Below are 208,384 nucleotides of genomic sequence, written 5' to 3' on the forward strand. Positions count from 1 at the left end.
GGCTGCGCTGCCCGGCGCCGCCTTTTTAAAGCTGGAAAACACCCCCCCCCCCACCCCCCCCCCCACCACCCCCCCCCCACCACCCTTCCCCTCCCGGCCCCTCTCCCCGCCCCGGCCCCGTGATGTCAGCCGGGCCCCGGCCCCGCCGCCGGCGGGCCGCCAGCGGGAGGCGGGCACCGGCGGGCACCGACGGGCCCCGGCCGCCCGGCCCTCCACGGGGCACGGCGCCCGCCCAGCCCCGGCCCCGCCGCCACCGCCCGCGGGGTCTCCCCAGCCTGCGGGAGCCGGGTGCCCTCCTGCGGGAAACGGGCGGCGCGCCGGGGTCGCAAAGTGAAGATGGGGAAAGAAGGTAGACTGAGAAGCGAAAGAAGCAGGCAGGGAGAGGGGAAAAGAAAAAAAAAAAAAAAAAAAAAAAAAAAAAAAAAAAAAAAAAGGCGAGGCAGCCTCGCATGCTGAAATCATTATGTAAAAAAATCGCAGGCTTCCCCCGCTGTGGAAATTTGGAAAAGAGCATCAACTGGCAGGCGAGAGAAAGGAAAATCCCATTCTGCTAAATTACTAACAGACCCGCGGACTCGGTTTCAGTCGCTCCAGATTTATTATTATTATTTATTATTATTCTGTAAATATCTCGGCAACACAGTTGTGTCTCATCACTTCGTAGCAGGGAGAAGAAGAGATTTCCATCCCACTGCGACTCCTCCTCCCACCTCCCATCTCCGGGATTCCCCGTCCCGGCCCCCGACGCGGCCGTGATACCCCGGCCGAGGCGGGAGCCTCCCGGACGGGAGCTGCTGAGAGGGGCCGCGCCGCCCCCGCTCCCAGCCCTGCTGCCCCTCATCCCCCGCTCCCTCTCCGGCCTCCCTCTGCCCCCACAGCTGGCAGGACAGAATCAAACTTTTGGAATGGGACATGCGGGCCACTTGGGGTGGTTTTGAGCATATATCTGGTGTGTGAAGAAAAAAAAAATCATAAATCTAGTCCTTGACACCCATGTGTAGTTGGAAAGTACAAAAGAAAAGTATAAAAGAAATATTATACAGTATAAAAGAAATCTTGTCTGCTTCTGGGTAACGGGAGCCCGCGGCTGGTTCTTCGGGGCGGGCTCCTCCACTGAAGAGCGGCGGAAGACGGCGCTCAGCAAGGAGCGCGCCCGGCGGGGAGCGCAGCACCCTCCACCGACCTCGCCGTTCCGTCGGGTGGGGAAACCCCAAAACCTGAACCAAGAGGGCGATGCTTTTCTTTCAAGGAAAACCGAACGGGAGAACAGAGGGGGGAAGCCCTCAGCCCCCGGCGGCCTTTCCCAGCCTCCCCTCAGGCACGCGGCGCGCGCCACCCGGACGTGGCGCACGCGGGACGCCGGGGCGCCGCCAGGGGGCGCCGCGGGGCGGGCGCGGGGCGGCGCTGAGGGCGCCTCCCCCGTGCCCCCGACGGGGCGGCGCTCGGGGGCCCGCGGTGCCCGGGTCCGCGCCCACCGGCGTGGCTGCCGGGGCTGCCCGGCGCGAGGGGAGGAGGGCGGAAGATCCCGGCTGCTTCCCGGGAGGCTGGGGCTGGGGCGGGGGCGGGCGAGAGCCGCGCTGCTCTCGGCGGGACTCTCCTTTCCTGCCGTCCCCCGCCCCCCCGCCCCGCTCCCCCGCCCCCCCGCCCCGCTCCCCCGCCCCGCTCCCCGCCGAAATGACGGAATCCCCCGTCTGTTTCCTCATGTTTAATGCCGTTGCCCGGACCACCGTGGCGCCGCTCCAAGGCCCCGCCAGCCGGCAGCGGCGGCGTAGCGCGGGCCCCGCTGCCGCCCCCCGACTCGTGCCCCGGCCCCGCCGCCGCTCCCGGCCCCGCCGCCCCCGCAGCCCCGCGGGGCCGCCCCGGGGCCGCCCCGCCTCCGCTTCCCTCGGCCCTGCGCCTCCTTCCCGCCTCCCCGAGTTTGTTTACAGCCGCTACTAGGAGAGACTGTTGTACGGAGCTTATTTTGGGACTCGGTGATGACTAACGAAGTTAAAAGGAGCTTAGTACAGAAAACAACCTTATTTTTAGACGGCTGTTGTTTCAGTGGATCATTGTAGCAAACGCACCCCGGCGCTTCTAAAAGCCGCATCCCCGATGCCAGGTCTCTCGTTCTGTGCTGCCGCAAGACTCTGGTCATGAGGCTCGCACACCGGCTGGCCCTCTTTGCTTTGCTTCCCTACATCTCCTCCCTAAATCCTGCCTGTAAGGGCTTCGCCCACCGTTGGCCTTCATTATTTTGATCTTTGGGACGTCTTCTTTCAACAGAAGTAAACACAAGCTTAAAAAATGAGGGGAAAAAAAGTTATGAAAGCATTCGGAGTACTTTTTAGTGACCTCTGGTGCTGGGTTAGCAGGGACCAGTATCAGCCTCCCCCGTGGCTTTTGAGACAGGGCTGATAATTATGTAGAACTTCTTCGCCTCCCAGGAAAGATGCAAGAAGCAGGTCTTCTCATCTAGCTTCATTCTAAGCAGCTCCCTGGGCCCCCGCATGACATGCTGACCATCACAGCCCACGTGGGAGAGGTCAGCGGTGGACAACAGGGAGATGTGTCTGCTACTGCTGCCTCCCTCCCCATCACCCTTCTTTTCCCTTTGTGGGTATCACTGCATGCCAGTTCAGGCACTAAGACCAGACATAAGGCTTCCGCTGTCCAAATCTAGCCCCTCACTGACCAGTCCTAAACCCTAATAGGTAAATCCCAGCAGAGCTGGTGGGACCTCAGCAGGCTCTGCTCCACACAGGGCTGTTCAGGCATGCATCCCAGCTAGAAATCCTCCCTTGGCACCAGTGCTGTGCCAGGACGTGTCACTGCCATGCAGCCAGCTTTCTCTGGCTTTCCACAGGAATACTTCCGCTGGGCCCTCTCTTTTTACCATCCACATCTGCCACGGAGTTGTATGGGCTCCCTGGGCAGTCCCTCTCCATCCGCATGTCCCACTCCAAGGACGGGGTGAGCTGCTGCTTCCCTTCCCCTCCACAGAGGCAGCTGTGCTTAAAAACAACACACTTGCTGGACTTAACCAGTAATTGGGTTAATCAGCTGCCCTGCTCTACCTTTCCTCCGTGGCTGAGACAGCACGCAGTGGCTTGTGTGGCCTGGGTCAGGCTGAGAGACTCGTCTGTGTGACTGCATGTCAAGGCGGTGCTTGTGGGAGACAGTGCACTTGGTGTACTGCAGCTGTCCCAAGGGAAAGCAGCTGGACTGGGATAAGAGTTTGCTAAGAAGGGGGACCGAGCAGGCCACAGAGCCTCAGCCTTGGGACCCAGCCTTTTTGGGTTCCCACCCATTTTCCACTGCCCTGACAGTAATCAGTGCCCTGGAGAAATCAGAAGAAGAAAAAAAATCGGTGCATTACAGAAGGAGGGAGGGTGGGAGTAGAAAAGGAGCCTCCCCTCTCTCTCCTCTCCCAGATGTGCAGAGCAGTGCCCAGAATTGCAGGACTTCCCACCGCTGGTGATTGCTGGGCTGAGCCCCTCAATGCTGGGTCCCAGAGCCGTGCTGGCATTCCCTGTGCAGCTTGGCCATCTGACACTTGCTTCCTCCCAGCCACAAACACCACTCCTTTTCTCCAGGAAGGAGCCAAACAATGCAGGCTTCAGTGGGCACCTTTTGACTACAATTTACCCCTCCTGCTCATCTTTGCAAGCAAAGCACTAAATCTGTCCCCTGTTCTCAGCTCTTGAATGTAGTGTTATCCTTAAAAAAAATACTCCAGAATGTTTATACATGATGTTTTAATCACCAGAGTCTGATTCGTGTTCACTGGATTAGTTTCATATAATGTGAAGTTGTGTGAGTCTGTGCCTTTCCTCCTCCATATTTCTTTCCTCTCCTTTTTGTAGGGCCTCAGTAGTCTGGGAGGGATGGTTTGCATGAACCTTTGAACACAGTAGTCACAGTACTTATCCGGGAACCTCTAATTCAACCAAAACTCCTTCGTTCTCACCCCACCAGAGGGTTTAGGTCAGTAGCACTGCACAACAGGCTGTGCCTGACTGGCACCCTGAGCTGCTTGCAAGACTTGGGGCAATTTTTTTCTTCAGGCCTTGTCCTGTAAAATGAAAACTTTCAGCTTTGTCTACACAGAAGTGTTTTGAAAGCAGGTTGGGGGAGGGGGGAACCCCTCTTTCGAGTGTTTGCCAATATCAAACATTTTCTTACAATAAATGCGCAGAATCCCATAATCCAAACTATGAAAATATGTATCAGAAAAAGCCACCCGTGCTCTGCATGGAATTTTTGTCCTGTTTTGGGCTTCTTGCCCTTGTATCCTTACAGCCTTTTATATCTAACATTCATAATAGTGGCCATCTCCTTAGGGTCTGCATGCCCATCTTTTGGGTCTTGGCAGCTTCAAAAGCATCAGCATCTGTTCAGTATTTCATTCATTGTAACAAAATATTTATAAGTCTCAAGCCTCCCTAACCAAGGACCTAATTAAAGTCTTTCTAGTCTCCTGCTTTGAAAATTATAACAAGATTTGCTGGAAACAGAGACAGCACATGGCCAGTGTTTATGGCTGGTACAGCACCATTTTGAAAACCCATCCATAAACCTTTCAAACAAGGCAGGGAGCACACCTGAGCAGTGGCCGGCTACTGCCCAGAGTTGGAAGCTGGTGCAAAGGCAGAGGCTGGGCTCAGCCTCCCATCCCCCTGACACAGGCTCTTTCACAGGCTGCCAGAAATCATTTCACCACTTTTAAGGTGCATTGCATTTAGCAGGACAAATGCCAGAGGAGGAATTTTGTGTGCTTGAATAATGTTGTAATTTACCTTATAACCGGCCTCATTACGATGTTGAGTGCTCTGTTGATTTACCTGGCTTTTGATTTAGTGGACTCTTTTTAAATGACAGTTTAGGAATGCAGCCAGTGACTGCAGGCAAAGGACCTTAAACTTTTTGGAGCTACAGTCATCTGTTCAGACACCGACTTTTTAAAATCAAGATAGACATCAGACAGCCGCACCAGACCCATATACAGAAAGCTGTGACTGAATTAAACTGAGACATTAGTTCAGAGAAATCATTTCATAATGATACGTGCTGCATCAGTGCCCCTTTGTTTCCTTTTGAGTTTGCCCCTTGCAGAAACCCAGATTGTGGGCAAGTACAGGGCAGAACCCTTGCTGCTGGCTGGGGTCAATGTGCAGCATCCTCCCTGCAACTGTCCCAGCTGAGGTGGGTGCCAGCAGTTGGCTGAATTCCATCTCTGTTGTGTGACCCTGGGGTGGCCATTCAGGAACTCTCTTCACATGGCAAAACAACCATCAACAATGAAAATACCAATGCTCTGCATTTCTTCCTGGACCCTGCTGATGGAATGTGCAATGCGGGGTGGTTAAAAAATAAGAGCATATCTAATTCTCTAGTTGTGCTTGTGCAGTATTGCCAGACTTGCAAAGAAAAAATAACAAGGTTTTGTACCAGGCATCATATTTTAGCTCTGGAAATATTTTAAGTTTAAGAATTCCCTAGTTGCTGGTACAGGGGGTGTAACACATTTTTTGCCTCATTCAGAAGTACTTATTGAGGGAAAGGCTCATTGGGTACACAGGGACTAAAGCTGGCAGCAGAGCAGATCCCTCTCCCCTCTCCATCAGATTTACGATATCTGTGGTAGACTGGGACCTGTGGTAGGGATCAGTTCCTGCACACTGTGGGGATGGTGGCTTTCACCTCATCCATCCTCTAAGGCACAGGATCACACCTTCATTTTCAGGCAGTGCAAAGCATTTTTTTCCCCAGATGTCCATGTTTCTTCTGAAGGAGCAGAATTGCTGCTGGAGGCTTAATGGAAGCCATGACCCAGCAAGATGGACACAAAGCCTGGGGTGTTTGCATGTGCAGAAGTGTTGCTTCACTCATCAGTCCCGGAGCCAGTGGTTGAGTTTGGATGGTCAGGAGTCAGGAAAGGCTGCACATGCCCTTCCAGTGCAGAAGGGACTCCTTCCCTCTTGCCTAGCCCATAAGCTCTACAGCTCCTGGAAATTGTGCTTTTAGTGACAGGCTCTGTAATTTCTTCTCAAACTCTACCCTCTGCCAGTGCTTGGTCCCTGAGTGCATTTCCCTCCACAGCCAGAGGAGACCTAGACTGAGCTGATTTACTCCAATGGCAGCATGTCCTGAGCTGTGGTCATGACCAAATGCCCTGTGAGTCCAAACATGTACTTAGCCACCTTCACTTCCATGCATATGGAAGCATCGTGTTTTAGATCCAAGGCTCCATGTCCCTGTGCACAGAGCAGAGCCAGCAGTGAGGGGCCCTTTGTAGCCTTTCTCTCTATAACTGGGGACCAGCCTCTTTCATACTTCAAGTTCACTGCTGGGAGCACCCTCACTGCCACACGGAATGAATGACCTGATGTGAAGTCCTGGATTCCCTGGCAGCAGCATGAGCCCTCTTTTCCAATATCTCAGCTGCACTATTATTTACTTGTCAGACTGCTGCTATTCCTACTGCTTCTCAGCACCAGCAGTCTTTGCCTTCATTAGTTTCCTCCTGCTCTAGTTCATTAAACCTGCATTTAAATGTGCTATTGGTTCTCCCTAAATGAATAACCTTCCATTGTGTAATATTGAATTCCTTTGTATTAGTCTATTCCCCCTAGTGTCTCCAAATCCTCCTGTAGTCTAGTGCGTTCCTGAAATTTATCAGCAGCCTCCCCTCCTATCATGATGTCATCTGCATCTGGACACCGGCACATCGCGCCAGCCTCGGGCTCATTTGTGCAAAACTCTTAAACAGAGCAAGTCCCGGCTCTGAGCCCCAGGAGATCTGCCCTGTAGGCTCTCTTCTGGTGCACAGAGCTATTTATTGCACTTCTCTCTTCCCTAACCCAAGTTTATCCTCCTAATATTGATACTCCAATACTTGTATATATTTTACTGACCTCATTTTCTGAGGCAGAGTCAGTAACCTTGTTAAACTCCAGCAAACACAAAATCATTGCTTTAAACTTTTCTGGGCTCACCTTCACAAACTTTATGAATAGGATTTGGACTACTCTAGCAGCAATTTTGACTATGGCCCTTTGTGCCAGATGCTTGCATACACCAGTCCCTGCTCCCCCTTTCCCTTCTACTTGCAGCATGATAGGGTAACTTAGGGGATGAGAGGTATTTAGGGAGAAATTAAATATTTTCCAGGTTATGAAATGTGGTGCCAAGGTTTTATTCCCTCACTTGTGGCTGTGCCCTATTGAGAAGCATCCTTTACATTTGCTGTAAAGTAATAATGAATTACAGTCCAATGGTGTAAAGAAATATACTCTCCTCTGCTCTTATTTTCACCCCACTTTGAGCAGCCCAGCCTTTCCAAAGACAGGGGTCTTGGCTTGGACAGGGATGAAACTTGGAGCTTTTCAACCTAAAATATGAAATTATAAGAACTGTAAGCTATTGAGGGGTTATAACGGGGTTGGTGACACAGATGTCCCCAGCTGCAATGTACTACTTCAGCAGCAATGGCAAGGTTTACATACAGCATTTAGTGGTGCCAAGGTCATGACTGAGTGACCAGGGAATCAGGGGCACCTTGGTGGTAGGGTGACTTTGATCCCAAAACCCAGCATGAGTTTGTGCTATCCTGCCTGCTCTGGCTGTCCAGGGATGCCACAGACCTCAGCTAATTCTGATTTCTCACAGAAATGCCCCATGGATGGGGAATTTCTGAGAAGCGCTTCAGTCAGGTTGGCAGAGACAGAAGCTTCTCTTTGCCAGAGGGACCTTGAAAGCCTAGCAAGAAATTGGGCTTTTAACATACACCGTTTCACAGCTTGCATTTTGTCTCCCTCATTCTTTTCACACCTCAGTCCATGCACAATTAGAGTTTTCTTTACTGGGGTGGTTTGACTGAGGGGGCCAGCAAGCCAAAAGGAATTGCCAGACTCCTGTAGCTTGGTCAAGGATAGGTTTGGTTGTTTGTGTACGGAAATGATGTACAAGCTCAAAGCCTTTGTTGCATTAGAAGCATTCCTGTTTTGTGACATCCCTGCATGCTGAAATAGCTATCTTGAAGAGCAAATGATGAAAATTAAAATCTTCTTGAGTCAAGCCTCCTCATTAGCAGTCTGCCTGGCTAGACTCTACCTTATTATTTTTTGCTGTGTGTAGCTGTAAAGAGAAAACCAAGGAGAAAAATAGGCAATTAAAATGCATTCAATTGATTTCTAAATGAGTATGCAGAACCAAAAAGTCCCAGGAAGAGCCCCATCTCTTCTTTTGCATCTGTTGCTGTATGTGAGAGTGCAAATTCACTAGCAGCTAGAAGAAGACACATTTGCAAACATTAGCAAGGTTAAACTTCTGAGATCCCTCAGTTGAATCTCTGAAAATTGAATGTGTTAAGTCATTGCAGTTGCTTGGCATGCACTGTAGAGCAGGACCTTCTAAAAGCCATGGAAAAGTTTTTCAGGATCAACACAGCCCCAGCAGTCCAAATATGAGACTCTCCCCTCTGCAAAGCCAGAGAATCCTTTTCCTCGTTGCTGAGGAAAATGCCAAAAAGCACCTCATGATTCTTCTGCTCTAAATGGTGCTCTGGTGCAACAGTGAAACCACGGGTGTTACGAAATGCCGCAAGCTCCCAACACCAGGCTCTGTATCTGCCTCAGGTCTCATCAACAGACTCTTCCACATCGATTTAATGCAGACACATCAAATGCAGGCCTGGAACAGTTACAGAAAACCATGAAGATGGTACAAATTAATCTCTTTGCCTTTTCTTCCAAGACTCTCATTACGATCTTCCTTCTCAGAGTCCAATTAAATTTCAGATTGCTTTTTTAGCACACTGAGTAAACTGTGAAATTAAAGAAACCTCTTAACTGGGGTGTATGAGAAGGAGACAGCCCACAGTTGTGCACATGGTGCAAGAGGGAACTGCATGGGCAGAGCTGTGCAGACAGGAAAGCCTTTGTTAAGCTATGAGGCAGAGCAATGGCAGAGCAACCTCCCAGAGCTGGGTCTATCCACCAGGCTGATTCTGGGGAAGGCAGGTGTGAAAAGACAGACTAAAGACTGGAGCCGAAATTGTTTCAAGGGATTGTTTCACGGACTTGTTTCACAGAAATTGCCTTTGGGACTTCAGCTGAGGAATCTGTCACCAGAGGTGAGTCTTTGAGGTGGAAGCCACTCGTGTTTACTGCTCAAGGGCTGCTCCCTGCTTGCTGCCCAGCACTGATGCCCGGAGCAGTCCGTAAGAGCTGTGCCACAATGCAAGTCTCGTGGTGTTTCTCAAGTTACATGAGTCAAAGCTGTCAAGTCTGTAAGTCTGGGATTTGGCTCCAAGTTTCTCTGGCAGCACTCCAAGAAGTGGCTGCAGACCAATTTCACAGAAGCGGCCAGCAACCCCTAGCAGGACAAAGAAAGTCTATTCTCATCCACCATTGCCTCTCCTCCTTCCCACAGACAGCTTTCACTGGTCGCTGGGCTGCAGAGCCCCCTCAATGCACAGACCTGGGAGCTCCTGTCACTGAGACCTCAGAAACTGTGCGTGCATGCGCACATTCACACGCAGGAGCATCCCCTCTGTTCAGAGTTCATGGCTAGCTAGACTTGACGACCTCAGGGAAAAACTTAGTCTGGCAGAGGTGTTTGAAGGATATCCACTGCCTGGGTACAAAGTCCAGTGCAAGACTTCTTATGTCCTGGGATTGGCTTGGATGAGCAGCATTTAAGGTTGGTATCAGTGGCAGATCAGAGGAGGGCAAAGGCAGGGAGAGTTATCTGTTTGGGATAACTGTGGAAGGGCCAAAGCATGGGCTCACATTTTAGTGATGAGAGTCTTTCAGGAATGTTGTTGTGAAGGTCTCAAGTGAAGCAGGAGAAGGCAGGGCAAGGGCTACCAGAGTTCAGTTCAGAGACCACACCACAGCGCTGAGTCTGGCAGAGCAGCCCTGTGGAGTTTGTTGATTCAGAAGTGGTGAGGAGGAGAATGTCTTGCTGGGATGAAACACCCTGTCCTGCTAGGAGCGTGTCCTGCTAGGAGCATGGGATCATGTTGCTTCTGATGCTTGGCACTAGTGGTCAGCAAATCTGACAAAAAGTGGTTAAGGAGGGCCCTGACACAAAGTCTGTCCTGACCCAGCTGCCTCCACCATCCAGACACCACCCTTTGTGGGGTGTTAAGGGCTTTTTCTCCTCCCTTCACCCAATTAAAAGTTCAATAAAAACCACAAGCTTGCCTCAGAGGGCGAGGGCTCTGAATACCCAAGACTTTGTTTGAAGCTAGCCTGGGTGGATTGCTGGCAGAAATACCTTCACCTTTCAACACCCCCATTGGTAAATAAATTAGCCTGTCACTGAGACAACATCCTCAGCGGCAGCATTTGTGGTGATGGTGTTTAATAGCGACTGAAGTGGAAAGAAACCCTTTACATAATGGATTTTTGGCTCATCTGAAAAATTTAAGGATTTAAAAATTTAGAATTTTTACCGATCAGGAAACTCCCCCCCCCACCCCCACCCCTCCGCCCCCCCCCCCCCCCCGTACTGTGGAAACAGTTTTAGAAAACGAGCACCGTGTGCCTAGAAAGAAAAATCTTTTTTCCTTGGTTGTGACGACCATGAATGTGGAATTTTACTTTATTTGTTGGCTTGCATCGCCCTCTTCTGGCTTATATAAAAACACCAGAAAGTTTCACAAGAAACTTGCCTTGGAAATAAACTAAAGCAAAATCCCCCATGTTTATTGATGTTGACGATTATCTACTAAAAAAAATAAAAATAAATCAATCATTCAAACTGGAACCGAGCCCACCTTTGGAAAGCAGGGATGCTGAACGGCAAGGGAAACGATGCAGGTACTGCTTCCCACTGGGTGAAAGGGGCTGGTGGCTGTGAAACTGGCTTGGCATAGAGAGCTTGCACAGTCATTCTGCCCCAGCGCCGGCTCCCTGGAATGAGTGTACAGCTCTTTCGGTCATTGCGCTGGGCTAAGAAGCCTCAGTTCGATCGCTTGAGTTCCACATTAATCACTTCCGACAGTGCTGGCCGTGCTTTCCATGGATGGGACGAGCAGGAGTTGGAGCAGTTTGCGGGCTGGAACACCACTACAACAAGGAGCTGATCTCCGGGAGCTCTGGGCAAGGCAAGGGGCAGAGCAGCAGGGCACCGGCTCAAACCTGCCAGACACGGCACCGAGGCAAAGCTGTGAGCAGGACAGGAGCCCCTGCAGGTGTGTTTCCTCTACTCAGAGGTGCACATGCTTGTGTGAGATTGCAGTAATCTGGAGGATGAGAAGAAAATTGAGTGATGGGTATGGAATTACACCAAAGTTAACCAGGTAACTTCTAGAGTGACCATGTCTGAATATAGCAAAAATTCACACTTTATTTTCATGTAAAAAAATTTGAATCCAAGTGAAGCGGTCCCTAAGGTGATGTGTCTCAAACAAGAAGGATGATCAATCTCAGGTTAAAAGTGAAGAAGTCCTTCCTTCATGCCATGTGTAAATGACACTGTTGAGCCCCCCCACCATGTCAGAGATTTTAAATCAATAGATTTACTACCTTGATGAAAATTCTGCCTCCTTCCAAGAAAAAGGTAATATTTCTTTCTTCCCAAGTCATGTCAGGGACTTCCTAGGACCTTTCTCCTTACAGACTAATCCCAGCCCTATCACCTCACTCTCACTATTACTCGTATTTTCTCACTTCAGTACATTCTATGGCAGCAATACTTCTTCCCTTGTCATCAGTCTCCTAATGAGTAAAGGGTGTCTTTTTCTCTCTCTGAATAACCTGTATCATTATCTACAGCATCCTTCTCAGCTCTGTAATGTGATACCAAGACCATTATCTATTTGCTGCTCATATACTATGCTTTATTCCTTTCCTGCTGATCATTTTGGTTGCCCAGCTTAAGATTAATCAAGAGACTGAAGGCTTGTACAGTGAATATTTAGTTTTTAGGGGGTTTTTTGGGTGTTTTTTTTTTGGAAACCAGGCTCCTACTTAAAAAACAAACATCTTAAAAATAGTATCATTTAAAATCACCAGTCACTTCTGGTGGAATAGACTGAGAATAGAAATTGTTGCATGGGCAAAACAATGGAAATTATTAGCTTTCCCCTTGACTCTCCTCACATCTCAAATTCTTAGTTACTGCCTCAGGTTTTGATATTCTCATTGAAATTTGTGTAACATAAAACTGATTTACTGCTGTATTTCAGACTTGCAAGCAGCTCCCATTTTTTCTCTCTTAAGAAAAGATAAAGTTCCCACATTTTTTATGCCTGGGAAAAGTATCAAACCAAGACAGGAGGGACACAAAGAAGAAGAGCTGGGAGATGTCTGCAACTCAAACAGGACTGGCAGGTAAAAGAAAGACTATAGAGAAGCCTTTTTTTTTAATGTTTTCCTTGAGTTGCTGGAGGGCTCTATCTGGTGTCTTCCTCCCAAAATTCCCCCCTTACTGCCAGTATATACTGGCATATACTGAATTCAGCTTGCCAGAAAGCAGCTCGGCCACATGCAGCTGCCTGGTCATTCTCTTCACATGATCACCAAATGAGTCTCTCTCATGGAATTTGTGTCCCATCTTTAAAAATAAATAGAACACAAATAAATGAAGTCTTGACTGTAGTCACCAGCCCTGACCCACATGCAGATGTGTCTGTGCTTGAGTCAACAGCTACAAGATCAGCAGGCAGCAATTTCAGAGAGGCCCAGACACCCAGGTTACTCAGAGGAGAACACCACAAGCAGGAATGGAAGGTGCTGATAAATAGCTAGGGCAAAGACATGCCCAATCAAATTATCAAAACACAAAAACCAAGATGGTTTGCAGGAAGACCGAGGGAGATCTCCTGATGTCCCCAGGGTGATGCCAAGTGACTTCCTATCAAGAGTGCCAGGCCCAAGCAGCAGGCTGTGCTGAGGGGCTGGCTGTGCCTGCCCACCCAGCATTGGGTGGCACAGGGCCAGACAGACAGTCCCCCGGACTTGGCTCAGGGCTCCTGCAAGATAGCTGCAAGCAGCATTCAGATTTGTCTCCAGAGGGCTGGGAGGTGGAAGCTGCAAGGGGCTGTATGGATCCTGCAGCAGGGCACAGTCTGGAGGTTCCATTGCACTGTACAGCAGAGCAAGGGGAGAGAGGTGAGGGTTTGTTTTTCTTGGGCCTCAGGCAAAATGAAATTTCCACCATTTTCTTCCTCAGCCTTCTGCCTCCAAAGGCATTTCCAGTGTCTGACCAGAACATGTAAAGTTGTGCACTTTTGGACATCTCTGCTGCCATGCCCTGAGGTAGCTGCCTCCAGGGCAGGCTTTGCTGTAAGAAGCCTTTCCCTGCTTCTCCAGCAGTGAACTCCATCACTCACAGTGATGATATGTCTGAGCTGGCGAGTGAGTTACCTGCACATCAAGAAGAAAGACTCCTTTGCTGCCACATACCAGATCAGTGACTGTGGCTGGCTCTGCGTTACAGCTGAGCTATAACCTTGCTCTCCCTCCTCACCTGCCATCTCCAAGTAATTGCTTTTGGACAGATGGCAAGCTGGCAGCATGGTTATATGACTGCAGATTGGCTTTTCCCACTCCCCCCAAATCTGCTTCAGGTTATACAAAGAGAGCTTATTTTTCTCCTCCCTGCTTCCCTTCCAGCACTACAAACCACTTTATACAGAAGTCAATTGTTTCAGCAACTGCAGAACTGCTCAGGCTGGGGACTTCTTCCACCCGTGCCCCAACATTCCAGTGGGCACAGCTGAACCAAAGCACACAGGGACCTTGCTGTGGTTGCCCTTATCAGGGTAACATGACAATGTAAGTGTAGTGTGACAGCCCATTCTGGTCATTCCTGGTCAGGAGAAATCAAACCTCTTCTAATGCAAGCAGGGCCAGACTGATACCCAAGCTAGGCAGAAATGCAAGGGATTTTGACTGGAATAGTTTCTTTCAGGCAGCTGTTGCCAAGATGGGTTGTTAAAAACATGATTTCTCTCAGTAGTTCCAGACATTCAGGTCTGAGTCTCACAGTCATCTTAAAAGGCTTAATTTCTTAATTTTTTTTTTTCAAATAAGATTTGCTATGTGGGTTTCTTGTTTTGTTTTTTTTTTTTTTTTTTTTTTTTTTCTCTGAAGTCTGCACAAGTTAAGGGCATCTAAAACCTAAGTTGCTGTCAGCAGCAGACTTCTTCCATCCACCTCTTATTTCATAGAATCATACAATAATTATAAATTAAAACATTTTCTTACATTTTCAATATTGGCATCCTTCACTATAACATCCAATTTTCAAGCAAATGTATGGATATCCTCATATGTTGCTTTCAACTTTCAACCTTCCATGTATTATAATACCAAAAATGATGTAAAAGGACCTACCAGAATTAAAACTAGCCATGCACAGGTAGGAAGGTAATGTGAAGGCCTCCAGCTAGGTTATTTTTAAAAAATCAGGTTAATAATTTAGTAACTTGAAATATTTTACCATTTTCTCATGTGAAGAAGATTATGCAAGAAATTGAAAGGCAACTATAAGCAAGGCAAAACTACTACAGCCACAGGGTAAAAGTTTCAAAGCCATTAGCTTTTGTTTCCCTTCACCTCCTTCCCAGAATGTGATAAAATTGTATGTGCTCAGGTTTGTTGCATTTATTTATTTTCAATCACAGATTGTCTACAATTGCTTTAGTTGCATTTGGATAAGTGTAAGTATGTACTCGACCACATCGGTGTCACCTGTCTTGCTCATGGCACTCACACAGAAAATTACCTTCTAGAGCTGGGATCAACCCCATTCAGCTGGGATCAAGATAACCAACAGACGTATTCAAGTGACTGTCATGGAAGAGTCAGTACCCTAATGAAGGGAGAAGGTGCTCTGGGAAGCCGAAGCTGTGGGAGGAAGTGCCTATGTAGCTGTGCTCCTGCAGATGAATTTGGAATTCAATAGCAAGAGGAGGCAGCAACCAGCAATTACACACAGGGGAAACAACAGCTCATCTTCCTCTACCGAGCACATGCAGCACTGAGCTTTTCCCCAGGGGAGCATCTTGACTGAGAATTCCCAGATCTCTCCTTCAAATAGGCAATAGATAATTGCAATAAATACAAAACATATATACATACACTTACCCCTTACAGGTCTGCTCATCCATTAACATCCCCCAGCCTTCCAGTCAGGAATTCATTTTCAACAGACTTTTGAAGTAGTTATCTATAATTTGCTTCCACACAACGTGTGTTTACTTTGCAAAATCAAATGCATGGTTAGAACTTAGAGCAAAACACAGAGGGCCCATGGAAAAAACTAGATGTGTATATTATAGAGAAACAATGGAAAGCAGCTCTACAAATAAGAATTACAATGGTCTATTTTGTGTATTGCTTGCTTAAAGCTACGTGATTATAACCAAAGCTCTTTTTATTCTTAGCATTTTTGTCAAAAGCAGAGGAAATAAAGATAGTTTACTGCCAGAAGAATAAAACCAGGCACATAAATACCTATCATGCATCACAGCTATAGTACACAGTATCTCCTTAGAGCAGATGATGATCTTTTCATAGCTCAGTAATGCATAAAGGCTAAATTCCAAAGCCAAAATTACTCAAGCCTGCTTTTTTTGAGCAATTTAGAAGTTTAATATTGCTGATTACCATCTCACTTTGAAAGCATGCTAGAGGAGAGGAGGAGTCTATGATCAGGAGAAACCTCAGCTGCAGAAACCTCTGCTAAAACCCGGTCAGGGATGGAAGAATAAAGGAGAATTTGTCAACTCCACTGCAGAGTGCACTCTCATTATTCTGTTGATGGCATCCAGTTTTCACCACCTCTGCTGTAAAATATTTTGATCAAAACTATGGTTTTGGTCAATGAAGTAGTGAATAGGTCTTTCAGTGCAACTGCCTGTTTGAGGGGGATTTTGTTGGCAATTGGCTGAGCAAATTTCCACTTGCAATTACAGCCGTGAACCCTGCTGAGGGCATCTGTTGGGTAGTTAATACTTGTTGGGAAGTATCTCGCTTTAAGTGTGTTTTGTTTACAAAAGAAATTCCTCCGCTTTTTAACACAGTGTTAAAGACATTGTGCCTCCTGTTTATTTACATACAATGTTCGATCCGTGTTATCTTTGTTCACTGTACTGATTTTCCTCCCAACAGGGGGCTAACATATTGAAGGGCTTTTTTGATTGCCTTCAACTTTCAATTGAGTTATAATAATAACAGCCAAGATACAGAGAGGTTATTCAATTAAGTATTATAAGAGACTGCTGACCCAATTTTTTTTTCTTTTCTGTCCAGCAAAAATAAGGAGAAACTCCATGGAAGGTAAAATTGAAATGGATGTCAGTGTAAGCAGGACCTACAAGAACAGTTTCTGCATCAATGGCAAGAGCAGGACAGCTTAATCTCCTTCTGTGGCTGTCATTTTTTAAGGAGAGCTGTCCATCCAGAGCCCACATAATCTGCAATTAATTCCTTTGCCCTGCAGGAGTTTTGGAGCCACATTAATAGCTCTGAGCATGTGAAAGGATGCAAGTGTGAAACAGATGCAAGCCTCTTTCATATTATTTTTCAGTGTAAAACTCAGGAATATGAAGCTCTGTAGAAGCAGGCAGAGGGGTATCTCTGTTAAGAGCCCACCTCCAAAGCCCCGAGGAAGTCCATACTGTTGTTTGCACAGTGAGCCAGGCCTCCCTCACCAGCAGGGATGAGGTAAATATGCAACCCCAGGTGGATCAGGCTCCAACAGCCCCAGCCTCCAGTGATGAAGGAACCCTCCAGTGTACCCTGCAAGAGCAATATGTGGGGAAATCACCTCCTCTTCACCTACAGAAGCTTTGTCTGTCTGAGCCTCATGACGAACAGCGTAACTGTTTGACTGCATAACAGGCTATCAAAATTCTTGCTTAAATACCTCCAGAAATGCTGTCCAGTCCAAAAAGTTCCCAACTGCAAAACTCCCTCTTTCAGACACACTTTAAATGGAGACTGAAGAAAAGCTTCAGCTCACACTCTTGCAGATGGAGGGTAGGACACTTGTAATAAAGGCTTGCTCGAGTGGAAGCTGCTCATCAAGATAAAAAACACTTCTACCATATATATAAAAGCAATGGCACATTTTTGATGACCACTTTGAAGGTTTAGGAAGAAAACAGGAGATATTACACAGTTGAATTCTGATTGCATGAGTCAGCAAGCTCAGTTTGAACATAAAAACATTGGTGTAAACACTCGCACTCATGGACGAGTGCTACGGATTTAATGTTAAGGATACAAGGATTTAATTTATCTTCCATTTGCAAACTAATATCTTAGGTAGTAAAATGTTTTCCAGCAGTTACATGAACATAGGATTTTTGAATAGCATCAGAAAAACCCAATATAATTACCAATACTCTCCTTTTTTGCAAGATCTCTCCTTTCCCTCTCTTCTTCCATCAAACTGCATTGGAAGTCTAGGTGTTCAGCTCATGTGTTTATTAAACATGGCCCATGTATTGTTATGTAAGTTACTTTGGTGAAGATGTATTTCCTGGTCACACCTTGCTCCTTCCTCCATTCTGTCCCCGTTCTGAAATTCTTTTCCAAATATGTTTTCAGAGAGACGTGATTACCATTTCAGAAATACATATCTGACATAGGAGCTCTCAAAAGTAAACATTTATTTAATACCAAGAAAATCTAATGTCCTTCTGGGTGTAACTTGCAGAGCCAAGGCCTAAATCTGTTTATGTAAGCTGAACCTCAAAAGCAAGGTAAGTGACTTCAGTCAGGCTTCCACAAGCCTTAAAACAAAGTGTGAGCTGAAACTGGACCTTTGCTGTTTATTGGAAATACTAAGGAAGCAGGCACTTTAGAGAAGTGACTCCATTTTGAAAGGCTTATAGCTGTGTGCAGAACCATACATTTGCTATCACACTACCCTTAAGGGTTTTAATGCTGGCAGTTAATATACCTACACTTAGGTTCTAACTGAGTAGTTCTTTACCCATGGGTACAATTGTGTCTCATACAGATGTACTGCAGTAACACTATCGCTTTCATGCTGTTAGTTTTATTTCTGGAGTTTTTCCCCCCATTTTCTGCCTGATTTCACAGATGTGATGTATAGATGAAAGACAACCAACTCTTGTGCTTATCTCCCAAATCTTATCCATATGGTTGTGAGCCCACAATGTATAAGACAAAAAGGTCTGAAGAAAATGCCATCATCATTTCAGAACTGCACACAGTGACTTTCTTATTTGTTTGAAAGTAATCACCACTTATTGGGGAAAAGAAAAAACTAAAGCAAATCAGTGACAAAAATACCACAGAACTAAGCTTAAAACGTAAATCAGGAGCATCTTGGCAGAACCACATGGAATGCAGGAAGGCTCCTGCTAATATGCAAGAACAGTGACATCTTGTGGGGATTTACAGAATCGAGTTCACAGAGGGACAGGGCAAACTAGTCTGTGATGATGGGTAATTAAAGGAAACTACCTCAGTAGTTTATTTAATACATATACCACTAATATTTGGTAGAAATTAGGCTTTATTGCTTTTATAATGAGGAATGAAAATTAAAAAAGCAGATAAACAGCTACTTAGAAAAACTTTGAAAACAGAAATTAATGGAATGGGGTGGAATCCAAATAGCTCTGTAGCCATTTCCTCTGCTCTCCCAGGAAGTAGTTATAATTATCACTTAAATATTACTCATCCAAAGTAATAATGGCATAAGGGAAAAGAGACTAAACAAGGAATTATGTTGTAAAGGCATACAGTCAAACATAAAAATGACATACGTATTAAGTGGGTTTTAAAAACACACATGTAAATATTTAATAAAGAAAGCATGAATAGTTATGTTGTTCCTTTCCTCTGATTAACAGACTATGCCAAATTTATTATATGTACTTCGTGAGAAAGCAAAGTTGTACCACAATAGAAAATTAATTTATCCTACTTGCCAGTACAGTGTGCAAGATTTGGACCCTTCAGATTGCATCAGAGTATTTGAGTTTCTGGAACAAATCTTCAGTGTGATAAAGTGTCATAACTCAGCCAAGACACTCAACTCTGACAGCTTACAAGCAAAAATATTTTGATTTTTTTTTTTTTGCAAGTTTGCACCCAAACTAAGTTGTAAAAACATAACATTTACAACTTGGAAGATGAAAGATTTTCCTACCATGATGTTCATGTGTTCCTCTTATTTTCTTTTACCTGAGTAACCTAAGTAAACAGATTACAAGGCAATTTAGACATATTAGCTAATACAAGGTTTACTGGACTTCTCATATATAGAAATGTACTTTGACACTATTTGCAGTTTTACAAATACAAAATGAATAAGAACTTTAAAACATATTTACTGAGCAGCCATGTTTTGATATCTGTACAGATCAATAAGTGCTGTGGAATTATGTACAGAATTTATAATTTAATTTTTAAACAGCTTTTGTGCAACCTGGCTGTAATGTGCATTTAAAAAACTGCTGTCAACATCACACATCTGTAATTTACTGGTGCCAGAAATGGAGAGTACAGAATAGGACAACAGCTCCTAAAATAATACTGTGCTATGCAGACATCAGTACATAATTCAAATAGTGCATATTAATCAATGTCTGATGAGGAATAATAGCTGCTAATACAGACACAGGCATTCACAGGTATTAGGTTTGTTAGAGTAAGTATGGATGAATAAACTTTTCCATATATAAACATTAAAAGAAAGGGCTTGAATTAGGAAGTCATACAATAATTAAAGATGGAAATTTATGTAATAAATAACAAAAGTTTCAATTTAACTTGCAGAAGATAAACATAGTTGGAAAAAATCCTTTATAGTAGCAAAAGATCCTTCACAGTAGCCATGAAACCATTCAGAATCATTGTCAAATCAAAGGTAATTTGGTTTTATTTTATAATCATAACAACTGAAAGAAAAAAAGAAAATCAACACAAAGAAAATTTAGTTTATCTCTGATAGCTGTTAGGGTACTTCTGTGTTATTGTATCTCTCAGATGTTTCCTCCTCTTTTTGTGCTCTATTCACATTATCCCTTTTGAATTTTGATTTTTTTTAAAGTTTCTTTAGTCCAACATGAATCCATAGACGCTAAAGCACAGTGAATATGCAATCTGCAGACTGGTGTGAGTGAAAAACCATAGGGAATATAATCACTTTTACGAGGTAAGCTTGGAGTAACTTGGAGGAGAGAACTTGCGCTTCAAGTACTTGAGAATGTAAAGTGGAAGACAGCTTACAACAGTGATTGCTGACACTTTCCACAGGAAGGTCACAGTTGTGATAAAGGCAACATCTGCAGAAACAAAAAGGGAAAATAAGTAATGGGAGCCACTAACATGGAAACTGGAACTTCCACAGTGCAAAGTCAATAAATGTCTATTAATTGTTTGCTTATGCTATTGTCCAATTTTTAAAAAAAGGGCAATAAAGCAACAGAAAGTTAATCTCAGGCTTTTGCTTTTGCAAATTATTTTTTTGGAGAGGAACTTCAGAGTTCCTTTATGGTCCTCACACTGTTTTTCAGCTGAAGTAACTTTTAGGGGAAGCAGAATCTCAGTTTAAAAGCACAACTCTCTCATAATAAAAAGTTAATTCAGCTTATTTTTCTATTAGTAAGAATGATTTTTACCTGCTATAATTTCCCAACCAATTTGGATCTTTTATTCTGTATTATTTTTCTTACATCTATGCTGAATGATTCTTAAAATCATAGAGATTAAATCAGAGCCCAAATATTTCAAGGCAAAATGTAGTGATATTGCTACCTACCACAAGGAAAATATAATCATTTTTGACAAAAAATTAACAATAATGCTGACACACTATGCTTGCTAATTAATTTTTTGGACCCTATTTGTGATAATTAGATCATACTTAAAAATCACGAAAAGATCCTAGAACTCAGGGAACCCCAATAATTTTTTCTTTAATTTTTACCTATTATTTACAAATGCATATATTAAAAAATTCTCTACTCTTGACTGAATCTTTAAAGAAAAAAAAAATAAGCCAACCCAAAACTTCAAGAAAAGTTAAACTTCACCTACCTAAGAAAGCTCCAAAAGACACTCTGCCTATACCTGTTTCACAAAGAGGGAAAGTGAAAGGATAGATTTACAGAAAATACAAAAGTTATGCAAAAAAACCCCAAAACAACAACAAACTCCAACAGGTTAGCAACACAAAGAGGAGATGAAAAATATGTTAGTAGCATTAACTGGATTAGTATTGCCTTTCACATGTCAGTCAGATTACTTTAAGCAGCAATTAAATCAAAACACTTTGAAAACATAGAGATTTTATATTTGGTCATGTTTTAAGGTTGTAAATAGATTGGCACTTTTATTACATTTCACTTCAAGGTATAATTTACTGTACAAACAACTTGATCATGTGAATGAAAATTCACTTCATAAAATGTAATAAAGAAATCCTTTCCTGCTCCAACTTTGCTTATTAAAATACTTAGTATATTAAATTTCAATGTATAAACTTGTTATGCAGTTTTAGCCAAAGCCTGCTTGGGCATACTGAAAGCCCATGTAACCTATCATAGACACCCTAAAAAGGCCACTGTGTGTAATTAACTCAGAAACATAAAAACTGGTTTGCTTTCATGAGTCAGAGCTCTAGAGCAGTATCTGTTTTGCCTTTGGTATTTTTGCCTTTCCAATTTGAGTGCCATGTCATCATATAATTTCTCTGGAAGGAGATGATCCTTATAAGCACCATCACTGAACTAAGTTTATTTGCAAGTGAAGTCAAGCGCTATTGCTCTGGACCATTTTTCCTGATCCATGGAAGTTGTTCTATATCTTGAACTGCAAACCATCACATTATGCTGCATCACATACACAAAAACGCTCCCTCCCCCCAGTTATAATGGGACAGATTAAATAAGAACAAAGCATTAAGCAGAAGTGAAACTAAAAGAAAGGCATTTTGTCAGATAAGTGTTGAATAACACACATAAAATACATCTTTACAAAATCTCATGAAACTGCAGCCTTTTCAGTACTCTCAAAAACAAAAATAGTGAAGTTAAGTCCCTGGGTTGCAAGAAGCCATGCAACTGTTTATGGACTCGCTTGGGCTTGCCCAGCAAATCCACAAGCACAGAGAGGAAAATGCTCCCCTTTACGGAAAAGTCTGCAAGAAACACAGTTCCTGTGGTTTCTACACCTTTGTGAACATCATCTAAAAATTTTCACAGAACAACACCAGAAAGGATGGAAGGACTGGCTGTCACCAATACTACAGACTTTCAAAGGTGAAGCTGCAAGTTCTGCTTTATGAAGTTCCTGCAAGTCTGGACTCAAGTGCAAGTACCTATATCTGATCTTGTTTGTTCCTTTAATTTGTAATTTGACTGCAAACATTCAAAAATCAACCCAATAATCTCTATTATTGTGTCTGTGCATCAGTGTCAGAGGAAAAAAAGGGTGCTCTGGCAAACCTGAAATAATGTGCAAAATAAGTACCAAGCCCAGCAGAGTTGTTTCTTCACTCCTCAGAAATCTTGGAAGTACTAGAACACCTGGGACAGGCAGTGAAGCATTTACTGATTAAATAAACAATTATATAAATAATTATGTAAATAATTATATAATGCACACACACTACCCTAGCACTGACCACCTGGGGACTGACAGAGTGAAGGCAGAATTGTAAGACTTCTAGAAACTGCCATGTAATGCTCAATTCTGCTATGTGAAATGACAGGTGAAGAAGGGCAGCTCAATACTCATCAGATCCTAAAAGTCAGAGAAGAAGCTGGATTCTCAGCTCCTCATGAGGTATAATTAAAGCTGTTATATATATTTCTGTAAGCTACATTTGTAAAATCACACCTAGATACTTTATTTTTACTAAAGGATAAGTTGATCCAAGAAGAAATAGGTATTATTTTGATGCTGAGATTCTTGATTGGTAAGATTTGCAGTTGGAATGTGTTATTTCATCTTGTGAACTGTAAACAATCAGTACCTTAAGGCACAGTATGGCATGCCAAAACCTAAAGCAAAACAAGCTTAATACAAGCTTACTATAATTATGAAGCAATGGCTCCTATATAAGGTCTTTCCTTCTAGGCTGCTGCATCACTTCCTAACAATACTTCAGCAATTTTAGCCTTGTAAGTTAGATCTAATGAGGCCCACTTGGCCTGGTGTGTAAAATAATGCACCAATTCAGCAAAAGATCCTGATTTTTAACAAACTATATCTATTTTCAATAGTGCAAATCTCAAAGCTAATTTAAACTATACAATTTCGACTGTCAATATCAGACCAAGGATGGAAAAGGCAGGAGTGTTTTGACTAAAGTTTATAATCTAGATAAACCATACTAACAAGATAAAGATTGTTGAATTCTAGGAGAAAAGGGTAAGAGAATATTTTAACCCAACACTAATTAGGCCTAATTTGGACTCAATTATATTTCTTATAAAGAAAGCTGCATTTTAAAACATCACCTAATCTTCATTGAAAAAGAGGGAAGAGAAAAACATTATTAAAGATACAAAACAGTTCTTTGCTAAAGAACTTTTACTCACCAAAGTATTCATTTAGGAATGCAAGAGAGGCCACATAGCAGCCAAGACTGAGGAATTCAGCCACCACCATTAACCAGTGCCACGTTCGTATGGTCAGTGCAACCATCAAGAGCTCAGTCAAGATCAGGGCAGTGAAGGAAATGGCAACGACGTGAACAAACTCGGATTCAAAAAGCAGCAGGGCTCCGTACATCAGAATTCCACCTATGGGGTGAAGAGGCACACAGGGTTGGCAAGACACCCTGAAGTGAAATTTCACTGTACCAGCTTTTACAACTGCACACCGAACATTTGATTGCTCATTATGAAAGTTTGTCCAGTAATTTTTAAAACATTGGTCTTTCTAAAAGAAGGATATTTACTGTACTTTGTACATGTGAAATAAGCCAACCAAAGTAAAGCCATACAGAAATAAAACTATTAGAAAATTAAACACCTTTTAGTGCAATATATCTGATTAACTGTTAATTAACCTCATTTTGTCAAGTGCTGCAAATAAATGAGATATTGCTGAAAGTGTAATTACTTTCAACTGATTACGTAATTCAGATTTCTTCAACAGTACTTCTGTCATTCAATGAAAGAAAACTACTGTGTAAATACATGCAATGTGATAAGCACTCATTAAACTTTTTCTGGATTAGCATTTAATTAAAAACATGTCCTTTTTTAGGTAACATGCACCAATAAAAATACCAATCATGCTGTGTTTTGAATAGGCCTGGCACACTACAGGAATATTGATTTACGAGATAAACAGAAAGCAATATATATAACTACTGATGAAATGCTAAGCTTTGGGAATTCAACCTGCAGCTGAAAAACAATATTGCTAATAGCAGACAAAAATTTCTCAGTTCAGCAAAATTAGGACTCTCTCCTACCTTGGTAAATACTGATTAAAACCCAGATGAGGAAGGTCTTAAAGGACAAAGATCTCCCCTAAGGGAAACATGTGAGAGGACAGTTAAACACAACTTTAAAAAAATAAATCTACTCAGCTCATATATTTTTAATAGTTCATTGCCAGAGAAACATTTTACAAGTAAAATACACAATATTTGAAGTGATAAAGGCTACAAAGCTTCTACTTGTTTTTATGATTCTGCATTTCAAGTTTATATAGAAATCGCACAAAGTCTAAACTTAGGAGTAAGAAGTTAAGGCCTTAAACAGAAGAGATATTTTAGCTTGCAATGCTCTGGCTGGTTTTCAGAATGATAAATACAGAAAAATTAATTTATTTTTTATTTGTAAAATGTAGTCTTCAAAATAAGTACAGCATTGTACCTACTGACCAAAACCTTAAGCAAATCTGCAGTTATTTACTAGTAACTTCTAAACGTTGGATAAACTGCCCATTTGCTTTCACAGAATAAATTTATGACTACTGCAAATTTTCAGCAAGTAACTATTACCAAATAAATTTTAAATATTTTGATTGTGAATGGTAGAGACTGAAACATATGCAAAAATCAAAGAATAAATGCTGTACATGTAATATGACTCTTGCATTCTGTGAGGGTACTGATGAAATATGTTAGAACTGAAGAGTTGAAAAGACATTTTAAGGGATAAAGTGGCAAACAAAGCAGCCATTTTGCCACCAAAAAAAGGATCAATCTAGAAGAGGTAAGAATCAGCAGTTCTTCATTACTGCAACAAGTTCCAAGTTCTGTGAACAGCATTCCACAGGCAAGCTTATGACTCTGTTTAGCAGGTGAAGGCCATGCTTTTTGGAGTTTGATAAAGGACTGAAATATCAAAAACTTCAAAGATTCTCAAGCAGAGAAAGAACCAAGATCTCCAAAAGAGGAAAAAAGATGATCCCAGATTAACATAGGTAATAGCTAATTTAGTGCAATTAAAAAGACAAAGACTCAGAAAATTTTGAACTGGAGTCTTTAACTGGAGTCTGCTTCTGAACTTTTAGAAACATCTTTGAAGAATTTACTATTCCTAAAAAAGACTGTCTGCTTCTGTCTTGGATCATAACTTTCCTAGCTGACAGCTAAGGATGGAGAAGAAGTGCTTTTCAAAAAGCTTATTAAAACAGAATCTTGATATTTATTTCACTCTTGTGGGTAACAAAATTACAAACTTTGATTGTTTGCAAGTATGTGCAAACACAAAGAAAGCAGTATCCATGGATGACTGAGTTCAGATATATCAGTTATAAATATCTGTTATTTAAAAGAAGAGCGTTTTTGGAGACATCGGCAGTAATTTCTGCACGTTGAGAAAAAATAAATCTATAAATTCAGCTACCAATTAGAACAGAAAAGTTAGATGTGAAAATGTAAACAAATAACTCCACATGAGAGATTTTGGGGCCAGAGTGAAGGTTGCTTTATCAACATACCTTCAGGTTTGAATTATTTCAGTACAGCCACTGGTGACTAGAGAAATGTATTAATAAAAATGATTGAAATGTTTAGTACTGTGGATTATTTTAATAGTACAGAAGTTGGCAATAGTTGTGCAATCTGTCTTGCTTGGAATACCTTATGAAAATGATTGCAACAATTCCCAGTTTCGCACACTGGAGATTTTAGCATTTGTTTGTAGCTGAGCACTGAGGACATTCATACCTTTGTGAGATCCTTATAAAGTTCTGGATATAGCAATGCCATTTCTGGCTTCACATCTTGATCCAATACTAGAGAGAAGACTGGAAACATAGTATATATGGTTGCATACCTAAGAGAAAGGAAGAACATACATTAACACTTTCGTATGACATAATTTTAACTTGAGTTCAATGAGTTCAATTATTATTTTTATGAAATGAAATGAAACTGATTCTTTTTCCCAGTACTTAGGCAGCTTACCAACACAGCTTTCACATGCAACCTGCTCTTGCGGTTCTGAGAGCTGTCAGTTGTGAGAAGTTACAGTCTTATACAGTCAAAACCAACAAACACATTTCTTTATTCTATCACCCAAGCCTATCACCTGTTACCATACTCCCTGTGCACTTGCACTTTGGACAACCAGTCCAAAGACCTGACATTTAAATTCATCTATAGATGGATGCATGAAAATGGAATTAAAAAAAAGGCACTATATTCTGGACAACATGGAGAAGGTAGGTGGATGAATAAGAGTCTTAACAGCTCTCTGAATGGCTTTGGGTTTTATTGTACACATGCCAGATACACACTTTATGTGTATGTATATACACATATACTTCCTTGGAACTTAGCACACTTCTGCAAACCTTTTAAAGAGGTCTGCTGCTTGCCTCTGCAAAGTCTGGTGTAATCAGACCATGGTTTGACTAAGGTTTAGGTTACTCTTGGTTTCAGTTGTTATTACTTACAAGGAGAATAAAAAGAAGCTCTTAGGTCACAGGGACAGAGAACAGGACAAACACAAACATATGCACAGCTCTCAGCTATATAACTTGGGGAACCATATGAATAAACCTGCTGCTGCAACCCGACCAAGGTGCTCTCAGGGCTGCACATATTCACATTAATGGAAATCTATGTGGCAAACTTGGATAGTGCACTCTCAGAGGAAATATCACAGTAGCTTCAGCTCCATTTTAAACACAAACCCCTGTGATTCTCACTGAGATTTGGACATTAATCTAGCCCAGCTGAAGCTGGTCTGGTCTGGGAGATTTTCTTTATTGTTTTCACCCTGTATGTGCACAGGTTCTACAGTATCTTCTTCTAAGGCTATGCAGATCCCTCTCTCCAGAGAACTGATAATGAGACTTCTCCCATCATATAGTGCATAACCAACCTAAAAGTGACTTTTCTTGGTGCACTCATCCCAGGTTTTGGTAGTGTACCCATGATAAATGCATGGAAAACATGGATGACACCAAGCCCACAGGGTTATTTAACCAGTTAGTTTGCTTTATTTATTACCAGAAATTGTTACTGCTGCTTTGACTTACCCTACCATTAGGAATCCTTGGTACAAGGGAACAGATGCAAAGTAGAAGACTGATGAAAATACAGCCTAGAAAAAGCAGGTAATTAATTATTTAATGTAATTCTACATACAAAACGATACAATATAGCAAAAAATAACAATACAAAAAATAACAATCACAAAACATTTGTGACATTTCAAAGACAGACATAGGCATTTTAACTATTCAGAAAACAAAGTATTAAATACCTGCATAGTTGAAATAATAAGGCCTCGGTGCATGACAAACTGACCAAGTGCTGCTGATCTTTTGTAACTGTTTCGGCCATGTACCATCAGCAGCCTACCTATGTGTTTAAACTGTGTGATAGAAAAGTCAGCTGCTAGAGAAGCTTGTTTTCCCTCCTAGAAAAAAAGAAAAATATTTCAAATATGAATCCCAGTGTAAAAGCTGTATATCAAGTTTCAAAATCCTAAGCAATAATTAATTTCAAAAGACAAGTTTGTTCCTTCTTTGAGAATCAACCCTACAACGAGACATGACAATTTTTTTGCGCATATTCTAAGATGCAGTGTGCTGTAACAAGTAAGTTGAATTGCTTCTCTCGCTTCTTCCAGGTAAATGCTGCACAGAAACAACTTTAATTTTTCCTGGTTTTAAAAAGATTAAGCAGAAGACACACAAGCAAAAATACTAAAGATTAAGCATTCTTATAATCTTGCAGAATACTTTAATTGGAAATGATCAATTCACTGTTGTTTAAGAATAAAGCATCTAATCACATTCTACCAGGCCTCTATGTGACACACATTTCACAATGAAACCGTTAACATTACCTTGCCTTCAATTCCAATTCCACAGTCTGCTGCTTGGATCATGCTGACATCATTTCCTCCATCACCTGGAAAATGTCACTGCAATATTCAGTTCTTCAGAGGTTTTATTCTCCTGGCCTTACAGTAATTGAGAAAACCTCTTACATGTCTTTAAATTCTTACAATTAATCTATGACTTATCATTAATTACTTCAGTAATCAAGACTCTCCTGCAGAATAGAGAAGATAACCACACCTTTCTCACAGAATAGCATTTTTGCCATAACTATGCAATACCTGGCTGCTGGTAAAGGTTGGTAAAGAGGTCTCTCTGGTTTTGTTTCAGCTATTTCTCTGTTGTGCCACCTGCTGCTTACATTTTTACAGATTTTCCTAGGAGGATTGTGCCCAGTTACCTATTGCACACGTGCGTTTCCCGGTGTGGTGCTGTAACAGTTTCACAATGTGGGCTTTCTGCGTGGGAGAGCATCGGCAGCACACCACAGCAGGACACTGACAAGCCAGCTCTACAAATTCATGCTCATAATACTTCAGACAAACCTGAGGGGAAAAAAAATGCTTGGATTTATTTACAATTAAATATTACTACATGTAGCCCAACACAAAAACACAGTATAAAGATTTTTTATTGTGTTTTCCATGTACAACATCTAACTGGAAGGGAAAAAAAGGAAAGATTCTCCTGACTGTGGCTTTATTATTTTTTAAATCAAAGGGATTGAGCGGCAAAGTGCTTTGAGCTTAAGAGAATAGACAATAGTAAAGCTTGCTGTATACAAATTCCATTTCTATTACTGTACAGAAGACTAGAAACCCAGTAACATTTACAACATATATCATCTAATTCACACTCAGCGATAAGCAAAAGTATCTCTAAGGACTACTTAAAAGTATGGGGAAATACTTGAAAAAAGAGCATGAAGGTGCTGATACATTACTTTCTGACCATAAGCATATAAATAATTTGACCAAAACCAAGTTTTTACCTCAAGTGAGTCCCCAGATATCACCAAGGCACAGTCATGCTTCCTCCTAAAAGCATTTAGTTCTAAGTGAGCCTCTCCTCGAGTGACAACCTTCAATAAAAACCACTCAGTTAAAAGATTTTGTTATATTCTTAAAAAAACCCTGCCTAAACAAATCAAGTTTTGAGAACTCATACCCAGAAGCCTTGGTTCAAGGGTTTTATCCCATTGCAAGTCTAATACCCATGGAATTTTACTATAAGCCTCAAGCCTTATGAATTGACAGAGTAATCCTCAAACAAGTAAAATCTATGTAGTCGGCTTAAGTGGTTCCTCACTAAAGTTTGCTAGGGCTAAAATAGTGCCGAATTAATTACATTAAAATATCTTAGTTTTGAGCTGGCCTGAGTCTTTTCATCCTGGCAGGTCTAGAGAAAGATAGAAAACTTTCCCAAGCAAACCTTAATTGTTTTGTTTATTAACCAGCAAAATATGCTCTTAGAATAACATAAAGGGTCCCTATTAATTGTCCCTTCAGTTTCAGGAAGGAAAACCAAGCACAGATTTCAAAGGGACATAAAGATGCTCATTAGTACTAATCCTTTTGGATCTTGCATGACTCTGAAGACAAGATCAAGTGGCATAACATGAAAGAATTACATCATAGATTTAAAAAATTTACATAATTGTTTCAGAAAAGCCCAGCTGTGAAGTGCAAAAAACAGTCAAATGTTACTAAATGCATTTTAGAAGGTTTTGAACTATAAACAGAATACGAAAAATTGAAATTATAATCAGATTTTGAGGAGACTGGCAGATTTGGGTGTGGTGGTGGGGGGTTTTTTTGTGTGTTTTTTGGTGGGTTTTTTGTTTATTTTTAATTTTTTTCCCCATAAATACCAATGTATTTTAGAGGTATCATGCTAGACAAACTTCCAAGCACAGAATAAAACACAAGGTCTGATTACACTTTTAATTTTGTCTCTGTCAACAGATCACATAGATTAAATAACTTTTAAGATATATGAATCTTAATTACATTGAATGTGAAGTTTTGTCCTTGACCCACAACTACCCAGCCTGATGCAGTTCAAAGAATCTTCTCTCTCCAGATGGGTTCTACTACCCATAAAATTTGAGTTACATTAAAAAGCCCCTGCAAAGAGAAAAACTCATACACATGCCCCAATTCAGAATTTTTTTCCTTCTTTTCCACAATTAAGCATGAAAAGAGAAATCTCCTTGTCTGGCAGCTGTTAGGAAGCCCAGCCTGTGTTGGCCTAGCACATTCTTTCTGCATTGCAGAGATGAAGAGATGTCAGCACTTGTGCACACTGATGAGCAGTGATTTTCCTCTCTGTTCTACATTTCAACCTAACAGAGTGCTTTTTTTTTTTTTTAATTTGTAAATATCTCCAGAATGACAAACTATGGAAGCTGAGACTTCTAAGAATAAACAGTTTTTTTAAAAACAAAACACAGCTTTTTGGAAAGAGAGCAGCTAAAGGTTTTATCGCTCTAATTTATAACTACAGTAGAAGTGTTATAGTGCTTGATATTTTCTTACATTAATTCAGTAGTTATTTCTTTGCAACAAGTATAGCCACAGAAGTAATTCTGTATAAATGTGTTTTCTAACTAATTTAAAACTGTATTCTAAGTTAACACAGCTTTATGCTGATCTCTTATTACCAGTCAAGGTAATGAAAATAAAAATCTGACTCAACTAAATACATTTTGTTCAGGAAGACTTAATTTGTGGTGTTACAATGTGGAAAGGTCAACAAAAATTGATCTGAAGTTTTATCAGAAGCATTAATAATTTAATTGCAAATAGTAGTCTGCAGGGCCTAATTTGCCATTCTGATGCTTCAGAAGAAAATACATTTACATGTAAATTATATTAATATAATTATTTCTGTAGGTGCGAGTGGATCATTTAGAACAAACAGATGCATTATGTCTGATCACACAGCATCAATCAATGTCTGGAAAATCTATTTTTGTTTGGCTTCAGTCAAGTGAATAGCACGCATATAAAATATATAGAAGAAGATTCAGTTTACTTTTCTAACAATTACTTAAACAGTCTGCTGGTAAAATGCACATGTATATAATGACATGAAAAAAATTTCTCATACCAATTTGATCTCTGTTTACAGAGGGGATGTTCACAGTTTCATTCAGGATTAATTCTGCTTGAGTCTAAAGAGTTCTATCAATGAAAATGCTAAAACAAGCAAGAATGACATTCAGACAGCCTAAACGCATGGATAGTTTCTTAGTGGCTCAGCACCTCACCTCCATCACTATTTAGAGGTATCTTGCTATGTCTCTTATGAAGGGTGTAAAACGTCTGTTGAACCTGGCTCACCCTCACATGGCTACAAACATTTCTACAGCACATCACCAACTCTAGAAAACAACACCCTTAAATGCTTTGTCGTTTTACTGCCTTGAATAACGACCTAAGTACTACCCTCTGGACCATTACAGTGACAGTACAATAACCCAACAACTTCCAACAGCCAGCCAGCTACTAATACAGCAACACTGCTGTTAGCCATCCTTTGATGAACCAACAAAAAAAGTTTGAACTATACTTACAGGTCTGAAAATATGAATATCTTGATTTCTAGACACTAAGTGAGAACTTTTTGCAATGCAAGTTGCTGTCTCCAGTTTATCTCCTGTTAACATCCATATCTGCAAAAAAATGTAAGAGTTTATTTCTTTGGACATTAGCGAATTGTCTGTTCTCCAAATCTAAGTGACATCTCTCTCCAACTTTTCTCTGGCACCTTTTTGGATTAAGTTATCCAAGAAAATATACTGACTTGTGCCTTTTAAAGTAAAATTAACTAACAGTTTTTACTGCAATAGTATGCAAAGCAGAAAAGAACTGTCTTTACTTTTTGCAGCTCCATTCTCACAAGGGCCAATGTCTCAATGTATATGAAGACAAAGTAAAGCTCTGGGGAAGCATAAAATCCTTTCCCTAAGGCCTTGACACGACCTTGATCAGAAAAGTGAGCATACAGATTACATTTGTCAGCAAAATGATGCAACACAACAATCTGTGACCCTGGTGATAATCTCAGGAAGCAGCAGCCAAGCCATGAGACAGCAAATCTTGGAGCATGAGCTACACTCCCAACACTCTGAAAAGATCCTGCCCACTGACCACGCAGAACTGAGGAGGCAGTAAAGATTAAGGGATAAAGTTGTTACGTTCCCATTGTGTGACAGCTCTCTCAGCCCCTTAACACCAAGAAGGTTTGTTAGTATGATGACTAGTTAGGAAGATGACTCAGTCACCAGTGTAGGGAAATTATTGTCATCGCATCCCAAAATTCTCCTGGTTTGCTTTGACCTCCTGAGCTGCCCTTCCAGCGGATAATGGAGGGGCTGAAGTCCAGCACAAGCAGCATATGCAAAATATCCCACTGTGTCCGACCAGTTTAACCAATGCAAAGTCATTAAAACTATTTGGAGTAGAGTTTGACACTGCTTAAAGCAAAATGTCTATAATCTTGCCCCCTCCCCTCAGATACTGTTCATATATTTACTTGAAACCCTCCCTCAAATAAATTGTATATGCATTATGTGCATATATATGTGCAATTGATAGGTGTCTAGCAAACCAACTCTTCTGCATGGTTTTTCATGCCATCCCTTTAACATGAACTGAACAAACTCCAAGGGCAGTTCTGAATTCTAGTTCAAATAATTCACGTTTTGATCTTTGCTGAAACTTCTTACAAGCATCAAACCTGAAAACATTGTTGTCACACAAATCTTGTGCCAAACTCAGTCAGTGTCAGCAAGGACAGTGTACTGTAGACAGCCTGGGGATAAATGACTGAGACACACATTCATCTATCCATTGGTAGTTTTCCTACAGAAGTAAGTTTGAGATTGATGAAACCTTGTAGGCAAGGGAACTTTCCACACAGTGTCTTGTTTGTTTCTGCTAGTTCATGCCCAGAATGTGCTGGGGACTTGACACATTTCTTACTTTGAAAGAAACTAAATACAGACAAATATAAGTTATGTCTTGATTTAAAAAGTTAATAAATGATAACCTGTTATGTCAGCAATATGTGTTAAGTACCTTTATTCCAGCATTCCTTAGCATCTCTAGAGTTGGTCTAACATCTGCTTGCAGCTGATCTTCTACTCCAGTGAGACACAGTAATTCCATTTCTCGCTCCAAACTCTCTACAACAGCAGCAACCTTCAGGTTTCTGTCATGTATGCTTAGCTTTGCTTGGTTATACCGACTCTGTTTGCACAAACACAAAACCACTTAGAGTTTGCTACAACTCATAAAGTATACATTCAGTCTACCACTCAGTGATAGCATGGATCCATTAGGCTAAATGTTTGTCTTTATATATCTTTAATGAAGAACAAGGCTAAAGGAACAATTTTACTTTACACCCACTGTTATATAGGGCTCTTCTGACAATGCATCTAAAGAGAATGCCTCCTGAAGAACTATTAAGAACTAGGCATCACAGCTTCAAAGGAGGACAAGCCTTTTCTTTGAGAACAAGTAGGTTTTTTAGGTCATGTTGAACCTACAAAAGTAACATTACGTTAGCTTCTGGGAAAACACTGTCCAATCCAATAATAAAGCAAATAGGACCCTGCAAATATGACTGCAGAACCATCATTAATGAATGACAAAGCCTTTAACAGATTGTGGACAATATCTCAATTATCTGTTTTTTAAATATGAATCATCTTTTTCTGCAATCTTAAACAATAAAATAGAGGAATGTTCTCCTTGAAGTAATTAAACATGATCATAAGCACATGATGATCATAAGCACAAGATCACTCTGTCCTTTCATACCTCAAAATCTTGATACTGTTCTTCAGTAAGTGATTTTTTGGCAACGACCAGTGTGCGCAGTCCTTCTCGTGCCATATTACCACACTAAATGAACCAAAGCACAGAACAGTCATGCAAATATTCAAATCTGTGTTCATGATTTCTACTGTATGCTAACATGGTGTGTCTGTAGCTTTGGTGTTTCTTTAGACTCTTAAAATATTCTGGAGAAGCCACAAACAGGATGAAAAGCAATTATACTCCAGGTTTCCCAAATGAAGTGGTTTGATATCAGTAAGTCAATTAGATCTCCTCTCCTAGCTTAAAGAAAATATCTTTTAGGTTGAAGCTTTAAAATAAACTAAAACTACTTTTGAGGCACATAACAGAATTCAATTTCTTTTTTCAGTGAACATATCCCTTATCAGAAAAGCATCTACACATTAAAAATAGCCATGGAATAGCATGTCTTAATGAAAAACAGGGCTCTCCAGTGCAAACACTTATTGATTTGACCTCATAAAGCTAAATAAATTAAACAAGTATTTTACAATTAATTGTGCATCATTATCACCAAAAGTAATTTTTATGACATTTTGCTAGGTCTTGAGGGAGTTTAATTTATTCATGTCCCTGAATAAATCAAACTGCCCTGCAGCAGATATTGATTCATATTGCCAATACCATTATGAACATACATGGTGTAATCATTGTATTAGCATATTGGCTGTATGTAGGGTCAAAAATAAGATGATTGCTGGTACCTACTAGAACACATACTGAAAAATATTAATCAGGTTTGAAATTTAGTCACTAACTATTTTATTTGAAGTTTAATAAATGTGGTAAAAAGAAAATATTTTGGACACAATGCTTGTCAAAGTCTGTAATTCATAATCATACCTCACTGCAGATTTTGATCAAACAAGGGATAAAAAGATTTATAGCAGAATACTTCTCAGCAGTAATTAGGTTTTATGTGGAAGGTCAGTCAATGAAAAACAACTTTCCTCGTTTTAAGTAGGAACATGTCCTGCTACTACTACCAGCTTCACTTTTCTTGTATGTTACTCAGGAATTGGAAATAGTTGTAATCCCTTAAAACCCATTCAGGATATCCATAACTGAAGTTCAAAATCCATTACTGCATTGCCTCAGATTGTTCTTTCAACATATCCCAATACCATCTGATATATTTGAGATTTTAAATCTTTATAAAATATTAATTTTTGTAAATGTTGATTTTCTTTCTTACCTCTTCTTCTAACCAATCATTGTACTGTACAATAGTGGACATGGCAACGTCTGCACCCTTCATGTAAAATGTAATTTCTCCTGAAGATTCATCCTAAAATTTTACAAAAGAAATGGGAAGGAGTGGGGGGTGGGGGGAGAGGAATATCTGTTTATAAAGTCAAAACAATTACCTACCAATAACTTAATTGCCTTCTGAAGCACTCAATAGGTTCCCATTTATAAAAGACAAAGTACCTTGTCAAGAAGTGGGTAGGTTGTATTACTTGATGTTACTATTTCCAGTGTTATCTCTAATTCCACTGAGATACATGTCTGCTATTTCCATGTAAGAGGATCAGTTCTAACTGAAGTCCACAAGCATAAGAGATTCTCAGCACCCCTAAACTAAATTTTAAAATATCAATGTTACATCCCCTCTAACTTGTATTTTGTTTCTTGGGTGGCAAATACCAACCCAAAACAGAAAGCTCTGTATGTCTGAAATACCTGGTAATGAAAAATTTACAAATAACTTAGTGTATATACTTGTTACACATTTTAATGATGCAACACTCATTGCATAGTCAGTGAATCCACACACAGGTGAATGCAATCAATGAATTCCTGTGGTATTGTCTGTTGCAGAAGGAGTGAATCAGTCTGATCTGCCAGCATTTTTAAAAAATCAAACCAAGCACCCAGAAAATGCCCCAAATTACCCTAACTATGATGCCCATGCGCTTGCTCTCAGAAGTGAAGGGGAAGATCTGCAGGATATAATATGTGAGGATGTGCCCACCAGGGGTCTTCAGCTGCATTGAGGTCAGATCCCTGTTAACCAGAGTGAGACCCACACTCTCTGTCCACTGCACCAGAGCTACCTAAAGAACAAAGGAAAAAAAAAAAAAAAAGAAAGAAAAAAGAGACATATTTAAATTATTTAAATGTGAAAGGTCTGTGACACTGTTACATAAGTTAAAACCAAAGAACTGTTGCTAGGGTGAAAGTATAAACTCTTCCAATAATCTAGGGAAAAAAACCACGGGAACAGCAGCAGACTGAGTATAAAATATTAACACATCAAATTATGTATGTCCCTTGAAGAGCTTATAAAAATTTCTTATGAAGAATATAAAACCTTCTTCAACTTATTGCTGAAAATGAGGTACTCTCAATATATTGTTTAGAAATAACTATTCTAATAAATACCCACATATATTCAAGAATAAATCAAGGACATCAAGTAGAAATTTTGCAAAATGAGAAGACGATTTCTATATCAACAAGACCATTATGTAAGTAAAACTCTTTGGGAGAATTTCAATATAAAATATTTTGTTAAATCTACAGTTACATGCGAGATGAGACAATTTAATTGGTAATAAATAGGAAAGCAAAGGACCTTATTTTTAGTTTACTCACTTGCATAATATCAATACTTTGTTTCAACAGTAATATGACTTCTGACATCAAATTAGATGGAAACCAACCTTACAATACTGCATCCCACAAACTCACATGGGAAAGTCCCTTTTCCAAAATTTTGCTGCTTTGAAGTGCATGACATGTAGCTTCAACATTTTTCTATATTATACTTTAAATATCTCCCACCACCACCATCTGATTCATTCCTTCAAAAAAATTAATATTTTAGGAAAACTGTTTTACTGATTTTACTGTTTTGTATACAAGACACATTCCATATATCATTTTTTTTCTGACTAAAGAAAACTTCTCCTCAATCTGCTTTTAGTTTTCCAAAGGTTAATCTTTACTGGAAACCAGATTTTTAAATCACTGGAAAGTTAACTATAAGGAAATTCACATGATTTTTATGGATCCTGGATTTTTACGGATTAATAGGCTCTGCTATTAATCTCAGGCAAGATGAAAACAATAAACATCAAACACTCTGATAAAAAACAAGCAAGTAGAAAATTCCCTAGGTAAGTTCAATGGACATGATGGTCACTAAGAATTTCACACAAAGCAAATAAAACACCTCAGCTTCTAAGAAAATTTAAAATTGGAATAAAATCCTGTGTGAACCTGTAAAAACCCTAGTAATGCCATCTGTGTAGGCATCATCAGATGAAAATACAGTGAGATGCAGCAATGGAAGAGAATAGAGCACACTTTGAAAAGGATCATTTTAAATTCTTGAAAACTGCAGGAAGCCTTTTTACAAACTTTTCTACTTTACCAGAAGTAGCTTATAAGCTGTAAACGATCCAGTACTTCCAAGGTTAATTTTCAATTTTCACAGTGAAGGGTTACTATTACATTCTGACCTGTAAATTGCATCTTTCTACTAAAACCCTATCATCTTATTTGTGTCCCTTTGCAGCTAGGACTAAAGTGTTCTATATTTGGTGACTCAGATCTGTTTATTATATTTATGCTTGGCTTCACATACCATTTAAATTAGCATTTTGCAGCACAGTCATTTTGTATTCTTATACCTGGCCTATACACAACTGCATATTTATTTTTTCTTTTAAATTGATCAGGGCAAATACCATACAAGAAACAGTCAATAAGGCTCAAGAGTCAAACAGATGCCTACAAGGACACTGAAAAACTTGAGAGAAAGACGAGTTTGACTCCCATCACTCAGAATGAATCGGTGCAGCAACCAAAACAATACAGCCAGATCTTACCATTGAAATACCTGAAGCTTTTGGAATGTAGAAATTTTTTTCTCAACAAGTATTTCACAAATTAACATCTACATTGTAAATCCTAACAAATACACATATACTAAAAGGCTGGCTATAGAGAGTTCAGAAAAAAGATTCTTAGGCTAGTCTCTCTTCTTGAGGTTTCCCCTCTACAAACACATTCTCTTCTCTTCAATACATTTCGGAACCTTTACATTAAAAAGGTCTTGCAATCTAGTGTACCTAAATCAAGAACTCCTAGAATACCAGGAAAATGCAGCAGCTGTGGCTTCTACAGAGCTCGACATATTGGATGAAGGCAGATAAAGCAATTAAAGGTTGGACAAGCATAAAAGGCTTTGATAGTGATGCTACCACTTTGTTCTAAAATAATCCATTGCAATGTTAATATTAATTTGCAGATAATCGTTAATTTGCTGACACACAAACAGATGAAATGTGTCAAGTTTCTTGAGTCCAGATTAGGGACTTATTTGAATGTTTTATGGATCTTCTCTGGCTTATCACAAAGCTTCCCTAATAGGGAAACTGGCTGCCTGAGAGACATAAGCATGTTGGTGGGTAAATGGTCTTCCCATTACTGAGACACAGGTATGCAGTGAACTCACTAACTGTGTGATGTTCCTAGGGCAGGTAATGCATATGGAGGCAAAGAGAGATATGTGGTTGCTAACTTGCTGATTTTCCTCCTCCTAAGTAGCAACCCCAAGGGTAAAGATGACCATTCACCTCTCACATGACGATGTCAAAGATGCAACTTCCAAATTAGGAAAGAAAGGAGCAAATAATTGCATTGTGAAACAGAAATGCAACAGATCTGATGCAAACTAGTGAGAAATACCACCTAGTGCTCTTACCCTAAATCTTTCAGATGCTTCTATTTACCACATGCCCACTCTTGAACTCTGGCTGCTTCTGTCAGCAGTCTCCCCACTAAAGGCCACCCAACATTCTGAGCTTCTAGAGTTCACAGATCCAAACAGCAAACTCTTCAATTACCAGGGCACAGATTTCCACTCAAATTTAGAGATTTCATAAGGAAACTCTCCCAAATTAAGCAGTAACTGTGCAAACCACATCACCTAGAGCAGTAGCAGCTCAAGAGTTAGAAGCAGCTTCTCTCAGTAGGAGTGTGTCTCACTCAGTCACCTGAGGAATGAGTGCATTTCCAGAAGGGCACAAAGAGGTGAAACTTCAAAAGCACCAATCATGTCCATGTTCTGGGGACATTATCATCCCATTTTTTTTAGAAATGTTCATTTATGGAACCAAATCAAACCACACATAGCTTTTGCACTGGGTTAGGGTTGACCTGTACAATAATACTCTTGACTGCAGGTTTCCATCACAGGACATGCTCTGTTCACCATACTTGGATCCTGTGGGGCTGTACACCTCATTGCTAAGGCCACAACCTCCAGCAGCCTGGCTATCACACCCACCTCCTGCTTTTCTTTCCTTATGGCCCAGGCTATCATTTCTGCTCCCTAGCAGAAATATTGAACTGCTCAACATTTACAGTACTTGTTGCTCAAAACATTTTATGAACAAATAATTGTCACTTTCAAGGTACAATATTCTTTTTTGAGCTAACATTAGTTTAAGAAAAAGTCCCACTGCCTCGTGGCTGCAGTTGGCAGTTCTCTACCTCACAGGGACCAGTTGAGGAGTTCCACCATAGTTGTACTCATATCTTTCCTGGAGCCCTGCTGTGAACCTGGCCACTTTAACCAAAAAAGAATCTGCATTAATAAAGTCTTCAATGTTTTTAGCATATATGAGGGAGCAATTTATAGGGCAAAAAAGAAGGACTAGACATGGGAATTTTGTTAGCCAGTTTTGCTGCTTAGAAGAATTCTCATGTAACCCATTTGTATTCCTTTCAGAGTATTTAAGAGCATCACTTCAGACAATAGGAACTGCTTTCAAAATCAAACTGTCGTATAAGTTGTACAGACATGGTAAGTGGGGTATTTTTTAAGTTAAGGCTATTGCTTTGGAAACAGAAAAGAAGCAGTGAGCTATCCTTTCCCCACTGCCTGAGTGTTTCCAACCATTTCCTTTGGGACTGTTCAACATCTCATATCTGTTTCCAATCAGTGGTTTGCTTTGTTTATATTTATAAACAACCATTTTATGCAAACTAACGTTTGCAGTCCATCACTTTTCATAAAAAAACCTTCATAATTAAAATAAAATTATTAACTTAAAAATACAGCTTGATCATGTGAAAAAACTACCAATCAATATTCAAGACAAGCTATGGAGTAGTTATTCTTTGTGGGTCTCGAAGGTCACGCAAGTGATGGTTTTATGCTACTGAGTGATTTGCTTTTCACAATACATTGACAAAACAACACAATTAGTCTTGCTTCAATAAGCACACACAATAAAATGAATTAAACAATACAACATGTCTCATACATTACAGCTTCACTTTTGTAAACACAAAAGCTGCTTCACTAAGGGCATATAATTTCCCTGTCTGTTTTTAAATGATTGGCTTTGTATCCCTGTAATTAATTTTAGCTACTCTGTTGTCTCTGGACAGAAACGCTGGAATTAAATAACTGACCACACTTCAAGGTAGTATTTAAATATTCAAGATCCTGGAATTAGAAATGCTTGAGACTATAACAGTGCAGGACAAAGCATAACCAATAAATGGCTGGTTTATGAGAGTAAGCAGTCATTAAAAATCATGACTGATCAACCTTTTCTGACTAAGGGGAGCAAAGGTCTTCAAAGGCTCCTGTTCATAGCATGCCCTGAATTGCTTGGGTCTCTGACCTTTGAACTCCATCACTTTGCCTACTTAGCTTATATCCTTTCATGATTGTTCATTACATTAAGGTAGCTGGCTTTCTACAGATGAGCTGAACCCACACCTATGATGGCAAAGTCGAAGCTGAGTTTTGGTATGGCTTTTATTCCTTTTAGTTTTTTTTTCCATCCAGTGGGTTCTCAGTGAATGTTTATTGTTTGCTATGCTACAGCTGTAGAGGACAAGTGACAGACAAATGAAACTTTCCACTCTTTCAGAGAAAATGAAATATTGATCACTTATCATAAGAAACAAAGAGCCTGGCATAAGTAGGATTTGCATTATGAATACAAAATCAGTTACTTATCTCAGGTTACTCTAACAATGAATAAATACATCTGTTATGATGAATATACCTACTTCTAAATGTGCATACTTTGTTATGGTCATATTATATCTGTATATGGATGCACACATATATGCACAGATGTGAGGAATTTCAAAAGAGTTCCTCAAGTCCACTAATTAAGTGTGCAGTGTAGTCAGCATATTGCTGAGCTGTTTCTTATACCTTCCTACATGGAAGAGTAGTTTATACTTACATACTGTTCTCTGCTCTTTACATCCTATGGTGTGATCATGCAATATTATATAATGCAACACACAACTATGCAAATAACATCTTGTTCCAAAAGACTGCAATCAAGCCAGATCCATAAACAAAATCTAAGAGAACAGAGTTGCAATGTGGAGAAAGTACAATGCATAAAACCAGTTAAGTCTATTAAATGATAATGTTGCTTATTAACCAAGTATGTTGTGATAGGTCAGTGCTGAGGTTAAACAGAAAACATCAATTGAACCATTTCCCTAAATAAAGCTCCAGGGTGCAATATTCAAAGCACTTTATTCAATAAAAAATGCTTTTAAAATGGTACTTTGGTGATTGGGAAACATTGGCATCATCCGTCAACCTAACTGCAGGAAAGTTCAATAAGCTAAATAATGAACCATTTACATTATTTTCCTTAGGCTCCAGTGATTTGCAAACATTGCATCAATAGAAGTCTTAAAAAAATTATGATAAAGACCTGCTAGTCTTTCAACTCTCAGGCTTTTTTCTGTCATGCTGCAATTTTTATGCTGTTTACATGCTTTTTGTAGCTTCATCTTTTTACAAGACTCCATTTAACATCAATTTCTCATTACATAAAAGCATATTTGTTCAATATGATAATTTTACTAGTGTTTCAAGCATTATCTTTGAGAAACAAAAATGAAATTTAAGCCTGTTTTAGAATGGAAACATTTCATCTCACTGCCATATAGTTTTAATGTATGAGCTTAAATGATAAAAAAATCATTATTAAAACAGTATCTGTGCATTATCTCCTTTGCAGCATGAACAGTTTCTTTGTTGTTGATTTCTTCTTCTACCTCCTTTTCCACCCTGAGTCCCAGATCTATTATATTAGCACTTTATCAACTTTCCTTTCCTTCCTTTCATCTTTCCAAGGTCAAATTCCCTACTGTCTTCCCAGGGCAGCGCTTGTATAATTCTTGAGTCTTACAGCTGCTTTCTTTAGTAAATATGGGAGGAGAATTGCTCTTCATGGTAGCATTTTCAGCTTTCAAACAACTGAACAAATACACAAAAGCCCACAGGGAGAGAGGAGCAAGCGGGAGAAAAAACTCACATAGTCTCTCTCAAATGCACATCTCTTCACCTGATTTAGTAATACCTTTGGCTATTAAAGCAGAATATTTACTTAATTTATAGCTGTCATCATATCTTCCTAGTCAGATCCTTGCTCATGCAGTCATTCATTATACTCAGTAGTACCTCACAGGCTCATTAAACTGAAACATTAAGTAAATATGAATGCATGTGCAGATGAAAATTTGTTCACTTGTGTATAATACAAGTCAAACATTATACAAATATATATCATAAACAAACACCCTTCTGGCATAAACAAATGCCCTTCCAGGATTCTCAATTCATAATGTGGATCAGCTCATACTGTATAACACCACATACTGTATTATGGATTACTGATTTTAGCCAAAGATCAGCATCTCAAGTTCTACTTCTTTATTTAAGAATAAAGAGTTTTATTTTTAAAACTGTTCTGACTGCCTTTTTTTAGTCATGGAGAACCAGCCACTTTATATTCTACAATCCTTTGACACCATTAACTGTGTTTATGGCATCTGAAAGGTATGTAATGTCTGCTATCTTGTTACTACATAGAGATTTTATTTTATTTCTTGCATTTCTAAAAACCCTCGTTACAGACTTGTTTCTTTTAGCAATGATAGCCTGCAGTATGAACTGCTTAAGTTTTGGTAACATTACATATAGTGACATATTAGACATGAAAAACAAATGTATACTTGAATAATACACTATGTAGCAGGATGAAGTTTGTGAAAGAAACATTAACTTGTATGAGATCAACTTGCACAGCTAGAGAAATATTCAGGCTTTCAGGTACGTAATTCCTACTTCATATCTTACAAAAACCTTATTTTATTTATGACTAAGCTACTGGGGTTACAACAAAAACAGTACCTTCAGAAAATGCTAGAAATTCTTTAAAACAAAGATTCTTCCCAACCTGTTCACTTTCAAACCAACTTCAAAATAGTTTATTTCTCCATTTTACTATATCAACTATACACATTATTATAAAGTAAACTCTTTCCAGTATCTTGCAACATGAGCTTTGCCTCTCTCTTCTAGTATCTTTTTAGATTGAATTTTAGGCAATCAATTTAAGGACCAAAATAGGATTATTCAGAACAATAACACAAATCCAATGAAAGCACTGGGATTTTTTTAAAATTTGGATTTCAATAAAACTCAAAGGCATGTTTTTATTGAAATGGTAAATTTCTGCTACACTTGATGCAATTTTGAAAGAACCCTAAAGATTATGAAGCTGCCTACAGTTTGAAGCTCAAAAACTTTTCTACAGAAGTATTCAAGGTTTGATGGGTTTTTTTTGTTTCTTTCTTTCTGGGGGTTTTGTTAGTTTGTTGTTTTTTCCTGTTAGGAATCTGTACGTTCCGGTATCTGGTAGCATCTCTAATTAATGTACCAGGTTGTCCATCACTCAGAACAGCTTCATATTCCATTTAGTAGCATACTTTGATTCACACATGGATTAATGTTTTGAGAATAATAATAAAAAATCATAAATCTCTAATTGCAATCCTCAATACAATACTGACCCCGAAATTCTGACTTCATAGGTCTTTAAGTCAAAAACTGAAAACACTTTTATACAGCAAGGCGTCAGAACCAGTAGATCTTTCCTAAGCTAGAAAATATAAAAATAGATTACTACTAATGTTTTGATTTTTTAAGATTTTTTAAACTTTTTGATGTTTACATTCTTGTAATGAACTTTTTCACACACTTTTTGTAAATAACGTATTGTTTTGTATTCTTTTATAGAAGAAGAGAAATTTGATAGACTATTAGTTTGTTTAGTGTCATTGGAGAGGCAGCACTTTTGCCTCCTAATCTACTGTCACTTTTAGAAATCTGAAAATGTTAAAGTTAGAAATTAAAAGGTCTCCTTTTTACTTTGAAAACAGCAGTGTGTGTGTGTCATGTTATTTTGTGTCTTATAGTAACATACTATAGGGGTTTAAAGAAACCCCAGCTCAAAACACGTTTTTTTTCACAGCATTTCTCTTTTTTACTTAGTTTCCCCCATTCTTTAGGAGTTATAAATAAATATTTTCAGCCTTGCACACCAACCTCATCCGGGCTGGAAGCCTGGTAAGTTCGATTTTCATCGCTGAAGTCCTGATCCACTTCTGCATACTCAGTCTCTGCAGACACGCCGGCCCGGGACTCGTACACGGGGGTGACGTTGTGGCAGAGCGCGATGGCCTTCACCGCCTCGTGGATCCGGCTGCTCACGCTCTTGCGCACTTTGGGCGCCGATGATTGAGGCTTCCTGGATGGTGTGGAGCTTGTACTGTTCCCACTGTTTTGAGAGTGGACCTTTAAGAGCCAACACAATGAACAGTGAACCAAAGTTCAAAACTGGAAACAAAACATGAATACTTATCCATCTGTATCTGACTGTTCCTTTTACAAAGGTGATAAGGCTAGTAAGCATCCATTTATTTTTATATAACCTATGGTTAATGCATTCAGCTTGTGATAAATAAAAAGCCTCATCTCCTTTTTTAAAGAAATGATACATAACTATGGGCTCATCACCTTGCATTTGTAGTCAAATTTCAATAACAGAGCCTGGAGACTATTGAAAAACATGAAATAAAAACAAGTACGTTGGAAAAGGGCTGAATAGGCTGATCAGATTCTGCAGAAACCCCTGCTACCTCACTTCAGATTTTACATTTTTCAATTATCTGTCACAATAGTCCTTTCATGTCTATTGCATCCAGTGAATTATTTTTTCTCTTCCTTTTAAGAAAAAGTATTTAAACCAGCCACCAAATGGATGAGTTCAGAAACACTGAGACAAAATTTCAAAATTTGATATTTTGTTGTTCTTCTTCACCTCTGTCATTAAACTGAAATGAACCCCTTTAAAAAAAAAAAAAAACACCTAAATCTCAGTATTTTAAAAGATGACCACATTTGTGGTAATCAGGAGAGACCAGAAGAAGAGGAGATCAGAAGAACAAAAGCAGGAACATTGTCAAGTATAAATATTAGGAATGATTAAAATACCAATATTGCTGATTTTATTTATAACTTACACAATTTCTGTATTATTTGTGAACTAGTGCAGTTTTACTCTTTTGCTGCAGCTGAAATGTTTTTTGTCCTTACAAGAATGCAATAATCTAGTAAAATAATCATACAAAATAACAGTTTGACACATATTTGAAGACTGTATTACTGTTGCATAACCAAGAAACTACCACTGTTTTAAGTTACCTTTCACAAATGCTCGAGCACATGACAGAGCTAATCTTCCTCTCAAAAGTACTATGTGTTCATGATTAGTTAAAATTAGTTGGGTTTTTAGGTGGAGGGGTTATTGGTTTTTGCTGGTTGGGTTTTGTTTTTTTTTGTTTAAAAGTCAACACATTAAATATATCAGCAGTACCACCACAGTGCTCTTCCGTTCACTCCAATGGAACTCAGAAAACCTTTTCAGAATCCACGCTTTTTTCCTCCTGACTGCAATCTGCTGAACCGTGAACATTCTGCCCATCAAATTACAGTGTTGTCTAATAAAGGGTTTAACTTTCTGCTCATCTGGCACTGCTTTTCAGCTACTGCTTTAAACCTCTGCATTTGCATTCTGCTAACACTGATGCCATTACAGTCACAAATAAATTAAGCTGATTTACTCCTTCTGAATTATGTTAAGTTTATTGATGCTTGTATAATTTAATTTCACACAAATTCCATTAAAGATTATGCCCTCTATCACAAAATGCTTCCAGTGGGGAAATATAATCAGGTTATAATAGATTTGTGTGTTACATTAAGATGACAATAGTCTGGTAGGTCCACTGTAATAATAAAACAGAACACAAACAAGGGATAAAATCAATGTCACACAAGAACCACTGCCTAGCTAACCGGCAGCTTCTATTATCATAGATTAAATTAAAAAACCTCACCATACTTTTTCAGATTGAAACAATTGTTTAGTAGTTACTTGGTTTGTTACTGAGACTCCATCACTATTCTGTTTTAATGAGTTGCTACTAACATAAGCACAATTAAAGCATTATTTATAAAGCATTATTTAAACACAGAGTAGTGTTATACAAAGCTGAAAAAAAGGACGTTCCAAGAAAGTTCTTTTCATCATCTACTAATAGCAAACCTACATTTTGAAAATCTTTTTCCCAGAATTGAGAAGAAAAGTTTCCTTCACATTTCTTATTTTAAGTATGTTACAGTTACTAAAAACTCGTAACCATGGTTGCCACTCATTATTAACAACAATGCTTCAATGTCATTACACCCCCCATATGAAATGTAAATGATTTATGAAATACCTGTGAATAAGAGTTTATAATATGACTCTGTATTTCATCCATTGTGTCTGTTCCATAGGAAACAGTACCTAGGTGGAGGCGCTTAAATATCATCTCATTCTGTGTAAGTGTTCCTGTAATAAAGGAGAAGTATATCACAAAGCAGTGAAAAATACTATGAGATGGCCACAGACACCTCCTCTCCCTTCCCCCCCCAAAAAATCTTTCCTTTGGAAAGCAGGAATGAATCACAAGTTAGCATCAATTTACTTAATTAAAGGAACGTTTGTGGAGAAAGATCAGGGTTAGTCATTCTGGAAGAAATCACTGGTTCCACCTGCAAGCTGATTTTGCCAATAACTAAACATACAAACTTGAAGAGACAAAACCTTTCTTTCAAAAATATATATACAAAAAATTGAATTTGCAGTATGCAGATAGAGCTAACTCTCAAAAGCAAGAGTTTGCACCATGTATCAGAAAATCTAAATGAAAAAAACCCTACAGGAAACCCCAAAAATTAATACAAATTTTACAAATTTTCTACACTTCATGTACCAAGGCAGACATTCTGACAACTGGACACATTCAGTGTCAGTGTTATCTAGATTAAGTCATTAAGACCTAATATCACTTCCAAATTTGACAGATTGAGCCTCCAAGCAGAATAAGGCAGAATGAACAAAACCAGTGTTTTCTGTGCTCACTTCACATTTGCAAGAAACTACAGAGTGTCAGGCAGACTGACACTGCACCCACCTCTGCCAACCAGTCACATCCTCTGGTTTAGAAAACCTCTAATTGAGGGGTGGGGGTGTCAGCCTTGCCTGATGGGGTATGTGAGGCAGAAAGGGGTCACTACTGCCTAGCTTTCCATGGTCAGCTCACAAAAGATTATTTTGATTATGGCTCTTCCTAAAATTTTTCCCTATGGCTACTCAGGCAGAGCAAGTATAATAATAGTATAAAGCTATTCCTATATTTAACCAGACAGGTTTGTGTCATTAAAATGCATAAGTCTGATCATAAAAAAATAAACCAGAGTAGACATTCTTGAAGCTTCTACGATATTTTTAAAATGGAGTAAAAGAAAATTCTCTGGAAATAAATACTGCAGAATAAAATACTTCATAATTATTTTATTTAGCTTAACTATTTTTATTTCACATCTTTATCCTAGTATGCCAAACTACATGCTATATGCCAAGCTACATGCTAAGCAACAGGAGAAGAAAAGACTAAAAGGATGAGGTATGCTATAGTTGTCTGCAAAACAACAGTCTGGCCAGTCAGCATACAGTTTATGCTCTTATCAGGGCTAGAACTATCAGAGATCTTCAAAGATTCATTAGGGCTGTAAAAGTCTCATGTCTTTCCCAGTTGCATGTGAAATGTCTACCACTCCCACTTCCTGGTGATACCTCTACAGTGACACTTCATCTCCATTGTTGTACCACCACACTGCACTATCAAACTCTTTCTGTTTTACCAGTGCAAGATTTTTGTTCCGAATTCTCCCTTTACCATTAAAAACTACATTTCCCATTTGCTTTTCCTTACATGTTGCTGAGGATTTTTCTTTCTATAATGATATTATTTGAATTTGAAAAAATAATTAAAATAAGGTTTATGTGAAATGCATAAATTCTCTACAAAATATGCATAACATTATTAAAAATTTACATGAGGAGCTGAACATTCCCAAGGCTGGAAAACAGCCCAGGAAGACAAAGTTCCAGATCTCTATAATTAGCAAATTGGAAATTTTTGGTTACTTTCATATACGGGAAAATGAAATTTTGTTTTACAGTAATCACATAAATCCACTTGTTCTACTTTTATAAGCTGTGCTTTTATTGAGACTTTTTATTAAAATTCATTACATTTTTGTACTTAAATTCATGACTAGAAAAATTAAATCTCCAGTTTGCACATGAGAAACATGAAAATTTCCACCAATAAATACAAGAAACTAAAATCTCCATTTCTAAAAGAAAGCAAAATCAAAACCCATACACTGTGCAAAAATATTCAGTGCAAGAAATTCTCAAGCCAATCTTTATCACCTTCCTAACCTTCCAGGCGTGCTAATACCTTCTCACTGTCCTTGACTTTGCCAAGTCTTTGAATTAAAAATCTCTGAATTAAAAAATCTCTCTCTAGGAGTTGTGAAACTAAATGCTAGTAAAAGGGTGAGACAACAGGCAACTGTCAAACCTGCTTCCCACTACTTTTGTAATTGCTGCTTGGGAAAACTGAGCAGGAAATAAAATTAGCCCTATGATTATTATATGGATAGATTATTTCTTCTGACACCACTAAATCAGTCCAACGCCATATCATGCTTGGTGAGGGAAAGGTAGATGGCTGGAAAATTTCTGTGTTCCACCCCCTCTTTCTCAGCAAGCAGAGAAGAAAAGCTTCTGCATAGAAAAGTATGAATTTTCCTATCTTGCAATCAACAGGAGCCAGGGAAGAAGGTTTAGGAAAAACAGGTGAGGAAAAACAATCAATAAAGAGACGGAAATAAACATGCTGGAAATCCTGATTCAATACTTGCACCTTACACATCTCTAATACAATCCTTTTTATCAGCTATGTTAGTAGGAAATATCTATGACAACTAACCAAAAACAAAAATAAAGAGGCAACAATTCCAGTTTGCTTATGCTTCTCAAGACTAGAGTAAGACTTTCAAGAACAGCCATAATAAACCTGATGTGTTGCTAGACAAAAACGGGTAGCTGAAGTTATGAAAATATTCTCAAAAAATTCTGAAAAAAACCCCCACCTTAACAAAATACACCTTTTTCAGCCTTTCACATGGAAATATTTCATCACGTGTGCAAATTAAGATTCACTTCTAAATTCTTCTAATTAATGAAATGCCAAAATGGGACAGAAACATTCCCAACAACTTGTTCCATACATTACATGGTGCCAACCAGTCATGTTATAACTTCAGCAGCAGTTCTGTCTTAAATTTTAGTCGAAGACTAATTAGTTTTAGTTGATGACTAATACTCTATGACGGAACAACATGTCTTGTATTTTATGCCCCTAGATGCAAACTCTTCAAATATCTAGACGCAGATTTTCTAATATCGCCCACTTTTTGAACAACAAAAACAATACAAAACTGAACTTTTTCAGTCTGCTCAAGGTGGTAAGTACTATAGAACAGTGGAGGAACTTTCTATTTTTAATAATATTTTTAAATAGTTATCAATTCCACACTTTCAGGACTTTGCTAATACAAAGAGTTGTTAGATTTAAAAAACAGCTTACTTTAGAAAAGCTTCCAAAAAGCACATTAGTCAACGTACCATCTAGTACTACTGTTATACATTCCTGAACTTAGCTCTGGAACGCAGGTACCACACAAGGAAAATAGCCTGACAAAAAAGTTAGTGTAGAATTGCTGGAGAAAAATTTAGTGTGTTCTTTATTGAAGCCAAGAGCTTTTTTTTCCCCTTCTTTCCTACAATTGTATCATTAAACACAGAGTAAAGCAGGCAAAGAGGAAATTAATTTCTAAGGAAAAAGTCCTGAAGGCATCATTCCTTGGGTGGCAACAGATGTGATTCACAGAGCAGCAGAGATTTTTTTGTTGCTGTTTTTTGAGAAGCAGATGCAGATCATTCTGATCCTGTAATACCAGCCGGCAATTTGGACCAATACCAGCAATCTAAAAAGTCCAAAACAAGAAAAAGCAAGAAAATTTGTACAGCAGAAAAATTAGTAACTTTGTGAGAAATTAAGAGATGAGTAACTTTTCATATAATTTGAGCATGTTGTTTAAGCTATTTGCTTAAACAGATAAAAAGTCAGTGTAAATGTGCACATTTCTATGGAAACTTTAAGGGAGATCAGGCCTAATCAGTCTAATAATTAGACTGTTGACAACAATCTGGAGATACATGCTTTGTTCTATGAACCCTGGAAAAAATAAAATCTGGCATATAAGACGAAGATGAAAAAAACTCATGGTAAGCATACATAGCATATGTCTGCTCATTCAGCTGCCCCACTTGTGAGTATGCCATAAACACAACCTACACAAAACCTCAAACCAAGGAAATCCCAGTACAACCTTTTGAGAATGAGGACAAAGACCAAGAGAGCTGAGCTAAACCTCATCTTTCCTGGGCAGAGGGTCACAGTGGAGGTAACAGGTAACTTGGGGGCACTGAGTTAGGGAGTCCCACTCCTAAACCATGCTGTGAAGAGCAGTACCTATTTCCTCTGTGCCTTCTGCCTCCCACAAGCACAATACCTGTGCATTCAGCAGTGTAAGAGCAACATCATGCTCGCTGGGTGTTTTCAGTGAATGGGAGTCCAACAGAAGACAAAAATAAAGGATTCCTTAGTCTAGAATCTTCCAGTAGGATGTCTCAATCAAAACATTTCATTTCTAGTCTGCTCTACTCACCCTGCAAACCTAGTGGTACTAAAAATCTCCAGAGGTAGAGCATAAATATAGATACATCTAAGTGAAGGAAGGAAGATGTTACTCCATCAATTTTTTAAATTACTCCTTCTCTCTAGCTGCTTACACTGAAGAGTAACACTCTAATAGTACATTACATTAGGCACATTTAACAAAAGTCCATATACACCGACCTCTAATACACAGATTTTCCAAAAAATTCAAGAATCCCATTGCTCTATGCATCTGTTCAACGATTATATCTGTTAAGTATCTCATTTGGTCCAAATACCACTAAAATGTTAATTACAGAACTCAAATACAAGTACATTCATTAGTAAATAACTACACTTGGATGACTACATGTTTGTTTTAGCTGAACACATTGGTAGTTATGAATAGCAGGTGGATTTCTAAACCACATCCAAAGAAACAAAAACTCTCATTAAATATGGGCAAACATCTTTTTTTTTCACCATTAGAAATTTTCTGTACCCTGGAGACCATGAGAAACCATGCTCATGCAAACTGCTACCCACCATCATAATGGATGATGCCTTTCTGTCAAAGTTATATGTGATTGAAGTCCAAACAACGTGGCATTATGGGTAATGGATGCTATAATTAAAATGTGAGTCCTAAAAAACCTGTTGCTTTACTGGGTGCTTTTAGTAATGGCTTTGTTCTACATGAAGATAAAAACTCCCTAACAAAGGAATTAATGTATTGCTTTAATAGGCTGCACCCTGAGTTAAGTTTTAAAATTTATGAGTTCTCTGCAGCATTGTTCTTTAAACAATGGCATTGTCAAATGCAACCAGTGAGAAGATTAAAGTTGTCCCAGCAGATTAAGTACAAATTATCTGTCCTCCTGTTTCAGCATCATTTGTTCATTTATCACATAACGTCTAGTATTTCTGGTCAGTGTCAATATGCTCTGCATCTTTGCAGTTAACAGATGTCTTCTCTTGTCGAATGAATTACTTTATGTTTCACGCACTGGTGGCCACAGATGTGTCACTATAGCAACATCATTAATTTCAGATCTTACCGGAAACATGCACTCCAATCAAACCTAATTATACCACATTGCTTTCTTGTCCCACAATAAGGAAACTATAATGCAATTATTGGGATACTTCATTTTCTATTATACTGTGGCAAATGAGAGAGCCACTGTGATGGACGCTTCTTGTCAAAAAGCTTATTGATGAAGCACAAACCCAATTTACAATCATACAAAGGACTACCTTGCAATTATGTTAGTAATGCAATGCTCCTTAGACTCAACAACTAATTCTCAATCATTTCCAGTGAAGCTTGGGCCACAATATAAGACTTTTGCAGACAGTTCTCTGGATTTCCTTTCCTTTTCAGTATTGAGAAAAACTTTGCCTGTTTACATTTAACTAAATCAGCCTTTTAGTGTTGCTTTTTGGTAGCACCCACTTGGGCAGATGGCTGCAAAACTGACTCCCTTCTTTATCCTCTGACAGCCAGGCCTTAAGTGGGCAGAAGAACAGAATCAACTAGTTAATATGACTAGAAATGAAAATTCAAATGAGAAAGTGCCAAGACCAGCTCTTATAAACTGTATAATCATGCAATGTCAATCATAGATTAAGAGCACAGACTTTGTTCATTATCTCACAGTATTTTTCACATTTATCATAAAATGCATAATGAGAACAAATGTATTCAGGAAAGGAAACTAGAAGCAGCTACCAATATACTTGGGTAAAAAGTACATTGTCGATGTGTTTGCCCAGAATGAAGAACAGTTTAGAATTTGCAGGACACTTAAGCTGATTAAAACAGAGAAGTGTTTCCCATCTCTGCCAGGCACAGTCAGTGGTGAGAAGCTGGTGACATCTCCAGGACTCCTGGCTTATTTTCACTTCCATGAGCTTTCAGCTGACACTCAGGTAAAAACACATAGGGTGAGACTGCTGACTGCTCCTTTTCAAAACACTTCGAAACTACTGCCCTAGAGTATGGCCTTCACTTTCATTTTTACGTCATTATTGTACAGATTCAGACCTTCCACCAGAGCTCAGCAGACCTCAGTCCTCTGAAAAGCTTTGAGGTTGAACACCAACAATCTGGAATCTCTACCAGCAAAGTTTAAAAGTCTACATTGGTTTTGCTTAGAAAGTAGTGTTTTGTAACTAACTTTAGAATTTACTTTGTAATTTAACTTTACTGCATTGTTTTGAAAATAAATTATTTTTGAACATACTTTTTCCAAACATGCTGTAAATTACATACTTCAAGTCTTCAATGGGACAGCACTCAAAGTTACATAAATTATCATGATGAAGGTTGCAATTAAAATCAATAAACAGTTTCAAATACTATACAAATCATTAGGTAACTGAAATAAGACTTGTATAACAATCATTCACTTGGTCTGAAGAATTGCCACACTATAATTAGCAATGTACTTTCCTTCTACAAAATAGAAGAACATTCAGATGTATACAGGATAACATATGTGCCTATAGAAGAAAAAAGGATAACGTGTTTTGAGAAAGTGACGATTTATTATATTAACACTTCATTTCAAATATGCAGTAACGGAAGCGTTAGCATGGGAGGGAATAGAGAACTATTTAAAACAGATGGAGATATAAACTGTATATTATGCTTTTGGAGCAGTATAACAGAGGCCAACCCCTGCCTTCTCCAGCAGCTTTTCATGATTTTGAACTATATTTTACTTAAAACCAGTAAAAGCATTCCTCAAGTTTTTCGAGAAACAACTTTCTCTGTTCAGAAGTAAAGCTTTCTTAAAAATACCCATGTATACCTATCAGAAATTATTTATTCAATCTCAGAAAGAAACAAGAAAGTGTAATACAAGTTATTACTCCTTCACACTCAGTACTTACCTTCTGATCTTGGTAAGGGTTGGGGGTTCCAGTACACCAGATGAAGTACAGTAACAGGTTGCAGTTATGAAGCTGAAATCATTCAGCAGCTCTAGAACTGGTCTTGGCAACATAAAGAGCAAGTAACTTCACTGGGCCAACAGATACCATTTTGGAGGCTGATCTCGTGACTTGTTTTGGAAATTGCTTGCTCTCAAAAGCCATTCGTACTTATTATCATACAATATTGCAGTAGCAATGAAGTGCAAAATAAACCAGCATCCTGAGTGCTATTCCAAAGTCTTTTCAGAGGAAGACATATGGTACTCTTACTCATGCTGTTCAGTATCCTCTTGCTATAGAAGAGCTGTTCCACTGGAATAAATCAGAGTACTACCAAATATTGACTTTAACACCTAATTACTGACCTACCCAAGCCTATAGTACTTGTAAAAGTACTCAAGCAAATATATAAAATTTTACTGAGAAACAAAAATCAGTAGTCTAAATCTACTCTTATGTTAGCATATTCATAGAAATACATTTAGAAATTTTATAAAAGTTATCAGATTTCAGAATGGTAACCTGATATACCTGTTTTATCCGTTAGTAAATAAACTAATCGTCCCAACTCTTCTGGTATGGTGCTAGTTCGAACAACTGTTCCAGGAATATTGTCATCTTTCATAATCATCCACCCATAGGCTGCCTTACCCATGTCCAAGTTGACACGTAAACTGCAAAAGAAATTTATACCATAATCAGTGTGAATATTAGGCAAAATGAAAATGATAACCATAAAAATAACAACAGAAGCTCTTTTTTGGATATCTGAAAAAAGAAAGATCTTAAACCTATGTGCACGAAAATTTTGGAAGAATGCTTTTTTAATGTGTTTGTAGAGTACATATCACACACAGGCTTCATCTGAGACTTTTAGAAGATATGGCTATACCAACAAATGCAGTATCATGCATTCTGCATGAGACAGATTCCAACACTTTGTGAAGACTCTTTACATAATTACATTACTACTCTTATACATAACATGAGGGATAACATATAGCAAAAACAGATTCAGCAAGAACAGATTCAAGTTTTTATCTACTAAAAAAACCAGAAACACCATCTAGGTTCTCTTTATGATGTGAAATTACAAATATTTTTGTACCTTTTCAAGTCACTTGTGGGATTTTTTTGTTTTATAAAAAACAACCAACAACAGTATTTCTTTAGGATAGTAGAACTATATTTGTCAATTGCTCTTTCCCAAAAAATCAATGATATTTTTGTCCTTTCCAAATTGTAGCTAGAGAGGGTCCATTGTAAAAGGAGAAAAATGCAAAGCAGCAAAATGCACCCTTGTGATACCACGTTGGCATGAAGTAATCTTTGGGCTGCTCACTAACAGAAAATACGCAATTTGCAGCAAGTTTTACTGATTAGACATAGAAGTCCAAAATCAAAAGTATGTTTTTCCAGTTCATTCTGTGCATTAATTTTTTAATATTTCCATGTCTTCATCATAGAAGAACTAAGATGGACCTTGTATTCCTATGTTACAATAAAAAAGTCTTCACTCATTTAATCACATTAATCTTCCCCATAATAAAATGTTCCAACACAAAACTCTATCCACCTTGTTCTAAACCATTAAAATGCTACTTTCCTCTGGCTATTCACCATGTTTCTGTTGCCATGTCAGAGGAGCGGTCACTAAGAAAAAGGCATATGTTGGTTTCTCTTGACTCTGCTCTAACAGAAATACTGAAAAGACAGGTAGGACAGCAGCTACATGAACTACTGAGGTCACTTGGTCTGTTCAGCCTGGAGAAGGGGAGACTAAGGGGAGACTAAGGGGAGACTGAGGGGAGACCTCATCATAGTTTATAACTTGCTTCTAAGGGGAAGAGGAGGGGCAATTTCTGATCTCTTCTCTGTGATGACCAGTGAAAGGATCTGAGGGAATGGCCTGATTTGTGTAAGGGGATGTTTAAATATTAGAAATATATTGAATGTTAGAAAAAGTCTCTTCACCCAAAGGATGGTTGGGCACTGGCACAGGCTCCCCAAGGAAGCTGTCACAGCACCAATCCTGACAGAATTCAAGGTGTGTTTGGACAATGCTCTCAGGCACACGGTGTGACTCTTGAGGATGGTCCTGTGCAGGGCCAGGAGTTGGACTCGATGATCAATATGAGTTCCTTCCAATTCAGCATATTCTGTGATTCTGCAAACTATTAGTTGCTAAGTTGCTATCACAAGAGTCCCAAGTTAAGCAACAGGTTTACAGTAATGTAATTCTTAGAACTGTTCAAAGGTACCTATCAAGGTCAAAATACTGCTAATGCACTTCAGACATTTTTGTAACAGTCCTGACACCATGCTGTTTAACTGCATAAAAAAAGAGCAGCTACCAGGAATTTTCATCCGTCCTCTTGGAATCACAGCAACAAGATTGCGGATTACCTGAGGTAACAGTGGAGGGAACAGTGAGTCACAATCTGCACTATCCCATAAAGAAGAGATGCATTTAATTAGAATTGTGAGAGCATCTGAAATTTTGACACATGCTGAAAAAAGGTTTATTCTACATACCCTACCTCCTGAATTTGTACAGCAGAAGACAAAACATGTTGCCACAGAAAAGAAACATACATTTTAAACACAAGATTTACTATTTAGGATGGTATTTTATGCTTTAACTACATCTTATTTTCCCACCATAATCATAATCATCTGAAAATTATCCTTCTCTGTGGTGATATGCCCAAATTAGTCCTGCAACATTTTCCCTAATTTCATCTGTCTTCAGACATGCAAATACATATAACAAAAGGACAGACAACAGAAGGAGGACTCTACAGATTCATTTTACTGAAAATGTGAGAAAAATACTGGAAGTAACTTGCCTCACACTGGTTAACTACAGTTCTACCCTGTAAGAGGGTAAGAATGAGTAAGAACTCATTCCAGAGCCAGTACTGTGCAAACTGCATTCTTATTATGCTTGTCTGTTAACTTTCAGAGTGAATATAAAGACCAAAGTAACACACCTCACATTGAAACCAAAGGAAGAGCAAAAGCTTTACTCCTCTTGGGGATGCAAACCTGCTAGTTAGCCAGTCAAGTACAAAGGATGCCGTTCAACTTGACAAGAGATACCCGAGCACACTTAGTTAATTTAAAAACAGATGGACATTTGCTCTAGCCACAAGCAAGTGGATTAACCGAATGATGAAAGCTGCTCACCACCCCACTTCAAAGAGGCATTTAGGCTATCTACCAAGACAGAAATTCTGAGATGAACACTCTATTTAAGTACTTCAGTTTCAGGTACATGGCACACACAGAGACATGTCCACATGGCTGCTCTACCAATGGAGATCTGCAGCTGCTCAGATAGGAAAAATAGTGCTTTGGTAAGATAAAATCAGAAAAGGCTCCCAAAGCTGAAGTGCAGCAGGCATCTTTACTTGCACTTTTTATAAGCATGTTTATCACCTGGTTTTGATGTTCTAAACACTCCATGCATTGAACTATAATATACTTGAATATAATTAAAAGGTAAGGAAAAAAGAAAAGAAAACTAGACTCCAACTTTTCTTGTTGAGCAGTCAGGAGAAATCCATATTTCAAAGTACCATGGCATTTTAGGAATTACTCTCGTTTTCCAGCATGCACTGCTAAGTAGAACAGACTGTACCCCCTTTATGTTGATGGACCTAATAGCTGGCACTCCTGGTCTATAGAGAAATAATGTCTCCCCAATGACTAGGACAGTCCAAGACAGCTTTCTGGCACACAGAAAGATATTGGGTATATGCTTGAATTGTTAAGATGAATAAAGAATTAAATGGGAATAAAAATGAGTGCCATAGATTAATTTTTTAGTATTAATTCTAAAATTTGCACACTGTAGCCTTTTCTGACTTCTTTCACTTAAAGCTTTTTGTCTTAGAGGAAATTTTTATATTTGAAATCATTGTAGCTGTTGCTTAGCACATTATGGAAACTGATGCAATACTAAAAATGCTGATGGCCTATTAATAGTGAGTTTGCTTTTGAAAATAGAAACCTCTCCAACAGAGCTTCACAGGAATGGATAAAAATACTTCACTGAAAAGTCCAAGAATTTTTACATAATAAAACAAGGAGACACGAAGCTTACTCAACATAAAGCTACTTTCAGTGCCTGATAATATTAGCTGTAATTTCTCATAATTTCTTTGCGGACTTTAGGAAACCTCATTATATAAGCAAAACATTTTAAATTCACCATTTTTCAAATCCTTCTCAATTTAATCCAAATTAACAAACTTCAAACACATCAGTTATTCATGAAAACACACAAAACAGCATCCAACGTAGCATTAGCAACTGTTGCATTAGTAACACTAATTTTTAGCAAACCAATTAACATGCAATATTTAAGCAGAGTATGTTAATACAGGAATTTGAAGGCTGTTGCAGAGAATGAGCATATTTAGCAAGCACAGTAATACGTTTCTGGTCTCTCCACCTCAGCACTAGTTATCCTAAAGCAGGCAATCCTAAGGCAATTTTTATCCAGCTTGGGGATTTATTCCATTAAGAGCCAGGGTTTCTCTTCAATTCAGCCTCAGGACAACATTTCAGAATCCACATTGCTTTTAACTACATGTTAAAAATGAATAGCTCTGCTCTTATTCCCTCAAAAACAACACCAATATTTTAGATTAAACATTCCTATTGACAGGATTTCTAAATTTCTTTTTTTTTTAACAAATTGTAATGATGCAAGGTCCCCTTCTAAAGGTGTCTGATTTGGGGTTTTTTTTGTCAAAAGGACAAATTTGCCAATAAGCAAAGGCCTTCACTGAGAAAGTTTGACAAATACATTTAGAAACTCCAGTAACATGCTACCATTCATGACTCAGTGAAAAGCAATCAAGACCTAATGAAGGCAGCAAGGACAATTTTGTGAACAAAGCGATATTGCGACAATAAAATTCAAGTATGATTTTGACTAAAAGTCAAAAAAAGATGGTAGGTTTTTTTCTTAACTTCCTGCACTTCCTGTATATGTAAGAATTTTGTAACCAAAACACCAGTGCACTACCAGAACTCCAGATAAATACAACTACCCAAAGCGGTATCTACTTTTTAAAATAAGTGAAGTATTTGAGATGTAGTCTTATTTTCAGGACTTCCTTCTCTGTGAAAATGATACTGATATTTGGGTCCCATTGTTATCCAAAACTGCACCAAATCCCCTATGGCTACATCCCCTAAACTTCTTAACATATCCCTGCTTTCTTGAAAGAGCCATAAGCTATAAGTGATATATGCATTATTCAAAATGTAGGAAAAAATGGAATAGTTTTTAAAATATTGGTCAAAAAACAACCAAAAATATTTTCAATTCAATATGCCTGGAAAGTTAAATCTTCACAGAAACTGATTTTTTGGAGCCTAGTAACTGGTATTAACTGTCATTAAACAGAAAAAAATAGAACAAAACAGAAGTTACTTAATTTAAGCACAATATCATATAAAGATCTAAGCAAATAAAAATCAACCTATAGATCATCCTGTAATTTCCCCATCTCTCATATTTTATTTGACAAGGAAAATGGAATATAATATTTCTTTGTGTTTTGTCCACTACATATTTTTTTTTACTTAGCTTTTTTTGCTATCTGTTTGGCACTCCCAAGAAGAGCCTCAGAACTCAGTTCCTGTTTGCTTCATAACTGGTCTCACTACTTCTCTTTCACTAATTTTTCTAAATTTTGCCTATTATGTGAGCATATAAAAGAAAATTAAGGAAGGTACACATAGCACTTTGCATGAAACCCTGAGAGTGAATGCAACTTTAAAAGAGAACTCAACCCCACATACACGATTAAATATTTGAGGCAAAAAAAGTGTATCAACTCTGTATTGCTATAGTGACTGTGGTACATGCAGTTTTTCAAGGGCCAAATGCAACCCAGATACAGATAATTACATGTTGTAACATAGATAGAACTTAGGAAATCTAGGGAATAATGAATGAAAAAATTTATCTGTGAATTTCTTACAGGCTTAAAACACAGAAGAATGCAAAAAAAAAAAAAAAAAAAAACAACTCACAGGTCAAACAAGCACCTTTGTCTAAGAGATGTAGCATGTGCAGATCAGAGTGACAGTGATCACTTCTTATGAAAAAAGTTCCTTTGTAACGATCACATTTACCAGCTCAGAGGCCATCCTTCATTAGGCCTCTTATACCAACGTGACAATATTGATATCCTTATTGATATTGGAGGTCCAATACAAATAATACTTAAAACATGGGGGGTTTTTTTGGTATATTCTACACAAATTCTTGTATTACTTGCTGTAAAACCAGAAAAATAACCTAGAAGCAAATAGGCAATGTTGCAAGATTTGAAAGGAGAAAGATTTACTACAATAGATCACTTTAAAAATGACTTCTTTTTAGACTGATTGTGCTCAGTACTGTGGCCAGTCCTGTTTCATAAATATATGTAATAACGATCTGGACAAGGGTATCTAGAGTAAGATCCCTAGATCTAGAGTAGGATCCCTAGATCCTCCTGAGTAAGTTTGTGGAGGACACCAGGCTGGGTGGGAGTGCTGATCTGCTGGAGGGAAGGAAGGAAGGATGGACCTACAGAGGGGTTTGGACAGGCTGTGTCAATGGGCAGAGGCCATTGTATGAGGGTCAGCAAGGCCAACTGCCAGGTCCTGCCCTTGGGTCACAACAAGCCCAGGCAGCTCCACAGGCTGGGGACAGACTGCCTGGAAAGCTGCCCTGCAGAAAAGGACCTGGGGGTGCTGGTTGGCAGCTGTTGAACCTGAGCCAGCAGTGCCCAGGTGGCCCAGGTTGCCTGTATCAGCAATCGTGTGGCCAGCAGGACCAGGGCAGTGATTGTCCCACTGTACTCAGCACTGGCCAGGCCACACCTTGAATCTTGTGCTCAGTGTTGAGCCCCTCACTACAAGAATGCACCACATTGAGGGGCTGGAGAGTGTCCAGAGAAGGGCAACAAAGCTGGGGAAGGGTCTGGAGCACAAGTCCTATGAGGAGCAGCTGAGGGAGCTGGGTGTGTTTAGCCTGGAGCAAAGGAGGCTCAGGGATGACCTTATCACTCTCTACAACTGGCTGGAAGAGGGTGTAGCCAGGAGGGGGTCAGTCTCAAAAGGAAACAGTGTCAAGTCACACCAGGGGAACTCTAGATTGGGTATCAGGAAAAATTTCCTCACCGGAACTGTTGCCAAGCATTAGAACTAGCTGCCTAGGGAAGTGGTAGAGTCTAGACCCCTGGAGGTATTTTAAAAGATCCACAGATCGGACTAGCACTTAAGGAAATGTTTTAGTGGTGGACTTGGCAGTGCTGGGTTAATAGTTGGATTTGATGATCTTTTAAGTCCTCTAATTTAAATAACTTTGATTCTGTGTTTTTCTGTGTAGCATGAATATCAGACATTTTAAGAGAAACAAAAATCTAGCTCAGGCAGTAGTACAGCACCACACTGGACAGTGTAAGACAGTCCTAGCACAAGAGAGACACACCTTAACTGCCGCTGCAAAATTAATTGGTAAAATGTCAGGAAACGTCACATAATGTTTTCAGTCTCTATAGAGATTGCATTATAATATCATTATATGGTAAAGTACAATACACTAAATGTGTATTAAACCACTTGCTTAAGCCACTTCATAAGCAGCACTTTAGCTCTTCCACACTGAAACCTTTGCATCATATATCTAAAATATATTCTGTCTCTCTGTGTGACACTTCATGTACTGATACTCTCACATCTATAGATTATACAGATAACCTCCAATACAGCAGAAACTACAGCATGATTGAAAGCAGCATAGTTGCTTGCGGCTATTAGACAGCCTGCAGAGGTGTGAGTTCCCTGGATCTCAAGAAAACAGAGAAATTCATATCTGTATGATCTGGGATTTGAGAGGCTATTAATGAATTTCAGATATTAGAGATATTAGACCTCCTAGCAGTGTTGTCCTCACTGCCCTTGAGAACAGACTGACATAATTTGAAGGATTTGATTTAAGTGCTTCTCTTAAAGATCCTGAAGAAAACCCAGCTGGGAACCACCTAGTGCCCCAAAACTTTACTACTTAAGTGCAAGGCAGTTCCTTCCAGTCATTTGGGACAGCTTCTTTTGGCAGAACAGCTCAGTGACAAGGAGCTTCGGGGTGTACAAAGGAGAGGACAAGAGACATTTCAGCTTTTGTTCACATAAAAACTAAAGGATCCTTCTAAAATGATGGCTGATTAAGCCCCTGTCAATCCAGCTGTAAACTGCTACTAAATATAGAGCTTGGGTGATACACATTTTTAACAGATCCCAAGTCAATATCTTATAATTTTATGGTAAATCCTCTACAGTTCTTAATAGCTAAGCAGAAGCACATACAGCTACAAGACTCACATGGCTGTACGTGAAGCAGCAATTTCACCAAACACTGGCTAATTATCTTGAAAAACTTTCCTGGCTACATTATTTAGTTACTTATTTATATTTTTAAACAAAACCCAAACATACAGAAGACCTCAACACATAGTGCAACTCACTTTGTCTTTCAAGGTGGTGAAGAAGACTGGACAATGAATTAACAATGTCTGCTGGGGATGGAAGGGATCCAGTTTGTGGGGCAGTGTCATCACTAATTCTTTTCTTTGGCCTGGGCTTTTTGAACCATTTGCTATGATAGCTCAAGTGAGCTGATAAAGACATGTTAGTACTCAAGGCCAGGGAAAAGAACAGAGTCATTTTGTGACAAGGCTCTCTAACAACCTTAACATCTTTCCTACACCCATATACACAAACATCAGAATTTTCATCTCAGTAGCAGCTGGTATCTTGCACCCCATACTGATTAAAACCTCTTCTATTCTCTTGCACTTATTCAAAAATCTTCCCCCACCCAGGCTGCTGGCTTTTCATTAGCATGACTGTTATTGCCCTCTGACCCATGTAATTCAGAAAACAGACAATCCAAAAAATACAAGTTGTTCAACAAAAGCACCTTATTAAAAAAAGTAAAGGTGACATCACAGACTTAAGAACTTCCACACTGGTATCACAAACAGCAGCAGCATGGACATACTTGAGGACACATACACTGGCTTGCTATGTGACAACTACACCAGGTGATACAGTCCAGTTGGCTAGAATCAGCTACAAAAATGCCTAAAAATGCTAGAGAACATGGAAGAATTCAGATAATGGATGAAGATAATCATAGTGAGATTTACTTTGTTTTGAACAGTCTGTCAAGGACTTGCTTTATATCCTCTTTCCCTGATAAATCTTAAGAAATTAAAATACTTTGACTTTTTAGGGCAGCAGATTTCTGGAGGTGTGGGGCTGTTCAAAGCCATTTTGTGCATAATGATTCTAACTTACAAACAGTTTAGAGATGGACAGAGCTTTTGATATCTGTTTATTACTACTTTTTCTCCATTTTTCTTGATTCCTTGTACACCACAGAATGTGTGCAATGTTGGAGGCTGATTTTTTGAAGGTGAGGGGTGGGTAAGTGTTGCTTATAGGGGTGGTTTTTATTTTGCAGTGCTGTTGGGTTTTTTTTTTACAGTTGTTTTATGTTCATACTTCTGTAGTCTTATATACCCCACAGTAATACCCTGCACAAAGTGAAGCAACATTGATCTAGACAAGTATTTAGCATGCAGCTGAAATACAAGGAACCAGCTTCTTTCTGAAACATCTGAAAAGTTCCTCTTCCTATTAATTATAGGGGAGGCTGCAGAGAGATCAGTTAAACTCTACTAACTGTATCATCATCTTCCTGATGATCTTCACCAAACATGTCTAGACATGAAAATCTGTTTTTATTGCATACCTGGAAGTTCCCTTGCTCTGCAAACCAAAAGCCAAACAGAACTACAAAAAAGTTCCACAATTAGAAACTTCCTGAATTCTCTAAAACTATCAAGCAACACATTTCATGTGTGCCTGACTCCAGATATGCTTTGCCTCTACCAGTGAATCCTAATCTCTGACATTTCATTTAAATCTTTAAGTTAATTATTTCCCCCACATAGCTATTTTAAAAATAATGGGAGGGTACAACATCTGGTGCTTGGATGTCATTGGCTTTGTAATTTTCATCTTTGAGAGTTTACACTCAAAACACAGCCTAGAAATTAAGTCATTCTCATGCTTAACATACAGAAGAGAGGAAGGGAAGTGTAGTCAAGTCTGAACACCAGCATGATTGAGTTGTTCTTCTTGCTGACAGTGTGGGAAGCAACCCTGTATTAATGAAGATTCAGGTTGAATAAGATTTGGTAGAGAAACAGATAAATCTCTAGGGAGGAAAGCATTCTGTGATAAATTCCTGTCTGATGAACTAAACCAACCTTATTCTCTAATACTTTTAGTTTTTATATTATCTCTCCCAAAAAATTGTAAATTGGATTAGATGCATACTGGAAGTTATTTTTGGAAAAAAGCTATTCCACAAGTCCACTATAGAACTCTTACATTGAAAATGAGCTGCTCAGTGAAAATATTTTTTTAATGGCATATGTTGAACTTTCAATATAGAATAAAATTTACTTACAACACCTATATGGCCTTAATCCTCTTGCATCCAGTAACAAAGACATTAAAATGGTTAAAAGTTGTCCTTTAGTTAGAAGTGATGCCCTTTTTTCTCCTCCCCTGGAAGTTTTAAAGTACATGTGTGGTAAAACATAGAATTAACCATTTGAATGGAGGCCTTTTTGCCTCTTCGCATGGATAAATTGCTTAATACTCAGTAACTGTGTGTGTATGGGAGGGGTGAGGGCAATATGATTGAACAGCATCATTCAAGCAGTAAAGGAGTTATGACAGTGACAGTGTTGAGAAAGATATTCCAAAATTGTGGTTCCAGCAGATTTGCCAGAACCTTCTCCTTCAACTTCCCACAGAATCAGTTTCTCTTGCAACACAAAAGTACTCTAAAAATAAAGTCCTAAGTTATAAAATGTTAAAACAGAGGCTTCCTGAGCATCCCATTGGTCAAATATGATACAATTTCCTTCACACAGACATGTACTTTAAAAATGTGATCATAGTAACGTGTAAGTAATGTAAACTTAGATTAAAAGGCCTAATGAAATCCTCCTGTTATTTTTCTTTTCTTTACTATGTGAACTTAAATATTGTGAGCATGCCTGAGGGGACAGGTCTTAAATCTACTACAGTTTAGATGCTGATAACTCTGGCTGATCACTGGGCTTACTGAATGATGTATCTCAAACTGAACAGTTCTAAAGAGGATATAAAACTAATAATTACCTTAATCTAAACACTGGGTATTTTAACAGGAAACAGTATGTCCATTTTGCAAAGGCAATACCCATGCAAAGAAAATAATTCAGTTCAGGGGCACTGTTCTCACTTCTGTGTCCACAGAAGACTTGATTACACACATGGATATTATTTCGTGTTCCAGTTTATCTGCAATTTGAATATACAGTACTCATGCTTAATGAATTAATTAATTCAGGGCAAGTCTCTACTTGGTTACACGTTAAAACTCCTCTCGTTGTAAAAGAGCACTTACATTATTCAGCCATCCAATTTAAATTAATTATTATTGGGGTAAAATGTCTATATTTTAACCAGAGAAATGGAACATTTTTAGTATTTAAGGCATTAAAAATAAAATTCCATAACGTGTCTAGCAGTTCATTCATCTGCCTGCTTCCTGAAACCACCTTCTCATATACCTTGTATCCTTATTAATACATTTATGCTAGCAAAGGATTAGATATCCTGATTACTCCAGCAAGATGAACATTATACAGAAAAAATACAACAGTATTGTTTTCTGTACAGTGATCCTTCAAGAATCAGCAGATTTGTTGGCACCTTCTCCTTCAGCTTCCTGATAAGATCAATTTCCTTTGCAATGAGAAGCAAGTATAAATTTCAAGAAAGCCACATACACTAAATTTAAGCAACTGTATTTTGCTTTCATTCTTCTACCTACCTGATTGGGATGATATAGGAAAACAGGAGGAGGAACCGGAAAAGGTTGCGATACCACGGGCCTACAAATCCTTGCAAAGTGACCATAACAACTGAAAGTGCAACTAAAGCCAAAAACAGGGCTTTGGTCAGTTGATTCAGCTCCAGGTCCAGCAAGCCAACCTGGAGGAAGAAAAAGAAATCAAGTTAGTCAGGAGTTTTTCTTAACTTATGCTTCTGCAATGCAAACAATTAGCATTATTTGCTTTGTTATTCCTACCTATTAAAAATCCATGCACTTGCAACCATTAACTGAACTTTGATAATTGCATTGATTGTTATTCCTATGTTTGCACACAAAAGATGTTCCCTGGTTTTTTGGCAATACCAATTCCTAGAACCAATATGAACTGTCCCAGCCAAGTCTTTTGAACACCTTCAAATCTGACACATCCCTTCTCCATTCCTTGTTCTAGGACAGGAACACAGAAGGGCAAGGAGAAAAGATAATTACAGATGAACAAATGAGCAGGGAAAATTTTCTTCTGTCATGCTTCAGCAAAAATACGGGCACAGGGTATTACCCATTGACTGCAAGAAGATCAAATACCTGTTAGATTCAAGAACCAAGAGGCACATGGGTCAGAGCCTGTGACTTCTTATTCATGTGACAAGTGCACTGCAACTTGTCTCTATGCTCTCATCCCACTCTGTAAATCTGAACCAATGCCACAGAAACGATTTTTAATTGTATAAAGCTTTCACTTATCCAATATAATAATAAAAACAACAATCAAGTGGAATATCCATTTTCAAACCAATATAGTGAAACAGGGCTTCAACTGCACATGAATAGAAAGGTATTTGATTGAGAAACATTTTAAGTACAACATTAGGAGAAGCTATCCTTCACCCACAGTTTCTCATGAAAAAAATATATTTAAGCTATGTAACTAAGACTCTCACCATTTCAATAATGTATGATGTAAGCTAAGGTATTTTTACTCCACTTTTTGGGATGGCCTAGTAGTCAGTAAAATATGTGGGAAAATCGTGTCAGGAAGAGTTTCCTAGGCCCCATCACAGATGCCCCTTTTATCTCCAAGTCTTGCCAGTAAGAGCAGTAAAACATAACACTTCCTTAGATAACAAACAGGCTGAAAAAGAAGCACTTTAAATATAGTTCTTAAAAATTCCAGCAATCTTGCTTACACATGGGCTGTCCCTTCCCTAGAGAAGCAGGCAGCTGAAGACCACAGCGGCTGATTTATCAGCTGCATTTAAAAAGCAGCACGAGGACAAATATCTTGCAATTTCCGCTGCTTCAACTACTACATAGTTTATGCTTGAATTATTGAGAAAAATAGGTTTTTGGATTAAAATGAAGAAAAATGAAGCCAGGGAAGTAGAGCATGTTTCAAAGCCCAGATCTTTTTGCGTTGACAAAGGCAGCCTAAGTTTCAGGCCTCACTGAGGATCAGATGAAGTCATTATTCATTCAGTCAGGGAAAAAAGACTCAATTACCTCAACCTAAAGATGCTATCAATGAATGCAAAGTGCATATTTTACTCTATTCATCCAAATCCCATTAAAAAGTGAAAGGAATGATTTAATCTGGCCTTCTAGAGTTGGTCTTTTTTTGTAATAAAATAAAGAATCACTGTCTTGCAATATGCATAACTACTACCTCACACTTTTTTTTCCCCTGCATCATGGTAGTGAAAGCCTATCTCTCCCCTCTCCTCCCCCATAAAAAACCCCACTCCAGAAGAGAAATGAATAAAGAGCTTCTTTGGAAAGAATGCCACTTTTAGGACAGAAACATTAAATTTAGTCCACTGCGCACTGATATGTAGCTAACTCAAAGCATCAATACCTTTCTAATTGATGAAGACAGATGTGAATTTAAGTTTGGGACCCAAAAAAAAACATGTTTGGAGAGGTATTATGACAATAAAAAAGTCGATGCTGAAAAACTTCTCACACTATAAATCTTTTGCTCAAGAACACTTGATTTGCCACTAATAATGCCAATTTTTTTAAATATAGATCATACTATTGGCCATAGTAAATGTCAATGTTTTTCTTACTATAGTAAGTGAAGGCAATTGCAAAATTCTACTTAAGAAGGTACACAAAGAAAGTAAGTTTTAATAGAAATGCATTCTCCATTTCTCAAAAACTAGGAACTCCAATGTACTAAAAGATACTTAGTTAGTTTAATTGTGTGCCTTTCCACTTAAACAATTTCTGCAGTCAACTAATGAAACACTGTTGAACTATCCAGATAAATTTCATGTAGAAAATCACTAATATTCTCTAAAATTCATCTGAATATTGGAAAAGTGGATAGATTTCATTTTAACTAGACTGTGATTTTACCAAAGTACTTGTAAAATATGCCATCTTACAAATGCTACTTCTTTTCTTTGGAAAATAGTAACTAGAATAACTATGAAAATATTAGAAATAGATGAATTAAGAATTGCAGTAATTTTCCATGTTTATTGCTATTTCCCATATTAGTAAAACAAATTTTCTTCTACTTGTCATAATATTTGTTCTATTTGAAACAACTTAACAAAATTAAACACACCACTGGAAATTTTAATCACCAAGGGAAAATTTGTACATAATGTCTAAGAAAACCACAATAGTTTTGGAAAAGAGCTGTTCTAGGATAATGAAAATGAACACAATAATTGCCTGTATAATTTAAAATGCTACTAATGGCAACAGCCACAAATCCATTTAGCTCCTCTTTAATTTATGCACAGAGTCTTAAACAGCTAATGGTTTTCAATAAAGTAATGGCTTATACCATCAATTGTCTACTTGCGTAGTAAAAAAGCTGACAAGTTTTTAAAATACTTCATATTTGAATGAGGCAATGATTCAAAGTCTACACTTTACATTCTGGGCCACAAGGTATAATTCATTATCTTATGAGAAAAATCTTAATTTAATTAAAAAGCTGAAAACAACAAGAACTTTTCTGGTTACTGAAATACAATATGAACAACAATATTGCTGTTCCTGCCCTAGATGCTTAACTTTTAGGAAAGGTTATCTTCTGAAGCTATTATTGTAGCAATAGAACAATTCTTTTAGCACTATAAAATGTGTATTACTTTGAAAATGAGAACTTTTAAAATGCTAGAATACTGATATGCAAAATTTGATAATTAAATGTTATAAAATGGCAAAGATTCCTCAAAATAGTCTAGTGCAGCCATTTTTTATTCAATTACAGTTTAAAGTGCATTAGAAATAATTGTTCACAAATAGCCTTTAAATGTCCTACTTTAATACTACTGAAGTATTAAGGCACAGTCTTAGGACAGACTTCCCCCTGCAACCAAATTCCTCCACAAAGGTAATTATATTTCAGTAATCAGCCTGGTTCTGCACTGCCAAACACTACATTGACTACAATGAAATTTCATAGTATGCATGTTTGAGAGGGACTTGGGTTTTAATTTGCACTGTAAACACAAAAATTTTCTTTCCTATTCTTAATACATGCTCTGAAATTAATTTATTAAGCCTTGAATACTAGTATATTATATATGTTTCAATTAGTTGTAGCATACACTTAGAGGTAAAAGGTATATTACAGTAAATACTTCAAAGGACTAAAATTCAAATAATACATCTTTCAGATTCAGGGTAACAAAAACAAGGTTTGCCTAACAAAAATTATTAGTAGCATTCCATCATTTATAAAAAGTTATATATATTTTACTGTACAGTCAGCCGCATTTATCCAAACTTCCAAGACCTTCTTCAATAATCTGTTAAACCCTCCCCATAGTCCCTGGAAATAACAGATTACTAATCTGTGTTTAAAGGCTAAATAAAGTGACACATCCTTATGTAACTACCTTAATCTTTGACATTAAAACCACAAAGAGCAACTTTGGAATCTGTAAATGTTTCTTCTTTCTCAAGTCTCCTATGATTGAAAGACTTGGCTGCTCAGCAATCCCAGTAACCACATTAAGATAATGTAACTATGAATCAAAACAAGTAAATTCAGGGTTAGGAAGCATCTTGCCTTAATTCCCTCTACTCATGCAATAGTCTGGACAAATATGATTCTCTACAAACATGACCTGATTAATGTCAAGCCTACCAAATCTTGCATACAGTATGTACTCTGTTTAATCAATATCTTCCTCATTCTTTTAATCAGTAGATTCAAAGGCGGGAAAGGCAAAAAAACATAAAAAAACATAAAGTGACCATTTAGTAAAAAAAGTCACCTATCCCTGCTTTTTCTGATATCAATTTTCAAACAGTCTCATCATTGGTTTAGCTGCAAGAGCAACAAGGAAACCTTGAGAAAATTTTCTGAAGCACTAAAAACCTTTTACAAGTTTGATTAATTTTAGAATTGAGCAATAATGCAGGGGGAGGACTGGTCTACTTAAGTTCATAAAAATGAAATAAACTTTAATTATTTAGTCTACTCCATTTGACTTGTGCAGAAGTAATTACGAGAAAATAGTTCATTTGATTCCAGTAAAATTTTCTGTCTTACCTTTGGCAAAAAAATATTCATCCTTCATGGAACTGAACCTTTGTGCAAAGTGAAATATTTGGTATCATGTTAATACTGCAGTTTTATGGAACTGAATTATGTAATTTCTACACTGATTGCAACAAATAATTTTAGATATTTAGTGTTAATCATATCCCCAAAGAAACAAATTACTTTTCTGTACTCTTACATAAATCAGTCCGTCTCCAATGCACAGATGTTGAAAACAGCAGAAATTTTAGAAGCCAAGAAGAAATACAGTTCATTGCCCAGTGAAACAGAAGCTCAAGTACACTTTTGTAGTGTTTTGATGCATATTTAAAACCAGAGGTTTAACTGCTCTTAAAAGCAGAATAGTATTATGTTTTGCAATTACCCTTCTGACTTGCCTGGCTTTACTTTAACACTCTATTCATAAATTAATATTTATGTGCTTTGAAATAAACTAATCACTTTGGATGCATAATTTCCTTTTGTAAATAGAAATATCTATAATTCTAAAATAAATTTTAAAAAAGAGGATGCACACCATTCTTTCTCTCACTGCCTCATTGACTCATTTATTTGTCCATTTTATATTATTGCCTTTTCCAGACTCAACATTAACTGAGTCTGGATACTCAAACTGAAGCTTGAGAGTCTTCTCCAGGATTTTAGAGGGGCTTAGCTCTCTCTAGTTGTCTACTGCAATAAAAACTGTAAGTGAGCTATTTCCACAACTGCACTTTGGTAGGGCTCAGTTGTTTGAAGCAAGGCCCTCGTTTTGTCAAATGCTAGTCACAGATTCCATAACCTTCCTAAGAGTGTCTTCTTTTTCAATTGTATCCTGGTTTACCTGAATGCCAACGATTTAATTTTTTTTGTAGTAAAAATACTGTTTCAAATTATCCCAATGAGAGAAACTGAACATGACTCATTCCTAATATCCTTCTGTCCATAAATCTGGCCTTCATTAACACTTTTGTGGCTTGGTAAACTACATTATTGTCTCTAAATATTCTTCAATCCGCTGTTTTTTCTTAGAACAAGTCTTTACGCGGAGCAGGGAAGCCAAGCCGCGGATGTTTGGCTTCGGCTCCCGTTTGCCCGACGGCGGAAGGGGAGGCTGGGGCGGGCAGCGCTGCCATGCGCGCTTTGGTCAGCAGAGGGCGCCCGCGCCCGCCTGTGCAGCGCGGAGCCTCGGCCGCGCCCGGCGAGAGCCGCTCGGAGCGAGGGGCTCGGCTTGGACACTTCGGAGCGAGGGGCTCGGCTTGGACACTTCGGAGAGAAGGGCTCGGCTTGGACATTTCGGAGCGAAGGGCTCGGCTTGGACACTTCGGAGCGAAGGGCTCGGCTTGGACACTTCGGAGCGAAGGGCTCGGCTTGGACACTTCGGAGCGAGGGGCTCGGCTTGGACACTTCGGAGCGAGGGGCTCGGATTTGAGACTTCGGAACGAAGGGCTCGGCTTTGAGACTTCGGAGGGAGGGGCTCGGCTTCGACACCTCGAAGTGTGCGCTCACATCGTTCTGCTTCCTCCCCAGCGAAACGCTTCACCTCATACACCTTTATACAGCCACAGTCTGGAACCTTAAGGCAGCAGCAGTCAGATGCTGTGCGACCATATGTTCTCCGGCTTTGCTATGTATTTGTCACAAACACAAATGATTGATTAAAATGTGTACAGAGCACGTTAAGAAATCGAAAAGGTTAACAGCCCCCTGAATTCCGGTATTCATACAGGGACTGTGCTGTATTACATACTCTCCTCCTATTAAAAGCTACCAGTTGAAAACATTTTCTCAAGACCACCCATCAATTTAGAATAATTGCTTCAGTAATCTAAGATAACTAGTCATACTGGAAACTTCAACCAAAAACATTCACACAGGGAAACTCTAATTCATCAGGATTTTTTTCAATTAAAAAAAAAAATTAGGTACACAGCACAGAAAAAAATTTAGTTTCTAAGCACTCGCAATCCTCCTTATATCTGATCAATATTGCTAAGACATGGAATTCTCAGGGGTGGGGGAAGAGCAGGATTTAAAGGTGCTTGATTTTACACTGCAACATTATCTTCAGATTTATATTTCATATGTACCTTTCACATGTGCTTGTTATACCTTCTTTAAGCTCAGCCATCACCAGCTTCAACTCAAGACTTTTCTACGGATGCTGTCATGTAATCAGGTCTTTCAAGGGTCAGAATACAGAATAAGCAGCTTTACACATTACACACTATTATTAAAATATGCTCAATGGAGATGGCATTTTTTCAAATCTGAATAGGTTAAAAAACATTATTTACTCTCCCACAGATTAAGATAATTAGCTGTACCAAAATAACCGTAAAATTAGTGCAGAGAAAACTGGTTCCAAAACTTTTATTGTCTAAAATTTGCATATAAATAAATAAATGCAAAAATTTGAGATATATGTAAAAAAAATAAATAGCTCAGTAACAGGTACTACTTCCTTCAAGAAAAAATAATTACAAAAAGGACCTAACAAATTGACAACAGCTAGTTCTTTCATTTGCATAAATGTTGGAAATAGTAATATACCTACACTTCAGACCTGAAGTGTACTGTCAGACCTGTGGCTGACTGGTCTAAATAACTTTTTCCAATAGAAAACTGCACAAATGTAGTATTTTCATAGCAGGGATTGCATTTGTGGGTTTTACAAATAACACAGTATGTGTAATAATATTTCATAAACGGTATGAGAACCTTACAGCTTTTTCAAAGACATCTTTGAAATTGAATACTGGAAAATGGATGCTTACAGAAATCCAACATTTCTTTACTCCACATTCAAAAGAGGTGTTAGTAACTCATCTCTTCACAGACTATCTAGATTAAGCTATTAGCAGAGATTATTACATTTTGTAATGAGTTTAATCTCACACAGGGCTGGGGTAAAAGAGGTCAGAGCTAAGGTTATCAAAACACATGTCAATTTTTACATTAAGAATATAATTCAATAAATGAAGCCAAGAACCCAGAAAGTCCAAGCTTATTTTAAAATGTCACCATTTCATTTTATCTCAAACTGAAAGTAAACTTAAAAACAGTTGAAAGGATATGATTTCATTCCATCTTACTAGAGGTTAAATTCAGAGGTTCATTTTTAAAATTTCTTTCTAGGTAAATGTATGTCTGTAATTACATACATAAAAGTTAATGAAAGTTGGAAAAAAACTTCAATGAGAAACACTGATATATATTAAGTTGGTGCTTATGCCCCAAAGTAGATGGAAAGCAGAGCTGCAACCTTTCTTCATGGAAAAGCAAATGAAGTAATACATTACAGTAATACAGTAGATACAATACACAGATTATTAAAGTGACTGAGGAAACTTTCAGAAATAGATTAGCCAATAAATGCAAAAGATTAAATAAAAATTCTTGAATGAAGAATCAAAATTGGCAGTATGCAGTGATTCAGTAATTGGTGGAGCATTTCTACAACCTCCCTACTCCTCTGATGTGCATACTCCATGTCCATCATTAAACCTGTCTCAGCACAGGTCCACATACAAAGAAAACCATCCAGGTATTCTTGCACAGGAAATCAGGTTAAAAAAATGAACAGCCACACAACACAAAGCATCTCATAGTTTGTTTTGAAGCATTTAAATCTGAATCCTATTCATAAGGAATAAAATGTAATTTACATATAATAATATTCAAGAATAAATGGAAAAATGTGTGAGAAAGGAAGTGAGAAAGAGCATTTTGACTGCGTTGAACTTTTGTCTCTGCCCCCAGCTATTCCTGACTATAAAATCCTGTTAGCCTGCAAACTGAGAAGAAATGTTTCAAAAAGCCTGAGATATATATTGAAAGAAAAAACTTGGTGTTATTTTTACTTCAAAATTAAATAGAAGCTTAAGAAATGCTCCATACAGTGGGAAATCAGCAATAGTCCCCTAAAAGATTAAATGTCAGAATATATAGAAAAATGTCCAAGAAAAGGGAGTGACCCTTCTTCAAGTCTAAGTAGAAATACCAAAATAAATCCAGAGCAAATGTCCACATCCATTTAAGGCACATAAAAAACAGATTTTCTTAGTGAAGAATTCTAGATAAGATTTGATGTGCAACTTCTTACTAATATTATGTAAAAACATCAATTTTCAGACTCAAATAAGTAGAAGAAATTATGACCTGAGCTCTAAAATTTCTAGCTCAATTTAAATGCACGGATGTGTTTACAAATATATCTGTCCTTCTGAAACAAATAGCAAAGTTTTTAGATGAGGAATATCAACAAAAAGTTTTTTAGGATGGTTCTTAATTTTTTTTCTTTATCCAGTTACATGTTATTCATAATCTATATAATGTCTGTGTTACGAGTGCCTCCTGTCCTAACACAAATACAAAATGTTTCAAGATTATTAACAGAACATGTTTCTTTGAAATTGTTCTTGAGATCATACAAACAAGGTTCTGGAATAATATTTTCCAAAATGTTGTCCATAAAGATCAGAAGTATTTAATTGCCTTTCTGGTCAGATATAGAAAAGAGCTGTAAATATGTACAAATGTATATACATAACACATATTATGATTTTAGTACTTAATTCCAAATCTGTTTTTACCCACAGAGAGATTAATATTTCAAAAATTCTGCTTTCCTAAGGTTTAAGAGCTGAATTCCATTATCAGAATTCAGCAATCAAGTGGTGTGTGTGTGTGTAAATGTGCAGGATGGTGGTTTTATTAAACAAAGCCTCATCTGGACAACAAAAATTAACTTTATAATATCACTACATTTTCTAGAATTTTTACATCATTAAATTTATCAGCTGAAATAGCTTTATTTCTATTAAGCAAGCAACAACAACAAAAAAATCTTACCATAAAAGTCAACTCCTTCTTTTTGTGTTTATATTCTTCAAGACATTTTATGAACCACTTCATACTTAATGGTTTGCAAGCAATCCCAACAGTTGGGAATTGTGTGAAAAGTTGCACAGATTGACAGATGAAGTGAAAAGGTCTGTATTAATTTTCCAAATAAAGAAATGCACTGAGTGGTATTTCACTATGATTATACTCCAAAGTACCAATTAGAACGCATATCAGAAACTAGAGCAAGTTGACACTCTACAATAAAGCAAATAATTTCCAGTTGGAGGGGCAGAAAATGTTAATATGCAATGTTCAAGACTACAAGAATCTTTGTAAAAGGAAGTAGCTAATAAGGTTTAATGATGCATGTCAGGAAGCCACAGTATGTAGGGAAACACAGCTGGCTTCATTTTGTAAACTATTTGATATACACATCTTTCTAGTTCACGATTATCAGCTGTGCAAGTGCCACAGGGGACAGTTTAGCCTTCAGATCAGGATATTCTTCTTGTTCTCTAAATTACAAGTAAAATACATTAATATAATATGGTGCTGTAGGCTAGTGCCCTGACTAAAGCTTATCAGCTTACAAAAAAGATTAAAGAACTCTTCTGTAAGATTCAGTTTGAACAATCTCAGCAGAATAAATAGGCTGAAGAATACCGAAATAATAAATATATTTATAATACAAATCTACATGCATTTTTGAATGTCAGATTAAACCCTGAAAGTTACTAAAATAAACATGAAATGTCATTTATATTAATTCATACCATTTCATGAGGCATATACTTCTTTTATCATTAAATTAATATTAATAAAGAAATCATGGGTATTATGGATAGATTGCAGCTATACAAAGCAGTATGCCTCCTGCTTTACTGCACTCCAAGTTGCTCAGTGACTGCAATATGCAGGTGACAGCAATTAGCAGCAGATGACAGAAGCACTTTGAATTTGTACCAGATGGTAGCTAAGGGTCATTGGAAGCTAGCAGACTTTCCACAAGGAAACTGTTGTGCAGTACAACTATAAAACACTTCAGTACTTAGAAATAAATTATTCAGGTTCTCAAAGAAAATTGGAAGGTCAAAATAGAATATAAAATATTATGCAAGGCATTAAAAGCTCACCTAGTGTTTACAGGACTAAATACATTTAAAAATAAAACAGTGCACACAGAGCATATCTTAGCCTCACAATGGGGAGAGTCATTACAAAACTAGTAGGAACATCAGCTTATGTATCTGCTAAACAATTCAAACCTGTGTCCCATAGGAGGGGAAACATAAACACACTTCTTCTTCAGTGCATGAATAAGATACTTACTGAATACATGCTTCAATGCAAGAGGAAAAAAAGGCCAGGGGAAGATTCATATGTGGAATACAACACTTAAATGGATGCCCCTCCACACTTCTGCTGTGCCCTCAAATGTACTGTTTCACAGCTCAAACACAATTAGGTGTGTCTCATTGGCAAAAATTAATTCCTACAACCTCCAAATTTATAAATACACACAAATTTTCTTTGATTTTTTTAGCTGCAAATCAAGAGTGAGATCCCCTTAGACGAAGCACAGTGCTGCACCAGGTACTGCATGAACTACCTCAACAAGCCATGGAAAGATAAATTGATTTGAGCATAAAGGATCAAATAATGATACTTAATTCAAGTAATGCTGCTTAATGATACAAGTAATAGCTGAAACAAAACCCCAAAAGTGAGAATAAGATGTGGACATAGAGCCAGAGAACCATTGAGAATTTCAAAAATATGTATAGATAAAGTCAATGAAATGGCTACTCAGCTGCTTATGGGGGAATTTCTTCTTGTGCATAAAACTGTTAAAAAATCAACAATGCATTCAAAAGTTGTAGCCAACAACTTGATAGCAGAGCAGATGAAAGATACATGAGTTGTGATAAAAGTAGCTTTAAAAGGAAGGTGACAGGGCTGGATAGACTAAGGAGGAAGGAACTCATGGAAAGATGTGGATAAGAGCTGAAGAGGTGAACCAGGATCATCATCTTTTATCATCACAATATGAATGCACACTAACCAAGACAGCATTTTTCAAGGTAAAAAAATTGTGACAGATTATTTGATAATTTCATCTGATCAAAGACTTAAACTTTCTTCTTCACAAATGTACTACCCTGTCAGAGAAAAAAAATGAGCATGTGTAAGATGTGTAAAGAGAAAAAAGAAGGAAAGAGAGGGAGGGAGACGAAAGAGAGAGAGAAAGGGAGAGAAGAAAGAAAGAGAGAGAAAGAGAGAGGAAGGAAGTGGCAGAAGGAAGGAAGTGGCGGAAGGAAGTGGCGGAAGGAAGGAAGGAAGTGGCGGAAGGAAGTGGCGGAAGGAAGGAAGTGGCGGAAGGAAGGAAGTGGCGGAAGGAAGTGGCGGAAGGAAGTGGCGGAAGGAAGGAAGGAAGTGGCGGAAGGAAGGAAGGAAGTGGCGGAAGGAAGTGGCGGAAGGAAGGAAGGAAGGAAGTGGCGGAAGGAAGGAAGTGGCGGAAGGAAGTGGCGGAAGGAAGTGGCGGAAGGAAGTGATGGAAGGAAGTGGCGGAAGGAAGGAAGGAAGGAAGGAAGGAAGGAAGGAAGGAAGGAAGGAAGGAAGAGGCGGAAGGAAGTGGCGGAAGGAAGTGGCGGAAGGAAGTGGCGGAAGGAAGGGAAGGAAGGAAGGAAGGAAGGAAGGAAGGAAGGAAGGAAGGAAGGAAGGAAGGAAGGAAGGAAGGAAGGAAGGAAGGAAGGAAGTGTCGGAAGGAAGTGTCGGAAGGAAGTGTCGGAAGGAAGGAAGTGTCGGAAGGAAGTGTCGGAAGGAAGTGTCGGAAGGAAGGAAGGATGGAAGGAAGGAAGTGTCGGAAGGAAGGAAGGAAGGAAGGAAGGAAGGAAGGAAGGAAGGAAGGAAGGAAGGAAGGAAGGAAGTGTCGGAAGGAAGGAAGGAAGTGTCGGAAGGAAGTGTCAGAAGGAAGTGTCGGAAGGAAGTGTCGGAAGTGTCGGAAGGAAGTGTCGGAAGGAAGTGTCGGAAGGAAGTGTCGGAAGGAAGTGTCGGAAGGAAGTGTCGGAAGGAAGTGTCGGAAGGAAGGAAGGAAGGAAGGAAGGAAGGAAGGAAGGAAGGAAGGAAGGAAGGAAGGAAGGGAAGAAGGTGGACCTAGTGAAAGTATTAGACCAGAGTAATAGGGTGGAGAAGCAGAACAAGGCAAGGGGGAAGGTAGTCAGAAGAAAGATATATTGAATACAAAGCACTGGTGCTGGCTGAATCTTCCAGAGACCATACATATAGTAGGGAATCACAACTAACTGAATCAAAAAGTTTTTCAACACTTCTTTCAAAAAACCCAAAATAAACAACTGTCCAAGGACTGTCAAACTTAGACTAGAAAAAGAGCCCTATGTGATAAGCAAAACAAAAAAACAAACAAACAAACAAAAAAACCCTATCCCTCAAACCCAGTAGGCATCAGTAAGAATCTTATTTTCTTTCTTGAGCTGAGTCACAAGTCATCTATCTTTGCTTTTACAAAAGAAAACATTTGAGTGGATTCCTTGGAGACTACGAGATTAAGAAAAGATTCCACAATGTCTCCAAATCATAAGAGAAATGAAACTGAATGCTGTTTTGTATAAACAGTATTTTGGGATGCATTCCAAAAGATATGATGGGAAGAAAATGAGCTTTAAGAATATGAAGAGCAATCTACTCTTTACAAACTAATCCACAATCTAAACCACATTATTTTCATCCGGTACAATTTGGAACGCTGATTTTAATGCTCAGTGTATCCACAGGCTTGCTCTCTGAACTGAGGTAAAAAAGAAGGGCAAAGACTGTATTTGTTAAGATTATGACAAGCTTGTTACTTCAAGCATCAAACACAACTCAGTAAATTATCTTAGTTATGATCCCTATGTTCAGCCTACACCACAACAAATACTATGTTCTGATATGGAGAGAACTTTCCCTCTAGATATCCATCACTGTAAACTAAGATTTCAGGTCATGTGAATCATGATGGTTTCTGAGCCTCCACTAATTAGAAAAATACATGAAACTTCAGTTGCATGAATTATTGAATCACATAAAAACCTCAAAAGATGTATTTTTATACTTGCTTCACACATAGAGAAGGCTATCCAATAATAACAGTAAATAATAATTAATGCTTGTAAGCATCCAAATAGAAGTTTTGAAAATTGGATGAGCATCTATTCTAAGAATGTTCTGCAGGTCTTAAACATCCTAGTTTCTGACATTTGAGACATCCCTCTTTCATAATAATTGTAAAAAATAATAATCAATATACTTTCAACTTACCCATCACTAAAATTAATATCTCTATCTTTTCTTATAGAGTTCCTTTCCATATTAGAAAAAATTAAGTTTATTCAGAAAAATATGAAAATAATTGCAGAAATAATGAAAATTATGCAAAAGACATTATATAGGCTTTTCCTAATAACAACTAGAGTTCATAAGGACCTTAGGCACACCTGACTTGCTACACAGTTGCAGCATCAAGTTTTAGAACTATATATCAAAGAAATGTGTTTGCATGCATCTTAACTAAGGAAAAAATAATTCCAAAAATAAGGTTTCAGATTTCCTATAAAATACACACAAAAAAGAAAAAAAACCCCAAAAAAGTACTGACTGGGATACAATTGTTTTTATTATCAAACACCAAGTGTACAGAACATAACCCTAATGTAGGAAAATGCACAGCAGCCTTCTTCCACATCATCAGTATTTAGTTGCCACCACTTTGGCTTGCTCACAGCCAGCAAGGCCTTGCAGGCAGAGCCTTCTGAAAATGGTGCAGTCCTAAGCCATGGGATGAGGTTCCAAGTACCCACTGAGAGGCCGTGCCCTTTGCCCCTACCCTCATCTCCCAGCAGCTGCATTTTGCCAAGGGCATGATTAAATTCTGAATGGCAACAAAGCCATAAGGAGCAATGAAAAGGTAAAAGCAAACTCCCTCAGCTGATGAGCAGCAGTGGAGGCAGCAGCTGAGAGAAAATGGCCATCATAGTCTGCTTCTTTGAGAGCTTACTGGGATATTCCACACAAGCAAATGTGCAGGGAATCTCCTTTTTGCACTGTCTCCTGCAGAATGACAACATTTAAAATGATTTCTTTATTTTACCATAAATCATTAATTTTAGCTTAGATTGTCCCAGGTAAAATACATGTAATTTCTGGTGAATAAGCTAAATAGCACGCTGTTGCTATTCCATAACTTGATCCTTTTTAAGAATTGTTCTGACTATTTTGTGAGGTTAATCTATTTTAATAGATTTATAGATTACTTCAGAAATGGTGTATTCCACCACTGATCCTTCCTTAAACATCAGTGTGAAATGACATTGAACTACCGAGACAAATTCTAACCTACATATGTTCTAAAAACACTAAGATAACAAAACTCAAGCAACTTTTTCATGGGAGTCTCCAAAATGGGAAGAGAGATATCACAGAATATCAAGTAACGTTCTTGATGAGAATCACCAGAATTTAGGACTCCAAGTTAGACATGGTTTGTGGCTTGCCATTAACATTCTGGCATATATCAATTTTTATTCTTCTACAGCTTTGCAATAGGGAATAAATTTAACACTGTAGGAATTTTACAGCTGTGAATAAATTATATAGCTTTGCAAAATCAGCGCTAGAGTTTGGCATGAACTCTAAAATACACAGTAAACTCAGGAGTATACCCAGAGTACAGTGAGAATTCTCTCCCACTACTGAAGGGCCATTCCCTCACTTGTTCTGTATATTGTTGTATAGCAATGAGTTGTTTGGAACTAAACTCTGTAAATAAAAAGTGGCACCAGCTGAAAAAGGACAGTGATTCAACATCCATGTCCCAAGCAGCAGCACCCTAACACAGCACAGCCAAGCTCCTCAGCCTGGTCCTTGAGCAGCATTCAGGCTGAGTGCCTCAGGCACCACACAGCAACACAGTGTGCCACACAACTTTCATGCAGCCAGGAAAGACCTATCACGTGCCTAGGTATAGCAATTGCATGCTATGTTTAGTTGTTGGTTCCAGAACAAGTAAGAAATTAGGGTATAGGTTATTCTGTAACTTTAACTTGTGAATTGATAGCAGGTCACATAATGGAACAACTTCTCTAGCTTAGGGATACAACAGCAAAGTAGATAAGCAAGTGATGATCTAATTATTTTAAGATGCCAAAGAAAATACATGAGGATCAACTTTAAGGCTACAGGCATCACATACATACAAACCCATATATATCATGTGTACACAAACCCCAAATTAGTGGATTTTGAAACCTAAGAGTACTGTAAAACATTCAGCTAGGTTGGATGAAAAATGAAGTTGAATACCCTTAACTGACCACTCTCAGCTCCTGTTTCTTTTGTGGATCTTCTGTTTTCCCCCACCCCACCTCCTTTATCTCTCGTGCCTCAGTTTCCCATTTGTAGTATTACCATTTTATTTCTTTAGAGGAGAACAATGTAAATTGGAAGAGAATAAAAATATATACACCATTACTCGAAAAGCATTGCTAATGGGGATAAAAAGTGCCCCACCAAGTCTCTGAAAAGAAGCAGCATGCTGTAAATAAAATTCATGAGTGTACAAAACACCCCAGCTCAACAGACTGCATGAAGTGATTTTTGTCCACATATACACTCAAGGAAGTCAGTCAAGACTTCCAGTCTTATTGTTTTCTTATTGTCTTAAAATCATGGTATAAATCCAGCATTCTTCCAGTTTTCTAAATATCAAAGAAAATTGAAAACCTCAGCTCCTTTATGTGGAATTATGCTTTCTCCATACTAGTCATCTAAGGATTTAAATTCCCACTTGACACTCTTGCTATTTCAGTTAATGGTGTTAAAGATAATTATAGTAGGTAGGTGTTCTCTCTGTCTCAGAGTAAAGGACACACAAATTTTGTCTTTGGTTTGCTAAAACTCTGCTGACTGCTTCCAAGCATTAACATTCCTACATTCTAATTTTGGAACAACAAAGGTGCCTCCTCTGCCATTTAGCCCTTTCTTTCCAAACTTTTAAAGAAAAGTACCTTTTGTCTTCCTCCTTACCCAACACAGTTCCATCCCTCTTGCCGAGGGACACCAGGCTCTTCAAGGTGCTACTCTCCTTCTTTTGCTCAGAGATGAAAGCACATGGAGAGACAAGCATCAACAACACTACATGATATGCATTTCCCTGTGGCCTGATCCCACAAGTTGTCCTGTACACCAAGAAAAGGAGTCTCATACTTCATGGGAAGCTGGTAGTTAATCACTTCCTTGGACAGAAGCTCTGTGTCAGGGGACAAGCTAAGCATGTCACTACATATAACCTGTAGGTGACAGCTTTCTCAGTTTTATCCAATACAAAGAGAAGTTTTTAGGAGGATTAACTACAGCAGACTATACTCCAATACAAAGTGCTGCATAAACATTTTTCTTATAAATCCCTAACATTTGCCATGAAGAGCCATGTAACAGTTTTCACTGTTCTTCTCTAACCCTGGCCCTTCAGACATACAGCCAGAGAAAGCCATTCTTCTCAAACAGACTATGAACATGAAATTCTCAATTTAGTAAAAAAAATACGCAAGTGAAATTACTGGGCTCTTGCTCAACAATGTAGCAGCAGCATAAAGTGAATGCCCTTATGAAGCCCAGAACAGAAATGCAAATTGGACTTAGAAATGTCAGCCTTTGGGGTAGAAGAGACAAGAATGTCTTACTAATGCCACTAACAAGATGCTGGACAACCTAATTTACTGCTGTTCAAAAAAATGTGTCAAGGCAGAAGAAGCATATATTTTGAATATTGAAATAGCTATGCTGAAGTGGCATCAGCTTCTAGGACAACATGAATCTACCACATGAAGCCACTCCATTTCACTCCAAATAAAGAATTGGAGGGAGGGTATCCTTTTTTTTAGCAAATATTTTTCAAAAATCATCCTCATAAAAATGGAGAATGAGCATAGATAAAAGCCTTTTAAACACAGAGAAGTAAGTTTGGTCACAAAAAACCAGAAAGAGATGTTTGGAGGAGAGAAAGAATGAGAGACTGAGAGAGAGAGAGTAGCAAAGTGATTTTGCCTCAGTTTACCAGAATAGCAAGGCCATTTTCAAATAACCAAGGGGAACATATACAGAATAAAAGAAAAAAAAACCAAACCACCCTTTTGAGATTTTCATATGTTAAAAAAACCAAATCAAAACAGCAAACAAGGAAAAAAAGCAGGAACCACAAGAGTAGTTAGCTTTCAGGCTAGTTAAGAATTAGGGTAAAAACAATATTACTATTTTGATGAACATTGAATGGTTACTATGAAGTTTTACTTCTGATGTTAAAATTTAACAGCAGATGTAAAATTCCATAAAATAAGGGGGAAGAAAGAGTGTTTCGAACGCTGCTTTTAAGGATTAGCAACATTAAAACTATTTTTATACTAATCTGAAGCACACTAGGCAGATTACATGCTGTAGCTCCTTTACAGAAGCTACTGGTTTCTCAGCAGTTCCATTTAAGATAATTTCTACTAATTTTGATGCGTTACTGTGTACATTCTGGGTGTATATATATTACAAACTTCAAGAAATTTTAATGTTTCAATCTTAGTACACAAAATACATTTCCATCTCCTGCCAAGGATACTGTGCTATTTTAATTTCACCAAAATCTGTTTCCATTGATGGAAACAAGTCACATTTGCAGAAGGGTAGCACCAACAGTCTTGTTTTCTATAAAGACTAAAGCTGCAAAGGCAACTCTGAATTTAGATAACAAAAAACTGTTCTGCACTTTAAAGAAGAATGAGAACACTGCAAAATGCCAGACAAAATAAATAAATAACCTTAGTTTGTTAATTTCCCTCTTGGTTAATTAACACCTATAAATGACCTTTAGCATTGACAAGTCCAACTTCATCCAGAAAGCCAAGGTTTAAGAATATCTATCCAAATAGGATTGATTACTGATTACAGCATTGTGAGGAGCACAATTCAATCTGATTTTTTTTTTCCTTTAAAGACTGGAACTGCATTCCTGAGTAATCTGATGTGACTGCCAATGAGGTAAAATGCAGAGAGTCATTACACTATAATGTTGATGTTACCACTTCCACATTTATCCGAAGCGCAGAACATATATCATTTTAGACTGAAATTAAACCTTGCCAGAAATAATTTTTCTTTATATTGTTGGAATTAAAAACATATTGAATTGATCCATTAAGAAAATTCTACACTCTCTATCTTTGTGTTTTTCAGACTGTGTTTGCATCCTTAGGCAATGAAACAATTTTTACAATTGTAATAAAACAAGTAAGCGTTGACTTTAAGTTAAGAAAATTGTTGCTTGAATGACTAAATACTTCAGTAAACACAATAAATCCTTCTAAGTTTAACATACAGATAAATCCCATGCTTGAACAGGTACATAAATTTCACAATTTTTCCTATCCAAGTTTTCCTAAACTTATTTCAGTTTTATTCTTTTGCTGAGCATTTATATATAATGTCTGCACATTTAAATTTTAATATTGGTTCATTCAAAAAGCATCTAGTGTTAAGAAGGCAAATTAAAAATCTATCATTAGAAAAAAACAAATTTATAATAAGAAGTACAGCAGTAATATTATTCTCCAGCAAAAAATACAGCTGTAGAACCTATTTGTATTTCAATGAAGAGAGTACTGATAAAAGAGTCAGGCCCATGAATTTCTTGCTTATTTCTGGACATATGAGTATCAGTTTGACAGTGTAATTTGGGAATCATAGATCTCAGTGTTTGCTTTCCCCCAGAGAAAGAAGACACCAGCATTATTGAACTATGTTCCCAACAAGAGTGTATCAACACACTGTACAGGAAAATCCCTAAAATGTTATTTTTATTTTCTTCAAAGAGCAGCAGAGAGAGACAATGTGCCTTTTAAAACTGGTTTTGAACGGTATTTCAAACAATGCTTTCCTAAAGCAGAACAGGCTGCAGACTTATTTCCTCTCAAGTTTGCAGCAACAGCAAAACTGATCAATTTAATTTTAATTTTGTTTCAGCAAGTTGTATGCTAATTTTATTTTTAAATGTTCAAATCTTTAATCTCTCAAATGTAATACATCTTCTACTCTCAAAGATTATTTTAGACTCCCTCTGCCCTCCTTCTGGGTCCTAATGCTACATACCCTAGCTAACATGTAACCATTATTTTCAAGCTTGAGAGAACACAGGAGGATCCCTGAATACACAGAGGAGGAATGAACTGAGTACTGTTTGTCTACCTTCTACATGGTTAGCTAGCACAAAATATCACCTACAGATAGCAAGTGTCTCATCATACAGAAGTATGCAAACCAATCTCATCCCATGGTAGAAGATGAAGAGAAAATCAGATGCAGACTGCAAATAAAGATACAGCTAAAACTACACCTTAAAAATGATGACAATTAATTTTTACAGTGGAGTACTCCATTTTATCACTTAGTCAGCTCTGAGAGTTCTAAGTGTTTTCCTGTTTTCAGTTCCCAAATTCATCCTTACTGGCCATGTTAAATGTTGGTTACGTCTTTAAACATGGTTGTTCAGTTCACAGAGACAAAATCTCCACGCCAATATTATTGTTGAAATAGTCACATACAAAAAAATTAACATTTACTAAAAGCCTAATACATCCCCAGAATGTGTTGAATTTAGGTAATGCATGCTACACTGATGCATACTTCCCTATCAGTTTGCTACATTAAATAATTTCATTTTAAACACCTGTGCAAGTTATTTATTAGGGAGAAGTTGTTCAGAATTCTTGAGAGAAAGATTCTATTACTAAAGGGCTCATCTTTGTATCAGGTAGAAGAGAAAATAACCATACACCACAAAGATTCTGGTTCCATTTTACTCTATTATTTTAAAATGCACATTACAAAGATTAAAATAATAAAAGGCCATCTTAGTCCTCATAATGGTACATATCACCCGTCTTTGTCAATGAGACATTTAAAAGCATCTCTTTATTAGAAACACAAATCAATACACTCAGGGGACTGCAATAACTGCTTCAAGCAATTTGTATTATCATTTCATTCTTGATGTTCCTACTCAGAGCAACTTATTATGAATGGCGTGAAAATGGTAACCTGTCACTGATGATTGTTTTTCTAAACCTCTTGCAATAATTTTTTTCTTTCTTAATATAATTATCTTCTTACTAAACACAGGTCTAGGTTGTAAGGTACAGCCCACAGCTGAAGTTCTATCTCTTTAAAATTGAGAGTGCTCCCCAACTTACATTAGAAACATTACTGATTAAGTGAAGAGCTATTTGCTTTGTTTAGACCTGAAAGAATCTTGTACAGAGGGAAGCACTGAAACCTCTAGTATCTTCTTGACAGAAAAATCTCTTGAAAATGTTTTAATTGTTTGCAAAAATCCCTGAAGAGTGCTCTGGGTAGTGACTGGAACATCTTGTTCTACCACCACTGGTAGCCTGAATAAACTTTAGTATTCTGTTATAAACTTAAAACACTTCTTAAAACTACTGTGTACCTTTAGCCAAATACTGTACAGTAAAATAATCTGGGAGAAGTGAAAATTAATATTTAGCTGTGAGACAGTATTATAAAGGTCTGAAGAGGAACATTGATACTTCAAAGGCAAATGCCCACATTACCACCTGTAACACTCCTAGCTAAAGGAAAAATAATTTTACTTTCAGAAGGAGACTGTAGCAGACTGTACCAAAATTCAAGGCAGCAGCACACATGAAACACACCACAGCAAAAGCTTTTGGATTTTTGGGTTTAGGTACATCTCTTTTTAAGTTTTCTGAGAACAGAATGTGGCAATTCCAGAGTAAGACTAACTTACCTTATTTTTTGGATTGGATGTGTTCATTACACTTCGTGTTTCCTTGCCTGTGTAAATAACAACACCAATTACAGTTCCTGAAAAACAAACAAAACCCCAGAGGTGTCAGGTAAATGAGAGATGTTTCCAAATTACAACTTGCACTAATTTAGTTCCTTAAATAAATCAATTGTATAAAAAAACCCCAACATTTCTGCATAACACTGTGAGTGCTGATTTTCAGAATGAAAAATGAAGAATTATTTTAACTTCTGCAATAAACATCTGTAAAGATGATAACATGCTTTCCTTCTTTTTTATGGAAACAATACTTCCAATGGAAGCTGGTTAGAAACTTGTATTTAAACTTAAAATTTCCTCCAGCTGTTTTCAGAAGTTAGGACAGCATAAATAACTGCAGAGTGAATAAAAAATGAGTAAAGTGGTGCTGAACACATCACACATTAATTGCCTGCTACCTCTGCCATCTATAAGGAAGTAAAATCTGATTCAGCCAATTAATTACTTTGACAGAGTGTTATACAGAAATATTATCTTCATTAGCTTATAAACATTTTAATTTTAAAATTATTTTTAGCCATTTTTTACAGGATGGTATAGGAAAATCTGGCTTCAGCATGACTTAATAAATTTTTATATTAAAAAAAATTAATTCTATTATTAATATGTTACATAACACTTCCTAGCATTAAAAACTCCCCTTATTTCTATTACTTCATCAGGTTACCTGAAATGGTTTTATGGCAGTACAACCAATAACGTGATTTTTCTGGGGGTCACTATGATATGAAGAAATAATAAACATAACTATTCAAAAACTGCATACTCAGAAAACTTTTTTAAAAAGTAGAAGTATTACATGTTTGTCTGACATTAAGTTAGTCTTTGGCAATTAGAACCCCATATAAGATCTGCTATCACTACTCTTGTAGTGTAACAGGTTGTAAAAAATTGAAGAAACTCCCAAAGACAAAAATAATGATAGTGAAAGATGTTTGCATTAAAGATGTCTGCATTTACTCAAAAATAAGAATGTATCCCGGTTTAACCCCAGGCAACTAAGTTTTATGCAGCTGTTCACTCACTTCCTCCCCAGAGCACCAACGACAAGGATGGTGAGGAGGATAAGAAAAAAAAAATTGAAAAGAAAACAAAACAAACAAAACCAAAAAAAATCTCATCACAACTCATGGATTGAGATAAGAATGGTTTAATGATTGAAACAAAGTAAACATAACAACAATAGTAGTAATACTTGTGATAATATTATAAATATTGAAATAAAGAGGAAAAAACCCCAAAAACAAAAACTAAAACCAACCAACCAAACACCAAACCCCACCTCCCCCCAAAAGAAAACAAAGACCAAAGTGAAACAAGTGATGCATAGTACCACTGGCTCATGCCCACTGATCAATGCCCAGGCCACCCCAAAATTCCTCCAATATTCACTAATCCATAATTTCTAAGCCCTTTCTACTGTCTCCAACCAATGGCCACATATCCCTTTGGGGCACTGAGCTGACCTGTGTCCAATAGTCAGAACATATTGGACAATATGCTGTAGGGAATCTCCTCCTGCACACTCCAGCAACCTCTGCCTTCACAGGTGTCTAGTTCAGTAGAAGCCAGGAGGACTCTACGTTCCAGATGGCACATTTCTACAAAGCTTTGCCTGGCTGCTGCAGCTCAGAAAAACAAACTGTCCTACTTGTCTCATATTTTGTTCCTTGAAAAGTTGGTTTCAAAGGTGAAAGTCAGATAAATTCCATTTTGATGACTGAACTTAGAGCAGAAGTTTGGTTAGATCTGACTAAGCTGCAGCTTGTAACAAGTCATTGATCTTAGATTTTAAACTTTGTGCCATCAGCACAGTATCAGTGATAACAAAGTGCTCCTTAAATCTGAAGTACATTGGTGCAGGGAGCTTTATCTATAGTTTCATTGTTGTCCCACAGTGGTTGCAGCAGGTACAGTTCTGGTATCCAATAACGAATTGAATCCAACCTGGGATTTCTGGAAGCACAGCCGTACGGCAGGCCTCAGCTTACTGAAAGCACTGACTCCCGTATTATTGCGTAAGGGGCCTCTCCTACACTGGGCAATCCCTGATAGCTGTGGATGGAGTGCTTAATGCTGGGGAGAGAAGTTAGGACATACCCCTAGAACAAATGTGGGCCTAGAAAAAAAAGAAAAGCAGACTTGTGATAGCCAAGAATACTCTGAATCCCGTGTGTGATGATTCCAATTTTGCTGTCTCCCAAGCAAACATCTTCACTGTATGAACCACAGAAAAACCAGGGTGTGCTCAAATTAATTAAAGTCATAGGTAGGAGTTGGCAGAAAATACTGCTTTTGACAGCTGTGCATTTATATAAATTGTTCTGATTTTATCTAAAGTGACTTCACAAGACTGACATCTGCCAAAATGATGATGCAATTTCATTAATACAAATCTTCTCTTAATAGGTATCTCAGCAGGTTTCTCAGAAAGCTGCATTATCTTGTTCAGCATTTGAACCACACTAATCATTACCACAAGTGGAGAACAAAAAGCTAAAGTCCATACTGTAGTGGACCTTCTGAGGCTTTTTAAAATTTAACTGCTAACTGTCCTCTCTCCCTTTCTGAAATGAAATCTACTGAAGTTTTCAATAAGCACAAACACCACAGTCATTGATGCCACAAGCACAAAGCATCTGAAAGATAAGTAATTTAATTGAAGATAAACTAAGAGTTTTTCAGAAAACTCAGTGGTTTAAGTTACTTGCTTATATTTAGAAGTGTTTCTCTAGGGACAGTAGTTTTGCAAGTTTTCACTAACCAAAATTTCCTTTCCTTCAGGCACTGTTATTAATTCCACAGTGATAATACAGATATTAAGAATGACAGAGACTCTGTGCCTTACTGTTACTTTTAGAAAACCTGCTACAACACAACTTGTAAGTGGATAAGTCAGAATATTTTTTTTCCTATCTCACTTATTAAAGAATAACTAAAGTATGACTGCATGCTTTGGACTTGAGAAAAAGGCTTTTGATTTCCATCCCTGCCAGAAGCTTCCAGTGTGATCCAGGCACATTAATCTTTGTCTTTTTTAGGGTTGGGATAAGCATCATACAGACGATCACCAGATCTCTGTCAGAGCTTTACAGCAAAGGGCAAAAAGCCTTGCAAATTGGGTATCAGTAGGAATCTCCATTTAGATATCTAAACTATCAGTTTTGAAACTGGGTATATATTAGGTGCAGTAAAATGGTTTTCCCTTCCCCCTTCCCATTTAGCTTATTATTCTTTTAAGGGGTAAAGAGACAAATTAAATGCAGGGAAAGTAAATGCCTTCCAAATGTACAAATTTGAGTAACCTCATTCTTCTGAACATTATATTTTGATATAAAAAATGACATGGAATAGTTTATTCTTGAGTTGTTTGGAATTACACAATTTTGTTGAATCAATTTTTTGGTTCCCAAAATTCAGGAAGAAAACAAAAAAGTCTTAAATTATAGCAAATACTTTTCTTGTCACTTCTACTGTTCTAGCAATAGGTGCTTTTTTTCTCTGTAGAATCCATTACTGTAGTATTCTGATATTCTCATGAGCTTTGGTAATCTGCATTCAAGATGCGGTTGATAAGATTTCTTGAAACCGTTATACACTTAAATTTACTGTTACTGATCTGTGAAATAATTGATTTGTGGTCTCTCTCTTCTAGAATTATCATGGCATCAGCAACCAGAGCTCAAATTTTCTGAGGTATTCCCCACATAATTCCCCAAACACTTTTCCCAGCCTAACCTTGACCCTCTGTATCACCTTGACAAATAGCAGTGGCATCTATCCTGGAGATAGTGGGCTATCCTACCTGATGCAATGTGGTTTTTCTAATATGTCAAATAGTTGTATCAGGAAATTCAACATCTATTAATCACTGGGAGGAGAGCCCCTCACCCAAAAATTGTCCTGTATGTCCTATACAAAACCATTAAAAAAATTAAATTAGGCTTTGTGTCTGCAACTCAGGTACATATTCCTTTCCTGGGTGTCAGTGATGTAGCTCTCTCTGCTCCTGAGACTGACACCATCAGTCAGTAATATGTCAAGATAATAGCGCTAGGTTGACCCAGAACACTTTGTAACAACCTACAAGGGGTTGGAAAGGACCTAACAGGGTCCCAATGAGTCACACATTTGCTTGGCTTAGTAACAGATGCTGTCCAGGCTGCTTAGAGAGCACTGGAGGGAGCAGTCTTTCAAGCTAGACAGTATTAAAGACTGTCATACTAAAGAGTCTTAGGGTAAATGAAGAGATATACAGGAAACCTTGCAGGGCAGAACTCTACCCTCCACTATCTGGACTCAGGCCTCAAATCCTCTTTCTTGAACCAAAGTGGAACAGTAATAGAATTATTAGGTTTGCACACAGACATCATAGTGAAAAATGTGTGTAACAGAACTGTGAACCTAGACAGTGAGGACATTGAAATCAGGTACAAGTGTGGGTGAAGTAGCTGTCTACAGGGTAGAAAAACTGCACAGTTTCACATACTACAAACTGTTTATTCTTCTGTTTTCATGAAATCCTAGTGTCACTTATGTATAGTAGCTGTGCACAAGCATATTCTTCCACTAGATTTTTCAGATATAATTAAAGGCTGTGACTGATTATACCAGGGGAGAGAATGCAGAGGCACCTGCAAACTTGTGTAGGCAGAGTCCACCTTTGATATCCTGCCATGGCAGGTTTAAGCAAGTCAGCTTATGTATGTTTATAATGCAGTCAGACAGTGACCAGAATTTTTAAGATTTCCAGTTGTCACAAATCTTGGAAATTCAATTATTACATCTACTTTAAAAAAAAAACCCAAGCAAATTTAATTAGCTCAGCATCAAGTGTTCTAACTTAGTTTTGTACATTCAACTTGCAAGTGAGGTGGAAACAACTGAATGATGCATCAGTTATCAACCAGATCTAGAGCATCTTAATTTTAACAATTTGCTATATGTTTTACCTTATGGTCTTCCTCAAGACTATATGCACAGTGTACCTCTAAGATCCTGTAAATGCCTTATTAGATAAGCAATAGACTGAAGGAAATAATTTCCTAGTTTTTGCTGAAGGGCTAATCCTATCAAATGCTAAAATTACATCCACACAGTTCCTGAGTAATTCTTAAGATCTGGATTTTTGGCCTACAGGACAATGAATACTTACATGAGAGAAGCACATTACAATGGTATCAAATTGCAGTTAATACATGAAATTAGGTAAGTGAAATGAATGATATGCCAGAGGTTAGATATAATTAATGTCACAAAATCAGTTACTGAAGGAAATTATTTTTGTCTGGTACCTAAATTCAAGGTAACTTCTGTATGCACACCACAGCACAGTTTTTAATTTCATGATCACATTATTTTTCCCTTCAGAAGGCATTGCAGTCTTGAAGAGCCATTCAATATTTTTTACCTTGTATTGTTCAGTGAGTTTGCCCTTAGTCTGCCTTAAAGTCTTATTCCACTATTAAAAACTATGTCCCAACAAGAGAATTATCTTTTCCTATGTTTTTCCACTGCCATAATTAATAATGAGCTAAAGTCCTTCATAAATAATTAAACTTTCACAAGACCCCTCAGAAGTAAAAAACTCAAACTTATCCTAAGGTATAAATTTTAGGGAGAACTGTTTCCATTAATATAGGTGCCAAATTTTAATAGCAGATCAAGAGCAATCAGTCAATAGCTACACTTCTAAACAAAATCATCTACCATGGAAATGAAAACATGAACAGCTTTCAATTAAAATTCAAATATACTGATTCAGAATTAAAGAGTTTGCAAATGCATAGTCTTTGTTTGTAGTTTTCTTCCACACATAGATTTGAGGAAAAGGAAATTCAAACCAAGTTTTTACAGTATTGAAATTTATAATTCATGAGAAGCATCTTTTTATCCAAAGTTAAAAACCTGAGGACAGCTTTAGGCATCATCCATTTGACCACAGTTTTAGAGTGGTAATTTTCCAGTAATAATTTTCCAGTGCAATCAAACCAAACAACACTAACAATCAAAGATCATGACTGTCTTTTCAACACTTGGGAAAGGAGTGCTCAGTCACAGACTTCTTTTCTACCTCGTCAGAATTCATCTCTTCCCCACATCCTTCCAGCAGGCCCCTCACTGATGTAAGAAGTCTTCATAGTAGGGACTAACTTTACAATTTAGCTGGAAATTTCTTTAGTTCCTTCCCATTTCTTGGCTGTTTCCAATTGTTCCAATTCGCCATCTTAAATCCTAGCTCTCTTCAGAAATCATGCTCTCTCAATTTCTTATTCTCCGTTGTTATGCAGAAAAACCACTGCCCTTTTGACTTTTCTTACATAGAGCAAAAATGAAAAAAAAAAATTTCTGCTCTAAAAACCAAGAAGTTACAATGGCTTAAAGTCTGAATAGAGCATCTAGGTATTAATGTGTACTCATTTATAATATCTGGGACATACATGAAACAGTAATAATATTTAGATCCCAATATTTTAAAATTGCCTAACTTTGAAGCTTATCTACTCTCTCTGACTAAGACTTTGCCTAATAGAAGATACTAATCACAGAGTATACATAGAAGAAAAGCTCCTAAAAATACAAAACTACCCTTGTTTTTCAGCACGGAAAAGCGTCCACTATGATTGAACAGAGCACCTTACAACTTAAAGTTTTAATTAAATCAAAAAGGTCAGTGATGTCAGTGGGCTACAAGGGACTGTAATACTGAAAGATCAAAACTGAAGTTAAGAAACCCCCAAAGCTATTAAGGAGGATTAAAAATGTATGAAAATATTTAGAGCAGCATGATAAAACCAACGGGAGGGCGGAAAAGCAACAGTTTAATCGCCTGGAAGATAAAAGTATTTTACAATGTGAAATATTAATGACTTTTGAAAAATAAGGATGTATTTCCTTGGAAGTATTTAGATACATTGGCAGCTTTGTATTGCAGCACTTACCCGAAGCAACAACAGTGCTTGCCCATAATGTATTTTCTATGCTAAGGCTTTCATGAACTGCAGGATCACTGTCTTCCTGTTAAAAATAAGAACAGCTAATAAGTGAATCGCCATTACAAGAAGTTAAGTACCATGTTATACCATCTGAATAACTGACATGGGATATTTGCAACCTTGTATCAATCACTGTATAATAGCTTTCATTGCACATACACAGATACAAAACACTGTCTAAAAAGTGAAATAACATTTGAAGTTCATATTACTTCTACCCAATCATTCTAAAAGAACTAGTCAAAAGTATTTTAAAAGTAACATATTCTTTTCCTCAGATGTATCAAACTGCAGAGCAGTATGTTACAGCATGCACTTAAGGTGAGTTATGAACACTAACTCCCAAAAATTAACACCCTGTTCTGTATTTAAATAATGTATAATTCTTACAGTAAGCTATGGTGATCATCACTTTGCATCTAATCAACATCATATAAACTTCAGGGAAAAATATTGTAACTTAAAATGAAACGCAGGCTTGTATTATCTTACTACATGCTTACAAAATATATACTCCTTGGGAAAATACTTCCAATAGAAAACTGCTTCCCTGATTACTTTAAACATCCCCTTTTTTTCCTCCCCTCTCTCCTCCCAAGCAATAATGATCTGCAGATTGTAAACAGACAATCTTTCATAATCAATTTGGAGCATGTACAGATTTGTTGCTCATTAGCAGCTGTGAAATGTGCTGTTTACAACTTTAGGAGGTAGGATAATCAAGTGTATTTGATCAAATTACAGATTGTAGCTAAACATTTTGCAAGAAAGGGGAGATGACTTATTTATCAAAGTATGCAATATACATATTGTCAATAATCAAAACCTATGCCCATTTTTCATCTCTATTTTGAAACAATCACCAAGCACAGGAAGAGCTGCACAGAAAACCTTCTGTTTCGAAAAAAAGAAAAATCTCCAATTAAACACATAACTTTTTGTGCATAGATCAAGAGACCCCAATATAGCAAGGAAACTATAGCTCTTACTCTCCTAAGTGAGGAAAAATTGTTATTTAAAAGGCATGGAGAACCATTCTGGCAAAAACAGAGGGGAAGAGAGGGAGGATATGGAATTAGCCCTAAGATGAAAACCACCAATTCTGAATCAAGACCTATATTCTGACAATTTTGGGATTAGCACAGTTGGTTAGGGCATGGTGCTAATTATGCCAAGTTTATGGTTTCAATCCCCATTATGAGTCACTCACTAAGATTTGGACTTGATGATTGTTGTGGGTTCCTTACAATTCAGAATATTCTGTGAAAAATCATTAATGCTCTATAAGATTAGCCTTAAATTAAGAAAAATGAGAATTATTTTTTGATTCTCACCTCAGGAATTAATACTGCAAGAATTATTTGTTATACTCCTACATCTTAATGCTTAGATTCCTGGTTTGATTTACAATTGTTCCCAAATTATTTGTCTTCTGTGATTATTTCTTGTGTTTATTCCAAACAGAAAGTAAAAAGAACTGGAGAATGTTCAAACAGAGCAATAAGGAAGGTCAACATGTCTTCCACACTAGATACGACTAAATAAACCTGGCTTCTAATGGGGAATATGACAGACATCTATGAAACAAGCACCTAAAAAGGGATGATAGATACTGCTTATTTTTACTAAAGAAGAAAGAAGTCATAAATAAAGTCAACAAAATTGAAAACAGGCTATCATTCTTAAATATGTACTTAGTCTGTGTAACTTCCTTCAATTGCAATATTAAAAGGTTACACACGTTCAAGGGTGAACTGGGTAAGTTTAGAGAAGGAAAATTCATTGCAAGTTACTTACAGCAAACAGCTCTAACTCAGGAAATTTCCCACATCTTGTGTTAAGAAACAGGTGGCTCTTTTGAGGAGGAACTACTGTGTCCTTACTCTAGTTGTATTCTGCTTCCCAGCACTCTGCTTCTGGCTGTTGTCAAGAACAGGATACTAAGCTAGGTAAATCCTTTGTTTTCCCTTATTTTTCAGTTAGCAGATTGTAAGACTGAATTGTGAAACTCTTCCATATTACAAGAAGAAATCAAAAGCCCTGCAATTATTGTAGAGAGCTGACAACAGGGTTAGGAAAAAGTCACTTGTTTAATGTCTAACACTGATACAAGATTTAGTGAAATACCTTGTTTTAGGTGATTCAAAATAGGAAAACATCAAATGAGCTCTCTCTCTTTCCACTCATGCTCATCCACAGAAGGGTCTGCCAATCCCTTATCTTCTCCTTATTTCATGTCATTATGCCCTCACCTAAAATTTTCAGCTTTCTTCAGTTCATTCTATTTCCAAAATATCACACCTTCCATGCCAATCAGATGATGACTTACCCTTATTTTTCTTTTGTTCTAAGTTACTCAAATGAAAAAAACAAGGTGCAGTTAAGGGTTTAGTTGTTTCACACTATATTTATTCGAACTTCTAGAGAGACAGTAGGGATAGATGAAGCAGGGAAGGACAAGAACTGCAACTCCTGAGTGAGACCAGACCTGTGTTAAAGAGATATTTCTGCAAATTTTCTGACACTAACAGAACAATGTATGTTTCGGGTTAAATGAAATCCATCACTCGCTCTCATAGCAGAAATTTGACATACAAGGGCTTCTTTGTCCAGCTGACAAAGTTTCCACTTAAGGTCTACTGGGTTGAGTTTCATTTGGCAGCTGTATGTTTCTTGGTCTTTGGGTTCTGAATTAAGTTCATTACCAGAATAGTGGAGTTCAGTATTATATTCAAGCTTCATATTCAGGCTCAGTTTTTTAATCTGTGAGCAACATTGATCATAGAGGTTTAAATTGTCTATAGTTTCTTTGCACAAATTAGTCTGTAGCTCATGCCTGTGCAGTGAGAAAGGAAAGATGACCAGTGAAATAAAAATTGAATACAACCCATTTTCGGTCCTTTCATTATTAATTTCATAAAGTCCTTTCATGAATTCATAATACAGCTGACCAAAGATCATGACAAATTTCAAGGAGTCATTAAAAAATTTCAAAGCTCTCATTTTTTAGAAATTTTTGTAAATAATAAGCGAGGTCTTTGAGATGAAATCCCTAATCCTTGAGTAAACCAGTGTACCACTTCTATTTGACCTTTTCTATCTCAGTTCCCGCATGACAGGATACAGTACAACAACCCCCATCAACTTTTGTAGGAAAGTGGAATACACATTAATTTACTTGAATCACTGAAAGAGATTCCTTCTCCAACCCAACCCCACAGTTAATTTTTCTGGCTATGCTCCTTTTACTGGTATGTGTTTTGGACAGGGTCAGATTAGGTTCCATACACATTAGCTCCCTAGTCAAGTTGTCTGTATAGTTGTTACTGCTAGCATAAAGGAAGGGGAGTCACAAGGATTTCCAAAACATAATGCCATTATCTTCAGTGGCAACATAAAAGCAAGCCAGATTGAAGTGAACACAACCATTGCTTTAAAACAGGTAATTCTTTACCAAACATGAATGAAGAAAGTGACCTAATGTTCTCTCTACTAAAATGCAAGGCATATCCAAGAAAACATCTGTATAATTAGTGTCAGGCCAGAGATTCTACTCATAAATGAAGAAAGCTACATGCACCAAGTTTTACATCAGTTTAGGTTTATTTTAAGCATCAAACAAGATGCAATATTGTAAAAAATTATATATATTCTACAATATAGTTCTGTACCATATGAAAGAAAAAGATTATTGAAGTAGTTGAACCAAACTCAATGGCATTTCCTTTCTAAGATTGCTATTAGAATCTAAAAAAATTAAGATATAGTTCCAAAGTAAATAAAGAGACTATGGGGACAGAACAGAGCTGCAACATACAAGAAATAAAAGGAAAATATTCTCAAGGGAATAGTGAAAGTAACCCCCAAATTTAAACAAAAAATAGCCAAAGTTAAAAGCAAGAGAGACTCTCTATGATCCTATACAGAAGTAAGCAAAGGTTAAATAATACTGGCTATGCCAATACACACCTGATGTAATGCTCTAGTACACTCTTTAGGCTCTAACTGGTAAAAGCTGGGTTAAGAAATATGGTTACCTTTTATTGTCTTTTTACAGATTTTCAGCATTGATAAAATTGCTCTCTCATTTATCAAGCCTACAGAGGAGCATCAGACAGAAGAGAAACTCTAGTAGTTATATCTGTTTACATCCTTGCTCTGTACACCACTATTTAAAAATAAGCTCAGCAAAGAAATGGATGATGCCCTCAGAACAAATAAAACTATCTCATAAATTTCCACAAAACACTAATTTAGCTTATCTATTGTTTTTTGATAGGCTGTCTAGTAAATGTGAAAGGAGGAGAGGAATTAATTTATGCCATTATTCAAGGGCCAGACATCATGCAAGGACACACACTCACTTTCATGCACTGACTGCATATCCAAAATCTGTGGTGAACAATGGAAAACCACACCAAAATTTATGGAGAATTTTGGAGAATGGAAAACAACTTCATGTGAAGCTAGCAGATATCACTAGAGTAAAGCAAAGCTTTTATGTCTCCTGTCATGATTATGTAGGTGTTCTGCAACATATATCTTCTGTCAGCTCACAGGGTTTTTGTGGATAGATTTGTACTTAGACCTTGCTTGTTCATAAAAACTCCAGCACTGTGCTCCCAAGTTTCTGGTTTGTTTCATGGACACATACTTTTTGAAATTATCTAAGTTTGTCTTTTACATTGTTAGTACTCTGTCTCCATAATGGGGGGAAAAAGAAAAAGAAAAATCAATGTGCTATTACCCTGTCAACCTACCCTTGCAAGAATTCTTTGAACATCAATGCTTAAGTAGAAAAAATGTACGCATTAGCATCACTAAGCACACTAATTTTTTCTGCTTTAACATAAAATAGAAATTAGATGCAAGAACTGATTTATTGTAAGAAGCAAGGGCTCACATCAAAAGCAGAAAGATAAATCAGTAAACAATTGTCCTAAAACAGCATTTCACAATGCAGAAGGTACACCACTAACAAAAACCAACCTTTGAAAAATCTCTAGTGTGATTCACTGTGAACCAAATTTGAGGGCAATGCCCTCACATGCTTTAAACTGAACACACAAGTTCAGTTTAAACTATCCTTGCTACTGAAGCACCCAAAAAACCATATATGCAATCCTGAAACCATAAAACGCACCACAGGTATTTACACCCACTGGGATATTTGAATCATACAGCTTTTATGACGTGTACAAACAGAACCCACAACACAAATTACTGTGATGATTTCCCAATGTCTCAATTACTTATACCAGAGTTGTTAAAAAGATTCCAAAGAGTTCAATATATATGTAGGAAATTACACACTTAGCCACTGAGAGGAATAATATGAATTTACAGCTGTTAATAGAAGTTTCATTTGGACAATTGGTCAATACAAGGTTTAAGTAAACACTGTTGCTTACTGCTTTAGAAGGTGTGAACAAATGACATTTACTTTGTAGGCAGCATGGACGATGGAACCCAGTATAAATTGGTCTTTGAGAGGCAGCAATTGCAATATTTCATTCATCAGTGTATTTACAACTGTGAACTGGAATTCCAATTACAAAACAAAATCTATTACCAGTTTGAGTCACGGGGAAAAAACCCTTCTCTTTACCTCCGCAGCAGTTAATTCTCTCAAATTATTTTGGAAAAAAAACATCAAGAGGAATGAGTCTAGCACCACTGAGTTTGGCTGAAACAAACAGAATAATCACTATATCTGCTAACATACTGCTACAAAACTCTAAATCTATGAAAAAAAAAAGAATTACTACCTATTAGGACACTGCTTTATAAGGTCAACTTTAGCAGGCCACCTTTTAAAAACAACAGAAACAAGAGATAGATATTATTGTATTGTTATTTTCATAATTAGTTTTGAATATAATTATCTGTGGAAAAGAGATTCAATACAAAGCCCCCAAAAGTAGCTTTTAGCTTTTTTTACATTTTGAGAAAACTGAACTTTAGAAGTACAGCAGAAATGCTGTTAAACAAGGCACACTTTTATTGCACATAAACTAGCAGATACATTGTCTCAGGCTACTGCTATTATTCAACTTGTCAGTTTTTGACATATATGAACAATACATCAGATGCCTGGAAACAGTATACTGTTCACAAAGAGTTTCACATAAAAAGATTAAAGTGATGTCAATCAACAAATATTCAACTCTCCAATTCAGATTTTTTCAGATAATCTTTATGCATTCGTTTTCTGCCATACATGTTTAACAGGATATTTTTTATATGAAGTATTGCCATGGCAGGAACATAGGAAAAAATACTGCTGTAAAGTCAAGGAAAGATCTGGTACAAAGTTAACACTACATGTAGGACTAAGGTATTAAAGAGGAAAGTAGAAAATTTATTAACATGGACTACTTACCCGTGTGAAAGTGCCCTCAAAACTGTGGATATCCAGCTGTGGCTTCTGAGCATAAACATAAGCATTGATTGAAAAGAGATCCTGCAGAACAGAATAATGTATTTGTTATTACTTAAATATAATAATTTATTTTGAAGACCTGGTAAAGATTCCAGTTTATGACCCTCACCAACCCACCCCAAACTAAGCTCATACAACTTTTACCCAACTAAGAAACATGGGGTTTTTTTCCAGTACATCTTGCTATAGAGGAATCACTTTCAAGTTGATATCCTTAATGTGTTTATAGTTCAAAAACTAAACTGTTTTACATTTATGAGTTAGATATTTTTATCTAATTTCTTTTAACAGCCCCTTTTTAATTAATTATAGTGTAATCTTACAATATTTTCCAGATATTTGTCCTTCTCAAAATAAAGTGGGAGAGGGAGGATGGTTGGTTGATTTATTTGTTGGTTGGGTTTTCTAATAAAACATGAAAAAAAATACTTTTCCAGCAAAGACAAAGCCAACTGAGTACAAAAGGCAACAATGAAATGGATTTGAGTTCTCTTGAATGCTCCAGCACCCCAGTGAAAACCCCACAAGAAAACCCTACCAGCTTCAGGAAAGCCTGACTACATCAACAGGATTACTCAAATCTTTAAACTCAGGGATACATCAAAACTAGTCTGATAAAATTTGGTCTAACATATTGTGGTACCACTACTCATGACAGCAAACAATCCACAAATGTTCCTACCCTTAAACTAAGAAGAATAGGAAACACCTAAGATAGTACAGTAACAGCCTCTATAAACTGATGGCAGGATGTCACAGACATTTTTTCACAGAAATCCTTTCTTTCAGATTTCTGTGTCTTCTGGAGGGCAGAGGCCTCAGAAGAGAACATAAACAATTATTATCAGCTGCTCTGAAATGCAACAGGGGCACCTATTTTGATTGGTGATTGGTTCACGTTCCCATGTTTATAATTAAGGGCCAATCACAAGGAACAAGCTAGGGACAGAGTCCTTGGACACAACTTTGTTATTTTTTCTTTCTATTCTGTGATTCTTTCTATTCTTAGCTTAGCCTAGCAGCTCTGCAAACTTCTCTCTTTATTCTTTTTAGTATAGTTATAATGTATTATATATGATATATCAATAAATTCAGCCTTCTGATCAAGAAACAAGATTCTTGTCTCTCTCTCACCAGCAGCGACCCCATGCATGGGGCGCTGTAATAGCAGTATACTATAAACAAAAGAAAAAAAACCTTAATAAATCTGATGATTGTTAGATCTTAAGAGTTGTCCCTAGAGGCCCAGGGAAGTTCACCTTAAAATTCTGAAACAATTATTTCATCAAGTAATTGCTCTAAAACATGCACCTTCCACAGCAAAAATACTACAGACTAAAGCCATGATAGAAAGGAATTTGTCAATCACAAAAGCAAATTTTTGGTGCTTTTTAGGTGATAAGAACCAACAGCAGCAAAGGGATTTCAAAAGGAGTTGACCATTTATGCATGAATACACAACAGTCCAATTTCGACTCTGGAGAGGAGCAGATGCTGGATACCAACTCCCAGTCAATCTAAGAATTGCAATCTCTGATCAAATGGAAGATCGTACACCTTCCCACTCTATGCAGCACCTAATTATTTGGGTTATCTCCTTCCCTTACTACCAGATGAATCTTGCAAAAGGCTAATCAAACACCATCTCTGGGGACTAAATTACATGGGTACAATACCTTGTTCATGCTAGCTAGGATGTGCTGCCTTCCAAAGGAGAATTTATTTTACAGCCTCTTTCGAGGACATATAAACCACACCTTGGCACAAATGCTACTTTTATAAGTAGGCCATTATTTTTTCCCCAAAATTTTCAATGTAAGAATGTTTCACAATTTGAACAGTAAAAAAAAATTAACTAAAAGTGCAATTGTCTATCTGTGTTAATGTCTTAAAACCCAACATATTTATATCCTTTCTTATCTCTGATACAATGGCTAGACTGATGAATATCACTATATTTTTGCTTTTCATTATCAAAATGAATGCTTTCTTAAAATCCAGTGTACATTTATGAAATGTTTCACTTTAGTTTAAAAATGTGTAGCTCTATGAATAATAAATTGTATTTATATTCTGCACACAAGAAATCTCTCATAGCTTCCAAAAAACTTTATATTTCATATGCTTTTCAAAACATGAATGAAATCTGAACACTGAATCTCACAACTTACCTTTATCTTAAACTACTAGACATTTATTGCAGTCTATCACACAAAGTTCATTCATTGCACCCTTGTTCTTCCTACCTACTTTCAACGAGTTCACGAGAAATAATTCATATGAAACTAATACACGTGGTGTCCTATATCTTCATCATTCACTTCTCTCCAATCTGTTATCACCTACAATTTAGCTAATCTAAGCTATTATGTGCTTTATTATGCAAAGAAAAATAAAGAGTCTCTCAGTAGTGGATAACAGAAGAAAACTAATACCACACACATGCTCATATACACAATAAAAACTGCTAGTGAAATGCGTCAACTTCTCTCTTTTCAAAGAATGCCTTAGTGGGAAGCAAAATTAAAATACAAGAAAGTAGAAATATACACCTTTTTAAAGTGAATTGGCATTTGTACAGTAATATATTTTCCTTGGTTCTAATCTATTTTTTTCTACTGTGATCTCCTTTGTTTCATCTCAAATGTAAAAGATTCAGTCTACCTATCTACATTCCTTTGGTGTCTTTTTATGTTTTAGTTCCCCTTTTTTATTTCTCATTTAACACCTAAATTTGTGTTTTCCATTTTTTCTTTTTTGAATTTTAACTGTGAAACAAACTTACTTACCTTTGTGAAAAACTGAGATCTGCACATTATTGGCATTACTCTAAAATGCTACAAGCTAGAACTGGCATAGCGTTCCAGAAGGGCATGGGGTTTTTCTGCAAATTAAAAAAAACTATGTTCTGAGTGAAATCTTTCTGCTACTCAAGAATTAAACTGGCATTTAATTCATGAGTAGCAGAAAGACATAAAAGCATATTACTTGAGCTCAGTAGATTTCTTAAGTATTTTTTTCATTATTAGGGTAAAGAAAAGAGTTAAAGATTCTTATTTGCTGTAGCCAAGTGTTCTGTACTCCAACTGGACACCATTCTCAGGCCAATAAAATATGGTAGTTTTATAATACGAGGTAAAAAAATTAAAACTTGAAGAATGATACAGTTACAGAAGACAAATTTCCTATGGACTCCATTCAACAACCAGGAAAGGTTACTGTAATATAAAGATATTTTTTCACCAAGTGCTGCTTTTCCAGTATGAAAGCTCTGCATTTCTCCTCTCAACATCTTGAAAGAAATGGTGAGGGTGATTTTAACAAGGAGACATCATGATTTGTAAGCAACACTACATGTAAATATAATTTCCGCTCACTAGGCAAGAAAAAATTACCCTGTTCAGTTATGTCATTGCTTTCCCTTATACAAAAGCAGGGGGAAAGGAAATTACCTTAAACAAAGGATTTGATTCTATTATTTTTAGAAAAGGCAACTACTTTTTATTAATGATTTAAGTAATGGGGGATTTGTGAAACTCAGCTTCAGTAAAGACTTACTTTCATACTAATACATTGAACTGCTGATTCACTGAAGCCAAATAATTTTACTGATACCTTCAACAGAAACAGTATTCTATACCTAAAATTACATCACATTTAGGATGAAATAAGGTCAAATGATCTCATTTATTTTCTTACTCAAGACAAAAAACCACATTTGGGTGGGATTGTAACAGTTCTAGATTTAAAAAACTATATGAAAGACTTGAATCTCAAGTAAAAAATATTCTTATATAAGAGTAGATGAGTTTTTCTTAAAAATTGATATGCATTTAATTACCTCATACTTAAAAATAATTAATTGTGAAGAATGCATTTCATTCTTCTACACCTCAAGTCAGAAAATGACTTTGTGACGGTATAATAATGAAAATGCTCTGTTTTGCATTTCACAATTTAAAAATTGCCACAGTTATCAATAACACAGAAAAATCTCCTCTATTAGGTCAAAGGCAACATTTGTTCACCTTACTTAAAGATCATTAAAATACATTCTTAATCATAACATGTAGTTCATTGCAAATAAAATTGCCTTTGGTTCAATAAAACTAATTAAATGTAAATGGTATTGTTTACTGCCGTATGGATCTTCTGATATAAATCAGCAAGTCACCATTTATTGAAAATTACAGTGACCTCACTGCTGTTAATAAATACAGCTGATCACACAAGCTAGAGAAGAATGCCTCAGAACTTGTGTATTGCCAGAACTGTCCCACCTATAACTATGAAACTGCAAGAAACCTAATCCAGGTGTTACCATATTTGCTGCCCAGCCATCATTAAGGGACTTGCTGAAATTTTAATTCTCTGATCACATTAAGTGCTTTAGAAAGACAACAAAATCTGTACCGATCATCTTGGTGGTATCATCTGTTCTTTAAGAAAAGCTCTGAAGGTCTGCAGGGTTGTTTGTTCTGGGTGCCACAGTGGGTAGGATTACAGTGCTGCTCTGGTGGCACGCCTGACAGCTCATGCCAACACAAGATACTCACTCTCCTACCTCAAAGGAGGTTGTAGCGAGGTGGCGGTCTGATTCTTCTCCCAGGTAACAAGTGACAGGAGCAGAGGAAATGGCCCCAGGTTGCTCCAGGGGAGGTTTAGATTAGATCTTAGACAAAACTTCTTCTCAGAAAGGGTGCCAGGCATTGGAACAAGTTGGCCAGGGAAGTGGTGGAATCACCATCCCTCGAAGCGTTCAAAAGGCATGTGGATGTGGCACTAGGGTATACAGTTCAGTGGTGAACACAGTGGAGCTGTTCACTGGATTCAACAGTCTTAGAGGTCTTTTCCAACCTTAATGACTATGTTTTTACAACTAAAGAAATCAAAATGAGTGATAAGTATGGAGAGTTTATTCTATCCAACACTACAGCTAATTATTCATAGTCTACTTTATGTTCAACTTGCATAAATTGTATTTTTTAATTATTAAAAACATATTTCAATATGAAAGCATGAACGGTAAGTCTCAGCTTTGAAGTACATAAAAGATGTGGAGGAGCCATGTAGTGAGAGTCCTACGTATTGGATAAGCGGGTCCTTATAGCGAGAGTCCTATGTATTGGATAAGTGAGTCCCAGCTATTCTAAATGAGCTGCAGCTGCGAAGTCCTTAGCTGGGCAGCAGCTGTGGCTCATGAAGGTAGCTGGGATAAAAGGGGGTGGGCTGAGAGCCCTGGAGGAGCTCCTGTGAAGCCATGTGGAACCGCATGGTAGAGAAGAGTGGTATGGTAGAAAACCAGCTAGAAGGTATGGACTTTAGAAATATAATAACAATAGGATGGGACTCCAGAAATATGAAATATACAACAAGATAACAACAATTGGTGACCCCGGAGTGATAGAGCCAGGACTGTGAGAAAGGTGGCCAAGAGCTGCAGAAGAACATAGCTGTTGAATCAAGGAGCTGTGGCAGCCAGGAGCTGCCAGAAATATGGCCTTTGAGCAAGAAGCTGTGCGTTGTACGAGGCCTTTGGGTCTCGGGATAAAACACGTATTGTAAGGAAATGCATATATTGTACTTGAATATCTATATTGTATTTGAATATATCTGTTAGTAATAGAAAAAGGGGGAAATGTAGTGAGGGTCCTATGTATTAGATAAGTGGGTCCTAGCTATTCTAAATGAGCTACCGGTGTGAAGTCCTTAGTTGGGCAGCAGCTGTGGCTTGTAAAGATAACATGGACAAAAGGGGTGGGCAGAGAGCCCCGGAGGAGCCCCTGTGAAGCCACGAGGAACTGTGCTGCAGAGAGGAGCCCCTGTGAAGTAGAGCGGCATGGTAGAAAACCAGCTAGAAGGTATGGACTTTAGAAATATAGCAACAACAGTATGGGACTCTAGAAATATGATAATAACAATAAGAATGCAACAAAGCCACTGTGGCAGTGATGTGTGATGCGTCTCTGGAAGCCACTGTGGGCAGAGGCTGGCTGGAATAATGTGATCCATCCAGTAACAGCCCGAAACGTCAGCCCAGGGGCAGAGACGACAGAGCCGCCGTGACTGAAGCCCGCTGCCCTGGCTAGCACGGGCTCTGCCTGGGAGAAGCCGTCGGGAGCGGGTCCATCACACGGCCATAGGGGTTTTTAGCCTCGGGGCACACCGAGGGCTGTGCCGGCCTGGGGAGCTGCCGCAGCGAGCCGGGAGGGCCGGGAGCCGCCAGGGGCGCTCGGGAGCCCCGGGCCGCAGGCACGCATCGGCTGCACTGCCGGACACGGCAGCTGCACGGTCACTGCGCCATCCGCCTGGCGTTCCGTACAGGAAGGGAACCCCACTGGGTAACTGTAACAAAATAATTCTGGGGACTACATTTTGACTTCCTGTACGGCCCACATACAAATGTAGCTTATGACTATATTATAAAGCCCAAAAATAAGCTGACAGTAAAACAGTTTCATAATGGTATTTTTTGGTAGTTTGGTATTCACAGCTTGCTTAGACCTCCATACCAATCTCTGAAGTTGTCTATCCACAGAGTTTCTTTACATGGCTGACACTCCTGCATATCACTGTAATTTGAGTAAAGGTAAAAACATCTTTGCAGAAATCTAATTATTAATGTGCTTTTCTACAGAAATGGAAATAATATTCTGTGATGGGTACTGAGCATCATTTTTTGTGACGGATATGAGAACCCCTTAAAAACCATTTAGATTTGGGTTCATTAGCCTACCACTCCACCAAAGCAAGTCACAGACACATGGGGCTTAGGAGCAAAGCAAACATAAGACATGAGCATCGCAAACGTCTAAGTCTTGCTGGGAGTAGTCATTTAAAATGAGCTCAATGAAGAACCACCAGGTGTAAGTGGTTTGTCCATACCCCATAGTAGAATAATTTGGAAGTGTTTCAGTTTAGTTGGCAGGAAGTATTACACCCAGGGTCAGTCACTTCAGGATGAAATGTCAGCTTATGCAGACAAAGCCTTGTCTAGCACTTGTTAAGCACCAGTAATGAGTGGTGTGAGAAAAGGCAGAGGCACATCAACTGCTTGGTGGCTTTCATATGCTGCTGGTAGCCAGGAGAGGTGCGTTAAGTGGAAGCAGCTCCTGATTAACCACGCTTACAATATGACTGAGGTCACCTACAGCTCAAGAGGGAGAGTATAAAGATCTTGCAAGAAGCCCAGAACAGTTAGATGGAGGTTAACAGCCCTAAGTAGAAACAACTAAGGAAGAAATGGTTCCTATATTATACAGCTGACCCCACTATATTTTTTCCCAGATGAACAGATAATTTCTTGGCAATGACTTGCCTTCCCGCAACTTCACACCCAAAACAACCATCCCTGAAGCGAACTTTCATGTCTGCAGGAAGATGAGGCTGCATGTCCCACCATTCAAATGCAGACATCCCAACTTCAACCACTTCTGATTTACTAGTCTAGAAAAGTTTATTTAGTTCTCCAAATCATACTGCACAGATTTAGCCATAATTTTGTATTATCACCATAGATGCCTAATGCTTTATTTATCAAGTCTATTGATTTTTTTTTTAAACAAAGAACATAATATAAAAGTTACAATACAAAAATTTCATGTTCCTTCTAACATGAAAGCTAGAAAGGTAATTCTATGCTTTCTTCTAACAAGAAGGGAAAAACTTTAAACGTGTATTTGAATTTTTTTAGGGGAAAAAGAAAGTTAATGCAAAAGTTTTTTTTCTTTTCCAAACAATAATGCAGAGAAGCCTCTGCATTGTTACTTACTCCAGATTTCATCAGCTTCAGTAGACCAAGACTTCTAAGCTGAGAATATCAAAATTATAATCAACAAATAAAACACTGAGGCAGTGCCTTGCAGAGTATTTGCAACTGCACTCAGTGATGTTTCCAAAAAAAAAAAAAAAACAAACAAAACATAACACCTAAGTTGAATACAGGAGTAACTGTTGGAGAAGTACTACTAAATTAAATTTTAAAAAAATTAAAGCAAGATAGAAAGTTGACTGTATTTTAGTCAAATACATTACATGTGTCCCAAATTTGGATATGACTTTATTTTATGAGAAAACAAGAGAAGGCTTTGATTAAATATTAAAAATGACAGCAGAAGTGTTATTACAAACAGTAAATTCAATTGCAGGTTACAGAATATTTGTAAAAGTCTGTTCTGGCACCAGAACTCATGACTTGAAGCCTGACTTGGCATCTCTGTCTGGCATGACCAACCTTTGGTTCCAAACCTTGTTCTCAAATCCTCTAAAGTGCATTTAAAGTGCACTGTAACTACTTCTTCCTTCTGTCACTTTTGAAGGTAGTAGTCAGAGAATATGAACACAGGAGAAAACCTCTCCTTTTTGCTAGTATGACACTGTGGCAGCAACTCTATTTCTGGAAGTGTAACTGCAGAAGTCCTGTTAAGATCCAGCAGATAATCTAACACTTTTGCCATTGAGATGGAATATAAACAGTCTTCTTAAGGTCTATTTGCCTTTAATAAAACACTTAAAAGATTTAGTGTAAAAACACCAGAAAATCTGTGGAGGTAAATTTCCACGAGCTTGTCACTTGAGTATGTTTTCAAAGGAGGTCTCCTAATACCAAGCCAACACACCAGTATAACAGAAAGCTTTCCCAGTACAAAGGAAACAATTGAGCTTCTTGTACAGGAGATGTTTATACAATTTTACATTTGCTTTTGTAGGTATGTGTCTATTTTGGATGTGTATATATATACACATATGCACACACACACAGACAAACACACTTGTGCTCCTTTTCATGACTGTAGATCTACTTGTGACACAACAAATGAATGTACTCAAAAAATACCCACATATAGGCCACTCTTAGAGAGCTCTGCTTGCAAGAACTGGCACATTCTACCTAGTTGGATCAGAAAGAATGGTGACAACAAAAAGCACTTCATCTTCCAGAAGCAGACTATGTTTCCCAAGCTCACAAGTAAGTGATTAAAGCAATGGTTCCTGAGACAAGAATAATTTGTACTTGCAGTCTAACACTTGGTTGAAAACACTGTAACTGTGACTTGCTTCTGGAGAGTGTGAATCTCTGCATGGACAACAATGAGAACCACTAGGGTGAAAGATAAAAATCCAGTTCTGACTCAGTTTCTTTTCATTGCAAAACCAGGAATATTTGTGCCTTATTAATTGTAAAAACTAAGGTTCTGGTAACAGGTATTTTTCAACACCAACATTAACTGTAATAATCCTTTGGATAACAGACATAGATGCATACACAGAAGATAACTTAAAAGCAAACAGAATGCTTACCCCCAAAGCTGGCAATCTTTGTGTGCAACTGACAGCAACCTTCAGTTTCCAGTCTGTTTCCCCATCCAGCTGGTCAGTTCGAATGAAACATGAACCTTGAAGTTACAAAGAGACATCTAACTATTATTTCCATTTCAAAAATTCAGTTTGGGTTAAAAACATGTAAAAGAGCAAAAAATACCCCACAATTTACAACCATTTTAAAATAAATGTGCAAGATATAAAAGATTTGTATTTTGGAGTGTCTGTGTGCTCTCTTCCAGGAATGCTTTAGATATCACACAATTGCACCATTTTTTCTAATAAATTTAGCAATATGTCTGATTTTACCCACATTCAGGCCACATTTTACAGGAATGGAAATAATGTTCTGTCATGGGCACTGAGCATCATTTTTTGTGATGGATATGAGAATCCTTTAAAAACCGTTTACAGATTTCTTCAAAGTTTCGGAGTAGGTTTTCAAATACTATCATCAAGAGATACAACTTCAACTTGAGTTGAAAAAGATTTAATTTAATTTCTTTATGTAATTCTGTCACTTGTACAATTCCAACACTACAGAATACTGTATTTTTTTTCTCCATGCTGGTATGACATCACAAACTTTCAGTGCTTATTGTCTCCTGCCTTCTCTGAAAAAAAAAATTAAACAAGTCCTTAATATGGACAGCATTCAAAACAACATGGAATTGAATGTATGATACTTAAAAGAAGTATTTTTAAATCATCTGCAACTATTGGTGGTCCAAGACTAAAGAAACCTGTCAACACATGCAAAGTACTTAAGATATGAGGCAAACTCAAGATACACACTGATATACACCAAAGAGAATCAGTGTGCTGTACAGACCAAAGACCAGGATTGAAGGAACAGAAAACTGAGACCACTGCAGAGCCTACCCTTACCCCCATACATAGTTTGATGGATAACATCAAGTCTGGAGTATTACATGCATTACTAATGTAAGATTCAAAAAAGACCACACACAAACAGCACAAATGTATTAAAAATACAAAATTAATTGCCGTTCTACTAAGATTGAAGCCTTTTAAAAAGGTGGTAAAATTTTAGCAACACTCTTCACAACTGCTACACTAGAGAAGCCGTAAATATTTCTGAAGTAGTAATTACAATTTCCTTTATACTACAGCTAAACAAATGTATACACTATTGTTACTGGGTGCTATGGATCTGCAAATAATAGATTTTACAAGTTTTTAATAAATTTTAACTAACAGACATTTATGTAAACACACACATATTTCTGTCTGTATTTCAACCAATCCAATAAAAACTAACAAAGTAATTTTACCCCCAGAAGTGATGTGGTAGCAATTAGGTGGAAGGAAACACTGCAAAGGAGTTTGTCCAGATTTGAGTCTCATTATAGACAAGAAGAAGGTCTGCTAGAATGTGTCAAGGAAGTATGCCAAGAAAGGGTACCTACCAGTGAACATAAATTGACAGATTATTTTATAGGACAAGTGGACCCTGATGTAAGTAAAGTCTAATAGAACTCAATGTTTTATCCATCAAAGTCTGCAAATTAAGCAGTTTGATGAATGGTTGCCTGAAAAGACATGCTTGAGAGAAAGCCACCTGAAATTGTACCTGACTAAAAGGTAGTGTTCTTGCACAACAGACTTCAAAGAATCTTACAAGCTTTCATGTAACCGCTCTATTTATATTAAGGGCATTGTAAATAAACAAATCTTTAAATGTTAATATAGACAGCTCTCAGAAAACATTATCACGGCTAAATTTCACCCAAAGCTCAGAGATGCAAGCTGCAAAGCTGCGTCCGAAGTTCTTGAAAAGCTGGTTTTAAATTCTTAATAGAATTCTTTATGAATTTTCTTCTTAGAATAAAATACTATAAAGAACTTTTTGAAGAGTCAGCAACATCCACTGCATTATAATGAAGTGTGACGTACCTAGAAACACCACGGTATCACTGCATTTTCTGTCCATGGCATAGATGAGCCTAGTCTCCATCATACCTTTCCTGTACAAGACATTTCATGGTTCTCTTTACCCTTGCTGTCAATGGTTGCTCTCTTGCATCAATTTCATTTAGAATTATACTATAGATCAATGCAGTTCAAGACCAGTATGGCTGCTGTGAATGGTTGACTGCACATATATTCATTTAATAGAGCTCACACTATGACATGTATTGGCCAGCTGCATTTCCTCTTCACTTCAGCAGTTAATTTCATCAATAACTTATCTCATAGCCTGTTTCCCTTTTATCCAGAATAAAGGACTGCTTTCTGCCAAGTCAGCTTTCAACAGTGATCACAAAAGCAAAACCGAAACAATAAAATCCTCTCCTCCACCTCAAATATTGCAGTAGATTTGACTAAGTAATTTTAACTATTCTCTAAGTTAACCCAGCTTAACTAAGCTATAAACATGGAAGATTAAATATGTAATTGGAAAGTATAAAAAAGAACTCTTCACCCCTACCAAAAACCTTTAATTTTGTAAAACTAAATATTCTCCACTGTGTATTCTGTGGAAGTCACATGTACTTTACCTTTGAGAGGTATTTGAGTCAGCAGTACATAAAACTTCTAAAAATCAAAGTCTTTTGAAAAAAAAGTATTTTTATTTTTCCATTTTAAAATGCTTGGAAGCATTGTACCCTCCTCCCTCAATAACAAAATTAAAACCAAAAAGCTTATACAAAAAAGTAGTAAAAATTGTGTTACGTACTTCAGAAGAAATTGTGTTAACATACTTTAGGACAATGTGAAAAGTCTCTTACATTTCTAACCCAAATATGACTTGCCAGAAAAATAAAAAAATCCCCAAATCATCTACACATGTCAGGAGTTGTTATTCCTTCTGAATACAGAAATAGCTCTTGAACCTGACAATTATTTTACAGCACACAAGAATTTTTTTGAAGTTTGTGCTGCTTTTAAAAATGAGGCATTTAAGGAAATGCCATTAAGTATTTTAAGTATTTACCAATCAAAAGTAGCTGTTTACAAAAAGAAAAAACTAAAAAATAAAAATTTAATTACACACTGAACGTGAGAAATTTTCATAAGGCTATATATAAAGAAGAATGCACAAAATTAAAACTTCTACCTTATACAGTGAAGCACTCAGCTGCTCATTTCCCACAACTATACAGTTCTTTAAAATTAGTAGACAAAGCTGTACATTGTGAACATCTGACTTATTTCCATCATTCAAGTGAAAATTTTGGAATTATCTGAATTAGAATTTAAGAGTAATTCAAGGAAATCACACTGGATCTATATAGATTAAGCATTTATCAAAAGTGGTACAAACTTCATGAGCACATTTAAACTAATTTACAAGTATGTAATATTCATTGAGCCTAATCAGTTGAAGACAGGCAGAAATCAACATAGAGCAATGCATGCAATGTGCTGCCCAAAGACCAACTAAACTGATTTTTGAAACCTTTTCAGCTGAAACTTTGGAAGTTGGATGCTTAGGAAAGTCTTGGAGCTACAATTCTATTTTGGTTTCACAATTCTGTTTGGTGGTTTAGGTAAAGCTCAATTATTTGAGTTCTGTCCAGAATTTATCCTAAGGTTACTCTTCCAAGGAAAAATTGCACATCAATACAAAGGATTAAATTATTTTAAGAACTTGAAATAACTATGTAACTTCACATTATAAGGATACATTGATAATTATTAAGACCTCTTATTTATGTTTTTTGATATATCATGGATAAAAATACATTTTTAAAGGTATTTTGTGTGTTAGTAGAATATTGAAGAAAAGTAAAGCTTACTTCAGTAGCTTTTACAGCGTTTTGAAATAGAGATAAAAAAGCTTATCTATGATGGCACTAATCTTGAGCAATAATATGCCTGGCCTAGATTTGTCAAACAAACTCTGTATTGTTAATACAGAGTAAGCAGGAAGAATTCTACTTAGTGTGTGATGGACTTAAGGCTTCAATCAGATAATACCTGAAGGACGTGTACACGTCTAATGCTTTTGGGAATGGTGTACATGTGCACATGCAGCAGTTACCTACCTGCCTCTAGGAATCCTGAACTAAAATTCTCAAACTAAATACAGGCCATCCTTTGAAAAAGCTGGGAATATTTTCACCTTAAAAAAATGTGCAGGAGAGAAAAAAAAAAAAGGAAAAAAATTCTTCCCCAAAACCAGAAAGGGAATCTACTTAATCAAGTAAAACACATTTATATCATACCCTTTCTCTTAATACTATGCATCATCACCTGGTCATCACCAGCCTAATTTTTTTATACTACCAAACTTGCTAATCATGGCTTATGTATTAATTTCCTTATATGTAGATGTTTTTAAATTCCTGAAATTATACTAATGTATATGAACTTTTAATAATATCAAACACTTCCATTTTATTTTTATATACATACTTCAGAATATTAAATACAGCTTTTAAATTAAGCTTCTGAAAACAAGCTATTACTTGGGATGTTACATATTTTCTTAAATGATTTCTAGCTTCCAGGGTTTATTTAGAAAGTCAGTCAGAAAAGAAAATTTGCTGGCTATTAATTAAATTATTTGTTTCTATTTTATTTGATTTGGAAATGTTATTTCTGTTAAGCAGAGAGATGGATAATTTCTCCTCAGAACAATTACCTTAATATTCAGCCTGTTAAACAAGTAGCTTTTATAGAACTTTTGCTTAACATAAGAAACCCAAAATTGACAGACTAAAAGCAATTACTTCACAAAATGAAAATAATTTATTCCTTGTAGAACTGCATCCCTTGATTTTAATGGAAAGCTGTAATGAAAAAAAAAATCATGTTATCCTAATAACATTGACATTTAATATTTGAAATATGTGGGGAAAGGAAATCTCAACTGGCCTAGAGAAGTTGATTTAGTTTGACGTAGAATCAAAACTCTGTGCTATTTGTAGCCTCTCCTGCGTTAGATTACATACATTCCTGCATATCATAGACATTTTAATTTCACACATGGCTTTAGGCAAAGACTGTTCTGTTGTATACTTTTCTTAGTAGCCTAATGGTGCCCTTAAATAGCCAGACAGACACAGAATATCTTACCAGGTATGAAAATATGACCTAATGTTCTTTATTAGGCAGTAATACTCTTGAATAATCCTAGACTGCATAATTGAATCCAAATACCTCAAAATGAATTCATCAACTGATGGAAATTATGAGCAAATCAGACTCTGAAAATGGCAAGCAAAAAGTTTAGGTAGAGTGGCATGATGAAAAGACTGAGCTTCCTCCTTACTTCCTTCTTGATCATGAAGTCTACTGGCTTTGCTTTTACAAAGAGAAGGTTGGAAAATATGCTAATACCTAAAGATAAAATATGCTAATACCTAAAGATAAAATATGCTAATGCTTGCTTTCCAGGACTGGCCATGTTTCTGGACAAATAGCAACATGAAAAATTAAGATAGCTTTCTTGACATAACTAAGCTATCCAACTTGTCCAGTATCCAAACTTAATTTTCATTTCCTGACTCCTGGCCTGTAGGAAGGGTCTGAGAAAGCAGTTCTAAGTCATGAGATGAGACACAACAGGATTTTCAATTCAGGAAAAAAAAACCCTGCTAAGGAATAACTTATTCAGACTAGCATTAAAAAGCAACAAAGTAAATGACACATCATAAAAGGAGTTGCACACTTTGATCCTTCACTATTTCTGCTCTTGCTTTGAGCAATAATTTAGAGCAGATCTTGTCTTTGACTACATCTATTAAATCAGCATTTTGAGTGAAATTATTTTTTTCAATATTTCTATTTTTAGATTTCACAAGTACATAGAAATCCACAGGGCCTTACCAGTCAACCCATCTATGGTATTTGTTACAAACATCAGTGTATACAGTAAAGAATAATGTATAAGAAGTTAATCAACACAGAAGTTCTATAAACTATATTTAATTTTCTCTCAAAAAACATTAAAGTTAATAGATTTCTGCTTGCAATTTTTTTGCCAATTACGACAAGCTTTAAAAGTCGACTTGCCAATAAGCACTAAAGTAAACTTTTAGGTATAATTCAAATATGCCATAGCACACATTTTGATGTTATAGAGTAAGGAAGATGCATCAGAGGGAAGCAACTATAATTTAGTTGTATATAGCAGATGTACAGGAATATGCATATTTTATAAGCATAATAAAAGCAAGGCACCCCAGTCTTGAAAAGGTATTGTTTTTTCTGCATAAATGCAGGGTTGAATTCCACACTCCATTACAGATATTGTCAAAAAGCAATCCTATAATGTACTTATATTAGTAAAAAAAAAATTCATAAAAGTGAATTACATTTACTTTCTATAATATGTAACTGATAAGAATTCCTGTCAGTTATTATTAATTAGAGATAATGCTAAACCATCACTACATGTCTGGGTTCTTCTCTGTCCAATCTAACTAAATAAAATTATGTCTGCCTTCTCTCGCCAGACCTGTATCCAATGAATTTTTTACAAATGAGAACAACAGCTACAACTAATGCCTTTCAAGCCTCAGCAAAACTGAATTATTAAATCTGTCTGCCTATATCCTATTACAGCCTACTTATGAATACTTGATTTTATTTTGTATAATTGACAACAGTTGTCAGGAAAGAAAGGTTTTAACGGCAATCAAATTAAGATCAACTGGTATAAGTGTCAGAGTGAAGAGCTTATGTCAAGTGCTGATGAATTAATTGATGGGTCAGTGGGAAACATGTGGAACTGCAGTGCCATAAACAGCTTTATATTTTCTGGCAATATTACCAGCCTCCCAGCTTTAAGTGGAAAACACTGAAAGAGATGGGTTACTAGAATGTACTCAGCAAAAGAAAACAGACTTTGACTTTGCACACTGAACACCAGATCATTTACAAACAACTTAATTTTTAAATCATTTATATTACTTAAGTGACTATGTACATGAAAATTTTAAACTGATGACAAGGTGAATAGCAGCACCAAGATGACATATTGGAGTACAGAGTTTCATTTACTATTCTAATGAACAGCTTTCAATTATGGTGGCATCTTAGGAGGAACAAAACCGCAAGACACCTGAAACATCCTAAACGTTTAAGCTCCATCACCATTCCAGAGGATACAGATTTATGAAAGACTAAATTAGTTTAAAAGCATTAATTTCTCTTAAGACCAGAGAAGAACTGTGTGTACTTGAGATATTTGATCTGATTAAGAAACCGATGAAGCAATTGATTAATTGGAATTTAAGCCATCAGTCACTGGATCCATGAACAGTTTCATTTACATTCTAAACAATCAGCTGATGGTCTTATAGGATACCATGTATTAATACACAGTCAATATGATACCCCTAAACTCATCACAGCTCCTTATTGACAAGAACTTGGACGTTTTTTAATCCAAGCTTGATCACATTGCATCTTTTTTGAATTGCGGTATTGATTCACTACGCTTCAGGAATTTTTATCTCTATTAAAACATTATGGAATTTTCAGATATAGGAAAAATGTTCCAAGTTTAAAAAGTCTAAATTCGTATTCACATTCTAAAATTCTGGCTTATTGATTTATATTATTTGAGATATACAGAAGGATACTAAAAAACATTAATTTTTCCTGTTAAGAGGATCTGATGCACTGCTTTCCTCCATTATTCATCTGATACATACTAGCAATCTCATTTTGCAGAAAGCCACTGATACAGATACAAGATGGTGTACATTATTTACATATTCAGAGTAATTACTAAATCAAAAAGCCTGCCATAGACAATGCTTAGAACACTGAAAAAATTCTCACTTTTCAGATAAAATATAAATACCAGCTAAACAGCTCCATGATTTGAGAGCTCTGGAAGCATAGCAGAACTCACTGTCCCCATCAATGTTCCTAATGCACTTATGTATTTCTAAAGAGCAGTAACACGAAAAAGTACATATACACCTCAAAGAAGAGTGCTTGTAGAAGACTTAAGGAGCATTTCCTCTTTTGATGAAAGCAGAGCTCACAGGGGAGGTTGGGAAAAGCATATGGCCAAATATACCAGTAGCCACTGAGAACATGTTTTGCTTCCAAGATTTTAGCAGCAATAATAATCAACTTGAAGGACAGTCTAACTAAATTAGGAGGAGTAGTAATAAAAGCCTTGGTATCTCATAAAACTTAAACATAGAAAAGTACAAGTCAAAGGAGCTGACAAAGCCATCAGGGTACAACAGGCATGTGAAAAACATGAGGATAAATTTCTAGTTGAAATTTAGCAGGGAAAAGCAAATTTTCCTTTACTCTTTGGTAACTGGAAAGAAACAAGAGACTCAGCTATGAAGATTTAACACTGGACTTTACAGATACTTTAGAGACAACATGTTATAAACTTCCACACAAGGAATTCTTTAAACCTACTTTTGCAAGAGTCATTTTAGTTTTTCTACTTTCAAAGCCTTTGACAACATATCAACAAGTCTATCAGCACTTAATATACATATATTTGTTTGCCTGACTTGCCCTGCTTCTGAGATCTGCTTTGATGATCTCACCTTCAGTTTCTCTACCTTGTTTCCCAAAAATGGGGAATTGTTTGGTATTTCGGGACATTCAGGCTGCTACTCAAGCCAAGCCACCAAATCCCCTCAAATTTCTGGGAAAATGCATTCTCACTGGCAAATAGGAAGAGGCTCATTTATGCCTAACACAACACAGTCTCCTTACACATGAATTTTCTCAACTCTTACTAGTCTTTTTTTTTAAATACAGAAAAAAAAAATTAGAATATTTCTTTGCTAACACTCATTTTGCTGCAAAGCTAATGAAACACATGGATTGTACTAGTCAGACAAGTATGCAGAAAAAATAAAATAATAGCAGATTGTATATCTGATCATGTCTTCTAATAATATTTTACTGTGTAATTTTACAGTTCTAATAGAAGAGTAGAATATTATTTGGAGCCTAACATCTGCCAAGACCACCTCCTTCCACTACATAACATTCATACTATCTGACTACATTTTAAACAAGTAGCTGATCACATCAAATCACCAGTACTCAGTGGCTTAAAGCAGATACCAAAACATTTCAAGCCTGAGTTAAATCAAATGCTAAAAACAGAATAGGAACTGAAACAGAGAAACAGATTAAAGTAGTTTGGACAGATTGTTGGCAGCTACTCATGCCCTGAAGATAAACTTTTATCTAGCCGTATGTGCAAAACTTAACTCTAGTCATTTATCATTCTCTATAGCAATAGATTTTCAAAGCATTTTAGTTTCCAGACAGGTAGATTTTACAACACTTGTTTTCTAAACATAATAGAAAATTCCAGAATGTGTGACAAATGCAACTCCTTCAGCCTTATTATTCTGCAGTAGCTGGTTTTATGAAGAAATAAAAAGTGACAGCAGCTGCATAACAGAATTCAAAACTGACATTTTCTCCTCTGGTTTGATTTTCAAATATCTGAAGTTCCAGGCCAGGCTGGGACCGAGACAATCAAGTTATTTGTAGAACACTCACTCCTAACTGTCCAGAATATATAGACAGTACTAGCATCACCTTTATTATATTTTTCCTTGCAGTGAGTTTGGAGTTTCATTCTTTGATATAAATGTTCTACTAATATTTGCTTTTTAAGACCTACAAAACTAGGTATTTTAAATAAGTAAAACGTAGTTGGGAGCACAATGCTCTCTTTTTCTATAGAAATGCTTAAGAACTCATAATTTTCAAAAAAATGTCTTTAATGAGCAGACATTGTTTGAGATGGTAGACTCTGGTGTATACCTTTACTGGTTAACTCACAGCTCCTTCCAACAGAAAATCAACTTGCATGAATGATTATTTAGGCTTGTACTTGCATTGCAGAGTTTATGCCAGTTAAATGGTTTGCATTTTAAATAAAAATCGCATCTGAGAATTATATTGCTACAGAAATGAATTGCTACAAAGCCTCAAAATAAAAATTATTTTCCTGTTTTATTCCCACATTTTCCTTATACCATTGTTGTTAAAGTAATTACAAGTAAAGAATCTTGAAAACTTAACTACAAATTTTAATGCAAGGGAGATGACTCTTTTTGCTACAATTCTAAAAAGTATAAAGATGTTTGCAACTAGTATTTTATGCCTGAGCAAAAATACCATTTTTAAATAATTTCATAAGTGGTATACAAAACACTGATCTATGCAATGGAAAATGTCCACGGGGACCTTGACAAGCTGGAGAAATTGGCTGACGAGCAAGCACCAGAACAATGTAAGAGTGACCTGAAAAATCCTGCATGCAGCAACTGTGCAACTTGCATTACTTTGGAAAGAGTTAAATGTTCTTCACAAAGGACTGTAAGAATTTTTAAATGATTTTCCATTTCCCTACTGCTTGCATTGCACAGCTGTAGTGGAGGACAGTGTTTTGCAATGTCCACACCACTAAGTTATTATGTACTGGATTTAAGGACAAACAGTCCAAAACTGGTTTATGATAAAAACGTTTGCATGAGAGTATGCATGACAGCAGTGGAACTGATCAGCCATTGGATGTTGCTCCTTCCAGAGTATCACCTCTACAATTAAAAAAAAACCAAACCAAAACAAAAACCTATTTTGTGAATTTAGTAGCTGTTGCGAAATCTAAAGCAGCTGAGATATTAAAATAAATTTGTGACTTTATTTTACCAGACATCTACATATACATCTTTTTTATGAACTTTTACAAGTTTACAAGTTAAAAGAGAAATATTTTAATGCAGTACTCTCACTCTTGAAAAAAAATCCTACTTTTCCAGAAGCAATGGCTGTTACTCTACATGAAATCAAATGTCTACCAAAAAATTTAACTCTATGCAGAAGACTTGTGCTAGGAAAGAAGACTATGGGCAGGAAAGCTGAAGCAGACCAGGAAAACCACTTCCTATTCACCCTTTGGAAGTTCAGTTTCACCAGAAAAGGCTAAAGAGAAAATGCAGCTCTATCTTCCATATCATCACAAAGCACTATCTGTGACAAAGAGGAGTTGGGAACAATCAAAAGAGTTTGACTAAGATTAAGCAATTCTACTCCTGCAGTACCCTTCCAGCACTGTGATTAGTCTGTCATAGGCCTAAGTAGTTAGCAGTAATACAGAAACAATCTTTTGCAGTCCTAGTGTCCATGGAGCATATCACAAGACTTAAAACTTTTTACCCCTTGGCTATTCCAGCTGCAGATGTACACAATTAGTTCCTTTAGCTGTAATTCCATGTACAATGCTATTCTGCCATGCCATTTTTCTACCAGCAACTTTTGACTTGTGGCCGATTTCAACCTAGTTTGGCAGCACAATGGACTCAAAACTAGCAAGTTCCCTGAGTTTTTGTGAAACAAGAGAGGATGAAAGAGCCATATGAATAAAAGAAAAGCCAAGCTGGTAACTCCCAACAGTTATCTGTTCCAGGACCTAGCAAAAATTGATAGCTAAAATCAACATTTGCTTAGCTCAGAACTTGCCACTACATTTGCCAGCTTTTCACCATGAATAATAACAATCTGGAATTATTAGAGGCATGTAAATAAAAAGCTTGTCTGGAAAAAAAATAAGCTTAATTCATTCTTTTTTGACACTTTGTAGTCACCCTATAAAGTTTGTATTCCTCTCAAAATTTCACATTTGAAAGTAGAAAGAGCACAAATTCCAGAAACACTGAGTCTTACAGTCACATGCACCAGATTTTCTGGCAGGACCAGACCAATGCTCAGAGCACATGTTACCATAGGAATACCTGAGCTGGATCAGAAGCCAGACACTGCACCAAGGCACAGCCAATGAGGAGTGCAAGGACTGTAGCTCACAGAAGGAAAGAGTTTATCTTTGAAATTTTTCTTGTGTTTTTACACACACAGTATCTTTGATGCTCCCATAATGAAGTTGTTAACACACGCTTCAGTTGGCAGTTTCTGGGGACAAATATAAAGTTATATGATGATCTCTGGAATGCCCTGTCTAGCCTTTGATTTTTGATTGAGATGGCATATAGGCAAATGAAATGCAGAGAACATGCCAAACAAATTAAAAATGATCCTGGAAAGTTTTGTTAAGGGCCGCTTAAGATCTAGTTTAATTTCAGCAAGGGAGTTTTGTGTTGGTGTAACAGAGATCTTGCCTACATTTGCATAACAGCTTTACTCTAATGTAGTCAGTTGATTTTGGCATGCTGCCTGCTTGTACAGAAAATGAAAATAACCTTTAAACCATCTTTTGCAGCCAGCTCAGCATGAACATTTCCTTTTATTTGGTGGAAAGCTGATAAATGGGACAAATCATCCAAATTTCTTGTCACTTCTGCCATATATAATGAATAAAATCAAGATTCAGTCATAGATAATCCCCTCCTACCTTTTCAAATACATACAACTCCAACATATTGCTCCACAAGCTTTTCATGCCTAATTTTTATAAATTGTTTTTCTTTATTTTGGAAGTCCATGAAAATCTTTTGGAAACCTCTGTTATGCAGGGAGCCAGACAGCAGCAAAGAATTCACATTTGAGGAATGATTTCCACCTGCTCCATCCCCCTGGGAAGTAATTCTGACTGAAAATACGAACAGCCATCTAGCTGCCTCCATCCATGAAGGAGAGGAATACGAGTGTTACAGACTGTCACATGAATACCAAAGAAAGTGCCACCGATATGAGCCTTTAGATTATAACTTCTGTAAAGTCTGATTAATAAACATAGGAAACTTAGAAATTAGATACAGGCACACAATTGACATCGAGTTATTATAGCAGATCTTTGAAGAGATCATTCTACCTAAAAGACAATGCATTTGATAAAGATAAAATATACCTAATAAGAAATTAGTTTTATCAAAATAAGCTTGATAACCCAGAATGCAGCTTCTGCTATGCACAGTTAAAAATATCCTAGAAAACTCTAAAAATGCAATTGGGGGTGGGGGGGTAAGTTTCTGGATGAACTTTGTAAGCTGTCTATTTATAACTCAAATTGCTTCTTCTTTTGAGTGATGATGTAGGATACTGCAGTGCTGCAGACTGCATTAATATGTAATGTAAATATTGAAGCTGGAAAATTGTACTTTACCCCAAAAGAAGCTTACAAGGAGGTTTGGATTTTGAGATTAGTTCAAACTCTCTAAAGAGTTCATTACTCTTTAGAGATTTATAGTAAGAAGCTATAGTTAAACTGCTTTATTACACAGGAGATAAAATTACATATAGATAAAACCATGCAAAAACTATTTCACAAAGTACTTACAAGTTTCAACTATAAATTAAAGCATAAATCAGTCAAAACTGCAACATCAGGAAGAAACAATTACAGATGTAAGTGTTCACTCTTTAGTCAAAAAACAATTAATGCCATATGCTTGAAGTTTAGGAAATTATTTTTGCATGGTTTTGCTTTCTTTTTTTGTTTTTAAAGAAGTGCAGCACCAATAAAACTAGTTAACCTGTTGCTTGTAAACAGAAAATTAGGCTTTTTAATAGATTGGGGTTCTGAGAGGGAATAAAAATAAAATCCCTGTATCCTGAACCAGAGGATGGTTAACAAAAATGGAGCTTATATCAGACCAGTAGAAGACTTTGTCACTCCAGGCCAGTTATAGATGTCCACTGCATGTAATCGGCATCAACAAGACACAGTAACTATACAGAAATTTCTTCTTTTAGCAAATATATAGCTCTCCCGGAGTTCCATAGGCTATCAGAAGTATTTTTGTCTTCTCTTTCAAATGATCTCTACAAATTTAGGCTTTTATCTGAAATATATGATAGAACTTCAGTGCCACAGTGAAATACTATGTGCCACTAATATGGAGCTTACCAATATCACAGCTATTAGCTTTGTGAAATTTAGTGCTGTCTGACAAATACCAGACAGTTCTTCAGGATCTGAAGAGAAATGGTAATATAAAGGAGGAAAACTCATTTGAGTTATACACAGGGGCATCCAGTAGTAATTTCTAAAGTTTACAAAACAGTTATAATTTATAGGGTTCCTATAAAGGAAATATTTGTTTCTCAAAGATTAAGAGTAGTCCCCTATCACCATGTGAAGAGAAATGGAGGTAACAAGCAGCACTTTTCTTTCTCTCGTGCAAGAAAATTCCTGGGGTTTTGGCTTTTTTTTTTTTTTGACTGACTAAAAAGGCAGTATTATTTCAAAGTAAAAGAACCAAAAAAAGTTATTTCAGGAGTTCAGATCATTGTAATAAATTTTTCCAAAAATAGTTATTTTAAACATATATTAGGAGGTTCAGATTTGAGTTCTTGCAAATGTAGTAACAGAAACACAATCAGATGACATTTAAAGGTATGTTGCAAGACAATGATCAGTTGTAAATCATGTCAAAATGTGAAAATAATGACAAATCATGCTAATCAAATGCAGTCTTATAAATCTATTTGCTAAATATTTTTAGCATTTTTAATATTTAAATCTTCTGTTAAAACAGTTCATAAAACCACTCATGTAGAGAAACATATCTATAGAAGTCTCATGTTGGCAGTAAGACTACCTCTGGTTTATAGTCCAAGCATAACGTGTTTGTCACATATGGACTCTCTCCCATTAATCTGATGAAGGAAGAGCTCCATCAATCTATTCAACCATTTCAAATTGGCCACAGTGTACAATCTAAAATTCTACCAAAACTACCAACCATGTAATCAATAAGAATTGTGGTTACATTATCATGTAACCAATGTGAATTGTGAAAACATACCTGTTTTTTCCGAGGTTCTCAGAAACACCATGTCAGATGGGATTCGTTGATTCTGAGAGAAGAAGACAGAAAAAAGGTATATTTTTTCTAAGTACAAAAAAAGTGAATTCCAATCAAAAGTCCAGTAAGATCTATCACCAAAAGGTCACACTTGGATTGAAACTCAATTAAAATAGGATTTCTCACAGTACTTTACATTCAGCATTTGCAATTCAGAAATCAATATTTTCGAAAAATTATACCATAAGCAAACAACAGCTAATCCTTTCAGATGTTGTTTATAAGTGAATCATAAATACCTGAAGAACAGATTAACATTTTCTTGACTGAAAACAGTACTTCAAGTATATAAATATGTAATCAAAATATTTTAAAACATAGTTTCACTGAGCAAAACTCTGACTTCAGTTAGCACACATAACGGAAAAAAAAAAGAAGGTAAGTTTAAAATATCTGTCTTGGCACTCATGTTGCAAATGTTATGTATACCGAGCATTCTTCTCTCTTCCAATACACACAAACACACACAGGGGAAATAGCAAATTAGGGAACAGCATTTTCCTATTCCACATATGTAAAATTAACAAAATTTCTTCCTCACTAAGACACAGAATCACATGCACAGTCAGATGTACCTGTTATGTCATTTCCCCTTCCAGCACGGAATTGTCTGTATCAAGTTTTCAATTATATGTTCCTCACAGAAAGGCTTTCTAAGCTTTTGCAGGTTTAAAAAAGATGAACAATACCAGCCTTCCACACACATGGGATCTGCTACACGACTACCCAAATCCTCAGCTCCCTTTCCACTTGTTCCCAAGGCATCTACCAGCACCAGTTACACATGGCCAACACAGGATTTAGGAATGAAACACCAGAGAAAGGAAAAATAACCAACATATCAAAATTTGCAAGACACAGGACTCGAAAGGTAAAAAAAAGGTTTTCCATTAATCCACAGAAACCTTCCCAAAATCAGCATGCCACCACAACAGTGCCATTTGGAATAGTGTAATCTGAAGAGATCTGCCAGAGTCAACTGTCAGGCTATGTGTTATATGGGCTTAGCTTCCAAAATATCATGATGCAAACTCTCTGAATCTCCAGTACTTCTCACCACTCCTTGTAACATACTCTCAGCAACACCAGTTTATAAATGGGACTGGAAGCAATTGTAACTGTATTCTCTATGGGAAGTTCCATAAAGAGGGGCCATAACGGGCTACAGAGAGGGCTACTATCATAAGCAAAGATGATGCTTGAAAAAGGAGGAAATTGGAAAACACTAAAACACAGATGCATGTTTTAGTCTACCTGAAAATTCTACATAGGTAGCAAAAAGCCATCTGCATAACTTAAAATGACGCATTTTCATCCATTAGTATTTCCTAATCTGCATCACATCCCATTTTAACTCTTTATGCTTTTACAAAGTTTACTTGCTTGTAATCCAACACTATTCACCTTGAAGAGGCTGTTCATCTGTAACTAGTACAGCATTTCTTTGAATCTTGTCCTATAAGAGCTAATAATTAAGGTTGTAGTGAAATTTATTATCCACCATGAGCCCAGATTCAAGGAGGAATATCTTGTTCAAATTTGGAAAAAAAAATGCAGAAAAAATGTTAACCTTAAACTATATTATTTTGCACCTCTTAGAAAGAAAAAAAGAGGAAAAGGAAAAGGCAACTTCAAAATTAAATAATTCTGTCCTTAAATGACAATAACAATTAAACAGATATCCAGTCTTAATATAGATTAGCTATACATTTTTGCAGCTCCCCTGCCAGCTCTGACATAAATCCATTACATGAGTTTCAGGTTACTGACTTCATGCCTACAAACTTCCAGCTACTTGTAAACAAACTAAAACACTTCACTAACATCCAAAAATTTTGCAAAAATAACTGTCAAATGATCTGATACTGAATTAAATAGAAGTTCTGGTAATACAAAGGAGGTACCTAAAAGTCACTACCAATTTCCACTGAGGACACATTTAAGTTCACACTGACTGAATGAAACATTAGCTTGGTACAGAGTATCCAAGATTCAGATACTTTATGCCTGACAAAACTGGGCAGAATCATAGCATATCTGAAGTTGGAAGGGACCCATAAGGATCACAGAGTCCAACTCCCTGCTGCTTTAAGGACTATCTATGACTAAGTCATTTGACTAATAGCAGTATTCAGACAGTCCTTGAACTCAAACAGGTTTGGTGCCAGGATCACTTCTCTGGGAATCCTGTTCAGTGACTAGCCTTTTCCCATAACTTTCCCTAACACAGCTTCATTCATAGAATCATAGAATGGTTTGGGTTGGAAGGGACCTTAAATATCATCTTGTTCCAACCCTCTGCTATGGGCAGGAACACCTTTCACTAGACCAGGTTGCTCAAAGCCCCATCCATCCTGACCTTTAACACTTCTAGGGACAGGGGATACACAGCTTCTCTGAGCAATCTGTTTCAGTGTCTCACCACCATCACAGTGAAGAATTTCTGGCTACTATCTAATCTGTATCCACCCTTTTTCAATTTAAAGCCATTACTCCTTGTACTGTCACTGCATACCATTGTGATTCTATTTCCTCGTGTCCTGACACTGATCACCAGAGGGTGATCAGCAACTCCTCCCCCTCTACCCCCAATAAGAAAGTTATAGACTGTGATCAAATCAGTCATGTGAATATTTCTCATTTTAATGCAAAAACTAGATATTGATTTTGACTTCTTTTGTGTTCGCTCTTGTTCATTTTTCTTTCCTGTAAAATAATGAAACCTTTTCTGCATATATGTATCTGAATGTATCCTACCATGTAGGGTAGTGAGACTGAGTTGTCTTTAAAGTATTTCAAATTGACATCTTGTTTTATTATCAGATTTTTCATAATTTGGAAGTGGACAGAAAGACACTACAGGAGTACTAGGCACCAAAAACATTGTCACTATTATTGCTGACTCTGGAGAGCAAAGATAGCCCTGCAGATACATACCTAGTCACTATAAAAGTGTGACTACATAGAAACAGATGGTAAGTATGCTACAAAAATCTTTAACATCTCATTATGGAGAAAATTAAATTCTGTTGAACATTGTCACAGTCAAACAGCAGCAGTATGTCAATCACGTTAGCCCTCTCATGTCATATTTATCAAAGTAGAACAAGTTAAAATGACAACAGATACAACTTCAAGCATTCAGAAGAAACCCATGAAAAAAACTACATAATCTCAATTACCGTGGAGATTATACCGGAAATGCTTATTAAAATATACTGAAATTCGAATATGTAAGTAATGGAAATTACTGAATACATTGTTTTTCTTGAATCTGGGCAGAATTAGAGATCCAGAGAAGGAAGGCTCTGTTTATCTCAGTGTTTACAGACTTCAGTCCTAGAGATCTAACTACAGCCAGCCAATGGTCAATACAAGGCAAGTGCTTCCCCAGCTCTAGGGTTCCCATAAGTAACTATGCCATCCAGGAATACCAGCCAAACTGGTAAACAAGAAACCCATAAAGACATTGATACTTCCCTGCAACACAGACTACAATATTCACTTAAAAATACTCTTCTCGTAGCTTTCAAATTAATTTTATGTTTTTCTCATGTTATTATCAAGAAATTGTTATTTACATAAATTTTTCCTGTTCCCTAGTCAGTCTTCCAATTCTCCTCAATTGTGCATAGCTACAGACCCCTGGAATTCTGCATTTGCTGTCCTTCCTTCTCCAGGCATGCAATGGACCATGTACTTCTATCATTAACTAAAATACTCCCACTTGCTTCTGAGTTATAAATAGAACAGGCACTTCCCAGTTATCTTCCTGGATCTGCATGCTGTGAAATACTTCATGTTAGCATTAGCTGCAATCTTTGCAAATACTGGACTAATTTCACTTTGCACACAAGATTAAAGTAAAAATTGTGTACCTTTACCGCTCCAAGAAAAACTCTCAAGGTTTGAAGAAAAAGCTCTTCTCATGCTTTAAATCACTATTATGTGTTGTTAAATGTTGTCTCATAAATCTGTAGTTATTATTATTAATTAAACATGTTGTTGAGTTTTATGGCCTCCTCCCATCTCCAAAATGTATTCCAAACAGTCAATAAGGTACAGTGTCTAAATAACAATATCTGAACTCAACAACTCATCCTTTCAATTGTCTTATTTAGGAACACTATGCACATCTCTGCTTCCACTGCAAACTAAAACGTATATCTTAACACAAGCCAAGGAGAACATCCAGAAGTAGCATGACTGCTCAAGGCATTGTTCAGCTAACAGATATGAATGTCTTTGAGCTTTTAAAATTAGGCAATGTTTTCATCTGTTCAGGCTTCATCCTGCCTACTACTAGTGCAATATGAAATTTTCAATTGGAACAACAGATTTATTACTTTAAACTATTTTAAGCATATTACAGTCACTTAAGAAATACTTTGAAATTAATTAGGACTATTAAAAAAAAAGACAATCACAGGATATTAAAAGTTTAAATCTAGAAGAGCCTTTCACCTAAGCTGTTAGTATTTGTGATGCAGTCACTAGTTAACATATAGATCTTCAGCTCAAGTGAGTCATTAATTTCACTGCAGATGCTGTTGATGCATCTACCAGTCAAATACAATGTTAACTTGTTTCTCTGCCATTAGAATGAGCAATTGAACATTTCACTCCTGACTGGTTCTTTGGCTTAAGAGTCATACTCTGAAATTGAAAACTGCTTGCTCCAACAAAATACACTCCTCAACAGAACCAGAAAACATTTAATTTCATTAGCCTGAAAGCACCCCCAGCTAGGTCAAAAGGAAAAAAGACAGCTCTGCTGGGGCAGTAGGGAGCTTGAAGCTGAAATACTACATTCAAACCATTATATGCATCTTACTGACAATACCTGACTCAAATCTTCATCAAAAAGCCCATTAATCATTATTTCTCTAAATCCTTAAACATTACTTTTTTCATTAGAAACTTCAGGTACTCACAACATATGAGATCTAAGCTACTGCAAATACTGCTAAAATAGCAACTTCATGCATGACAGAATGATCCCCAAAGTAACTCCAGTTTTCCAAATTCTACTATAATCCCACAGACAGATGGATCACAGTGAATTTCAGGAAAGGCAGATTATCTAAGTAGCCATCAGAGTCTTCCCTGCACTCTATAATAATTAATTCCAGGTTTAGGGTTCAAGAAGGGCCAAAAACTTTCCTAATAAAAATCAAAGCAAATATCTCAGTCTCCTAGAAGTTCTGGAATAGGCAGAAGCAAGCACATGCAAGCCAATTCCACCTGCATTCTGAAGTAACAAGGTATAAAGCAAAACTGATGTACAGGCCAGACATACCAGTGCCTTTATTGTACAGCCCAGTACTTGCTGCTCAGAAGGGCCCAAAAAGATATAAGGTACACAGAGCAGAGAAAAAAGAACAGGAAAAAAGCAAGAAATGGTGAAAACTACATGAAAATATATCTATTTTAAGCTGAGAGCAGCAAGCCAAATGAGATCTGGGTGTATTGTTTTTTTCTTTGAACTATAAGAAATAGAAAGGAAGGAAACAGAAGTTTTCCAAAGCAAGCAGAAGTAGATACAAGGTTCAATTTGAGGTGCCTCCTTCCAGTATCTCAATGAATCAGCTCTCTGATGCAAAGTGTGATGGTAATTAGTTGCAGGCACCAGAAAGTGAGTCACTTTTCCAGAATCATTTTAAGCAAAAATAGTTACCTCTGAAAACAAATTTAAGCTGACTTCTGAGATCACAATAATTTCTTAGTAGCCCAGAAAGGCAACTGAAATAAGCAACAATCTTTATTATAACGTTTATAATGTTGTAATTAGATGAAGGAAGAATTCACAGCTTTCACTCACCATCTGCAAACAAACTGGAAAGCTTTCTGTCCATTAAAAAACATATAAACTTTCTTATTATTTAATTATATATAGTTAGATACATATTATATTAAAATTACACAAATATATAAATATACATACACACATGTATAAATAAAGATGATCCTTGAAAGTTTCAGACAGAGAAACACCGATTCAACATCAGAAGGAAGGTATCAGTAAGGAGGCATCTTAAAACATTCAGCAGAGCACATTTCAGGGAATTTAATCTGGTAGTTGCATTCCCTTCACAAGATTGATTTAACCATGTAACGATTCATAAAATATAAATATATAAATTCAATTAAAATATAATTAATTCTATAATAGACTTCCTTGAAGATTCTAAAATAGGACTTGAACTAAAATACTAGCTATTTAGGACTTCACAGATAAGTACCTTGATACACTTTTCTTCAGAAGATAATTAGCATGTTAATAATCTTTAGTCTCTAAAATATATTTTAAAAGTATCAACCTTTTCCACTATGATGAGGTCTCCAACTTGTATGTCTGAACTCTTAACTTGCACTTTACCTTAAAAAAAAAAAAGAAGAAATGTAATCAACATTAATAAAGAATAACAAGAATATAAATTCCAGAATGCAAGTGTTATTTATAGATGCTACTAATTGATACAAAACAGATCTCTGCTGAATACATTGATAAATACATTTCATCTGTTTGAATAAATAACCCAGTGGTTTAAAAAATTCCACTTTTGTAACCAGTTAGCCACTGTAGAAGTATTAGAGGAAAAATACTTATGGCAGATGCTCTAGTCTGATCTATAGTATCTGTAATAGAGTTGCAAAATTGGAAAAAACAGTTTTCCCATCTACTAGGCAGCACTTCTGTCTGAGAAGAATTGTTAGGTTTATAGTCATGGAGCAGTCTTGCACATATGAGCTGTTATTCACAGCACAGTTACCAACAGGTGTCTTTGCTTGACCACTGAAGTTCCTGATGTAATTGTCGGCACTGTCTGATAATGTTGGCAATTATAGCAGAAAAGACTTAAAACTCTCTGAAGTCAAAGAAATGCATAAAGATTTAATTCTAGAAAAGTAAAATGTCAAAAGTTGAAATAGAAGTTTTTCATTCTCTAAAGCTGCCCATTCAGTAACTGTTGTGAACAACTCACTCAAAAATATATACATTTTCCTGTTTAATTTCCATACATTCTGTAGGGTATTATTATTTTTAAGACCTTAAGTTTTAACATTCTTATTTGATGGACTGGAAAACTGAGACAGAGTTGTTAAGCTATTGCCCAAAATATGTTATTATTCATCTTGAATATTGAATATATATTGAATATTGATATTGAGTTATTAGAATTCAGGAGTTCTAGTCCCAGGTCTACAACTCCAAAATAAAGTGGCTTCCCTGAGTTAAAAACAAATGAAAACCCAAAATTCCCTGAGGATATAAACACACACACATATTTGAATAGCCTCCTGAGCCCCTGTAAGTATGATCTTCCCTCAACAGAAATACTACCACAATTCCAAGCAGCAGGTAAAAGATGGAAATCATGTCAAAACATGGCAAGGTGTTAGAGTTCTAAATGACAAGTGGAATGAATCAGAACAGAAGACACACAAAAGCACAGAATGAGCAGCAAAAAGTTTGAAGTTCAGTCAAAAATACTATGAGTAGCAGATTTGTCAATGCACAGTCACATCTCATTTATACTAAGTATAGCAAAGAAAACTAGGGTAGGATGCAAATCCACGAGACCCTTCTCATTACAACTCTCAGTAAAGAAAGACCATAATTCCTTATACTTATATTTACATTTAGTAAAAGGCAGTAAGATTGACATTATGAGTAATTATTTTGAGTACTTGCTCTTTAAAATTTCATGCAAAAGCAGCAGCTGCTTTATGTCTAATTCAGTCAATAATAGATGTATTCCTGTAACATACAGCTAATATTTAATACATTTTCCATTAAAATAGCACTTCAAAAATGTGCAATGTCAGGAAAAATCACAATTTTTCTTTGGCCTGTCTGCAAAGTTACTTCTGAGAGCCAGACTTTGCTACTGATAGCGACCTTTTACACTAGTTCAATTTTTCACTTGCCATAAGCACTTTCTGTCCTCTGCTCTCAAATATAAGACAAATGCTATCTTCAATAAATAAATTTGTGAGGTGAGAGGAAGTAAGAGAAGACTGCTGAAAGTATAAAAAGCTGTAACAAGAACATCAGCAATTCTCTACAAGAATTTCAAGATACCTATAGATATTAAATTAGTGTCAGTGCTTCAAAATATTTTTTTTTTTAATTTAAAGTAACTAAAGCTCAACCACTAAAAGAACAGTCTGACATAAAATCAACATATTTCACCTGCTTACCTACACAAGCCTGTGAATTCTCCTTAAAAATTTGGAAGTTTTGACCAGAAGTGAATAGGATATACCAGAGGAAACATTGTCACGTTACTTTGCTTTCTAAATTTGCTGGTTTATCAAAAGAATAGCATTACCTATATTGTTTTCTATTCTTCTGCTAAAAATTTTCATCAATTTATCAGTCAATCACTTGATTATAGCAGTAACAGCCACAAAAATTCTAGTATGAGCTATGTCAAGTCACAGATCTACACTACCTATACAGTCATGTATGAGTAAAACTATTTAGAGGTACTAACCAAATGTAACTACTGGCAATTTTATCAGCTTAAACAATCAGATTTTCACAGTCAGGCCATAACTGCACCTACAGTAAAGACCAAAAGACACTAAGCCTGAAAGACCAAGAGAAGGTAGAACATGATGTAGGGCAGATATAAAGCAAAGATTTATGGTGCCAAGTACACCAAAAAGAACGCACACTGCACCTGTGTTTGTACTTCATTTAGCAACTCCAGGAATCTCTCTTAATGAATTGAAAAGTTTCCTCATCAGACTGTTTTCTAGGTGGCTTAGTATAACAGAGAATGCTCTCTTCATTAGACACTAACATGTCTTGTTGGATCATCCCTTACATCCTCGCACATAAGGAAAAGGCCTTTCATACGTACAGGACAATTCTACAATAAATTTGAATGGCAGGATATATTACATTAAATATTAAATTACAAAATGCGGCAGTAATTAAAAAAGTAACTTAAAATTCTGGAAAGTCAACATAAAGCTTTCTTTCATGCTAGCAAAAATGAGACTCATTAGATATCATTTCAGAGAACATTAAAATAATGCAGTACTACATCTTAGTGAAGATGCATTTAGGAAAAAAAGACACAATGTTATTCACTGCATAAATTATTTTTGCAAACTATTTTTTCTCTAAAAACATCTCCATAGCAAAACGCACTTCACCATCTGTGTAATTACCAATAAAATGTCCAAAGCTGTCAGAAGTGGCTGCGCATCCAAACTTTATAGTCCACCAAGGCGCAAGGCTTTCGCCTAAAGCAATGTATAAAATTATGCAGAACAGGAACACTGAAATGTGTCTGTAGTAAGTCATTTTACTCCCAAGATAAAGCCAGTTTAAATGAACTGCAATGATTTGAAAAACTAATAAATATCTCGTATGTGCTAACAAGTACTTCACGCAAAAAAATAGGAAATGAAGTAAACAAAATGTGGGTATAAACCATGCTTCATTTTATTAAAAAGTGTCTCCATCACCTGACTGCCACTCTTGAAAGAACAGACACTTCTGAAAACAGCATTTTCAAATTCTTTTAAAGTTGCTATTGCACCTTACCCGTGGTACCTTTAATACTGTCTGAAGTACGGTTTGTGGAGTTAGTAATGGCGCCTGTCTCTAACCCATACATACAAAACTCTTTTGACTGATGGCAGTGTAGACCTTTGAAAGCTCTTCCTGATATCTATTAGCCTGAACTGTCAGCATAATTAGAGTACACATAATATAACAGGAAGCTGGAGGACAACACAGCAGGCAGGCAGCAGAGGAAAAGTACCATTGAGTCCAAGATGAGGATGCTGATCTTTCAGAGCAAGTGTTGTCTGTAGGTTGTTCTTTCAAACTCCATCTTATATAGTGAAGTAAGGTTAGTCTTTAACCACCAATTGTAAAACTCTACAAAAAAGCTTCCTAGCTTCTCTCCTACGTGTCCTGTCTACTCTTGGGTAAAATTCTTCCTTATCCAACCTCCTCAATGCTGCAAAAAAGTGGAATAACAGTCCCCTTGATTTTTCCTCTCTTCTGGCTCTATTTAAAATTCTTTCTTACATTAAAATTTCAAATTCTGTTTCTGTTGACAGCACTGATTCCCTAATCAGACAAAATTTATGTAATTTTTTTAAAAACTTGTCTGTTGCAAATGATCTGAATGTCAGGAATAAAATCATCAGTAGGTCTGAAATGTTACAAGCAATAACGACCTAAAATGTGGTACCTCTAAATTCAGATATAGTGTAGTTTCTTAATGAACTGGCTTTTCAAAGCAGAGGGACAACCTGTTCTTGAAGAGCTGAAATCACTTTGGGTCTCCAAAAGAAACATACTAGCTTTCATACTTTTTCCTCTTGTATAATAATTAGTGGTTATTGATATTTTCCTAATTTCACACAATTTTAAATGTATGTTTTCAACACGATTACATTCCTTAATAGCTTTTAAGGATACAGCCAAGACCTAAGCTTTCACACCTGAATCCTGTATGGAATTATTTCATTGAACTTTTCTCTCCTGACATTCAATTTTTCTTTTGTTTTGCAGGTTGCAAAGTGAGAGTTCTGCAACACGTTAAACATCATGAGATAAAGTGACAGATGCAGGCCTCTTCTGCTACTAGTAATTGTGACTACAATAGTAAGTTATTTTCTTCTTGATATTTTTTTTAATTGGAAACTTCAGTAACACTGCACAGACAAACCTCACCAGGAAAGGTTCAGAACTGCCAACTTCAAGAATGGAAAGGGAGAAAAGAAAAGTTAAAATTTCTTTACAATTTTATTATCCAATTGGCTTTTAACAGTCTAATGAAATAGATAATAGCCTGTTTATAAACTTGAGGTGATTCTGCTTCAGAATAGAAGTCTTTTATAGGCACTTAACTGGGCATACCTAAGTGCACAAGAGTATAAAGTAGTGTACAGTAGTGTATAGGTAAAGCCTATACACTACTGTATACTGTATATAAGCCTGTATCAAAAGTATAATTGTCCTTCAGGTAAGAAAAACAGAAGACCTCCCAAACCTGCATGCCTAGGTTTAAATTTTTTCCCACTGCAGTTTTCTACTCTAGAAAAGGATATGCCGCTGAACTGCTCTGAAACAGAAATTCCTCTTTCCAACTTAAAATTGAATGCTGACTGAAAACTGTCTATTAAGGATCTGCAGACTTTCATATGCAGCAAAGCAGATTTTGCAGCAAACATCTTGATAAGATTAGGACAGCAGAATTGTTCATACAATGAACAATGTAATATGTTCAATACAATAATCAAGCATCAAGTAAACAAAGGAAAAGAATCACATGACAGACATGAGACAGGTACACTTAATTGACGTGCTCACTTAAATCTTCAATGCATTTACTGATTTGCATGTTTCATCACTTGCCATGAAGGGTTCAAAAAATAGAAACAATTCAAACTTCATGGTTAGCAGGTTCACCAGCTCACAAAGTGCAAAGTTACACACTGCGAATTCAACAAGGGGTGACCATGCAACATAGGGAGCTTTTCCATGTTACATGTCAAATAGGGAACTGCATATCACTGAATATCATGAATCAGAATTAGCCTATGGATGTTAACCTGTCCAACTGCAAATAAGTAACACTTAAAGGAGATGCCCCATTCCCCCTTGATTTCCTGCTCTGAACAGCTCATAATTATTTTAAAAAGCTGATTACAATAAATACATCTTCAAGATTTTGAATTAGTAGAAAGAAATTCTAAGTCTTCAACAGTTACTAGTATGAATACTCTTAACCTCAAAAATTGGTAGTTGTTACACTAGCAACATGTAAGTCATAAGACAGCATTCACATGTTTTACATGTTTAGTATTCCCCAAGACTAAGGAAGACTCCAATGGAAAGTTAAGCCTGATAGATAGTCACAAACTCTCCAATTTTAATTTTCTGCAGCACTGTATAAAAAAAAGAATTGTTTATACAAATCAGCCAACCCACAATATTTTTATGGAAATAATTAATCATAACTTAGATCCCAATAACTTCTATTGCAACAAATATGTCTATTTTCCTTTAGTAAACACATAATTTGGAAAACAACTAACTAGACATGATTTTCATTAAATTTTCATTTTTATCAAACAAAACTGAACACTGAGCCTTGTTAATTTTAACTTTTTCTACTGTCTAGTTTGAGCAGGGGAAACCTGCTTAACATCTCTATGTCAGTTTCTCTCACTTTAAGATGGAAAAAAATAAATATTTCAAATAGAAGTCTGTAAAACTAGCACAAGTCATAAAATCATTAGGAAAAAAAAATGCTAGAGCAGTATAAAGTGCAGTTCCACTCTGAAAAGTGACTCTTAAGAGTGGCATCAGTTTTCAGGCTTTTAATTAAATCAGTATCAAGTTTGTTCATTCACAAGAAACAAAGCCTTCTTTCTCCAAACCATTAGCCTGTACTTTAGTATAGTAGGCCTAACTAAATTTTTCCACTTGAAGAATACTGTCAACATGAAAAAATTAGGTAATTATATTGAAAGTTACTTTTAAAAATAGTCTATGGAAGCACAGTACTTGATTTTATTAATTTACACAGACAAATAAGATAAACCTACATCTTTTTTAAACATGTAAAGAATTTTGGTCTAATATTATGATGGGATGAAATCCCATTTTTTTGTATCAAAATTACATCTCTCCTTTTTAGAATACCTCCTTATGAATGAACCCTATATTAGGAAAAAAGTGACATTTATCACTACTTATGATTTTATATATAGGTTTGTAGCAACATGTAGTACAATTTTGAGTGGTAACTTCAGTAATGTTTTCACTCTTAAAATTAGTTATTACTCAAAAGACTGTTAATTCAATGATCACACATAATTGTCAACATAGGATTCAGAGTTCATTGTAAGCAGAGTTTTTGAATCTTTACTTCTGTAGAAGACCAGTCTTCAAAAAACACACAAAATAGAACAACATTCAAGTATGAATTCATGATGGCATTGACACCAAAGTCTGAAAAGTCAAAATGACAAACACTCTTGTAGGTTAAAAGCTGATATCCTTGTTTTTTTTTAAAGGGGCACTTTTAAAGCCTCTTTTTAATAAGTCTCTTCTCTCTATGTGTCAGTTCCTGATATAACTGCTGGACTTTACCTATACACTACTGTATACTACTTCTAAATCTTTAAGGTGACCAAACCCAATTTTCACTGACAACTTCCTTATTTCTAGAAGAAGCCACAAAAGGGTTTTTCAAATACATATACCCTCACAAAATATTTTATGAGTAGGGAAAGAGGAAATTGCAATTCCAAAACTTCTACTTAAATGCTGCTTAAATGTCTAACTTATGTTTAAAAAAGAGAAGGACAAAAGGTACCAAAATTTGCTCTTAAAAGAGAAAATGTCAGTCTTAACATGTAAATCACAAAGGTAACTATAAAATGTACATATGTTTCCTGAATTAAGAATTTCAGATTGCTAACACTGATGCTGAATAGGACAGGAATGTACTATGTGTTTCAAGGTGAGTGTTCAGTGGCCTACCATAATAGATCTAAAAAATTAATTGGCCAACTAGCAGTTTAAATTACAACTTTGAAACAAAAGCCATTAAGAGTTTACTTCCTAGCAGACTGTATTAATGACTGTAAAAAAGATCTGGATGCCAGCAGTGAAACCCGTGTGTTAAACAAATTATAGCTATGCCAATCATCCCATATGCCAAATTTGAACATCTGTACCTCTAAATGTTGTTAACACTATCTCAGACTGACAAGGAAAGAAAAGAACATGAGACTATTCCCTACAGTTGTTCCCTTCAGGGTGGAAACTCCAGAAAACAATGCAAGAATACACATGGCAAGGGAGCAGCATGAATGCCTCTCAGCTGCTAGGTTATGCCATCACTAATGAGACTGTTGACTGTTTGTTTACCTTCCAATTACTCAAAAAATGGGAACATACAGAACATACTTGTGTTACATTACAAGCTTTTCATCCATTTATTTTCTGGAGAGAATATTATCCAGAGCTACTCCAAGAGTTTAGTTCCTAATCAAGATTCCAAGACCTGGTGATGTTACTCTTCCCACTGACTTTCAGAAAATATTCACCAAGATATACTGAAGAGTGCACTGAAATGTGTGTTAGGAAGAAGTAAAGAGTTTCCATTTGGCACAATGTCCGCCAAATACTCTAACTGCTTGAGGTGCAAACTCAAATTCCCTTAACTTCCCCCTTTTAGAATTTTTATGCCAAGGAAAATCATTAACAAAGAAAAAAGACCTTTTGATGGTAATAGCGAGGTCATAATGTAAAGTTATTATTTGGATTTGATAATATTTTTTGGCACCTTTCTATGTGGCACTCTGTTCTGAATCTAACAGTAAGAAGTGCTAAGCACATAAAAGTGAAGAGCAATCCACAATTCTCTCTTCTGCTCATGTCTAAAATTTGCAATATCCTACAAAATGTAATTGTCATTTCACATCTGAAATGCTTGACTTCCTTAAAAGTCTTCATGAAAACCTACTAAAGGTGTTGATTCCAAAAGAAGTCATAACTGATTTCTCCTTTCGTTAAAGAAAACTGACTGCTCCACATTGCATAATCAAACATTTCAAATTACATGCAAAAATTCAAATTAATATTTTTAATATCAAAGCTGACTCTCAATATACCTTCCTTTTCTTAGGCACAAATATATCCACCAAACTTGAAAACCTCCAGGGTATTTTAATTAGTTTAATTATTTACTACTCCCTTTTTTCCTATATGTGCTTGATACATAGTTGACAATGTTGTTGAGTTACTGTTCAGCATCAATTTCAGAGGTAAACTGCACTTTGAAGTCAGGGTACTAAACAGAAGAATTTTAAAAAATATATACACTTATATATATACACCTTTCTTTGACAAACAACCAAATATTTAATAAAATTCCTGAATAGACCAAATTTAACAATCATATTTGTCTAAGGAAAATCACTTACTTTATTTAGTTGAATGTAAGTTTCATACTGAGCATTACAGCTTGAAATTATCAGTTATTTCTTTGAACTGAAAACCTGCAAATGTATATTTAAGAAAAAGATGAAATATTTTAAGGATTTATAAAATGGTGTTGCTAACCTCGTACTGTCAGCTTGCTGTACAACTGTGAGTTCATTTCTTTGTCTCTCTTGTAACGTCGAAATTCATCAACAGCCTCCCGTACCACTGTGACCGTCAAAACAAATCCCTGTTAAAGATACAATTATGCAGCTCAGAATTCTCAGTGCAAGAATGGAAATAGACATGTAGCAACACTACACAGAGTAAGAACATGTGTTTAGAACATTTACTTTTTTTTTTAAATTTGGACTTGAGTCATTTATTCAATAAGTTAAAATAGTATCTTGGTTTAGTCCAGGAAAAACAAAATCATACTTGCACATTGTACAAATATAATTAGAGTAACTATCTGTCCAAATACACACAATTTAGACAGCATTTTGAAATACAAAAAAGGAAGATGCTTTGGATTACTTAAAGATAGCCTTTATAGTTTCAATAAGTTTATTTCCTTATCATCCACAAACTTTGAGGCTTTACCAAAAACATTTAAAAAGCCTCCAATTCTAATGCTGAAAAATTGCCTTTTTCCTAATACAGAGAAAAAGATAAATAGATGGCTAGTTCTATAATTTTACATTTAAATGTAGCTATTTAGCAACGCATCACAAATATGGACAAAGGAAAAGGGGATTTGTTCCGAAAAACTAAGTGTCTAAATGCTTTGGCTGCTCCTTTCACAGACAATGCTGCTGCAGCTTCTACTGGAAGTGCACAGAGGTGCTTCACTCAACTGTGATAATCTCTGGCTAGAAAGGGTGGTAAGCTAAAAAACACAACAATTCAGGGATAAGCACATACATTTTCTCTCTACCTCTCTAAACCTCCTCATATCAGATCTTCTGGCTTAGACCCAGCACTTGAGGTTTTCACCATCAATGAAAGAGAAAGAAAATTTTTACCAGTAAAAGGACCTTTCATTATTATGAATAAGGTGGACACAAAATTCAAATCCAGCAACAAATAAGATTCTACATTATCTATCTAGCTTCAGACAGCCACCACTACTTTATAGAAGAAAATTTATGCCATTAGACTTCTCTTGCAGAAGTCCACAGTTTGCCAAACTTCCCCTAATGTCCCAGAAACATGAAAGGAGTGAAGGTGTAGAGTTTTCCTAAAAGTGTTGATTAAAAAAGGGTTGACTACAGATTTTATCAATGTTTTGCAATTCCAAACCAAAGTGCCAAGACCTATCCAGCTGTGACCTTATAGTTAAACACTACTTATTTGTTCAAGTTTACATTGGCTACAATTATAGTGGAACTACATAGAACAAAAAATGGCCCATGCAAAAAGCATCCTCTTTTTACTCCCCAGGGCATAATAAATGAAAAAAAATCAGATTTTCTCCTTTTCTGACAGCAGTATTTTCATATATTTTGGCAATATAGATATTTCAGCTGCATAAAAAGGGCACTCCTGAAGCACTTTAAAACGTATTTTTCATTTGCACACACATTGCTACTAGACAGTAATCAAGACACAGAATGCAAGGTGCTACTTGCAAGAATTTCTTTTAGCAGCCTCTTGCTCAGCAGCTGAGTACAGCCGACTATGTCTATGAGGAACAATTTAAGAAAGACACTTGTCTTTCTACTCATTTGCTCAAAGGGAGCCAATATTCCTTCAAAGGAGAGCTGAAATTGTGAAGCCAGTTTAACAAGGGAACCTGTCATCTTTCTTTAACTATAAGCAGGTAAGTATCTTTCATGTACTGCCTACAATCAAACCTGTATGCTTTAAAACCTTTTGTATGCTGGAGTGGAAATGAGAAGTCCATTCCCTAAAGCAGTTGAAAACAAATTACCAAAATAGTCTTGTTTTAAAAACTTTGAGGCTTGATATAACTGTATCTGTGTTGTAAAAATCTGTTGAAGTAAACCAAAGGCAAAAAAAATCCTAAACAAAACAACCCACAAAATCCACATACACCATCAAAAACCCCCAAAACAGTTCTAGAATAGTCAGCTTCTAGTCATTTGGATTTATGTATCAGGGCAAACAATTTCCTTTAAAATTTTAAGAGAAAATACAAGTCATAGCTATTTCTGTGATAATTACTGAAGATTTATCAGTAGTTACCCGCCCTTCAAAAAAACCTAAACTTATCTGTTAAGAAGCAAAAGCAGACCAGTGGATCAGAATTAAATGTTTTCTATTTTCCTCATAGATGCTTAGCTTTGTTCAACATTCAATTGTTGCCTTTTACCTGGAGGTTGATTATTAGCAGAAAAGTTATTAAAGTAGAAACAAGTGAGTTTAGCAAAAAAAACCATACTAGGTACTAGTATTTTTAAGCTATATGTGAAAACTGGGATGCATAATTCAAAATACCTTTGAATAAGACAAACATTTATACAGAACAGGTCACTGGTGTTCACAAAACACAGTATTTTCTCCCTTCTTTGAGCAGGATAGAAATGAGCTGAGACGCTAAGGGTTTACAGGGGTTTTTTCCTTACTATCCCACTCATGTATAGTGCTGCAGACAGCACAGCATGGTGAACAGAGCAACTTCCAGACAAGGCTGACTTCTGTCTTTTCTTACTGTGTCAGTGACAAAGACTTGTAAATATCCATTTAAAATCCCACTTTTGAACAAGCTTTCTGTCTTAAAAGTGTTTTTTTGTTGCAGAAGAAGCAAAATTCTGGGAAGAGAGGTGGGAAGAACATCCAGGATGGTCTCTCCATTTATCCATAGTTAGTAGGACACATGTTGCAACAATTAAAACAATGAAATCAATCCAGAATATTTACTCTATTGACTCGTTAAGAACGACCTTTACTCAAGCAGTCAGCATGTCACAGTTCCTCTTGAATACTACTGAGAATAAATGCTACTAAAAAATACCAATTAAAAAAAAAAGTTTAAAACGTTAGGCATTAGCACTTCCTGCCTTTAAATCTAGTGTGAAGGGACTGGGAAGAAGATGAAAGAAAAGGTAATGATCTGATTACAAATAAGAAAATAATTCCAAATCATGTCAATACAACTGGCAGACTACCAAAAGGGCCTCCTCTGAAGAGAATTCAGTTTGCAAACCATAGGAAATCTGAGTCAGAAGCAAGTGGTTTGAAAAGTTTCCCAAGAAAATACTGCAGAGACCTCAATAATAAAAGATATATCAAAAGAAAGCCAGTGCAACTGGCAGGATGATCAATTAGGAGAAGTATGTTTAATTAATAACTTATTTTCAAGGCACAATTTCCTCCTGATTTATCCACGGCTTAAAATATTTGATCTCAATTTTTGTGAGAAAAGGTTGTGATCAAAACTGATACAGAAGGAATGCAAAAAAATTATGCTAACAATTCTGACCTTGTCTGAAAACACAGAATAGTCACCAAATTACAATCAATGGAAAGATATTTAACACACAAATTACCTATGTTACCCTGTAAGTTTCTTTAGTAGCTGGAGATTTTTTTGCTGGCTGGTTTTGTTAAACTCTCAAGTCAGCAGGCAGAATGGAGCATTACACACTGACACTAGCCGGTTAACAAAAATGACCTTGCCTGTGGGGCAGAGGCATAGCAGGCAAATGGAAGGGAAGGCTGTCAAACAACAGCTTTCAAATAAGCATTTTACTTCTGTTATGTTCTTTGACCACTGTAGTTTACCAGCTGTAGGTTTATGCAATGTACATAGACATGAACCTTTCATTGACATTAAAACCCCCAAATTTCTAGTTAATAATATTTTTCTGTTTACCAGAGGAGCCCAGTACGTGTACAGGTAGCCTATTTTCAGTGCTGGTACAAACTGTGAGCAGGACACGATGAGAAAATAGAGATTCAAGAAAAACTTGAACTGTTCATATAAAACCTAAAATGAAAAAGAAAGTAGATAAATGTCTTAAAATTTCCATTCATAATAAACATAAAGTATACTTTTTCATTATAGGAAATATAAAAGCATTAAATGTCATACTGTTATAGACAGCATTATTACCATACTTATATAGCACAATATATTATATATCATCACACACTACTACATTAATTTAATATTACACTGCTATTTTTATACTGCTATTTTTGTTGAGAAAAATCCATTGATAGTATTGCCTCTTTTCACTCTAAAAAAGCAATTTACTAAATTTGGGGTATTTTGAAAACCGGACTATGTATCAAGATCACTGTGGAAAGATTTAAATATAGGTATTAAGATATACTTACTACTAAATCAAAGATTTGGTGTAAACTCAGAGCTAATTATCCAACTTTTAAGTGAAGCCACAGTAGACTTATCACAGAATACATTGTTCTCATACTCCAAAGCAATGTCAGATGCAGAGATTCCTTTGGTAATTAAAAGCACCACTTCAGCAAGCACACATTCTCAAGATTGTTTTGGTTGTAATTACAATGCTAAGAACATAATTCATTTTATAGAATTTTGAACCTTCAAAGTCTTCACATATTTCCTCAGTAAGCCAGGGTAATATGGCACCTCCAGCAGCATTAAGAGAAGCAGCTACTGAGCTTGGAACACTTAAGAAAACAAACAACCAATTATCTAAAAGACAGAACTTTCAAAACAGATCAAAAAGCCACATTCAGAGATTGTCTCCATCTTCTAATCTTAAAATTCAGTTAATATTACAATGACTTTTGCATAAAAATTAAAGTTATTTGACTCATATTTATTCCTCTTACCAGTCCAACATTAGTACTTAATTATGTAAAAACCTAGATGCTAGGAAAAAATATTCAGGAAAGTTCAAAGTCTCATTCTGGCAGGGACGATGCAGTACTGGTACCTCAAAGCTGCCAGTTCAGCTAGAGACTACCTTAACAGCCTCCAAACATAAGAATTTTTTTCAGAGCACGGAATGCTATTTCATGACTTACCAATAAAACTGTAAAGATAAAAAATTGACATCTAAAGTTGTCAGAAAGGTCAGAGCCTTCTTCCAAAACGAAAGTATTTCAGGCTGAACCTGTGCCTTATATTGATCCTGATGAAGTTCATATACTCATTTCTGCTAGTGTGTTTAACTATTTACAAAAACTTGAGACACTCAAAGAAAAGTCCTGACAGTACTTCAGGAGGCGCAAATCTTGTAGGAGAAGGTGGAAGTTAAAAAACACCTTCCTACAAATCTTTTGAATCTTGGCAGACCACTGACAGTTCATTCAATACAAAGCTAAGCACTTCAGTCCAGTTAAGCAAATTGAAAAGTCTCCAACGACATAAAACTAATGAAACTAATGCCTTGAAGTTCAGGAGAGGTATCTTCAAAACCCACCCATCACAGAAGATATGTTTTATGGAAACACATGCAAAATTCCTAAGCAGCTGTATCACGATGTATATGAAACTGTAAACAGAAATTGAACAGACTGGTATAAAGGGAGAAGAAGCAAGTATTTTATGTAATGTTCAGAAATCAGGTGATATTTTGGAAATGTCACAGCTCTTTTAGCCAGCAAGTAAAATTCTGTTAATCTAAGCATTATTTTAAGTTTGTATTTAGGTATGAAATCATTGAATATCACTCATTGCCAGCCTCAATGTTTAAAAAACCATAGAAGAGAATACAAAATTTCACATGATGAAAATTTCAACCAGAGACAACCACTGGAGTCAATATTTACTGTTTATTTATATTTATCAATATTTTTGGGTTTGGAACCAATACAGTGATGTTCCCTACAAATAACTTCCAGTAAACCAGCATAAAAAAAGACAGCTACACAATATTTTAATAAATATTAATATTTTAATAAAATATAATATTTAATAAAATATTTTAATAAAAATCTTACTTTATATCTAAAATTAAAATTTGAAAACATTTCATTTTCACCAACTATTGGGTCTTACATTTAGGATCTCACTTCATTTTGAAGTAACTATTGTTTTCAAATACTAGCACCAAATTAAAAATCTGACTTGACCTATTGGATAAAACCAAGATTTTTAAAAGAAAAGAAGAAACATTCTCTCTCATAATAAGGAATTGCAAACTACGTCTGATCCCTATAAGGAATGTGAATCTGGTTCACAACTTGTAATCCACACTGCAGATTTCGAGTTGCAATAATCAATGGCTCGCTATATGTTTAATGAATTTTGTGACCTTTAGGAAAGCATATGTGGCTTAACCAATTTCAGTGTATTTAATAATTTAAACTATGGAAGAAAACATTTACTTTGTCCAATAATGATGAGAATATTTTATCCACATGTGATAAGTGACATTTTATTTTCCTGACAGGAGATCAGTCTTAATTACAAGGCCATTAATTTTTTGTTGTTCTTTTAATAAGGAAATGCATTACCAAACACCTGCCAGTCTTTGGACTAAAGAGGCCAGAAGAATAGAATCAATACTCTTATAAATCAGCATGATCACTTAAATAAAAAACTTAACACAAAGCGTTCAATGTATTCAAACACAATTTTTGCTATGGGACGCATCAATTTTTGCTATGGGACACAGGACTCTTGGATGGTATTTTTAAAAATATGACTAAAAGTGTAATACTAAAATTTATCATATCACACTAGGATACATTTTTAGATGCAACTGCTTAAGTTTCAAAAATTGCTTCTCTGTTGCTAAATTCCATTATAACAACACTTTTTAAAAAACTATGAACTAGACAAAACTGTAATGTCTCTTTTATCTTCATAAACACAGTATATAGTACAAGCCAAAAATTGATATTAAAGCACAATATGGCTTTGTAGGAAAAAAGTGACAAAACAAATTTTCATTCCACAACAAAAGTATTTGCTGAAGAACTGCACTCAAAGTCAAAAATACCTGCAAAAAGACGGCAATAACACATGCAACTCTGAAAAGTATTAAATTAGCCCTACTTGCAATACAAATTGAAGATGTTAGTTGTTTTTGTCCTTTAAGAGCTGTCCATTTTGGAATTCATTATTTATTATACTTTCAATGGCAAGGAGTATGAGAAAAGATCCATGGGAATAAATTGAAATTTTCAGCTATTTACTTCTCAATTGAAGTCAATCCTTTGCATGCAGAACTGTTTCTTTTTTAAAAAGGATTACAAATTTCTAATGCTGAATAGAAGTGCAAAGAAACTCATCTCAAATTTCAAAAGCTTCACTGAATTCCAACCACTGAAACTGTAATTAAGTACATATCCCTTCAAAAACCAAACAATTTAACAAAAATGCAACCTTGCTCTCAAATGTTAACTTTCATTGAAATCATTGAGACAAATACAGAAAGAAAAAGAAGAACTTGGGCAAATAAAATTATCTTTTTGTGGAATAGTCAAAAAACACTACAGAACATAGAGTCAGTACACCATCAGAAAATGCTTAGTGGCCTTACCCCAGGTATAAAGGTAAAGATGTTGTACTTTTGATTTTTTATAGCATTTTTGGGGTATTTTTCTTCACACTTTTCAGGACACCCAAGCCACACTGTGCGAGCCTTCAGGTCTTTCTTTCTTCGACAAATGTTTATGAGCCAATCAGAACAACTGAAAAGAGAGACAATTGTTTATTTTAAAACTAAAAATGTACTATACAAGATCACAATTTCCAAACCTGGAGCTGCTGAAGGCAAATATCTAAGAAAAACAGGTTAAAAAAATGTTTGCCATCTCTATATAAGCAAGCATGATGTCAGCTTCTAATATTTAGGGCATTTCAGAGTACTGAACTCACCCAGACATACACATATATAAACACTTACACATTCTTTGCAGAAAATCCCAATACACTAATGAGAAGTTTCACTACACAATACCCTGATACAGGTCCAAAAAATTCTAGTTAATAAGATTCTGCATCATGCCTTTTAGTCCTTTTGCTAAACTCTCTATCTTGGATTACCAACATTCAGATTATGCTAACGATTCAACAGGAAATAAGGCTTCTGTTTCATACAATTCAAAAGATTTCAGCAGCTTTGGATACAATTACCACATAATTTGCAAATCTTCAGTTTCCTCCATACCACTTCTAATGCCATAGTATCAAATATTAAAAAAAAAAAAACAAACAAAAAAAATCCTAACCAAACCTAACAAACAAAACAAGAAAACCATTCAAAACAAGCCCACTACATAAATGCAGATTGCACAATGATCTGCAATGAAGGAACTTCAATTCACAGAAGAAAGGAACAGCACCCTTGCCTAAGCAGTTTACAAATCGACTGAAGAATTTTAAACCATGAGCAGTGAGATAGAGAAGAGCTCACAGCGACATTTGAACAATTGCATTTTGGACAAGGATACAGGAATGGTGGGAAGGGGTCACAAGGAGGAACAGAAGCTGGCAAATGGAATGATGCCTCTGAGGCTCAACAGAATATTTACTAACAGTCATAAAACAAGGAACAAACATGGAAGTGACTCAACTCACATAACGCAATAAGCTTAAGTACTTGCTAGTACTATCTACAGAGGCAGAAAGACTATCCAGAGACCATTTGCAAAGAAAAGCGGGTTTGCTGTACATCGCATATTCTTGATTTACAATCTCATACATTAAAGGAGAATTTATCTGTATTTACTTGTTAATACAGTGAGGAGGTGCCTCAGTCATGTTGAGAGTCTGTTTTAGGCAAGTGAATCAGGAATACCGAGCAGACAGGCCTTCTGTGCTCTTCACCTACTGCTGTTGACTGAGCTGATAACAGCAGATTTCAGCTACATCAGCTAGTGATGTTGACATGAGAAACAATTTCTAGTGAGGTTTTTGAATATACTGGCAATATTTTTGATGCAGCAAAAAGAAAACAAATGTTAGGAAATTCTTACAAATTTTATTCACACCAACAGGAAGAATTTGGCTGAGAACAAAAGAGAAATTTAAAATCCAATCACCTCAGCACTGTTTACTGGATTCATTCTTATAGTCAACCTACTCATTTGTATTTGTACACACCTGTAAGAAAACAGAAGTCACAACCAACAATGACATGTCAAGAACAATCTCTAAAATTGAACTAATTTCACTCTAAGAAGCAATTGCACTACTGCTTGAGTGCATGTCTTCCATGGACTCCTGGGGCTTTGAGCACCCTCATCCAGTGGGAGATGCCCATGCCCATGCCAGGGAGACTGGAATAGATGATCTTTAAAGGTTCCTTTCAACTGATATCATTCTATGATTCTGTCTCTAATAAAATTTAACTCTCAAGAGATTTAGCATAAGAAAAGTAAAGCAACATATTCTTGGAACTGATGCAGTTGGAAAAATCATAATTGCAGAGTAGCTTACATAAAACCAAAGTAATTTCAGTGAAGATCTCTAAAGCTTTATTTAGAACTCAGTGGGTAATTGACTGTTGAATATTTCATTTCTCAGACCACAAAAAAACTAGAAGAGAGAGGGGTAGATGCAAAGAGCAGATCAGAGTTCAAGGCTGTCTTGACAGATTAAAAAAACTAAAAAACTATCTGGAAGAACAGAATGCAGTTGAACAGGTACAACTGCAACACAATTTACAGAGAAATAGCTAACTACACAAACACAGAACCAGGAAATGCTCCAGAACCAGGTGGTAGCTCAGTTACTACATGAGAATGTTATACACGTGCAAATCTGTTCAGTGTGGACAAGAATGCTTGTAGCAAGTCATGAATGTATTCCTTTCTCTCAGTTGTGCTAGCATGATCTCAGTTGGCTTACAGGACCATTCTGAATACCAAATTTCAACAGGCCTACTGGGAAAACAGAGACCACACACAAGAGCAAGAAAACAATTACAGGTCTAGAAAGCAGGGACAGCTGACTATTAGATACACCAAAGAAACAGAGCTGTTCACAGAAGGCTGAGTGTGGACCTAATACGGTTTCAAGTATGTAAGAACCTGCTGCAAAGAGGAAAGGGACCATTATTCTCTAGGTCCACCACCATTAACTAATGACAGACCCTCAACTGTTAGCAAATCAATAAGCAGAGTGGGCACAACATGGACAGATATTGAGTAAACTCTTTTAACGAGAGGGGTGGAGGAGACACTTAAGGAGGATGGAATTTCTGCAGATCTCTAAGATGTGGCTAGATCAAACATCAGTGGTAGATAAAATTCATTCTGTACAGGCAAGGAATCAGCTGGAAACCTCCTAAGGTCCCTTCCTAGTCTGTTTATTCACAATTACAGAATCATGAAACACACAAATACTGCAGGGAAGGACAGCTGATAGTTAGCTTACATTGCCACAATGCCTATTGAAGTGTTCTTGTGTGTAGTCTACAGAACCCCATGCTTATTACAAATTAATTTTGCCAAAGAATGCAATTCAAAGTTTTTTGGTTCTTTTTAAGGAAAATTAAAGGATATGCCAATAGCAAAGTTATTCATAGCAACAATAACTTTGTTATGTAAATACCACTACATCAATACTCACAAGCTGACCTTTAAAATACTTCAATTTTAAATGCTGGATTCTTAAGATTTTCTCCTGGATTCTTAAGATTTTCTCCCCAAAATTCCCCCTATGGGATAGACGTAAACATGCATTTTATTTTTGCTAAAAAAATTAAATGTCCTTTCATCAGCTTCTCCCAGTCACTTTAAAATAGTGACAAAGAATTATTCTATCACAAAAATTGTAACAGTGTTAATTCAACTTTCAAAATTTAGCCCTGTTATTTAGTAACATACAAACGAGAAATATTATTACTTAAACTTGTCCTTAAAGCAAAATAAATAGCAGTCTTTCCTTTTCATGATTCCACAATCAGTTTAATGGCTGTGAACAGACCCTGCTGCTGCCAAAATGTCCAGTACCTCCCTCCCCCCCAAAACAAAGGTGTGGATTCTCGCTCCTTCTCTTGTGCTGGCACAAATATTCATGTAACTGCATGGGAAATCTGGGCCTGCAAATCAATCCAGCTGTAAACTAATGCAGAATAAAAGAGGATTATTTTCAGTTATATCCATCCCCAATCCTTAAAAATCTAAAAAACTGTAAAAATAGTTGAAACAATGCAGGTGATATATTTGTACCAGAAGGCAGAATGATTTCACTCAGTGCCAACTTGATAAAACTGCTCATGGCATTAAAGCTTTAAACTTGTTATTTTCCAGGGTAGGGATGTGGAGACAGAAGACACAGATTAGTTATATAGTGAGAAGTGTAAGGACAGATCTATAGGAAAAAAGTTTCAAGGAAAGCAACTTTTTCCTGAAGAAAGTGAGCTAGCATCACAGATCTGCCTACAGTCCTGTAGACAGAAATTCCCTGACAATCTTTGAAATCCAGCATTGTTCAATCAGTTTTTGAATTTGAACTGCAAACAGATGGAATATTTGATTAGGCACAGTCTCTTTTGTAGAATCATTTCCTCAGACACTAAGGACTTCTCTACTGCTAAAATTAAACATTCACCTAAAACAACATAATTACGCTGCCTTCCTTGCCACAGAGTCTCCCCTCCTTGAAACTACTTATTTTGTTACGGACCAACAGACACCATCATGACCATCAGTTTAGCAAATGCCAAAAAGTACAAACACAAGAGTCACGTCTGACCGGGAAACAACTGCAATACCTTTGATAAAATGTTTGACTGACACAGAGCTAACAGTCAAGTTTTCAGATGTGAGAAGTCACAGACGATGAAAATATTACAGGTTATGCCTAAATCAATATTGTCATGGTTCAGATGAGCTTTACTACCATAGAAATAAGTTAGATTCTGCTATTTACAGTCTCAGCAGCAATTACTGCTTTATCACAGAAAGAATACAAGGTGGACATGCTGGCCTCCAAAATCCTAATCAATTTATATTAATTTTAAAAAATTAACACCTATGAAGTCTACCCAAAATTTTTGTAACTCAGATTATCACCATCCAACACATTTCTAATATGTTCTTCAACTAACATTCTCCAATACAGAACATTTTTTTGAGCAAGGGTACAGACCCTTTCAAAGGCTTTCTGTACCCAGTAAATTTGTATGATAAATGAGAGTAGCATTCTTGGAGCTTCAAATAGCCTAGAAACATAACATAACATGCAGCATGACTGACACACGCTTCAGATTTTTCTGAACTCTTATGTAAAACCACATGTAATGCTAGGGATTCAGCAATAAAAAAATATAAGGTGCATCTTTATTTACAGATTTAAGTCTGTATTTCAAATGGCCTTGCCTAGAAAATTCAACACGTGCACAGAAATTCTTTTCCTCAAGCTAGTTGCAAGCTTTGTTCTCTGTGTCAACATAACAGACTATATGTATGAAAAATAACCAAATTTATAAAAACTTCAAGGCATATCTACAAAATAGCATTTTACTAGCCTGCTTTCTAATGTATTATTTTAATGTGGAGGAACAATAACCACTGTCTTCATATTAATAACCAATACCATATTAAAACTAAAAATAGCAACAAAAACCCACCAACCAAAAAAACTCACTACCAACAAACCAAAACCTGAAGTAATTGTTAAATAAGAACCCTTAACTTTTTCATAAATAGAGCGTATCTCTACAAGTCAAAAGCTAAAGTAAAAGTCTCAACTGACTCTGCAGCTCTAATAATAAAGGCTTTTTTTTTCTCTCTCTTTTCATTACTTTTATCCTACGAGCTTAACTGCCAGTATCTTTCACAAAACAGCATTTTCATCAGAATGGAAAGATAATATAAAAGCTCTATATTGTCTGCAAGGGTCAGCTTTTCCTTATTAGGTTTTAAGTAGCAGAAACTAGTTCTGCAAAGAAAACATACTGTAATTATTGTACTCAACAGGTAGCTTCAGTAATCAGGCCAAAAGCAACACAGTGGTCATGTCATTCTCAAAAGATCAGCATTTTCCCATGCTTCTGCATAACAAATGCGTTGCAGATTAATTGAAAGCGTACAGGCCATCTTAGAGCCCAAATTAATCCGAGCATTTGATATCCCCTTCACTTCATATGGAAATGCCATTCAATGGCACCATTTCATAGGGACAAAGTGTTTTTTGATAACAAGTGGAATGTAAATCTCATGAGAAAGAAATCAATCCAGCCCAAAGAACTCCAGAGTATTGATCTATGTGCATTATAATTTCACAAGCTTGAAGAGAATTTGTAAGTTAAAGGGGAAATGATTACAACCACAAAACAGCTGCTATATCACAAAGTTTTTCTTTTAACTGTGCTATGAAAGCAAGAAATAAGCAGTTTCTGAAGTTAAAAGTTATATTGGTTGAATTAATTCTTCAGTTTGTTCAAAATCTAAGACAACATTTTATTTAATTATGATGTTTTTCTTTCAAATGGAAAAACTCTTTAAAGAGCTGAAGATTTGTAAATAAAGTTCACACCATTCAGATCTGATCAACAAGTCCATTGTCTAAACTGAAGTTAAAAGCTGTATAAAAAATTTTTACGAAATCTTTTTTCAAGTACACAGAACTTTGTCAAACCTTCCATACTTGCTTCTGCAAAGCAGGTGGAACTTTTTAGACTAAAGAGTAACAGTTTGTGATATAGCAACAAAAATCTATAGAACACAAAATTCTAAAGCTGCAAAGTAAGAGATGGAAAACTTCCTCTCACAAAAATGAGATTAATCCTCACAATGCAAGACAGACCAAAACCCTACTGAGTATGGGGGTTTTTGTTTGTTTGCAACATGTAAAGTGATTTTGAACACAAACACAAGACTCACTGAGAATCCAAAAGAAATCAGGGGCCCCTTGAGCTTGGCTCCAGAATAATGCCTAGTCTTTTATTGTGTTCATCTTTCTGACACAACTTTGAAAAATTTACAATTTCATTTAAAGCACAAAAAGAAATTCTAGATGTTGAAGCAGAGATTTCACCCTCACCCAGATGCAGGTATGAAGTACTGATTTCCATAAAAATAGGGTGAAAATTTATGTTCTGTTTAACCAAACAGGTCTCAGACTGCTTTAATCATACATTACACTTAAAAGAACCCTGTTTGTCTTCTAGAAAAAAGTTTCATTTGTTCCTTTAACATGAATACACTAATACACACAAAAATTGTTTTCTAACATGATCCTCTCCATTTCAAGAGTGAAGGCATCAACACACAATTGATTCTCAAACCAACACTTCACACCACATAAAAACACTGTAACTAATTCTACTACACAGAGTAAGTAAATACTGCATGTGTGACAATACAGTAGCCTCCAAGTTTCCCGCATGATTTTTTGCATGATTCTAGGTAATTTTATCAACTGCAAATTGACATTTCAAAAACTCAACTACTTTGGGCCCCAGTAAAAATTTGTAAAGTGCTATTATCATGAGAAACCATTAGAAAGTGTAACTTACACCAACTGCACATCCCTGATTTTTATCAATTACAAAGCCTCAACAATGCTCTCTGCCCAGATGAAATCTCCCTACTACAATGACAGGTATTTATACACTCAGAAATTCTCATCCAAGAGGAGGTTTCTATCCAGCCTAACTGGACCAGTAGATAAGATACCATAGGATTCACCTCCCTTCCACATCTTTTTCCCGACTTTATCTAAGCAGGCATCTGCAGTTTTCCTATGGGAGTATCCTCTATCTCCTAATATCCAACTGAAGTTTCAATCTTCTGCTAGAATCTGATGCTCATTTTTTCATTATTTTTTCCATGAAAAAGGAAAATTATCTGCTATGATGTTCTATTTTAGAGAACACTAATGTGTGCCTGCAAGTATAAATGCAAGTCCAAATGGACTCTTTACTGTGTCCAAATTTTGTTGAGGAAAACAGCAAAGCAGAAGTCATACTCCCCTAAAGCTTCTTTCTTAGTGAAGACGTTCCTTTTCACACACCTATATTAGCAGCAAAGTATGTATAGAGCACAGCAAAAAAAAAAAAAAAAAAAAAAAAAAACCAAAAAACCAAAAAACAAAAACAACCAACCCCCCCCCCAAAAAAAAACAAAAAAAAACCCACAAAAAATAAATCAGAAAAAAAGAATCCATAGTGCAATTTACTTTCTCTTTTCCTTCTCAAAAATCCATCATAAATATGACTCAAGTAATTTAAAGAACAGGTTTGAAAGTTTCTAGGCTTGAAAGCTAAGATGTACCTCTCAATTTTAAAAAGCAAGCAAGCAAGCAGGAACATGAAATTTTGCAATCTTCAGCACTAATGACCATTTCTTGTGACATTCTCTTACAATTTTTAATTAATTCCAATATAAACTCACCTTGCAATTGCCTGTCTCTATCCAAACACTGTAAATTCCATGCCAGGGTGCAGTCTTTACTGATCTGCTTGTCTTCATCAAACTTACAGCAATATAACCACAGTAACTAATAATCACTAATACTTACAGAGCTGAATTCACATAAAAGTATATTGTTTGAAAGGTATCTAAACTTTAAGACATGTCCAAAAGATTAACAACTTCTTTAAATACTTATAAATGTTTTTTAACAGCTAAAATATAGGCCTGTACCAGAAACACTGCTTCCAAAACCCATTAACATATACAAACACTACTTCTGTAAACTTTTCTACCTTCCTTCCTTCTACCTTCCAAACACTTAACATCTATAATAAAATTGATAAACCATGAGGTTTTGTTAAATCATTATATAAAACAGGAATCAACACAGATCATGTTTTTTAAATCTTTCTAACAATTATTTTAAAAAACTGAAGGTGTAGAAACACAACTTTGCTTAGGTAAAACAACAGGCCTCTTAATGCACCATGAAAATCAGCTGTGAAGACTTCTATCTAAATCTGTTTTAAAAACATCTGCCAAAGAAAACATTTGCATTTTAAATTCACTAAAAATGCTTCACTCACTTCACTTTACTCATTGTCAGATTTTATCACTCCAAATTACAGAAAAAGGAAGATCCTTAATAATCCTAACAGCAATTTCACTACTTGGAAGTTATGTTAAAAATTCGTTGGAAAATTAATATTCCAAGGTATTTGCATACAGTAGAGTTTGGCACAGAAAGTTTTTAAGAAAGAACCAAATCACAAGAGCTAATTCCAGTTATAACTCACTCCAAGACCACCAGTTAAATTTATATTTTAACCATTAAAGTTGAAGGGTTGACTAATCATTAGTTGATGAATTTGCTTTTTCCTTACAGTAACATCAATAAATGGATATATATTGTAAACTTAATGCACTAATATCTGCAAAAGTAAAAAATTTAACCCCTCTACCCTAATGTAGCTTTGAGTGAAGTGAGAACCAGGATTGCATGCTAAATTATGGACCTCAGATTAATACAAATTTAGCTCATGATCCCTCTTGCAAGGCAGCAAGGCAGACAGGAGAAGCACAACAAACAGCATCAGCCCTTCAGAACTGCTTTTAACAGCTGGCAGTGTCATAGTAAGAAAAATGCAGGCAAATAAATAAATAAAATATTCACAACAAGCAAATTATTCTGTGTTCTGTACTCTGCACATATCACACAATATAAAGTTAGCATTTATTTAATTTTTTTTTAACTTTAATTAGAAGTAGTAGTGTGTGACAAACCTAGTGCAAAGGAACTTCCAGCCGCCACAGATAAACCATTCTAAGCCTCTTCTTCTCTGAGAAATTCTGGCTCTTGGTAAAGTATGGTAATCACTCTCATCATTTTCAAAGCCTTCTTCTGACATCATAAGTGGCATTTCATCCAAATGAGAGGACTCATCTTCCGCTTGGTACCTGGCAAAATGAGATAAAAGCACTACATAAATAGTGAGTACATCACTTTTTCTTACTGGTAATTTCCTAAACTAACCAAGTTAATTTTTTGCCTTATGGAATTTCATATTTTCATCTAAGTATCTCCTGCATTTTTGTTAACACATTATTAAGGTTTTAGTAAAAATTGTGTAATACAGCAGAAAGCCTGCAATCATTGTCAATCATAGTATAAATAATTCTAGGGAAATTCTTAATTTTTATATAACATGTGCATACAAAGTTGCAACTTCCTACTTTTCCAAGGATTCTTTGTAAGATTTTGTTAGGTAGAAGTTACTTTGCAAAGCTTATAGCAAACACAAGTGACTGAGTTTTGACGGAAGTACAGACTTTATATTTCCACTGTGCTTTTTCAACCTGCTTTCCTGACGTATTTTCTTGTGTGTGCAGGCCTTTGAGCCTCACTTTCTACACCACTCATCAGTATCTTGGTTTTAATTATGAAAACATTATAGTTTAATTCTTACAATTCTACACAAAAACATTCAGTGAGCCAAGAAGATTTGCCTGTGGGACCTGATGCCTTAAGAGGCTACCTAGAACAGAGGCTAGGCAGTGTTAAATGAATAAAGGAGGTATTTATTAAAAAGGCCTTCAAAGGGTACACCTTGGGCTGTACAAGAGCCCAGCCAAGGCTACATCCAACATTGATGACAGGTCACATGTTTTCACACTTTTATAAGCTTTGGTCCATTTACATATTGGGGTTAATTGCCCAGTTACAGCTTCAGGTTATGACGTCCCATCCTCCCATGCTCCTCAATTTGCTGTTGTTTACACTTTTTGGGCCTTAAGCTGCAGTGGCATCCTTGGTTCTTGGGCTGGAAAAGGATTCTTTTGTCTAACTAAACTGTGAAGAGAACTTGCTAACACTTTATATGAAATTCAGAGTTATATACTAATGCAGCACAGAATCTGGAACATATGGCAGGTAAAACTTAAGGCATCAGACCCATGGAAACATTGGACTAACAATGGTCCTTTCCTTCCCAGAAACTATTACCCATTATCTCAATTTTACACATGTGGAATGCTTTTTAAGCTAAGACAAAACACTGGAATATTCAGTAAGAAAATTCCTCTAAGTGCATGTAAATTGACTAACTTACTCCTTTTATACCTTAGGGAGGATGATTGAAAGAAGATGCACTGTTACTCAGAATTAGGAAGTTTAATTTTTATGAAACTATATTTAAAGTCATCTCTTACAAGGTGAATCCTGGGACTGTGTCATTTTCTCCCCAGCAAGCTAATCCCAAACCATTTAAAAATAGTAATTAACAAAACTAGAAATTCATTCCCTGTACATGACTGAGTAGATGGAGTGCATGGTGCTCTGCCTAGGGATGGATGAGGAGGCAACTGAGAGCTTCTGGATTAAGAACAAAGAGAGAACAGGTAAAGGCAACATTTTAGCAGGTGTCTTCTAGAGACCACCTGAACAGGAAATGCATGCAGGTGAAGCCCTTTACAGAAAAGAGCAGCTTCACATTCTCAAGCCCTGGTCTTCATGGAGAACCTCTGCCACCCTGGTATCTGCTGGAGGAGCAACACAAAAGGACATAGGCAATCCTGGAGGGACCTGCAGCACTTTGATAACACCTTCCTCCTCTAATTACTCTGGAGGAAGCCCATGAGACAAGATGCTCTGCTGAACCTCATACTCACCAAGCAAGGAGGAACTCACTGGGGATGGGAAGGTCAACACAGCCTTGACTGCAGTAACCATAAGATGGCAAAGTTCAAGGCCCTGAGAGCAGGGGGGAAAGTAGCAAGCAGCTCATAACCCTGGAATTCAGAATGGATTCAGCCACTTCAAGAAGTGCTTGAAAGAGTCCCATGGAATAAGGTCTTAGGGAGAAGAGGGACCCAAAAAAGCTGGCTAGTACTCAAGGATCACCTACTCCAAATTCAAGAGATTCCCATCCAATGGGATGGCTCTGACTGGACAAACAAGGAGCTGTTCAAACCCAAGCACAAAACAGAAGTGCACAGAGGGTAGAAAAAAGACAGGTAACCTGGGGAAATACAAAAACATTGTCCAAGCTTCCAAGGACAAAGCTAGGACAGCTATAGCCAAATGTAATTGAATCCAGCCAGGGAAGTCAGAGACAAGAAGTTTTAAGTACATAGGTGAGATAAGGAAGACTAGGGAAAATGGGGTCTCATTGAATAACACAGGGGATATGGTTACACAGGACATGGAAAAGGCTGAGGTGCTGGATGCCTTTGCTTCAGTCTTGATTAGCAACACTGACTTTCAGGATTCCCACGTCTAAGAGAACAGGAAAAAAGCCTAAAGCAAGGAAGATGAGTGAGGAAACACTTAAGCAAACTGAATACTTATATATATATATTTATTTCATATAGTGTAATATTGCATATATAATAAAGTAATTATAATATGTAATAAAATATGTATTATATATTAGTAATATTCTATTATATATATTTGCATGTACAAATATAAAAAAGCTTTTGGGCCCTGATGGGATGCACCCACAAGTGCGGAGGAACCTGTCAGATGTCATTGCAAAGTCACTTCCAATAATCTTGGATAAATCATGGCAATTGGGTAAGTGAATAAAGATTGGAGGAAATCAAATGCCTCTCCTCCTTTCCAAGAAGGAGGACCCAGGGAACCTGCCCTTAGCTTTCAGTCTCATCACAATCCCTGGAAGAGTGGTTCATCTTTAGAAATCTTTTCCAAAAAAGGACAAGAAAATTATGAGGAGTAGTCAAGCATGGCTTCACCAAAGGGATGTCCTACTTGACCAACCTGATAAACTACTAAGATTGAATAGCTGACCTGGTAGATGAGGGAAGAGCAGTGGATAGTGTCTGCTTGAACTTCAGTAAGGGCTTAGACACTGTCTCCTATAAAACTCTTGTAGGCAAGCTGCTCCTGCAGTAGCTGGATGAGCAAACAGTGAGATGAATTGAATTCTGTTGTAATGGCCAGGTCCAGATGGTGGTCAGTGGCACAAAGTCTAGTTGGATGTCAGTATACTAGGACAGTGTACCCCAGAGATCCATACTGGCTTAGTCTTGTTTAACATCTTCATTGATGATGTGGAAGATGGGGAAAAATACATCCTTAGCAAGTTTGCAGATGACACAAAACTGGAAGGAATGACAACACACCGGATGAACATGCCACTATCCAGTGCAAATTTGAGTGGCTGGAGAAACAGATTGATTAGAACCTCAGGAAGCTCAGCAAGAAGAATTACTAAGTTTTCACCTGAACAACCTCACTCATCACTACATGTTGGGGGCCACTCCAGGGAAGGAGCCTGGCAGCAAAGAATTTGGAGATCCTGGCGGACGGCAGCGCCATGCCCTCGCTGCAAAGACAGGTACTGGGCTGCATCAGGCAAAGTGCTGCCAGCACATCAGGGGAGGAGATTCTTCCCCTCAGCTCAGCACTGGGGAGGCCACACCTGGAGCAGTGTGTCCAGTGCAAGAGAGACATGGCCATGCTGAATAGAGTCCAATGAAGGGCCATGAGGATGATGAAGGGACTGAAGCATCTCTCCTACAAGGAAAGAATGAGATAGGTGGGACTGCTCAGCCTGGAGAAGACAAGGTACAAGCAGGATCTTATTAATGTCTATGAACCTGAAGGGAGGTTGCAAAGATGAATGAGCCAGGCTGTCTTCAGTGGTGCCCAGTCACAGGACTAGAGGTAATGGGCTCAAACTGAAACACAGAAGGTGCCACCTCAACATCAGGAAACACTTTTAACTTGAAGATGACTGAGCATAGGCATGAGCTGTCCAGGAAGATTGTGGCATCTCCACCCTTTGAGACATGTAAAACCTGTCTGGACATGATCCTGAGCAAGCAGCTGTAGGTGGCCATGCTTAAGCAGGAGGGAGTTCTGCTGGCAGAACAACACCCTGAACAGTATTCAGTCAAATACAGGGTTTTTTTTTTTTAAAGCAATATTAAAACCACAAGGGGTAAGCATTAAAAAGCTTGCATTTTTTCAACTCACTATATATCTAATACAAAAACCTGAAACCATTTCTATTCCTCTTAGATTTTCTATGTTGAGCCTTATTGTATACAAGAATATATATTAAAGCAGTTACTAACTTTTTTGGATGCCAGGAAAGGGAGGAAGGGAAGCAAGAGACTGAATATTAGATTTCTATTGGAAAGGTACACCACATACTTTACACTGGCTATACAATAAATTGGTATCAATACAGTTAAAAAGTAAACTCTAATAGGGAAAGGGAACAAGAGTTAGACACTCCCTCTTTTCTTTGGCAGGTGATGCCCAGATTTCTGCACTGCCTTGGAATCACTTGGCATGGAACACCATTAAGGGATGTGTTCAGACCACATTAGAAAATATTGCATAACTAGGAGTAATAATAAACAAACATCTCCTGTACACCATTGCAAGTCAAGTGAGTATTGGAGCCTTTAGTACATTAGGCTTTATGACAAGAAATCTTCATCAATGTTTCAAACAGTGTAAAAGCACTGCCACACTGCAGAAAACACAACCAAAGTTTCACAATAAAATACACTGTGCTAATATTAAAAGCTAGGAGTTTCCAGAAAGTTATGTGAGAATATAGCATGGAAAATGCTTTCCAAATTATTGTTAAGAGCATGTACTTAAAAAAAAAAGTTTAAAAACAAACATGAGAAAACTTGGTCTTCACAATGATGTTTGCAAAAAGCTGCATCTGTTGTTTAGTTTAATATGACAATTTAGAAATATATTTTCTATTATTATTATTAATAATGGACATTAAGAAAAACATTATACAAAAAAATCTCTTCACAAAACACAGCAGTTATTACAGGTTAAGATCCATATTATACCAAATTACATTGATCTCTCAGATCAACACTAGGTAATAAAACCACTGCGTAGTAAAAACTCAAGATATTACTTTATTCTTAGACTTCCAATAAGACAGGCCTGTGTTTAAACATACTCCTGTCCAATGCTTTTACAATCTTTTCTAATTAAATTTGTAAATTACATTATCATGGTTTTAATAGAGAGCTTTATGTAGCTTTGTGTTTTGCTCTTGGACAACTAATTAATGATGTATTTTAACACCACCCAGTGCGATCACAGTCTGACAGCTGAAATTGAGAGTACAAGATATCACAAAGTAACACATCCGTTTTAGTTCCTACAAAGTTAACAAGTGTCTGGCTTGGAAAATAGTATCTCTTATAAACAACAGTAACACAGTAAACAGAGTAAAATCTTTCATGAAGAAACACATGAATGCAAGAGAATCATGGGAGAGATTTGATGGAGAAAAATTCATAGATATGCCTAATGTTAAAATCTATTTTGTTAATGTGGTAATATTTGTGGAATACATTGATCTTCTAATCATAATTTCTTTAAGATTTGTTTACCATTATATTAAAGACAAGACAAGGGGTTTTTTTTCCCTACAATTGATATCCACATTTGCACTTTCAAATATGGAGCTTCACCAAGTAGTGAAGATAATGAGCATAAGCACCATCATGTTTGGTAAGCCTGACTTCAAAATACAGCCTGCGAACTGGCAAGCAATTTATTCTGTTTCAAAAGCAATTTTGCTATTGTGTTGGAAAATTGTACTTCAGTATTTAAAACCAGTAAGATAATGAATAATGGATTTTTCATAACTAGGATGAGAACAAAAATCTTTGTGTCTTTGTTACCTAGTATTTTGCTGCACTTAATTGCTTGAAGTGCTGATTTTCCTTGAGTGACAAATCAATTAAGTATAATCCTAGAAACTTGTATTAAAACAGGGAAGCACTGAAAGCAACATGAATAAAGAAGCCAGAGTGGAGACATCAAAACTCTCAGCACGACTGCTACTAAATCAGGTATGAAGAAAACTATCTTGACAAAATATGGTTTCCTAAGAAAAAAGGAACATTAATATTAAACAACTTTCCACAAAATCTGACTACTATTAGGAATCTCATTGAACAGATAAACAAAGTCATGTACAATAAATACTTTTAAGTGAAATTTTGATATAAATATCTGCTGTGAAAATGATGCCTCAAGTCACATGTACTTACGTCATTCCACTTTGATGGCTGTTTGCCAGAGGAGATGCAGATGCAGAGTTTCATAGGTACCATAATGTGTAATGAAAGACATTTTAAGTTATTTAAATCTACCTTGGTTACCTATTCAGGTCCATAATAATTTCTATGTTTTCTGCCAGCTTTCCATTACTCTAAAGGAGCAATATCCAAGGGTGCAGCAGGAAGGTGCAAGACACAGGGCAATTGTGACTGCATGCTTTTCTGGTTTTACTCACTCAACAAATGTAGAAGCAGTATTTATGAAGAGGGTTGTTTTATCTGCTTGATCAAAAGACTCGGGCAGGAATATAAGCACTGTGTCAGATCCTGCATAAATATCTGTTCCTCATCACCTATCAGTTTTGCTATAGATGATCATCCACAAGAAGGAAAACAAAGTTGATGCTTTAAAGCAGTATTTCTCAAACCTAGTGAGGGAGGAAAAAAGGAATGCATGGTCATGAGTCTATGAATGAATTGGAACCAGGAGATGGCTGTGGGATGCAGAGTAGCATGGAAGAGAGGCTGCAGCAGAAAGTCTTGAGCAAAAAAGCTGAGAAACACTAGCTGAGCTACTGCCACCCAATGCTGTGACCATGTTACATCCTGCTGAGAGCTGGTGATTTGGCTGAGTGGCTGCCACAGGACTCCCTCTGCTTCCCATCACGGGCACAGGACGAGTGACCTGCGCAATCTCTGTCACTCATACCCTATCCTGCTCTACCTCCAACCTATGTGAACACTTTCCCAGTCCGAGGATAATGGAGGAATCTGCCAAATTGTAGAGAAGCATCAGTAAAAAAAAATGAAGAAAGTGACAGGCATTTCCATATGAAGAGCAAAAATTGTTTCTTAAAGGATGAACCACCAAATCAACAACTGCTGTAGACTGCCTGTATCACTGACAAAACTGCCCAGATCACATCCTATAATGAAGAAAAAATTCCCAGGAAACTGCAGCTGCACAGATTTTATTTAGCAAGGCACATTCATTCATAACCATGTTTATAGCTAAACAACGTAGTTTCATATAACTCTTCTTAAACAAATAACCACTGTATCCATAAAACAAATTGCTTTGCTAGAAAGTTACCCAAGAAAAATCAAGTTACAAATAATTATTTTCCTCAAATATTACCCTGCATTTCTAAGAATTAAAAATTACATTTTTATTCGAATTTCAAACACCTCTATGCTTCACACAGCAGTAAATTCTGTTAATCTACAAAGCAATCGTGCTATTCATATATTACAAGAGAAGTTGAAAACGGAAAAATCTTCTACAGCTAAATGCATGAAATTTAAAGAATTTTCTTTGACCTCTTCCCAAAAAACACAGAAAAGGTATTTCTAAAGTTTTTAAAATTGATTAGAACTTGCTGTTCTATGTTCATATTCAGCTTCAGCTGTGCCTCTAATGCGAGTATAACACCCTAATCTGTGTTTCTTGGGAAGTCTCTGAACACAGGTCCTGACCTGAAAAAAAAGAATCAGACACTCACACAAAATACTACTATTACAAATTTTTATGGAGTAACCACAATTAATACTAACAGCTTTTAAGGATGCTGGATATTTGTAGAGCAGAACATTTACATCCAGGCTCTTTTAAAAACAGTACAATATTCTTGCCATAGTGCATGTTTATCCACTGAACAACAAAATATAAGGAAAAAGTACTTCTACTGCATGCAGGCAAGTTTATCACGGTGTCACTGAGATGAGTAAGACCAAACTCTGCAATAAGACCAAATAAATCTTTGCCTTCCTGCCCCAAATGATACAGAGAGATAATAGGGAAAACCACAAGGCAGCATTGTTGAACTACTACTACTACTACAAAATTAAACAACAACAACAACCAACCAAGAAACAACAACAAAAAACCCCCACCACAAAAGCAAACAAACAAAAAACCAAGCTAAACAAAAAAAACAACCCAAACAAACAAAAACCTGATATCTTCAGCCTTGCAGAACTAAGGGAAAATCCCTTACATCTGTTCAGATAAAGGTCTACAAGCATAATAGAAACTTATTACCACAGCAGCTCCCTTCCATCAGTAGCTTTTAAAAAATTGCTTAAAACAGATACTAAAACAACAGGTTCCACCAGAGAAAAATCAAATATTCTGAATGGTATTTGCCTTCTCTTTCTCCTACATCACTCTTTCTTACTAGAACCACATAGAGAAGAAGCAAATTGAGAAGACATGTAATGGAGCCTCCATGATAAAAGGCACCCATCCTTATTACCCCTTGCTCACCTTACAAAGCGCTATGCATACCTTAACACAAGACCTTTTTCAACCCATGACAAGATGAGTGAGTCTCTTGTATTTAACAAATAGATACCAGAAATACCTAAGTACACAGTAGGACCTCAGGAAACATCATCTACATTCAGCAGAACCCTTTTTTAATTAGTAGGGTATGTCATTGATCAGAACAACAGGGCCATTTTATCACTGTCACTGGGTATTGTTATTGACATTGTAGCCCAATCAATTGTTATCCCTCTCTCTTCTTAGCATGCCCAAGCAATACAAATCACTGTATTTAGATACTATAGGTACAAAACAGGAAGGCATGCAAAAATAATAGCTTAAACATGCAGTCACTTGTGCTTCTGCAAACAATAGTAACACCTAAAATAGTTATTTGAAGTTCTCAAACTTTTTTTCTGCCCAATGATTAAAACACTTCAGATCAGGATAGTTACTGTAAGAATAACTGCGCCAAAATTTATGACTTTCTGTAAACCTATCTTGGTATGAAAGACCATTACTAGTGAACAGAAAAACATAAAGACAACACTTTCCAAATGCACAGTTTACATAATATCAAATTAAAGAACTGCAATTAAAAATCACTTTTTTACCAAAATCACCTAAGGTTTGTATGTCATCTAAATTTGTGTCTGCAGATAAAATATGACAAACTGCTTCTCAGGTATGGCGCCAATGAAAATCTTATTGTTCGTAAAATTATTTTACAGTTGCTAACGTCAATAACTTAATATGCATGCCATATGGTTACCTGCATCACTAAATCATTAAACTTTGCTCTGAAAAGTAAAAGCCCCAGAACCTAACAATGACAACACACACTGCATAAAAGGTCTGAAAATATTCACATACAGCGACACTATTTTTCAAGACTTATATATCAAACTCCTAGGACCTTTGTTCCAGGCATAAGTTTCAGAATCTGCACCTATCCTAAATAAGGTGTCAGTTCCAACCAGCAGGATTAGCCTATAAATACAGTCTTTAGCAGAGGAAAAAAAAAAAAAAACACATAAAAAAATCCAAGCAAACAAACAAAAAGTCCAGGAATGGGAATACATGAACTACTGCTTTTTTCTAAAAACTAGAGAACTAGTTTCTCCATAACTTGAGATCTTGAAAACAGACCCAACTCAACCACTGTTACACAAATACAGCACCCCAAGTACAAAGCTGCCACACAAACAGCCTTGTTGGAAGAATCAAAATTCAGAGATGAGATCTAAGACTAAGCCTAAAAGTCACTGAGTGGCATAGTTAAAAATGACAGGGATGAACTGTCGCAGACATTTTTCACAGAAATCCTTTCTTTCAGATTTCTGCATCTTCTGGGAAGCAGAAGAAGAATGTAAACAATTGTTATCAGCTGCTGTAGAATGCAATAAGATGCACCTGTGATTGGTTCATGTTCTATGTGTTTATAATTAAGGGCCAATCACAGGAGCAAGCTGGAGACAGAGTCCCGGGACACAGAACTTTGTTTTAGATTAATTCTATTCTTAGTTTAGCTTAGCAAGCCTCTGCAACTTCTCTCTTCTTATTCTATTTAGTATAGTTATAATGTATTATATATCATATATCAATAAATCCAGCCTTCTGATCAAAAAACAAGATTCTCGTCCTTCTCTCTCACCCCAAGCGACCTCCTCAGATCGCTGTAATAATGAACCTCTGTCCAAAATCACAACCCAGGAAAAGCTAATAAACAAAGAGCAGTATGTCCTGCAAGACGGTACATCAATGTTGAATTTTTTTTTAATTAAAAAGAGACAAACACTTTGAATTTCAGGTCAAGTCTATAAAAAAGGGAGGGGTGAGAGTTCTCCTGGAAAAGAACAAAGGACATACATGATTGATCCACTTTGCAAGAATGGCATGAAAGTACAGACAACTCTCCTAAGGACTATTCTAGAGAGACTTCTTTATACAGCATTTGATCCTTTCCTCCTTATGCTGAAACAGAAGACAGGTGTATTGTAATGAATATATATATTCAAATACATCAGCATAACATACAGCTGTGTAATTTAATGTGTTCTCATTCCCAATACACTAAAACATCTACATATCAGCACCTGCAGCCTGAAACACTTCCCAGGAACAACATATTTAGTTGTTCAAGGTTCATGACATTTCTAGCAAGTATCAGAGCAACCTGCAACATTTGCAGCTTTTGGCATCACAGTAACTACTGATACATCTCACTTTGAGTTGCTACCTCCAGCAAAGATTTCTGTCCTACAGAGACAGCAGACTCATCTGTAATGGTGCATCCATTTGCTGCCATTTCTGTTTGCTTGTCACAGAGTAAAGGAAGCACCACAGGAACCAGGATGATGTTAGGAGTTTTATCCACAAGGAAGTGCAGGTGCGCCAGTACACATATGGAGAATTAATAAGCAGGACCCACTCCCACACACTCCCACAGCTGCTTAACTTCCAGGAGTTTCTGTGATCATGTCCAGAGTAGCAGAATGAATAGCATTAACAATGCTATTTCTACAAAAAAAACCCCCAAAACCAAAAACAAAGAAACAAATACCAAAACCAACCAAACAAAAAACCCCAGCAAAACCATAGATATTTATAGTTTCTGGATTTAACAAGTTACTGCTTCTGGTCAAACAACAGATGTTGGAAGAAGTTTGCAAAATCAGTTTTAAAAGACAGATGTTCAAAAGCAAATTCAGTTTGATCTTTGGAATTTTTTATCACAGAAACTATATTAAAATTCAAATTAATGCCAATATTGTCAGCCATTCAGCCTCATCCATCATTTTCAAGCTCATTTTCAGGATGAAATATGTAGAGCCATTCAATTAACAGGTGTTTTGGGGAGAAGATGAAATTGAAATCTGTATAACTCTGGCCAGATACTGTAAGAACTTTTGTTCTAAACATTCAGAAATACCCAGGGAAGGAGATTCATAGAAACTAGGAGCGTTTCACAAAACTGTACAAAGTACCAAATATCACTGCATATAGCCCATTCAATGGGTAAACTCCACTAATATGTATTAATTCTTGGGGGGTTTGAACAATTATGGACATTTTGAAAGGATTTCCAGACCTGCACTTATAGCAATATAAGTCATGAACTTTCTGTGAACAGCATTCTACAGGAGATGTTAGGTCCTAAAAGCTCTGATTGTTACATGGTCTTACCAAATAATATTTTTGGTTATTTGGAGACATTATTCTTAGTTATTATACATGAAATATCAAAATCTACTGGACTACAAAGAATAACATCTAGACTGCATAAATCATGTCATTTAGAATTAGGACACAACTCTAACAAATAACTGAAAGGCAGTAGGAAAATAAAGGTATTTTAACCGAGTTCATAACAGACTGTCAGAAATTAAAAATTCCACAGCATTACAGTACCTGCCTTGACTATTATCTATTGACATTTTTATCTCTTTTTTGGTGGTTCAATGTGGAACCTAGCCAAACACTCTGAGAAATCATAACCATAAGGACTACAAGATTGCTGGGAACAGCTTTCATTCAATTCAAAAGCACTAGAACAGTATTACTACATTAAATAATCTTATTTTTTTGTGTACTACAAAAACTGGTTTTGAAATTTGTAAGTATCAGGGAATCATGCGAATTTTCATTGAATTTCAAGTTCTGCAGACTTCCATTCCCTTTTGTCGGGAAGAGATTTCATTTTTTTCTATTATACATACTTCACATTAAATAAGTTACAGTTCACAAACTGTTAAGCAACAAGTATTCTACATTTACCTGCACAAAAGACACATTATCCTATTACTTGGTTCATTTTTCCTTCATGTGCAAGTTTCTAATTTGCTAATGACATAAAAGAATTCCCAAATAGCAGTACAGTCAGTTGCCTCAAAACAGAGTTGGTCCATCAGTGGCAAACTGCAGAGACAAGCAACAGAGTTGACCTGTTCCACAACTTGCCCTACAACGACCACTTAATATATCCAGTTGTGTCATTCATAAACACACTACTGTTCACACCATGAACAAGGACAGATTTCTTTTATGAATATCTGGAGTGCAAGTGAATTTATGTCACATAAAGGAGAGCTGGAAAGATGTGATTGTCTGGTACCAGCCCAGGAGTCCCAATACCTCTTGCCTCAGCCCTATTAGGCCAAATACAATCACTCACTGACAGCAGCAAGCATAGAACACCTGAATAAACCAGGTATTTTGTTTATGGATAAATGATAGTTGACTACTGTTTAGTTCTTTATCAGCTTCAAAATTCCACCAGGCTTCTTGTTTTCCTGCCACCGACCTCACATGACAGCACAGTCAACTTCCTTCCTGTGGTCAGCAGTTGATTACTCTGTGGTTGATGATGACAAACACAAGTCAAACAGATGAGAATAAGCCTCAATGCACATTTCAGGTGAACCTGAATGTTCTCTGCTCCTCTCTCTCCCTCACCATGTAAACAAAAAGCAGCAATTATTTTCCTGTAGATAACAACCTTCAAGCTGACGGACAAGGTGCTGAAACAAGTGCTGAACCAATCAGTTTTTTCCCCCAAGCCTTTTTACAACTACGCAAATTGAATATACTAAACAATAGCAAGGATTTTTCAAATTCATTTTAAGGTGAACAACTTTTTCCTCCAAGACAGATTTCCCTGATTGTTGATGGCAACACATGAATAGTTCTCTGTCCATCTGAGGTAGGGAAATATGAGAGAAAATGTAAAAACTGAATTTCTACTGCAAAAGTAATAAGTTGTGCTTAAACATCAGAAATAAAAGCAGAACAGGATGCATGTGTTCATTGAACCATAGGTAATATTTAATATGTATTTTTAATATATTTTTAACAGGCCTTAACACATACAGTATAAATATATAAAAACACTTCATCTTCTCATGTTTATTTATATATAAAAGTACATTGCAGGACATTTAATGATTCTTAGCTGGCTACAATTTTATACAGAAGTGTGCATATTATTGAAGTTTCTTTAGATATGTACGGGAAAACATACTCCCAAAAGCACAACGTGCACTGCAGACAAACAGTGAGTGTGACAAACAACGAGTATGATAATCTTTGTCCTCACTGCAAAGTGAGCTACACAAACACTGGCAAAGAGTCCTACAGACTGCTTAGCTCAAGCAAAAGAAGTCATTCTACAAAGTAGCTGCAAGGCCAATAAGGGTTAGCAACTGATGAGTTGTACTAACTGAGGTTGCACAGCAGCAGGACAATTAACTGGAGTTAAAAACACTACCACACTAAAGTTAAGGATGTGTGTATAAGACTTCCAAGACACTGTAAATTCTTCACTGAAAAAATAAATCACACCAAGTCAAAAAGTCTTGAAGTCCAGAAACAACAGCACTGGATTAAACCCAACATGCCAACTCCAGTATGTTTTAATAGGTGTTTGTTTCTAGACATCTTCAGAGATATTTATTACACCCTTTTAGGCAAAATCCTCAAGCATACATGCACATGATAGGTTTCTGCATATCAGAGACCTCAGTGACTTCACTTCAACACTCTCATAAGTATCTGACATCAGGACCTTTGCTGCAGTTTCCACAGGAATGCAACGCTTCTTCAGAGTCTGTGCTGAAGATAAAGATTGGAAAAGCAGGATGAATCATTCATAAAGACATAGAAGCTGTAGTTCAATTACAAGTTTAGAGCCACAAGACAAGTTGTAATTCCACTATTTGCACTGCTGTATTTGCCCTTGGACTCTACACAAGACAGCTGTGGTAGACTCCACACAAGCATTGCCATGCCTTTACTGCAGGTCCACAGGACACCTTCCAGAGGTGCTCTCACAAATCCAAAGTAAGGTATTCTTGAAGGAGAATGACCAACTTACTCAACCCACATTGAGAAAAATAAAACCATAAAGTGAATGAAGAGGCTGGTGTAAGTATTCTGATTCTCAGAGCTCAGATAAGCAATTAATTAATCAAGTGATCAAAAATGAAGAAACACAATAAATGAGCCTGTCAATTTTTAAAGCTTTTATATACCTACAAGAAGCTGCACAAAAGTAACTAAAAACACAGATAATCACTTTTATGGAGGATCGATATGTTAAATACACAGATTATAAAAGACCCTAACTCTGACAGATGTCATCTAAACTGGAAGGAATATAACCCACAATCTTTGGAGGGCAATGTTGATCAAAGACAGAGGGCAAGAAGCAAATCTGTAACGAGTTGGTAGTTCCTTGCTAGTTCCTACAGTTTGCCAGATCTGCTTATAAAGAGCCACAATTAAACAGTTTGTCTAAAGAACCACAATGACACCTGCACACACACCTTCAACTAACCTGTGTAACCATCTGACTTATGGACTCAAGCCATCCCATCTACAGCATCACCAGAACACTCTTGGTTAACCTACAGAACTCCCAGTACCTTTGATAGTCTGGACTAAATTTTTGCCTACCAAATCCTCCTCTTTATTCCCAAGCCCAACACCTACTGAGAAGCAAATTTCAGTAAGAGCATTCTCTGATTCAATTCTCTAAGGTATAGGGTTAATGAGGATGATACTGCCCTACCTCAAGACAGAGGACAAACCTACAACAAGTTGTCAGACATTCAAGTATTAGTATAATGGGGAAAGCTAACACTATGGCAGACTGTCCTACAAACTTGTGAATGTTCATTAAAAAAACCCTTTATCTAGTTTAAGAATCAAGACAACATAATGTAAGCCTAACCTATTTTGCACAGCTTTAAACGACCTTTTTTGTTGGTTATCGCATCCAGACAAAGTAAATACATTTAATTCATTATGAAACAGATTTATCACATTTTATTCATTATGAAACAGACTTATCACTGTATTTCAACTAGAAAAAGAGCACCAACTATCTATTCTTAGCAAGTCCATTTGCTTCAGATCCTACAACTGCTCCGTCCAGTCCTTCTACCCACAAACAATGCTCTACAAGAACCAAAAAAGGAAAGAAACATTTTAATGGCCACACTCAGGAATGGTGTCCGTGCTAACCCCAACAACTAGCTCGCAGCACATTTACCAAGGACGCCCAAAGAAGCCCCCCGCCGCGAGCATCCCTCTCCTCGGCGAACTCCTGCCAAGGGACCCGACTTGCGCGGAGTTGCGGGCGGTGGGGCCGGGCGAGCGAAGGCCGCACCCGCGGGAGAGGGGCTGGCGCCGGGAGCAGCGGGGCCGAGGGCGCCCTGAGCATCCTCCCGCCGCCACCCCAGCCCGTCCCGGCCCCGGCCCTGCCGCCGGGACACGGGAACAGCGGCCCAGGAGAGGCGGCCACCGCCGCGGAGGCCTGCGGGAGCCAACGACTGCCAACACCCCCCTCCGCCATCCGCGGCGGGGCCGCCGCCCCTTCCCGCCCTCCCCGCGGAGCGGGCGGTCCCGGATCCCGCCGGGCAGCGGGACTGGGCGAGGGGCGCACGCCGCCCCGCCCGCAGCTGGGGACAGGGGAAGGAGAGGGGAAGGGGGCGGCAGCGGCCGCCGCGCCGGCCCCGCCCGTACCTGCTGTGCCGCTGCGCCGCGGCCGCGCTGCTGTAATAGGCCGCCCTGCGCTGGGCGCTGCGCGGCACCGGGCGCAGCGGGATCTGGTCCGCCATCTTGGGGGCGCCCCCCGCCGCCCAGCCGGGCGCCGCCCCGGCCCTTCTGACGTCACGGCCACGCCGGTGACGTGCGGGGCGGAGGGGGGCGGGGGCTCGAGGTAAACACGGGGCGGGCGGCGCGCGAAGCCCCGAGGGAGCGCTGAGCCCTCGGGGAGCCGCAGTGCGGGAACGGCGGGAGGGAGGGGCTGAGCGGGCGAGCCGCGCTCTGCTCCCTGCTGCCCGGCTGTAGGACACGGCTGGTGCACAGGAAGCTCCACCTGAACGCGAGGGAGAACTTCTTTCCTGTGCGGTTGCTCAGACAGGCTGTGGAGTCTCCCGCGATGGAGATACTGAAGCACCGTCTGGACGCAGTGGTGTGCCCTGGGCGGCCCTGCTTGGACAGGGAGGTTGGATACTGTGGTCCCTTCCAACCTGAGCTGTTCTGTGATTCCGTGATTATTCAGCTTCCGAGGTTCCACGTCTGCCAGTGATGGTTTCCTGCCATTAAACAGAGACAAGTATTGCTGCCTGGAAGGGGACGTTCTGTATGAACGGGGTAATGAACCAGTCTGTGTTACCTCACAGGGTTGATAGACAAGTCACCACCAGCAAAAGCTGGTTTGGAAGATATGCGTGTTCATAGACCTACTGTAGAATGTTATCTCTTGGTATTCCTCTGAAATTAGATGCTGTGGGGGAGCAAAAGGCCTAACACCATTACCAATACAGAAGACTTTCTACAGCAGGAGAAAGACAGTTATTTTCTTTTTTTCCTCAATACTTGTTGCTAAATGAAGTTTGTTTCTATGACCCAGGCACTTTGGACTGAAGTTTTGCTGTTTCCTGAGCTGTACCTTCACCCAAGGGAAGACGGTCATTGTGGAGGCACCACAACACACAGCTTACAATGAAGGATGCTCCTATCTGCTGGAGTGAAGATTATGGAGCACTGGCAGCTCTTTCCAAGTACAAATTTCTGTGCAGAATTTTGACTTCAAGTGTACTATCTGGATTCTGACAGAACTTTTGAAGTTGAACCAGGAGATGGGAACAACAGTTACACAGAAAGCACAAGGCTTCTATAGGAATAGAAGGGGGAAAATATGCTGGGCATGTGACAGGACTTTGCTAGGTATTCAAAGGGTCGCATGTGGAAATTCCAGAAAGGGGAAAGATATTTATTTAGCTTTCTAACTCTGTTAATCCTTATAATGTTCTTGGTATTAGAATAAGAATCAGTTCCCCAGTAGAATCACAGAATTGTAATTTATATTGAAAGAGATGTCTAGACATCACCTAGACCAAGACCTTACATGTAATATCAGGTTGTTCATGGCCATGTGCAATGGAGGATTGAACACCTCCAAGGACAGCACAATGTTTCCATAACTTCTCTGGGCTACCTGTCACAATCTTTATCTTGTGATAAACAAATTGCTAATAAGTACCCAAAACTTCCCATGTTCCAGCTTGGGAAACACAGGATCAGCCAAAACCATCCATCTGTGGCAGACATCTTTTCACTAAAAATCCTTTCTTAGGATTTTTTCCCTTCTGAGAAGCTGAGGCCTCAGAAACAGAATGTAAACAATGGTTATCTGCTACTGTGGAATGCATCAGGTGTGTCTGTGATTGGGCCATCTTGAATGTTTACAATTAATGGCCAACCACAGACCACATAACTTAGACTCTCTGTCCAAGCCACAAACCTTTGTTATTCATTCCATTCTATTCTTAGCTAGCCTTCTGAGGAAACCTTTCCTTCTGTTCTTTTTAGTTAGTTAAAATCTAATATCTATATCATAAAATAATAAATCAAGCCTTCTGAACATGGAGTCAACATTCTCCTCTCTCCCCTCGTCCAAGAACCCTGTCACACCATCTTCTTGGTATTGTGCCATTAAGTAGTCTTATTCAGCCACAAAGTTTCTTCTTAACTTTTTCTACTCTAAGCTGTGCAGGCTGAGCTTTCAACCTCTCCTTATATATCATGTTCTCCAGCCCCTTCACAATCTTAGCTTTTCTCATAGACTCACTTCAGAATGACTAGTGTAATGAGAAGACCAAAACTGGGCATGGTAACCCAGATAAGGTCCTACAAGTACCAGACAGAAGAGAAGGGCTGCACAGTTAGTAATAATGCCCAGGGTGTGGCTGGATGACTCTGCTCAAGGGTACATTGCCATTGCATCCACGTTTTATGTGTTTATGTTTATATATTTTATGTTTATGGCAGTTTATGGGGTGTGTGTGGTACTGCCTGTCTCCTGCCTGCTCCGCCATGATGTACATGCTGGAATAAGCAAACACAGCCTGCAAATCTTTCAGGGTAACAATTATGCCAGTCCTAGGTGCTTTCATGGCTGTTGTTACTGCAATTCTGCACATTTCACAGCTTTAAAATGGTAAGCATTAATATTAATAACTATATATTCAGAATTCTCACATGGCTAACTAAGTTACTGCAGATCACTGAGGCCAAGAGAATTTAAGCTATTGCTTCCAGTTTATTAATTGATTCTAGCCCATGGCAGAGCAATTTTTGGACTGAACAGAAAGCACTTCATTCACAAGTTAGTGGCCTAAGATTAATCATCTTGTCTGTGCAGAACTTTGGTTCTGGCTATTCAGTTATATTTCTGGCTATTTAGCAGGTTGTTTGTCCTGTAACTAATCTCTGATGTTAGTCAATTATGTGCATGTGTTTGTAAATTCCATATGCAGAGACAAATAAGTGATTGAGGATGTGTAAGGAAAGGTTTATTCTTGTCAGACTTGTAAAGGCCCCAGCATGAGACAATCATTAGGAATCATAAATACCTTCAGAGTCTTCATTTCTCACCGAGTCTTATGTAGTCCATAAAGCATTATTTCATTTATTATTACTTTAAGGTTTCAAGAAAGAAATACTTCTCTATTGCCTGTGTACAGAGAAGAGTTTGACCAGAAAGCCTTCTAAGAAGAGCAAAATTAGTTTTTTAGTATGCCAATGGCCAAGAGAGTGACAAAATAATTTTAAATACATGCTGTTTTGATTATTTCAAATATATGTTTAAAGTTTGTTAAGACAGTTGCTGGAAATCTATCATGATTTCTCCTTCTTGATCACTCTAAATGCCTTTTTGCATCACTATTTTCATAAAATGGTGGAAGCTCTTAAGTGCAGGATCTTTGATTTTTTGGTATGTATTATCATTCAGTTTTGCCTCTAGATTATGCTGTGATGCTGTCTTTTGTTTTTTAAAGAAAATTCTCAACGTTTTGTATAAAAGTTTTCATTATGCAGAATTGACAATTTGGCATGTGATATGTGACAACTTTTCAAGCTGCCTTTAGAAAATGTCCCTGCATTTTGAAAATATATTTCTTTTCTTATTTAGCAATACTGAAAGATCATAGAATAAACTTGCTTTTGATCCAGATTTCGGTATTCAGGTGTTTCAGGCAGATGTTATTTTTTTTTAATTAAAAAAAAAATTCATTTTAGGAATTAATTTCAATATTAATATTATAATATTTATTTTAATACTTGGCTAAGTAATGTTTGTCACTTAAATATCATGATATCATACATTTGTGCTAACAAGTAAATATAGCACCACTCTGAAATAAGCTTTCAGTATCATCCTTTCTGTGCTTCTTTTTTGCATAACTTTTGCATTTCTAATAAGTGGGAGAGATCCAGAACCTATGATTTATGGATCTTGTGAACTCTTGGTTTGACTAGGAATGAGCTGGCATGGAAACTGTTTTGCATTTGTTGCATGTATCTGCTACAGGTGCAGAACCTATCTGTAACGAGTTCTGCCTGATATCCCCAGAGGGCATTTCATAATAATTTATACTTCTGTTGCCATTCTACTTCTGCTGTAAATGTTCAAGGTTAACTGCTCCCTCCCTTCTAATCCTGATTATGTATCCAGCCTGGGCTAAGGTAACAGGGGAAATGAAAGGCAGTTTGAAGCTAATTCATTCTTTGCTATCCTTCTCAAAGCCAAATTATAAAATCATTTATACTGGAGTAACTCTGTGGAAATGATACAAAAATCCTTGGATATAAAAAAAAAGAAAATTTCAGTAAGCCTCATGTAATGTTACAGGTACAAAATTTACATTACTTATATATTAGGTATTTTGTCACCTTATCCTTCAAACATCCATGTATTTCTCTTTAGATTGTGTAACTTTTTTCATCAGTGGTGAACAAGCCTGGTATCTGTACTCAAATTTTCATCAAAGTGTAAATTGGTCCAAAACACCTGGTGGCTTAAAAAAAAATCACTAGCAAGACCTAAGCACACCAACACAGAAAGAATGTGGTTTTGTTTATACGAAGAGCTAAGGGCAATGCTACACCAAGTAAATTCTTACACTGTCAGAGAAAGGGAGCAAAACATATACCAAATAGAAGGAGCTAAACCAGCTGCAGTTATCAGTTTTAATAATGCTAATAGCTGTGCCTTTGCATCTTCAATATATTACTGTAGGATGTAACAAAATATTATCTTGCTCTGAGACAGAACAAAAGGGGAGACCCTGTTTTGTCTGAAAGGATCCTTGTTTTAAAAGATCGCTTCAGACAATGAAGCCTCATGCAATTCACTTATATGCCAAAGTAAATGAGTTTAAAAACAGAAAAAATAAGTAAAAATAATAATTTAAAATATTACTATACTATAACAATTCTGAAAACAAAATGCTACTCACATATTAAAAAATATTATTGTCTACATAGCTGGAAGAAAATTCTATTTCTACACATTTTATTTTTAACATTCACAACATTCAGTGTTTGTCAATTAATTGCACTCCCAGCTGTTACATTTCTTTCACAACTTCTTTCAAGGTATTTTCTTAGGTAAATGCCAACTCTCTGCAGCCCTGCAGGATTTATGGACTGCCAAATCTCTATTCCTCCTTTTGTAGTCCATCCTTACCAAACTATGCATCCCTCAGCATTGGCTTCAATCTTGTGTCACCCTCACCTGTATTCACCAAGTCAGACATTCAGAATAAAATTCCAGCAATATCTTCTCCAATTACATAAGAAAAATAAGGTATATGCTGTATTTTGGATTTTACTAGAGATATGTCTTCTAGACAGTAACAAGCCAGGCTGATAGGGCATTTTCTCCAATTTGCTTGGCAATGCTTGAGGCAGAAAAAGTGCAAATCCTAGAAATAAAATTGGTTTAAAAACAGATAAACTTTGGTGACTTCTGATATAAATATCAGTCATGCTTTCACTTAAGATGTTAAGTGTTGATTGTGAATAAACAAAAGGAGAAACTTGTGGTAAAATGTTCATTGTTTTACTGCATTTTCACAATGACCCTTCACTGACAACCATCTAGTAATTTTGCTCCGTATCTCTTCTGTTAAGTTAAACTCTGACTTAAACATTGCTGTAATATACATTTCAAATCCCATGCCTTTGAATTTCTAGTTAGCTTCTGAGGTATTCTTTCTAATGCTCTTATTGTATGTAAGTTCAGTGCTAGATTTCTGTTTCTAATTGGAGAATAAAAAGCCCTATGGACTCAAAACTCTTGAGCTGTATTACCAACTTCTGATCTTCTCTTAAAATGAGAGAATATCTGATAAAATATTCCCATGATCTGCTGTGCAAAATTACAGCAAAGCACACCACCAGTACTCTCAAAGGACCCTTTTTTCTTTTTGAGTTTTCTCAGTAGGTTTATTTCTTCAAATTCCATGCTGTTGATATTTCAAATAAATAAATATAACTGTTTTAACTACTTCTTGAAACTGAAAGAAAATACACCCATGGATTAATTACAAATTTTGTGTTGTTTCAGAGCTTTCTGAAAAGGTCATGGAAGGACAAATAAGGCCCAAGTGTAAACTCAAGTATCCAGTTGTGATTGCTAGTATCAGACTTGCTTGGATCTGATTTCCTTTTGCAGTTTCTGATACAGTAGTGACCAAAAGCTTCACATGGGGTTAGGAGTCTTTGTTCTGGGAGCTCTTCAGAAGTAGATGAAGAAAAAGTTCCCAGATGCTTAGTGAAAAAATACTTAGTGCCTTGTAAAGCGCATCCTTTGAAAGTCTGAAATTGCTTGAAATCTTTCTCTGGTATCTCCCTATGTCTGTCTCAGCCATCAGCTCAGGCTAATAGTAAAAAAAGAAACTTTATTTGCCTCAGACCAGCTACTAATGACTTTTTCCTCAGATATTTTAGCCAGTCAGATCTGTTTTCTGCTAAAAACTACACATCTTCTCTTTGTATACTGATTTCACTCCAAGCAGCAAACTGAACCTTACAGATTTTTCTTGTATCTCTTATCCATATAGGAAACATTATTTTCACAGAATCACAGAGTCATCAAGGTTGGAAGAGACCTTCAAGATCATCTAGTCTGACTGTCAGCCCAACACCACCATAGTCACTCCTGATTCAGATTCCCAGGTGCTACATCCAGACAGCTCTTGAACACTTCCAGGGACAGTGACTCCACCACTTCCTTGGACAAATTATTGCAGAACCTGAATACACTTTCAGTGAAACCTTTTTTTTCTGATATCTAATCTGAACTTCCCCTGGTACAACTGAGGGCCATTTCCTCTTGTCCTTTCACCTAAGACATGGCAGAAGAGGCCAAGCCTCACTTCACTACAGCCTCCTTCCAGGCAGTTGTAGAGAGTGAGAAGGTCTCCCCTGGGCCTCCTTTTCTCCAGGCTTAGCACCCTCAGCTCCCCTAGCCACTCCTTATAGGATGTGCTCCAGACCCTTTCTGAGCTCCATTGCCCTTCTCTGGACACGCTCCAGCACTTCAATGTCCTTCTTGCAGTGAGAGGCCCAGAACTGGACACAGGATTTGAGGTGTGGCCCTGCCGTGTCCTTCCTCTACCTTCTTCCCCAGTACTGCCTGAGCAGCAATCTGTTCCCACTCAGCTCATTATTTGTCACTGAGAGATTTTTTCCCATTACAATCATCAAATAATTCCAGTGGGTTTTGTCTACTATAATTTGCAAACATTTTCTTCCGTTCCCTGGGGAATTTCCCATAAATCAAAACAAAACCCCTCATTGCTTCTTTTCAGAACTAAGAAGGGTCAGCTTCCTTCTACAAAGCAAACTGAAACCAGGGTTGCCCTCAATAATACTGAATAAAGAAAATCAATTTTGTCTCCAAAGTACTAGGATAAAGACCAATCACTCTACAAATGTTAGTTACCTGCAACTTCCAATATCCTTATCTGATTTTAACTTATCTAAATCTGGAAGAACTGGTAGCCAAACACAGTGGTTTTTGAAAGTAGATAACATTGTTGTGAAGAGGCTTTAAGCTGAAAAGAAATGTTTACTTCATGTAGCAGAGTAAATAGGTTATCCACAAAAATTGACTGTGACTATATAAATTGTTAGTCAGTCCATTGTTTAAAAATAATACCTAAGGTCTGAAATACATTTAGATTGAAGTTGCCAGGATTTAATTTCTTGGATTACAGAGGTGTGGAGTCATAACCCTGGATGTTAGTGAAAATAATTATATAACAAAAATTATAGGTGCAACAACCCAACAGACAAAACCTGATTGGAACAAGCAGCTAAGGGAATGAGCAGCATGAAATTCTTTTGCAGATTGTATGTACAACTGTAAGGATGCCAGGACAGTCAGCTATGGCTTGTCATTTTTCAGTCTTCTGAAAAAAAAGAAAGATTTTTCTAACCCATAAGTAAATTTTCTGTGAAAGGAATCTAAAGGAGTCCACATCTTGTATAGAGTTCAGGGAAATTGAATTAATTCATTTTTGAAGGCTAAAAAGAAACGAAAGAGGGAGAGAGAGGTGTGCATTGCACCTTTGAGTTAGAAGGCTGTTGACAAGAGGAAAGCAAGGTAAGAGTCAAGAAAGAAGCTCTTCAGAAAAGTGGGAATCCTAGGGAATTGTTCTTCTCCCATATATTTCCTGTTTAAAAAAGAAGAAAAGTCATACTCTCTTCTGTGAATTCTATTAATGTCATAAGACAGGATATTTTCTCCTGTTGTTGAAAATAGACTTTTCGGGAGGGATTATATGCTCTTTTTTCCCTATCCTATTGGGGGTTTTTTGTGGCTTTATTTTTTTTTTTTTCATTTAAAACAAGGAAAGATCTGAGTGATCAGTTTGAAAGCAATGAGAGAGATGCTTGAAAATAATTTAACAGACCTCTGGTCAGTATGGTGATACAGAATAAAACTATTTGCTGACAAACAGATTCAGTTGGGATTAGGACTGCGTCATACCATCCTGCCAAGATCATAAGCCTATTACTTTTTCTCTATGAAATTTATGGATTATTATACACATTACTAATAAATATTGGTCTTCTAGAATGTATGTGTAGTCTCAAGTTGCATCCAGATTGCTTTCTGGAAAGAGGCAAGTTGATCAGTTAAAAAAAAAAAAAGAGAGAGGATACCCTGCAAATATTGTACGATATTTTCAAGAAACTAAATGTAACTTTGTTTTAAGATCAAAGATATTTCTTCTGGAAAATAGAAATATCCCTTTGTACTAATAATGTGCAACATCGTCTCTAAGAAGAATGGATTTCATTACAGGATTCTTATTTGAAGACTTTGCTGAGATGGAAGCATCACTGATAGAGAGGAGAAATGTATCCTTGTGCCCTTTCTGAAACTTGAACAATGTGGGTGCACTGGTACATAAAAGGTGGAGTTTAGAATGGGCCTGTAACCTTAGGCTTCATAGAGGCATAGAATCATTGTGAGGTGAATGGGGTGAGTGTGAGTATTTGAAATTCAATTTCTCGTCAGTCACCTCTTGTGTCTTTACAGCAAGGAGCCTTTCTGCTGTCTTCTTTGCTTCCTTGCTGTAGGTACAGCATGAAAAGTTTTTGGCAGTGAGCTCGGGTGAGAACACAACTGAGGGCAGTGGAAAACATGATCTAAGTACAAGGGAAATGTGTGGATATCTGACTTTCATTCAGCTACCTTCGTTCAGTATAGATGTGTGTGTGTGTATATGTGTGTGTATATCCATAGATATATGGACATAGACTGTGACTGAGATTCCTCTTCTGTCTGTGAAGTTTGGAAAGTCTGCTTTTGTTACCCTCCATGGCATGTAATTCAAGAAAAAGACATCAGGTTAAGTGTCCTTGTATCACCAGCATTGTTTCTGGGATCAGAAATGCTGCTGAGTGCTGACATCTCTCATTGTTCACCTACCAGTTAGAATCACTTTGCCCTCACTCTTGGTCAGAGCATGACTAAAAATCTGGATAGACTTAGGAGAATTGACCAGATGAGTTATGTTAGCAGCTGTGCAAAGCTCCCAAAGCACAAGCCTGAGACACAGGTCTTTGGACACAGGGCTGACTCAGGAAGGTGAAGAAAATGGGGTGAAAATTAGCAGATACCCAGAAGCAAATGTGCTGATATGTGCTGACAAGGTACTATCAGTGTGACATGTCTGGCCTCACTTATTCCCTACTTTTCCCAAGTAAATTTGGGGATGGAGATGGAATTCTTTTTTTCATAGCATAAAAACATAGGACCAGAACTGACCAGTAATGAAATAAAAAAGGCTATGGAAAATCCAATGAAAAATTCACTTTTACCTCAGTCCTAGTCTAGCATCTTGTCCAGAAAGTTGTCTGTCTGCCAGCTTATTCCAGGTTAATTACCTTGCTGCAAAATGTGGAGCTTCATTAGACAGAAATCTACTCCCATCCACCAGATTACATAGCTGATCTCTGAAGCATGAAGGTTTTCAGAATGGTAGCCAACACATTTTTGGGGTGATCTCCATGCCATGCAGAGTGCAATTTCAGCTCGTAATAACCATTCCTCATATTGCATCAATTACAAACTGTGTCTCATCTAAGCAACCTTCTGAAAGCCAGTTAGTAAAGTGGCTTTTTCTCCTGTGCTTCAGAAAGTCCACGTTCTACCATGAGAGGGAAGAGCCTGAGGTTTCTTCCTTTGCTGAAGGAGTGGATTTGGGAAACACCTCATGATGCAAAGAGCAGGTTCCCTGAGAAGTGGAAGCTTTGTTATGAAGATACAGCATGACAGTTCTGAGTGTTTTCCTTGAAACCTATTAAACAGAGTTATAAAGAGGAGAGAAAAAAAAAATATAGGCAAAATGGGATCTTTTGTGCAACTAACAAGCCCCAAGCCTTGGTACACATCAAGAAAATACTTAATTTTCACAGTCTAGTCCATTCCTAGTACATTTTAGGCACTGGTAATTAAAGAAAGAAAAGATGGTCCATAAATCCAAAGGCAAATGTTCGCTTGTGTTTGCTTTAAAGACACATATAACTGAGATGCAAGAACTGTGAACAAAATCTCCTGTTCCAGTGTTCATATATATCTACCCACACTAGCTAAGAAACTTAGCTAACTAAAATGACCATTTCCCTCTAGTATTACAAGTTGTAAACTTTCAACCCTTTTGATGAAATGAGGTCCTCATCAAATGCCTTCTAAACAATAGGTCTCTTCCATTTATAACTGCCTCTCATATCAAACCCACTAGGAGCATAAAAACAGCAATTATTTATAATAACTTTATTTGGTATAATTTCCATCTGTCTTTGAAAGCTCTTCCTGCTGTTTTCAGGCTGTGCATGTTAAACAGAAGTGCTTACACTTGACCTTGCTCTTGTTCCACTCTTTGTACGCAGCAGTGCCTTTCTTCTTCTGAAAGATAGGTACAATTTGTGTCCACATAAATTATACTGTACTTGCTATTAACATTCTTTTATCTGGTAAATTACTTACACTGATTATGTTGAAGACTGTTCTATGAGCTGTTGATAATGCAGGTCTATGATTTGGATGTAATATGTCATTCTTAATTTGGGATGAGGATGAAAGGAGATGGCAGCTTGCTATAACACATGCAAAAAATCAGATTCTGGCCACATGCAGTCAGGAAAGGATCCACAGTAGTATTTGGAACAGAAAATGTGTTCAGACTCAGCATTCTGGCTAAATTCCACCTTCAGTAATTATTCTGTCTAAATCTTCCTGCATTTCCAAAAGGATGATTATGGTATTTTCATTTCTTTCCTGCCTCAGATTCATGGAGCACGTTGGCATAGGTAATGCCCATTCTGTACTGCATCGAAGAAGTAGCAAACAGGGAAAATTATCCATAGTTCCTTCTCTCAACAAATAGTTAAAGCTGAGAGAAACTCAAATGATTTTGCTGTCCAGTCAGCCACAAGACTAGAAATGCTCCACTACTGTTTGCCCAAAAGACATGGAGTCTTGAAACCATGCTCTGGAGCAAGTGGGCTGTGCATTCAGGGCAAATGGGGCCCCATCCATAGATTCAAGTCTTGCAGGGCTGCACCCTCTTCAGAAGGGAGAGAGGACCCAAGGATTCTAGCCTTTCATTTGTGCAATCCCATCTCTTAACAACAGATTCCCATAAACTGATGATTTTGTATTAAATAAATAAGAAAAAGTAGAAAGAACCCAATCATATTGCATTCTTGTCTTTTTCAGGACAGTGCTGAGGTGTTCCTCAAGGATTTAAGAAACTAAAGACAAAAATTATTGTTCTTGCAAATTTAGGCTGCTCTGAGCAGCCATCACCTCTTGCATTTAATTTGCTCAAAGAATATGGCTTCTCCTTGTCACCAACAAAATGGTTGAGGATGTTCAAAGCAGATTTCTTCCATGATGCGCAAACATCTCTTTTGCAAACTAAATTCTTATTTTTATGAGTGGGTTTTTCAAAACTAATGCAAAAATATCACAAATAATCAAAAAAAGAGGTTTTTCAACTGCATATTTTAGAAACACTTTTGTTATGATGGTAGTAATGAACACACACATATATTCTCTGTAAGTGTTAATCTTGATCTTATAAAGCTGCATGAAAAAAATAATAACTGCTCTAAAATACCAAAATAACCCCCTTGCTCTTTTTAATGCAGTTCAGCAAAGAGATGTAGCCCCAAAGTGCCAGTCTCATCATGTTCTCCACAGATCTGGCAATCAGTGGCTCTCCAGTGTCTGGGCCCCAGGAGGCAAGAAAGAGCTTTGCAGTGCTGAATTTTGTGTTATTATTATTTTTAGAGTTTCAGTGTACAGATATTTGCTTATATTATTCTTGAATTTTAATACATAATATTAATAATATAGTAATATAATAACATAAGCAGACATTTGCTTATATTACTCTTAAATTTTCCCTGTGAATGAACTTGTTTAAAATGATATATCCATTATATGAGGAAAGATTTAAAAAATATCTTGGTTTAGATTAAGTCCATGTAACATTCACAAACCACTGTGGACTGTACCCATCTTGTTGCAGTTGCAGTCCTGCCATCCTGAAGACACTCAGTATTTTGCTAGAACTGTTTGTTCTTATGGTTTATGTTATCATAATTCAATTTTATGCTGTACACAACTCTGTAGAGCACAAGGTTACACCCTTCCACCCTTCTCAGATATGTAGCCAAAACACCCCTCCTTGAATTCTGTAGGTTAAGCAGAGCCCATAGGATTCAGTGCATGTAACTGACGGACCATTGCCAGTATTTCAACTACTTCTGTCACTCACATTCAAGAGTTAAGGCAGATATTACCTAATCTGTGCCCTCTTATCTATCCCCAAAACCTACCCTGTGCTTTGGCACATTCTGTGGATGTATTTACTTTGAAAATATGGTCCTTACCAGCTTCTTCTGAGAACTGCATTTGGCTCCAGTAAATGAGCTAGAGAGAATTCTCACCCATCTTTTATCTACATTTGTGATGTTGTCTTTGAAGGGTAAAGGAGCTTCTTTATGAAGTAGGAATCAAAAGAGAAGGTGCTAAATGACCATTTTCTTCATATGCTTTATTTGCAAGGCCACAAACCAGAGTATTTTACTTCTTTCACAGACCAGTGTTGCATAGATTCCTAGTTACAAAGAAAATGCAAGAAGGGAGAAGCTGAAAGAAAGGTTTGATTCCTTGTTAGTTGAGTTCTGCCCCTGCGAATGGAAAAACTACCTTAGTCCCCTTCTGGATCATGGAAAATATGATGGTTTGTGGTTCTAAGCTAGGTTTATCAAAAACATACAGATAAAACTGTTTTGATGGAAAATTGGATACGTAAATACATATTTTGAAAAGTTTATCCCACAGATAAAAGGAAAGAGATGATGTATTTTTCTAAGAGCTTTAAAAAAATAAAAGAAAACTCAAACTAACTTCAGCCACATTATCCAAGTTTCTGACAAAGGGAAAAAAATTGTATGAGGCAATTTTAGGTTCACTAAGATGCTTCTGAGATAGCACAGCTGTTCCTCTGTCCCACACTGAGTTTTTATTGCAAAGCCACAGTGTAATGGAGCAGATCTTTTAAATGGCATTGAAAAACCCCCTACTCTTCAAAATAAAAATATGGACAGCCTAGATAAGAATAAGTTAATTTGGCCTTTTTATCAATTAATCTTCCAAGACTATGTGACACAAGTAGGTTTATTTTTGTGTGGTGATGCTGAAATCCTCACTGGGTTTTTTATAACACTTGTGTTTGAGTAGTTAAACATAAAATCTTAACAATAACAAAATCTTTTCTAAAGTGTGTGTCCTAAGTATATTTTTAAACTATAAAAACAAATAAGTCAGCTCATGCCACAGAATGTATGGCAGGTAATCAATGTATAGTGAATGTTCAATGAAAGTCTCCTGTGCTTGGTGTGACTAACAGTTGAAGTACCTTTGCCATCATATATTTCATGTAACAAAAAGATGAGACATTATGGATCATCACATCTGCAGTGAAACATTAGTCTTGAAAAATACATTCTGAGCTCAAGAAGTACCTTTGCAGCTTATTAGCTTCTGCAGTTACTTTCCCCTCATAATTCTTGTAGAGAATATTAATTGATATTAATTGATTTAATTTACTGCCTAAAGATACAAATACTTTGCTAAAGGATATATAGATTCATATTTTTATGAACGTCCTCTTTGAGCCCTAATATCTGCTGGGGCTTTGAAGCATCTCAATACCATTATCAGGTGTTACATTCAATCAGGTATCTCACTATCTCAGTCAGTGATTATTTAATCTGGTTCAGAGACTTTGTGCTAAGATGGTTTCAATTCTAATATCAATGGTGCAAATGAGTAGCTAAGAACAATAAAAATTTCCTTTCTGTCATAACACAAAAATATTTCCACAGGCATTCATTATTTTCAATTATAAAAGGGTTTGGTATGTAGCCTTTCCGATTCTTCATGAAACTAGATAACATTTCCTTATTCCAGATGTTGCCTGCTATTAAAAATCAGAAACAAAACAACATTATGAGATTATTATTTTATTTCTACAACATCTTGCACTGGCTATTATGCTTGCCTCTCTTTTTTTCAAATAATGTAATTGGTTCTCTTAGATCATGTACTAAGCCAAAACTGTAATAACAATGTAGTTTTTTTATTATTACTACTATCATAATTTAGAGTCAGTGCATGACTGAGATTCTGACTCAACACAAAGGCATTTACAAGAGGCAATAAACTGCACACAAACAGAAGAAAACCTATTAACATTGCAAAGGTTTTTGAGGTCTACCTTCCGCAAATGACAAAGTTGCTGAACACATTCTTGGGTGCTACAACACATGTAGTATTTTTTTCCTCCCATATGACCTCTCCTCCAGGCATCCACCATGACAGATCAGTCAGGTTTCAGAGCTGCAAAGCTTTACCCTAGTGGAAAAGTGAGGTTGCCCGTGATTTGGCTACAGCTGAACACATCCCTTCTGTCATTACCTGGCTTAGCTCTCGCAGGGAGTTCAGTTCATGGTACTCAGCATTGTTCTAAGTTTTTCAGAAGTGGTAACCAAGAAATACCATGAGTGTATGTGTCTTCATTCTGGTGAAGAAATTTCAAAATCCCATCAGACATTTTTTCAGTTTCCCATGGTTTTCTCCTAATCCATTTTCTTTGGTTGGAATAATTAGTATTGTATCCACTGCTTCGAAAAACAATCAGAAGAAAAAGAGTCCATGAGAACTATATATTGTTATTTAAAAGTTCTACCTTTTATAAGTATGAAACACTTAAAGTGAACTTCCACAGGTATTGTTGGTTTTTGGTATTATTCTCAGCCTAATGTAATCTAAAATAGCAGCAGTTCCATGATCTCTTCTCATTGTAATCTGTTCTTCTGCCCAATTGCTCTCACCATTAAGGACATTTTTCTAATAGCAAGTCTAAATGTTTCCTCTCTTAGTTTCAGGCCATTGCTCCTTATTCTACCAGAAAGTATTTCTATTGTGAGATCATTTCTCCCTTGAGTCTCTGTGTTTTCTAGGCTGTATAAATATCAGAAGCGACCACACTGCAGGGTATCACTGCATGTGCTGTGGTACACCAGTCCTCTAGGTGGTTAGTATCATGCAGGGTGTAACACATGCTCCAAGGCAAGCACTGTAAGTGTTCCTAGGCTTTTCAGGCTCTTGCTTTCACTGAGTCCTCATAAATGCTTGCACTTTGAGGAACAGAATTCTTTTTATGCTTGTAAGAGAAAAAAAAAAAGATTAATTCCCTTTCAAAGTTGCACAAAGGAAAAACCAAACAAACCAACCAAAATCTCAGCCTTTCTCTATTAGTCTAATAAAGCAAGACAAAAATGGCATCATTGTTTGACTTCCAAATTCCCACAGTCTCAATGCAGCTCTGTACAATTTATGAGGCCATTTAGTTACACTGAACACAGACTATTTTTTCTTAAAACTCCTGGCTTAGCTAATGTCAGGCAACTCTATTAGACTCTCCACACCTCTTCTTCCCATGCTGACCTTCACCTCTGACATGCTAATTTGAGTCTCCAAGGTTATGTGGGGGTAATGCCCTCCTCTGTCCTGCCTCTGAATTTGTTACTGAGTCTCAGGCATCCTTTCTGCCCTCAGTCTGAATGCCAGACTCCCCTACTCTCTCAGTCAGTCTTCCCCAAGGCCTGACAGTCCAACCTTTTAGATCCTTACCCTATTTCATCTTTACCCTTCTAGTCTATGACTTGTTTGTTCTCCCTTTTATTCCACTCAGGCATTTTATTCCTTTGTACATGAGAAGGGCATGAAAGGGCAAGAGGGGATGTGCCTGATCTCATTTTTGGTACCAAAGAACCCAGCCAGAACAGCTGTAAAAAAAACTAGAGCACATTCACTGTAAACATGCCCTTTCACAAAGGCAGCAACCAGCCTGACAACCCTGTGGAGAGCCTATGAAGATGGACATTTTCTGAAGACATGTAATGGGGCCTTATCTGGGCAGTTAATGTGCAATAATGACAAAAGAAATATCCCTAAAAGAAAATGTTGCAATGCCACATCAAGCCTCAAATCTCTGTCCCCAGTCATGGGAGCATTAGGACATCTTAGTGAAAGAATCCTACTCACAGTTAATATGGGCGAAGTGATGTGTTTTCCCTAAACTCATTTTTAGAAGCAACAGAAATATTTTTGCTGTGAGAAAACAAAAAATCCCACCTCCTCACAATTCTCCGTGGTGTAAATCTTTGATTAAATGTTCAGGAAAATTGTGCACAACTGATAGTAGTGTCTTTACACCACAGAGTGAGACCATATCTCATTAGAGACTAGCTAAAAGAATTCCGTAATATTCTCATAATTTCTTAGGGACCAATTATTCTTATTTATTATTCTGTATTTTATATAATTATAGAATCAAAATTTTTTTGCTTATATAATTATATCCTATAGATAATAGAATTATCCATAGATAATTCTATACAATCTTTGGCAAAAAATTACACAAGAGTCCAAAAGACTTATTTGATATGTCTCTTGGAGGTGAGTGGAAAGTTTGATTTGGGCCATCCTCCATTTCAGTATAGTGATCTTTCATGGGGAATTCCAGCTGTAAGTACTGGAAATATTTTTAAATAGGTGATGCTGTTTTCTAGCTTTCCTATCATCCTTATTTACACAGAAAGGAAACAACAGCAATGGTAATCCATAAAGATAAATATTTTAGTATGCTGTTTTCTGAAAAAAGTTTTTTTAAAAAATTAGTAGCCAGCTAACTTTCCCCTAGATCACATCACTTAATTGCTCATTAGTTTGTGCTTGAATTTACATCAACATGAACTGAATGAGGCCATTGCTCAGTGTGCCTGCAAAGCAGTCCATCATAGATGTTTTCATCTCATCCTCTCTCATGTCCTCTGTGATGTTTATGTTTCTGGCAGTGAGTAGGATCTGAGTAGGATTTGAGGGGCATCAGACATGTTCAGATGTCCATGATCTTTAGTTTTGTGCTTTGTCCATAATAGAATATACTTAACCTGCAGAGAATTTTCTAAAAATTCACTTCCTTTCCCAGTAAGTCACTGGGTGCTACATGGGTGGATAAAAAGTTTTGTCTTTCACCTGGGGTAGTTGACTTGAGCACTGATCTGGTACTCAGTTGCATGACATCCCAGTCACTTAGAAATCAGTCTGATCCTTTCCTTCCCTAGCACATAGTTCATGGATTAGACACAAGCATCTGTGTACATTTAACACAGATTTATCAGGTAAGAGAGAAAGAGGAAAAGGAAGGTTATCAAATTCACTCTACCAGAATACTTATATGCTATCATCACCTGACATTTGGCAGCATGCAATGGGCAGATGAGCTGTATAAACCTCAATGTATATAAATGACTGCACCCTAATTGGTATGTAAAGTATGGATGTATGTATGCATGTATGCCCTTGTACTTCCTACAACATCTTGCTGAAAGAATATTAAGTTACCATATTTTTTCTTCCAGAAGCACATCCCTCCTACTTCAGCTCCAGTTTCCAGGAGATTGCTCAGGCACCAGACTGCTGAACCATCAATCTGAGCACAGAAGGAAAAATCCTTGTTCCCAAAAGAGCTTGATTTCATTTACAGATGAAGTGCTGCTTCCCTTGACTTCTTTGGGACAGCTTTACTTCCTTCCCAATTTTACTATCTTTGGCAAAAACCTCCCTCTCACAGCAGATGTTTATGGATTTGTGCTAATGACCCCCTTGGCAGCTTTCTGCAGCCTTGGAAATTGTCAGCAAGGAACCATTGAAGTCCTCGCCAAAAATCAGATGATTAGATAGCAAACATTTAGATACCGAGCAAGACTGTTGGAGGCAAAAAAAAAAAAAAAAAAAAAAAAAAAAAAAAAAAAAAAAAAAAAGAAAAGAAGAAGAAGAAAAAGAAAAAGAAAAAGAAAAAAGAATACCCAGAATTAGGAGTTCAAAAATGCCAAGCAGCAATCACCTGCCCAGCCTGACCATCAGCAGCATAGATCAGGAAGCACCTGTGCTGGAGGAGTTGTCAGGAAGCAGAGTCCTGGCAAATGGGACACCAATCAACACCATTACACAAGCATTCACTGGTGCCTTCTACGTTTTGTACACTTTTCTGAGCAAGTCATAGGTCCAAAAACTGATGAAGATAGAGGATCACAGGACCAGTCCTTTCAAAGCCATTACATGAGGCAGATGAAATTTGTATTCAATAGACATTTGAAGTCAATCTGGATTAATTAATACCTTGACTAGAAGCTAAAGCTTGAGATTCATGACACATGAGAATTTTGACTGAAACACAGGAAGTAGTCAATAGGATTGAGCCTAGCCATTGGAGAATATTGTCTCTTTAAATAAAACTAATATTTGTTTGTACGGAATCCGTGTTTCAGTTTAGTCCTCTATTTCCTCCTGAATGTAGATATTATAAAATATGTGAATAATCAGTGATAATAGTATGGTCTTTGTATGAGGGGATATTGTTTTTTTCTCTAGATTTATAATTAACTAAGGGGCTAGCCAAATGAAGAACACATAGGAGTATTGTAAACCGTTAACCTTTGTCGTCCCTAATTAAAAATTAATACCTTGACCCCTTGTTAAAAACAATGTTTCTGTGTTGCAGCATTGTTATTGTGTAATGGTCTAAGCTATTGCTATCCAATAGTTCTTTAAAACAATTTTAAAAACCCCATGAAAACCCCCACCACTTCCACCTTCCTAAGCAGCAAAAGCTCTGAATTCTTCACTGCAAAACCAGCTGTGGTGGTTTAGTTTATTGTCACCCAGCACTTTCCTCAGCTACATCTCACCTTCAGTCCTTTGCATAAAACACGCTGCAAAATGCACCCATACCAAAACCTGCACATAGTTCATCTATATGTAGTACTGGATGAGGAAAGAGATGCTACAGCCATCACCTTGTGTACAGTTCACTTTCCTAAAACCAGAGAAGTGGTGCCTAAGACCTCTGCATGGGCCCAGCAAAGGTGATATAGGACTAGAAGAGGTCTTAACCCAGCTGCAGTGGTGGGCCAGGGGCACCAGGTGGGATATCTGAGGGAATCTCGGATGGCACTAATACATATGTACAGGAGACAGGATCAAGCCTCTTATGTCCCAGTAAAATGCCACTTCTTGTCATCTTGTTCAGAAATATGAATCAAAACAAGAATGTTCACTATCTCTTCAACTGACCACAGCCAGATTCGATTTTTCCATCTGGTTTCTTTAGGTGCCAGCATTAAAAAAAAAGTTATCATGACTTCAATCCATTATTTAATATTTATTGACACTTCTTTTCTTCTTAGTTTAGACAGCACTACTACGTCTAAGGGAATGGACAGACTACTAAGAGTGAGACTCTTACTCAATAGACGACCACAGGAACTAGACAAAATCTTTCTCAATAGCCTCCTGATCATTTGGAACCCAGCTGTATCATGCAGCTGCAGTTTGTCACTGAGCTACTGTTGGTTCATATATGTTTTAATTATTGATGGAATTTCTTTGGTCAGAAAAATTGACATATTGGGTTTTTTCTTACCCATAATAAGATTCTCCCAATCTAGACGTGTCAATATAAGAAACTAAAAGCCTCACAGAAATGTTTTCTTTTCTTTAAGTGTTTACTGACCTATGATAGCTGGACATGGAATTCCCCATTTTTCCCTAACTAAATTCCCATTGCAAAAGAAACATTTTGACAGTAAAAAATACCCACACTAGAGATGAATGGTTATCTATGGACATATTAGCTTGCAAGAAGAAAACTGTTGAATTATTCAACTCATAGAACAGAATCGGTAACTGAAATGGTTTTCTCTAATTCCCTAATGGTCTTTAAAGAAAATATCTGTTTTGGCATATAATGCATATAAGTAGTTGTTATTCAAGCAATCTGCATAAATTACTTCTAAAGTAGCTAAAGAAAGAATAGGACTTTTTTGCAATATCAAATTATTTCCAACAAACAACTTCAGTTTTTACCTGCACAACAAAAACTGCAATAATCCATGAAAGTAATATTTTAACTGCATAGACAATATTAATTTCACAAAAATTTAGGTTCATGCAGATTCCACTTACCACTTTGAATAGATTTATATTGCCATGGAAAAACATTACAGAAAGAAATAGTTCTTGAGAAATGCACTGAAATGTAGGGACCAAACACCAGGAAACAAGAATAAAAATAGAATTTGATAGAGAATTATTAAAATGCTAAAGGGAGTTTCCATAAGAACTGCATGAGCTACTGAAATATTACTGACCTCTAACAGGAGTTTCAGCTACCTGTGTGGTCAGAAATGCCAGACATGCATATATCTAGAGCTCCTCACACACTGTTGGTCATTTATTAACTCAGGGCAGGATTGTCAAGTCCCCTATTGTAGATGCCTTTGTTCATCTAGTTAAGCCAAGAACCACAGAGGTGCCAAACATCAGCTTTTGCACCCAATTAGTACCTGTTTCCCACCACTGAAGGTGAGCTAACCTATAGCTGTTTACACCCTGTACTTCTAGATTTAAAATATGAAATATGTCCTGTGCTGCTGTACATCTTCCATGTGTGGTTTTCTGGAGAAGGAGACAAGTAATAGGAGCAGCCCAATTCACGGTCCTGTCCTACTGCTGGGCTGCCCTCTGTCACTTTTCCTTGGTTTGTGTGAAAGAGTCATTACCCTCAGAAGAATTACCATTACACCCAGAGGAAAACAAAAAGTTATTCAGCTCAAAATCTAAATAACTAAAATGGATCCTGATTCCATGCAAACTCACCAAAATAAAGTGTGATTCTCAGTTATGCTAAACACCAATAGCTCCATGTGCCTCCAGAAGAATGCTGAAACATCCAGCTGTGGACGTTTTGTCCTATATCATTCTGGTCTGTGGAGTGAGGAAACAATTTTGTGACCTATTTATAATGCTTAATTCTCTAACTACGTCATCCCTCTTACGAGAAATGGATAACTACATCACATACATCCAGTTTTATCAAAAGAAAGCTATTAGCACTATCATTTTAATAAGTTTGTATCTCAGAAAAAAAATCTGCCTTCTTTTTATTTTTCCAAATTATACTGAAGATTGTAACATCCTGACAGTCTCTGAGCCTTCCTCAGCAGTTTTTCCCCATTGACTTCAGTGGAAGTTTTGGGCTTTTCTAAACTAACTGTAAACATTCAGGAAAAAGACCTTGACATCCTTGTGCTGGGCTCAAATGAAGCCATCTGCTCAATATGCAGTCATAAGTTAAAAATGAACATAAAACCACCACAAACAAATCCACAGTGTTTTAGGAAGTATTAAGAGATGGAATAGAAGATACTTTCTAGAAGGCATTTATCACATGATCCTACAAATTAATAGCTGCCCTTCAGTTTTGTGCCCATAAGCATATCCAATTAAAAAAAAAAAAAAAAGAAAAAAAAAAAAAAAGACTGCACACAGCAATTATTATAAGAATATATGGTTAAAGAGGTCTTGCTTCTTAATTTGCTTGCTGAAGTCTGTCTTAGGTAACTAAAATTCAGCCATGACATGATGATATGAGAAGTGATTTCCAGAGAATGTATTTTTTTCCTTCTTTTCATCCTTGAATGATGGTATGCATTTTTCCTCTGAACCTTACCTTAGGAATTAAATAAAGTTATCACATAAAGAAATATAATCACTGTGTTATAGGATGTTTTAATTCCACATTTTGCTGTTCCATCATGAAGTTTTCTAAAAGGATCTTTTTTATTTATTAATTTCTGCATTTCTGAAAATACAGAAATCTCATTGATCCTGTATATACAGAAATCTCATTGATCCTGTATATACAGAATCATGGAAATACAGAAATTTCCATGATCCTGTATAAACATACTTGCTTCATCAGGATTTAAAATCTGTCCATATGTCTCTTGCCTTGTACCCAAAGTCTGGCTGAGTAGTGAACTGCACAAGGAGAAAACCAATATATTGAAAGATCTGTTTCACAGCCATGAACATCTGTCTCCTCTTCAAAAGTAACATGGTGTAATCTGGATATATATTCCCAGAGTAGAACTTTGGTAATTCAGATTAGAAGCAATTCTTGATGTTTTAAGGAGCCTCTTTATTACAAAAACAATAACACAACCCACCAGCACAGTACACAGGAAGGGAGAAGTTTATTTAGCAAGAAGGCTCCTGACAGATGCCAGCACAACTGGGGCAGCTAAATTGGCTTGTTTCAATAACTCTTTCAGCCAGCTTGTAAAAAATCCTTCTGGGTCTAAGCCCTCAGCTATGCCCTGAGCATTTTCAGGCATACCAACTACCCCAACACTTCATGTGTGTCTTAAGTGTATTAGTTCATTCATTTTTTTCCCCCTGAAAGCTTTATTATCTTTCATAACTGCTCTTCCTTCTTGCTTTATCTCCTGTATAGTGAGTATGGAGATCAGAAAATATTTTTAATTTCAGTCCTGTATCCTGTGGAGTTCAGTCAGTTTTGAACAATTTATTGATTAATCTTTTCCTCTCTTGGGCTGACTTGTTCAGCACCAGCATAGATACATCTCTGGCTTTTGATAGAAGAACTGCAAGTTTCATGTTTTTCTATGTGAATGGGAATGCCTTAAGCTTTCTGAGTAGTAATACAGTTTCTAACTTCCCTCATACTGTATAACTTAAATACTGGTTTAGAAACAGCAGGGAAAAATCCCAAAACATCCCACCCCAAGACTAATGGTCTCACTGAAATGTGTGTGAATACATTAAAAACAGTATTTTTCCTCTCTCAATGACCCAAACAAAGCTATACTTGAAGGAGGCTGCAAAACTGAGACAGACAGAGGACCAGGACACAGAAGACACACAAAGAAGGAACTCATTGGAGCTTTTTTCCCTTCTTTCCTCTCACACAGGATCAAAGCATGGAGAGTGAGGAGAGCTGACCTGCTTCTCTCTGCAGTCAATGGGTGGGCTCCTGTGATTTTGCCAGCTCAGTGGCTCTAAGACAAAAGTAGGAGGAAGTGAAGGAAGACTGTTTGGCAGCCCACAGTTATGTGGAAGTGGACACAGCAAAAAAAGAGTGAGACAGGGCTGCATGGAGACAAAGAGGAAATACTGAAACAGTCTAGAGTAGGTAAAGGGGAGCCAATAATAGCCACAAAAATAAGGAAGAAAAAAGCCTGATTAGGGAAGAAGGAAAATAGTAATTGAAGCACAGTTGTGTTTATATTTTCAGTCATGTTTAGATGTAATGTGAGTCAAACAAAAGCAGAAAAGTCTGACCATGGGTAAATACAGGCAAGTCTAAAAACGAAGTAAATAATTACAGTTCAAAACCAAGCACATAGAAAATGCAATAGCAGAATAATTACAATGCTTTTGGCTATTTTCTCTGAGCAGAACTGCTGTTTTATTGTCAGTCAGGATAACTTCAAAAATGGAAGCTCTTTTCTCCACATCACAATAATTAGATGTATTTATTTCTTGAATAAGCAAAGACCTTGTAATTTAGAAAAAATGGCAAAGAAGTAAATGAGACTCATAAGGAGTGCAACCTAATGTGCTTCATTTGGCACATATTTTAAATTTGAAACCATCATGTTTACATTTTAAGAACTATCTCTATGCAAGGATCTCACTCCAGTTTGCAGTTCTGTCACAATTTAAAGAGAATTCATCCTGATTGGGACACAAGAAAAGGTGATATAGGAAAAGTTCTGGTGATTTATCAAGTTGTAGACTTTCCTTGAAGACAACACAAAAGTAAGGCCACAAGTAAGCTGAAAGAGAGATACTGAGCCATTTTCTATAGGGTAAACTAAGCAGCTCAGAGTTCTGAGATGACAACCTAGCTTAACACAGGGTCCTACTCCTTGCTGGCTTCCTTGTAAGTGAGCTCAATTATACTTTTTGATGCAATTATATCTTTAAAGTCAAATGCATGGAAAGTAATGTTGTTACTCTAGTGGACTTTAGTCATGCATATTTTGGCTGAGGCAGTTCAGTGCCAACTTATGAGCATGTGTCTGCATCATGAATCTCTGTCTCTCTCTGAAGATCTTGGCTTTGGTCCTTCTTCCAGGTATTAAAAATTCAAAATCCCAGTTTAACTGCAAATAGCACCATTTAGTGCTGTAAACAGTGCATAAACATATCTCACTTCATTATTGCATTCCCAGTGCAACTGGTTATCTCACCAAGTCTGCATGTAGTCAAACTGTGCAAGGCCTTGCAAGTTAAAGGTGAAGTTTTGATGTGGGGAATGAGTTTGGGAAAAGAAACTTAATTTCAAGCTGAAATGTTAAAATACTCTGAATTAGATCAGTTGCCCTGAAATGAATAATAATAAAAAATATAAAGAAATTATTAAAACATTATTTTTGCTGGATCTCTGAAATCTTCTTGTATGGAAATGTGTAAATTAAAACTGCACATATTGTTTCATTTAGAATAAACTAAAAATTTAGAGTTAAATCTCAGGTTTCTTAGCTCTTCTCTGCTTATGTAAAATGGTCAGCTATATGAAAAGCAAAAAGAATTGCCAATAAAAAGAAAATACCACAGCTGATACCTGAGACATCTGCACTTGCAAGTTAGTTAATAGCCAAAGACAAAAAAAAAAAAATTGTGCGGTAGTTTAGGAATATTTGAAGGTAAGTAGAATTGAATAATGCAGAGAATATTGCAAAACAAAGGACACTTCATCCTTTGAAGGGAAAAAATAAGAAGAGAAAAAGAGGACTGAGATCAATATTGAATTATGAAAACCAAATCATGTTAATTCCTAAAACTACAAATGAAGAGTATTAGACAAATAAAATCTGCACTGATCAGCACCCTGCCAGAACAACTGGTAAAGAAGTCACACTAAATAAATAGAGGCTATGGTCAAAGACAGAGAGGTGAAAAGTCTTTAAAACAAACAAACAAACAAACAAACACCCCCCCAAAAAACGAAAACAAAAACAAAAAATAGAACACTATGATCCTTTTGGCAAACACAAGTCTCAATGTTCTAGCCCAACTGAAAGTCATTGATTAAGGTACCTATGACCAAACATGAAATTTTTCTATATTAATGATATCATTACCACCTCCACTGCTGCCGGAGAGGAGAGGAGAGGAGAGAAGAGAAGAGAAGAGAAGAGAAGAGAAGAGAAGAGAAGAGAAGAGAAGAGAAGAGAAGAGAAGAGAAGAGAAGAGAAGATCCCTGGCTGGTTTTGTGCTTGCTTTGGAAATAGCTATTTTATGGTAGCCCAGTAAAATTGTTTCAGACAGATGAGCAGCCGCACAGACATAAAATATCTTGTAAGGCCATATGGACACATATCTATGTTACATACCAATCTATTTTTTGAATCCTGAAAGTTGTCTGATGGCTCTTAGTCCAGGATCTGTATCCTTCTCTCAATGGTTAGGATCATTCCCATTTAGGAGTGCTGTGAAGGCCCACAGTGGGACTCAGAAGTGTTGGAGCTACACCTGAACTCCATTTGTTTCCACACGCCCACCTTGCCTTGCTCCCACCTCTCCACCTGTCCTATCCCAGCAGTCACCCAGATGAGGGAGGGAAAAGTCCCTTGACAGCTAGCTGTCCCTCTTGCACATGCATAGGATTAGCTTCCCTGCCAATTTAGCTGTTATCTGTCTAATCCTCCTTTTTGAATAATCTTCCTCATGCCATGTATCTAAGTCCTATCCGAGCCACCTAATCAGGCTAAAGGCATAACCAGTTCACTCAGAAGATCCAGTGGGAAGCTCTGCAACTGGAATGGATCTTGGTCTGAGGAACTGACTTCTCCTGGACTAGTGTGAGTGGAGCCAAGGGAATGAGATACTCCAGAATAAAAGCAGGTGTGAAGTTTGAATATAATGTCAGAGCTTAGGGGGATGTGAGTTGGCAGACAGGGATTAAGGGAGAGATGTGGCAGGTAAACATAGAATAGACAAGAATCATATCTAAGGGGAGGTTGAGGAGTAGAATGCCAGAAAAGCAGGAGAAAAGTGGAGGTGGGCCTAAACTATTAACATTCTCATTAGCATTAAAATTATGGTATTAGATCCACAATGAGATCGGAGACTAAATGGAAAAATCCTTCTTTTACCTAATTTTCATGTGCTTTAGCTTTATAGTGTTAAATTATTAGAGTGTATTCAGTGCTTTAAGCAGGTGATACTTATGGGTGATCACCTCTTCTGAGGTCCTAATGGGTGCTGCTCTTGGCATTTTGGATCCAAGCACCCTTGTCCAAATGTATGCCGAGGCCTTTCACTGTGCCTCTAAAGCAAACCTTAGGCTTTAGAGCTGCAAAAGTCCAGTGATTTTGTGAGACACCTATTTCAGCACTCCTGCCTTCCCGTGAGAACTCAGCAGCACAATAGTTTGCCCCCTCCTCTATCAAGATAGTAAATCAGTAAAATTTCCTCGTATCGTGGGACATCTCTGGGACTCCTTATGTTTCTAAGCACACAAGTTATTTCTGAGAACAGAGCACAGGCTTTTGCACTCCTTTGACCACATTCTGACAGCTAAGGTCCAGCAGTGTACATGAACAAGCTAGATTTTTGTTACATAAAAAAAAGGCGGCCATACTTTTTATTGGACTAGGATATCAGATTCCTTAGAGGAGTTATAATAGAATCAAGTTACAATGTCAGTGTGATAAAAAGTATCACATCATTGCTCTGTCCTTTTTACCTTATTCATTCACAGATTGAAGTTTCCTGGATTTCTGTCAAAAGAATTAGTCTTTTAAGAATAGAATAGGCCAATGTCATCTTTATACAGTTTGGGAATTCATCTTGAGTAGCCCAGAGATTAACAATATCAGTGATAATTGAGTCAAAGGCGTCTATGGAATACACTAACAACAAAATAGACCGTGGAACAAAAGACAGGTAATTCAACAGTGCACAACTGCTGAATAATCATTTTAACCTTACCAAGGGTCAGGATGGCAAATAAAATAAATAAAAAATGAATGAGTTTAAGGAAGGGATGAGGGAAAGAACAACAATGTACTCAGAGGGAACCAGGCAGTTTTGAAGAAAAATGTGTGCAGAACAGAAATTGTACAGCTGTTAACAGGAAGGAAAAATCAATTTTACACCACATAAAGAGATACATTTACATCATTATGATTATGTTGGGAAAGGATTAGAATTTCACTTTCCTCAAAGCATTCTTGCAATGTGTCATATGATTCTTCCTTATCTGATGATCATGATGATGCATAAAGAATAGCACCTCTCAAGCATCACTTTATTCAGTAACAGACCACCTTGTGTCCCTGAGCTCCCTGACTGCCAGATCTCATGTCTTTGTTTTCCATAGGTAAATTTAATTAAACCAGCAGAAGTGAAGTTATAATGGCTCACAAGCCGTGGAAATAACTGAAGGGGGAAAAAAGCATGGAGGAGGAGAGTTGAAAATGTGCACATATTCAGGAGTTCAGTCACATTAGATAGGCAGATCCTGAAAGTGGCATAAGCAAGGGATACAGAAGAAAGCAAAACCCAGACAGGTGAATTCAGATGTTAGTGGCATAGGAAAAATAGGCCATCATTGTAGAGAATACAGGTGCTTCAGAAATGGGGTAGTTAAACAGGTATTTGCTCCTTCTTTAAATACATTTATAAAAATCTATCATTGGAATTTGAATACAGGTACAAAATATGATTGCACATGTGCAAGAACAGGGTTGACCAATGTCCATAAGTAAATCCATTCCTTCTGTCCAGAATGAATATTTTCATTTAATCCAATTGCAAACTTTTTAAAATTCCCACTACTTCATCCAGCAGGGAGTAACAGCAATGTGAATCATGCCTCCAAAGAAAATAATCCAGACCCAGGGAGACTTAGAGGTGACATGTATGAGCTTCTCCCAACATCCTGCTTCCCCCTTCTCAGCTATGTATGTGATCACTATTTTAAATTGTGTTTGCTGCCATATAAAAGCAAATTCAACTACAGCTTAGTTACAGTCCATTCTGCATGGGGAAAAGATCTATAGGAGTGAAAAGCCTTGTTCTCCATCAGTGATAGTTCCTGATTAGTTTCACACAATTTCAGAAAGTCAGAAATCAGCCTGGAGGCAGTTAACTGCAATGTGTTGGAAGAAATGCCTTCACCTCTTGTCCAAGCACGGGCCATGCCAGCTAATGGGGATAGATATTCCTTACCATTTGCTTCACTACCTCAGATCTCCTTTACCACCCTGCTCTCCAGCATAGATGCAAGCCTTCCCCGTCATATTCTTACACTGCATGCGCAGATACTTGGAAATGCAGAAACTCAAAACAGTTCAGAAGAAGGTTCTGTCTGTGTTTGTATGCTGGCTGAATGGATGAGGGAAGGGAACATTTATTAGAGCTGGTGTGGCCTAAGGAAGCCACCAGGTTGAACATACAAAGTCATGAGGCTCTGTTTCAACTACAGCTTTGGTGCAGACCTGCTTCCTCTGCTTCCCTACCCCAGCTCAGGGAAGCTAATTTTTATTCGAATAAAAGCTTTTATTTGAATGACAAATTTTAAGTAGAAAAATACCCTTAGAGGAGATAGATAGGGCAAAATTATCTGTGTTACATTCAATTCCCTGCCTACAGCAGCATTTTAGGTGTGATCATCATCCCAGTTCACTAATTGAGAAGTAGAAAAGTCTGCTGAGTTTCCCACACCCCTATGATATTTTTTCCATCACCCCTCAGGTGTGGCTGTCTGCTTACAAGCCTTTCATTCAGGCTTTTGGCCTCTGAAAGATACAAACTGGACAGATTTGCAATGGCTCTGTTGGACTCCAGTGGTCTGCCCTGAATCTGTTCATCCGTGTTTCAAAAATTTTCTTCAGTAAGTCAACCCAGCTTCTTCAAAGAAAATAAAGACAAATTACAGCACATCCATAAACAGCAACAGTTGAGCCTCCAGTAGGGCTGAAAGGCCAATTTTATGGTATCAGAACACAGACAACGAGTCCTGAAGTGCTGGTGATGATCCTATAAGAGCTTTTTTTAGCTGAGATACATTTTCTATATTCAGACTAGGATATATGGAATTTGTTACTGTACTACTGCAACTTGCAATAGGACAACATTTATAGCAGTGTTATGGTTTTGGCCTGGCAAAGCCAGAGCCCCCATGAGTACACCTTCTCCCCGGTGTCTGTTGTGAAATGTGACCAGGAATAAGCAAAGCAGGCTCCAGCTTAAACATAGAGGAAAGTTTATTAACTAAACTACACACAAACAATTACTAAACTACACACAAAAGAAAAAAAAAAGAAAACACGAGGAAAATGAAAACCTCACAAAAAACACTCTCCCCCTCCTCCCCTCTAAATTCCCAATACAATACATCCTCCAAAATCACCAGTTCTGGGTCCAACACCACCCTCTAGATTGCTCAAACTTTCAGTTCCTCAAGAGGAGAGGGAGTCCTTCCATGTGTCGTGGTGGCCTTTTCCGTCCTTGTTCCGGTGCTCTCACCACCGAACAGGGATCAGGACTGCTTCCAGGGTTGTCTTTTTAAGGATGCTTTGTCCAGTTCCAGAAAAGCACAGTATCTCACCTTCTCACCTTTGGGACATCTGTCCCCCCCATATTTTATATACCCCCTGGGGCCGAGGGGTACCCATACTGAATCTTCTTTGGCACTGGGACATTTCTCCCCCTGGACTCAGTCTCTGTATCACACGGAAACATGGCTCTGTCCATGGCTACACGAAAGAGTCCAGCATAAAATGCCACTCCATCTTCTCCATTCTTTCAACATCTCTCACTCTCTCTCTCTCTCTGGTCCAGACCTCCATCACTCGTTCATTTCCTTCGTCCTCCTCCACTCTAATCACTCGTCTAGGAAGGGTTAATGTTCTGTAAGGTTTTCATTGTCCAAAAAGGGTTAAAAACTCCTCCAGGCGGCTGGACTCCTGCCTGCACCCCCCCCAATCTCCTCAGCCGGGCTGCCTGCTGCCAGCACATATTTACTGAGTTTCAAGATAACGACACAGGCTGCACTCTCTCTCTCTCTGTGTGTCTCCAAGGGGGGGGATGGCTGCCCGATGTCTCTTGGGGCTCCTCCACCCTTCCATCCTCCAAGGCCTCCTCACCTCCCATCTCTGTCCAGGCCCAGGCCTACCGCATGGCTGCCCCTCCCCCGCCCAGCAGCAGCGGCTGGACGGGGGAAGGGAGATCCGACCTCTGTCCCTCGAAGTCCCAAGAGAGCCTCCCAGGGCCGAAGTTCTGCTTCTGTTAAAAGGTGTTAAAAGGACACACTCGGAGGTGTGTCCAAAAACCCACTGGCTACACCAGGTGCCAATATAAAAATCCAAGCACCCATTGGTTTGACCACAACATCCCAGAATTCCCACTTCTTCCTGGTCAAACCGCCACTTCCTTCCTTCCTTCCTTCCTTCCTTCCTTCCTTCCTTCCTTCCTTCCGCCACTTCCTTCCGCCACTTCCTTCCGCCACTTCCTTCCTTCCTTCCTTCCTTCCTCCCTCCCTCCCTCCCTCCCTCCCTCCCTCCCTCCCTCCCTCCCTGCCTTCCTTCCGCCACTTCCTTCCTTCCGCCACTTCCTTCCTTCTTCCGCCACTTCCTTCCTTCCTTCCTTCCTTCCGCCACTTCCTTCCGCCACTTCCTTCCTTCCTTCCTTCCTTCCTTCCTTCCTTCCGCCACTTCCTTCCTTCCTTCCTTCCTTCCTTCCTTCCTTCCTTCCTTCCTTCCTTCCTTCCTTCCTTCCTTCCTTCCTTCCTTCCGCCACTTCCTTCCGCCACTTCCTTCCGCCACTTCCTTCCTTCCTTCCTTCCTTCCTTCCTTCCTTCCTTCCTTCCTTCCTTCCTTCCTTCCTTCCTTCCTTCCTTCCTTCCTTCCTTCCTTCCTTCCGCCACTTCCTTCCTTCCGCCACTTCCTTCCTTCCGCCACTTCCTTCCTTCCTTCCTTCCTTCCTTCCTTCCTTCCTTCCTTCCGCCACTTCCTTCCGCCACTTCCTTCCGCCACTTCCTTCCTTCCGCCACTTCCTTCCGCCACTTCCTTCCGCCATTTCCTTCCTTCCTTCCGCCACTTCCTTCCTTCCTTCCTTCCTTCCTTCCTTCCTTCCTTCCTTCCTTCCTTCCTCCCTCCCTCCCTCCCTCCCTCCCTCCCTCCCTCCCTCCCTGCCTTCCTTCCGCCACTTCCTTCCTTCCGCCACTTCCTTCCTTCCTTCCGCCACTTCCTTCCGCCACTTCCTTCCGCCACTTCCTTCCGCCACTTCCTTCCTTCCTTCCGCCACTTCCTTCCTTCCTTCCTTCCTTCCTTCCTTCCTTCCTTCCTTCCTTCCTTCCTTCCTTCCTTCCTTCCTTCCTTCCTTCCGCCACTTCCTTCCGCCACTTCCTTCCGCCACTTCCTTCCGCCACTTCCTTCCGCCACTTCCGCCACTTCCTTCCTTCCTTCCGCCACTTCATTCCGCCACTTCCTTCCGCCACTTCCTTCCGCCACTTCCTTCCTTCCTTCCGCCACTTCCTTCCTTCCTTCCGCCACTTCCTTCCTTCCTTCCGCCACTTCCTTCCTTCCTTCCGCCACTTCCTTCCTTCCGCCACTTCTTTCCTTCCTTCCTTCCTTCCTTCCTTCCTTCCTTCCTTCCTTCCTTCCTTCCTTCCTTCCTTCCTTCCTTCCGCCACTTCCTTCCTTCCTTCCGCCACTTCCTTCCTTCCTTCCTTCCTTCCTTCCTTCCTTCCTTCCTTCCTTCCTTCCTTCCTTCCTTCCTTCCTTCCTTCCTTCCGCCACTTCCTTCCTTCCTTCCGCCACTTCCTTCCTTCCTTCCGCCACTTCCTTCCTTCCTTCCTTCCTTCCTTCCTTCCTTCCTTCCTTCCTTCCTTCCTTCCTTCCTTCCTTCCGCCACTTCCTTCCTTCCGCCACTTCCTTCCTTCCGCCACTTCCTTCCTTCCGCCACTTCCTTCCTTCCGCCACTTCCTTCCTTCCTTCCGCCATTTCCTTCCTTCCTTCCACCACTTCCTTCCTTCCTTCCTTCCTTCCTTCCTTCCTTCCTTCCTTCCTTCCTTCCTTCCGCCACTTCCTTCCGCCACTTCCTTCCTTCCGCCACTTCCTTCCTTCCGCCACTTCCTTCCTTCCGCCACTTCCTTCCTTCCGCCACTTCCTTCCTTCCTTCCTTCCTTCCTTCCTTCCTTCCTTCCTTCCTTCCTTCCTTCCTTCCTTCCTTCCTTTCTTCCTTCCTTCCTTCCTTCCGACACTTCCTTCCGACACTTCCTTCCGACACTTCCTTCCGACACTTCCTTCCGACACTTCCTTCCGACACTTCCTTCCGACACTTCCTTCCGACACTTCCTTCCTTCCGCCACTTCCTTCCTTTCGCCACTTCCTTCCTTCCGCCACTTCTTTCCTTCCTTCCTTCCTTCCTTCCTTCCTTCCTTCCTTCCTTCCTTCCTTCCTTCCTTCCTTCCTTCCTTCCTTCCTTCCTTCCTTCCTTCCTTCCGCCACTTCCTTCCTTCCTTCCTTCCTTCCTTCCTTCCTTCCTTCCTTCCTTCCTTCCTTCCTTCCTTCCTTCCTTCCTTCCTTCCTTCCTTCCTTCCTTCCTTCCTTCCTTCCTTCCTTCCTTCCTTCCTCCACTTCCTTCCTTCCTTCCTTCCTTCCTTCCTTCCTTCCTTCCTTCCTTCCTTCCTTCCTTCCTTCCTTCCTTCCCACTTCCTTCCGCCACTTCCTTCCGCTACTTCCTTCCGCCACTTCCTTCCGCCACTTCCTTCCTTCCGCCACTTCCTTCCTTCCTTCCGCCACTTCCTTCCTTCCTTCCTTCCTTCCTTCCTTCCTTCCTTCCTTCCTTCCTTCCTTCCTTCCTTCCGCCACTTCCTTCCGCCACTTCCTTCCGCCACTTCCTTCCTTCCGCCACTTCCTTCCGCCACTTCCTTCCTTCCGCCACTTCCTTCCTTCCGCCACTTCCTTCCTTCCGCCACTTCCTTCCTTCCTTCCTTCCTTCCTTCCTTCCTTCCTTCCTTCCTTCCTTCCTTCCGCCACTTCCTTCCTTCCGCCACTTCCTTCCGCCACTTCCTTCCGCCACTTCCTTCCGCCACTTCCTTCCGTCCGCCACTTCCTTCCTTCCTTCCTTCCTTCCGCCACTTCCTTCCTTCCTTCCTTCCTTCCTTCCTTCCTTCCTTCCGCCACTTCCTTCCTTCCTTCCGCCACTTCCTTCCTTCCTTCCTTCCTTCCTTCCTTCCTTCCTTCCTTCCTTCCTTCCTTCCTTCCTTCCTTCCTTCCTTCCTTCCTTCCTTCCTTCCTTCATTCCTTCCTCCCTCCCTCCCTCCCTCCCTCCCTCCCTCCCTGCCTTCCTTCCTTCCTTCCTTCCTTCCTTCCGCCACTTCCTTCCTTCCTTCCGCCACTTCCTTCCTTCCTTCCTTCCTTCCTTCCTTCCTTCCTTCCTTCCTTCCTTCCGACACTTCCTTCCGACACTTCCTTCCGACACTTCCTTCCGACACTTCCTTCCGACACTTCCTTCCGACACTTCCTTCCGACACTTCCTTCCGACACTTCCTTCCGACACTTCCTTCCGACACTTCCTTCCGACACTTCCTTCCGACACTTCCTTCCTTCCTTCCTTCCTTCCTTCCTTCCTTCCTTCCTTCCTTCCTTCCTTCCTGCCTTCCTTCCTTCCTTCCGCCACTTCCTTCCTTCCTTCCGACACTTCCTTCCGACACTTCCTTCCGCCACTTCCTTCCTTCCTTCCTTCCTTCCTTCCTTCCTTCCTTCCTTCCTTCCTTCCTTCCTTCCTTCCTTCCTTCCTTCCTTCCTTCCTTCCTTCCTCCACTTCCTTCCTTCCTTCCATCCTTCCTTCCTTCCTTCCTTCCTTCCTTCCTTCCTTCCTTCCTTCCTTCCTTCCTTCCTTCCGCCACTTCCTTCCTTCCGCCACTTCCTTCCTTCCTTCCTTCCGCCACTTCCTTCCTTCCTTCCTTCCTTCCTTCCTTCCTTCCTTCCTTCCTTCCTTCCTTCCTTCCTTCCTTCCTTCCTTCCTTCCGCCACTTCCTTCCGCCACTTCCTTCCGCCACTTCCTTCCGCCACTTCCTTCCGCCACTTCCTTCCGCCACTTCCTTCCTTCCGCCACTTCCTTCCTTCCTTCCTTCCTTCCTTCCTTCCTTCCTTCCTTCCCTTCCTTCCGCCACTTCCTTCCTTCCTTCCGCCACTTCCTTCCTTCCTTCCGCCACTTCCTTCCTTCCTTCCTTCCTTCCTTCCTTCCTTCCTTCCTTCCTTCCTTCCTTCCTTCCTTCCTTCCTTCCTTCCTTCCTTCCGCACTTCCTTCCTTCCGCCACTTCCTTCCTTCCGCCACTTCCTTCCTTCCGCCACTTCCTTCCTTCCGCCACTTCCTTCCTTCCTTCCGCCACTTCCTTCCTTCCTTCCACCACTTCCTTCCTTCCTTCCTTCCTTCCTTCCTCCTTCCTTCCTTCCTTCCTTCCTTCCTTCCTTCCGCCACTTCCTTCCTTCCGCCACTCCTTCCTTCCGCCACTTCCTTCCTTCCGCCACTTCCTTCCGCCACTTCCTTCCTTCCTTCCTTCCTTCCTTCCTTCCTTCCTTCCTTCCGACACTTCCTTCCGACACTTCCTTCCGACACTTCCTTCCGACACTTCCTTCCGACACTTCCTTCCGACACTCTTCCTTCCGACACTTCCTTCCGACACTTCCTTCCTTCCTTCCTTCCGCCACTTCCTTCCTTCCGCCACTTCCTTCCTTTCGCCACTTCCTTCCTTCCGCCACTTCTTTCCTTCCTTCCTTCCTTCCTTCCTTCCTTCCTTCCTTCCTTCCTTCCTTCCTTCCTTCCTTCACTTCCTTCCTTCCTTCCTCCTTCCTTCCTTCCTTCCTTCCTTCCGCCACTTCCTTCCTTCCTTCCTTCCTTCCTTCCTTCCTTCCTTCCTTCCTTCCTTCCTTCCTTCCTTCCTTCCTTCCTCCACTTCCTTCCTTCCTTCCTTCCTTCCTTCCTTCCTCATTCCTTCCGCCACTTCCTTCCGCCACTTCCTTCCGCTACTTCCTTCCGCCACTTCCTTCCGCCACTTCCTTCCTTCCGCCACTTCCTTCCTTCCTTCCGCCACTTCCTTCCTTCCTTCCTTCCTTCCTTCCTTCCTTCCTTCCTTCCGCCACTTCCTTCCGCCACTTCCTTCCGCCACTTCCTTCCGCCACTTCCTTCCGCCACTTCCTTCCTTCCGCCACTTCCTTCCTTCCTTCCTTCCTTCCTTCCTTCCTTACTTCTTCCTTCCGCCACTTCCTTCCGCCACTTCCTTCCGCCACTTCCTTCCGCCACTTCCTTCCGTCCGCCACTTCCTTCCTTCCTTCCTTCCTTCCGCCACTTCCTTCCTTCCTTCCTTCCTTCCTTCCTTCCTTCCTTCCTTCCGCCACTTCCTTCCTTCCTTCCGCCACTTCCTTCCTTCCTTCCTTCCTTCCTTCCTTCCGCCACTTCCTTCCGCCACTTCCTTCCGCCACTTCCTTCCTTCCGCCACTTCCTTCCTTCCGCCACTTCCTTCCTTCCTTCCTTCCTTCCTTCCTTCCTTCCGCACTTCCTTCCTTCCGCCACTTCCTTCCTTCCGCCACTTCCTTTCCGCCACTTCCTTCTT

General features: G+C 37.6%; 1 protein-coding gene across 2 annotated transcripts; it reads right to left on the reverse strand.

Moving 5' to 3' along the window:
- Positions 1-18,472: 18,472 nt before the first annotated feature.
- ATP9B (ATPase phospholipid transporting 9B (putative)) lies at positions 18,473-172,564 on the reverse strand. 2 transcript variants are annotated; one of them, XM_058820422.1, is made up of 30 exons: positions 172,455-172,564; positions 156,374-156,547; positions 147,262-147,412; positions 143,655-143,768; positions 139,958-140,066; positions 131,163-131,221; positions 124,783-124,834; positions 110,078-110,172; positions 100,718-100,798; positions 94,282-94,357; positions 87,281-87,357; positions 66,057-66,217; positions 54,620-54,762; positions 46,748-46,860; positions 44,511-44,759; positions 36,013-36,174; positions 35,313-35,405; positions 34,079-34,162; positions 33,332-33,502; positions 31,825-31,923; positions 29,239-29,328; positions 28,648-28,792; positions 28,253-28,317; positions 27,665-27,820; positions 27,438-27,502; positions 26,119-26,227; positions 24,412-24,469; positions 23,528-23,731; positions 21,021-21,053; positions 18,473-20,266 (listed from the first exon to the last, which is right to left on the reverse strand). In XM_058820422.1, exons 1-30 carry the CDS (start codon positions 172,547-172,549, stop codon positions 20,130-20,132), a joined length of 3,420 nt encoding a protein of 1,139 aa, XP_058676405.1. In that variant the 5' UTR covers positions 172,550-172,564; the 3' UTR covers positions 18,473-20,129. The 2 variants fall into 2 exon arrangements, with proteins under 2 accessions (XP_058676405.1, XP_058676411.1); XM_058820428.1 differs by lacking the exon at positions 21,021-21,053.
- Between the last annotated feature and the right edge of the window lie 35,820 nt (positions 172,565-208,384).

The sequence above is a fragment of the Ammospiza caudacuta genome, chromosome 1 (genome assembly GCF_027887145.1).
Source record: "Ammospiza caudacuta isolate bAmmCau1 chromosome 1, bAmmCau1.pri, whole genome shotgun sequence".
NCBI classification, from domain to species: domain Eukaryota; kingdom Metazoa; phylum Chordata; class Aves; order Passeriformes; family Passerellidae; genus Ammospiza; species Ammospiza caudacuta.

Excerpts from the sequence above, each read along its gene's own strand:
- ATP9B (XM_058820422.1), bottom strand. The coding sequence starts at position 172,549 with ATGGCGGACCAGATCCCGCTGCGCCCGGTGCCGCGCAGCGCCCAGCGC. Across the intron at positions 100,799-110,077 it reads AAAGATTGCCAGCTTTGGGG|GATCTCTTTTCAATCAATGC; the intron begins GTAAGCATTCTG and ends TCTGTTCTGCAG. Across the intron at positions 20,267-21,020 it reads GTCTTTTGGAGCTTTCTTAG|ATGTTGCCTTTATCACAACT; the intron begins GTAGGTGAAGTT and ends TTGTTTCTGCAG.